Source organism: Buteo buteo, chromosome 2 (genome assembly GCF_964188355.1).
Source record: "Buteo buteo chromosome 2, bButBut1.hap1.1, whole genome shotgun sequence".
In the NCBI taxonomy this organism is placed as follows: Eukaryota; Metazoa; Chordata; class Aves; order Accipitriformes; family Accipitridae; genus Buteo; species Buteo buteo.
Window position 1 is genome coordinate 68,023,216 of NC_134172.1, and position 281,418 is coordinate 68,304,633.

Below are 281,418 nucleotides of genomic sequence, written 5' to 3' on the forward strand. Positions count from 1 at the left end.
AGCTGCAGCTGCAGCATGGTGGGGGTTGCAGCAGGTCCCTCTCTTGTGGTAGCACGCAGCTACCTGAGCAAGGCTTCTTGGGGAGTCAGAGATATGCAAGATTTAAAGTGAAATTGCTGCTTCAAAGAAAGGCCTTTTAGGAATTTCTAATGCTGAAAGATGGAGGTGCCAGACCACTCCCAGGCTGTCCTGCATCGGCGGACACAGGCTCCGCAGCCCCGAATGGCAGCAAGGAGGGGCTCAAACCCAGAGCAAAGCCCCCTTTCATCTCATTCTTGTGAGCTAGGGGCAAACACCTCTTCCAACAGGAGAGGTGTCTGAAACAGCCTTTTCATTATGTTTATATTTAAAAATCTAACAGTGACTAAAGCAGTTTGCATAATAAACAGCTCTAGAGCCAGAAATATTTGCCTGCTCTCAGTAAAAAAAGGAAGTCCTCAGATCCTCTTCTGAAGACTGTAAGAAAGTGACAGAGTTTTCCCTTTACAGGATATAAATATGCAGTGCAAATAGGTGGCTGCTGTCACTGCTTACATTTTGATGTCTCTCTTCAGATAGCCTGGCAGCGCCAGATTATTTTAGTGTCAAATCAAAGCTCTGGTTGTGTAAAGAAGCCGAGGAAAGGTACAGTCTGTGTTGCAGCACAGGATGGAAGCTCCAAGAAGACTGAAGGCAGTCCTGTGAGACATGTACCAGCCATGCATACTAAACCTGCCGTTTAGTACACCAAAAAGAAAACCCCTTTAGTAAAGCTGCTGCAGAACAGAAATAAATGTCTTCAGATTTGGGTTGGAGCAGGGGGGGTGTTTTTCTAGGGAGGTACGTGATTCATTCTCACATTAGCTAAAAGAAAATAAAGCTTTTGTTTCCTTTTTACCCTCCGTTTCCTCATGAGAGAAAAAAATTAAAGGGCCTGTTTACGCTGGAAGAAAAATCTTGCTGGCTGATCCCTTTTTAAAGCAGAAAGCTCTTATTTGCAGTGCACCATTGCTGTCCTTGACTTTAACAAGTCAAGTCAGCCCAAACCCACCTGATCTGCATCCCTCCTTAGCATCACACTCATCTGGATGTAGGGCAGTTGTACAACACCTAACACAATGTAATCTCTGCGTGGTTACTGCAGCCTCTGCATTTCAGCCCGATACAGTTGCGTACACAGACTAATAACGAGAGGTCATTCACACGCTCGGGCTCTCCGCAGGACAGATGAGCACGCCACGCTCGGCTCCTTTCCTGCCAAAGGGAACTGACAGCTGCATCATTTTGAAATGCTCGAAACCAAACTGCACATCAGGCCATTTGTGCTTATACAGGTTCTGTAGGAGCGCGACTCAGCCGAGCTCACAGAATTCCTCCTGCGGAGAGCCAGCGTGAGAGAATGGCCCACCAGGCCCCAAGCCCACCAGCAGCCCCTCTGTGACCCAGGTGGAATCGCCCAGCCCACACAACACCGCCCGTTTCCTCACACCGCAGCCCTGCCTGGCATTGACCAGGACGCCATAAGCGCGGCCATAAAGAGTTCCCGGCTGCCGGAGCAGCACAGCTGCCGTGAGGAGACGTCCTGCCCCGGTTCACGGTTAAATCCTGCCCGGGGGTGGGAGGCAGGCCTGCCAGGCCCCGGCCAGGCCCGGGGCATGCCCCGAGGGCTCCCAAGGAAACCCAGCAGCCCGCTCCTTTAGCAGGGGCTGAGGGGTCTCGCAGGGGGCTCACAATGTAACCGTGCCGGTTATCACGGGGATCCGGCAGGACACGCACCCCCCCACGGCTGCCCGCCCCGCCACCCCCTCCCGCCGTCAGGGCGCCGCCATGCTCCCCTGACACGGCGGGGGTGGGGCCTGCGGGACGAGAGGCGGGGCTTGGTATGCAAATACAGCCGGCGGCCTGCGGGGGTGGGATGAGGCGCATGCGCACTGCGCGCACAGCGGGGCACGGGTTCTTGCACAATGCGCCGGGCTCCTTCAGCGGTGGGGAGGGGAGCGGTGGGGCGGGGTCGAGCATGTAAATGAGGGCCGGCTTTTGCTGTGCGATTGGAGCAGAGAGAGGAAGAGGCGGGACCGGATATGTAAAAAGCGAGCCGGCGCAGGGCGTACGGGAGGGCTCGGAGAGCGGCTCGGTTGCGATCGGAGGGAGCGCACGGGTTGAGCGTGGTTCGTATGCAAATCCCGCCGGCTCTCGGGCGGGGGGGCGTGGCTCGGATGCAAATCTACCAACTGCCGTGTCCCAGCTCCCGCCCCGACGTTCTGCCTACCATCGCCTTGGCCCCGCCCCGCCAGTAAAAGGCGTCGCGCCTGCGCAGTGCGCCGAAATGAGGACTTAGTCTGTTACACAACGCTGTGGAGCCAGGGGCTGCGCTCACCGTCGCGTCCAGGCTCCGCGCGTCCCCGGCGGCGCGGCCCGGCTCGGCTCTCCTCAGCTCTCCTCTCCTCCCGCTCCGCTCCGTTAGGCTTCCCGCACCCTCCGGCATGAGCGGGGACCAGCTGCACAACGATTCCCAGGTGAGCGCTTCTCCACCGCCGGCGGGGGCCCGCTCCCGGGGGACCCCGGTCCCTCGCCGCCGAGGCCGCGGGGTCCTTACTTCCCCTCAGGATCGGCCCCGGGGGCTCGGCTGACACCCCCCCCCCCCCCCCCTTTAACCTCAGTGAGGGGAGACGTGCCCTGCTGCTGCCCCCTGCCTGGCCCCGCTCGGGGTAGCCCACGCGTCTGGGGAGAGCTCTGTCAACCCGGCCTGTCCCTGTCCCCCCCGCGTCGTGCTGGGGTGCCCCCATCCACCGATCCCCTCCTCCCCCGCCACGGGACCCGTTTCTGCCCAGATGGGGGGTGGTGGGGGAGAGGGGACTCGTGCGTGAGTCCCTGCCCGGGAGAAGGGGAGGGGGGCGGCTGGCCACCTTCCCCTGGCTCGCTCCCCTCTGGGGGGTCACCCCAGGAGCTGTGGGGGTGCCGGGAGACGGTTCACCCTTCCCCACCGCCACGGAGGGCACCTTCTGCATCGCGCTGGTCATTTCTCATTTGATATTTAATTTCCCTAAAAATGAGAATGAAGGGGGGGGGGGAATCCAGCGCGGGCCCCCCCCCCCAAAAAAAAAAAAAAATAAAATCCCCTGCCGGGACGGCGTTTTTCACGGTCTCTCCCTGTCTCCTCTCCCCGCAGATCGAGGCGGATTTCCGAGCGAACGGTGAGTGTGGCCCCGGCGCGCCCCTCGCCTCGCCGCGCCGGCCGCGCACAGACATGGCGTCCCAGAGACTAAGTCCCGGCTCCTCGCTCACCGGCCCCATTGTTCCCATCGAGCTGCCAAAAGCGCCCCTTTCCCGGCGGCCTCGCCGCCCCCCGACCCCCGCTTCCCCTAGTGGGGGCACCGGAGGCCCCCGATCCGAGCCCAGCGGCTCTCCCGGGGTCCCCTTTGGGCCCCGATTCCTCCCTGGAAAGTCGCCTTGTCGACGGTCGGGACTTAGTCTCTGCGCCATTTTCTTTTTCTCCTCTCTTCTGTGTGGCTTTCTCTCCTTCTCCTCCTCCCCGTGCTGCCGGAGAGGAGCCTTCTACAGAGGCACCGAGCGGCGATCCCCGGCCCCCAGCCCCTTCTTAATGGAGGGGAAAGCAAAGTTTTTAACTAAAAAAAAAATCCCCAAGCCGTTTTTCTATCGCAGCCTCCCTCCCCCCACTGCTCCCCGTCTCTGTTCCTTTCAGGGAATCCCTCCCTTCCCCTAAAATGAAAGGTGATTGCAACATGTTGCTCTTTTAAAGAATCTGCTGCATCCATTTTAAGATCAGTCTTATTTCTTTCCTTGATATTTAATTGATGTAACTTTACCTTGTTGGGTGGGGTTTTTAATTGAAATAAAAGCCCACGTTAAAAAAAAAACAACCAAAAAAACCCTCCGAAAACCCAACAGTGTAGACAATTCCAGAAAGGTAGGCAGCATCACTTCAGAAAGTTTGCAAGCTATCTGTTCATCTTGTTCAGAAACATTGTAGTAGTTCTGTAATTTTTTTATATATGTATATATTTATATATGAATATATGCACTTATATGTCTCTCTATATTTATATTCATATATATATACACACATATATAATATCTTTTCTAATCAGCCTGATGGCTGCTAATTTTTTCTGATTGTTTATTCATTTTTCTAGGAAGCAAAGCTAATTGCAATCCCCCCCAGGTTGGTAGGTGTCAAATTGAAGGGCTTACGCAGGGTGGAGGGGAGTTGAGGACATATAATCTACCTTTGTCTGTATGTGTTATTGTCGCTGTTCGGGATGTGTAAGGAACTCTGAGCTGTTGTCTGACTGATGAGGTGGTAGAGGACAAAAAAATGGTTGAAGATACCTGCTTAACTTGTACTGATTTTTAGCATGCTTTTCTGGATGATGTTCATGTGCCTCTTTGGGTTGTAGGCTACTGCATGTAAATATTTACAAATCTATGTTTGTGTGCACCTTTCTGTCAGTTCATTGGAATGTGATTGTGTGTGTGCAATAGGAGCAGGCAGTAGTGAATATGCAGGTTTTGAACTTTTATTTCCATTCTGAATCTATAGTAGGGCTCTATGAATAATTCTTAACAGAAAAAAGGGTGCAGTGGATTTCCCAAGAAGTGCAGGAGTAACTCTTGAAGCAACTTAAATATAAGCACTTATTTGAATACTTGTAGACTTCTTATGCTGGGAAATACTTGCTTAAGGATCATCTTTATTTAGGGAAAAGTACTCCCTGGTAAGCTTTAGTTATGTACTGATTTACATAGGGGAAATGATGCATATTTGACCTTTCCACTCAGCTTCCAGTGAACCTCTTAGAAGGATTTCTCTCCTCTATTGTGACCATGTGCTGCTTTATTCTTTTAAGAATTTTAGGCATATAACACTTACAACTCCTCTAGTTTTTATTTCTACCATGTGTTGGAGGAATTCAGTACAGAAATTCAAAGTAAGACACCTTCATGGAAAAACTGAATTCCTGGTAAATCAAGCGTACCCAACAAATTCATACCAGTGCAGGTAGCGGCACCCTTTTCCTCCTATTGTAATTATTTTTATGGCAGTCATGTAACATCATCGTGACTGATCAGAGGCCCCAAAAATCCAAAATCCCTTTCAGCTCTGAAAGGTGCATGTAACCCTGTTAGTCTTGTTAAGGGAATAATGCTGAATAGACACTGTCCTCTCTGACCTTGTGATCACGACTGATCTTCCTGAAAACCTGTCACCTCTGCTTGCTCTGAGTCTTGTTTCCTCTACATAGGAGTTCTTTGCACTTCTGTGTTGGGAATTGTCACGCGCGGATCTGAGAACAGCGGTTTTCATTTAGGCATAGCAGTGAGGCTCTAGCTCTTATATTCTTGTTTTGATCCTATTTAGTGGCAAAGATTAGGAGTGGGTGGTAGGAATCTCAAGTACTTTTTCCCCCCCCCCAGATGTTTAGAATTGGTTTGTACTTTGATTATTGTTAGGCAGCACTTAACAGTAGTGCCAACGTCTCCTTTTAGGCTGCCTTTCTTCTTTACATTTGGGGAAAGGGAAGTTTTTCTGGGGGCTGGTACTGACTCATTCTAAATGTTGAAGGTACCAGCAGTAAACATTTTTGTTAATGAAGAATGTTTTGGGTGACTTCTGGATAGTGTATCAGTAATAGAGCAGCTTAAGCACTTTGAAGCTTCCTGTTGTTACTGATGTTCATATCTGGGTCAATGGACATACTACCTCAGGTGGTGATCACACAAGTTGTTGCAGCTGAAGTAAGGTGGGTGGGGGTGGATCTGCCAGCCCATTGCAGGTCACCAAGGAGCACCCTGGTTGTAGCTGAGAACTTGGATCTGATTACACCCATTTCATTGATAGCAGGGTAGTGTTAGGTATGAGAGAGGATGCCAGCAGTAAATATGTGTTCCTGGCTATTTCTTGTCATTAAATAGCCAGATCATTCTAAGCAACAGTGTCCTGGGCAAATTCCAACTTGGGTAATTGCATTCCGTCTCAATATCCAGATTCCCTCTCCTGTTTAATTTGGCCATAGTGGGTATTTTTTTCACCTTAATTGTATTTTTAGTATCAGTACGCACTGCAAAGAATTTTCCATGTTCAGTCCTAGCAGTGCCTAGTTTGCACAGTTTGCAAACCATCCTGAGAACAATATTGTGCTGAAACAGCGAGCCTTTTTTGCAAGTAATGTCCTCACAGTCTTCAGCATTGTAGAAGGGAAATGGTAGTCTAAAATTGTCATTTCCAAGTACAGCTTGGTCATGGAAAGTGACCCCTTCTTCACAAATGTGAATGTTGAGTCACAATTATATACTCAGGGAGGGAATCATTCTGATTTTGTTTTTTCTTACTTGGTAAAATAGCAGGTCACTTCAGATGCAAAATCTGTTTAGGTTCTATTGAGTTTTGCCTTTAATAGGTTTATTATTAAGGCTGAACATAACAACCTCTTACTACTGAGGACAATGTTGAGATTAAAAGCAATTTATCTTGACTTTCAGTTCTCCTATTGCGTTTGCAGAGTGCAGTAGATAAAAAATACTTTTGTTTGCAAAATAATCAAATTGTTTTCCAAAGCTGCTAAATTCCACTAACTGCTGTTAGTGTCTTGGCTGTTCGTCAGCCTGTGATCAGAACTTGTGTAAAATCCAGAACCATTCAGTGTAAAAAGTGAAGACATCAGCCTAAGCAGTGGTTTTTTCCTCTGGTTGATTTGACCAATAATGTCAAGATGCAATTTGAGGCCAGTATCACTGTAGTAATTATTACAGTATACTAACAGGAGTCAGGTGTGAATTTGATTGTCCAGCGTTGTAGAGATGGCTTCTGGAAGTCAAACATGCTTGAAGGAGGGGGCTTGCTTTAACAGTGAATTTTTTTTTGGGGGGGGGGGAAGAAGCCCTTGCTGCTGCAGCATCTTATCAGAAACTGGCAGGTTTTTTATGTTGGCCTGAGCACTCATATGGCATCTCTGTATATATGAGGGTGAAGATATGAAGGGGAATGAGCAAGAGGGAAATTTAAATTAAATAGCAAGAGTGCTGAACAAATGCCTTACAAGTTAATGAATTTCAGCATGTTTTGTTTCGCATTAAATTCATGTTTCATGTGTGATAGAGCGGAGCACGTAAAGGGTGGTGGTGATTTAAATGCTAACAAACTGAAAAGCAACATAATGGAGATCCTTAAGATTTTTCAGTGGTTGTGAAATATAGTCTGTTGGAGGCCAGATTTGTTCTTGCTGCTGCTTTGTTGGTGCCTTCTGGATGGGTGAGAGTTTTTTGAAGGAGAGCAGGGCCGCTTCTGATATAGGGTTCTGTGTACCTTAGTGCTGCTGTTAGAGCCACTGTACTAAACAAAAATTCATGAAGTTAGGAAGCTTGAAGGTAAACTCTTGTGCTTTATCTGTTTTGTGCACATCAGGGCGAAACTGTCTTTTAGGTTCCCTGGGAGCATGTCACCAGTGCATTTAAATGTCAAATGTTTGGCAAGGGATCCAAAATACAAAAGGTAGTTAATGGTATTTAGATGCAGATTGATATCTCCACTGAAAATTTCCTTTCCCTTTTTTATGATACATGGAGATGTGAATCCTGAAGAATGTAATTTGTTCCTTCCAACACAAGCCTCGAGTCACTCCCTGCCTTTGCTTCTAGACTGCAGTGCTGGGTGGTGAGCCTGCATTGTAAGAAGTGCTGCCCACAGCCTCAGAACAATACTCGGGGTAGCTTTAAGTCTGAAACCACTTAGCTTTTTTATTTTAGAAGTATTTAACTTCAGACGCCAATCTCTGCAAAATTTCTTAATTTTATTTTCACATTGATTTTCAATATGTTCACAGCAATCTATTGCAGGGCTTGTAGAAGAGTAACAGTGTAGCTTTACTATAGGAATCTTCAGATTGTTACAAGTGAGGGTACTTTGAAGTAAGTTGATCATTTATGACACTTCTCAGAAATGCAGACTCAGAAATGTAAATAAATGTATTGTTGGTAAGCTGCTCTTAAATATCATGTGCTACATAAGTTGTTTGCATCTGTCTTTCCAGCAGTAGCCTCAAAAGGGCTTTTACTGAAGACCTTGAGGTCTGTTGTGTTAATTGTTCTGACACATTCAGCATTCAGGTTAAAACTTAATGGGTGTCTTGTGGGAGTGGGGAGTTGAATGCATTTCTGTTAGCTGTGGCCAACTTTTGTTTTTGTTAAAACTCAGCAGAATTACCTAAATGTGCTGGAAGATGTGTTTCGGGGGTTAATGGCCTGTGTGCTTCCTACTTCTAGCAGATTTTCTTAAGATGTTTTTCCTTTTACTACAGTGTTAAGCGATACCTGTTATTAACATGCTATCAGGACTACTTTGTTTACTTTGTAAAACATGAAAAATTTTTAACCAGGGGGCCAATCTAAAAGTGTGGGGTTTTACATGGCTTCGCATGAATTAGGCACACAGCTCATAAACATGATTGAACACAAATTCAGATTTAATTTCATTTACAACTGTGACTTCAGATATTTGTTGGATAGTTCATTGAATTCCAACCTCCTGAGTTGCGCTGTCAGCAGAAACTGCAATAATATGTAATTATAGCAAGTACTTAACATCTCATTGACTCAAATTCCTCTGTTAATGATTTCACTGGATTCCTGTTAAAGTAATACCTGCTGAAATAGCACAAGCCACTGCCCTATTAGAGAGAGGCTTCAGGTCAGATTCTTACTAGTGTTGTAAATTGCTGTAGTTTTGCTAAAATCAGTGGAGCTCTGTCAGTTTATCTGCTTTTTTGTTATTGGACTGCAAGGATGGGCTTTAATGATACAGTGACTATTTAAGAAAAGGACAATTTGACATAAGAAATCAGCGCAGATTTGTTTTTTGGCTTTTTGAGATGGGATAGGTTCAAGTCTGCTTGAGCTCATTGTGCTAATATAATTTCTCATATACTTGTAAGACATGCAGTCGTTCAGAAATATTTATTGGCTTATTAAGTTGAATTGCCTTTGCGGCTGCTAGTTTTATAGAAACTGCTTCAAGTTTTATAGAAAACCTCACACTTAGAAACATGGGAGCAAAATGCTATTTAGCATTATGTATTCTGCTTCTGCCTGGAGTTTTGAAGGACTGTGTCTTAGGTTTCCAAATCTGAGAGAGGATATTTGTTGTAGAAATCAGTGTTTATCACCTTGCTTTTCTGGGGCTGTTTCGTTTGACTGAGACAGCAGCATACGACAAATATACCCAGCCGTACCTTCTCCCTGTATGACTGTCCGTTCTGAGCTGTTTAGCACTGTCAGCATTTAAATATGTATCATCATTAGATTTCAAAATGCTTCCTCCCGTTAAGAGAACAGGAGAAGGGTATGGACTTGCTGTTGTTTCAGCAGTGAGGTTGCTGCTGACCTGCTCTTCTGAAAGAACAGCTAGAAAATCAGTTTAAAACCCAGTTCTCAGCTACAGTAGGATTATTCCTTTTAAACAGTATTTCCAGTTACTGCTGTCCTTACTCTGCTATTAACTGTCTGCTCTAGGGAGCTCCCACTGCGTGTGCCTCTGGTGACTTCCACTGTCTGTCCCTGGTTGAACATTGGAATTAATACAGTGTTGAAGTGCTGTTCTGGGCAGAGCAGAGAGAGCCTTTTCTACAGCAGGCTCCTGTTATTTAGTAGTTCAGCTGAACAAGTTGTAGTAGTGGTTTCCTGGTGTGTATGAGGCTACAGTATTTTTAGCACAGCATTTGTTCAAAATGTCCTGGCTGACATAATTACTAAATAGTTCCAGTGGATTTAATCAGATTTATAGTTAGAAATATTTTCATCTTGAATGCTTGCTTTTTAAACTAATGATCATAAAGAATGAACTGCAGTAATGTCTTCTGGTGTGACAGCAAGAGTTAGGACATTTGGAAGGTGACATTAATACTCAGCTGATGAACAAGTGAGAGCTCCAGACTTGAGAATGAAAGTGGAGAGTATGGAGCTGCAGTCAGTCTTCCTGAAACTTGTTCTTTTGTAACACCTACTTAACATCAATGATTCTTGGACTTCTTTGAGACAGAAGTAGGATCTTGTTAAACCTCAGTCTGTGTTGCAGTGTCAGCAGGAGGGGTGATGTGAAATAAAATTTTGTGCCAGTCCTTGCAACAAACAATATTCTTGGAGATCCTCCAGCACAACTGGTGGAGATCAGACTTGATGGGGAAGTGGGAGATTTTGGCAATTAGTTCCCTATTAATAGCTAATGATAGAGATAGAGTCCTGTAATGAGGAAAGGTGAGTAAAGGACAGTGGTTCAAATCAGAATTGTCTCATGAATTTGCTACTGTCATCTCAAAGTTCTAGTGATGTTTTCCATCATCTCAAGGCCTGTTTGTCTGCTAGAATAACATACTCTGTGCGAAAAAGAAGACATGGCCAGACAGCTCTCGTCAATACTACTTTTGATACTGTTACTTCACCCTGGGGAAGTTTCCTTTGTTCATAGCTGTTACTTAAATCTCAGTAGTTTTGCTTGAAGGTGGTCACACTAGTAGTTCAGTTTAGCCAGCTAACTTGTACTGACAGCTGCTGTGTGTTTTGAAACTGCCAGTTCCTAAAGTGAAGGAGTCACAAGGACAGAGACAGCATTGAGCATGCTTTACTCCTGTCTTGGAAAGCTTTGGAGGCGGGGGCTTGAAAATGTCTGAAATGCATATCTTGATGGGATGGGGGCAGTGCAGGCTCAAATATGGGAGGTATAGCAGGAAAGTTAGTGTAGGTGTTTGTCATTCAGCTTCAGCAGACAATACCTCATCAAGAAAAACAACCTGTGTCTGCAGCTAAAGTACTTAAATCCATTTTTAAGTTTGAAGACTGTAACTTCTGAAATTGGGGTGATGGCAGGGTAAAGAGGGACAACATCAGGCCATTGGGAAATTGTTTTATTAGTCAGTCTTGGAGCCAAAAGTTGCTTCCCACAAAGCTTCCGATGGGTAGATCTTTTTGGATTCCTTATCGATATTTTTGACATGAATGTATTTGTTCATGTTCACAAGCTTACCATATGCTTTGTGCAGTTGTGAGCTGTGTGGGTGTGCATGTATGTATTTTTATCTTATACCATCGTCAGAGAAGGGGTTTTTTAGGGAGTGCTATAAAGACAATGGCTTCCTTCTCTAGCAGTATTGCAGAGTGCTGAGCTTCATGGTGCCCATGAGAAGATGAAGATTCACTCCTTCATAATTCTGCCCAACATAAATGGTTGCGTGTTAAAGACAGATGGACATTCATGGAATTCAGTGCTGCAGCAGAGTGGTTCTGCAGCTGGCTGTATCTTTCCATGACTGAAGAGAGATTGATTTCTGCCTCAGGAAAGCTTGGAGTGTACTTGTAGCTTCACTAAAATATTTTGATCGGTCTATGTAATGCATTTTTGGCTAGGTCATGTCTGTGTCCATTAAAGACATGCTCCATGGTGAGGATGTAGTAGCTAAGTGCCTGTTAAGTCTCATCAGCCACAGTATACAGCTGACAGTCTCTTACAGGCACACAGTATTTAGCAGATAGTACAACTTTATTTGGGGGAGAAACACCCTAACATTCTCAATGAAGGCATAGTTCTGATTCTTCAAAATGTCCTTTTTTCTCCCATAATGCTATTTTTCAATGATTTTCTAAAAATAACACCCTGGTGACTTTTAGTACTTACTGCTCATTTTGAAATCCCAATCATTGATTTGCGCAGTCTTACTAATTTTTGCAGCAAGCATCTGGGACCTCAGTAGTAGAGCATTTTGCTGTGTTAGGGAATAAATGATAGGAACAAATGAAATACAAGGTCTTGTGTTCAGCGCGGGTAAGACTGCACACAGCTTGTCCTGTCTAAAACCCACTGGGCTAATGCATGTGCGCTGTGTGTCTGGCTGCTCTGGAGTGAGTTTTCTCACATGCTTTGTAATTTCTGAAGTGTGGGGGTCCCTCCACTATTCAGTGTATACTGCATGGGATTGGAAGTTCACTTGTTTCCATCCAAATGTCTTGTGAGTTTAGTGCAGCTAGATGATGTGTGGCAGTGTCTAAATGAAATAATTTCAAGAAGTTTTAAGAAGAACTTTTTTTAGACGTTGACCAGAGATGTGGCTTCATGGTAAAAAGTCAAGAAAATAATTAATAGGAATGGAACAATACCCAAGTACAGATAGCTTTTTAATTTTTCCTGGCATTTGTCACTGATCTATTGCCTAACACTGCTTTGGACACATGAGAATGTGAACTTGTAGAGTGTTACCCAGAGCCTTTTTTCTTCTTTTATTTGTCACTTTTCTTTGATACACCTTTTCAATTTGAATGACAATATGGTAGTTTTTCCTTTGTATCTAACATGGAGTAGATTACCTGTGTTTTAGGGCCAGGGCAATGTACTTTAGTTGAACTTTTTATTGATGGCAATGTATTACTGCTCAAGGCTTATATTCCAGTATTTGAACAAGGGCCAGACTTGTCAAAAAAGCTGCTCATCTTCCTCTGAGGTTGCAGTTTCTTATTTTGGAGAGGTGGCCTCAAATGATGTTTTAGGGGAGAGGGCGAGGGAAAAGTGGGCTCTCGCCTTCTGTGTTTTTTTCCCTTTGAAAAATGTTAAGTGTCTGTCGCAGATTTTTAGGTATCTGGAGTTAGAGTTAAGAAACATGTAGTGGTCTTCTGACTGAAATGCAGAGATCCTGGAGTTACAGTAGCACAACCAAGAGGCTTCTATTTTTTGTGATCTGTAAGCAGAGTTTTAGGAGGAGAAAAGTACAGGTGGTGGCAGGGGACATCCTGTTGCATAGCTTGTGACATGAGATAGTTTGCAGACCTGCTAACCAGGTAGGAGGGCTGTCTTCCTTCGTCCGCTCTGCAGTGGATGCAAGCGGGTGGAGTTCTTTGTGTCCTTAGGGAGATTCGTAGCTAAATTGGCAGGTTTTATTCCAGCTTCTGAGTTTGTGTGATGCTGTCTTGGCAGCTCTCGGCACAGTCTGTATTGCTTGGTGCTCTGGTCAGGCTATGTGAAGATGAAGGGTTGAATATGAAGAGAGGCTCTTCTGAAGCTGAAGGCAGGAACCACTGGGGAGGTACATTCTGTTACACATGGACACTATGCCTGGGATTAAGGTCCTTTGTGCTATACATTGTTATCCCGTCCTAAGGCCGTATTGTTTAAATAGGCAACACAGTGGGAGAAGAGGGAGTAGTATGCTCTTCTCAGAGGTGGAGAAACAAGAACAAAGTGGGAGTGATTTCTTCCAGCACAGGAATAGATATAAAGCTGTCTGGCTAGGACTAAGATTCAATTCCAACTTGGACATTTGTTTTCGATTTTTAATTCTCTCTCCAGCTGAAGACTGAGGTGGTTAGCAAAGGGCAGTACAAAAAGAAAAAGGAGCTTCTGCAGTTTTAGCATATGTTGTAATTTTTTCTTAAATGCAGAACTCGTCTCAGGAGCTAAAGTGTGCATTTTTTTTCTGTGGTACTAAATTCACAAATACTAAAATGTTGTGTGCTGGGTTTTGCAATTAGTGAAATCACTGGATTTACTGTAGGGAGATCAGAGGTTTTCTGGTCTGTGTGGGGGGTTCCAGTATCAAGTGCTTTACAGGTTAGTCTTTTGCACTATACATGCCATCTTGGTATGAGTGTCTCCTAACTGTGCCTTGAGCAATAGGAAGAGCATATTATGTCTTCTGCCAGTTTGTGAATGCTAGCAAGTGTGTGAGTAAGATCACTTATTGGAGAGATAAAACAGCTGGGATGGGCAGGTACAAGTTTTAACTTGCCTAACAAGGTACACTTACAAGTTAGACGAGCGCTCTCCATTTTAATCTAGCCTTTTGGGAAACTGGGAGCAGGAGCTCTTTGGAGATCCATGTGAGGGTATGATTCATTGCAACACAAGCAGCATGTACAAAATGGAGGGATGGAGTAGTACTAGTGACGTACTCTGAGGTTTGTACTCTAGAGTTAATGACCACCAGATGGGGAATAAAAGGCTGCCTGCTTTTCTTTTGAGGACTGAGAACGTCATTGAGGCTGTTAAAATGTGCTGTATCTGTTGTAATGCCTCTTGTGCACAGAAAACCCCTTTATGCGTGGATCAGAGTAAGCTTACCTTACTGGTGTTTCCCCCCAATGCTTAGTTTTTAGCATTGGTTTTGGCTGAACATTAAGTTCTTTCAGTTTGGTAATAGTGCACCTCAGGGATAAAGAGCAAAAAGTCTCAAGTGCTTTCTGTCAGTAGAAAAAGTAAGGTGCAAGTTGTGTTCCAGTACACAAGTGTAAATTGTGAGATGCAGAGGCAGTAGGTTCATATGAACACAAATACAATGCAAGAGATGAACTCTTAACAACAGTGACCCTGATTAACTTCTGCAGTATTGCCCAATCGTGTTGTACGTGTCATCTTGATCCATCTTTTTAGTAAACAAACACTGGCACAAATCAGAGTCAGGATATCAGTGCTGTTAACGCTGATATTTGCAAGTTGTCATACTGGAGATGAGTAGGTGTTTGGGTTACTTGGTCTTGCTCCAGTAGATTGGAACATTTCTCCAGCTGTCCAGGATACCTTTGGACGTGAATGTGGATAACATGCATTTTTCAAGAGCCTTTTTCACTTTTGCGTTCTTACCTCCTCCTGTGTTCTTCCTACTCCAAAACCAGGAAGCCTCTCAGAGGAGTTAGCATCTTGTCTGAGTCATAGTATCATAGCTGTGTATGTCACCTGCACTTCATTAGGGAAGCATAAGCAAGCTGTCCTTGAAATACCTGTTTTTATGAGTAGATACAGTCTTCTAATTTAAAATATGCTGCTCTCTGGAGTTTGGTAGCTGTCATAAACAATGTTTCTCTTTTATCATCAAGTAGGCTTATTCAGCATCACTTCTATCTAAAGGAAGCTTCTTTCTAGGTTTTAGACTGTTCTCATAGTATAGATGCAAAGAAGAAAGTACAGCTTGGCACTTGATGCTCTATGCTTGGCTGCTTCAGTTGTCAGCATGTGGTCTTGGGAGAGCCCAGCACAGCGTAGTTTTGTTGGCCCCAGTCCGTAGCTTGTCTTGCACTGGATGGAGACTGTAGCTAGCAATAAGCTGGCTATCCCAGTAATTTAATTCTTAGATTGAATCTTAGGCAAAAGGCAGAAGCACTTGAATTGATGAGTCCATCAGTTTTGTGTTTCATACATGAAGGTATAAAGCTGTCATTCTTCAGGCATTGCCTTCTGATTCTAACAGGTTTGCCCCTTCCCCTCCTGCGCAGCCCTGTTGTTGAGACTTTTGTCTAGTGATGCATAATCTTCAGTTTATGATTTCGCTATCCATCACTGTCAAAGTGTGAGCTCATCTGTGTAGAGGAAAAAGTGAATTTATTGTTGAACCATAGCCTGAGTTAAAATATTCTGTCTTTCTCTGTGTTTGTGAGTAGGCCTCTCTTACAGCACTCATGCAGTGCAGTATTTGCCACTTTCAGGAATCTGATAGATTTTTTTTTTTTTTCAAAGCTGCTGGTGCGGTCTTTGCATACCAACTGACTCTGGTCTGCGTGCAGTTTAGGAAACAGGTTACATTTGGTGTTGACAGCAGGGGTAGCTAGTTCAGAAGGTGGGCTGGATCTCCTGGGAACTGATCTGTGCTTGGGCTTTGCCCATAGCTCATCAGTGTATTTGGTTAGAATGAGAAACAATACTAATGCCCTGGCCACATTTCTGAAGGACTGGAAGGCTTACTAAGTCTTTGTGTACTGAAGTTAAAGTGTGTATTTTTAAACAGATTCCTTTACAGAGAATGAAGCTGCGGAGCATTGTTTTGTGAAATAAGTCCCCTGTAGCTGTATTTCACAAGTACATGAAACAGCGTTCAAAACAGATGTGAGCTTCATTTATTAATGGCAGAATTAGTTTGTTTTTAATTTAAGTTCTTGTGTTTTTTCTCCCTTTTTGTAAATACCCCACCCAGGCACAGGAGCCTCGTGCTCAGACTCTAATCCAGACTAAGAAACCTTAAATCCCAAAGGGAACTCATTAGTGTGTAGTTCGAGTCCTCTTTTGCATAACATCAGTGTGTTTGTGTTTTGGGAGGGCCATTGAGCTGGGGAAAGGAACACTTCTCAGTTTCATTTTTATAGAGAAGTCCTAGGGAAGAAGTCTACTGACTTGCACATGGCAAATATTTACTTTTTGAATAGAGCTGAAATAAATATATTTGGTGTTTTTTCTAAGCTGAGTTTTTATAGTGTCTTTTTGTGTGTATTAACAGTTTAATCTCAGTAGAGCTCTGGAATTAGTCTTTGCCAATTAACTCTACAGAAGAACAGAGTCAAAGAAGCCCTTCCTTTAGTTGTTTTTCCCCACTACTGCAAAAAAGTATTTTAAAAAAATTGTAGTACATGGCCTACAAACAAGTATAATGGTGATTTTTATCATAGTTGCTTCAGAGACTGGAAAGGTAAGTTTTCCACTAGTTTTCATTTCAGGCAAGATCTGGTATTCAGAAGGGCTTTCTTCTAAGCATCCAGGAGGTGTTTGAAGGCTTAAAAATTAGTGCAAATTTGTGTCATTCCTAGGTTTCTCATAGGTCTCTTATTTCCATGTTCTGAAGTAGGTGTCATTTGGTCAGCATATGTCAGTGACACTTGCTGAGTTCTTCACCCCATAAGCTGTTTCTTACATCTTTACTGCCTCCTCCCCATCACAGGTATCCGAATAGTATACTGTTAGGCAATGTGCTTAGCACTTTGCTAATGACAGGTACGTGATTTCCCAAATCCTGTGATCCAAATGGGTTTATTTACATACAAAACTAAATTTAGATCAAATTACTTGTGAAGGTGGGTACTCCAAAAAGACATCAGTACAGAGATAGGTTATGAAGTGTCTGTGTACACCAAGAGTCAAATTGTTTCCTCCCTGTTAGTCACTACAGTTTTCCCTTGCATTTAGTCAAACCAGAATTACTGTTGTATGTCAGATGTGTATGTAGTTCATAAAACAACTTCTAGTGCGCTCCTGGATGGAACAAATGTTGGACTTGATATTAACTGCACACTTTTCACTGGAGCGAAATTAGATTTTTCTGAGAATGTGATGCTTGGTATTAGCAAATTGTCTCCTTGTTTTACTTGTCTGTGTTTATTGCCTCCACTTAAAAAAAAATAAAAAATTGCAGTTTCTGTACTGGGGTAGCTGTCTTACTGTGAAGTGCTAGCAGACAAGATTCCAGTACCTGTCACAGAGACTGTAGTGGCAGAAAGTATCTTGTTTTATGTTTTAATATCAAGGTAACTGGTACTTTCTTTAAAGTCTGTTGTTGTGAAAACCTATGTTGAGCTGTTTCTCTGGTTGTAGATCCTCTCTTGAGCAGACACTATTGAACTGTATCACCTTTTAGAGGTTCAAACAAATGTCCTTAGGAAACCAGGTGGAACATAATGTTGTCCCCAACAAACTTGGGGTATTTAGTACAGCATCACTAGAAGAGAAATGTTACTGTTATAAGCTGTTACTTAACTTTCAATTTTATGATAACCTCTTTCTTGAGGAGTATCTTGATCTGTCCATGGGGCTACTTAGTTTTGGGAATGGTGAAGTTAAGTATCTTGTGTCATCATTTGCTGATTTTCAGAATAGGTTATTCATACTAGTTCTTTCTTATGGTATTAGTGCTACTTATCATGTAGTCTTCCCATTTACAGGCTTTACTTAGTACTACTGCTATGCATTAGTGAAAGCTTTTTAGGCTCTGGTGTTTCAGTAGTGGTGCCTTTTTACATCTGATAGTATCAGGTAAAGCTGATAACAGGTTGCAGTCGTGATCACAGGAAAAAGGGATTTTTTTTCTGTTCTGCTAGGGACCAGAGTACAGGAAGTATGATAATTGCTAATTGTAAAACAGATCCAAGTTGAAAAGTAAATTTGTACACCTTAAAACTTGCAAAATAGTGTTGCTGAAATGCATGCAAACTCAAACAGGTTAAATGTATTCAGGGATTGCAGTTTCAGAAAATGATGGGGCTGCTGTGCTCTTTTGGGTAAAGCAGACCTTACTGAAGAGTGTAAGCATTGCTTTCTGCTGCTGGGTACCTGGATGGCACTTTCACTCCCAGAAGTGGTTTTGTCTAGCACAGGCTTGAAATACTTGGAAGAGGAGGGTAGGAGGGAACAGTACAGCTGCTGCTCTGGGCTGTTTGTGTAGGAGCAAACTACTATATTATCTGGAATGGCTACAGCTTTCAGGGTGGTATTAGTCCTTCATGTCAAATTCATAATAAATTTTAACAGATGTATTGATTTAATTTTGACTCTAGTAAGAATCATAATAACTTTTTAAAGAATTGTCTCAACATATATAAAACTGGCAGCCAAGAAACTTTTAAAAATAATTTTTCCTAGCCTTACAGTTGAATCATTCAGGAATAAATTACGAGATTGTAAGTAGTCTTAGATGTTCCTCTTGTTTCCTTTGCTTATTTCTCCTGTCAAATAATCAAGTGGAAAGAAATATTTCTTAATTTTTTCCTTTGGAATACTCCTGAAAATAAGCTATATAACTTGTTTTTCTTATTTTGGGTTATATTAAAGAGGAATAACAAAGTTTTGAATCCCTGTCATTGCTTCTGTAGTCCTCATAGGGTTTTTTGAGCATGTTTCTAACCCTCTCACAAACCAACCTCTTAAAATATTTAAATAATGTTTGGTTTCATGTTCAAAAAACTTAGAGAGTGTGATCGTGTTGCAGTAGTAAAGCAGAACATCTGATATGATGGAAGTCATTAGCTAAGCACTTGGAGTTTGAAGTGCAGTGATAAACTAACTTTTGATGACTCTGCACCTGCAGCATATTTCCTTCAGTTTAAACAGCTCATTAGTGACTGTGATGGTAGAAACCATTTGACAGCTGAAAAAAGCAAACTGACTTTTCACACCTAGTTATTTCTGCATAGGTAAAGAAAGCACTACTCTTAAAGTTGAGGAACAAGGTAACCAGAAGCAATTGCTTCAGTTCATTTTCCAAGGATTATGCTTGCTTTCTTTTGGTAGACTTTAGATGTGAAACAAGTTAAGTAAATGTTTTTCTCTACTTCCTAAGTCTCATTCAAGGCAGATCTGAGTTTTGTGTAAGGTGGAATCTGAAAATGTTGGCTGTGCATTTAATAAAATTCTGATTTCCATCCAAAGATGCAAGCCATTAGTTTAAAAAACAAAACTACAAAACAAAAACCCAGGGAGAAAACTCACCAAACTGTTAATATATTGTGTGGAGCTTTTTTTTGATTGACAAGTTAGGAGTTTGTTATGCATAATAAGGTAACCACTGCATGTTATCCTGCATTAACAGGTTACATTTTATATTCAGGTATCTGTATCAGTGTGATTTAACAGTTGCCAGCTAGTGACACTTGACCTGGACTTAACAAAATAAACAGATTACAGGTGCATAATGAGATTAAAATCAGAGATTTAAGTAACATTTCGTGCCTACTGATGTAAATTGAAGACTTCCAGTGGAAGTTGGTGCACCATATCTAGGAGCTGTACTTACAAGTCATGTAAGTGTTGCAATCATAACCTTATTTTAAAACTCACTTTTAAAGCTACTGTGACCTACACTGTTGTGGTGATGCTTCTTTCTATGTCCTCTATCCTTTCTTTTCAGAATACTCAGGAGTACAGTTGGAAGTGCAGAAATCTCAACTGTTATTAAACATTTACTTTTTGTTTACTTGTGTGTTTTAGCTGGAATCGGGTGGTTTCCTGTATGCTAATTGCAGTAATGTCCCCTTAAGAAAGGGGAATTGCATTTTCTCCCTTGTCTTGAGAGTGGGACTTGTGGCAAAGCAGACTCTGGTGATAAGATGCTTGCAGACAACGGTTGGAATTAGCCTGGCGTAGGTGAGTGATCACTTAACCACAATGGGACCAGAGGTGAAATTGGGCTGTATCTATCCAGTGCAGCCCAATACTTGAAAGAAATGATTGCAGATAGAAAAAAAACCAAAACACAAAACAAAACAAAAAAACCAAACCAACCACCAGCACCAGCTGGAATCAGTGTGGGAGTTGCTCCTACAGTGAGGAACCAGCTTAAGTGTGATAAAAATAAGTGCCTGGTCTTCTGAAACAAACCTTTTATAAGACTTAGGCCATGCTTCCCCCATCAGTTCAGCTTAGTAGGCATGATACTAAACAAGTAGTAAGAGAATTGTCTGACTCCGGCACGTAAAACAGTGGTACTGCTTAGCAGAGGTGATTTAAAGCTTGTACCAACCAGTTCTCTGTCTTGCAGACTAAATTTATGCTCTAATACTGAGAGTTGCGGAGGCCTTATGTTGTTCCCAAGGGTGCTGCCTCTTCAAGTCTTTCCTCCCTACAGCAAGCAGGAGACCAGCACTGGCCAAAGCCACATCGTGTTGTCAAGGGATGGTTAATAAAAGGCTTTGAACAAATGCCATTAGAGCCTCTTCTCCAAGGACTCTGAGCACAGCTTGTACCACTCCCATGTGTATAAACTGTGTGTGATCCTGACTGCTGACAGGAGGCTAGCCATTGACTGCTGCAAGACAAGCATTTCAATGCAACTGCTTTTTTTCTGATCTTCTGTAAAGTGTTTGCTTGGGAGGGAGTCCTTGTTCAGGGTCAAACTCAGGATAGTCAAACATGCCAGCCCTGTCCTCGTGTGTTGGTGTGAATACAGGCTCCGTGTGAGCTACTGTTGAGACATCACTCTTGCACTGAGGAAGTGTCAGGATTTCAGGGAGTCTTTACAAACTACTTCTTTTTAGTGAATCCAAAAATGCTAGTGATTTACACAGCCAGCAAGTGAAAATATTTTTCTAGTTGACATCATTGCAGTGTAATTATTCCTGACAACACAGCAGTTTTCCTGTTGGCTAGTGCAGTTTTTAGAACTGAAGCTTTTCTTCTTATGCCCCAAAATAATACCAGTCTCTTTTTATTTTTTAATCTAGCCGAAGTTTCTATTATCCCCTCTAAGGGCTAGGAGTTATAGCTGTTTGCCCCTGTTTTCTCCCGATTCACCTGAGTTTTCAAGAATCTCCTGATTCTTGAAAGTTTGCATGCAATAAGCAGCTGTTGACTTTGCATCACAAATTGTGTTGTTTGCACCTTTCTAATGATGGTATAAAGAGCAGTTGGAGGCGTAAAAACCTTCTGCTGGGGGCACTGACTCAGTCTACGGATGGAGTACAGTACATGACGTTCTCTGTCTGCAGTGTGAATTTGTCACAGATTGCACTGAAAGATTTTCTTTGCTCTTGACCCAGTCTACTGAAGTAACTCTCAAAGCTGTTCCTGGGCAATCTTTTGTCAAGAATCTCCAGAAGATGATTCAGCCCACCTACCTGTGATGATGGTGCAGGCAGGAGCACAGTCAGTGTACTCCTTGCTTAAAGTCTAGGCTTGATTCTTGTGTTACAGTTGAGCATAAGCTGGGGTTCTCTGAGCTATGAAACAATCAAAGAGCAAAAGTCTCTCTGGTATAAGTGTGCATAGTGGTTGAGCAAAAGTGAGTGTTTCAATCCACCCTGGCTTGCACACCCTTCATGAGAGGGGATCGATGAAGAGCAGTGTGTTGTCCCAAAAATTGTGCAGCCCAAATTGCTAGCCAAGAACTACTTCAGGAGGAGGATTCCTGCAAACCACAAAAATAAGGGTTAAGTGAACAATTTTGCTTTAGATTGTGTTGAAGTAAGGGATAGGTTATCTTCAGCAGTTCCTGGTAACTCCGAAGTCTAAACATGCCTGTAAATGTTGCAGTTGTCCTTCTTTGGAGAACCAGGGCAGAAGGCAAGCAGAGGCACGGGTGCCTCTGGTCCTTGCTCCTGAGTGACTTGTGAGTGACCCTGGGCAGTTCTTTTTGTCTTTGTCTCCGGTGTGGCGCCTACGTCCCTCTCTTTGTCTCTTCCCGAGAGAAGATTGTGTGTGACAGCACTGCATGATGGTGTCTGTGCTAAAGGTTGGTTGCTTTCTAAGTCTGAAAATAGGATTAGTCCCCTTGCATTCTATTTGAATGTCCTTAAATTTTACCTTCTTTCATAATTTTAAACTAATTTTACACTCCTGGATGCTAGACTGGTTTGTGAACAATTGTCCAGGCTTTCTCAGCAAGTCTGTCCTTCCTGCTGTGCTGGTTATGTTAACTGAATTTTGCACAATGGAGTGCGAAATGGGTGCGAATTTGGAAAAGCCTGAGATTAGATGCTCTAATAAAAATTGTTTGGTATTGTTGGATCTAAAAGAAATCCACAGGGGAACCTACCTGTAACTACTTTTTTATGCCAGATTTGTTCCCTGAGCTGATTGGTAACAGCTGTTTCCCCTCAGCCACATTTACTTTATATACCCTGAAGTCCCGCAGGGTCTCAGTCCTGTATATATGTGTATTAGCAAATCAGAATACAGATTTAGTTGCAGTGAGTGTAAGGCTTTTGAAACCTGAGAGGTGATGAAGCTCAAGCTTGTTGTGGCTGTCCATTGTTTGCATTTTGGATCTGGTTATGATACTCAGATGCAGGTGGAGTTGGCTTTGGAAAGGGTCATTGGCTGTTGAAATTGCCTAGCTTTCCATTTTTCTATCTGTTTGGACCCCTTCACTGGCTGTTGAAAGTAATTCTGGGCTAGTTTGTGGTGGGAGGAGCAGGAATAAGTGCTTACTGAAAGCAAGGCAGTTGTTGGACATGACAACAGCTAGGACTGAAGTGGGCATATATCATATAAACTTGCACGTGCTTCCAACATGGCTTTATATTTCTAGAGTGTTCTGGAGCTTTCCTGAGTCCCACAGTGATCACTGCATGGATTTTTCCCTAGATCTTGCGCTTGGCCTCATCCTCACCTCCTGATGTGCAGAGTTATGATGGGCCATGGCTTTTGAAACTTGAGGCAAAAGTGTGTCTTCAGTTTTGCTGCTTCTTTAAAGATGTACATGCAGTACCTAACTTTGTTTATTCATGTGGGTGTAGACTTATAAAGCAATAGGAGAAAAAATCGCTGAAACTATTTCTACCCCAGTAAGGGAAGAGTGTTAGTATGCAAGCTACTCAAATTCTGAATGGAGGAGGCTGTGGAAGGTAAGTACTTCTACTTATAAAAGAGTGTAGCCTTATAAGAATAAATATCACTAGGGACAATAACGGGGTTGCTCTTATCTTGTTTCCTTAAGAGACTACTCTGGACTTTCCTCTCTTCCATGCCAGCACAGCAGCATTTTAAGCTGTATGCTGGCTCTGGTCATTTCCCTGAAGTTTTAACTTGCTGTTCTGTTTTATTCTGCTTTGTTAGTGGAAACATACTAATGGGTTTCAGTCTCTGACTCTTATTTATACAATTACAGGAGAATGTTTTACATCTTGGGAATCCCTGAAAACACATGTTTCTGTTCACATTGAACTTTTTTTGGTTTTGAATGCAAATAATGGATTGAAACTTCATTGTTGCCTCTCGGTTGGGAGCCCTTTGGCATGTGTAAGAAGCAGCTATTAATTTAGCCTTTCTGTACTGATCAAACATGTATTTTCATGCTTTATAAGGCTTCCTCAGTCTTGTCCTTTGTGTAATATTGTCTACTGCAGTTCTGCTTGCAGTGATTTTATGCGTTTGTTACACAGCAACTAAGATCTGCTGCAGAATAGGCGTATGTGAATGTGCCACCTCTTTCAGAAGAGACCATATAAAAAAAGGCACTGACAAGTCATTGCTGCTGCTGTCTACACAGGTAGTTGTTTTGCTGCAAAATGCTTGCAGTGTAGCAGTTTAAGGTCAGCATCCTTTTACCACATAGCTATCTCAATTACTTAAGCATTAATTACCTGCAGAGTGTTAGGTACTTCCCCAGCAGGTGAAAAAATGAGGTGCACAGAAAATAAGTGATTAATCCAGTGTGGCTGAAAAAAAAATTTGAAGGGCTCAAAATGTGCACTAAAGAGTATCTGTCCTTCTCTTGCAGGATGTCTTGCTTACCTACCCAGCTTCCCTGCGGGTTGGTTTAGATTGATTGAAATGCCAGCAGTGACATTTCCTTCAGGTTAACTTCATGTCCCAGAGGCTTCAGTCATACAAGATAGGAGTGATCAGTCTATTGGGGTTTTTTTTTGTTTGTTTTTTTCGTGGCCTTGTTAACCTATCCATGATAAGCTTTTAAAGTTTGGGATGGATAAATGAGTGTAGAGCTTAGCTTGCAGACTTGGTGCTGTGCCTGCCATGCTCTCTCGCTTTTAGCAGTTCTGTCACATTGTTTACCTCTCTTCCGTAGATTGAAGTTGCCCTGGGGTTTCAGTGGAGCAGAAGGTGTGTTGATCTTGTTTTGCAAACTTTTGTGTTTTTAGAAAGCTGTGTAAGATCCTTGCTTGCATAATAAAATTTCCCCCCTTGCCCTCGTCAAGATTCATCACCAAGTCATTCCACGGGTAACTTCCTTTCCCTCTGTTCAACAGCGAGAAATACAGGGCCTTCAAATTACAAGATTAATGAAGAATGCAGTAACTAAGGGGTCTGTCTTGTTCTGAAGCCAGGTTTCCCAGCACAGTCCTTTTAAGGAAAAAGACATAATATCTGTCTGTCCCTGTAGTATCTTTTGCCTCAAGTAACTACTGAAGTGTGGAGAGGGGTTGTAAGATTGTTGGTTTTACTCTGTTTCTATCAAAAGGACTAAGTTTTCAAGCTTTGGCAGAATTGGATACCATGTGGTGTGGTCAGTTCTGGCTCAGCCTGGAAGGAATTTTGTCTCAGAGTAACTATAGCCTGGAAAATAGGTTGACTCAAATCTATTGAGTGATGATATATTTCTCCATCTGAACCCTTAGAAAAAGGAAGAATGCACTCTGGTGGAGTCTTTTTAGTAATTACTTTTAGTAATTTAGCATTACTTTTAGTAATAAAGTTCCTGCCTTAGAAAGGATAAACTGTTTGGTTATTCTGCTGTACTTTTCCAGGCTCTCTTTTGATGAAGCTTTTATGCTTTTTTTTTTCCCTACTCTTATATGATTGGAAAATGAATGACTGAAGATCTAAGCTTTGCAGCCAAGACCTGCTTTGTGTGTTCTCCTTGTGGTTAGTCAAAATTAATTCAGTTGTTTTACAGTAAACTATAAAACTCAGATTTTATTCTGGTCTATGGAGTGAAACAGTGAGCACTGTTGAAGTGTCAGCCTCCCTGAACTGGTGTACCTGACCCAGCGATGCACCTGAAGTGAAAAATGTTAGTGATAGCACAGTAATTGTACTTCATTTGAATAAAGAGGGATTTTAAGGATTTAGAAATAGCTTTCTGCAGCAGTGTTAATTGTGGAGATGTCTTTCAACACTGGTGAAGGGTTGCGTGTCAAGTTGCTTTTGAAAGGTATATCTGTGCTATTAAGTATGGCACTCTGAGGAAGCAGAAACCTGGCTGTCTTGTTTCGGTATCACTGTAGTTTCTTTCCTCTCTTGACACCTACTGAAAACCCAGGTCCTGCTTCTTTTATTGAATTTCATGCTTAGGTTGTGTGGGGTTCAAGTCATGGTCTTGGTGTTTCAGTCAGTCTCATTTCAGGATTCCGAATATTTTGCTGTCAGCTACTGGAGAAATAAAACAGCACAGCAAACAGACCTGCAATACCTTTCCAGGTTAAATGTTTCATGTGTATTCTGTAGTTGTGTAAATAGGGCCATTAGGCCAGTAAGTGACATATCCAGTTTCACATTGAAAGTTTATTTTGGATTATGATTTTCTGCTCCAGTGTATCATCCACAATACCATCGTCTCTCTCTGAACAGTGCCTTCTGGGTATGTTTTTCTGCTTTTGACACTTTTGGCTGTATATAGATGTTTTCCAGTTTTTGTATCTTTCATACCTACAGTTCTGTTTTCTTTCAGTCTGCCCTACTTTATTGGGAAAGGTGTTGTCTCTGATACCTGGATGCAGTTCTGTTTTCTGTCCTCCTTTTTTCGGCTACAGCAATGGCAATACATTTAAACTCTAGAAACACTGTGTAATGAATTAGTGGAACACCATGATCATACTGTGACTTCCTCCAACTGCAATACAAATATTTTAGAAAAGTTTAAACCTCTTCCAGACTGGCTAGGTGGGATTGTTGCACATGCCTTTAAAACTGTTAAATCAAAACATGTAAAGTCAGATGACTAGTCCACAGTCATAACCTAACAGTGAGGATCCTGATCCCCTATGTGTCAGATCATGCCACTTTCTCCATATGGTTGCTCTTCTGAGCCATATGGGGGTCTGCAAATGGGCTTTTTCATCTCTGCACAGTGGTTGCTTTAAGTGAACAGTTTATAAATTGACTAGAACCTCACAGAGCAATGTTTACATGTCAGATTACTGTGCCTACTTAGGTAATCTACCAACCCCATCACCATTCATGTTAAAGATCTTGGATAATGACTAAATGTTACAGTCTTTCTACTTGCTGATATAATGCATATATTGTAAAAGTTAGTGCAACACTAAACCATTTTGATCAGATGCCTAAGGCAAAAGTACATGTTCTTTACCAGGAATATGAAGAGTATTTTAGATGCTTCAAACTATATTCACATGTTTGAACATTCATAGTCCTTATTGGCATCATTTCAGCAACTGAACCTTGATAATTTTATTATTTGTCTTTTAATACCCAACATACAAGAAATTAAAACTCTAAAAGTATATAATTTGGCAAAATAAATGGTAACAAATGGTAAAACCTGAGTAACTTGAAAGTAAGAGGTCTTTTTCTGATAATCTGCAGTTTTAAGATGACTACTTTTGAGGAGAGCCTGTGGGGGAGGAGAAGAATCAGTAAGAATCAGTAAAATTGTTTCATTTAGGTCATACAGAGTCTTTTTGCTTTGCTTACTTTTGCATCACAACAGGTGAGAAGGAAATAAGCCTAAATAGTAAAAAGGCTGCAGTTGTGGAGTAAATTGGTCTAACATGGAGGTGGTGTTTCAGCTGAGAAGGGACTAACGATTTCTCAAGTGATAGGAAGGCTCATGAGAAGTTTTTGAACTTGACCAGCTTTTGAACCTAATCCAGTGTTAATGAATTACCTCCCTTCCAGCTGCATAATTTAGCAGTGGAACTGGAGAAGTCTTTTTTTTAAGACTTTCTTCTCCTTTCCAGAGGAAATGCTGAAAAGACTTTGCTACTTTCGTCATACATGTCCTCTGTGCTGATAGTAAAGGGCTTCTTGCTCATGCTTCAGGTTTGGGATGGCTGAATATACCGGTAATAGAGAGAGCACAGTACTCGTACAGACCAATGATCCTGAAAAAGTCTTGAGAGCTTGTATGTGTCTCTTGTAACAAATAACTAATATCAAGGCATTGGACTGAAATTGGGGCAGAAATTTCAGCCACTCATCTGAAGCAGAAGTGCTATTGGAGTAACAAGTTAAACATGTTTTTCTTAGTTGGTAACATGATTAATTTTTCATGCTGTGTCTTCAGATTTGGGCACAGATTTCAGTCCTAAGAATCAAGTAAGCTTAAATCATATTTCTGGACATCAGTATAGAGAAGCATTGAGATGAGGCTTTGTACGGATAAAATACCAGCGTACATACCAGTTGAGGTATGTTTGAGGCTGTCTAACAAGAGGAAAGGCAATTGGGGTGTTGCTGAAACCAGAAGAAAAATACAAAAAGTCCTTATCCCCCAGAACCTAGTAAAACATTTCAAAAGAACAAAGACTGCTGGCAGAAACTTTTCTGTAAGCAGGTTAATGAGGGATTCAAATTGTGCCCACAAAAACTTACAAGAAGATGAACTGAAAGACAGCAGATATGGATGGTTAATAGATTTATCCGGAAAAGGTACTGTTGACCAGAAATTTGGGTTACCAGGTGTTAATTTGCCAGCTAGCTCACTTAATTTAGGAGAAATGAGAAGGGTCAGATTGTTGCTCATATCTTTTTTTCAGTTTGTTTAAAAAAAAAAAAATTCTAGTGCAAAATTATGACAGTGGCATAAAACGCAAGTGGGATAAAATGACATCTTTAGCACCCTGTATCACATGCCAGTAATACTTTCCCAAATAATACCAATAGCTGTACACCGATTGGGCGTACAAGAACTTATGCCCCTCTCTGGGATTTCAGTATTTTATTAGAAAAGTTGCTGTCAAAACTGACATATTAATGTAGGAAGTAGGCCTACTTCCGTTGATTGTGATATGTAACTAATCTTTTGGGGGTGGGGTGCAGAGAGTGGTGTTCAAAAGTGTTTTAAAAGCAAATGAATTTGTCTCATGAATTAAAACAGTAGAGTTCCACGTAATTGTTTTGTCACCAGACTGATCTATAAAGCCAGGGGCTTCTCATTATGAAAGGAGACTTGCCTTTGGTGTCTGTTGGTACTCTTCCTCTCCAGGTGGCAACTGCCTGCTGGAGGGTGACTTTCTTTTACTTTGTCTCTGTTCTTGTCATGCTGTACTTAGAGATGCCTAACCTTTTACAGCTCTGTTCCTGGATAAAGAGTAAAACTGCACTGTTCCAGTAATACGTATATACAAGTATTGCAAATAGGGTTATGACTCAGCCTTTCCCCAGAGACTTAGCGGTGAAGCGAAGGCAGGGGGTGGGGGGGGTGGGGGACGACAGGGAGAAAACAGAGCCACAGACCAAAAGTGCTTAGAATTTCCCATCCTTAAATCAGGCGTCCTTATAATTAAACAGAGTTGAAAGATGAATCGATGTACAAAAATGCAGAGCTGCTTGTGATTGCTGGGGGTACAGGGGGATAGCAGGAATAGTACCGGGACTGCGGTAATCTTTTGGAGACATACCAGGCTCAGCATTAACAGACAGAGATCCAGGCCAGAGACATCAAGCTTTCTAGAACAGAAGAGATGCCTAAAGCTCTGGGTTAGAGGATACTGAAGGGAGAGCCTTAGGGGTAATGGATCCTTACCCAGTGAGCATAACCCCTGTCCCCACTGTAGCCTTGATGCTGGAAAGAGACTTTTCAATTTCTGAAATCCTTAAATATCACAGGAGCTTTTGGGGGTTTGAACTTTGCTCACAGTAGACAATGGATTTTGCTAATGCTCTTGGAGAAGGAATAGTATTTATCTCCTTGTTCAGTGTTAGAGGGAGCAGACATGCTTAATGGAAGACATAAAAGGCAGGAAACGAATTTGAAAGCGTGATAATGTCTGACCTCATTCTGTAGCTCATGTGAGACTGGACCTAGTCAACTGCTAACCAGCTGCAAGCTGGGAGAGAGTTACTGGAGGCTGGAAGATTCTTCTAGGAATCAATATGCTAAATATATCAAAGAAGATATATTATAGACAGGAACATTTCCATTGATTGCTTCTGGGTTGATGAGGTTTGGTGTGAGGTGGCCCACTGTGTCTTAAAGTTTTGTTCCCCATTTGGTCATCTGTTGCCTGTGTAATTCAGTTGGACGTGATGCTGTTTTGCTTTCTGTGAAGCGGGTACACAAACTGAAGTGAAATGGCTAAACTTGTTTCGTGTCAGCCACCAAATAACCATTAACTTAGACTCCTAGATGAAACCAGTCTGGAACAAAGCACTTTTGTGTGATATGCCAAAAAAAGAATTCTGTCCTTTTTAATGACCCGGTCTCCTGAACTTCATCCAGCTCCACCCTCAAAAAAAAAAAAAAAAAAGAGACCAAGAGCTTTAATGCCTTCTGAAGACATACATATGTCAGCTCAACTGAAGCAACTTCAACTCTTTTGAAGTCTTCGTTCTTAACCTACCTCATGGCATTGTGTCAGAAAGCAACACCATTGAGTCTGAATACTAGGCAAATATTCCAGAACAATTTAATTCTTAGGAGACATGTCTGGGAGGTAATACACTTACCTCCATGGAAGTACTGAATTCAAAGTCTTGTCCAGTGTCAGAGGCCAAGTACCTCTCCAGCCTTGGCTGCACTTGGGTGAAAGCTCTCCTGCTAGTTTTCCCCTTCTGCATTCAAGACCATAGGCAGAACCTCCTGTTCCCCAGCCACTTTGGCCTGCCTTTTAGCCAGAATACCTCTATGAAAGACCTTCCTACTAGAAATCCTTTGGTAGGCGGCAAAGGAGAGCCGAGTGGTGACAAATACTAGCAAACAGAGCTAGTCTAACTGGTCAGGCACTTTTTTTGCTGCTGTACCAGGCTTTAATTGTCTGAAAATACCAGATCATTGTAAGCACTGCAGAGGAACTACTTTTCAAGAGCAAATATTAGTTTCAGCTGGAAAGCACGAGTCAGCTGGAAGGGAATCTAGTGATGAAGGTGAAAGACTGTTCTCTTTTCTGCTTTTTTTTGTGAAAAATAATCTTGTGGTTCTAAGCAATAAAGAGAATAGTATTGAGTTCAGTTGCACACATTTTCCATCGATTGGTTGGTAGAAAAAATTGACTCTATGTTGGTCTGTGCCTCCTTAAAAAGCAAGTATGTTATAAAATGAGTGTACGTAGTTCTATGTATAGCATCATGATGGTTTTTCTAGCAATTTACCTATTCATCAAGTGTAAATAGATGGCTGTTCACTTCAGCTGGTGCTTTAGGAATCAATGAGTAAACTCTCTGTGGAATAAAACCCAGGCAGTTTGCAAACAGCCTGAGCTTCCAGCTACTGGCTGAACTGAAGAATCTTAAGTGTGAAATGCACTGCAAAAACATTTTTGCCAGTGAAATGTGTGTTGTCCTGGTGGGAAGAAGGGTACTGAGAAATTGCTTCTTGGCAGTTCAGAGAGTGTAGGTGTCCGGTCCCCCCACAGTTTGCCAGAGATGCCTGCAAAGCTCTGCCTGCTGTGAAATAGATTTTGCTGTTTAGGTACTTGAAAACTTTTAGGTGTTTTAAGCTGTAACACCAAATGTTCCATATAACCTGCCACGTGCCTGTATATCAAAATATAGAAAACTAAATCTTGTGCTTTAAATGTATCTGCTGTATACACCAAAGCACTAGGAAGTGTCACCAAGTTCAGGAGGATTGAGGAAAGATGCAGAAGGCAAGTTGGAGGCTTGAATGTCAGCATTCATATGTTCTATGTTGTCTTACTGCAGGTGTCTGAAAACAGTACCTGAAGTTATAGAAAGCAATAGATTAAAATCATATTCTGTGGAAATGTGACTGTGGGTATGTTTCCACTAAAACCAGTTGAATGTTTTGAGGCTATAAGAGCTGGTGTCAGTTAAGGAGAAAAATGAATTTGTGGCTAAAGACTTGGAGTTGGGAGGATAAGGGTTGTTCCTGGCTCTGCAATGCATTTCCCATGTGACTCAAAGTCACAAAATCCTTGTGTTGCAGTTTCCTATTCTTAGTGCAGGGATAGTAGCCTTTTTAGAGGCACAGTAACATCTTTACAATTAATTAAGCATTAATACCTTACATCCAAGATCTCTGGTGGAAATTCTCGCCCTATGAGCTGAAAACAGTTGCCAAAGTCAGCACAGTCTTTTAGGTATCCCAAGGAGCTTACTTAACATGCTTCTCAAAGTAACTAAAATTAAAAAAAGAGAAAACAAAACAAACAAACAAAAAAACCCACCCCAAAACTACCAAACAAAAAAAAGCCAAAAGAACCCCAAACAAAACAAAAAACAACAACAACAAAACCAGAAAAAAATCCCACAGCCACCAAAACCTGTGGGGGAATCTTTGGGCATGCACACATTCTTCCCAACATTAGTGACTTTCACTGTAAATGATAGTGTCTTTTGAGGTGGGTTTGAGGTGCTAGTTCAGCCTCAGCTCCTTTTTGATCTACTTATAAAGAATGACTTGTAAATTAATTTATTTACAAATAACTATGTTGCTCTTTTTCTGTGCTGGATCTATTTCCTTGGTGCTTTAAAGGACTTTATTGTACACTACAGTTGTCGCTGAGGATGGGAAATGTCACTTGCAGTAGAAATTGATACCAATAAAGTTACTGTGTTCATGTAGATTTACTTGAGTGCCATCTCCCATTTCTGACCTGTCACTTAATTTGGACCAGTCCTAACCTGTAGAGGTGGGTTATGACCAGCACATACTCATTACAGCTGTCGTGCTGGATTTTCTTGGTGGGGCTGTTGTCAGAGGGAGGTAAGTGTCTCCTGCAGAAGAGAAGCATGAGGAGAGAATTCCTAATCCTCTTTTGTTTTCACCCTTTCTTTTCTTCTTCCCTCATTACTCCCCCTTTCCCTTGCTGTGTGCCTGTCATGTCATGCATTGTTGGGGATAAGAATAAGATGCTTTTAATTTTGGGGGGGGGGTGGGGGGGTGCTGGTTTGTCTAGACTACATACTTGTGGAAGTAGCAGTCTAAATTCTATGATCCAGCAGGCCTAACATTTCAGCTTTGTGATCTGTTCTTGTATCCTTATAATCTATTTGACATTAAATACTTATAGGCATAGGAAGCTAGGTTTCCCATCTGCCAAATAAGATTGAACTTGCTGTAACCATACTTACCTATTTAATAAGAAGGGTTGCATTTCTTCAGGGTTTGGAAAGCATTTAAAGGTCATTGAACTAAAGACCATATTAACGTAGCTGTTGCCAAGATGAATTAACTTGTGCTGCAGGAACAATGAATCTATTTAGGACCTCTGAAACGAAGATTTTTGTTACAAATTTTGAATGACAGAAGATACTGGTATGGGGTGGGGAAAAATGCAGAGGTTCATGAGGGAGGCGTGGAGTTTTCTCCGAGCTTCATGTCTTAATTTTTTTTTTGCCTCTCTGCTTGCAGATTCTCACAAACACAAAGATAAACACAAAGACCGAGAACACCGGCACAAAGAGCACAAGAAGGACAAGGAAAAAGACCGTGAAAAGTCCAAGCACAGTAATAGGTGAGGAAAATGTCAATGAAGTCCTCATAGGTTAAAACACTGTTGCACATGCAGTCTTAAAAGAATCACTCTGATAATAAATGAGGATGGAATTGCTACCTTTTGAATGTGGTTTATATGAGTGTAGGTGCTTTAAGCCTAACTTCTGTCATTGCATGCATTTCCATATGGGTAGCTGAAGTAGTGTATCTTGCAAATGTGAGCCAATACTAATGTCCAAAAGATTATTGTAGCTTAGTGTTAAGGGCATTGAAAACTAGTTTAACCCCATTTTCATGAAGATTGATCAATTTTATTCATAATCTTTTGTGTGTGTGGTTCCAATTGTTTGTCAGAAAAGCGGAGCTCTCTTGAGTGTTGGTATAAACCTCACTGTTTCAGCATAAATGAACCTGATGTGACTACTCGGCCTCCTAATAATTAGAAGTGTCTAGAAAGATGGTCCCCCAGAATGACGGTGATGTCTTTGGCCTGCTACCACAATGGTTGAATATCTCACTGTGAGGCAGTGTTATGAACTTCTGCAGGGTTAGATGATGAATTTGAAAGGATTGCATGCTGTTTTGTCTGATCTGATCGATATGCTACACTGCTGCTGTATGGGGAAGGTGTTTCATGCCAGTCACCTACCTTATCCTCCACACTGAATGTGAACACTTTCTTACTTGCGATGACCTGTAGCTCTTGAGGTGGTGGTGAGTTGTGAAATTGTCCAGTTAATACCCAAGCCTAGGCTGTGAACTGCAAGAACTAGGATGTGCAGGTGCAGGTCTGTCTGTGGTGATTTGGTGTGATGGAGCACAGGGCGAGTACATCATACACAGGATGTTACTCAGAAAATCTTTTGTAGTTGTAACTCCTGACATGCAAGTGCCATGGAGCTTACATTGACAATGAAACTTGAAAAAAACCCCAGTCCCTGCAGGGTAAGTTTCTGTTGTGAAACTTGGTGAATGGCAGATAGTGTTTATGTTATGGCCAAGCAAGTGTTACTAACTAATTGCTATGCAACTGTGATAACACAACCTAAAAATGAATAAAAAAGCTTATGTTAACAATGATTTCTATTAAAAGGAAGTGTGGAAAGGAGGAGAGAGAGTATCTGCTGAGCAGTGGGTTTGTTTTATTGAGGTCGCACTTTATCTGAGTTTTCTGTGACCTTTTGAGAAGTTGCACAACCTTACTGTTCCATAATATGTTTTTTCTTTGGTTTTTTTTGAAAGTAAATGGTTGACAGGGTGGGGGGCGGGGAGGTGTAAATCTAGGCCAAATAACTTGCAGCATTTACTGGCTTCCACAGCAAAGATGAAATTCTATGGACACATTGTTTACACTTTTCTTTGCTCACATATCTATATTGCCTTGACTTCTGATTTTCATTCTTCTGATCTTCAAGCATACACCCCAAAATTGACCATCTCGCATTTCCAAATGTTCATTGCTTCATTTGAAAAACCATTCTCCAGCAATTTTAGCGAAGTACATCCTTTTGTAAGGAGTAATTTAAGCATTATCTTTAAATTTCCAGAATTCATTAATGATTTGACCTTATTTGTGTAGGAATGGTCAGTGTATTTTTAACTGGAAGAACTAATTATGGCTTATATCTTGACTCTGCGTGCCACTGATTGCGTAAACAGTAAATACCAAACCGTGGAAAGGAGATAAAAATGGCTAATATGTTTTGTGAGGTGTAGCTCATGAGATGATGTGTAATCATGCTTTATCTTGAAGTAATTCCTTCCTCCCTACAGTGTTGCCTTGAAATCCCTGTGAGAAAGGCAGCGTGTTTTCTAGGCACTGTGACTAAAGCTTCCAGTCACTTTTCATTTATCTATTAAGTGTTAGTTTTTCCTGTGAGCACAATATACTGCATCTTTGAGTCCCATAATAGGGTACACCTATGTGGATGGCATGACTGATTGCATGCATGTGCAGGGGGTTTGTTCAAGGCATGCTTTGGGGAGAGATTACATAATACTGCTTTGCCCCTCAGGCCCCTACAAAAGGTGGGACTTCACTTCCCCAGGCTGAGTACACAGCTTGCAGAAGTTTTCTAAAGTTATGTTTTCTCCCTTTCAAAACTGCCACCTTAAAAATGAATGTACTATAGTGCTGAATCAAGAGATCCAGTCTTGAATGTGGTACTCAGGGAAGATAACATATGTGGACACGTGTGTGGTGCTCTAGTTCAATCACTCCTTCAGGAGTCCTCTAAAATCTTCACTGCCCCGTTGATGCTCAGTCACGCACAGGGTACATGGCTGCTTGCTGTGTGAAGCCAGCTGACTTCTGAGACAAACTTTCTAGAAATAACTATGTCATAATTGAAATTCAAGCATTTCTTCCTGTCCTGGGTTCAGCTGGGATAGAGTTAATTTTTACAGGAACCTGGGAGGTGGGGGCCACAGCCGGGGCAACTGACCTGAACTAGCCAAGGAGCTATTCCATACCATGTGCCATCATGCTCAGTATATAAATGGGGAGCGGGCCGGGGGGAGCTCTCTCGACTTTCGGTGGGGGAAGTGGCGGAGCGTTGGGTTCTGGGTGGTGAGCAGTTGCACTGTGCATCACTCGTTTTGTATATTCTTTCATTAGTATCATTGTTGTTGTAACTTCTCTTTTTTTTTGTGTTGTCCCAGTAAATTGTCCTTATCTCAACCCTCGATGTTCCAGGTTTTTTTTTATTTTCTCTCCTCTGTCTCCTCCCTATCCCACTGGAGGGGGGTGGGAGGAGTGAGCGAGCCGCTGCGTGGTCCTTTGTTACCCGCTGGGCTGAAACCATGATGGTCTTTTTTGGCGCCCAACGTGGGGCCCGAAGGGTTGAGATAACAACAGATCTGGCCAGAGCGTGTTGAAACAAATTTGTCGTACGCAATTGTTATATTAGATAAATAGATGCTAGTCACAATGTTCATTCATTTGTTTACATGGTGGTGTTTTGTAAGTTGTTATATGCTCTATGTATTGCCTGTAGTTGTGTTTCTCACCTCTGGGAGAGTGATTGGGATTATCATTTTGCTGTACTGGGCAATGTCGACTTCTGAAATGATTACATCACTAGTCATGAGGTTAAGCTGGTATCTGTAAGCAGCAGTGATAACATTTCCATACTTCGGGTGCCTTCTATCAGAATTTATTGGTAATCGCACCCAATCCATGGGGAAGTTGGGGGGGATACTTCCCCTGTCCGTTCGCCTCCCTTTTCTCCTTCCGACTAATTACAACAGCTTTTGAGAATTTTGAATGTCCTTGGGATGAGCAAGCCAGTGTGCTGTTAGTGCTGTGTCTCCTGAATATGTTTCAGGTCTTTAGGGTTACAAAAAGGCTCTTTAAGAGTACTACCCAGAGATCTGCCCCAAAGCTGGATATTCATGGGTGGCATGGCATGTGGGAGGATATGGGCAGGTATCTAGAGAACTCACCTCCAGTGGCTTGGAACTTCACTCCCAAACAACTACAGAACCCTCACGAAGTGGTAGAATACTTGAAAGGAAAATGCTGTGGCTATTTGAGAGACACACAACTTACTGCACTGTGCTGGGCCCTGGCCAGTATCTACCAAATGGTGCTTGATATTAGGCAGCACCCTCGGGAAGAGAAGGAAAACAGAGTGACGGGCACTGTGGCTACCCCAACCCCGGTGACAGATACTGCAGCTAAACCAGAGAACCAACCTGTGGCAGTATCAGTTGCCCCTGTACAGAAAAAGAAACACACAAAGAAATCAGTTTGCTTAGTGAGAGATGAAGATGAGCCAGGGTCATCGCGAGAACAGGAGGAAGAGGCAGAACCTGAAATAATCACCTGATCTCTATCCCTGAGTGAGTTGCGTGATATGCAAAAAGATTTTAGCCACCACCCAGGTGAGCACATTGTTACCTGGCTGCTCCAATGCTGGGATAATGGGGCCAGTAGTGTGGAATTAGTGGGTAGGGAAGCCAAGAAGCTGGGTTCCTTGTCTAGGGAAGGGGACATTGACAAGGCGATTGAGAGAAAAACACAAGTCCTCAGCCTCTGGAGGCGACTTCTGTCAGGTGTGAAGGAAAGATAGCCCTTCAAGGATGAAGTTACATGTCACCAAGGCAAGTAGACCACCATGGAGAGAGGTATCCAGTACGTGATGGAATTAGCCATGGTGGAGGTGATCTATAATGATCCAGAAAATGGGCAGTCACCCACAGATCCAGATGAAGTCCAATGCACACAACCACAAACTTCTGCCATGTGGAAGTGCACCACCAACCTATGCCAACTCATTGGCAGTAATGTCCCGGAAAGAAGGCTACGGACAAGCGGTGGACGAACTGGCTGTCCAACTGTGGCAATACGAAGGAAGTCTCTCTTTCTCCCTGCAGGCCTGTGTCTTGGCTGTAGAGGAATTGTCCCAGGAGTTCCAGCAATTCAAAGTGGATATGTCCTTCTCCCCACCTGTACAGGCCTGCATTGCAGCTATTGGGAGTAAACATTCCTCTGCCCAAGAGAGAGGAGAGAAAAAGTACACACGACGGGCTAACCTGTGGTTTTACCTGCGTGACCATGGAGAGGACATGAGGAAGTGGGATGGAGAACCTACCTCAGTCCTAGATGCATGGGTACATGAGTTGTGAGAAAAAGCAATCAGAAAAGAGGAGTCGTCTTGGAAAAATGCTGCTCTAGTTTCCCGTGAGCAGTTCCCCAGGCAGAGTAGAAGTGCTGATCTCATTTCCGATCCTCTTGAAAGGACTTCTGATTCACATTTGTGAAAAGTGAGTAACGGATACTCTAACCAGGATTAGAGGGGCCCTGCCTCCAGCCAGGTGGGGGAAAGGGACAACCGAGTCTAGTGGACGGTGTGGATTCGATGGCCTGGCACATCAGAGCCACAGGAATATAAGGCTCTAGTAGACACTAGTGCACAATGTACCCTAATGCCATCAAGTTATAAAGGGGCAGAACCCAGCTGTATCTCTGGTGTGACAGGGGGATCCCAAGAGCTAACCGTATTGGAAGCTGAAATGAGTCTAACCGGGAATGAGTGGCAGAAACACCCCATTGTGACTGGCCCAGAGGCCCCGTGCATCCGTGGTATAGACTATCTCAGGAGGGGGTATTTCAAGGACCCAAAAGGGTACCGTTGGGCCTTTGGTATAGCTGCACTGGAGACGGAGGAGATTGAGCAGCTGTCTACCCTGCCTGGTCTCTCCCAAGACCCTTCGGTTGTGGGGTTGCTGAAGGTTGAAGAACAACAGGTGCCAGTTGCCACCACGACGGTGCACCGGCGGCAATATCGCACCAACCGAGACTCCCCGATCCCCATCCATAAGCTGATTTGCCAATTGGAGAGCCAAGGAGTGATCAGCAAGACTCACTCACCCTTTAATAATCCCATATGGCCCGTGCGGAAATCTAATGGGGAGTGGAGACTAAGAGTAGACTATCGTGGGCTGAATGAAGTCACGCCACCGCTGAGTGCTGCTGTGCCAGATATGTTAGAACTTCAGTACAAACTGGAATCAAAGGCAGCCACATGGCATGCCACAATTGACACTGCTAATGCATTTTTCTCCATTCCTTTGGCAGCAGAGTGCAGGCCACAGTTTGCTTTCACTTGGAGGGGTGTCCAGTACACCTGGAAGTGACTGCCCCAGGGGTGGAAACACAGCCCCACCATTTGCCATGGTCTGATCCAGGCTGCACTGGAAAAAGGTGAAGCTCCAGAGCACCTGCAGTACATTGATGACATCATCGTGTGGGGCAACACGGCAGAAGAAGTCTTTTGAGAAAGGGAAGAAAATAATCCAAATCCTTTTGAAGGCTGGTTTTGCCATAAAACAAAGTAAGGTCAAGGGACCTGCACAGGAGATCCAGTTTTTAGGAATAAAATGGCAAGACGGGCGTTGCCAGATCCCTATGGATGTGATCATCAAAATAGCAGCTATGTCCCCACCGACTAATAAAAAGGAAACACAGGCTTTCTTAGGTGTTGTGGGCTTTTGGAGAATGCATATTCCAAACTACAATCTGATTGTAAGCCCTCTCTAGCGAGTTACCCGGAAGAAGAACAATTTTAAATGGGGCCCTGAACAACGACAAGCCTTTGAACAAAGTAAGCGGGAGATTTGGTTTTGGGAGAGAATAGCCAGTGAATTAGGCTGTATGATATTTAACTGCTAAATAACCTGCCAATGTATGTCATTGTATCTATAGTGTCTATATGCCATATCAAGGGTATTACTGTAAGAGTTACCCAAATGACTGAAGGATGGACTTTGAAACTGAGCCAAGTACAACAGTGACAGAACTTGAACTGGCGCCCAGCAATTTCCTCAAGATCAACATCTTCGACCTGCAGACCAAGGGTGTGGGTTGCACCAAATGTACTAGCCACAAGTTCCAGAGGCAGCATACAACAACCCAACACCTCACACCATCTCTCTTATCCTGAAGAACTGTTACAACAGATGGAGCCCCAAAGTCATGTACTAAATAAAATTGATGAACATATTAGAGGGATAGCCTATTGACTAAGGGAATGGTATTTGGGTGGGGGTGTGTGGGGGTGTGTGTCCATATACTTATATATAAGACAAGGAAAGTGGTAGTGGTTGATTGGAAAATGTAAGATCTGGGCATGATGTAGATGGTACAGAATAAGGGGTGGATAATATCCTGGGTTCAGCTGGGATAGAGTTAATTTTTACAGGAACCTGGGAGGTGGGGGCCACAGCCGGGGCAACTGACCTGAACTAGCCAAGGAGCTATTCCATACCATGTGCCATCATGCTCAGTATATAAATGGGGAGCGGGCCGGGGGGAGCTCTCTCGACTTTCGGTGGGGGAAGTGGCGGAGCGTTGGGTTCCGGGTGGTGAGCAGTTCCACTGTGCATCACTCGTTTTGTATATTCTTTTATTAGTAGTGTTGTTGTTGTTGTAGCTTCTCTTTTTGTGTTGTCCCAGTAAATTGTCTGTATCTCAACCCTCGATGTTCCAGGTTTGTGTTTTTGTTTTTTTCTTTTCTCTCCTCTGTCTCCTCCTTATCCCACTGGAGGGGGGTGGGAGGAGTGAGTGAGCCGCTGCGTGGTCCTTTGTTACCGGCTAGGCTGAAACCTTGACACTTCCCCAAATCCTTTGAGTCAGCTGTCATCCATGTAATTCAATAAATGTAAGTTGTGTCTGTGAGGATTAGGTTTAGGTAATTATTGTCTTGTGAAGGATATAGCCCAGCAGCTCACAACCTGGGGGTGGAGGTGGAGGAAGATCTGTGGTGAGCAGGGAGTTGCTTAGAGGGGAGCTGCTGGAAGGACCTGAATGGAGGACATGCTTGTGGCCAGGTGACCGTCCAATGTTCACATGGAAGGTGTGAATCCAGGGATGGTGGAGACCGGACTGGTGAGTTATGGGATAGGATGGGGAAGGGCTGAAGCAAGCCAAGTTTCAGTTTGGGCTCTGTTACTACAGTCACTGTACTAAAATACTTTCCTGGACAGAGCCAGGAATTCAGACAGAAAAGTCTGAATTTTAGGATAGCCTAATGACTGTCCAGTGTCCCTCACTATCATGCTGCTAAGCAGATGGATTGCACTGGAGAGGGGGCATTTGATCACTTTGCCATTTTTAATAGCTTTTAATTTTGCCAACAGTGGGAAGGGAGGAAATTGCTTTGTGGGGAAATACTGGAGAATTGTCCTCTTTAAGAAGGGCTCTTAGCTGCGATATAACAAGACCAAAAGCAAAATTGTTCTTGGGAGAAGAAGAGTGAGGGCTCTGTGATTGCCTACGCTTCATTAGTTTTTAAAATCTTGGCTTAGCCCTTTAGCCCTTTGAATGGCTCTATTATAGTTGTAGGTCCAGTTTATTTTGATACTTGGTTGTCATGGCTATCACTGCTGAAAAAGATTCCTCATGTGGAAGTGTAGAAGGAAATGGAAGAAGTGCATCGTCGGCCGTCCTGACTAAACAGGGATACTAATTTTTCAACCCGTCCATTGCTTAGGCGAAGGTTTTTCGTTACACTGAGCTGGTAAATGTCTGTCTTCCCTGGTGTCAGCCAGTTATGTGTGCAAGCTAACTGAAAGGTGTTGCATTTTTAAATTTTTAGCAAATGGGTTCAAAACCCATGGAAACTCTTCGCTTGGAAGATTTTCAGACAGGTTAGAAAAATCTGTTTCCAAGTTTTTCAACTGTGCAGCTAGGAGGGGTTTTCTTGGTGACACACTTGTATCAATTTTGGCAACAAGTCACATACTGATGGATCTATTTTCATGATGCTCTCTCCACAGCATGAGTTTCAGTTGAAAAGCAGTTACTTTATCACCCATTGTTCAAATGGCACCTTCACTTTGAAGGGGCACCTTAAGTATTTATGTTTTGGATAATATCTGCTAGGTAGCATACTACTGACAGCAACTGGTCATCAGCAAGTTTGTAATGCTTGTCTTTTTGTAAAAGAAAACTCCTCTAAGTTTGACAGCTCTTTTAAACCCTTTGCGGTCAGATAAGTGGTGAACCCCTATGTGGTACAAGAGATTTTCGTGGTTGCTTCCTGTCTCATTACAACTTGTTGTAAAGACTCTACTGGGTCAAAGGTCTTGTTTTTATAAACAAAGGTGACAAAGTGCCCCTTCCAAAACCCAGCCCTGCAGCAGTGCCACCGTGTTACTGTCCCTCCACTGTGACCATCCAGTACCTCCTGTCTGCAGCAAAAACATCAGCAGAACCTGACTGCAGCAGACCTCTGAGAGCCTCTCCCCTGCTGAGGATTGTGACAGCCATTTTGGTAGGGGGTATTTCTTCACAGAAGAATTTTGAAGGAAAAAACCCAGCCTGTTTGTACTGAAGTTTCTCCTTTGAGAATGAAAAACAAATGAAAAATAGCCATTATTCCATTAGAAATTAAACAAAAAACTTCCAAGGTAACAAGAATTTGGGGTTTTCCAATGGTTTTTTTACCTGTATGGGGGATTTTTAAAGCACCTGATGAAAGCCGGACACCTGTTGCTAAAATTGAAAATTAATCCTTTAGAAAAGTTTATCTTAGATTAATAGAATTGCATGTAAATTAATAGACTTGCATGTAAATCTTCAGAAAATCCATTCTGTATTTCAGAAAAGCTGCTGTGTTCTTGCAAAAGATGTGCTGTATCTTTGATAATTCTCAAAGAGGTTGAACAGTGCTTTAGCAGAAATCCAAGCCATTGTTGTTGGTGAAACTTGGGTTTGTACCTCTATGGCATTTTATACAGAGTGTGTGAAGAGTCCCCTAATTGCATTCTGAGAAGTACAGTATTACATTGGACATTGCACGCAGTTAAGAGCATTGTCTGGTGGTGTTTGAAGCAGATCATTCTTATGTCTGTCTGTAATAGTTAGACAATTTCATTTCCTGCCCTGTACTTAAAAAAGGCTTTTAAAATAAAACCTTCATCAAGAAGGCAGAACTCCTCAAATGCAGGAGAATAAATGTTTCCTGTATCCAGACTTTGAAGGATCTAAACTGCCAAGATAAGTCTCAGAAATACCTAAAATAGATAAATTTGATTTCATATGGCAGAAGTGTGTGGAGTGGTATGTAGAACTTCTTAATTTTGCTTCTTGCTTTCTTCCTCTCCCACTCACAAGATGACACTTCTGTATCTTAACCACTCATTTACAGCTGTAGTAAACTGGGAGAGAACATTTGTATGCCTCAGATCTTCTCCATCACCCCTCAAGGAAAGCAAATGCAAAGCCCTCTTAAGAAAAATTCATATCAAAGAATAAATCCACATTGCTATCAAGCAATTGCTATCAAGCGAAGTGTTTTCTTTTGCTCCTTTTCTCAGCCCTGTACTTACTGATCCCCAAAAGAAAATCTAATACACACCCATTAAATATAAACGTCAGTGGTTAAAAAAATAAAATGAAACAAATCTGATGTGGTAATAGGTTTCTGATCTGTGGGAGACGAGCATTTCAAACAAGTAGACCATGTAAAATAATGAAATAATGGGTCTTTGAAGCCAAGACTTGTTAGAGATTGGTTTAGAAGTGTTCGCAGTAACAAGTGTCTTTCTGCCAGGTGTCTTGGGCTTTGTGCATGGAGTGTGGGCTGCCAGTAGACTGAAGAGTGCAGAGATGGCTGTGACAAGGAATGGGAGTAAAGAGGCTGCTCTTGCAGCGCTGATCCATGTTGTCAATGTGACAAGCATCTGAGCTGCAGGAAGAAAAATCTTTTGTCAGATTGCATATTTCCTCCGTTTACTAAATCTCTTGTGATCACAGCTTGACATGAACTGAAGCGTGGAACATATAAGGGATTTATAGACCTGATCTTCACTGGCATCTTTAAAGTTTTATGGTTTTGCTAGGAAAAACACAGATTCCAGGCATTTGCTAGTCGTGAATGAAGATAAATTTCAGTTTAGACTTCTTGCACACATCCTCTGATTTATTATGTGATCCAGAACTGGTAAGAATTGTGTGCATTGGGGGCAGGAAGAGGCAGAGATATCTGCCACAGGGGAAAAAACAATTTTAAAAAAAGATTTCAGCACCCCCTGTTCCCTAGCATGGGTGGTTTTGGTTTTATTCCCTATTTGAGTGCACAGTTCACCTTGATCAGCTTTCTGATGTGATACTGCTTTCCAGTAGTAAAATTTTTTGCTTTTCATTTAGTAGTATGCCTGATTCTCGCACATCCATAGAAGGTGCATGCTAAGCCTCAGCTTCATCTCAATGTGCTAATATTGTTCTAATTTATAATATTTTTATCAGCTGTTGATTAGTCCAGCTTTTTATCTTGTTTCTTTTGCTGAAGGCTTGATCTATTATCTGTGAAACCTGGTGAAAAGACTCCTTTCAACTCTGGGAAAAGTGGTTTCAGGTGTTTTTTTTAATTGTATTGCTGAAATCCCAGCGGAAACATTTGGGCTCACGTGTTCATTCCTTGTAATACCATATGATAACCCGCTAACAGTGAGCATAAAATACTGCAAGCCAGCTGAAAACTTGTCCTTCACTGGTGTGCCTTCTGTTTCTGAAATGCTCCCTGCACAGTCAGCCAGCCGTTCCTTGGTATGCGTTAGTCTGAATACGATCACAGTTTTCCATTAATATTGTATTACGTCAGATGAGATGTGGGCTACGTAACCTATGCTCTGTCCCTGTTGTGTTTTTAGATTTCACTAAAATCACAGCTCCCTGTTATTTCACGCTTCAATTGCATTGTAGCAGCTCCTGAGTAGGCAAGAAAAGCTCTGCTTGCAGCAGGCTCTGGTGCTTGCTAGTAGCAGATTCCCAGTCATGAGCTAATTACAGCTGAGAATATGAGACAGAGGAAATAAGAGACACTTTAGATAAAGCATCCTTCCCAGCTTGTGATTTTGAAGCTGGAATGGAAAGGGCCTGGGAAGGGATTATTAATGTACATAAATGGCACCTGAAGAATGCAGTGTTAAATTACTGCAAAGCTGTTGTAGTTTGAAGAAGGAAGCTGTGATCTGCACATCTGCCATTCTTTGGAAACACTTTCCACTTGTGACTTTCCCATGTGATCGTAGCCTGAGCAGCTGCTGCCAGGTGCCTGTTCTCCCTTCCTCTCCCTCTCCTCCCTCCTGTCCTCCTGCAGGCATCCTCACTGGGAAATACAGCCATGCTTTCAAGGGAAACGGCTGCTTCTGTTGCATTTACTGCTTCATGCGCTTCAGCCTGAACTCTCCAAGGCCTTCAGATGTCCTTGTTCACACTAAACCTCTAAATGAAGGGCAGTAAGCTAGCTAACAAAAAGGTTGTAGTGCTTTACAAGATGCATTTCTACTCATCTTGCCTTTGTCTGAACTAAGCCAGTACCATGATATGTGTCTAGATGATGTAATCACTGGTTCTGCCTGTATTAATATGGTGTCCTATTGTACTTCGGTACCTTTAAACTAGAAGAACAGTGCAGGTTGTCAGCATTAAGCACTTTCAGAGGTGTGAAACTCCAAGTGCTGTTGCAGCAGTTCAACTGTGATGGTCTGGGTGAAAAGGAAGATCTTTTGTCAGCAAGGCTGGGTATTTCTAAAATGGAATGTGAGCAACGGTTTTATGACCCAATTATTCTCTTTTCAGGCTAACTTGCACTGAAGTTTCCCTCTATCTTACAGGGGTTTTGTTGTTCTACTTTGGTGACTTAAAGCTGGCTTGTTGGCAGAGGGCTATGTGCAAGAAAGGTAATGAAGGATCTGCAGTGCTCCAACAAATGAATTCAGGATAAAATTATTTTTGGTGCATGTGGTCTTCAGACCTTTTTGTTTGGGTGTGTTTGGTTTCTTTAAAGAAAAGTGATTTTTTTTTTCCCGTTTTCAATCAGCCAGGAAGACAAGACTACTGATCTTTAAATTGTTCCTAGTCCCTCCTAATAATACCTTTGGGGTTGTCTGGAAATAGCTTTCTGATAGAAGGCTGAAATTCCTTCTGCAGGGTAAGGATGGCATCCTGTTGCCTTCTCTTTTCTTTTGAGATTAATGTGGTGGTAAATTGTGTTCCCCTGGAGGCTTGCATAACTATCTTAGCCAAATGAAAGACCAAAGCAGCTCAGCTTGCTGACTGAAGTTAATATCTGAGCAACTTGCTTTGCTTTTGGAGGAAAAGAAAGTTACTCTTGTCAGGGTTGTGGCTTGAGGCCTTTGTTATCAGCACATTTCCAAATCAGCTTTTCTGGGAGATGCAGATTTCAGGCCCTCTTAGGGAAGAGGGGCACATGCCTTCATCATTGCCCATGTGAGAAAATTTTGGACTGAGTTGTTGAAATCAGAGCTGTGGTCCAGTGTCTAGAAACACGTAGGGCTGACAAGCAGTCTACTTGCAAACGAGGGAAAGAAATTTATGCTCTAGTAGCATATTAAATCAGATTTTTATCTGGGGTATTTCTTCCAGTCACATACCAGGAGCAGCAGCAAGCAGGACCTCAGGGGCTCGCCACCAATACTGCTGTTTTGAAAATGAAGCTGCAGAGTGAAACTGGAGACAGAGTTCCCTTGGGTTATCTGAGCCCACATTGCTTTGGTGAGAAGCTTACTGCTTGCTGCAGAGCAAAGGGAAGGATAGTCTTGTGATTAAAAAATAAAAACAAAAAAAAAACCCCAACACCGAAGGCTGAGTCAGGAATCCAGACTTCTTGATTTTGACTCCGGTGCTAAAAAATCTTAGCTTTAGATTAGATTGCATAACATAAAAAGGACCTTTTCAGTGGTGTCCACTTACTCTCTTTTGAGAGGGATGTTATTTGAGCTTCTACTTAAGCAAGCTTAAGTTCTTAGCACGTTTTTTATTCCAGCCATAGTCCGTAAGCATTCAACACGTAAAAATTGTCACTGCTTCTCTAGGGCAATGGGATTTTCTGCCTTTTTCAGTATTAGCTTTGCAGATGTAGACTGTCATCTATTAATTTGCTTTTAGTGATGTTTTATGTCCATCAGAGCTCTACCAGTCACATACTGAAAGCTAGTGCTTTTGGCTGCTAGCAAAAATGAGTATGATGCTTTTGAAAACTTAAAGGTTTTTTTTCCTTTTTTTTTTGCTATTCCAAAATCCCAAGCAACAGACACTGCCATGAACTTTACCTTAGAGAACTAACTCCATCAATTGCAGTGTGTACTATGCTTTGAAGATGCAAATTGTTGTCTGAGTAAAGCATGTTGCTTCAGGTAGGATTAAAATACCAAATAAGAATAAGAAAAAAGTCAGAAAATAGAAACAAGTAGACTTGTAGAGAACAAAATGGGTCTAAGCCTTGCATGTTTGTTCGTTACAGCTTTTCTGATATGGTGATACACCTTTGTAATTGTAACAATTTTTTGGCAAATGAGGTACCTAATATACAGATAACAGTATAAGATACCAAGTCAGAATTTCCAGATCTTTCCGAATTCAGAAATGAGTAGTAATATGTGTGGGGTTTGTGCTTTCAGACAGTCAATGAATCTAGTTGGAGCAAAGGAAAAGGAAATACGTGTCTTGAGTCTGAGATACTGATGAATAAACAGGGTACAGAAACTGGGATGTCAAATCTGAGCAAGAGTAGCAGGCATCTCATGGATTTCCAAGATCTAGTGTCAGGATGTTCTGTGTACGTACTTGCATGTCCTGATCACACAGTGTACATAACACGATCTGCTGGGTAAGAATAGTTTGCAGTTGTTGAAGCTTCACTCACAGGCAACATGTGGTGCTGTGTGTCTGTCTACAAGAATTTCTGGAGTGCTGGTTGCCTTCTAGTGTTTAGATACTGCTTTACAGTTTTATATGTAGTATAAAGAGGTTACTAGAGAGTTAAAATGAAACTGGTTTCTCTTCCTACTTATCCCTTTTAATGTGACATAGTACATGAATGTACTGATTTCCTTCAGATATGGATTTTCATGGTTTAGCTGCTCGGGCTTGAAAGGCTGGTGTGTATTTATTGGAGTGTGTGCAACTCTGAGCTTGAATAATTTAGACCTTTTTCAGGTTTGGGTCCATTCATGCTAGTGTTACAGGAGGCTCTGAAACTCTCCATGTTGGACTTTACTCTGCAGTGCTACAGCTGGGTGTGGGTTGGCATGTTTGTGACTGTGGCTGCCTTCCTCTTAATCACACACAAGCTTTATGGGAGCTGATTAATGTGCTGCTTGCTTTCTGTAGCCATCAAACATCCAACCCTTTTGGAGTCTGCTTTTTATGACAGAAAGAAGACTTGAAGCGTACATCTTTTTTAAAAATTGTGCTCTTACCTGGCATTCCAAGCTTGCTGTTTTTCCACGGCTGTGTTCCCTCAAATTGGTTTGGGCCCGCGCTTAACTGTTGAAGTAACTGAAATAAGGAAGCTGCTTATTTCTAGTAAAGCTTTGCATTGCATTGTGTAGTCTCCTAAGGAGAACCAGAGTGCATCCCAGAGAGAGGAGTAGTGATGGGAGTAGAGCACTGGGGAAGGAGGAGTGTGAACTGCCAGTGTGAGGAAGGCAGCTTGCTTGGTGCCTAACCATGCCCAGTAGAAGAGAGCCTGATTTCCATCATGTCTTTGGCTTGCTTAGGCCCAGGGTGACCTCAGGGAGTCCACACAACCTTACAAATGTGTATTGAAAGCCTGTTGAATTGACAGACTTGCTGCTCGGCTTCCAGAATAGTGGTGCTAGTCCTTATGGCCAGTTCTTGCCATTTCTGTCGTGAGTCCCCTGAGAGCGTTTCCTCACTTTCTGGCTCCAAGGGTCAAGTTATTCTGTGAGAAAACGCATTTTCATTTGAAAACAGCCATGTGTCTTTCTCATTGATAAGAAAAATTTGAAAATGTGATCCAAATTTACCCAAATGTCTCAGAAATCAGAAGGGGGTAGAAATGGAATAAAGAAGGTTGATTTTCTTCTCCTTGGGGACATTTTTTCTGCTGTTCTGACTAAAGGATTTTGGGTGTATAAACTCTCAATACTGTTATCTGTAGCTCCAGATTCTGAGTACTAGCAGACCAGATTCTTGCTTGGAAACACCTTTGAGTTCCCATTCTGTGTGGTGGGGTCATCTCAGCCGAGCAGAGCTGGGCTGACTGACCATGGTGGTGAGGTACAGTTGATGAAACAGCTCCAACTGAGGACTGCAGCATTATTCCTGCCTTTTCTGTTTGACTTTGCATAAACACAAGGACATCACATATCCTGTTTGCTGTGGTTTTCCCATCTGTTTGGGAATAATAGAGATCAGCGGTTTTCTCTTTAAGTTCCAGAGATGAGAGCTGCTACAATGACAAACTGTTGTCTGAGCAAAAGCTGACATGGGCATTGACGGGACTGGCAGCTCTCTCTATTCCAGTGACCTTTTATGTGGACTAGGAAAAAGAGGAAAAGCAGACACAGTGGGAATTCAACCTAAAGTATTGAGCTTTAAGTGTAGCAGCTGTGGATTTCCTCAGCAATCCAGGCTGATGGGGGTTCTCCTGAAGTGGAGTACTTGGTGGCTGTGATTTTGTGGTATGTTCCCCTCCTGTTCCTCTTCCTTCTGAGATGAATGGATGACATATGACAGGAGACTGTAGTGGATCTTCCTGTTAAGGTGATCCTGTATTTTGTAGGATTTGTAATCATCGAAACCTGTGACTCTACCGCTGGAAGTTGTATTAGTCAAATCTCCTTGTGTTCCCCTCTGCAAACATACTCTTTTGTCTTGCAGTGAGCACAAAGATTCCTCGGAAAAGAAACACAAAGACAAGGAGAAAACCAAACACAAAGATGGCAGCTCAGAGAAACACAAAGACAAACACAAAGATAAAGACAAGGAGAAGAGAAAGGAAGAGAAGGTAGGCATCTCCTGCGGGAGAAACAAGCATGGTTCTGGTTTATACTACTGAATGGTACAAACTTAGTGGCTTAGATGTAGCTTGTACTTCCAAGTTTTTATCACCCTGGAGAGAATTGTCCCAATGCTAACCCAGAGACCTGGTTTGTGGAGTGCTGGATATGAACTTGGTAGGGGTTTCATCTGCAGGTATTGTGAATGGAAACATTTCCATAATGGAGGTGTGTCCACTGGCTCCACATTTTTTCCCCTGTTACTTTTCACTTTGCCAAGCTTAGATTCAGAGACAAGGGAGAAAAATCTGTTAGTTTACATTGGTTCCATGCAAGGATATACACTTAACTCCAATCTGTTGAAGAAATTGGAGGGCCAGAAACTACTGAATTGACCAAGACTTACAGAAAATGTTGCCTTTTTGGTGTGTCATGTAGGTCGCTAAGGGAATGAAGAGATAGTCACAGTGCCCTTTGGTTCCTTGTGGAAGTTAAATATCCTGCCTGTGTTGCATGTTGGAAAAACATACGTAAGGTGCTCTGGGCAGTGCTAATCAGCTCCTACTTTTTATGTTTTTCAGATGAAATCATCTTCGGGTGATATAAAAATAAAGAAGGAAAAGGAAAATGGCTTCTCCAGGTAAGAAATCAGGTCTATGATCTCAAAAAAAGTAGCAGTTTGACTTTTCTTAGGTTTGACTCCTCTCACTTAGTCTTGGGGAAAAAACTGGAATGCTTTTGACCCCTTCAGACAAGATAAATTCTTCTCAATTACAGGAATTGGTAATTGATCTACTTACCTAGTAACTGGAGATGGGAGCTGTTGAATACCTGGTATCTGCCTGCACATGATGGGTTTGTCCAAGTATTAAATAGTTGAATTCTGTCAAGGACAGATGGAACTATGGAAACATTGGTAGCTGGAGTTGAAAGAACCTCTGTTGTAAAATTGGTACTTGAATGCTGCAGGCAGTCTTCTGGAGACAGAGCCTTGTAAGGCCAGTCCAGATTGCCTCCGAGTGTCTCTTCTTTAAGTGACTACAGTCTAAAGCCTTTGCAGAGGAGTGATGAGTAAGGAGGGTGCTTGTATAAAGTCTGAAGTACCTTCAGAAAATGCCTAGATGTCCTACTCTACTAAATTCCTGCTAATAATAGAGCCTTCTGGACTAGGGCATTGTATCAGTCATCACTAAGTAGTCTTATTAAAAACCTGAAGTGAGCAACTGACAGAAGAGTACTTTTTCTTAATAGTTGACTAAGATGTCTTGTGACTTGGTTAAGTTCAGCCCCTGGTTATTTTTAAGGTGGTAAATCTGGTCCACTGACTTATTGGAGGTCTGTGGTGCGGTGGATGCATGTGTTCATACCTGTTAGTCAAGAAAAGCTTTCAATCATGTGTCCAGTTTTATGAATCCACTTAAAAAAAACCAAAACAGAACAATACAAAAAACCCCAAAAAAACGAAACCCACAAAATCCTTGTGTCCACAGAACATGGAGAGACTGCAGAGAGGTTGGGAGAAGACACCTGTCTAGTCCATGCCTGTTAGTTATTCTTTGTGTATTTTGCATGTGCCCTCTTGACACGAGTTCCTCCATCTGTTTCATTTTCTTACTCCTATTTAAAATGCAAACTAAGTAGTTATGCTTGGCACAGGGAAGAGGCGCCCTCTCCAGGCTCTTTTGGGGATACTCTAGAAATAGAAAGCAATGACATTCAGGTGTTTCATGGTGTAGGAGAAGGTTAATAATAACTCTTTCTAGTCTTTACTATTCAGTAGAATTGCAAGCATGTGCTAATCTCACCGGGGATGTTGGGTATTCTCATATCAAGGTAACTGGGTCCTCTTTAGGTCCAAGAGCATTTTTGTGTGTGTTTGAGGAAAGCCTGGAGGAGCCATCATAATTGTGCCTTTTTCAGGGCCAAAAGCTAGCTAAGAGGAAAGTAATTATTTTCTTTTTTCCCGCTGAAATGTTTTTACAAGTTCACCACAGAAAAATGTCCTCACTCAGATGGTTTTGATTTTCTTCCTTAAGACTTGGTATGATGAGCAATGTTACAGTCTTGGAAACAATGCAAGTCAAGGTTCAGCTTGGTCATACAGCTCCTTTCTTTTAATATAATCACACTTTATTTCCCACTATTACAAAACATTGCGAAATATTTCAGTGTTAAAATAGACTAGATAAAATTCCTAGCAACTTAATAAACAGTAGTTCTAGATTTCTGCCTGGAAGGGAGAATAAATTAAATGGGACAAATATCTCTTTTTCCATAAACGTTTTGTAACTGTCTATGTGCTGCAGACTTGTGTCTTGGTTAATTGCAGGCAATGCCTCAGAAATGACTTCTTATAGCAGCACATATCTGTTTCCCCTGAGTTGCATCTGCCAGCGCTGCAGTGGCTTTACAGCTGTGAAAGTGAACTGCCTTGTTCAGCTTCATGGACACATTACCAGCTAAAATAAGACTCCAGAATGTTTCTTGCTGACTGTGATCTACAAAGTAGAATGCTGCTTTTTTTTCCCCACTCCATCCAATTGCAAAATCTGCATGTTGACTTGGAAACTGAGTCAATTTGATATAGAAATTGCTGATTGAATATGAATAGGAGAGCCCAATGTGGCACTGTTACTTTCTCTACCTGAGTGGAGGACTGCTAAGTGCTTCAAAATGTAATTTTGGACTCAGACATCTTTTTCTTTATGAAGATAAGTGAAATGCTTCTGTGAAATCTAGAAATAATGAGTTTGTTTAAAGGGATAGTCTCTCTTGCACTCATACTCTATTTTTTTTTTCTTATAACTGATGTCTTGGGACATTATGGCTGAAAATGTTGAGCCTAACTTAATATTTGCAGTCTGTTAAAAGGGACAAGATTGTTTGCTTCCTGCAGTTTGGACAGTGAAAAAAGACTGATGAGTCTAACTTTGCCAAATCTTTGTTTCCTTTTCTGGTTTTCACATGCCTCTACTTAGTTGGCAAAAGATTCAGGGGAATAGCTTTCAAATCTTTGTTTAGTTGATAATCTTTTTCTCTCTTATCAGGTTCAATAAGGCTATTGAGTTGAAACTAAGTAACGTCCTCTATTTGACTGCACACATGCATGCATTTCAGTTTTGTTTTAAGTATGTTTGAAAGTGCCGGAAGCTGCAGTTGGTTTTACTCAAAACCTCAAAGAAACACATTGAAATCTAAGCAGTTGAAATTAATCTTGATGTTGCTTGAGAAATGACAAATACGTAGACAGTGAATAACTCTCTCCTTATGCTGTCTGTGGATATTCAGAGAATATATGTTTATATTCACACACCTCAGGTCTTTGGGGTCTTGAGATAACAACACATTCCAGGACTGGAAGACATGTCCATTTTGCAGATGATACTTTCTTAAAACTGAGTTGTTGCTGGTGTCCAAGAAACTTTCTCTTTGAAGTTAGAACCATCTTTCTTTGCTTCTTTTTTTAGTCCACCGCGTATTAAAGATGAACCAGATGATGATGGGTTTTATGCATCTCCTAAAGAGGACTCCAAACCCCTGAAGAGACCTCGAGAAGATGATGAGTAAGTGGCGTGGGTGCTGCTGACTTGGGTGTTTGCCTTCAGTTTTAAAAAGATAACATTGAGGGAGCAGGTGGGATTTCAGGTCATCAGCGCAAACTTGTTAAGGTGGGTGACTGGAGGTCTGAGACCACGCTCCTTATGCTGTTAAAAGTTCTCTGAGCAAGGCAAGGATAGTATTTGTGGTGTCCAAGGCAAAGTACCATTACCTGCTTCTGCAAATGGTGCTGTGAAATGTTGCAGAGCTAGTAAATAAAGAAAAAACCTAGAAGGTAGGTAGAGAAAAGACACCAAATGAAGACTGTAAAACATAAATCTGAGTAAGTGAGGTATTAATGCTAGCTAAGTGACTGCAGTGGTTTCTGTTGGGTGAGGAAATGACTGCACAAGAGGAAGAAAATGCATTGTCAGCCTGTTTGGGGGTGAGGAGGAGGTTTGCCTGCACTGCTTGGCATGATTCACCTAGAGTCTAAATATGTTGTGGGTTATGCTGAGGATTTTTGTCTCAATCAAAAGAAAAATACACGTAATGTTTGCCCGATATAGTAGCCTACCCAGTAAAATAAAAGGCCACTTATATCATGCTGTGATCTGTCACCATCTATGTTCATCCATCTATGTGCTAACATGTGACCTTGTTAGCAGCCTGGAGTTAAAGGGTTGGAAGGGTTTAACCATAGTGGCATTCTGGTTTTATGTGGTATTTCTCAGTTTCCAAGAGAGATGGGCGTGACATCTTTTTTTGTGCGTAATCATTTGCTGCCTCCTGTTAAGTTTTTGTGACCTCCCATGTCATGTCTGCAATGGCAAGATTAAGAATTTGCCAGTAGTCAATTTTGCTGTTGTTTGAACTAGCAGGGGATGCAAAAAGTGAGCCTTGTGGGCAGATCCCAGACTGATGACTGGAAAAGGAGCTGAGTGTAGAACGTGCCACTAAGCTTTCACCCATTGTCAAGGTTTCAGCCCAGCCGGTAACAAAGGACCACACAGCCGCTCGCTCACTCCTCCCGCCCCCCTCCGGTGGGATAGGGAGGAGAATCAGAAAGGAGAAAAAAACCCCAACAAAAAAACAAAAAAAAAACCCAAACGGGAACCTCGAGGGTTGAGATAAGGACAATTTACTGGGACAACACAAAAAGAGAAGCTACAACAACAGTACTAATAAAAGAATATACAAAAAGTGATGCACAGTGCAACTGCTCACCACCCGGAACCTCATGCTCTACCACTTACCCCACTGAAAGCTGAGAAGCCCCCCCCAGCCTGCTCCCCATTTATATACTGAGCATGATGTCACATGGTATGGAATAGCTCCTTGGCTAGTTCAGGTCAGCTGTCCTAGCTGTGCCCCCTCCGAGGTTCCTGTGAAAATTAGCTCTATCCCAGCTGAACCCAGGACATTATCCACCCCTTATTCTATACCATCTACATCATGCCCAGATCCTATATTTTCCAACTAATCACCACCACTTTCCTTGTCTTTTATATACATATGTATATGGACACCCACCCACACAAATAGCATTCCCTTAGTCTATGGGCAGTCCCTCTAATGTGTCCATCAATTTTTAGTCCATGACTTTGGGGCTCCATCTGTTTTAACAGTCCTTCAGGATAGGAGACATGGTGTGAGGTATTGGATTGTTGCATGCTGCCTCTGGAGCTTGCGGCTGGTACATTTGGTGCAACCCACGCTCTTGGTCTGCAGGTTGAAGGTGTTGATCTTGAGGAAATCGCTGGGTGCCAGTTCAAGTTCTATCACTGTTGCACTTGGCTCAGTTTCAAAGTCCATCCTTCAGTCATTTGGGTAATTCTTACTGTGATACCCTTGATATGGCATATAGCCATTATAGATAATTTAGCAGTTAATATCATACAGCCTAATTCACTGGCTATTCTCTCCCAAAATCAAATCTCCTTGAGGTACACATCAAACTTCCCCATCCTTCTGCATCACCCACCAAGTGTACCCAGGTCCTTGAGCAAAAGCAATCCCTTGGATGGGTTTGTCTCTGCTTGAGGCAGGACTAACCCAGACTGTCTTCCCTAACGTACTCTTCATGTGCACTACAGGGACTTTTCCACATACTGTAGAAGGAGATAGTCTTGGTTGGCCAGGGCCAGCCCGATTGGCAGATCCTCTGGTATTAAGCAACCACGTGGCTTTTGCTAAATGTGTATCTCAGTGTTTGAAAGTCCCACCCCCCATAGCTCTCAATGTAGTTTTCAGCAGTCCATTGTATTATTTGATTTTTCCAGAGGCCGGTGCGTGACAAGGGATGTGATATACCCACTCAATGCCATGCTCTTTGGCCCTGGTGTCTATGAGGTTGTTTCAGAAGTGAATCCCGTTGTCCAACTCAATTCTTTCTGGGGTGCTGTGTCACCATAAAACTTGTTCTTAAAGGCCCAAGATAGTGTTCCGGTCAGTGGCATGGGGTACAGAATATGTTTCCAGCCATCCTGTGGTTGCTCCCACCATTGTAATCACATAGCACTTGCCTTGGCAAGTTTGTGGGAGTGTGATATAGTTAATCTGCTAGGCTACCCCATATTTATATTTCAGCCATCACCCTCCCTACCACAGGGGCTTTAACCGCTTGGCTTGCTTAATTGCAGCACATGTTTCACATTCATGGATAACCTGTGCCATAGTGTCCATGGTCAAGTCCACCCCTCGACCACGAGCCCATCTATATGTTACATGTCTTCCCTGATGGCCTGAAGTATCATGGGCCCACTGAGCCATAAATAGCTCACCGTTATGTTGCCAGTCCAGGTCCACCTGAGCCACTTCAATCTTGGCAGCCTGATCCACCTGTTGGTTATTTTGATGTTCTTCAGTGGCCCGACTCTTGGGTACATGAGCATCTACATGACGTACTTTTACAACCAGATTCTCTAGCCAGGACACAATATCTTGCCACAGTGCGGCAGCCCAAAAGGGTTTACCTCTGCGCTGCCAGTTGCTCTGCTTCCATTGCTGTAACCACCCCCACAGGACATTTGCGACCATCCATGAGTCAGTATAGAGGTAGAACACTGGCCACTTTTCTCTTTCAGCAATGTCTAACGCTAACTGGATGGCTTTCACCTCTGCAAACTGACTCGATTCACCACCTTCTTCAGCAGTTTCTGCGACTTGTTGTGTAGGACTCCATACAGCAGTCTTCCACCTCTGATGCTTTCCCACAATGCGACAGGATCCGTCAGTGAACAGGGCATATTGTCTCTCATTCTCTGACAGTTTATTATACAGCGGGGCTTCTTCAGCACGTGTCACCTCCTCCTCTGGCGACATTCCAAAATCTTTGCCTTCTGGCCAGTCCATGATCACTTCTAAAATTCCTGGGCGATAGGGGGTTCCTATGTGAGCCCATTGTGTGATCAGTGCAATCCACTTACTCCACGTGGTGTCAGTCGCGTGATGTGTAGAGGAGACCCTCCCTTTGAACATCCAGCCCAGCACTGGAAGTCGGGGTGCTAAAAGGAGCTGTGTCTCAGTACCAACCACTTCTGAGGCAGCTTGAACTCCTTCATATGCTGCCAATATCTCTTTTTCAGTTAGAGTATAGCGGGCCTCGGATCCTCGATATCCTCGACTCCAGAACCCCAGGGGTCAGCCTTGGGTCTCCCCAGGTGCTTTCTGCCAGAGGCTCCAGGTAGGGCCATTCTCCCCAGCTGCAGTATAGAGCACGTTTTTAACATCTTGTCCTGTCCGGACTGGTCCAAGGGCTACTGCGTGAACAATCTCCCGCTTACTTTGTTCAAAGGCTTGTCGTTGTTCAGGGCCCCATTTAAAATTGTTCTTCTTCCGGGTAACTTGATAGAGAGGGCTTACAATCAGATTGTAGTTTGGAATATGCATTCTCCAAAAGCCCACAACACCTAAGAAAGCCTGTGTTTCCTTTTTATTAGTCGGTGGGGACATAGCTGCTATTTTGATGATCACATCCATAGGGATCTGGCAACGCCCGTCTTGCCATTTTATTCCTAAAAACTGGATCTCCTGTGCAGGTCCCTTGACCTTACTTTGTTTTATGGCAAAACCAGCCTTCAAAAGGATTTGGATTATTTTCTTCCCTTTCTCAAAGACTTCTTCTGCCGTGTTGCCCCACACGATGATGTCATCAATGTACTGCAGGTGCTCTGGAGCTTCACCTTTTTCCAGTGCAGCCTGGATCAGACCATGGCAAATGGTGGGGCTGTGTTTCCACCCCTGGGGCAGTCACTTCCAGGTGTACTGGACACCCCTCCAAGTGAAAGCAAACTGTGGCCTGCACTCTGCTGCCAAAGGAATGGAGAAAAATGCATTAGCAATGTCAATTGTGGCATGCCATGTGGCTGCCTTTGATTCCAGTTTGTACTGAAGTTCTAACATATCTGGCACAGCAGCACTCAGCGGTGGCGTGACTTCATTCAGCCCACGATAGTCTACTCTTAGTCTCCACTCCCCATTAGATTTCCGCACGGGCCATATGGGATTATTAAAGGGTGAGTGAGTCTTGCTGATCACTCCTTGGCTCTCCAACTGGCAAATCAGCTTATGGATGGGGATCGGGGAGTCTCGGTTGGTGCGATATTGCCGCCGGTGCACCGTCGTGGTGGCAACTGGCACCTGTTGTTCTTCAACCTTCAGCAACCCCACAACCGAAGGGTCTTGGGAGAGACCAGGCAGGGTAGACAGCTGCTCAATCTCCTCCGTCTCCAGTGCAGCTATACCAAAGGCCCAACGGTACCCTTTTGGGACCTTGAAATACCCCCTCCTGAGATAGTCTATACCACGGATGCACGGGGCCTCTGGGCCAGTCACAATGGGGTGTTTCTGCCACTCATTCCCGGTTAGACTCATTTCAGCTTCCAATACGGTTAGCTCTTGGGATCCCCCTGTCACACCAGAGATACAGCTGGGTTCTGCCCCTTTATAACTTGATGGCATTAGGGTACATTGTGCACTAGTGTCTACTAGAGCCTTATATTCCTGTGGCTCTGATGTGCCAGGCCATCGAATCCACACCGTCCACTAGACTCGGTTGTCCCTTTCCCCCACCTGGCTGGAGGCAGGGCCCCTCTAATCCTGGTTAGAGTATCCGTTACTCACTTTTCACAAATGTGAATCAGAAGTCCTTTCAAGAGGATCGGAAATGAGATCAGCACTTCTACTCTGCCTGGGGAACTGCTCACGGGAAACTAGAGCAGCATTTTTCCAAGACGACTCCTCTTTTCTGATTGCTTTTTCTCACAACTCATGTACCCATGCATCTAGGACTGAGGTAGGTTCTCCATCCCACTTCCTCATGTCCTCTCCATGGTCACGCAGGTAAAACCACAGGTTAGCCCGTCGTGTGTACTTTTTCTCTCCTCTCTCTTGGGCAGAGGAATGTTTACTCCCAATAGCTGCAATGCAGGCCTGTACAGGTGGGGAGAAGGACATATCCACTTTGAATTGCTGGAACTCCTGGGACAATTCCTCTACAGCCAAGACACAGGCCTGCAGGGAGAAAGAGAGACTTCCTTCGTATTGCCACAGTTGGACAGCCAGTTTGTCCACCGCTTGTCCGTAGCCTTCTTTCCGGGACATTACTGCCAATGAGTTGGCATAGGTTGGTGGTGCACTTCACAGAAACTATGCCCCCTCCCAGGTTCCTGTAAAAATTAACTCTATTCCAGCTGAACCCAGGACACCCATTTATCTCATCCCATGTAATCACTAGGTGGTTACTAATGCTTTTGAATCGATTCTTCATCAAAGAAGATTTTTGCTTCAGCAGTCTGAAACTTGTAGGGGCTGTTTTGCTGGATGTGAATTATTCAGTCTTCAGACATTGGGGCATAAAATTATATTCTTTAGAAATTAAACATGCCAGAAATATTGTGAACTTCTGCACACAAGCTTTGTGTGTTTGTGACTTCTAGAAGCTTTGTATGCATATGACTTCTGGTTTTTGTACTGGAAAATGGATTATGTTCATCAGCTAGTCTTTTTCTTCTTACAGTGCTGAGTACAAGCCCAAGAAAATCAAAACAGAAGACATCAAGAAAGCAAAGAAAAGGAAACAAGAGGAAGAAGAGGTAACGTGAAAGACAAGTTTATTTCTATGATCAAGAAAAGCAAAGCTGACAATTTGGTGTTGAATTATGTAGAGCAGGGGGAATCTGATTCAAGGGTAAGAAGGCAGGTGCCAGTCTGGGAGAAAGCTGCATATGGTAGATCTCCACCTATGTTGCAGGTTAACTTATCTGAGCCATAATGTATAAAAAGTCAGGAAAACTTTGTCTCCTACCCTTAAAACAATGGATGGAGAAGATGCCTCTGGATGCGAACTTCCAGCCTGTTCTAGGCAATTCACAGTCCTTCTGTTAAGTAGCTCACAGAGGGTAGAGGAGCCTTACTAACAACATCTGGTAATTGCACAGATGATGTGGCACAGTTCAGAAGCGGAGGAGATGAATCTGAGATCAGCTGCTAGAAAGGCGCTTAAAGCTTATAGATGGAGCCTAGGATGGAAATTTCTTTGGAGAGGGACTTGGCGAAGAGAGGTTAGACATAATTTGAGACTAATGAACTACACTTCAGATCTAGCAAAAATACCCTTGTGAGGCACATGTTGCAAGAACATCCTGGCAACACGGTTAATTCTTTAATTCATGTCTTTATAGTGAGCATATACCAGTACATTCCCAGAAGCCACCTCACAGCAGTGTAAGTGTGCTCTGTAGCATTTGCCAAATTAGATACACTAGTGCAGGCCAAGGAGGGTGTTTCTATAACTAAGCAACCATGTTACTATGGCCCAAACTTGCCACTTATCAGGTGAGGCAGAATAACTGGCTGTGTGCATTTTGCATGTCCCAAGTGTAAAGTAGAGGAATTTGGCTTAAAACCTGAGTGGCACCATTGGCAGACTTTGACTTAATAGGATGATCTAAGAGCGCATTTATGTAGTGAAGCCACAGTAATTCAGTTGTTTGTGGTCAAACTTATATACCCCAAGAGACAGTCTTTTAGTTTTAAAACATCTTTTCAGTGAGAGGGGAAATATAGTAGCTTGTTCTAACAGTTTCTTTCTTATTTTGCAGGACAGCAAAGCAAAGAAAGCAAAAAACAAAGATAAGAAAGTCCCTGAAGCGGACAAGAGAAAGAAGCCGAAAAAAGAAGAGGAGCAAAAATGGAAATGGTAACTATATATCAATGAATTAGGCTATGCTCTGCACCTGGACTTTCCCTATTACCTCCCATGCTGACTGAATAAGCACATCTGGCTTTCTCTTTCATTGATTCATGAGGATTTGTTCTGAATAATTGGCTTATGTTCTGGTAAGCTCTAAATAAATATCTCATTCACTGTGTTTATCCTCTGAAGTAGAAGCGAAATACCATTTTGGTATATATAAAACAAGAAATAAGTTTTTTGTGGGATTTTTGTTTTCTTTTGTTGGTTTTTTTCTCTTATCTGTAGAATGTAGAGACTACTCACAGTGATCAGATACCAGTGTTCTTGTACCCAGAACCTGCTCCTTGCTGACACTCTTCAGAGCAATATGAAAACTTGTGGGCTTGGAGTATCAGCTGGAATATATAAATATGTGCAGATACATTAACACAGATAAGATCTACTGGAATACTAGTTATGTAGAGGGTACAACATGAGAGGGTGTCTACCTTTTTCTTCTAGCTGGATGTCAGCTGTAAGCCTCTCAAAACTGTTCCTGCCTCTGGCACAAAAATGAAAATTGGTCAAGTGACCAGTTAAGCTTGGGCTGTTTGGAAAATGTATTTCGAAAATAAGTTTTGAATGGAAAGCACTTTCTGTCTTGCCCAGGATCCTAAAGTAACATCGCCGAGTAGCTGAAGTTGTGCTTTCACTCACTCTTCAATTTTTTTAGAACCTTTTTAAAATAAATCTGAACTTTGTGGTTCATTTGGAAGACAGGCCTGTGCTGCATCAGTAGTGCTCTGTAAGAAACCTGCTGTTGTTTTTTTTTTAACTACTCACAGTAATTTAAGCTATTGTTTTGCTGGATTTGAGGAGCAATTACTTGTGTGTTTTGAAGTTTGGGCCTTGTGTTTTCTGCACTCCTGTAATCTCCTGTGATGCATTTTTATGACCTTTTGGGGATGGTGTTACCATGAGTGTTTTCTTTTCTCAGATCATTTGGCTATTTTTAATAGATCTGTAGGGTTGGGGAATGCCTTTGCAATCTTCTTCAATCCTTTCAGGTTCAGTCTTTTACCCTTTATTGTCACTCTTACTGATTCACCTTTAAAAAGAAAAATTATTCTGTAGTGTTTATAGTCTTTGCATATTTCTTTTGGATTGTCATAGCTTCCTCAGAACATGAGCACTTGCATATTTTTTTCATACTTGTATACTCTTAGAAATTTGGTTTTCAGGACCCTCCCCAAAACTATCCTGATTTTTTTTTGAGCAATCCACTTTTTTCTTGATCCCTTTGATAGCATATTTTTAATGTGCTTTGACATTAACAAACTACAGGGACATGAAGCAATAGGAAGCTACGAAATGTCTCTTTAAGCCTTAACGATCTGTTGTCTTTTTGGCTTTGTCTCAGCTGCCCTTGCTGGTTCTAACTTAATATTCTGTTATCACAGCTCCCTTTTATTGTAGTCTGTATCCTTCAACAGCAAACCTTTACTGGAAAGCCATACTGTCCTCCCCTCACCTGCCTTGGCAGCACAGTCCCAGGTAGCTGTGTTAAGCTCTGCAATTTGTGCTTACTGCTGAGGAAAACTGCCTTTGAAAGCATGTTTTGCAAAATTTGGCAGTAGGTAACTGCATCCTTCTGCTGGTGTTCCTGTTGTCCATCTGCAGCTTTGTATAGCGTGTCTTTGCTGGACAGGGTTTAATCTGCACTTCAATTGTATCTCTTAAGGGCATTTTATGTTCCATCTGAGTCAATTTTCTGAATGTCTGATATCTTTTTTTGGCTGCTTCCTCAAGTGCTTGCTGCCTTGAGCATTTTCATCCTCACTTATGTGAATACTCGATGCTAGACATTCCCAAGGCATTGGCCTCGTTCATCACCATGTGGAGCTCTTTTAGAGGTCATTTTCACACCCTGTCAGCATGTGAAGAATATGTGATCCAGAAGTATACCTTATGAGCACTTCTCCCACCTTGTGTTACAGCAAGTTCATTTCCTTGAAATAATGTATCGCTGAGGTGTATTCTGTTTTCTTCCTAAGAATCTCCTCTATTTTCATTCCACTTGAAAAACCATCCCCAACTCTACCTTCCTGAGCCACCCTTATACAGGTTTGATACAGGATTTGATTGAGGAACATGTATGACTGATTAGCGCAGTTTCTGCTGAAATCAGTAAGGCAGCTTTCCTAATAGGCAGCATTCTTCTTGCTCCCACAAAATGATTTGTAGAACGTTGCTTTAGGACCAGGGGCTACCTTGGGCGGTGTTGCTGTAGTGCTTTTTTTGTTTAAAACCAAAGGAGGATGAAAGATTGGCTAACCTTAGGAGGGTAGCTTTTACCTTTTGTCTTAGCACTTATGTGCAAGGTTTAGGAAGGTGAAGGTGGGACTGGGAATGGTTTGTGATCTTTTTGTGGCAAACTTTCTGGTAGCTTTGGGCTTAGAAACTACCCTGTGGATCCCATGCTTCCTTGTAGCTGTCCCAAAAGGCACAATGTGTTTCAGCTATTTAAACTATGACCTTTCTAGTACTCGTTTTGCATGCATCCTTTGTAAAAGAACACAAATGGGTAGAGGAACAGAATTTCTCATCAAGTAAATACCAGAGTGATAAGTCTTAAAAAGCCACAGCTGAAAAGCAAGAATGACAAACCTGTTGTCTGAAGTAGTAGCTACTGTGAATGATTACCTCATTTTTTTTTCTTAGTGGGATAAAAATACTCATTGTCAGAGAGGATAACCTTTTTCTGGCTGGGAGGAGAGGCAAATGGTTTAGATTTATTTTGTTGGAAGCAGCTTCTGGGTGGAAGAACCTAGGCCTATGTTTGACAAAATATTTAGATTTCTAGCTTCTAATTAATTTTAAAAACAATCATTAGGAATGTAAATATTTGTGATCTAGACTTCAAATGTAAATATTAGTTTCTTATATCAACATAGTTTACTCAAGCCTTCTTCCCAGCCAGGGACTGAAATCTGACATGCAGGTTTTGTACTGATAGCTGGGATTGTGCGCTTTGCTGTTAAAGATGTTACTGTGCTTCTCATAAGAAAAAGTCAGGTCTAGTGCTGTGGTCAAAGATGGTGCCTTTCTAACTATAGCAAAGCACTGTGTCGCATACAGTTGTTGTTGTTTCAAATTACTGATGTACAGGCACCATTGAAGCATTTTGAGTGTCTTCTAGCAGAAGCTCTTTTTTTCTCTATACAGTGCTCATCTTCTGTACAGTGACTCTGTTGTGTCATTAGGGATGAAGTGATCTGTATTTGTGCATCAGAATTCCTGACACGCGTGCAGTACATGCACACCTTTTCTCAGCTGCTGTTGCACCCAGAATGGGACTGCTCCATAGGGCTGACACTAGAGGGAAACTTAAACTTTTTTTTTATTGTCATGACTGCTCGACAAAGTTGTCTGGGCAGTTCAAAGACTGAGTGCTGTGACAGGTTAATGGTCTTCCAGTTGGTTAATCACTAAGGTAAAATAGCATTTCTCAGCAGGGACTCCTGTGCCAGCAGCATGTAGCAGTAATGTTCTGGTAATCATGAAAGAAGTGTAGAGGGGAGGAGAGGAGTGTGGAATCAGTGTCTTGGGCACAGGGTACTGGGAACTGGGGGGAGGATACTGGCCTGGTGGGACACCTTTTCTCTGTAGATGAATTGCTGACCCTGTGAGTTTGTTCAGCTGGAATGTGGGATTGGTGGCGCCTACCTTGCTGTGTTGTGATACCTAATGCATCATTTGCAAAACATTTTTATGGAGGTGCTTTAAGGCAAGTTTGCAGTTTTCCAGTGCTACTCTGTTTTTCTTCAAGTATCCTTTTCTTACCCAAAGAATTGGAATGAATTTAAAATGACAGAGCAGGTTTCAGTCTTTCTTGTCTGAGCAGGTTTGTTCTCATTTAGGTCATAAATGAACATCTGTTTCTTTATCTCTGCCCTTAATGGCATACTTGTCCACATCTGAAAGCAGCTGCATAATATACTACAATTGTTTGGCTTTGCTGAGCAGGCATCCTGGACCTGATGTTAGATCACAGCTGACTCTAATTTGGCATGATCCTAGCTGCTTTACAAGACTGAATTCTTCATTTTCTTAAGTTCTAAGCTTTTTCAGCTGTGTGATTTTGTGAAAAGAATAGCAAGTGGGAGGTGAGGGCTATGGTGTCATCAGATAATCTGTGACCCACGGTGTTCTGTTCATGGACATGGCTGTGCTTTTCTAAAAAAAATAAAAAGAAATGGTGATAGTGCATTGAATATTTGTACTTGGTCTGTGCCTGGCAAAGCAATGATTGCTTGCTGATTTTCTTTAGCATACTCTTATACCCACATAGTAATAAAATGAAGATTAGGAGCTTAAATTGTATTGGTTCATATTTCTCTCTTGAAGGTGGGAAGAAGAACGCTACCCTGAAGGCATTAAATGGAAGTTCCTAGAGCACAAAGGTCCTGTATTTGCTCCACCATATGAACCTCTGCCTGAAAATGTCAAGTTTTATTATGATGGTGAGTTAATCTGTGTTTCCACTTGCTGGGAAGAGAAATAAACATTCTCAGGGTATTGTGGCGTTCTTCCGGGGACTGAAGAGATGAGGAGGTGGTTTTGTTTTAGTGGTTAGCTTAAAAGAAGTTCCTCAACAGCTCAGTGAAGGAAGGATCTGTGGAAGTAAAGGAACAGCCTGCTGAATTCTGCTGAGTTGACATGGAGATGAGCTTGTTCTCACTCTGTTGTGGTGGTAAATCTCTCAGGTTACTTGACAGTATGAATGTCTTACACCTGACAGTAGCAGTGTATAGCTGGTAGAGTACATAACTGTAGCTACTTCATCACTGGTCACCTTTAGGCTTGCTTTCTTTTCTTTGACCTTATAAATTGCATCTTCCATCATCTGTGATGAAATTCATGATCATTTGGTGGCATGAGCGGAATAAAAGACAATTGAATTTTGATACAGATGATTAGGATCTTGTAGGAATGCATGGGATGACCCTGGCCTCAAGGACACAGCCCACTGGTGTAAGTCATGGTCCCACTCACTAACCATTGTGTGTGGTAGAACTAATTGGTGTGGGATTGTAATATGCTGGGCTGACTGGTTGTTAGAGGCTCGTGTGGAAGGGATTATATGATGTGATGCCTGCTGGAGACTGGACTTGATGACCCATGTGTTTCCTTTTAGTCCTGTGATCATGTTAAATGAAGGATCAAATTAACCCAGGATTGAATTAAGTGGGAGGTATTTGAATGGATGAAAACATAATTTTTGGTGAAGGGGACATCTGCACATGGAACTCTTCCAGGAGCAATGTGCTATTTTCATGTGACACAACACTGGTTTTAAGTACTGAGAAATAGGTGGCATTCATTTTCAGCAACAATGTAGTGAAATAAACACACTGCATCCTATTAATGGCTATCTTCAAGCAAGTAGCATAGTGATCAGGGATGTCTACAGACTTCTTTCTTAGGGTTTGAGAAGAACTGGGTATGAAGTTGGAAATTTTTTTCCTCTAATGAAGAGTATATGGTATCTCCTGCTGTCTAGAGAAGAGGAGGGGCAAATGGCACTGCAGCTATCCCTTTAGGGCAGGCAGCAATAAGCTTCTATCTAACCATCTATTTCACAAAAAGCCTCTAGGAAATGCAGGGATTTTTGCAGCCTCTTTCTCTGTCATGACAGACATTCATCAATAGGCTCAACAATTATGGGGTGGGCAGGGGGGTCTGGCAAATAAGGCAGTCATGTAAGTCTTCCTTGAGAAACTAGGCAAAAAAAATCAGATGTCTGATTTACACAGCAGCTGCTGAGAGCTGCTGTCTGTGCTCACAAGGCATTGTCTAATTTCAAGATTATCCTAGGATGATTTGTAGAGTCCAACAATCATGCTATGACTGGCCAGCCAGCCGCCAGGCTACAGGCTGTCACTGGAGGAATCTGTCCCTTGCCTAGTGATTGTGTTGCAGTGAGACTGCCTGTTTTCATCTAACATAATGACTGCTGGAGCTATTGTTAGTGCCTACAATACCAGACTCAGTGAAGGAGCTTGAAATGCCAAAGATATCTTTTAGGGCTTGACTATATGTTTGGGTGACTGTGGGTTAACAAGCTACTGCTCATACCCCAGAGGTGGCATGAACTTGCAAGTGTTTCTGTAGATGGGGCAAGGTAAGAGTGTATATGGTGGCAGTTGCATTTCAGTCATGGCCGCGTGGTCTCTTCTGCTCGTTATTCCCCTGGTTGCTCTCTGGTTTTCAGTTTTTATGTCAGGTAACTAATAGTCATGCCTCTGGAATAAATCTCTTTTTTCTTTAAATGTCCAGCCCTGTCACTGAGAGCCTTTTCAAACCTTTGTTAAAAGGAGGAAGTTGAGTCCAATGAATTATATTCTAAAATGATTAGATAAAGGTGACCAAGCCTTCAGCTATTTGGGAAGAATATCAGTCATTTTAGCCCCATAACATGTTACTAACTCGATAGCTTCTTTCAAGCTAGACTTGTAGCCTGGAAAAACAGTTTCCCTTGCTGTCTCTCCCTTCCCCCATTTCCTGTAATAAGCAAACAAATGCTGTATTTTAGGTTGCAGCTTAAAAATTGGCAGAGTTACTGTTGTTTTAATTTAATTGTGGAATATTCTCAGATCATTGGGAGGACCTTTTGCTAAGTCCTGTTTTACAAGGGTTTATAGATCTTAAGGCTTTATAGCTGAGTCCCATGCTTTAATTTTGGAGATGATGCAACTTTTTAAAACATGTAGTAAATCAAAAGTGTGGGATTTTTTTCCAAGAGCATAGAATCAACAGTAGTGTTTCTTGTATTCACTTTTGTGCAGTAAAATGGTTGTTAAAAAATCCACAGGTGTTGACTGTATGCCAGCCCATTGGGACTTTAAATATTTCTTGCAACTAGCTGGAGATGTGAGCTGCATGCAAAATTCTTCACAGGGATCACTGGCACCTCACGTGTCATCAGGAATGCAATCTGGACCAAAAAGACGCTCGATAGGAATGTTAGATGTCAAATCCACAGCTTCGATGTTGCAGCAGCCTCTTTTCCCTTGTGTTTTAAAGTCTTCCCTTGCAGCAATTTCACTTTGTACTGCAGTCTTGCAGATAAGCTGAAATGTGGCCTCTCCATTCACTGAAAGCTCAGTCTTTCTTAAAAATTACTAGCTTTTGAGCCTGATTTGGAGACACAGGAGTGCATTCCCACAGCAAAGGGGATGATTAGCAGAATCCTGACATGTTTCTCTGCAATGAAGGGGAGTTAAATATTTGGCATCGCTTTCCAGCCTATTTGTGGTGTATCCATAGGAAGGGCTCTTCCTGGCTAGAAATAGCTAAATGCTAGAAGGGGTGTTCCAAAGCAGAGTCCCTCTTTGGGTAGAAGTGGAATACAGAGACTGTATTTTCCATACATCTGAGTGCCGGAATATGAAGTTTAATAAAAACCCTTCCATCTTTCACTTCAAACAGCAGTATCTCCCCAGGAATGTACACACCACTGGGGTGTCTCAGCATAGGGTTTCCTGCAGGAGGCCTTTTCCTCTTCCTGCCCTTCGTCTCTCAGACCTGTCTTACATCAGATGGCTAGTGCTTTTTTTTTATGTTTAGATTCCAGAGGAAACTTTTTTCAAAATGTTTATGATGAAAGTCAAGCAATTGTGCTCCTCTGTTTCCTTTGTCCATCCAATTTGCTGTACTATGTAATATTTTTAAGAAAAACTTCCCTGTGGTAAAAAATATAGTGTCCTTTAAGGTAGTTACTATGGCCTCTTTCTGGCTTCAATTCCTGTTTACCATTTTTTTTATAAAGAAAACCTTTCTTTGTAGGTAAAGTCATGAAGCTGAGTACCAAAGCAGAAGAAGTTGCCACATTCTTTGCAAAAATGCTTGATCATGAGTACACTACAAAGGAGATCTTCAGGAAAAACTTTTTCAAAGATTGGAGAAAGGTATGCATGTAGTCCTGGGCTGCAACGACTGCAGGCATGGCCAGTGTCTCCTCATCACTTGGCAGTGAAAAGAGGCTACTGTTCCATGCACAGGGAAGTCAGCTTGAGGCAACTAAAAGCTGTCTCAGATCGTAGCTGTGAAGTTTCCAGTTTATCCTGTAGTTTCACCAGGAAAGACCCTATCATAAATACCTTTCTAAACCAACAAAGTCAGATTTCTCCCAACCAAATCTGCCTGTTACAGTGTGATGGGGTATAGCTGATCTGTTACATGCCTTGTTGAAGCGCCAGCTTTATATTAGAAGGAAACCCCTTCCAAAGACCTAAAACTCAAACTTCACCTCAGTCATCAGCCATAAGATCAAACCTTTACATCAGCTGATGCAGTTTTTCTAGAGGGGTTACTGGATTTTTCTCCCTATCCCTCAACAGTCCCAGCCACTCTTCAGTGTGGGAGGTGGTACAGCATTGCCCAGTGCTTGCAGAGATCAGACTGCTGGAAGGCCAGCACTCCATACACTCTGCTTCTTGTTCTTTTCTCTTTGACCTTAGCTGGAGTGAGCATGTGCAAGAATTTGGGGATTCTTGGGGGTTTATTGTGAGAACCTGTCTGTTGTTCTTGTTTAAACTGCCTGGGGTAAGGTAAGTTCTACTATGCATGAAAACTTACTATGTATGAAAACTTGAAGCGCTACTTTCTTTCTGCAAGGAAATGACCTCTGAGGAGAAGAGCACTATCACCAACCTCAGCAAGTGTGACTTCACCCACATGAGCCAGTATTTCAAAGCTCAGACGGAAGCTAGGAAACAGATGTCCAAGGAGGAGAAACAGGTACCAGAGGGAATTCTAGACTTCTTGATTCTTAGCTGGCTATAAACATCTTTGTGTAATCGTTCCTCTGCCTGCCTTGCTGTTTACAAGCCAGTGTTTACTAGCTTTCAGATTACTACTTTCATGTTAACTGTAGGAATCTTTACTGTGCAGCCCAGGTAGGACAAAGCACTGTGTTTACAGCTGAATCTTCATCCTGACTTAAAATGATTTTGATAGGGCTAAGGCTCCTGATCCTGCCTAAGTAAATAAAGAGAATCAGAGGTGCTACCTCCATGGGAGCCTTGGTCCCTGGCCAATAATGAGTAGTGGATACTCAGTTAAGGGTAGATTTTAATTGTAGAAGCTCCGTGGTTTGGAGGGTAAAAATGGTAGAAGGGTTGCAGCAATGACATTAGTGAATAAAATGAGAACATATCATAAATATCAGGTCATGCAGTTTTCTGAATAAAAAATGAACTTTATTTTCCAGTAGCATGGCTATAGTGGCTTGTGGGGAAAGAATTAAATAGTTTTTAGATGACTGAGACTTACTGCAATGGAAGTTGGAAACCTGCCCCAAGTTCTCGGTTGATCTTTTGCAATGCTACACTAATTGTCCTTTGAGTGAGGGGCCTGGTAACTTGGAAGTATGGCCTTTGGGGTCAGAGGGGTCCCACCAAAATAGAGGGCCCATGTCTTACTGCTGTTCCCATGTGATAAACGTGTGGGTGAGCCCTTGTCAGTTCCCATCCATGGTAGCAACTACAATGGAGCAGAAGTGGCTTTTTCTGTTAGTTTCTTAGCTGGTGCACTAGTGCTGTCTATGGGTCAGATGTTTTATTTTGAGCTGCAATGTTTTTATTTTTCCTTCTATATAATTAGTGTTCAAGCACAGAAGTATGCAGTGAAATCTCAGCACATTTTTACTTAGGAGACTGTGTTCTGCTTATGAGACCATTTGCTGACTGTCGTGGTTTAACCCCATCTGGCAGCTAAGCACTACACAGCTGCTCGCTCACTCCCCCCTGGTGGGATGGGGGAGAGAATCAGAAGGGTAAAAGTGAGAAAACTTGTGGGTTGAGATAAAGACAGTTTAATAGGTAAAGCAAAAGCTGCACGCACAAGCAAATCAAGACAAGGAATTCATTCAGTACTTCCCATGGGCAGGCAGGTGTTCAGCCATCTCCAGGAAAACAGGGCTCCATCAAGCCTAATGGTTACTTGGGAAGACAAACCACCATCACTCCGAATGTCCTCCCTTCCTCCTTCCCCCAGATTTATATGCTGAGCATGACATCATATGGTCTGGAATATCCCTTGGGTCAGTTGGGGTCAGCTGTCCCAGCTGTGTCCCCTCCCAACTTCTTGTGTACCCCCAGCCTACTCACTGGTGGGGTGGGGTGAGAAACAGAGGAAGCCTTGACTGTCTAAGCACTGCTCAGCAGTAATGAAAACATCCCTGGATTATCAACACTGTTTTCAGCACAAACGCAAAACATAGTCCCATACATGAAGAAAATTAACTCTATCCCAGCCACTATCCCAGCGAAAACCAGCACACTGACACAGGCTTGACATGCAGCAGACTGGAGATGTTCCTTTGCCTGCTTTCCGATGCTGAGTTCAAACACAAGTCTGAGGTTTTACGCATAAACAACAGGATGTAAAGTCTGGTGGATATAAATGCTGAATATAGACTATAAAGCAGCAGTACTGTGCTGGGGCTACCCTTGTAGCTGTGATATGTGGATAGAGGTAAATCCTCTATTGTGACAAAATTGTAGCTGTCTTCACCAGCCCTAATCTGTTTCCCTCAAATACAAGTTTTAAGAGAGTTTTCACACATTCTTTCCCTTTTTCCTGTTTGTGCTGCTTGTATTTTATGAATGCTTTTCTGGACAGTTTGCTGCTCTGTGTGTTGATACAGCACTTGGCATGATGGAGATCTGGTTTTTGAGTTCTCAGCATTGTCATGGTGCAAATAGAAAAAATTTTTAAGTCTTGGCATTAGAGATATGTGTGGTGCTGGGTATACCATATCATCTTCCCTTTTGGCTTTTTCCAGAAAATCAAAGAGGAGAATGAGCGGCTATTGAAGGAGTATGGTTACTGCGTGATGGACAACCACAAGGAAAGGATTGCCAACTTTAAGATTGAACCCCCAGGTCTCTTCCGAGGTCGTGGGAACCATCCCAAAATGGGCATGTTGAAGAGACGCATCATGCCAGAAGACATCATCATTAACTGCAGCAAGTGAGCACTGGATGCTTCACACCTTGGCTTTGCTTTCTAGTTAGGATAGCTTCTTTTTTAAAATCCTATATAGGTTGATAGTCAAGCATGTAGAAATATGCATGCTGCTTATCTTACTCTTATATGGATAAGAAACTGGGTCATACAGGCAAAGGCTGAACAAGGCTATCATGGGTTTCATGTAGAACTTTGTCGACATATTTTCTTCCTCATGCCTATGGTCTATATCTGCTTACACAGTCTTTCCTGCTAGCATTTCCAGAAATTAATTTTCTTCTAGGTAGCTTGCCCTACTTTGTCTTCCTTGATGTCGAAGGCTAAGGTTTAGTGGGCTTCTCTTCAATCTTGTCCTGATAAGTGTCCACACTACTGCAGTGTCCACAGATCGAAGCTGGTCCTAGCAGGTGTGTTTCCACCTATAGTATAGTTCTTCAGCAGATACGTATGGGTAGTAGTTACATTTCTGATCGTTGTTCACTTTAATTCACTTGATTTCCTGCTTATGGAAATATGTAGTTATGTTGCCTCAGTTTCTTTTCCTGTGCTTTCTTCGTGGGATGGTATTCATTACTTTCTCATTTTGATGCTGTGTAAGTCTCTTGAAATAGTTTTTATTTGCTGTTTTGTAATTCTCTGCAGGGATTCCAAGATCCCTCCCCCTCCACCAGGACACAAATGGAAGGAGGTCCGGCATGATAATAAGGTTACCTGGCTGGTGTCATGGACTGAGAACATCCAAGGCTCTATCAAATACATCATGTTGAACCCTAGCTCAAGAATTAAGGTAAAGGTCTAGTTTTAAAAAAAAATAAAAATCTTAATGGTCGTGTCTCCAAGAAGCAAATGTAGCTGTTTGCTGGGAGAGAGATAGGAAGTAAAGCTGTCTTGCTATTTCATCCTACACTGATTGAAAGTCTGTGCTTCTGTTGCCCCTTGGAAAGAAAGAATACAATTACTGCATAGCAGCAGATGAAATCTGGAAAATGTCTGTTGGAAAGAATCATTGTGTTATTCCTAGTAGAAATCCTTTACCTTGTGGAAACCTAAAAGGAAGCAATTTATCCAAGAATAGACTTGCTCTGGTGGATATTTCACCTGCTTTTGGCCCTAACTTCCCCTGCCTGATCATGTAGTGAAGTTCTAACCATGGGTTGGTAATTAGTCCATTGTAAAATTTAAAATGTGGCCAGGCTACTGGCTGAGAAGGCTGATAAAGAGCTCATGACTGAAGGAAAACAAACCCTTCTGTGGGCACAAATAACCTGTCAACAGATCAGTTCCATAAAAGCAGTGACAAACCTGTTGAAAGATAAGTAGCCTTCGGTTTCGGGAGTAGGATTTAAGTTCTTCTCATGAAGTCTTTTTTAAGAGATTTTTTCCTGTATTGGAAACAAGGAGTTTGTCTTTGTCTTACAAGTACAGGGAAAAATCTCTGTTCCTTGTGAATTCATGACCTCCTTTTGCCATGGCTTGAATATATAATAATGATGAACTGTTTATGTTGCTTTTACGTTTTATGGGTGTTTAATTACACAGCTGAAAGAACATAAGTGTCATCTGAATAAAGCAGAGGAAACCATTTATATGTTGAGAAGCATGGAAGACATAATATCTTTTGTGTCTTTATAGTTGCTTCCATGGAAGCATTTAATATCATGGAAATCTGAATTACCTACAGCTGCGTGGCAGCATAGTTTGAAGCTGAGCTGTTCAGCAGCAAAGTCTCAGTGCTTTTGTACAGTGAGACCATTTGCCACACACAGGCTTGTAAAGCCTTGAGATGCAGATTGGAACTGGTCTTTTGCCTGCTTTCTAATGCTGACTCTATTCCAACTTTGTCTGCAGGGTGAGAAGGACTGGCAGAAGTATGAGACAGCTCGGAGGTTGAAGAAGTGTGTAGATAAAATCCGAAATCAATATCGAGAAGACTGGAAATCCAAAGAGATGAAAGTACGGCAGAGAGCTGTGGCACTGTACTTCATTGATAAGGTAAGGCTCATTCCCCAGCATGCTCCTCTTACCATTCCTGTCCTGCTGGGAATGCTTGGGAATGCTGTTCCTAAGGCAGAATTCAGCCCATTTACTAAGGTGTCCTGAGACTTCCTGGTGGGCAGGCTACCGTCTCCTTTTCCTTCCCATTACCTGGAATTCAGAGCAATAAACCATTGTACTGAACATGGCTATTTCGGGCAGCATTGTTTTAGTTCAGGCAAAACTCACAGCCTGGTTCCAGAATCACCCAATTGGATTACTGGGAAGTTTGTGTGGTCCTTCTGTCTCCAGCTGTTCCAGTTTTCCTGTTGGGAATTTCTGCTGGTTTGTCACCTCTTTAGTTTGAGGTCACAGTTGTGAGGTTTCATAATTATGCTAATTTTTTCACCACAGTGTAAAGAAAACTGCAGTTGCATTGAGGCATTTAAAGCTACTTAAAACCAGTTCCTAGAGAGCTGTTGCCCTGCTAGCGTATGGTGTCTTCACCAACTAAATTAACAGGGTTTGTTCAAAATGGTTTGGTGTAAACCAGGAGCTTTGATTTGAATAATTGTGGTTTCATATGAACACTGAAGGTTTTTCTTCAAAAATTAGAAAATTGTTTAACCAGTACTATTAAAACACATTCCTTATGCAGCCAAATGTAGCCTTTTGATAATTTATATAACCCAAAGTGTCCTATATGCTGTTTAAACTGTATTTATTTAGCATTCAGTGAAGAGGTGGGATCATAGAAGATGAACAACTGAACTTAATGATTTTGTATTGGGTTGAGTTCACATGGAAGTCAGTTTGATTTTTAAAAAATATCAAACATTTTGAAATGGATTTCCATTAGTCAGAACTGTCTTACAGTTTGAGTTACTTAATGAGCAAAAGTTGGTAAAACATCTTGCTTTAAACTTCTCTTAAAGAAAAAACACCAAGGTATTCTGGTAGATTAGTAGATTTGTGGCTTTGATGTAGGGTTATTTAAAACAGATTTAAAGAGAACTTAAGGTTGTTTATATTAGAATTTTATAAGTATCAATTTTATTCATTCAAATGCATTTTCTCCCTTTCTCTTCTTCTATGGACACTGCTGATTCTAGGCCAGTGTCTGAAAGTTTCAAGCATCTGTACGTTACTGGGATGGTTTGAAATGCATACCTTTCTTGTCTTGATATAAATGTAGCTTGCCCTGAGAGCTGGTAATGAAAAAGAAGAAGGAGAGACAGCTGACACCGTGGGCTGCTGCTCTCTGAGAGTAGAACATATCAAGCTGCATCCTGAACTGGATGGCCAGGAATACGTGGTTGAGTTTGACTTCCTAGGAAAAGACTCCATCCGATACTACAACAAGGTCCCTGTTGAGAAGAGGGTAAGGCATCTCCATGAACACATACACAGACTGAATTGCAGAAAAATGTAGTCAACACAGTTTTTTGATGGCAATAACAGGATGCTTTGTCACAGGTCAGATACCTAGCCAGAAAATAAGTCAGTTAATGTTATTCCCTTTTTATTGGCAGTGCCATGGAAGATAAGCCTGCTGGTGGTGTGACATAACCCAGCAGATGAGATACTTAAACATCTTGCAGCTCTTCCCTGTGGTCTCAGTGTCAAGAGCTGGCATAACATAGCTGTAACAGCTATGTTAGCTGGGTTTCTTTGACTTTGTTCTGGTCAGCAGAGTTGGTTTTGTCACCTCTAGATGGTAGAGTTCTAGGCCCATATGACAAGTAATAGCATAAAAGGTTCTGAAATACAGTGCTGGACAGTGCTGTTAGAGTAGCAGTTTGACTTGGGCTGACATGATACTAGCTTCTCTGTCACAGTGGTTTTGTTCATGTTGGAGCTGAGCCCTCACTGAGGTAGGTCTTGATCTTGGGTGCTCCAGAGCATACAGAGTAGGTGCACTGATACTTCTGGCCTATGAACCTGGGTATCTACAAACCAAGACTTCTTTCTTAGGCAATGTTAATTGCTTTATTTCTTTGTCATCCACCAGTTTCAAATCTGCTGTGATCTTGACCTCATTGCAGCATAAGTCCCCACCCAGCAGTGTGAACCTGGAGGGCACTATCCAAAAACACTTCTGTTTTTGTGGATTTAACAGCTTTGCATCTGGGCCACACAGCTCTGCAGTCAGCATAGTATGTTAGATACTGGATGTATAAAACTGTGGTAATTGTAACATCAGCAGTCAATGTTGGCCTCCTGGGGAGCAAAGCAACTGAAAAAAACCCAAACTGTGGCTGCTATAGAAATGAGCATGTGCTGGAATTCTTACTTCCTTGTTTAAAGGAGAAAACATTTTTCCTGTTTAAATTTATTGGTGTTGGTATCTCTTGATGTCTCTTCTTCAGTGCTTACAATGGGGTATTGATTATTGTGGATTTAGAAATCTTTGTATATTAGGTGTCTATAGAAGAAGAATGTATGTTGTTGAGAAGCTGGGAACTGGGTATTAGGAGCATGCAGAGCTGGGATTTGTGGTCTCTGTATAATCAAAGATACTTTGTTTACTCTCTCTACCCCAGTGAGACTTGTTTGGGATGGAGCTGTATGAAACGTTTAATGCAGCAATGAGAAGGGTTGGGTTTTGGTAGCTTCACTCCATGGGAAATGGCTCAGGGGTTTCTTTGGCTGGAGTAATGATGGAGAGTAAGGGAAAAGTAGTAGTTTTGGGGTCTCTTTCTCTGTTAGGCAGCTAAGCCAGAGCAGAATTGGGTCTCCTGCAATTTTGATCTAAAGGATGAGGATAAAGGGCATTGAATGCTCAGGACTCTCATTGCTGGGGATGAACCTTCAACACAAGCTTTGTATTGAGAGATAAGGGTCTTTGCCTGCTGAGAAGTAACATCCAGCATCATCACTGTTGCCTGAAAAGAGTTTAAGTGGCTCCCTGGCAGTGTTGCTTCCTTATGTATTACTGCTACCTGGTGCTGTCTGGTCTGTGTGCCTGAAGTTACTGGTTTTCTTTTCCTGCAGGTGTTTAAGAATCTTCAGCTCTTCATGGAGAACAAGCAGCCTGAGGATGACCTCTTTGACCGCCTCAATGTAAGTATGTAGTTAATGGTGAGGGGTGGTGGTAGAGCACCATGAACAGGCTCACTCTGCAGCAGGCAGTCACAGCTGCTCTGTTCCAGAAATGGTTTCGGTGGCAATTTTCTTCCAGTGCTGGCCTGAGCGGCCTAAAAGCAGTGAGAGTCTCTCTCAATCTGGTGTCTGTATTGTCCACTGTGCCCACAGGTTCCTGAAACCAATGGGCTTTGGTCCTGGTAAGCCTGGCTGGCTCTGACTTGGGGAGGTTTTTTCAGAGTTTGGAGATGACGATTGTGTGAGGTGACAGATTTTCACATGCCATCCTCAACTGCACATTTGGCTCTGTGGGAGCACTGTGGTGGTTCAGGTACCTTCCCTGGGATGGGACAGGCACATTTCTACCTGTTGGGAATCAAAACCTCCACACTGAAGAAAACTTTTTTGGCCACTTGTGGTACTTGATACCAATCTGATACTTGTTGGTTCTTTGTTTACTTTTCTGTGGTTTCAGTAATGTTGTGGCCATTCTGTTGTGGTCAGGTCTGAGTACACTAGGCTTCAGCTGTGAGCTGCATGTCTTCGTCAGCTGTGTGTCCAGAGATTTCACAAATGCTGTGGTCAATTCTAGTGCTGTCATCTCCTTTCTGCTTCCTTAGACCAGTATCTTAAATAAACACCTTCAAGACCTTATGGAGGGACTGACAGCCAAGGTATTCCGTACTTACAATGCCTCCATCACGCTACAGCAGCAGCTCAAGGAGCTCACTAATCGTAAGTCTTGTCCTTGAAACTGTGAGGGGGACGGATCTTATCCTGCAATACAGAACTGGCTTCTTTGGCTTAGCCACAAGTCTTATATCTGTACACCACTTCATTGTTGCAGTTCTCCCAGTGCAAATGTCGGACAGCTGAGGTCTGACCAAAAATCTGCTGCCAGATAATCTTTTGGGGTAGTTGAGCAGCCCAACACTGGGACAGGGCAGAACTGACTTGCAAGCACACCAATGTGTGCCTGCTAGTTTATGCCTGTCCTTTACCAAGTCTCTTTACTTGCTTTCTGTTAATTGTAAAGTGTTACAGGTGGCAGGCAAGGCAGATGCATCTGTAACAGCCCCACGTTTCTTGGCTGCTCATTCACAACCTCTCTGTCAAGCACTGCTAGCTTGTACTTTAACAACTTTACAAAGTGGGCATGTTGGATATGTGAAGCCTAACAGTGTCTTGAGAAGTATGATCCTGCTGTCCTCTGCTCTGAGTACGGATGTGCTTCCCCTTTCTTGAGTGGCAAATGGTGTCTTTGTTGCTATCAAAGAAACTGTCCCAGAAAGAGTTAGGGCCCAGGATGGAAGTGGTCAGGCTCTTTGGAGCGTAATTAGAGTGCAGCGTTGAGACTAGCCCGTCAGAGGGGAGGGTCAGTTCTGCAGTGACTGTGAGCTTGCAGAGTCGGTGGGACGCTGGCTGGGGCTGCACAGCCCTGGAGAACCCACTTGTTCACCACTTTCTTGTACTTTGCAGCGGATGACAACATCCCAGCGAAGATCCTTTCCTATAACCGTGCCAACAGAGCGGTTGCCATTTTGTGTAACCACCAGAGGGCTCCGCCGAAGACCTTCGAGAAGTCCATGATGAACCTGCAGAGCAAGGTACCCCCACCCTTGCCCAGCTCTTGGGTTGGGGCAGGGCTCCAAGCGCAGCATCTTGGGAGTCACGATTCCTTTCACTTGGAGTGAAACAGAAGCAGAGTCTGTTTTTCCCTGTGAGGAGCTGGTTATTCCTGCATCAGAGATGGGCCTGCTTGGAGAGGAGTAGTGAGCTCAAAGGGACACCTTTCAGTCTGAGTCATCTTATACTTGTAAAGACCAAGACCAGACCCTTTTTGTCTGCCCTTCATCCCATAGCTATATTTTCTGCTGCCATTGAAACTTCAGAGCAGCAGTCTCTAGCTACGGTTTGTGTCCCCTAAAGAACCCGGAGTGGGCATCCACTCATGTTGTGTGAATCCCAGGCCACTGTCAGTGCAGGCTGTGTACATGGTACATTAGGCCCCTCTGACTTGACCTCTTCCTTTGCAGATTGTTTCTGGTGAAGGCCATGAGGTCCAAAGGGGTTAGGTCTGTTCCTGGTCTGGCTTTAGAATAACCTTCAAAATAAGGACTTCTGGTTTGGCACTGCAGTGTCCCCTGCTTCTGTAACACCTAACATGGCTGCCTTCACCCTAGATCTTAGAGCTTGGGGGATGTTTAAGGGGAATGGTTGAACAGGGGCTGCAAAATGCTAAAACTCCCTGAATCCTAAACTTACTGGAGAGGAACTGCCTGAAGCCTTAACAGCTTTCAGCCTGTGGGATTTGGGGCAAGAACTGATTCCTGCTGAGGGAACAGGGTTCATCCTATTGTGTTACCATTAGATAGTAGTACTGACAGGATACAGTGGAGGCAGACAAGCTGCCTGGAGGGGCTGTTGGCCAGTACCAGGCCAAACCAATTCCTTTGCCTGCTTGGTAGTAGGTGTATGAGAAAGCTCCCAGCACCACCTTGTCTAGGGAAGTGAGTGGGGCCCTGTTTTCTGGGGTGAATATTTGACCGCAGTAGGCTTTGCAGCAAACTGAAAGGCAAATGGCCTAATTGTTCTGCAGAAGTGGGTCTGACCGCTAGTAGATTCTGAATGTGGTCACAAACTCACTCCCTGGGTCATGCTGCCCAGGGGTGACTGCCACAGTTGTCAGCAGCTTGTTCACAGTGCTGCCATCTGGTTTTGCCTCTCCTAGATCGATGCCAAGAAGGAGCAGTTAGCTGATGCCAGGAGAGAACTGAAAAGCGCCAAAGCTGATGCCAAGGTCCGGAGAGATGAGAAGTCTAAAAAGTAAGGCTGATGTTACTAGGCTATGCAATGCTCCCAGTACTCTCGGCTCCAAATGGGCCCTTCACCCTGTATTCTGTTTCCCCAGCCTGTGATCTGGGAAAACTTCCTTAGGCTTTCTTGTCCCCTTTTATTCTATGCATGAAGAAATAGCCTTCAAGTTGAGGACCATAGGGTGGTCTGACATTGCAGTTCCTGATGTGGTCACTAGTATTAGTCTCCACTGTGTCTCTTAGCCCTCTGAGCTGAGCACCACCCAGTGCTCAACCATGCTGCTGCCCAGCACCAAGCACAGTAATGGATCCAGTGTGCGACATTGCCATCTGAATGAGGAGCCAGGAGTTACACAATTGCACATGCACTTTTCTGGGTTCTGCTATGCTCCATTGGAAGCCCACGGTGCAGACAATGTACTCAGACTCTCTGTGGGTTCTGCAGAATAGCCACAGGGGTGCTGAGTTAAGGGAGCTCTGAAAGCACAATCACAGCATGACTATTACAGAGGGCTAGATGGGCTGGTTTTAAAGTGGGTGTAGCATCAGTACAGTTCAGGCTGTCGCTTCCAACCCTTTAAAACAAAACTGCTGCTTAAGATTTCTGCTGTGCCTCTTGGAAAATGTCAGTTCTTAATTGCATGTGCTGAGTGTTTTGTGTCACCATCTGTGGTGACACAGCTGCCCTTTGTGGCTGGTGGCATTGCTTACCTTGAGCAGAGTCCCTTTGGGTTCCCACAGTGCTGCCATCTCAAGCCGAGCAGGGCATTAGGAATTAAATGCTTTGATTCTTTCCCACCCCAGGACGGTGGAGAGCAAGAAGAAAGCAGTGCAGAGGATTGAGGAGCAACTGATGAAGCTGGAGGTTCAGGCTACAGATAGGGAGGAGAACAAGCAGATCGCTTTGGGCACCTCCAAACTCAACTATCTGGATCCCAGGATCTCTGTTGCTTGGTAAGCATCTGCCTGGGGTGTGCTGGAAGGAACCACCCCTTTGCTTCTGTCTCGTCCCCCCAGTTAGCAGACAAGGGATGCCAGAGAAGTCTGTCTGTGGCCTTCCCTTGTGTCTTCAAATGGTGTCAGGAAGTTATAAAAGAGTCCCTTGAGGCAAGTGCAACATGCCAGCCAAAGTGAGCACTGTGCTGGGAGGTGATGGGTCAGAGAACCGGCAGGGTCTAACACCAGGAGGCTGGTTGTGCTCAGCTGGGTGGTGTGTCTTGGAATGGGGCAGAGCTTAGGAAGGTGCTGGGGGGGAGAGCAGGGCAGTTCTGCTGCACAGTGAGGGGTTGTTGAGTGCCTGTGCTGTGTTGACTCTAACAGCGTCTCCTCTTCTGCAGGTGTAAGAAGTGGGGAATTCCTATAGAGAAGATTTATAACAAAACCCAGCGAGAGAAATTTGCCTGGGCTATCGACATGGCAGAGGAAGACTATGAGTTTTAACTTGTTTTTAATGAGCTGAATTTTATGGGAAAAAAAAGGGGGAGTAGCCTGGTTTTTAGGGAGATTGATAAACTGTGAGCCTTACTTGTCCTTGGATGCTGGGGAAGGAGGAGGAAAGGGGCAAGTGAGCATCAGATAAAACAGCCAACATCTTGCAGAAAGCATAACCTGGAAATATCCTAAAGGAGCTGAGCCAGTTGTCCTATGGACAACTTATTTAAAAATGTTTCAGAGATCCAAATTCTAGCTGTCTGGTTTGTGTGGGTTTTTTTTCTTGAGGCAGGGCAAGTGGATGGGGGATTTGTCAACCTTCCGCCAGGCAAATTCACCATCACACTGAGAGCGTGGGAATCTTTAGCTACTGTATACAAAATCCAATTATATTGGTGCGTTTTTACAGTTAGGGTTTTGCAATAACTTCTATATTTTAATAGAAAATGGACTCCTTAATCCCTGCCCTTCCCCTCCCCCTCCTGCCCCATTTCAGAATTTAACAAATAAACAAAATTTAAGAAACCCAACGCACCTGTTACAGCTGTCACTATAGTCATGGAAATACCCAATCTTTTTCAATTTGTCACTTGAAACAGTCATGGCATTGGAACATGAATTACAAATATCCACCACACTTGTTCAGAGCAAAGCGTGATGGGAAATCAGCCTCCTGACTTGAGTGTTCCTTTTTTAAATGTGAATTTTTATTTCTTTTAATTATTTTAAAATATTTAAACAGTTTTTTTTTCTTCTTGATCTTAAAGATCGCGTAGATTTGGGGAGCGGGGGGGGAAGGGGGCCGTGTGATGGGGAGATGCGTGTGGAATTTGAGGACAAGTGAAATTGGCAACAAATGACATTCCCATCACCCTTTGTTCTGAACATGCTCTGTACACTTCAAGAATATCTACTTTTTAGGTTTGTCAGACTGTTTTACCTTTTCCCCCCTTTTTTTCTAAGCCCCACTCCCCCTCTTTTACTTGAAAGATTTTATTGTGTAAAAAGAAGTTTCACAGGTCAATAAATTTCGAGGGAAATGAGCATTGGTCCAAAAAGGAAAATAATCAAGATTTTAGGGCTTTTATTTTTTCTTTTGTAATTGTGTAAAAAAATTTTAAAAAATTAAAAAGCAGAATTTTAATGTGAAACCTTTTTTTGCTATAATCATTAGTCTTAGAGGCATTGTTAGCGTAGTGTGTGTGCGAAGACCATTTCCTGCAGCCTTTCCTCAACAAGTATCTTCTATTTTTATCATGAATTCCCTTTTAATCCAACTGTAGGTTATTTAAAATAAATTCCTACAACTTAACTGAGTGTTGGTGTCTCTGTGTTCTTTAACCTCTGGCCCTGTGCCATGAGGTCTCCTAGATCCCTCGTTTGGGGGGGAGATGGTAGGCCTGGCACCACATTGTTTCTGCAGCCCCCGTACAGCGGGTACTGCCTCCATAGCAAGATGCTTGAGCCTTTCTCATTTGAACAGGGCTGCAAAGAGGATGTTGAAGCCACGGCAAGGTCTAGGTGGGTTGAGATTGACCCAGCAGTTGTGTCTTCATCAGGGGTGAGTTGAGAGCATGTGCCGGGTTCATCGTGATGCCAGTGATCTGAAATGAAGCACCTGGCCATGGCTGGCTTTTGGAAGGGATAAGGCTTTCCACAGCTGCCCTAATGTTTTGAGTAACTCACTGCTGCTTGATTGCGTTGAGTCATGGTGGCTCTTTGGTCTGTGGTAGGTCTGTATGGTCCTGTAGCCAGACCCTCAATGGGTGGAGAAGTTGGTCATACAGCAACACAGCGTGGAGTGTTTTGGAGCCCTGGTAGGGGCACAGAGGGCTGACCAGGCTGTCCCACCAGCCTGCGACCCTGCTGCTTGCTCATGAGCTCATGTTAATGCTGGGGCTTGAGGTGGTCCATTGGCTCACCTGGTTCCTAGATCCCTCATCTGTGGTCCCCCAGTGGCAGTGTGCTTGTCTGGGTTGGTTTGTGCACCTGCAGGGGAAACTGCCTTGAATAATGCACTTAAATAGCAGCAGCCTGACCCTCCAAGCTCTTTGGAGCTGCACAGTTCCTGTTCCCAACCCCAGCATGAATTGTCTGGAGGCTTTTCCCCTTTAATAAGCTGCTTGGTCCCTGCTGAAGCCCTGTCCATGTGCAGCCTGCACAGCAAGCCTAGGAGCCTGCCCTCACTCTGAGGAGTGGCTGCAGATAGTGGGTAAAGATCCTTTCTGGGATTCCTTGGCTGCCTTGTGAGTTAGTGGGAACAACAGGAATGTGGCTTAGTGTCTGTATTTGGGGTCCCTTCAAGCGTTCTTGGAAGTGGAGGCCGTTGCTTTAGTGCAATGGGAAGTGACCTGAGGCAGCAGGAGCCAGGGGCACAGCCAGGCTGACCTCTGGCAGGGAGAGGGAGTGGGATGGTGCTTGTTCAGGGTAAGGTGATTTTCAGCTCATGTTCCTTCAAAGAGGCTGCTTTCGCGGAGAGCCAGGACATGCTGCAGCCAGGTGCACCAGAAAGCATGAAGAAGACCATTGTGAGTGTTTGGGTTTTCCTTTACTCCGTGTTGCTGATGGAAACGTTCTCTGCATCGTTCTTCAGTGCCCAGGCTGCAGTGTGCGCTCAGGAGACAGGAAGCCTTTTCCCATGTCCCCACTCCAGCGGAAAGCAGGTTAATCGCAGCCCAGTGCTCGAGCTAGCGCAGCAGGGGTGGCTGTGGAGAAGAGAGGAGCTGAGGCCGGGACAGGGTTGCTGGAGCTGTGTGCAGAGGGTGCTGCGGGGAAGCGGGGCTGCTCTTGGGTGCCCAAGCGCTGCTCGGCACAAGGAGCTTAGAGGGTGGGGGGGTTGAGGGCAGGGGCTGGTCTCCCCTGTGCTGTACAAAGCTTAGGATCCTTGGCTCCTGCTGGAGAGATGATGGAGCTGGCAGTGCTCGCTGCTGGCAGGGGACAGGGGTTCTGTGTTCCTCCCAGCTGGGAAGGATGTGGCGGGTCACTGCCTTGCTCTGATCCTTCCTGCTTCACCCTTACCTGACCAGCGGTCACTGGGTTTCCATGCAAGCGCACCTCAGCACTGGTTTGCTTTGCCTCCCATGGGCTGTCTGCTCACCTGATCCCAGGAAAACCCTTGTCTGGTGCAGTGGGAAGCAAGAGCAGCGGGATGTGGTGAGACCCAAGCCGCTCTTCCTGGTGTGGTTTCTCCGCTGCCTTTTATTAGCCCACAGCCCTCCGCAGGGGCGAGGGTGGAGTGAAAGCAGCACCCTCTCCTTGCCCTGGTGGCTGGGAAGGGCAGGAGGCTGGGCCAGGGACATGGATGATGAGGCTGATGGATGTATCCATCTCCCTGGCACTGGAGAGCAGCCCAGGGCCCAGTGTCCATGGGGAGCCTGGAGTAGACACGGGCCCTGGCTCCTCTGCAAGTGCCTCCCAGTCACCCCGATGCTGGGGCAGCGCTTGGCTGGCTCCCAAACTCCACGAGGGTGGCTGCGGGGTCGGGCTCAGCCAGCCACAGGAGCCTCTCAGCAGCCAGCCCTGAGCAGGGCTTCCTGCTGCCTGCTGCGATATTTTCAGGCGCTTTGTTGTGGCTGCAAAAACTCGCAATTTGGCAGGAGTTACCGTTTACTCTCTGGGGCCTTTCCAAGGTGCAGCGGAGAAAATGCCAGCGGAGAGGGAAAGGGGCTCATTGTGCTCCTGACCTGCCCGTGCCTGGAACAATGCAGCCTGTAAAAATATGCTTTCTATTTATACAGCCCTCCCTCCCTGCGTTCAGACCTGGCCGAATTAAATTCCCATACCCTACGCTGCGGAGCAGGGAAATGTGCTTCTCCCCCTGCCCTGTTCAACGCAGCGGGGAGGGACATGCTCCCGCAGAGGGGAATCCCCCACCCCGGCATCGCTGCCAGCAGATTCGCCTTCTCCCTGGGCATGATGGGGTGCCCAGGGCCAGGCTGGGGGTCGTGGCTCTCGGGCCATGCTCTGCTTGGAGGTGCGAGGCCAGCCTGATGTCCTAGGCTGGACCATGCTGTGCCTCTCCCTGTCAGTGGAAGGGAGGAGTATTCTGGTGCAAAACCAGCCCTTGAAAAGGCGCTTGGCTCCCTCTGAACACCGGGGAGCACGGGCGCTCCCTCTCCAGCTCTGTCCCAGGCAGGGAGCTGAGGAGGATTTAATCTGTGTTTTTGCCTGTGGCACAGCAGGGTCAGGACCGCACATCCCGCGCTTCAAATGGAGAATTCCCAGATCCTGTTGACTCACTGTGCGAACAGAGAGATGGCCGCGAAACGTGCCGTATCCCGTTTTGCATCCCACCACCGCAGCGCCTGGTCCTCGCCGGCCCCAGTGTCACCACCCTGGTGTGGATTGCCTGCCCTGCAGTAAGGCTTGTGTTTGGCAGCGAGGGAAACTGAGGCAGCGGTGACGTGACCAGTGGAGCGGGCAAAATTTAGGTTGAAACTCGACCATGTGTGTTGCAAGCCGTGGACAGGGCCTGTTGGCCAAGAAGAGGCTGCATACCCGGCTGGATGCAGCCCCATCCCCCTTGAAGTCTTAGAGGATTCAGGGGTTGGAAATTGAAACCAGGTGAATTCAGGATATTCAAAAAGCATGTGCTCCCCTAGGAACACCAGGGAGTGGGGACAGGGAACCTGGAGCTGCAGCGAGTTTCCCATCAGGTACTGGTTTATAATCCAGAGGGATCTTGCAATGCCTGGAAGGGGCAGGAGGATGCCAGGGGGATGCAGCCCTGCCTGCGGGCACGGCTTCGTCTCAGCCCCTCGCTGAGCACACGCAGCAGGCACCACGCCAGCATCCGCAGCAGCTCTGCGGCCCCAGGCGGGTCTGCTTTCCATTGCTGGCAAAAAAACGCCTTGCACTGTTCTGTGTCTGCTAACACCACCCCGGGGCGGGAGGTAGCTCGGCACTGTGTTCCCTGCGGGTTTTCCAGATCCTGCTCGCTGCAGGGGTGGGTGAAGCTCTTCCCCCAATGGTGATTTTCTCAGCCCACGGGCTGGATTCTCATTTACCCACCCAGGCAGTGCAGAACAGACAGCAACAAATAAATAACCCCAGGAACGAATAAATAACCCTGAGTAGTGCATCTCTCCTGGGGATTGCAAGATGCCAAGTACCGCTTGCTTGGATAAGGATCGGGCACCTCCTCTCAATGCGCAGTCCCCAGGGTGGGAGAGGGACCCCTCCATTCCCAGACACTGGCATCAGAGGGATGCTGGGCTGCAGGGACCCCCCGCACTCACCTGTGGGGTGGCCTGAGGGTTTTGTTTCCCTGGATTTTGCTCCCCAGCCCTTGAGCAAGGCCAGGGGCTGTCCTTAAGCCGGAGGTCACCTGGCCATTAGCCTGCTGTCTGTTCCTGGGCAGAGGATGTAGCTGCTCCATGAATCCTGCAGGATACTGGGGGGGTCGGCACCCCACGCTTCAGGACTGCAAAGGGGGAAGGTGCTGGGACCACTCAGAGGGGAAAAACCCCTTTTCCCAGAGGTGTTTGCAAGGGGAGACTTGCAGATCCCCCCGCCCTCCATAGTCATATGATGAACACGATCCAGGGAATTACTTCAAAGGCAAAATGAGTCTGACCCACTGCGGACCAAAGCCCAGGCAGGGTAGAGCAGGACAGGATAGCAGGAATACGATGGAAGTTTCTGCTGCCCTGAGGGGCCAGGAGTGATTGCCCACAGCCTGGCCGGTGCAGGAGCCGGGACCACCGAACGAGGCTGGTCAGCAACAGACAGACAAAAGCGGCTTCACATGCTGTCAAATGAAACTCTCAAATTCCTCGGCATGTGGCACTGTGGACATGGAGAACTTAATGCAAGGCTAAAAAGTGATTAGTCAAACTCAGAGAAGAAAAATTATCCATCGCAGACACCTGATTGCAAACCACCGCCACCACGTGCCAGCCCCAGCCACCCAGGGCTCCGGGGCTGGAGAGACGCAGTGACGGGTGCTCTCCATCAGCGTGAACAGGCAGCGTTTGGGAGCGAGGGAGTTACCTGTTTGGCTTCTTCGATGGCCACTCTCCCTTCTCAGGTTTTGCCCTCAAAAACAAGGGTGTGCCCATAATGCTCAGCTATTTTAAGACCACTGGGAGCCGGCTGCTTCCTGCCGGTCCCGAGCGAGGCCGTTACACAAGCAAGGAGTGACTTCCCCAGCGGCGGTGGCTCACCCGGGAGGAGCGGGGCAGAGGGTCCTGTGCGGCCGGCACCCCGGGGCTCCCACCGGCAGGCTCCCAGCAGCTCTGCCTTAGCTGAGCCCATCCCCAGCGTCCTGTCAGCCCTTAGGGTGCTGTCGTACGCCGGGTGTTTTTATAAAGGCAGGTTTATGTTCTTAGCCCAGTGCGTTCGCCCTTGCCTTTTTGATGCCCAGACGTTGGGTGGGATCCTAAATGACCACGAACCTCGTAGGGCTGCTTGTGTGTTTGCACCTGTGCGTGCGTGTCCCTTTGAAGGCGGGTGAAGCAGTAGGACAGAGGGAGCTGCTCGCATTTGTGGTGCGCTTGGTGATGGGCACCTTGCTTAGCAAACGATGCCCCTTCCAGACCCACCCCGGAGCTGGAGGGTGAAATAAGGGCTGCTCGGCTGCATGCTGCCTTGCCATGGGCCTGCAAACAGACGTGTGTATGTATGTGTGTGTACATATTGTATGTATGTGTGTGTATATGTTGTATAGGTATGCGTATATACATATATCTATGCATTTATAAATTGGGGAACATGCCCTCCAACCTCTCCTTTTCACTGCTCTCCTGCAGCGGGGCCGTGCTGACCCTTGGGCAGCCCAGCCCCTGGCCAGCATCGCCTGCCGGTGTGGGTGACGCACCCACCACCGCACCCCGGTGTTTGCACTGGACCCCGGACGCTGTCCCCAGCGCAGGGCAGCCTGAGCGCCCAGCCCGCCCCGGGGGTGCCCCGGTGGGGAGGAGGGCACGGGGAGGAAAGGCAGCAGCGCAGAAAGGGAAATCGCAGGCTTTAACCTCATGAATGGAGCAAACCGCCCTGAAACACTTCCTAATTCCCTGGCTTATCCCCTGGCTAACCCTGCTTTTGTGTGGTCTCCCGCCAGGGCCGGAGCGGGGCTGGAAAGCCTCCTGGGACCCCCGGCTCCCTACAACCCCCTTCCCCGGGGACAGGATGCTGCCGGCCGCCCTGCAAACCCCGTCCGGCGTGGAGGGGACCGTCCCCAGGAAAAGCCACCCCGCTTGGCCCGTCCCAGGGCGGCGGGGCTGGGGATCTCCCCGGGAGAAGAGCGGCTCCCGGGGACAGCCGCCAGCCCGGCCCGTGTCCCTGCGTGTGCCCGCTCGCCCCGCACAGCCCCCACGGCGGACACGAGGCGGGGGGCAGTGGCGGGAGGCTTCGGGGGGGGGGGGCCTGTGCGCCGGGGTGACGGCCCACGGGTTGCACGCAGCACCCCCGGGACCCCCCACCCGTGCCACGCCGCGGGATGCGTCGCGCACCCAGGACCCCCCGCAAACTCTGCTGCGGGGTCTGCCGGGGCCCCGTGCCGTCCTGTGCTGCGGGGTGCGTGGCACGCCGGACACCTTTGCGTGCCGTGCCCGTGGGGTGCGGGGCACCCCCGGTACCCCAGGCCTAGCTGCGGGGTGTGCAGCACGGAGACCCCCCCAGGCGCTGCGGGCTGCCCGCCGCCGCACCCCCCCCCCCACAGCGCTGCACCGCGCCAGGGGTCCACCCCTCACGCGTGTCACGCCGCGGGGGTGCCGCAGCCGGCAGAGCGCCAGCTGCGCGCCCCTCTCCATCACCCAGGCCGGGGGGTACCGGGGGGTGCCGGGGGGGGGGGGGTTCAGTGCGCACCCCCCAGGCGGGCCCCAGCGTCTCCCCCGCCCGTCCCACCGCGAGGGGCCGCGCTCCGCCCCGCGCCGCCGCCCCCTCCCTTCCCTCCTCCTCCTCGTCCTCCTCCTCCTCCTTCCTCGCTCCTCCTCCTCCTCCTCCTTCCCCCCTCCCCGCAGCCGGCGGCGGGCGGGCGGGCATGGGGCGCGGCGGGCGGCGCTGAGCGCGGCGGCGGCGGCGCTCCGGGCGCTCCCGCTCCCCTTTGTTCGCGGCGCTGATGGCGGCCGGGCCGGGCAGCGGCCCCGGGGCGCCCAGCGAGGCGGAGGCAGCGCACCTCTGCCGCAGCCTGGAGGTGGGCACCGTCATGACCCTCTTCTACTCTAAAAAGTCGCAGCGACCCGAACGGAAAACTTTCCAGGTGAAGCTGGAGACGCGGCAGGTCACCTGGAGCCGCGGCTCCGAGAAGATCGAGGGAGCCGGTGAGTGCCGGGGAGGGGGCGGGGGGGGTACGGGGACGGCCGGGAAACCCGGGCAGGAAGGGGAGGAAAAGGGCTCCGGATCCCTCGGGGCGATGGGTGCGGGGCGGCCCCGGCCGGAGCCGTCCCGGGGAGCCGCCGTTCGCCGGCTCGGAAAGCGGCGTGAGCCTCGCTGGGTTTTAAAAAATAAATAAAAAAATAATAATAATAAATAAATAAACCCCAGCCTCTCCGGGCCCGGCGTCAGCTCGGGGTGGCGGAGAAGGGGTCAGGTTTCCCTGGCCGGGGCCGCCTCCGGCCGCACGGTAACCGGCTGCGGCGGGGGATGCGCGGGCCGGGTACCGCCATGGCCGCCCCCACCCCCAGCGCCGCCTCCCAACTTTCGGCATCCCTCTTCGGCATCAAACTTCCCCTGGGATAAACTAGGTGCCTTTTCCCGGGCGGTACCTTGGCTAACAGCACCTAAAAGCCGTAGGGAGCCTCAAAAGGAGGCAGCATTAGTCTGAGCCCTTTGGGGGTCGCGTCTCGGAGCAACAGATGAGAAGAAAGGGCAAAAAGCAGAAAAAGCAACCCAGAATATTGCGGTGTAAGTCCCCGCTCTTCCCTTGTCCCCTTTGCGCATCTGCCCAAGGACGATGGCACAGGCTCAGGTGGAGCACGGTCAGCGTAGGGCCGGGTCCCGCGCACCCTCTTTGCAGCGGTGGGTGCAGTTACGGGCAGAGCAGCCCGCTGGCTTCGGTTTCCCGCGCGTGATGTGGACTTCTAGCACGAGGAGGGCAGGGGAAAAGATGCGTAAGAAATGTGAGTGGAAAACCACAAAGATGGGTGGGAAGGGGGAGAGGGTAGGGAGGCCCCGCACTGGGAAACTTTTAACCTCGGCGTTGGTTTCCTAGGTTACTGCTGTTTCTCTTAAATTACCTTTCCCGCCCCCACGCGCACCAGCACGAGGACAGTGTCTCTGCTCGATGCTGGAGGCGAGGAAGAGGGGACGAGCACGAAGGCCGATGTGACGTAAGTCCTGGCGCTGGCCTTGGTGCGGCGGCACGTTAGGACCGGCCTTCCCCGCGTTGAGGGGTGCGAGTGGGGCGCAGCGAGGCCGTGGAGGGGTTGTCGTCTCTCCTGGCAAGTGCTGCTGGCCCAGGGTGGAAAGGTTGGATGCTTTCAGTATCGCGAAAGGGCTCCGATCAAGAAAGGAGGTGGTGGTGGTCGTCGTCGTGTCTCTGCGGCACGATCGCAGAATGCTGGTGCTTCCAGTTTGGGGCTTTGGTTTGCCTTAAGGCCCTTGGAGTCCTCTAGATTCTGCCCAGCGGTGTCTCTAGGCAGATCTGGAAGGACCCCTGGGCTCCGTTAGCATCACCAAGACGTGAAGCTCCCCTTTACCTTTCCCAGGGTAGTTTCTAGGAGCTTTGAGGTGGTGGGAAAGGGAGGAGAGGCAGCCCTGGGTTTAAGTTTTTCTTAAACTAAGGCAAAGCACCTATCTGTTTCGCTGGTGGGGTGCTGGCTTCTGGCAGTGTCTACAGACCATGTGGGTCCATGGCCCATGGTGGGACGGAGGTCCCCACCGATGTCTATGCGGGCGATTGTTCCTGTGGGCAGACCTAAGCATGTGCTGCAGTTCTTGTAAGGCTGGGACCTTAACTTCAGGGAAATTTAGAGAACTTTAACTTCTGTACCAGAATTGTGGTATTAATGATGATGATAATGTCGTGGCTGCAAGGACTTCTTGTGCTGTGCGGACAGCCAAGAGCAGATCAGTAAAAGCAGAGAACGTGTCCCAGGGACTGAGATGATCAAATTATAAAAATAAGAAAATCTATAGGTTTCTAGCAAAAGAAAAGCAAGAGTTGGGGAACACGGGACAGCCAGCTCCCTCATGTTCCTTTAAATGTCACAGTGGAAAGTTATTTGGGGCTCTTCTGCTGCGCCGCAGGTGAGTTGGCTGGCTGGTGGCCATGGGCTCTGGGTTCCCCAGCATGTGCCTCCCAACACGTGTGATGTTCCCGCAGTGTGTGCAACCCTCCCGAGAGGCAAGATGTCCTCTCTCTCCAGCATGGCCCATGAGCCTGATGAGCTTCCATATCTTTAGCCCCATCTCTCTGGTGCTGGATGCTTTCCCCATGGTCTCCTCTCTGCACCCGAGCATCTCACCCTGTCCTCAGTCCCCTCTTCTGGTGTCACCCGTCACCCTGAGCAGCACCCATTCTCTTGCCCTTCTCCCTTCTCAGGGCTGCAAAGTAGAGCTTTGCTTTAACACTTCCTGGACAGAAGCGTGGGAGCTCCAGGTGGAAATATCTGCTTGTGTACACAAATAATGACGGCATATCTAGGCAGGTGAGGCAAAGCCATGCGATCAATGGCCAGCAATACTAGATTGTTGGCCAACTTCCCTATTTTTATCTGGATGTGCTTTCTAGGTGGAAATAGGATGCCTGGGAAAACCCAGGTGTGTGACAGCTCCGCTTCATGTGGCAAATACACTGATGTATTCCTCTTCTGGCTCATCCCCTTCTTGAAGGCCAGCCTTTACTTGCACAGAGTTCACATGGCTGTGGTAGGAACCAGAGGGGGAAGCGATCTGGAGTCAAGCTAATCACTTTCAGTGCAGGGTAATTTTAACCATGAGCAATGGCTGACCCAGTTCTCCCCATGAAGACAAGCCATGCTGGTGTGGGGAGTAGGAGGTTGGGGCTGGCAGGAAGACTGGGGTTTGCTTTTTGTGGTGGTACTGGTTTGGCCCTAACTTGCAATATGAGTGAGGCCATAAGCAGAGGAGAGCAGCCAGCTGTCAGGAGGCGAGATGTTCCGTCACGTGGAACGGCATCTCTACCGGACAACATCTGGGGGTCTACAGGTCAAAGACTGCTCTGTTCATGAGTTGGTAATGAATGTTCTTGTATTTCTTGAGATATGGAGACCAGCAAGGAGCTTCAGAATCCCCTGGACAGAAGTTAGTTGCCTAAGTAGGAGTGATCCTGGGTTTTTATCCATTTTGGAACAGGTGGGTATCCGTGGTATATTACATATGGAGGTCTCGGACTCATGGCACATTTGTGTAGATGGCCATGTCTTGGAGAGATATCTGTCTCCATGAACACCACCCTAGCATGGAGGATCTGTGCTTCTTTCTCTGTACCTGGAGGATTTTGCAGAAACGAGACGTGTATTTGTCCCAAGGAGGGGTGGGCAGCGCTGGATGACCTGACCCTGTTGGGTAGAGCGCAGCCCCTGTGGCTGCAGCTCGGGAAGCCTCCTGCTGTGTGGTAGGCAGTGCACGAGGGGACAGAGGGTCAGCTGGCTCTTCTCCAGGTCACCTCAGGCACGTGGGCTAAAGCTGCGGTGTGCTGGGAGGAGAGGGCTTCTGGGCACAGTCACAGTCATCGTTCCTTGGCATGGTGCCGCTCGTTTCAGAGCTTCGACATCACTGTGGGTGGTGTCATGGAGCTGCTGCCTCCCCAGGATCTGTGGGTGCTTGTCAGTACTTCAGATCTTCTCTGAACTCTGGGTGGCTGCAATAGTCAACCAGTTGTTTGCCTTCACCTTCATGAAAAGCTGCATTTTGGTGGTGCTTGGCTTTCTGGTGCATGCTGACCTGGAACTTACCGGGGAGCAGAACGTGAGCAGGCTTCAGGTCACCCCACCGCTGGAGAGGAGGACGCCTGGAGGAAAGTCCAGGGATATCCCCATCCTCCATGCCTTTGATGCCTCAGCAGCGGTGTGCCGTCAGTCTGGCAGCTTGTCCCCGACCGAACGGGTGCGTGGCTGCCAGCTCCAGTGGCCACGCTGCTTGTGCTCAGAGGTGATGGGACATCTTTTATTTCAAGTTACTTACTGAAGCGAGCGGGATCTGAGCTAGGCTCTGGAAGGAGCTTTTGGCACGTAAGGACAAAGCCCTTAGTGTTGAACAGCGCTTTTAACAATGGTGAGATTGGACCGGAGGGATGCTGACTGGGGAGTAGCTTGTGTTTGATGGGTTGGGTGGCATCGCCACACGTGCTATAGATGTAGAGGCAACCAGCCAGCCTTGCTGGCTACTGTCAAACTGCCTAGCCTTGCCTTCCCTTGTTGGCCACTGTCAAACTGCCTAGCCTTGCCTTCGTGCTGCCCGTGAGCCGGGAGGTGTTGGGATCGTGGTACGTTGGTGCTGAAAGGAGGGGGGAGCCCTTGCCGGTGTGACAGCCCTCTTCTTCGTCCCCTTGCTTTGTGACCCTTGTGTAGCTCTTTGTGAGCGTTGCATAAAGAGTGACCTTGTGTGTTAATTGTCAGCGTGTGTGTCCCCCACTCCTCCCCTCCGTGAGCAGCTCTGACTCAGCAGCGGGCAGAGCAGGGGCTCCAGCCAGCTGGGCTCCCAGATGAAGAACCTCTTCTGTTGGAAGGGACCCATCTTCCGCTCTTTGTTAAGCTCTTCAGCTCGCTCCAAAGCGCCGTGGCTCTCGATGAGCAGAATCAGCTGAGGAACAGGGAAGAGAGGGCAAACGTGTCTGTGCGGGAAGCCTTTTGCTTTGAAAAGCGGTCACCTCTTTCTCCTGTACTTTTTCAAAACTGAAACTGTGCAAAGTGCAAGCCTGGTTTGTGCAAAAAAAGGTCTTTTTTTTTTTTTTTTTTTTTTTCAATTAATAGTTTTTATCCAAAAGGGTTTCAGCCAGCTCTAATTACCAATGCCTTGCTTTCTTGCTAATCAACTCTGCAGAGGGCCTGGCTGTTACGATGGGAAGAGCTCTAATAATTTTCTATTCTTTTTGTTAATCACCCAAAGCAAAGTAGAGCTAATCCCTCGAGTCAGTTGTCTTTTATGCATTTTTTTTATTTTTTTAAACTTCCTGTGTTACGTAATTCTTTTTTTAATATAAAAGGGTCTTGCATTCAAAACTTCACATGCTGGGGGGTTATAGGCCAGCTTCTAATTGATCTGTTTGCCTTGAAACACGTCAGAAAATTCAGAGAGTTTGTTCAGAGAGCGAGCTGAAAATTTGGAGCAGATGTTTGTTTTATAGGGGAGAGGGAGGGGGGGGAACACCTCGAAAAAAACCTCGTTGCATTCTTGCTTTCAGTGAAATGAGCTCAGTCCCGTGGAGGTGGAGAAAAGCCATCGCCTATGTAAAAGAAAAGGCAGGAACTGTAAAATATCAATACAAAGTGACTCTGAAGGGTGGCTTGTACTCGCCTCATCCTTTCCAACTACCTGCCTCTTTTGTTAGTCCACTGAGGCATGGCTTTTTTCTTTTTTTTTTTTTTTTTGAGGCCATCTGAATAAGCTGAGGGGCTTGGAGCTCTTGAGAAGTGAGCAAGCCAGAAATAGATTTCAAAGATAAACAAACTTCAGAGTTGGATCCTCTGGGGGTGCAGGGTGGCTCCTGCACCGGCGGGTCCCCCTCCTGCTCCACCACCCCATAGGGGCAGGATGCGGTCCCTCGCAGCGGGTGAGGGCCTTGGAAGGTGAGAGCATGGCTTGTGACACTCGTAATGGTTAAAACTTCCCCTGCTGAAGCTCTGCTGTGGGAGTTTCCTTGAGTGAAGGGTTTTTTGTGTCATTACCAGTCCCCTTCCTGCTTGCTAGGATATTTGTGTTAAACTGGGGAAAGCAAACAAGCTCTATTCTGCCTTCACCTCCAAACTGAAACAGCTTCTTTCCCTCGCTTTACATCCCTTTGTCATCTCCGTTCTCTTCTCAGCAGCGCCTTCCAGGAGGAGCGGGTTGGAAGACCTCTATGTCTTCTAAGACACGTCATAAATTACCTCCTCCCTCGGCATCTCAAAAGCTTCTCTGCAACCACGAGAGCAGCTAGAGGTTAGCTAGCTGGGAGACCTGTGCTCCACTGTGGTACCTGCACCCACATTGTCCATCCATCTGGTTCCTTTGTTTGCCACGTAGAAGGTATCGGCTTACGAGTTTTAAGCCCACTAATTTAAACGTACTGGAGAGGTTTTGTGTAGTGTCAGACTGATTACTTCTCACCTACACCGAGGGCCTGAGCACTCCAGGTTTTTCAGGGCAGAAGCGATGCGGCTTGGCTTTCTCCCTGCCTGCAGGCAGCCGCGTTGGCTGGACACCATGTGTGGTGAGAGGAACATCTGAGTAAGCTGGATCTGAACATCTGGCTTTGCAAAGGAGCACCTCACATGCTCGCTGCCGTCACCTCCCATCTCCGGGGGCAGCTTTTTCATGGGATTTCGTACAGGACTTTTAACGTGCCCCATCTCCGAGCTGAGCCAGCAGTCACCCAACCCAATCTGTGATCTTTTTACTGCTCTTTGTTTTAGCTCCCTTGCCTGCACAGCGGGGGTAGTCATTCTTATCAGTGAAGCGTTTGCTTAGCTCCGTTATCTAATCACAGTGGCGTGCACTGCGAACATCCCGAAGATGTGCCGGCTGTTAGCGATGCCCATCGCCTGGCCCTGCGCGAGCGGGCGTGTGACCTTCTGCATATCTTGCAGATTGCAGATGGAGGCTTGCCTGCAGTCTCAGCAGGAGTCTGGGGGGGAGTCGATGCTAAAGTCCCCATCCCTGAGCAGTGCTAAGGTCCCCATCCCCACGTGTTGTGTGCGGTAGAGCAGGCTTGACCATCAAGTTGCCCCAGGGGCGCAGGCTTCGTTTAGTTTTTGTGATCCTGGGAACTCAGGCACTGCTCTTTGGCTGGGGCCTTCCCCTCCAGAGAGTGCGGGGACTGTTGTGTCCCTTGGGAAGTGACCCAAGTGACACCACTGCACCGTGATGGGCAGTCTGGCCAGGATGTAAAATTTGCCAACGATTGGGATGGAGCAGGAGCTCTGTGAGTGCAAGTGCTCGGTTGAGAATGCCTTTCAGTTTTGGCTACATCACACAAGCTTCTGCTTGTTTCCTGCCCTGACCAGCTGCAGCAGCTCAGCCCATGGATAGTAACTTCTGAAGCTGCTGGAAGTGGAGCACATTTGATTGTGTGTCCATCTCCTCTGTCTCTGCCAAAGTGGGATCCTGCTGGGGTCAGCGTTGCAAACAGTTTGCACTGAGCATCTCATCCAGGCCATGAAACCGGCTGGCAGGAGCTATGAGATTTCTTCCAGATCAGCCTGCTGTCGAGCATGGTGATTGCCAGTCCTGCATGGCTGTAGAAATGCAGCAGGACCACACCGTTGGTGGGCCGTAGTTACTTAGATGAAGGGGTCAACGGTGATAGTCTCTGCTTAATGGCAGGTCAACCAAAAGCTGGGCTGGTGGTTTGGGTTTGGAGGTGTGTGACAGTGCTTCTCAGAGCCAGGTGGCCTGGCTGGGGCTGCAGCGAGCCCCTTGTGCTGTGACCCCATTCCCAAACTGTTGCAGGTTCGGTAGGACCTGGTGTAAAGCACAGGATGAAGGAAGGGTGCAGGGAGTCCAGGAAGAGCTCACAGCATGTGGTGAGGAGGTGTGGGGCTTCGATCGCAAAACCCCTCTGCAGCTCTGAGTTTAAACTGTCGGCTGAATGTTGTTATGCAATAAAAGGAAATGTCTGAAGTCAGTGGAGAAGACTTTTTCTTTTCTAGTGTGCTCTGAGGTTTAAGGGCAGTAGAAGTCAGAAATCAGTGAGGCTTTAAATTCTGAAGTCGTTACGATGCTTTTGAAAAGTTACTCCCCACATCCTCCCTTCTTCCCCTTGGCCAAACAAGCTTGGAGAGCAGATGGTGGACGATGACGCTGAAATAGAGCGACTGGAAGCGTGCCTATCTAGGGAAGGGTAAAAGAAGCAATGTTAGTGTGTTCAACAGATACCTGCAGCTGTATGGGAAAAATAGTTTGGTATCTGACAGCCAGGGATGCTCACAGAAAGCTGTGACCGTCCCAGCAAACACGTACCTGCGAGGCTTGTCGGCTCACTTGGTCGTGGTGTTTGCTGCTGCTGGAGCTCTCCTGCCAGTATCGCGTATGGGATCAGTTTAATATCTAGCACATCCTCTGTGCAGTGACTGTATCCTGCCGTGCACGGGGGTGGGTGATCTCATGGCTTTTCCTCCACTCCGACGTCCCTGCTCATCTGTTCCACCGAGCACGGTTTCTCTGCCGGAGGTGTTGCATCAGGCAGCAGCGGGAGGGTGTCTCCCAGACCTGGGAGAGCCCTCAGGAGGGGGACACGGTGACAACGGCCATTTCTGAAGGGATGCTGCAGTGCTGGGGAAAGCTTTCCTTCGAAACCGTTTTAATCTTTAAGTTTTGAGGATTTTTGTTGCACAAAGAGCTGTTTTACATGGGAGAAGCTTTTTGACATTGATTCAAATGAGAAACTTCCTCATTTCTGAGAATATTCTGCCTTTCTGAAGGTCCCCCAGTACTTGTTGCTGCTGGCAGGGCTGTCTGCTTCTGCCCAAAGGCTGTGCTGGGCTCGTCCCTCCTGTCTCAGCTCTCCTTATCTCTGGGCACCTTGCTGCCTCTTGATATATCCCCGTCACATATCAAACACCTTGATATATCAGATGGCAGGAAGACATATGATTGTGGAGCACTGTGAGCACCCAAAAGGCCAAGGGCTGTCGTCTCTAGCAGAAGCTGGCAACTCTAAATCTGTAGAAGTCAGCAGAGCTTTACGATGCTGACAGCCCACACTCTGAAAGTCTCTGTGATTTTCAAACCGCTTTTCAGCTTCATCTCTGCTGCCTGTGTGGTCTGGTGGCTCTTCAGTTCGATTTGGAGCTGGGGGTGTAGAATTGGGCTGGCTGGAGAGCTGTGGAAAGCCTTCCAGAATCTGGAACAGACCTCTCCCTTGCTTTCCTCTGCAGCTCCTACCTTCTGTTTGCAAACACTTGTGGTTCTGAGGTTTTGGTCAATCGTGTCTTCTTGTGCTGTTAATACGGTGCCCCAAGGCACGCCTGGCCACCCGCCGGCAGCAAACCCACATTGTTGTTTTAAAATTGGCCCTGCAAAGGTCGTGGTCCAGCACGTGAGCTTCCGTGAATGGGATGCTTTGCTGAGCTGACTTTGTCCGCTGGCCTTGAGGATGAAAAGGCTAACAGCCACAGCAGAAGGGGCAGGACTGTGCCTTATGGGTTGTTTTTATTCCCCAACCCATTACAAATGCATTTATTTTCTTTTTCTTTTTTTTTTTTTTTCCCCCTGCCTTGACACACGAAATCATCATGCCCAGAGCTCTGCTGCCTCGTGTTTGCAGCTCAGCCTCTCTGCTCACCCCCGTACGAGGGTGCGTGCAGGACTGCTGCCTTCCCGCAGATGTGGTCACTGCTGCCTTCCCACCCGTGGCCCTTGGGGGAGCAACCCACAGGGTGAAATGTCCTCAGGGACAGAGGCTGCCTCGGATTGCCTTTTCCCTCTAACTTCAAAACCCATCACTGAGGAGCTGGATGCACGGTCACCATGCTGTGGTCCATCCCACTGCGCTGCTGGGATCACGGCATCTGGAGGGATGGGTGCAGGAGGGTCACTGCGCTCTCGGCGGCATGCAGCGATGCTGTGGCTGCTCTGCTGCCTCCTCACACTGTGAGCTGCTCTGTCTCTGCTGGGGCTTCCCCGACTTGCACCTTGCTCCTCTCCTAGCAGGCTTGTGCTGTGCGGGGCCGCATCCTGCTCCATTTGAGCATCTATCCATACTAGGGCTGGACAGGCCGGCATTGGAAATCATCACTGAGAGGGAACGTCAAGGAAGGCTGTCCCGGCAGGCTGTGTGCCCCGTGGGGACGCTGAGTAGAGCAGCTGCTTGAGAGTCTTTTTCCTGTTTACTTGCTCCCAGAAGTGCCGGGTGATGTTGTGATTAAAGGACAACCCTCCTGCGTGTACCGGTGCATCTTTCATCCCTCCTTCTCACCCTCTCCCGCGGGTGTCTCCACACATGCGGTCCCCAGCCTGTAAGCCAGGTCAGATAACTGGGGTGGCTGTGGGCAGGGGCTCAGCAGTGTCAGGAGCACAGGATGTCCCAGAGGACTTTAACCCCCTTGGCATCCTGCCCTGTAAATCTGCACCCCATAAATCTGCTTTCCAGCTGGTGGAGAGGTGGGGTAGGGGTTGGCTCGGTTTGTTTGCCAAGCGTTCAGGCACTGCCTGACGTGGTCCTGCTCGGCGCGAGTGAAGGGCAAGGCTCTTGTGCTTCTGGGCTGCACCAGAGCAGAAGCAGAGAGCCTGCTGCCTCGTCTCTCCAAGCTGCCATGCTTTGGTACCCCTGCTCACACGTTATGGTACCTCTGCCAGCGCCTGTCCTGCAGGCGTCACTCATCCACCTCTGGTTCCTCTGGCCAAGATCCTGGGATAATTTGGATACCACCCCCTCCTTCGAGCCTGCAGTCCTTGTCCTGTTAATCCTTGCCAGCTTGCAGCCCTCTTCAACTTCAGAGGACCAAAAAGCTGCCCCAGGTCCCAGAGCAGACCCTGAGTGGTGCTGGGCTCCCCAGGCTTGCTGGGCAGCAGGGAGTTGGCTCTGCTGGGACACAACTTGGCTCCAAGTCTCAGCAAAGCAGCAGAAATGGTTTTATCTTTTGGGTTTTTTTCCTCTAGTATGTCATTTAATGCCTTGTGTCAGCCTGGTCTTGCTGCTGGTTGGAGTATGGTCCTTGTAATCCCCAACAGCTCAGACTCTGGGCCTGTTATGAAAAGGCCTAGAGATGAGGGCATGAAATTTTGGAGCATTGGCACATCAGGTTTTGTACGAACCATGGAGCAGGTCGGTGTGCAAGCAGGAGGAGGTCTCAAGTTCTGAGGACCAAACAAATCCTGGGTGAGGTCATTAAGGAAAAAACAAACCCAAGTGGTAGAGGAGCCTGGTGTGAAGACCATCACCAAGAGCTACTGCTTCTCCCACGTAAACTGAAGATAATGTCTCCTGCTGGGGCGGTGCGTGGCTTAAGTAGTATCTGCTCAGTGCCTGGGGAACTTCAGTTGGATGGTGCTGTAAGAAGATGCCATTGACTGGTTATCAACCATACACTTGCCTTGGTGATGGAAGGTGAAGCCAGCACCATCAGTGGTCCTATCGTGGTTAGTGCAGATAGAGCAAAACTGGTGAAAAGGGAAGAGGAGATTCATTGTTGCCATTTTTAACCACTTTGGGACAGAGCAGGTTTGATTTTTCCAGCCGCTGCTCTGGTAACTCCGTCTGCCTCTTTCTCTGGTTCATGGCACGGTGGGTGGAAGGGACTCACGTGGAGAATCTGAGGAGGAGGAGGTGACACGAGAAAGTGCCTCAGCTACTCCCTGCGCTATCGGTGGAGACGGTACAGCCCTCTGGGGCCCCTCCCACAGATAATGGCACACAGGGAGATCTAAGGGAGGGCACACATCTGGAAATCACATCTGTGCTTTAGTGAATACTCAGTCCTTGCTGTCTCAAAAGAGCTTTCGAGTTGAGCATGGCAGGGGAAGAGGTCAGGCTGTTGTGGTGACCTCAAATGGCTCAGCAGCAGATGGGATCTTTATCCTGTTCTTCTCTTCCCAGCTTTACCCTGACACTGAAGAGCTCAAGCCCTGGTAGGGACAGGAACAAGCCACCTCCCTGCTGCCCACTGAATGGCCTGGCCAGCAGTCATCTTTGCTGCTAAATTGCTGTCACGGAAACTTGATTGCATCGGCTGGTGGGATGGGTGAAAACTGAGTCATGGCATCTGAATGTCACCGGCACTTGCTGCCAGTGTGACAAATCTTTTCTGTCCTTCAGTTTTCACTCCTGTACTGTCCTGGGGACAGTGTGTGGTCACTCTTGTCTCCATTTGCTTTGTGGTGGGGCATGACTCTCCGGGCATGAAAGAATCAAGAAAGCACCTATGTTGGGTGCAAAAATCCCCAAAGACCTCCAAGGAGAGCTTACTGCTGTTGGACACCCAGGTCCCCAGATCCACCTCTGCCAGGGCTTCCTCATTGGCCCTGCCAAGCTCCCGGCTGTCAGGCTGTAAGCTGGTGAGCTGTACCTTCGACTGCCTTGTGCACTCAGGAACCTCTGGATTGCCATGTCTGCCCTTCTTTCTTGCTTGTTTTTTGCCAATCTGCTTGGTCCCATCCGCTTCCCCGCTCGGGCAGTGCTGGCAGTGAGTAGGTGTCCTCCAGCTGGCTGAGAGTCCGGGGACTTCAGCGACCCTGTAAGCTGAAGGAGAGGGATGTGGGGATGTTGCACAGAAGGGCTCCCTGTTGGGCCCTTTGACGGGAGACACCTGCCCAGGGAGCAGCTTCCTTGAGCGTCTCACCCCCTTCCATGCCGAGACACAGGGCTGTGTCGGGTGCCCCCATCGATCCATCCCTGCCCTCTGCAGCACCTCTCAGATCTCCTTACTGCCGCGCATCTGCCTGGGAGGGAGGCAGAGCGGGAGAGGCAGGCTGGAGGAGCTGTGCTTGCAGACCTTCAGCTTCCCCCATCCTCCCACCGCTTTATTATGCTTCTGTAAGGTCATTACATTTCTCGCTCAGGCAGGGCTGAGGGGGATGGAGCCCTTGAAGCCATGCTGCAAAAAGGTCACCTTGGGGGTGGCTTACAGAGCCATCCCTAGGCAGACTGTCTGTCCAGAAGGACTGGTGCTGAGCTTCCCCTTTCCATTTGAGTCAGTGGAAGCTTGAGCCTCTCAAACAGACCAGGCTGATGACTTAAGGGTAGCTCCGTTGGCTGCCGCCAGCCTTAATTCATCTGGGGAAGGGACACCGACTTCTTCAGGGCAGCATCTGTGCAAGCAGAAACCGGGGCTTTACCCTAGCGGGAGTAGCTCTGCTTGTATTTGGGGTGGAAATGTGTTCCCATGTCCTGTGTGGTGAAGGTGCAATAAGTCCAGGGCTCTCATGGGTGCCAGCCTTGCAGATTAGAGTAGATATGACCAGCAGCCCTGGGTGTCCAGCCTGGGGTTTGGTAGAATCCAGAAATCCTGGTACAAAACCCTACAACTTCACACAGACAAAATTTCCGTGGAGGACAAGAGGGAGCACCGAAGCCTCCTGGGAGAGGGATCGCTGGGGCTCTCGCCTGGTGTTTGCCATCAAGTTGCCTGTCTCTGTAAGCTCCCCACCGCTACCCTCACAGGTAGCTGTAGGGACAGGGTGAGGTGTCATTCCCTCCCTCGGGATTGCTGGTGTCCAGCAAGGGGAATGTTTGTGCTTCCCAGACCCAGTGCTGTGCTGGGTGAATTCTGCATCGTGAACTGTGACTCTGCTTTCATACTTTGCAGACTATTCATGCTGCTTGGGGTTCACCCCTCCTCATAGCAGCTGTCCTAAAGTTGGGTGCCCGTGCCCTACTGTAGACAGATAAGATAACCTCTAAGAGAGACCCCAAACTGCAAAGTGTTGGATGGTGGGAGGGTATCTGGGGGGAGATATCAAATGGGCTCGCTCTGTTCTTCACTATTCCCGCAGTGTTTCCTGCTGGCCACCCCAGAGAAGAGGCATGGGCCAGATGTGTTCTCTCCAGTTGTCGTGGAAGAGATGTGTCTCCTAAGAAGTTTCTTCCCACCTACCTTGTATGCTTGTGTAGGGTTGGACTGAAATGCCCATCCCTCCTTGGGCTGTGAAGGGAGCCCCAGTGACCAGCTTGCATGGGATGCTCCATTTCCACTGATTTGGGAGAAAGCTTGGTGGGGACTGGGAGAGTCAGCGGGACTGTAGCATCCCATATGAGAAGTTCATCTGCTCAGGGAGGAGAGCCTGGGCCAACACTTCCTTTTGCATCCAGCAAGCCCCCCGTGTGCCCTGCAAACACCCCTGCCAAAGGCCCTGCTGGCAGCAAAACAGCCTGAGGGGAGACAGCAGCCGGGAGAGTGGAGAGCTGGTCCCTCTAGGGGGGTGGAGATGTTCCCTGTAATAACCGTGCTAATTAACTGCTGGCCATTAGCTGATATTGGGTAGGAGACTTCCCCCAATGCATCCTGCCCCATTTCTCCCAAGCGTCTCTTCCTCCCTCTCCCTGTTGGAGAGGTGTTAGCTGTAGGTGCCCAGAGGCAGGGCTGCTCGTGGGATGTAGAAGGATTTTGGGGCTGGGGGACTCCTGGCGCTTCTTCAGGGGCTTGGGCGGTGACTGCAACAAGTGACCGTGTCTCTGCATCAGCGTCCCACCCCTGCTCTTTTGCTTTACCTGCTGTTGTGGTTTCTTGTCTGGCTCTGGGATGGACATACCGGTGTGGCATTTGTAGCAGATGCTCTGGGCTGACGCGCTCCCCTGGTGACACGCTCTCTCCGTCCCCACAGCTCCAGGGGTATGACCGAGGGGGCTGCGCAGTGGAGGCTGGGGAAGGAGCTGGAGTGCTTTGCCCAAAGTCATGCAGCCCACCCGGGGTAGAGGTGGGTCCAGTGCCACCTCCTCAGCTGCGCTGAGGCAGCGCGGTGGTGACAGACGCGGTGGCAGTGCTGGCAGGGAGGTGGCTCAGGCTGGCTGGGTCTGAGTGTGAAGTTGTCCCTGGGAGGCTGAGACCAGCAGGGTGGAAACTGCCAGCCTTTACATCCCCCGGCTGGGCTGGGCTGTGGGCAGAGGCTGTGAGATAACAGCATCCTGCTTCACTCACTTGGGGGATCAGCTTTGGTTTTTTTAACTTACGTTTTCTTGCAGCCGAGAGTGAGCGGGAGAGATGTGCTGACGATACAGGACAGGCAGCTGCCAGCCTACGGCCATCTCTGCTTCTAGCACTGGGAGGGTGTTCGTGAGCTCTCGAAGGCCACCTGCGCGAGGCTAAAGCTGGTGGAGCAGCAAGGTCTGGGTCAGCCTGGGGAGAAGTCCACAGTGCCCTGTAGGAGCAGGGCAGAACCTTTGCCTCTCTGCTCCAGCCCGTAGCGTGGGTGGGTGGGATGGAGGGAAGGGCGGTTCCTCGCATCCTCTCCTCTGACCCGCAGAGTGATGCAGCTGCGTAGCATCTCCTAATCTCCCTGCGCATCTCCTCTAGTTTCCTCTGCAGTTGATAAGGATTTGGGGGGGGACAGGGGAGGGAGGAACTGGAGCTCAGAAGCCGCAGGACACGTGGCCCAGGGGTGCAGCGGAGGCAGCGGCAGCCGGAGGTGCGGGCAGGAAACACCGGTGCCCACACAGCAGCTGCGCAAAGCAGCCGGCGCGTCCCTGCGTGCCCTGCGTGGGCTGCCCGGTGCGCGCTGCCTGGGCAGAGGTGTTGGCTCCCAGGGCAGCATTTAAGCTCTCTGCCAAACCCTCCTGCTCGACGCTGATTGACGGAGATCGCTGAGAGGTGAGCCAGGATCTGAGCTGGGATCCAGGCTAGTCCCAGTCATCCTGGCTAAGGGGAGCTCCCTGTTGTCCCATCTCCAGCCCACTGAGCTATTTTTTTTCCCAGCATCTTCCCTCCCAAGGTGCTTTCTGGCGCAGTTGTTGCTGCTTCTGGGGTAGAGCTAATGCAACAGTTGCTTCATAGCAAAATGCGGTGGCTCAGAGCAAAAATTGCTGTTTGCTGATGCAGGTAGCAGTTGAGATGAAGCAATTTGCTGGAGCAACCAGAGACACAACTGAGTTGAGTCTGGAGGGGAAAATAGCTTTACCGGCGTCTTTTCCTGAGGTAGGAGAGGTACCTGCATGTTGCAGCAACAAGAGCAGTAGGACCCGATGGTCCCCTGAGCGCTAGGGTGGCTGTGTCCCTCCCTGGGACAGTAGTTAAAAGGGCAGCATGGCCAATTTTAGTTCACAGAGGATGAGGGATTCACTGGGACACAGGGCACTGCTGGTTTGGTGTTTATGTTGGCCTCTACGGATGCCTCAGCCTCCTGCCCTCCAAAAAATCAGTAAGGTCAAATTAGAGGCCTCAGCTGGTTTCTTGTTGTCCTGTCTGGATGGATAAGCCATCTGTTAATGGCATGGGATTGTCCTTCGGAAACCTGATAGCTGATGCACAGCAATGCTGATGGCAGGCGCAGCAGTGAGCATGGCTGGGAGGAGGATGCAGTAACCTCATCGCTGCGTCTCTGTGCAGAGATATTTAATTCACCATTACACTGTCTGCCTTAGTCTCCTCTATTAAGGGAAGCTTGTGCGGTTGAGAGGTCGAGCTATCATCACTGTAAAACCTATACTAATGAGAGACGCACAGCTTTTCCCTCTGAAATATGTTTTTAATAGGTTGGGGTTACTACTTTGCTTCTTGCAGAGGGGATATAAAGTGGAGGACCCCACTTTTTTGCATCATTACGAATGCAATGTGCCTTTTGTAAGAGCCGCCTTAATTTTTGCAGTCCAGCCAAATTCAAGCTCAGATAGTTACTGTCTGTCCGATTCCTCCAGCACCCCCGATGGACGCAGGGATGGATCCATGCATGGACGAAAGCCGGGCTCGCCCGGAGCTTTGCAGGCAGAAGGGGCTTGATAAACAGTGAAGGGCAGGCAACGGGGCTCCAGACTGCGAGGTGCTGAAGGCTCTGGCCCCTGTCCAGCAAAGCACTTAGCACACGCTTGACTGTTCCCCTGAAATCATTGGGGATTTTTGGTTGGATTTTTTTTTTTTTTTTTTCCTGAGCGGTGTTGGGTTGCAGTCAGCAAATCCGAAGCATTGAGTGGGTGCGGAGCAGCCCCGGGCTGGGCAGGATTGCTCGTGGAGTGATAAACCAGCTGGTGATCACCGGCACGAGAAGGTTGGCTGCGGTCCTCCTCCAGACTCCTGCAGCTCCTGATATCTAGTGCTGGCCTGAATGTCCATTTCAGGGGGCTTCCACTGAATTGTTAAGAGGGAGATGGCGCTACTTTATTCTCCGTGCTGTTGCATAATAGATTTCTCTTATTTTTACCCACATGCGCATATAAGTCGTGTCTTTTTTTTCCTCTTTCTGCCTCGGTAGCTTTTCCCTGGGGGCCTGACTGGCCAGCACCTCTTGCAGTGATGGGAAAGCTGGGGATGACCACAGGATTGTGCTCAGTGGGATCCACAACGTTAAATAGCCGGAAGGCTTTTTTTTTTTAAACTCTTTTCCTTTGCCAGAGTGAGTAGCCTGGAGGCTTTGCTGCTGCTCCGGGGCAGGATCAATCTGTGTCAAACAGCTAAGGTCGAGCTGGGCTGGGAGTGACCATGTGGCTGTCACTGCACCGTTTGTCCCCAAGGAGACACGCTGCACCGAGTGATGCTTGTTGAGGCGGTTTTATTAGAGGCTGTCCCTGATAAATCCATCCTGGAAGGTAATCTGGGCTAAACACTCTTTTTTTCAGCTTTTTTTTTGTTTGTTTAATTTAATCAGTTTTACATCTTTCCAAAAATCCTGTGGAGGTGGAGATTTTGCAATCCTCGGAGCCCGTTCCAGGGTGTCTTTATCCTTACACATTACAACACCCTATCCATCAGCGATTAAACGAGGCTTGGACGAAGTTTCGGTTTTAAATGACTTTAAGGGTGGATCTGGTTTTCATGTAACCAGAGGGTAATTTGGGGTTTTGTTTTGTTTTGTTTTTTTTCTTAAATGGTGCGGGGGGTGGATCTGGGGTCAGCTTTTTCTTTCTGATGCAACCCACTCCTGCTGAAGGGAAGGCTCTTTGCCCAGAAATGTGACCGTGTCTTTTTTTTTTTTTTTTTTTAAAGTGCTGGGAAAGTGGAGGGCCAGACCTTTCTGCTGGTGGTAGGCTGGGGGCAAGTTTGGGAGGTGTGAAGGGCACAACCTGTTTGCACGGCCACGGCACGGCTCAGCTTGCAACGTGGAACCATGTGAGGAGATTAGAGCATCTCCAGGCTGGATGGGCTTTGCTGCCTCCTTCCCAGAGCCTCTCCTGGCTGCTGCCTGCACGCCCGCCCGGGAGGGCTGGAGGATGGCCAGCGTGCTCCAGGCCTCCCGTCTCATCCGCTGCTCATCTCTCCCCGCTTGCTGCTGGTCCCTGCTCTGAGACATCTCAGCCCTGCCAGACTGCAGAGAGCTTCCCTCCACCTCCACCATCTCTGTGGCACCAAGTTCTTCCTCCTCTTGCCGCTGGCTGCATGGGATGAAGACCGGTTTCTACCTTCTGCAGCGACTGCTCCTTTCCACAGCATGCTCTGGGAGAGGGTAGCTTGGGGAGGAGGAGATGTGGCCCCACCAGACGCTCATCCCCTAGTCTTTGGCCGCATCCCTGGTAGGTCTTTCCCAGCAAGGACCCAAGGTGCAGACCCATGGTGGGACGCGTGGGCTGCTGTCGTGGAGCCCACGCCACCTCTCCCCTGGGGAGCTTGCTGGTGCTGGGGGTGGTAGAGCGGTGGTTAGACGTCATCTCCAGCGTGCGCTCTGCAGTTCTCCATTCATTGCACTCATAGGGAACCTCTGCTGTGCTTCCAGCTCACCTCCACTCGTCTGCCCTCGCCTTTTTAATTTCCACTCCCTGCTCGAGGCTGGCTGCCAGGTTCCCCTGCCTGCCCGCCTGCCTGCCTGCCCTGGGGGGTCCGGGCTCCCCCCGCGACCCTCCCTGCAGGTTCGCACAGCCGCAGGGCTCTGCCCGAGTAAACGCAGGCCCTGGCGAGCAGATCCAAGTCTATGGGATCAGCAGCCAACGGCACTTGCTGCAGCAGCGGCAGTGGGAGCGTGCTGCGGGGGGGGATTAAAAGACAAAGGTGGCCCAAGCCTGGGAAGGCAGGGAGGCTGTCGTGGGCGCTGGGTTTCCTGTTTACCCGCAGGAAGGTGGCTGGGGTGTGTGGAGATGGCTGCGTTTGACTTGGGGCTCTTGCACGCTGCAGTGGAAAGAGTTACGGGTTGGAGTTGGGTTTATTGTCTGGAATAACGTGGCCGGCCGTGGCGGTGGTGGGGACAGGCGGGAGGATGGGGAGGGGGACAGGCGGGAGGATGGGGAGAGTGGCACCCGGGTGTGGGAGAGAGGAGTTAGTGCGAGCCGCGGGAGGGCAAGGGGAGATGGGGTTCGTAGGCTCTGCCGCCGTTGCCTGCGGGCCCGCGAGCTGGTCACAAGGTTGCCTGCAGGCTTTCTGCTGGTAGCAAGGCTGAGGTTGAGCAGTGCTCAGCCCAGGCTGCAAAACCCACCCGGAGCAGGTTGTGCACCGCTCAGCTGCGCGCTCCTGCGGCAGCGGGCCCCGGCTGGTGCTGTGCAAAGCTGGGGTTACCCCCAGGAGCTGCAGCAACTGGCGGAGCTGACACAAGCAAAATCGGCGAGAGGGAACCCTAGCAAGACCTGAGGTGTAGCAAGACGTCTTCATCTCCTCTTCCCCCGTGCACGGTGGCTCCTGGTCCTGTGCTGGCAGAGGGGTGCTGGAGGGGGGACCTGTGGTGGGAGGGAGGCAGGGGTCGGTGCAGGGAAGCAGCGTTTCAGCACTTGCTTGGTCAGGATGGTGGCATTTGCGCTCGCCGCTCTTCCTGCTAAGAGTCATTTCCTTTCATGCTGCAAGGGGGCCGGGAAGGTATTTGAGTCAGTAGAGACAGCGGGGTTCGAGAGGCTGATCTGCTGCTCTGCGGCAAGAAGAGAGCTGCACAAACCAAATCCTAAACTGCCTTCTCCCCGGCACATGCGGGCATGTTTGGGAGGATGAGAGAGATGAGCAAGCAGCTGCAAGCATGCGTGGGCTGGAGGTTTTTGCCCTGCTGCCTCCAGGTGCATGGTCCTCACTGAGGCTGCCCTTCGCCCTAGGAATTCCCTGCGTGCTTCTGTCTTTGATAAGCACCTCACTTGCTCCAGGGCTCTCCCCATTGCGTGGTGGATTTTAGGTATGCAGTTTGTAACAATAGCTCTGTCTTACTACTTACTTACTAACCCACCGGTGCTCCATGCAGCGAGAGGTGAGTGCAGGGCATAGTTAGCATGCTGCGGCATCCCAAAGGAGAGATGGGACGCTTGCAGCGTGATGCAAAGGAAGGCCATTAATATTTTGTCACCTTCCTTCAGTAGTTACTGCCTGGTAAACTACTCTGAAAACCCAACTGCCAGTTCTTTCCCCACTGTGTTGGTCAAGCCCTGCATCCTTCAAAGACAGGATTAGTCTTCAGCCCTGCTGTGCATGTCCTGGATGCAAAGACCTTAACTGTGATACAGGTTTTTAAGGGCTAAAATAACATGCTGTGTCACTAAGGATGTGAGCACATGGGCAGGTTACGGCAGGGCGTGCTAATGTTTGAACTTCTAGCCAGCTTATTTCCAAAGGGTAGGTGATGCCTTTGAAAGTCACACCCTTGCTTATTTTAGGGAGCTTGTCTGTCCTCCCTTTGCAGCCCCAGGGAACTGGGTCTGTCTGTGCTCTTGTCCCAAGTTGATGAGCTTTGTAGGGTTATTGCAGTGGTCAGTCTGGATATGTCCTGTGTCAGGCAATGAGCAGGCTGCCATCGTCTCCAGATGCGCCCCCATGGTGCTGCACGGTGCATCCTGCCGAGAGAGGATCCCACATTCCTCGTGTCAGGTGTACGAGTCCCCCCAAAGTCAGGCCCTACGTCTGGCTTGCCATGGTGTTCATTTCAAGTGAGCATCATCTCGCAATGCAGTTCAGTGCTTGCTGTCAGCTGCTGCTGTGGGTGAGGAGCAGGTCGCATTTCTGTCTAGTTTTAAACTGCAGTAAATTTGAAATGAAAGGTGAGTCGATCCACAGTGAGTGCCGTAAGTAGAGTTTAATTGGGAAGAATTACACGCCAGGTTTGCAGTAATCTCCGTCCCGCATTGCTCAGAAGCATCATCTGCTTTGGAAACGTGACTCAGAAATGTTGTTATTTGATTCCCCTGAGCATTTAAGAAACTATTTTTCCAGGAACCAAAGATTCTTGCGTTTGGTGTTTTTTGTTGTGTTTGGGGTTTTTTTTCTTGTTGCTGTTGTTATTTTCTCTTTGGTTTATGGCAATGAGAGTCTTTTCCCAGAATTTCCTCTGGGGAGGGAGGCTGCAAGATGCTCCCTTACCAGCATCTCTTCAGGTCCTTCTCCTGGCTTGGCATTTAATGCTCTGGCATGCTCACAGCTGCCGTTTGCAGAGAAGCACAGCTCCGAGGTAGCTGGTTGGAGTTAGCTGCTCCTCTTCTCCACGAGCCACAGCTGAAGCTGCCAGGTTGATGTTGCAGCTGCACCATCAGATTCACCACCCGCATGTGTAGCCAGTCAGGTCTGCCCCCTCGCCAGCCCCAGGTCTGGATTTGTCCTGCCGTCCGCTGCCAAGACCTGCCTGGGTCGGCTCTCACCACCCCGGGCTGTCCCTTGTGGTCACACCGCTGCCTTACGCTTGGTCACCTTTGGGTTGGCCTACCAGGGACAGCTGCTGAGGTGTGACACCAGCCCTATAACCTAAGGAATATCCTCAGAACGATGCTGTCCCCGTGCCCCAGAAGCCTGATGTGATGGTGGTGCTGCCTGCCCTGCCAGAGCCATCATCTGGTGGGCACCATCTGGGGGTTTCATTTGACCACGGCTTGGTTGCTTGCCGTTCATCTTGCCCTCTTCAGCCATTCCCTGGAGGAAGCATGTTGACATTATGGATGTGCACGAGGATAATAAACATAAGCACAGCTCTCTGGAGTCACCGGCCCCAGCCCTGGCCAGGGTAACATGCTGTCCAACTGAATTACCAGCTTCAAGCCCCGGGACCCTGCTGTCTCCCATCTGGTGAGAGATGCAACTTTCTGAGCTTTCCTCTGCAATCTGGGCTTGCCCCCTGACAATAACCCCCTCTGCCACTGCCACAGGTTCAAAAAGAAGCCATTTTTTAAAAAATGAAGTCCATGGGACTCATTTGATGTGTACGGTACAAAACTGTGAGAGGTGGGAGGCCTGAGCTGTTATCCCACCTCCCTCAGCTCTAGTTCTGACCAGCAGCTTGTGTATATTTAAGTTGTTGATACCAGACCTCCCTGGTGGTGTCTCCAATTCAAATGATCTCCAGAGATTTGGCTGTTTTCATGCTTTTTCTAATGTTTTCTCTCTGGAAGGTCTTTGGCAGTAAGGTGGGGAGGCGGATTCTGCCTGGAAGCATGGTGGGGGTTGCTGCAGTCAAATCTGCTCCAGAGCTGTGGCAGATTCACCACAACTGGATCTCCAGAGTTTGGGCTTGGTTGATCCTTGCACTGTGCTTTCTTCTGTGGCCTTCTGAACACCACCCAGAGGTGATAAACGTTTCAACCCTCTTTGGCTAGGGAAGGACAGAGTTTTCTTGGTGAAGATGGCACGTGTGTGAAGGCAGGGACTGCCCTGGGCATCCTGGTGCTGCTCAGAGGAGCTGGGAGGATCCTAACGGGGCAGGGGGGAGATGCTAGAAAATGCAGACATAATTTAGGGTGAAAGTGAGGAGGGGGGAGGCAGGGGCACCATCAAGTTGTTTAAACAAAGAATCAACTCAAGTTTCAGTATCTAACTTGAATTTGGAGAGGAGTGGATCTTAAATCTATGGTTTTAGTAAGTTGTGGTAGCTGCAAACAGGATTTCATCCAGCTGGGCAGGAGGCTGTGCCCTCAGAGGGTTAACTACTGTAGAAAAACTTTCTTTAAAAAAAAAAAAAAAAGTTGCTGTCCTGAAAGACGAAAGCAAAAAAGTGCAGTTTGCAGGTGTGTGTTGGGTGGAGGAAGAGGAAAGTGTGAGGTGTGAAGCTAAAGGGCAAAGGAGGTTGCAGTAGCGGTAGCACTGCCCTCTGCTCATCGTGCCTGGGGATTGCCGTGGGTGAGACACCCAACTGTTCTTGGGGGACACAGAGGTGAAAGGGGCAGTGGGGGTGGCTGGGGAGGCTTCCTAGGGAACCGGTAAGAAGGGGCTGTGCTTACAGGCTTGTGTGCATGCACAACCACATGCGTGCCGCAAGAGAGATGTGCAAGATAAGCGGCAAGATCTCCGTCCTGCTTTGAAAGGTTGAGGAGCAAGCTGGGGCTCTTGAAGGGCTTGTCAGAGGTGAGAAGTGTGGGCAGCTTCTCAGGGAGGACCTGGGCACCCGTGGCTGCGCTGAGGACCAGACTGGCGATGCTGTGCTAGAACTCTGGGTGCCTCTTCAGCCTGTGCCATCAGCAGTGGCAGGAGAGGACTGGGAGGCTGCTGTGATGGTCACTTGTTGCCTGAATGCAGTGAGTCCTTCTACAAGACACCATCCCTAGCACCTCCCCACTGTCCTTGGATGTCTGGCAGCTCTCTGCCTGGGCCGGGGCAGCCGTCACATCCTTGCTTTCCAGCATAGCCAGGGAAACACAGTTTGCTGTTCAGAGCCTGGTACCCCAGTGCCGTAGGCATGCCTGGATCTGCCACCATGTAATGGGTGGTGATCCAGCTCTTCAGATGACTGAAACCACTTTATCCATGCCCTTCCTCCTCTTCCATCTTCATGGGAATTTCAAGCTATTAGCTGAACTCCCCTTTTGTTTTCCCTTTCTCTTAGTGGATATTCGTGAAATCAAAGAGATTCGTCCAGGAAAAAACTCACGTGACTTTGACCGGTACCAGGAGGATCCATGTTTCCGACCGGACCAGTCCCACTGCTTTGTTGTCCTCTATGGCACAGAATTCCGGCTGAAGACCCTCAGCTTGCAAGGTAAAGCACTTGTGGCCCCAGGGCTGTGCCAGGGCAGGGTTGGGCAAGCACTACATCACCACAGGACCCAAACTTCCGATGCATCCTTCCATGAGTGAGCTGGAACATATCTCTGGGCAGACGTTCTTTTCACCACACCGAGGAGGTATCTTTGGAAGAAGGTGATGCCGGTTCCCTGAAGGGTACACATTGAACTGCTAGTTAAGTCAGTTAATTTGCCTGGTACACCCAAAAGTTGGGTGAACTGAAGCCCCTAGTTCAAATGTGTGCTTGATTTCAAGTGTTTTATCTCAGCTTGGCATGTTGGTGTTCATCAGCTGCATTGTGGTAACCGGCCCCATGCATGAAGTGGTAAAATCTCACTCGCTTCTGCTTAGCAATTCTGAGTGAGAAAATACTGCCAGTGGCAAACAGAAACTCATGAAGCCTCGGTACCTCTGAGGTCTCAGCTTTCCTCAACCCCTTGTCTGTTGAGTTAAGCTGGACTTGGAGCACCCAGCCTTATGTTTTGCTATTGAAAGAGGGGAGGTTTATGCTGTTGAGTCTCCTCCTGTTCAGATGGTGGACAGGCTCGTAATTACTGGCTGCTGTTCAGCTGATGGACAATATCTTTTTCTGCTAACAGTCTTGTGTCTTATTTAAAACCCATGTAGATGAGTGCTGATGGAGGCAGTCATGCTGCCTCCTTAACATCCATGGTAAATCTGCCTTTTGGCTAATGCTGCGGGACACAGGGACAGAACTGTCACCCAGGCCAGCCAGAGCATTACTGCTTGGGGACAAAGATAACCCCCCAGCTCTTACAAACTGAAGGGAGGAGAGAGTGTAACAAGCAGGGGCAAGGATCCAGGCAGCCACAGACATCCCACAGGAGGGGAGCAGGAGCTCGGCAGGGAGAGGAGCCGGCCAGAGCATCTGCATGGGAGGGACCTGTTATCAGAAGGGGGATGAAGGAAGGAATAGGGGATATAAGATGCTGGGGATAGTCCCAAGAGGTTTGGGTTGGTGATCAGCTTCTATGTCCCTTCCTCCTAATTCTTCTGTGCACTTTTCACAGCCACTTCAGAAGATGAGGTCAATATGTGGATCAAGGGGTTGAACTGGCTGGTGGCAGACACTCTAAGGGCTGCCACCCCCCTGCAGATTGAAAGGTGAGGAACTTGTCCTTGTCCTGCACTTGTTTTCTTTTTTTTCCCTTTTCCGTCCTTTTTTGACAGGAAAAGGTGAGCACAGTGACAACATCTCATTCCCTCTCTGCGCCACACTGACCTGGCACTCCTGCCTCTGCAGTCGAGAGGCTTCATCCTGTTGACCTGCTGTGCTACATCGTCTAGGGCCAGAGTTTGATCTCACATGCATGCAGGGAAAAGGAGCTTTACCACGAAACAGATGTTTTTATGTGTGCCTGGCCTGTATTATCTGTAGCAATTCAGCGTAGAGGCATGTAGAAGAGAATACCTTTGGGTTTTTCTTATCTGTGGACTCGCTTTTAGGCAGAGACAGTTTTAAAGGGAGGCAGGTTGCCTGCATGAAAATAGGGTAGGCTGCCTCTGGAAGGGGAGCAGAGCCAAGTTCTCTGGTGGGAAGGAGGGCTGTGAGAGTGGGCAGCATGGCATTGAGCATCTTCCAGAGACAGGAGCAAACCAAACGGGCTTGTTGTTGAGGAGCTGGGGCTAAGCGTGTGCGTGTTTGTGCCTTTCCATTTAGGTGGCTCCGGAAGCAGTTCTACTCACTGGATCGTAACCGGGAAGACAGGTAAGAAGAGAGAAAACCCTTGCTTGCACAGATGTGCACGTTCACAGAAGGGTTTGAGCTGGAAGGGTTTGAGCTGGAAGGGTTTGAGCTGGAAGGGTTTACCTTTGACTTGAAACCATAGCCTTTGCTTTGGATTTTTTGTTGGGTTCTTTAGGTTTTTAATTTTCATTTCCAAGGAACCTTAATCCAAGTTGCAGTACTTCCTTGGCTGATTTTCACTGAATTAAAAAAGCATTTAAAAAAAATTGTCTTGTTTCCATGACCTATTTCCCAGCTGTTTAGACCCAGTAACACCTTGAGAGCCCATAGCCGTGAAACACCTTTACCCCCAGCTGTTATCATCCAAGGAAGCAGACACCAAAGAGCCAACAAGTGGCTGTGGCCACCCCGTCAGGGCTGAAGTGGGTTGTGTTTGTTACTCTCCACCCTGTTTGGTGGTCCTCAGGAAGTCCATGAGGCCGTGGATCATCCCACTGCTTGGCTTCTAGGCTAGGGCCACTACTTGTGGGATTCTTGATTGAATGCTTAGTGATGTCCTAGCATGTGAGATGTCACGCTTGAACCCATCATGAGAAGATAAGGGAAGGGAATTGGGTCATGACCTGTCATGAGGAGATAAGGGAAGGAACGTTTCTCTGTTGAGGAGGCGAGTTCCACCGCACTCTGCTTTCTGCTGCCACTGCTGTTGCCTGCTTTCCCCAGCCCCACGCCAGCTGCCAGTCTCCTCTTCCTGAGGTGCTGTTATTTGCCTCTTTTCATCCCTGGGACATGCTTTTCCCCCATGATGTTAACTGAGCCCATTAACCTTTCAGCATTAATTTCCATGTTACTGTGCTCCCCTGGGGTAAGGGGATTCCTCCAGTCCTGCTCTGGAGACAGTGCTGGAGACACCGCTAGCACATCAGCTCATGTTCCCCAGCTGTGGTGGAGCACCCGGGCCACATCTGCCCCCTTTATGTGCCCAGGTGCCCAGGCAGGGCTCCCTGCAGTGCACTGGCAGATCTCTGGGCTCCAGAGCATCCTTTGCTTGATCCCTGTCAACGCCATTGATCTCACACTGCTACTGATTTCCATGCTTCACCCTGAGCTCTGGAGTCCTTCTCATCCTTGCAGCAAGCTCCTGCCAAGAAACTCACCCCACAAACCTGGCAGTCAGTGCCAGGGGCATGCCGCTGGGGACCCGTGGGTGACTGCGGTCAGACAGGTTGGTCCTGTGGATCGGCAGGCAGACATCACTGCTCTGTACTCGTTAGGAGAAGCGAACAGGTCCTCTCATGCCGCTTTGGTCCCCACCGCTGTGTCCCTCCCTCCCAGCTGCAGCGTGCTGCCCTGTGACAGCCAGGACAGGCAGATGGCCCTGCTGTCGGGCAGCCGGGGGTTAAATTCAACCTGTCCACATCTCGGAGCAGAGTGGGAGTGTGTTGAGTGGGGGAAATCCCGCTGCATTGGACGTTTTTGCCTTTGCAATGATTTATATCGTGGCCTGGCAAGAGCACTGTTGGGTGCACGGGGATTTTGTGGAGGAGGGATAAATCCTCACAGAGGCAGAAAGGGAAGGAGAGGCACCTTTAATCTGTTGCAGCTGTTCTGCATATGCCACACACCTTTCAAACCCAGGCTTGGCTTTTATACGCAGTGTACTGGTTTTCAGTGGTGACCGGGTGTAATATTTCTGAATTCAGCAATGGAGAGCACTGAGGCAGGTGCAGGGTTGCCCATGTCAGGGTTTTGGAGGATGAATGCAGGAGAAATGGAAAAAATTGGTCCTTTTTCTCAGCTGGTTATATAGTAAAACTCATGAAATGGCATCCCGACAGAACAAAAGAGATTGCATGTATAGATTCATCTGCCCGAGGCACGGTCAGCAGAGCTGAAAGACAGCCTGTTGCATCTCTCTTGTTGTTTTTCTCAGTATCACCTTTCTATTAGCATTTAGAATTAAGGTAGCAAAATAGAATATATTCCTTACCTGTCAACCAAGCAGAGAGGTTTCAATGCAAACTGCTTAATTAGAAGAGCTGCTGCTCCAGCCCAGGCAGCAAAAGGAGCAAAATAGCAATAGAGGGGGAATGTGGAAAGATTTGGGGTCTCCCCATTTTATAAGCATCTGTGTGTTTTCTGCAAAGTAGAGGCAGCAGTTATGGGGCATATACATCTCTTGGATGAAATCTTTGCCGATATGAGGCGTTTCAGCATTAACTTTGGTGTCGCTGGGCTCTTTGCTTTTGCTTCTCAGCCTGGAAATGGCTTTGAAAAGGAAACAGTGAGTTGTGGTTTTTTTAAAAAACACTTCTTTTGCAAACTGTCCTTGGTCCTTTCCAGAACGGGCAGGTTTTTGGCAGCTGAAGAAATCATTCCTGGCATTCATGTACCCCACTCTCGCCCTGCACCCCAGCCTCCTGCGCTGGAGCCCTTTCTTTTCCGCCTTCTCCCGGCTGGGTGCCTGTGCATACCTTCCAGCATGCCGGCAGATGTTGGCTGTTTTCACTGGCTGCTGGGCCTTTGGGTATTTGTTTTTCCAAGGGAGGTTAGGTGGAAAGAGGAGGATAACAGGATGCTGGGGTTTTTTTCCTAACTGCTGCAGAGGAGACTGTTTCACCTCTGGCTAGGAGAGCTCCCCATGGCTGGGAGCAGAGTTACAGCGCTGGAGGCTGGGGTGGGGAACATTTTCATCCCCTGTGAGAAGGCTGGATCTGTCCTCTGGCCTGTTTGTCATGACACCTTAAAAAACTTCCATAGAAGAAATTAGTTTGTTTATTTGGCTATTACTTTCTAGTCTCAAAATACTACCAAGCTGTTTATCCAAGGTCTCCAACACTTTAACATTATTAATAACACACAGTAAACAAAATCCTTCCATACCCCATCCTCCTACTGAAGCAGAGGGGGAAATGCTGGTCACAGCTTTTACAGGCTTTGCTCTCACCTCCCCTGGTGCCGTCGCATCGATGAGCACTGCTGTGGTCCAACACTTCCCTGTGAAACAGCCCAGCGTCACCGGAGCCGGGCACTGGCTCCAGCGAGTCTCGAGCCTGATGCCTACTGCCGGTCCTGCTGCTGCAGACCCCCTTCTGCTCTTTTTCCAAGAGATTTTTTTGCAGTCTCAGCCTCTCGCCAAGGAGGCAGGGGGATTGCTTCTGGGTGGCCCTGGGGACTGTGGGTGTCCCATTGGGGGTCCTACGAGAGCTGCTGCATGCTGTGGTCCTTGACACGTGAGGGCATCTCTCGCGTGCCACCGTTGTGCTCCTGGCTCGCTCCCCCTACGTTGTCCCATTTTCTTGTCACCCAGCACCCCGTAGCTGGGACCCCCTGCCCTGGGGGTTGCAGAGCACCCTGCATGTGGCCATGGACACTGGGTGCATTGGAGAAGGGAAAGGGCAGGCTCCCCCCGACAAAACACTCACACTGAGCCCCTGGGGTAACTTCTGCTGCTGGGGGAGGTGGCGGTGCAGGGGGGAGATACCAAAGCTGCTGCTCGTGCTGAGAGCGTGTCTCTGGCTCTGTAGCTCATACAGCCAGGAGGGAAGGGGAGGCTGGTGCTATTTGCCAGCTTTTTTTTTTTTTTTTTTTCCCCCTGTCTTGCCAGCCAGTGGCAGGACGCTGCCTGCACGGACCTCGGCCGGCCGGGTGCTGGCCTTGGGCACGGCACGGGAGCCGGGCCAGGTCCTGCTCTGGCTGTGCGTGCGTCCCGGTCCCCCATGGCGCTGAGCCCAGAAACAAGGGCTCTCTGTGTCCCACTGGCTGCAGTGGCCCTTGTCTCTGCAGCGCCTGACACCAGCCGGTTTCTCCCTCTCCTTGGGGCTCCCTTCATCCCTCCTCCTTTCTGTGTCGTCTGAGATCACCCCATTTCCAGGGGAGAGCGTAGAAGAGATGTGGTTCACGCTGCCCCTCCGCATCGCTGCGGATGACAGCGTGACCCCTGCGGAGGACTTCTTCCCCGGCGTATTTATGTTTGCACCCCAAAGCCATAAGTGTTTCCAGGGTTAGACCCACCCTATGCTTCGTGGGATGGGGGAGCATCCTGTAGGGTCCTGGGCTCCCACTTGCTCAGTGGGGGGCAAAAGCAGCATCTGTGATTGCTGGGGTGGACTCAGAGAACTTGTTTTTAAGGCAGGAGCTGCCAGAAAATGATTGCACGCAGACCTCTCGGCTTCTTAAATCCTGCAGATGGGAGACAGCCCCGTTTTTCCTTGCTGCAGGGCTGTTGCCCCATGGGCGAGCAACGCTGGAGCAGGCAGGGGCAGCCCAGGGCTCCTTGCTGCCTGCCTCTGCCCGCCTGGGTGTGGGATCCTGCTCAGGGTTGGCACCGGAGCCCTCCCTGGTCCGGGAACTGGCACGTTTGGTGCAAAGGGCCTCGGGAAGGAGGACAGGGACGCTGGCTGCCCCGTGCCAGCGGTGTGTGTGGCAATGGCTGGGGGAGCGCATCTGGGCACGACGTGGCAGTGCTGTGCCTGTGGCTAGACACTGAAAATGGCTTTTTTCCTCTTTTTAGGATAAAATTAGCTGGGTCCAAACCACTTGCAAAGTCTGCCCTCCTCCAGCTCCTTCTGTAGGCCAAGGAGTGGGTTTTGGGAGGGATTTAGTCACCCAGCATCCATGTTGGGGCACAGAAACTTGAAAAATGCTTCTCCCTGGTCGTTCCAGTAAAGCAGCAGGCACTGTGTGCCCATTGCGGCATCGGCTCGAGTGGGCTGAGGGTGCTGGGACTCTCCCTGCAGTGTTGGGAGCTTGCAGGAGCAGTGTTTACAGTTCCCACTGGGATGTAAGCACCTCTCTCTGCTGCCCACGTGCAGCGTAGGTGCAGGGTTCACCGGGGTGGAAAACGTTCTTCTGTTCTGCCTTTGGTCCCAACCCCGGTGTCCTTCTGGGGATGTGCATCCATCCTTGCGTGTCACAGCTGATGCCCCTTTGGGCACGGCTGCTCTGTGCATGTGGTGTCCCGGTCCCAGGGTGAGACCCCTCCATCGCAGACCTTCTGAACGTGTTTTCCCTCTTTCCCTTGCCGAGCCAGGATCTCTGCCAAGGATCTGAAGAACATGCTGTCTCAGGTCAACTACCGGGTCCCCAACATGAGGTTCCTGCGGGAGAGACTCACGGTGAGCGTGTGACCCCTCTGCTCTCCTCGTTCGCGCTGGGGACCCTCAGCAGCCTGTTGCCTACCTTTGAGAAAGACCTGGTGGTGGTTAATCTCCCACGGTGCGTTTGCATATTGCAGAGGCTCCCAGCCTTTCCCGGGAGGGCCCCCACCCACGGTGGCGACTGAAGAGGTGCCAGCTCCCACTGGGTGCCGCACCTTGGCCCGTTTGTGGCCAGCACCCTCTCTTCGCCCCACCCTGCCTCCCCCGCTCCCCACATTGCTCCTGGCTCTGGTCGTGGGCTTTGCCCCAGTGGGGTAGAGTGCAGAAAGACAGGCAGCGAAGCCTGCTGGTCCTGCATCCCAGGTCCTGCATCCCACTGCCACCGGGTGCCAGACAGCCAGCTCTGCCAGCATCACTGCAGACCCAGGAACAAAGGGTCATCTCGTGGTGACCAGCCATTTCCACCAGCACTGAACTCGGACGCTAAAGAGCATCCAAAGGAGAGCACATGCTTTGGGTCTTGCAGTTTCCAGACACTTCAGATGCTCTCTGCAAACAAAAATTAAAATGATCGTTTTGTAACTATTCAAGTAAATGATAACGCTTTTTAATCAGCTATGTGATGCCTTTATGTGGGTGAGCTTGGGGAATCGCATAACTCGGTTTAGGGTGTGCCTGTGTCCTGGGCACTATGGGGTCCCACTGACCCCAGCAGAGATAGGCAAAGGTAGGGGGCAAAGTCTGGCCAGGCTTTGGCCTTTTCCTCTTCCTTTTCCCCTGGGAATCCTGGTGGGAGGAGACACTCCTCAGGCTGTGCAGAGTTGCCTGTGGCCCCTGTAAAACCTCTGGGGGGGGTTTTGCCACAGGATGTGGAGCAGAGGAACGGGGATATCACGTACGGGCAGTTTGCACAGCTCTACCGCAGCCTGATGTTCAGCGCACAGAAAATGGTAAGAGCTGAATTCTCCAGCACGGTAAGGGGAGGGAGAGACCATATTTGTTACTGGGCATTCTCTCTTAATTGTCTTTTTAACCCTGCTGCCCTCAGCTAATAGCTCTTGTCTCCTGCTTGTGGGCCAGGCATGACAGGGAGTAAAGAAGTTATTGCTTTAGGCTGGTTAGCATGGGGCTGCTTGGGCTGCTGGGGACGGGGGAGGCGGTGGATGAGCAATGGCTGTAGGAAAGCTGAGCTGCTGGTTTGCTGTCCCCATTACCTTCTCGATCAATTTGTGCTTTCACATACGTTGCTGAGATTGAGTGCAAACCTAATGCTTATGCTTCTTCTTTTGCAGATGGATGTCCCGTTCCTAGAAAGGTGGATAATTCTCTGTATTTGCTGGGGAAAGGGCTGTTTTCTTTTGCTCCGTAATGTGCTTTGGTGCTTGCAGCAGAGTGTCAGGAAGGAGGAATGCTGCATACCTCTTGCATGCCACCGTGCTGCTTGCATTTTTGTACTCTGAATAAGCATCTTTGCTGTAGACACTTCAGCTCCGGTCAGTAAGGGCTCTCTTCCTCCCAGACATCCCACTGAGATCCAACTCAGGTCAGCCACCTCAAACCAACTGCCCGGTTTTGATGTGAAATAATCAGACCTTGAGCCATCTCCCAAAGGTCATCCTCGTGGCTGGTGCTGGTTGGCCACAGTGCCAGGGACTGTGCAGGCTGTGCGCACTGCGCTCCCCTCTGACTCCTCTCCTGGCAGTGCCTGTGGTGCCATTGCCAGCTGTGCCCTTCCCTGCCCTGTGCACATCTCGGCCACAGTAAAAATAGCTTGAATTTAGACACAAAAGCTAAGAAGTCAAAGACTTACTAACTTTTCCAGGTAATTCCCCATGGTTTCCTCTCTGGTTTTTCCTATAACCATAGAAAAGAGAGTTGGGAGGGACCTCAGCAGACCATCTGGTTCATCCCTCTGCCCAGGGCAGCCAGCACTGCCCAGTCTGTTTCTGGGTTTTTTTGCTGTCAGTCCCCAGCATGGTCCCTGGCTGCCCATTGTGGCTTGCTACCTCCATGGACAGTCTTTTGAGTTAACCGGCTACAAACAGTTCTTTCCTTCCTTCCCTGCCCTGCTCTCTTGAGTCCATGTCCTCTGGATGCCTGTAGCTCTGTCCCATCTACAATCACCACTTGACTGCCCCATGCCCATTTAGTTCCTTTCACTCTTGTACAAGCCAGCCCCTCTATTTTTTTGTACAAATCAGTCCCTCGTGATTTTTGCTGCCCTTCACTGAAGTTTCATGTTGTTGTACCCTTGGCAGCGTGACTCCTGGACTGTTCCTGGAGCGGTCCCTGGCTCTGAGATGTGGACATATAATTTCAGCTGCTGTGTGTTTGCCATCGTGCCCTCCTCGTCTCTCTCTGCACATCCCGTTCTGCCCTTGCAGCGCTGCTTGCTCGGGGCACGTGTTGCTTGCATGCACCCTCATGGTTGTGGATGGAGTCTGACATCATGGCAGCAGCAGCTGGTCGTGCTGTGCTCCATGAGTGACTGAAGCTTCTCTTTCTCTGCTCTCAGGGGTGGAGAAAGGTCCGAGCACTTCAGGGTGTCACTGCTGGAGTTGCAGAAGTTCTTGCTGGAATACCAGAGGGTGAGCTCAACACAGGCTCAGGGGAGGGACAAGAGGGCAGGCACCAGTATTGGCAGGGGTCCGATACTCCAAGGGTAGCCTTGCCGTTGAGCTGGGATGATTTGGTCATGGGGTGTTCTGCCTGGCACAGCCACAACCTGAGCACGCCCTTCCTGGAGCAGGAGGTGATGCAGGGGGAGCACTGGTGAGGGTAAACCTGGCCGGAGGTCCCAGGAGGGAGGCACTGGTCAGTGGAGATTTACCTGGTCCCTGTGACCTCAGCTGGTTAGTGAAGGTTTGCAGCAGCTGAAGCACCCCGGTCCGTCCTTGTCTGCTCAGGAAGTCTCAGCAGCTCCCGAGGAGCAGCCGATCGATTTGATTGCTGACCTTTCCATTTAAAAGCGATCTTAGGTCATTCAGCAAGCACAGCATGCGCGCTCAGACGCACGCCAGCACAAGCAGCGCATTTGTGTGCTGTGCAGACCCTTTATTTCGACTCTTGCTGGGCTCCCACCTCATTGCCGGTCTCCTTCCCCAAGAGGACAGGGGTGGCTCGCAAAAGCACTGCCATGCCTCCTCGCACAAGAGCGTGGGGGCTCCTGCTTTGCACCGTCCTCCCCGTCTCCCACCGCCACCTCCCTGCCCGTGGTCTGCAGCAAGCGGAGAGTTAACCAGCAAAGAGACGCAGCTGTTTTGATGGCCTAATGAAAGACACCCAGGGAGAGAGAGAAGCAAAAGGAAGCTGAGTTGGCTTCTGCTGCCGAAGGAGGAGGGATGGCAGATGTGTGCAAAGGAGCTATCGGAGAGAAAAATGCATGGCATTGAGAAAATGAAGACCACTTAGAAACAGGGCAGATTTCCGCAGTTGCGTGCTATCTGGCATTTGTGCTGACAGTTGAATTCCTGGCAGAGATGGTCTTGCATTGAAAACTGCCTCCTTAATGGTTAAAGCTTCTAGTTGGATGAGCTGCATGTGGTTTCGAATAATACTTTCTGAAATGGTTTCTTTTTTATGTCTCTCTTGGGGTTTGCAGGAGCTCTGGGCTGCAGATACCCTTCAGGTACAGGAATTCATGTTCAACTTTCTGAGAGACCCTTTGAGGGAGATCGACGAGCCTTATTTCTCCCTGGATGAAGTAAGACACCTCGAAGAGTAGCGTGTGTGGAGTGGGGTGGAGTAGGGTGCGACATCCCCAGCGCAATGTGTGGTGCGGTGTGACAGCTCTGCGGTCTGTGTCTTCACTGCGGGGTGGCGGTGCTTAAAGGATCACAGCTCCTGTAAGCTGCACTGCTGTATCAGATGAACGTGGTGGGTCACCATGTTGCACAAGAGCTGGTTGGCGAAGGGAGTGACTTGTGGGCTCTCTTCTTGTGCTGAATGCGTGCAGCTGGGAGTGCTCATCAGGCAGTTCATTTAGAGGAGGAAAGGGGCTACATTTGGCTTAATGCCCCTCTGGGGCATGTAAGGATCTTTTCAAAACAAGAAGAGCTGAAAACAAAAGAATAAAAACAACTGGAGATGACCATGTCACTGGCACTCTGGACCAACTCCCACACAAGGTCCCTTGACTCACATGGCTTTAGTGAGCTATTGCCTGCCATGTGAGCTGCAAAATAAAATGCAGAGCAATTCATTTGACTCCAGCTAGGTCAAAGGATTTGTACACAGATATCTGGCACAGCTCAGAGGATAGGTGGCAATACCTAAGCTGTGGTTACTCAAACACGCTGGGTCAGGTAGCTGTGTGCTGTCTTCGTTGCCACTGGTCAGTCTGTGCTGAGCTTAGAAAATAGTTACCTGCTTGGTAGCTGCTGACACGGAGGGTGAGATGTGTGTGAAGCTAAACCGCAGCACCCGGCTCCTCCGCATCATTAACACGCTTCTGTTTCTTCCTGAGCAGTTTCTCACCTTCCTGTTTTCCAAAGAGAACAGCATCTGGAACTCGCAACTGGACATGGTGTGTCTGGAGAATATGAACAACCCCCTCTCCCATTACTGGATCTCCTCCTCACACAACACGTAAGGACTAGGGGATGGCTCTCTCCACGCGTCCACTGCCAGCATCCTCTTCCCCTGTGCCAGGCTGGGATTCTCCTTATTTTGCCTGATCCTAGTGATGGGTCAAGTAGACTTTTCCAAACAGGGGTCAGTACATTACAGACCTTCCTCTTGGTGCCCCAATCCTCCCTCCATCATTTAACCATCAATGTTTTGCTCAGACATCAGCAACACACATCTGCACAGACTATGCTTTCAGGTCCTGGGCTGTCACTCTGGCGATTTCTTACCATTAGCAATGTCATCTTCCACAGTCTCTAAGGACAGATGTGATAAAAACCTGGCAGGCTGAAATTGGCTGTTTTCCTTCTCTGCTGCTGGAAGAATCTTGCAGGAACTGCTTTCTTTGCAGACAGACTCTGTCTGTGCTCCCCGTTCATGGGATGCAGTGGCAGCACTTTAGCCCAATTTTAAAGGACCGAGAGCGTAAGCCAGCTGAGCAGCCTGGAGGGCAAGCAGCGAGCTCCTGACTGCCTGCAAGAGCTGGTCTAACTCTGCTCTTGGGCTGCTTCTGGCAGGTGCAGGGGGCTCTTTGTGGCACCAATGCTGATACCGCTCTTTGAGGCTTATCTCAAGAACCAGCAGCAAGGCTGGACCTCAGAGTAGCAGAGGTTGCAGCCCCTTGCAGTAGGGGCAGAGCTGAATCCCTCACCTGGGGAAGATGGCAGGTCTGGAGGAATGTCGCTTTCGCCGTTCCTTACATCACAGGGGCAGGTCTGCGATGTTCCAGCAGACGTCCCTGCCCGCGGTGAGTGTGTTGCTTTGCTGATGTCTTCTCTCACTGAAAGGTACCTGACAGGGGATCAGTTCTCGAGCGAGTCCTCGCTGGAGGCATATGCCCGCTGCTTGCGCATGGGATGCCGCTGTATCGAATGTGAGTACCCAGAGCTGGCATGTCTGTCTTTGTCGTCGCAATAGCTTGCGGTGGTCGGGGAAGGCTTTGCGTGGAAAGCAGGGCTGAAGGTTGACATGCTAGTGGCAGCATTGTCACCGTGATGTGCTGAAAGGGCTTGAGGTCATTTGCTCTGCGGGACTGGGTGGTATGTGCCCAAGCTTTTGGTCTCCCAGAAAGATCTGGACTTGCACCTTGCTCCTTTATTAGCATCCAACGTGGTTCTTAGCAACACTTAGTTCAGTCCATCTCATGTCTGTGTCCTGCCTGTATTCCAGCCTTTGAGCTAAGTTTACCCTGTGGGTCTCTTTCAGTGGATTGCTGGGACGGTCCTGATGGCATGCCGGTCATCTACCATGGACACACCTTAACCACCAAGATCAAGTTCTCTGATGTCTTGGTCACTATCAAGGAGCATGCCTTTGTCACCTCCGAGTGAGTACAGCAGGGACCTGGACTGCAGCTAGCAGAGCTGCCAGGAAGGCAAAAAGAGGGTAGAGCCAAGCTTGTAGCAAAGTGAAGCCCACCTTTATCCAGAGATCTGGCAAAAGACCATGTGCCTGGGATTCGGTGGGAAGAAATCATGTCGTTGTGTCTCCCAGCCAAAGGGCGATTTGTCCCAGAAAGAAGTTGCGGGAGGGAAGGCTTTGGGTGAATGCCAATAGTTTGCCAGTCCTTCTCCACTCTATGCATTGCCAGCAGCGGTGGGGACACGTTGCTGTAGGGTGGTTACATTGAATGCTCAAGACAGCACAGATCGCTGTTGATGCAAACTGCTCTTTGAGGGCACAGAGGCCAGGTCTTGAAGTGAAGCTCAGAAGGCCTTGGTTCCATCCAGACACCGCGCTGGTACTGGTACTGACGGCTCTTTTCCTGCTCCCAGTTTCCCCGTCATTCTGTCCATTGAGGACCACTGCAGCATTGCTCAACAGAGGAACATGGCTCAGAATTTCAAGAAAGTCTTTGGGGACATGCTGTTGACCAAACCAGTAGATATTTCTGCTGACGGCCTTCCCTCTCCGAACCAGCTCAAGAGGAAGATTCTCATCAAGGTGAACTAAGTGGAGAGAATGGGGGCACATGGGGTGAGGGTGTGGGACCAAGGGTTGCTGCTTGCCTCTGCAAGGGCTTGACAGTGCCTGGGGTGGAAGTGGAGACATGATGCTAAAACCAGCTGGAGACAAAGAGCTCTCTTGCTTCAGAGGAGCTGCTGGGAAATGAGCTCAGCAGCTGGGTGCTGCCTTTCCTGGGAGCTTGGGGGATGTTGGTATTTCTGCTGCAGAAATCACCTCTGAGAAGAAAGGGTGGGACTGTAGTGCCATTTGATAATCTCTGTGGCGTGGGTCTTACCTTGGTCCTTTTAGTCCTGAGGAACCCACTGCAGCAGACCTAAAGTTTTAGGGTTGTTCACCAGGAAATCCATGCTGCTTTTTGGGTGCCTGCTCCCCTCAAGGTGCCTGACCTACTCTCTCATCCCACAGCACAAGAAGCTGGCAGAGGGCAGTGCTTATGAGGAGTTACCCACGTCCGTAATGTATTCAGAGAATGACATCAGCAACTCCATCAAGAACGGGATCCTCTACCTGGAAGACCCCATCAACCACGTACGTCTCTCTCTGCCACTGTCACCCTGGCCCCACTTTGTGGGCTCCATAAATGACATGGTAACTCCATAAGGCCCTGTGTGGTGCTGGAAGGAAGGGCTGTGGTGCAAACGATCTAAGAGGCCGTTGGCCTATTCTGTTTCTCAGGAGTCTCTGAAGGCTGGGGGAGTTTTTATGCTGGCTCTCTCCTGTGCTTTTCCCTAGGCATCTCCTGTTGGCCCTTGTTAGAGGCAGAAGGCTGAGCTAGAGGGAGCTCTGGGCTGATGCACTGCAGCTGCTCTTGTGTAATCCGTATAGCCTGTTATCTGTTGCTGCAGTAAGTTCTAGTGATGGCCTGCATTTCTAGACCCGCCTGCCTCCTACCAAGTGCCTACACACTTAACACACCTAAACGAGCATTCTGCTTTGTAAAGCTCTGAGCGTTCATTTTACTGTGCGCATTTACTTATACACAGTCCACTTCTTCAGCTGCTTTGCTTTGCTGAGGATCTGTCAGGCAGTCACACGCGAACAAAGCAGGTTTTTGGAAGATAGGAAAGTGCAATGGTAAAGTTGCATAACCATCTCTGATAGCCCCTGTGCTGAATCCATGCAGAGTGTTTTCTTTTTGCATTGATTTGCTCTTCATTCGGTCATCTCCTTTTAATACGTGCTGGGGTGTTTGCAGTGTGATCTGAAGTCACTTTGTATATAAGACCTATCACATGCTGGTTTTTTGCTATAAATCCATGCTTCAGATCTGGGGGATGTCTTGGGAGCTTCAGCGACTCCACTGAAATCAGTGTTGCTGGTGACTGTCCTTCACAAACCTGATCACCCCTCACTGCTTGTGCTGATCAGGAAGAGATGATCCCAGGGACGGGTGGTGGGCCAGCTTGGTGCTTCCTCAGGGGTCTCTTTGCCCAGAATTTGTTTCCTTGCAGGAGTGGAACCCCCATTACTTTGTCCTGACCAGCAGCAAGATCTATTACTCTGGGGAGACAACCAGTGATCAAGGAAACGAGGATGAGGAAGAGCAAAAGGAGGTGAGGGCTGCCTTGTGTGACGGTGAGTTGTTCCCCTAGAGAAAGGACTTGACTGCCCAAGGAGCTGAGCATCTCCACTGCCAGCTGACTTCAGGGGGAGATCCTGTGGTGGGAAGGGTGGGAGCTGCTTTAGAAGCTCCCTCGTCCTGGTTGGAAGACCCCTGGGCAGAGCAGACTCCGGCACCATGAGCTGCCCTCAGTAACGCAAGACGGTGGCTTTTCCCCCTGCCAGGTGAGCAACAGCACCGAGCTCCACTCCACGGAGAAGTGGTTTCACGGCAAACTGGGAGCGGGACGTGACGGGCGGCACATCGCAGAGCGGCTTCTGACAGAGTACTGCATCGAGACGGGAGCTCCTGACGGCTCTTTCCTCGTCAGAGAGAGCGAGACCTTTGTTGGAGACTACACCCTCTCCTTCTGGTGAGGGCCACAGGCGCCAGCCCGCTGCTTGGGGTTGCTCCTGGGGTAGTCTTCATCCTGACACCTTCTTCAGTGGTGGGGTCTCATTCCCCAGTGGTCTGCGAGCGGGTTTCTCCCCTTTTTCTGTGCCCCAGCATCACATCAGCTCACTGTGCCAGTGCAGAAGGGTCAGGTCCCTAGGGACCCTTGCATGATGGGTCTCCTGCGGGGCAGGAATGCCATGTCCAGGCTGGAGCTGTGCCTGAGGCAGGTGCAGAATCTCCACAGATGACCCTGGTTTACCACCTCCCTCTTCTGCAGGCGCAACGGGAAGGTGCAGCACTGCCGGATCCACTCGCGGCAGGACGCCGGCAGCCCCAAGTTCTTCCTGACGGACAACCTGGTGTTCGACAGCCTCTACGACCTCATCACCCACTACCAGGAGGTGCCGCTGAGGTGCAACGAATTTGAGATGAGGCTGACGGAGCCAGTGCCGCAGACCAACGCCCATGAGAGCAAAGAGTGAGTGTGTGTTTGGGGAGGGTGGGCTGTGTCCGCTGGGCAGCTGGGACCCCATGGGAAACCCTCCCAGATCTCTCCGCAGTCATTCCTTCCCTGCTGGAGCTCTCTGGTCCCCACTTGCTCCCCGTGGGGCTATCTGTGTCACAGCAGCCATGCTGGCCAGCTTCGTTGTTGATGGAGCTGGTTGTCGTGGAAGCTCAGTGCAAAGAAAGGAGGTACTGGGCTTGGCTGGGGTGCCCTCGCCTATGCCGCATGTCACCAAATGGCTGTGTTCCTGCCTGTCCCATAGAAAGAAGACAGCCCTGTTGCAGTGTTACATATATGATGATCTCTGTTCCCTGTCCTCCTTGTGAGGATTCAGGCAGCCTTTTGTGGGCTGGAGGGGAAACCGTGTGGTATGGCAGAAGCGTGGGATGAGCTGGATGCAGAGAGACCCGTGCACAGTGACGTGTCTTTCCTGAAAGGTGGTACCACGCCAACCTCACCCGGGCCCAAGCTGAGCACATGCTGATGAGGGTGCCACGCGATGGAGCCTTCCTGGTGCGCAAGAGGAGTGAGCCCAGCTCCTACGCCATCTCCTTCAGGTGCGTCCCTGGGAGAAGGGTGGTGGGCGCGGGAGGTGGAGCTGGGATGCTGCAGTGTGTGAAAGAGCAGGAGAGGGGACCTGAGCCCTGCCGTGAGCCCTCCCAGAGCTCTTCTCACTCCTGGATGGCCCTGGATAAACCTTACAGCCCCTTGAGAGCCTTTAGGACCCCGCTCCTCCTCCCATCTCATGATGGGAGATGGCTGTGCTTGGCAGCTAGCCCAGGAGCACCTTTTGCTTGGGTCTCTTTATTTTGGCAGAGACCCTCTCTTGCCAGGTGCCAAGCAGCTTCTCTCTGTCTTTCCACCTGCCAGGGCGGAAGGGAAGATCAAACACTGCCGAGTGCAGCAGGAGGGCCAGACCGTGCTGCTCGGCAACTCCGAGTTCGAGAGCCTGGTGGATTTGATCAGCTACTATGAAAAGCACCCGCTGTACCGCAAGATGAAGCTGAGGTACCCCATCAACGAGGAGACGCTGGAGAAGATAGGGACAGCGGTGAGTGTGGGTGGCCGTTGGAAGGGCTAAGCCAAAGGATGATGGATAGGTCCGTTTTGAGCTCGTGCCTTGAAGTCGTGTTGTGTGAGCCATCTCTGTGTTTCGCAGTCCACACCTCTTGGGGCTTCATGTCCTGTTGGAAATGCTTATTGGCTTGAGTAAGATTTATTGCTGCCCCTCTGACCCAGGTCAGTAGGGAGTGTGGGCTTGGGCATCTGTTTGCTGCCTGCAGCATCATCTTTGGTCTTGTGCCTTCCCTGGGGTGTTCTCCCTACCCCCCCAAGGTAGGGGACCTGTTGCCTGCAAAACCACAGTTGTCACCACTGGCCCTTTGCTTCGACAGGAGCCGGACTACGGAGCCCTTTATGAGGGACGCCACCCTGGGTTCTACGTGGAAGCCAACCCCATGCCCACCTTCAAGGTATGCTCTCACTGCTTGGCTTGAAACAACCTGCAGGGCCTGACGGTTTAGCAAGTGTCTTTATTTTCCAAGAGCTGTATTAGTTTGCACACTCATTTCTAGACCATGCAGGGAGACACACTCCAGGCTGAGCCTGCAGGTTCCAAGGCTGGGCTGCATCTTGTTCTGAACTCTCCAAACTAAACCCATCAGTGGCTCTGGCCCAAAGGAAAGTGCCTGTGCAGGGCCATACCAGCCTTGTGACCTCTGGTTTGGCATAAATGGGGCCTTGATTTGTTCTGCAAGGGTCACCAGGGTCTGGCAGCCTCTTTAGCAGGGTTGGATGCTGTCTGCACACGACGTGCCTCGCAGCCCCCCAACAAACGTGTTTGCAGTGGGAGGTGACCTCTCATCCCATGGGCTTGTTGTCTGTGTGACCATCTGCTGCCCGGCCTCATGGGACCCCTCCTCATTGCAGTGCGCAGTCAAAGCCCTGTTCGACTACAAGGCGCAGCGGGAGGACGAGCTCACCTTCACCAAAAATGCCATCATCCAGAATGTGGAGAAACAGGAAGGAGGCTGGTGAGTTGGTCCTGAGCCTTCTTTTTCCCTTGGGAACACAGTCAAACCTTGGTGTCACCATTCATACAAAGGTGTGTCCCCTCTAGGGTTCGGTCCGTTTGGGGATTGCCCACAAGTTGCATAGCCCCAAAGCCTCGCGAGCCCTAAAATCAGATGATGGAGGAGCTGCCTGTCCCCTGTGATGCCCTGTCAGGCTGCTCTGGGATCCTGTGGTGGGTCCTGACGCTGTCCCTTCCCTCTCTTCCAGGTGGAGAGGAGATTATGGTGGCAAGAAGCAGCTGTGGTTCCCTTCCAACTACGTAGAGGAAATTACTGGTCCCAGCAGCCTGGAGCCGGAGCGGGAGGTGAGCTTGTGCCTGAGCAGATCAAGCAGGGCTGGTGGGGAGGAGCACATGTGCGCAGCCCCCTGTGCTTGGCCACACTGCCCAGCGCCGTGCCCAACGCCGTCCTGCCTGTGCTTCATTCCCAGCAGCAGCTGGATGAGAACAGCCCCCTGGGAGACCTGCTCGGAGGTGTCCTGGATGTGCCCTCCTGCCAGATCGGTGAGTGCCAGGGAGGGAGGGAGGACTGGGGGGTATTTCAGCCCTGTCGTGTGAGGTTTGCAGGTCTTTTGGGCCAAAGGGCTTCAGCCTCTGTCTGTCTCGAGGCACCCCTGTGCCTGCTGCAAGTGAACACCAGTCTATGGTGTGTGCTTGCCATGTGGTGACGTGCTCCGCTGCCGCTCCTGGCACAGGGGATGCCTCAGGTTTGGGGCTCAGGCTCAGCCTAAGTACAGCTGAGGAGTACCCGGGGTCATGCCAGGGAGCCGCTCCATCGTGCCTTGAACCTGCTCTCAGAGGGCAGCCCCCCCACGGGCAAGGGAGCTCAGACCGATTTTGTAGGCTCCTTCTTTTCTGTAAGGATTTGTCCTCATGGCTGAGCCGGGTCCGGTCTGCAGCTCTCTGCCATCCCTGTGCTCCCCAGAGGACACTGTGCTCCTGGTGGCTGTTCCCCCCTGGGCACTTCAGGGCACAGAGGGAAGAAGATGCAGGAGTGGGAGGAAGAGGGCATTACAAAGGCCCCGTGAGGCTTCTCAGGCCTCGCAGGATACACTCTGCATCCTCACCTGTCGCCTCATGGGCTCCTGCTGCTGCCTGCAATGGCCAGAAGTGGGAGCATCTCCTCTTAGCTGAAGAGTCCCGGGGCAGCCATGAGACTCCCTCAGTATCTGTCCTCTCCTTTCCTCCCTCTGTGGTGTGAAGGACTTGGCTCAGCGTCTGCTTGTGACCTTGCCCTCTGCTCCCTCTCCCCACACAGCCATCCGCCCCGAGGGGAAGAACAACCGCCTCTTCGTCTTCTCCATTAGCATGGCCTCAGTGTCGCGCTTGTCCCTTGATGTGGCAGCCGATACGCATGAGGACTTGCTGGACTGGGTGAAGAAGATCCGGGAGGCAGCCCAGACGGCTGATGCACGGGTGAGTCTGGAGAGCCCTTGGCAGGGGAGACACCTCCTTGCCAAGTCCTGGATTTTCCAGGAGCTGAGGAGCAGGTGGAGGTTGGTGGGGGGGTGGTGAGATGGCAGCCTGCGACAGCTGGCAGAGCAGTCACAAAGATGATAAAACCAGAGTAATCTTTGACAATTAGGACGAGAGGAAATGGCCTCAAGTTGTGGCAAGGGAGATTTAGATTGGATATTAGGAAAAATTTCTTTACTGAGAGGGTTGTTAGACATTGGAATAGGCTGCCCAGGGAAGTGGTTGAGTCACCATCCCTGGAGGTATTCAAAAAGCACGTGGACGGGGTACTCCAGAACATGGTTTAGTGGGCATAGATGATGGTTGGACTCAATGATCTTGAAGGTCTTTTCCAACCTAAATGATTCTATGATTCTATGATATAGCAAGGGGTGGTGGCCACACATTGTGGCTTAAGAGGTTCAGGCTGGACATCTGGGAAGATTGGTCCATCGGGAGGGTGTCGCAGCCTCAAGAGGTGGGGGATCTCCATCCGTGGAGGGTGGCAAAGCTCAGGTACAAGGCCACAGCTGCCCTGCACTGGTACCGGTGCCAGTACTGCTTCAGGCAGGAGGTAGGACCCGCCAAGGGCCCTTCCCATGGGCACTTTTGTGGTGTCCCCCCATGCAGACCCAACAGACCTGCTAGTGGTTCCCACAGCATGAGCAGGAGCGCCCACACCAGGCCAGCGCTGCTGTTGACCACAGTTGGTGAGCTGGGTTATCCAACGCTGCTGCTCCCACCTGGCCCTGACACCTCTCTCTCCCTCTCTCGGCAGCTCTCCGAAGGGAAGATGATGGAGAGGAGGAAGAAGATTGCCTTGGAGCTTTCGGAGCTGGTGGTCTATTGCCGACCTGTGCCCTTTGATGAAGAGAGTGAGCATCTGCCTGTCTGGTGGCCGCCACAGGCGGTCATCGTGGTGTCAGAGGACCCACGGTGTGCCCCGAGGTGCTGCTTTGGCTAGATCTCAGCAGAGGGCAGATGTCCAAAGCAAGCTGGAACCAGTTTACATTAGAGCTCTGGAAATGCCTTTCTCCAAAGGGTGGAAGTTTGCTTCCCCATCCCTCTCTTGCTGGGATCTGTCACCATCCAGAGCAGCTGCTGAGGGAGTGGGGCTGGGGAGCATCATGCCCGACCACCGAGAGTGGTTTCAACGCTTTCAACCATCGGTGTTGGGCACCTGGCAAATGCCTGCAGGGGCAGAGCAGGGCTGCACAACCTGATGGTGACTGAGCCAAGGGAGGAGAGGATGATGTTAGGAAGGGGCCTGGGGTGGTTGAAGCATCTAGAAAAGGAACGTGCTCCTGGCTTACACTGTGCTGTCTCCTCCCAGAGATCGGCACAGAGAGGGCCTGTTACCGAGATATGTCCTCCTTCCCCGAGACCAAAGCGGAAAAGTACGTCAACAAGATCAAAGGCAAGAAGTTCCTGCAGTACAACCGCCTGCAGCTCTCCCGCATCTACCCCAAGGGCCAGCGTCTCGACTCCTCCAACTACGACCCCCTGCCCATGTGGATCTGCGGCAGCCAGCTGGTAGCACTCAACTTCCAGACCCCAGGTGAGGGCAGCAGGCAGGGAAGGTGGGCAGGCTCCTGGGTACCCTGTGCCTCCTCCCAGCCACCTGCCTGCAGCCCTGCTAACCGGATCCTGGCAAACAGGGGGTCTAGGAGGGGGTCCGCAGTCTCCATGCCAGATGCAGGGAGCAGGACCCCACGTTCATGTCCAGGCACGTGGTTGCCACAGGGGGGATGTGCTAGATTGACCCCGGCTGAGCCAGGAGGTTGTGAACGGAGAGGAAGCAGGGAGTTCCTCCAAGGTACCTGGCAGTGGGCAAAATGGGCAGGGGACGTACCAAAGGGGACAGTGCAGCCCCAGCCCTGGGACACCGGCTGGTTGCAGGGTCTGAGTCAAGCTCGCTGCTCTGTTCACCTTCCCCCAGCTTCCACTACTGCTCCTGCTGTGCAGTCCAGCCTTCCCCTTCTCCTGGCCCTTGCCAAACCCTGCTGTGAGCCTGTTCAGCTCACCAACCCACCAGAAAACTACCTGCCTCTTTTTTCCTGCTGGCTTTTTCATTCCTTTCGTGAATTCAAGCATCTCACAGGGCAGTTTGGCAAATGCTAGAGCCAGCACAAGGAAAGCTGAAAGGAGAGGGAGGAAAAGAAGGGGGTGACCCGTGGAGCACTGGGTAGTTGGGCAGATCGTGCATGAGAAAGTCACCCCATGGCCCCAGCACGTGCACAGGCTGCAGTGAGGCCATGGCGCACGAGGCATTGCCAAGGGATGGGCCAGGTCCCCTTGCAAAGGGTTTCACACGAGGCACCGATAACCCAGGTGATGTGGCTTGTGGAAGGGGCACAGGCTGTCCTCCCTCCAGCTCCTGCCTGTGCTCTCCAGATAAGCCCATGCAGATGAACCAGGCCTTGTTCATGTCCAGCGGCCAGTGTGGGTACGTCTTGCAGCCCGCCAACATGCGAGACGACATCTTCGACCCCTTCGACAAGAGCACGCTGCGGGGGGTTGAGCCGCTCTCCATCTCCATTGAGGTCAGTACCTCAGCCCAGTGTGGGGGCAGATCCACACGGTTATACCGAGCTTGGGGCGATATAATGGTTTTCCCGGGTTCCTGGCCTCTGTCTGCAGCTGCTCCTCACCAAACCCCTCAGCCCCTGCCTCAGAGCTGTCCCGCAGCGCAGGCTTGGCGAGCGCCCGCGGAAGGGGGAGACCCACGGGTGCTGCTGAGGGAAGTGCCACCGACCAAACTGGGCGCCTGGAGAGGAGTCGCAGGAGCATCCGTGGATGCTCCCCCCGGGACCCCTCCCGCCCGGGGCCCAGGGCCGGCAGGTGGCATCCACGAGCCGCAGAGGTGGCATCCCTGTCCCCGGAGCTGGGCTGGGGCTGCGCGGGCGCAGGATGGCTCCCAACGGGGTAACACAAGACCCACGCCTCGTCCCTTCCTCGTCACTGGGTTGCTCCAGGCTCAACATTACTGACCTCGCTGTGTCCCCTTCCTTCGAGGTCCCAGCGGACTGTTCAGCCCATTTCTGGGTTGCGCTGCTGGTGATGATAAGAGGATGGGGGGCTGCTGGTGGGGGGTACCGGAGGAGGGACTGTGGACACCCTTTGAATCTTTTTCTTCCCGTGTGGCGGGACCGAGGCTGGACCGTTCCTGTGTCAGCTCACGGAGCTGCACAGCAGGGGCTCTGCAGGGGTATGGGACAGCTCGCCAAAGCTCCTGGAGGGATGGGAAGGCTGTGGCTGTGCCAGACCAGATGGCTCTTATGTTTGGACCAGTGGCTGTCCCACCAGCCTGTACAGGCATCCGTAGTGGTCTCGCAGCTGAGCAGTCGGCAGTTTCCTTTGCAAGTCCCTTCAGCTCAAGCAGACCTTGGGGAGGAGGCAGCGGGAATCCTGCCTTTAGGTGCTCGCAGGTTTCTGACAACATGCACAAACTGCAGCTCCTCTGAGGCCCCTTCTGTTTTGGAGTGATCCCACCTCAGAGAGCCACTGCCCTGCTCAGGGAGGACACCCCATCGTGTCCCATCTGCACCATCAACCGCATATCCACTGTCTCCCTAAAAATCCCTGTCTCTTTTCCAAACTCTTCCTGTATCTTGGGATGCAGCTGCAACCAGCAGGTGTCAAGAGTCACTGTGCTGTAGCCTGTCACCGTCTCCTTTAAGAGATGGGCTCAGCCTTTTGTCCTCTGGCAAAACTGCCCGATGTCCCCACCAAAGCCAGCTTTCACGGATGGAGAAGCCGTCTCAAGCCCAGCATGACTCAAAGCACATGATCCAGCGTTGGCAGCGCGTCCTTCCCCTGCAACAGCAGCGTGCCGACAGCACGCTGGAGTGACATATGGCCACTGGCAAGAGGGAGCTGAGATTTCTTTCTCCTGCAAGGAAGCAGGTTGTCATCTGAGTTGAGCACAGACTGTGCTTTGAAAAGGAGGCAGAGCAGCAGCAGAGAGCAGCTCCTTTTCATCCTCAAGCCCAAAGCAGGAGGCCCGAGAAGTTTTGGCAAAGAAGGGGGTGCCCAGCGTAGCTCTCCAGGCGGGGGAAGGCGACTCGGCTTGGCAGCCCAGCTCTAGCTTGGCAGACTGGAGGAGGGATGCTGTGGTCCCAGCCCTGGCTGTGCAGGCGGCAGACAGGAACCTGGGGCAGTTCAGCTGCCTTTTTTTATGGCTTACAAGTCAAATTGGTGATCGGTAACACCATAGCAGCTTCCAGGGGTGGGAACTGTTTTTCTCCACAAGGCAGGCAGGGTTGGGCTGGCTGTCAGTGTTTCTTCTCTCTCCAATTAGCAGAGCCAGGGTGATTTATTTGGAAAGAAAATGTCATAGTATGCAAACAAGGTTTTTCCTTTGCTCCTGTCTCTTACCAAGTCTCTCCTGCTTCTGCCCAGGTCCTGGGGGCCCGGCACCTTCCCAAAAACGGAAGAGGAATCGTTTGTCCTTTCGTGGAGGTGGAGGTGTCCGGGGCTGAGTATGACAACGCCAAGCAGAAAACCGAGATTGTGGGTGAGTGGGTTAGTGAAGGGAAGGGAGAAGGATGCACCACCACTCCTGACCATGGCGTGAGCAGTGGCCACTGCAGCAAAGCCTGGCCCTGGAGTGGGGGCTGCCCCCACGCTGCCCCTGAGCTCAGCATCAGCCCTGGTGGGCAGCAGGGGGGCACGGGGCTTGGCGGGGGGCTGCCCATTGACAGTGGTGTTTTGTGACTAGCGGACAATGGCCTGAACCCTCTCTGGACCCCGAAGCAGTTCCACTTTCAGGTCAGCAACCCTGACTTTGCCTTCCTCCGCTTCGTGGTGTACGAGGAGGACATGTTCAGCGATGAGAACTTCCTGGCTCAGGCCACCTTCCTGGTGAAAGGCTTGAAGACGGGTAAAGCGCTCAGGGAAGCGGGGAGGGGGTGTGTGTGTGTGTCATGGTGGTCTTCACCAGTTTGCTAATTGTATCCTTAAGCCAGGGAGACGCTGAGTTTCATGGGAGGACACTGTCAGTCCTCAGGCTGGCTCAGTCCCTCCTGTACCCGTGCCAGGTCACATCCCCAACCAGGCAAAGGAAGCAAGCAGCAGTTTACTGACATCCCTCAGGGCCAACTGCTGCTCGGGGGGACCCTGGGGGTTGGAGAAGACCTCCTTGAGTTCTGTACCAGGAGACTGACACGTCACTGGCTATGCTGCAAGTGACACCAGGGCTGTTTCTGCCATAGGTTTCCGAGCTGTACCCCTGAAGAACAACTACAGCGAGAACCTGGAGCTGGCTTCCCTGCTCGTCAAGATAGACATTTTCCCGAGCAAGGTAAGGCTGGGTCACGCACAAGAAGGTGACCGTGCTGCAGGGCTGAGGAGCACAGGCAGCGAACCCTGCCTGGTGCTGCCCGCTGTCCTGCTCTGCTCGCCTCCGCAGCGGCATGGCTCTGCACTGCTAGCAGGTCAGTGCAGCGAAGCTCAGCATTTGTGGCCTGGCCTGAGCGTGTGCAGGATGCTCAAGTTTTCAGCATTGCACTGGTGTGATGCATGGAGGGCTGGCAGGATGGGAGGCACCAGGCTCGCCTCCTGCAGCGAGCCGAGGCCTTTCAGGCAGGGTCCTGCCTGGACTGCAGTTGACTTGCCTGGATATCCCTTCGGCAAAAGCTGAAGGAGGCAGATTTGCTCCATCCCAGTTCCCATATGCGCTCCGGGGAAGTTATAGCTCAGTATCACAGAGCCCGGCTCATCCATGTTGGCATAAGCAGAAGGCAAGGCTCCTTCAGAGACAAATGTTTCTTTTATTTCTTCATTTAAAATGATGCTGGTGGGAGCCAGCGATGGTTGTTAAAGACAGAGCAGCTGCGTGTTGCAAATGCTGAGACCCCATGAGCCCTGGACACCCTGCGTGGCAGCTCACAGGGCAGCCAGGGCCCTGCATCGGGACTGCCTTTACTACAAGGCATACACTTTAAAATCCTAAGCTGTTTACTACTGTATTTTTTTTTTTCTGATCCAAGCAGGAGAATGGCGAAATAAACCTCTTCAGTGCTTCAGCCCTACGGGAACGAGCAGGGGATGCTTCCAATCAGCTGCTGGCAAGCAGAGGCAGAGAGGGGTCCTTCGAGTCGCGGTACCAGCAGCCGTTCGAGGACTTTCGTGTGTCGCAGGAGCAGCTGGCTGACCACTTTGAGAGCCGGGAGCGAAGGTATGCCAGTACTCTTTGAGCTCTTCCCAGCATGACACACACCCCCCCTCAGCATTTAGTCTCCTTGGTGGAGGCAGATAAATGCAGCCTCCCACTAACCCAGAGCAGATCTGCAGCCTTGGTCGCTGCATGGAAGCCCTAAATTTCAGTATGAAAGTTGTGCCAGTTCTTGGGGGAGTCGCTGCTTTGGGGTCTATGGGAGTTGGGTGGGACAAGGAGCTGCCACCCTGCAGCCGGTGGCACTTTTCCCTGGCACGGAAGATGTGCTGAGCCCCGGCTTTCCTCCCGTGGGGCAGCTTTTGATACGGGTGCATTGCCCTTGACCATCCCTTGGTCAGCCTGAGCTGTGTCCCCTCTCTCTGTGCCCCCCTGCAGGGTACTGCGGAGGACCCGGGTCAACGGGGACAACCGGCTGTAGCCCATTCGGCGGGCGAAAGCACCTCCAGTGCTTGTGAATCTCACGGCACGCTGTGAACTGGTTTCTATGGAAACGGCACTGCTATGGCCTACTTTCAGGCAGCTTTTCCAGTTTCTCTGCTGAAGTGTGTTCCAGTGGAGAAATAAAAAAAAAAAAAAAAAAAAAAAATTTGGAAAAAAAACCCAAACCCTAACCAACCCCAAACACCCACCAACCTTCACCACCAAGCCCTTAACGAAGCACATCGGTGCGTACAGCCTGCCAGCCGCCGAGGTGAGAGACGAAACTGTCTATAATCGCAAGGAAAGAGACCTTAAAAAACAAAACAAAACAGAACACCAAACCCCAACCAGCCCTCTGCCGCTGCTGCTCTGCCCGTATTCCCAGAGATCCCGCTCCTGCATAGCTGCCGGAGGCCCTCTGCAGCCATCCCGTGCTGTACCTGTTCCCAGCGCACCGGGCAAGGGGGGACTTAAGCGACCAAGGCAGCGCGTATCTCTGTCCTGGCGGCATCGCATCTACCTACCTGTATAGCCACTGCCTATGGGTCCAGTAGTGAAACTCTACATTTACAAGGCCGCTCTAGCTTTAAATGACAATAAAAGTGTCAGTATTACATGCGTGGTGGCTCAGGTGTCTGGCGGTTTGCCCTCCTCCAGCGGTGTCTGGCTGGTGCTGGGTGGAGGAAACTGGTCTGCAGCCCTGCCTGGGGTGGGGGGACTGCACTGCTCCCTCCTTCCTCCTGGCTTTAGGGAGTTTGCAGCTACTGGGGGGAAAAAAAAAAACTAAGCAGGAGCAGCTGCAGGTTTAATGTTGTTCACTCAAAAGGATAAAACAATGCTGACCATGATTTTCTGAACTGGGCTGGGGACAAGCAGTTACTCGGGGCTGCAGAAGGGCTCTTAGGATGGAGCTATCTGGGGTCCAGCACACTGCTGGGACATTCACACATGGCTTTACCCCACGGGTAAGTTGTTGTGCTTTTAAAACAAACGGAAGGGCTGTGACTGAGCATTCCTCGCTCCCAGCCGAGCAGCTGGGTGCAGGCCACAGCCATCCCCATGCATAGGGCAGCTCTTGGTAGGACCAGGCGTAAGGGCATCACCACGGGCTTCCCCTAACCCCAGTGCAATCACCAGTCGACTCACATTCGTCTTTTACGCTCTTTATTTAGGAACAACCAAAAATGTCTGGTTTCATTTCAACAAACTGTACAAGCAAGCTCTTCCCCTCGCCCACCCTCACATCCACATATACAAAAGGAAGGGAAACTTGCCGTTCACTTCTCAGAAGTGGCATTGTTGCTACAGGGAGTTCTTGCCCTCAGAATAAGAGCAGGTAAAGTCCATAGCAGGTACAAGCTACCCTAGCCCTAGTAATAGCCACAGCCCACAACCACAGGCAGCTTCACTTTTTTTCTCTTTAAAACCTTTACCAAAAGTAAAAACTATTTCCTGTCTCACACGATTGCCAAGGTGACCATCTAAAATTGTGGTCTTAAAAAAAACACAATAATAACCCCACTGGAACCCCCCACACCTCCCCGGTACAAAGACGGTTTACACAGCAGAGCCCTTGCTCTGCTCCCTAGCTGCAAGGCCACCCTTATGAAAGGTCCCGTTGCAGCTACAATTACATTTTCCTTTGGATAAATCCAAGCAAAAATTCCAGGTCATTCAGCACCAGCATGATTTCTAAATAACAATAATTAAAAAAAAAAAAAAAAAAAAAAAAAGAGACCCCCATTAGGCTGACTTTGTGGTCTGCTGAGAAACAAAGTGATCAACACGCTGTTCCCAAAGTCTCTCTTTTAGTGCAATGTTAGTATGTGCAAGGGGAATCACAGCCACGTACCCATAACACCACCAGGAGCCAGATGGGGCAGAGAGAAAGTGCAATTTTAGCAAGAAGTTTTCTATGCCATGGATTCCTAGCCCAACCTTCACTAGCACCAGTAAGAAAGAGTCCTCCTAATACCACCCTCCATCAGCACAGGAAAAAAGTGGCTTTAACTGTGCCATCAAAATACGGCCAGCATCAGCCAACAGAGCACTCTTTACTGGAACAGGCAATAACAAGAAAACAAAACAAAAAAAATAACATAAATCACTGCTTAGGTAACAGAGCTCCTTTGCTCTGCTTTAAAGTTTTGTAATGCCAATCCAGCATTCCTGGCAGGGACCACTGCCAGTAAAATATACAGCAGAAACTAAACTTGAAAGAAAGGAAAAAAAAAAAAAAAAAAAAAAGTATAGCTTGCAAGTTTCTCATCCCCCCCTCCGTTTGTAGTGTTGCCTCATCTTACCCTGCTGCTTTTGTGATCAACTGAGAAACTACAACAGAGGTTACTGCAGTGAGCCGAATCACATCAGGCCACTGGTTGATTTGAAAAGAGCGAAGCCAAAATTATCCGGACAACAGGAGAGAGAAGTTTATAAGCATTTTAAATACTATCATCAACTTGACAGGAAGGTGCAGTATCATGTTAACTTTCTAATTTGTGCCTAAGTGCTGAAAATCATTTTTCTCTTCTGATTCCCAGCGGCCCAGCTTCCAAACATCACCTTCTGATCAGGTTGCCTCTATAATGTCTTTAAGAGAGGGGCTGCAGGGAAAGCAGAATACAATAGATCTACCCGTGACCAAAAATTGTTGCTTTTCATTTAAAACAACAACAAAACAAAACCCCAAATGGAAAAACAGCCTTCTGCATCCTCTTTTTCCTCCTGAACAGACAGGGGACACCTAGCAAAAATTAACCAAGCAGGTATCTTGCAGCTCCAGCTTCTGTGCAAGTGTCACCCGGGCAGCTTAAGGTTCTGCGTTCAGCTGTGGGTTGACTACGGGATTTCTCATCACAACTACCAGCAAGCTACTGCTTTTGCTGGTGGCTTCTGGTGGTGATCATGCAAACCCCTGGCAGGGAGGGGACATGCAGCTGCACTAATACCTGCAGCTGGAGCCCTGTGGGCATACGCTGACCCCTGCATGCCATGCATCAAAGCAAGCACCTGTGCCCATTCCTCTCGCCGTGGCTGTGGGCCTGATGTGCAGCAGTGCTCAGCTCTCAGGCAAGTCGAAATAGGAGCCTGCAAATCGTGGTTTGTTTAGTGTTCTGCCAAAAAAATATGAAAAAATATGAAAAAAGAATGATTTCCAGGATGCTAATTAAGGGGCTGAAAAAAAAGCTACCCAAATGAAACACAGAGCCACGTCTAGAAATCTCACAGCAGGGCCTGCTGATAATGAATAAAGTAACTCTCTTCCTTGCATGAGGAGGACCAGCAGCCCTTTACATGAGCGAGCCAGGTATGGCACAAATCAGGGTTTCGGGTTATTAAGCAACTGGATTGTGCCCTTAATCTAAGCAGCCTCAGAGACATAAGTAACAAGATTCACATGGATTAAAAATGATGGTTACTACTGTGCCTGTCAAGCCCAAGCTCATACACAGCGGATGGAGGTGAAGAATTTAATTCCCCTTCCTTACTGATGCTGGCTACACAACCTCTATCTTACAGCCCTCCTTTCAAGTCAAGATAAGTCATCTTTTGATTAAATGATGATAAATATTCACACACTGTAGAATTGTGGTGACACTTCCTCTTAACACCAGAAGAGCTGCTGCTGGGACTGTCAAGCCACCTCTCAGTTTTTCCTTTCAGTTTCAGATGCAAACACATTTCTAATGTCCTGCACCAAAACCTGAGTCTATTTGGAGATGACACCTGCCTCTCCTCAGCTTCGAAAACGATACAATAGGGAAACAGAGGACCACAGAGCTAAACCCTCAAAAATCTTCAGCTTATATTTTCATGGAGATTTCAAGTCAACTAAAAAATGCAGATAACAAGGAATGTAAGAGTTAGAAAGGGAACTTGATTACTTTTTGATTTTTTTTTTTGTCTCTAAATCTTACCCTCCCCAAGCAATGGAGCTTGCCAGCCCCATTGCCGCATCTGAGGGGAGTCTGCATGGAACCACTTTTTAAAATTCCTCCGACCCAAAAGAAAGAAAACTCCTGCTGTGCTTGTATGAATGCACGGAGACAAAGCTCAAAAACCTCAGCAGCTTCCAACCCTCAAGGCTGTTTTTTCTGTGTACACCGGGAAATTCTCCCTCCAGCTCACAAGACTTCTCTTTTCAATTTTTCTGGAAAACTGGCCGAATACAATCCAAGTGCAAAAAATTTCAGCTAGTGCATGGAAAAATGGTTCGAAGGGACCAGTTCACACCATAGTCCTTAAGCATTTCTGTAGATGGAGCGGGGATCACTCTTCCAATTAGCCATAGGCCTTTAAGTGTACACCAAAAATCCCACAGAAAATCACCTTGAATGGGCAAACTATACTTCCAACATATTTATATAGCAAGTAGTTAGTAAAAGTGTACATTTTTAATGTACATCTTAATGAAATAAAGAATCAATGGCATATCTGAACTGTATATATGTGTACTTAAATAAACCTGCATGTACATAGACACTAGAGAGTAAATTGACCTACCTGTATTTGTTCTCTGAAGGTAACACCGTACATACACTCATACTCTCGGGCCGCACGACTCCCAGATCTGTTACCTCCAGCTCTAGGACCACCCAGATTCTCCCGTCACCTGTGACATTTTGGGGTGTGCAGGACTGCACCCGTGAGGGTGAACCACCGGGACTCCGGCTGTCTTCGCAGTGCAGCCGCCCCTGCTCTCCCAGAGGAGAGCCACAGGGATGCTGCCCGGCTGAGCCGACACAAGCCCAAGGTGGGACGGCTGAAAGTTATGCCTCCAACCACGGCATGACCAGCAATAGTGCTTCTAAAGAGAAAGACATTTAGGGAGCCTGGTGTCACAGCAGGGTGCTTGGGGTCGACTCCACCCCTGCTCGCAGCGTTTTGGGGAGGGTTCCTCTGACTGCTAAGAGATGGTTGCAGTGAGGGTGTCTGCATCTGAGCGCGTTGCCCCGGCTCTCTTTAAGGCGCAGGTCATCTCCTTCTGAAGCAGATGCTCAGGCTTGGCCGCAGGGGTTACACCATGGGCCAGGGGAGCTACGTGAGCTCAGGCGCAGGCACCCACCACGTAGGCACATACCGCCAGGCGAGAGGAAGCCCTCTCTCTTGCAAAGCACTGAGCAGACAAAATCCCTCCTAGTAGTTGAGCAAGGCAGCCTCTTAAAGAAGAGACAAAGAAAGAACTGGAAAAGCAAGGGCAATTAAAGGTAGAAATCAGACACCATCTTTGGAAGAGGTTCTGAAAGAGCTTTTTCGTTTTTAAACCAGATTTTTTTGTAAATCTCTGGATCTGATCCTTTGGGGCTTGCTACCCACCCTTCTAATAAATATCATTTACCACCAACAATAAAGTCTCCCACATTAAAAAGCTCTCACTAAATAAAAACCTTCTACTGAAAAAGCTTGGCTGAGTTAGCTTGGCAAAAATAAGGAGCTATGACTACTCTCCATAAATACATCAGCGGATAAACACCAAAAACTATTTAAGTTAAAGGACAATGTTGGCTCCAAAACAAACCAGGAATGAACCGGCCACGAATTAATTCAAACTAGAAATTTAAATAAAGTTTCTAACCATTCAAAGGCAGTGAAGTTCTGGAATAGCCTTCCAAGAGCAAAAGTGAAGGCAAGACATGGAACCAATTTTGAACTGGGATTTGATTAGTTTGTGACAGAATGGTCTGACACAGCATTTGGCTGGACTATTCAGCTCAAGAGTTTCCCTTCTAGACCTTGTTTTCTATTAGAAGAGAATATTAAAAAAAATCTTTAAGTAGTTGCATCACACAGCAACCACCCAAGACAACATGGGCACATTAAAAATGTACAGGTACCGGGAAGCGGGAAGGTTAACTGCAAAATTTATTTTACTGTTTCTCCAGAACTATTGCAGATGGACTGGAAAGGAAAAAAAAAAGTGGGGGGGGGGGACAAAAAAAAAACACGACTGGAGCAAACACTTTAAGTTACCAGCACTGCTGCAGGAGGATCTGTCATGTAGGGCTGCAAGAGGGAAACTTCCTGATTGCAGAAGAGCTGCTGCCTCGCTGATCCCTTGGAGACAACAATGACTTGAACCACTCACAGCAATGCTGCGTATTCTCTGCGTTTGTTCTCTGAAGAACAGCTTGTTCTCTCTGAACAATGAAAAGGATTCCAGGTCAGTATGGAAAAATTATTATGTGCTAGTTCTCAGTGATTAAAGGGAGACTTGGAGATTTAATAGCCTGCTACAGTCAGTCTCCAGGAGCGCAGGGCAAAATATTCTAGCCAGCAAGGGACAAATGACACCAAACTCCATCTCCTGGGTTGTCCATGTCTGGGAACCTGTTACTTACTGGAGAGTATGCAATGCTAAATCTAACCTCATCTGTAGGGATGAAAATCTCACTCAGCTCCCACCGGACTTTAATGCAAGACTGGCAGTTTTCTTCTCAAATACCTTTCCTTTCCTAACACACACATACACGCTTGCGTGCCCGCAAAGCCCTTCATTGCCAGGGCTTAAGGATCAGAAAGAGCGGAGAGGATATATGCAGCCATGCCAACCTTTAGAGAACAAACACCTTAATGGACAGATGAAAAAAAAAAAAAAAGAAAAAAGTACTGTGCCATGATAGTCCATATCTAAGCAATGACCTTGTTTACACAATGTCTGAGATTCGTTATGCTTGTATAGGCAGCTGTAGGCATCGGTATATGAATATGAAATCTGAAAGTCTGTCCACTGGAAAGCAAACAAGAGCATCCTATTTCCTGGGTGCGAGCTGAGCCTCCGCCTCCGCCAGCTCTCAGCCATCTCCTCGGCTGGGCCACTGAGAGCTCTGCACTAAGTGCCCAGTTTTTGCACGCGCGCTCTCTCGTGTGCTGTGCTCAAAGGTCTCATTTATGGCAGTGCTTTATCACCATGTGCTGCTCCTGAGGTTTGCATCAGGCCGGCCCATGGGTTTTTAAAGACCAAAAATTTCTTCTCAAGGATAAGAGCAGATCCTCCAAAGCTGGTGGTTTGAGTTCAGTCTGTTTCTGAAAAAGAACACAGGCATCAGAGATGCTCTGGCTTGCTGCAGGGGCCCGTAACCCAGGTGGGGTGCTGGGTGGGGAGGAAGGGGTGCGGGAGTGCCTCGGGATGGGCAAAATTGGGAGCCTTGGAGTCAGCTGTGGAGAAAGGCCAGCCTCATTCAGAGGGGCCAGGAAATCTAAAAGTCCTCACAGGAGTGGAGCTGGACTTTGGCCAGCAGCAGGGCTAAGGCGGGACGCAGCCCATGGCAGTCTGAAGCTGTGCACCCTCACTGGGCACATCCTGCCTCTGTGCCATGGGGAGTGATGGGACCACCTCGCTCTGGGTGGCATAAAGCCCCGCTCAGAGGGTGCTAGCAGGGGCACGGCCATTGCCCTGGCACAGGCACAAAAGCTGGCCCACCACCCTGCCCCAAACTATTCCCGCTGCAATGCCTCCCCAGCCCACTCCTGCGACCGCAGCCGCTCCCCAACAAGGTGCACAGGGCAGCACACATCCAGACCTCTCAGCTGCAAGAAGGGCAAGGCCCCATTTAAACCCACGCTCCATCTCCTCTGCATTAGACAGGGCAGGGAAGCAATGAATTTTAGTGGATTTTTTAAAATTTTTTTTTGGTTTTGTTTTTTAAGGCCTGCAGCCATGGCAGAAGTGTGTGGGAGGCTCCAAAGGAAGGCAGCGGGGCTGGAGAAGATCCCAGCTGCCCAGCACGCCAGCAAGGGACTGCGTGCATGGAGCAGGCGAGGGGCTGCGCAGCCCGCGACGGGACAGGGCAAGCGCTCGGCCATCCCCATCTGGTGGGAACCCAGCCAGGGAGGAAACGGCCCCCAGCTGCACTTCTGAAGAGCCCACAGAGGGCTTGGAAACCACCTCTCCTCTCCTCCACACACACGTGCACACACACGCACATGCCTTTTCGGAAGTGAGTCCTGAAGGAGGGGTAGGGCCAGCAGCTGTAAACAACCCTCCATGTCCTCTCCCTCTTTGCAGCCTCCATCTTAAACACCGAAGCCTTGCCCCACACCAAAGACGGGTGCTCACATCTGGAGAGCTGGCAGTGGGAGAGGGAAGGGAGGAAGCTCTTGCCTGCGCAGGCAGGCACGGGTTACATCTGCTGCTTGAGGCCAGGGGGAGGCATGGAAGGAGCCTGTGGCATGGGGGACAGCGGCCAGGCCCCCTCCTTCCCAAATACCCGTCCCCTTCATAAATAAACCCAAGGGCCACCTTCCCCTGGGGCAGGTAAAGGGACCGGACACTCCTGCTGGTTTTACTTAGGCTTAAAGTAAAGCCAGGATTCGGCTTCAGAGCGGAGCCAGCATCCAGTGACCAAGGCAGGCAGGGGTGGGCAGGCAGCAGCACTCACGGCATCTCACCGGACCCTCCTCATCCTCCTTCCCTGGGCTTTCCTCACCGCTTCCTCAGTTAATCCCAATCAGCAGGAGCGGACACTAAACCCTTCCCTAAAGCCTCAGTTTCCCAAATGGGAAACGCTCCGTGCCCCACGCTCGCCCAAACCCTCCCGGGGAGCCAGCCCTGCCCGAGGCGGGGGTCTTACCGAGCCGCGCGGCGGGTGGCGGGCCGGGGGCATCGGGGGTCCCGGCACCTCCTTCCTGTCCACCCGGCTCCCACGACTCGCTGCTCTCCGACACCTCCGAGCCGGCTTCGCACGGCCCTTTCCGGCTTCCCGCCGTCTCGCCGGCGCAGGCCTCCTCGGGGACGGTGCCCCTGCTCTCCTCCTCCGCCTTCACCGCAAACCACACCTTGAGCTGCTGGGCGCTGAGGTGGGAGCGCTCGCAGAGGCCGGGCAGGTCCTCCTCCCGCAGCCCCTTGTGCTTCTCGTAGTAGTCCTCCAGCACCTCCCGACCGGTGGGGCTGACCTCCACCAGCCCCGGGGGGAAAACCCCCCGCCTGTAGTTCTCATACCACTTCAGCTGCCCGTTCTTGTAGCCGTACCGGCTGTCCCCGAACCAGCGAATGACCTCGGCCCGCGGCAGACCCGTCTGGGAAACGATGGCGTCGTACTCCTGGTTCGTGGGCCGCTGCGTCTGCACAAACATTTGCTTCAGCAGATGCCGCTGCTGGGCCGTTTTTTTAAAGTTCAGTTTGGTTTTCGGAGGGGTGGGCGGCCGGCTGGAGCTGCCGTCCCCTTTCTCGTTTGTGCCGGCCCCCGGTAACTCGCTTTTGCCGTTGGACTCGGTCACTCGCAGGTTCTTCAGGTTGATTTTGATGGGACTCACTTTCCGCTCCATCGAGTTGGGGTTGTTGCCGGAGGCGTCGACCGAGCCGTTTTCGCTTGTGGCCCTCAGCTCATCCGAGGAGTCTTCCCCTTCCCCACCACCATTTTCCGCCTCCTCCTCCTCCTGCCGAGCTGCCTCCTCCACTTTCCTATTTTCCTCTGCCACCTTCTTCTTCCTCCTCTCCGAGAACCAGCTGTCAATCTCCCTCCGCGTCATCTTCGTTTCCCCCCTCAGGCGGTTCACCTCTTCCTCCGCAGGAAGGGGATTTTGGGCAAAACTGCTCTCCAGGGCTTTCAGCTGCTCCGGTGCCCGCTCTTTGTACTTGGTCGGCGTGAAGTCGGGCGCCTGGTGCCACGACTGCCGCCGTGGCGGGTGGTGAGGGGCCGGCGTGGCCGCCGCCGCCGCGGGGCTCAGCTCGGCTCCTCTGGGCGAGACGTCGAGGGTTATTTCGGGCAGGGAATCGAGAGCGCTGTCTCCAGGGAAGACGGCCCGGCCGCCTCTCACGTTCCTGTAGTGGTACCTCCTATCGCTGAACCATTTTCGAATCTCCTTGGTGGAAAGGCCCGTGATTTTTGTCAGCCGCTCGACTTCGGCCTGGCCAGGGAACTGATTTCTGCAGAAACTGCCTTTCAAGGCCGAGAGCTGCTCGTGGGACTTCTTGTTTTTGTAGACGTTGGGATCCAGGAAGGTCTGCGAGGAGATCGCCGGGCAGGCGGTGAGCAGCGACTGGCCGCTGTTGACCACCTTCACCCCCGATGCGTTGCTGGAGCTCACCGTGCTGTGCTGTGCTGCCGGCTGCGGCTTGGGGACAGAAGTCACCGCCAAGGTGAAGGAGGAGCTGGTGCCCTTCAACCCGTTTGCCATGATGGGCTGCGTGACCAGCAGCCCCCCCGTCCCCTCCGGCTGCCCCACCACGTGGCCCGGTAAAGTCGCCTGAATAAGATGGGGGACGCTCCCAGGATTCGCAACCAGAGGCGTGTTCAAAACTGTAATGGTGGGTTGGGGCACAGACTGAATAACGGTGTTGAACATCTTCTTCCTGGCGTCTTCGATCTCCTCTGGTGACCAGCTGATGCCTTGCTTCAACCTCTGGGCAGTGAACCAGATCTTCAGCTGCTCTTCTGGGTACTTCGTCACCACAGTCAAGTAGCACAGCTCAGCTTTGGTGGGGTAGGGGAACTTGTGGAAAGAGTTTTTCAGGAAGCTGTTGGAGTCCATGGCGGCGTTGTACGTTGGAATGCTGCTCAGAGGAATCATCACCTTGGGAAGAGACTTGGACGTAGGTAGCTGCTGATGCAACGGGGGTTGCTGCTGCAGTGACACGAGTTGTGCAACACCTGCCTGCAGAACAGGCATGTTTCCTATGATGGAGCCATTCACTATATGAGATGATTTTGTCGAACTTGCAGTGGGCTGACTGACTGGCACGGACCCGTTTGGGAATGAATGCTCTCCATCTTTCACCTCCGACTCACCGCCCAGCTGACTGGACACATTCTCCTTCAGTGTGTGGATTTTTTTGGCCTCTGGTTTGCCTTTCATTATCTTCATGATGGGGGTTTTAGTAATGATAATTTCAGACTGGCCATCCACCCCTTCTTCAGGGACCTCTCCCGGAAGGTCATGGCTGCTGGCGGCCTCACAGAGACTTTGCTCCACAGTTGTACGATTGTCCTGCTTAGCCACCCTCCAGATGAAGCTCGTTTCACCAGCGTGCGACTCTGCATTGTGGTGCGAGAGCCCTTCATGGCTATTTGCCAGAAAGTTGCACGCAACACATGCAAAGGCAGGGTCTTTGCTAAAGTCTAAGTGCTCAGAGTCCAAGTGCCCAAAGAAGTGATGAACATCTTGAGATCCAAAGTCACAAGACTTGCAGATATAAGTGTCACTATCAGCAATACCACGGTGCCCATTAGACAAAGCTCCATTATTACTGTTACTGGCACCAGCATCGCTAGCTGCTGGCCCTTCCGCAGGAGCATCTTGTTGCGTTCCTTCACGATCATCTTCTACAGCGTCCAGTTCAGTCTCCTGAAGCACCAGTGTTTTTACTGGTATCATGCAGGGAGTTGTGGATTTTCTTTTGCTAGCCATCACTACAGTTGATCCAGATGATTATTTTTCTTTCATTTACATTAAATTCAAATTTAAAAAGCGCTATTGCAAGTGCTCTGTGGTCTAGATTCCAGCATATTCATGATGTCCAAAAGAGTTGTCAAATATTGACAAATGTTCATATTTGCCACTGAACCTGAGGACAAGGGAGAGGGAGGAGGGGTTAGTTCTCTTGGCATTAGACAAAGCACAACTGTCCTGGTATTTAGCTGTTTCACTCGATAAATCATTTTCAGCCTCTTTTGCTGGAAAAATTTAACCTGACCTTGGATTTACTGTATTTTCATACATACAACCTGCGAATTACTTGTTCAAAAACAAACACACAAACATGCCTCTTTTACAGCCCACATCAAATTCTCATTTGAGGAGGAAAACCACCGAAATTTCCCCTCACCCTGCCCTGCCAAGACCCGTCACCGGTGTTTCAGCAGGGAGAGCAGTGCCTGGGCTCCCTGCGCACCCAAGCTCCCAGCTCAGCAGCATCCAGGAGGCAATATCAAGCACAGCCACCCTGGGAAAACCACCTGCTTTCCATCAGAAAAACCTGATGAAAAACCAACGCGTTCCCCACAGAATGTTTCGATTTCTTCAAAATTGGCATTTTCCAACCATCCTGTCGGGAAGCTTCTCACCAGCTCAAAGCACCGTGTCTGTGCCAAGGGCCTCTGCCTGCAGAGACACCTGGAGCTCTGCTGCAGGGAGCAAGGAGGCTGCAGCCAGGTCTATATATTTTAGCCCTCCTTGCAGAGCAAGCCTGCAAAGCATTTGTGAGATTGCCTCCCCACCCCATGCACACTTTGATGCTGTTTTAACAGCATCTGTTGAGTCTTCAGCTGGAGCTGCAAGAGAAGGTAAGGCCCCAAAACTCAAGGGCAGCATCACACACATGTTCCTGGCTCCCAGCCTTACCCTCCCACCACCTTTGAAGCTTTTGGCATTCACACAACTCAGTGTACTGGGCATACTTCCTAAGAAAGTGCAATTTCTCTGCAACACAAGCCCATTTTTCTGGGCTTGGGGTGACCAGAGATCTATCACATGAAAAAAATTCCTTTTTTTTTTTTTTGCCCCCCCCCCTTTTCTTTCTTTTTCTTTTTTTTTTTTTTTTTCCTTTTTCTGAAGCTAAAGCAGTTCCTGATCTACTCCAGCCTGTTGAAGGCCACGGCATTAGCCACAACCTTATTCCTGGCCTGATGTAGTTTTGCCATCTGCACGGCGGATGCTCCTTGCCTGAGATCACAACCGGAGTGCAGTAAAGCTGTCTGCTATAGCTGGCACCAGGAGTCACTTGCCTTGTGACGGTCCCGATGACAGGGAAGGCAGCACATCTGAGGGAGCAACATCTCTGCCTTCACCCCTCTGTCAACCTTTTATACAGAAACTCTGCTTTTTTTCTTTTAAACACAGGGGTAAAACAGTATTTTTCCAGATTGCAAGGTCACTTGGAAGCATATGGATGCACTGATTCATATTACAAAGACTCTGTGCCAGATCTTCCTCGGATTTACAGTAACAGCAACGGAGCTTTATAAAAACACTCATAAAAACTTGAACTAAAAAAAAAAAAAAAAAAAAAAGACCAACTTACCATCCTACCAGATGACTCACAGAGGTAACTCCTATCAGCTACAGCAGTTGTGCACCAGTAGCTTTCTCATATCAGATATTCTGAGCTGATCTCATGCACCGAGAAATGCAGATCGGGCAAATGACTTTGTGGTGCTTATGCAATACCTCCTCTGCTTATTTTTGTCAGTAGCTTTTAGAACAGAGGAGTGAAAGGTCCTAATGCAAAAAATCAAATGGAGGAAGTACAATTTGACTTCCCTAACTTCATTAGAAAATTTAAAAAAAATTGTTCTGAAAGCTGACATAATTTTTTCCAAACAGGAGAGCCCGGATAGCCAACTCTGGCCTCAGCAACTCTCAGGCACCGTTTAAAAGACTGACGGGAAAACGTAACTTCCCGTTAATGTGGGCTGATCTGAGATTACAAAACAGTCCTGTAAATAGTGTTAGTCATCACTGAACTTGGCATCAGAAAAGACTGTTTGCTATGCTAAAGCTTCATGAAAAGCTAGAAATTATAACTAAAAAAAAAAATCTATAAATAAAAAAGGTATTAAAGCTGTGATCTGGATTTAGACAGTGTGAGTTGCATGCTCTCAATACCTGCTTTATGCCACTCTCATCCCACCTTTTCGTGGTTAGTCTTTCCTTCTGCAGAGGGCCAGAAAGTTATTCATTAGCATTAGCAACTCGAATACTTGGATGACTATGAATGGGCTTTGCTATTCACAGGGGAACAGCATCCATTTGACACCAATCCTAAGATCCTCATTTTTGATGCTAAGTTAAATATTACACAATCTAGCAGGGTACGATGACCTTTCCAAGTCCAGTCAATTAGGAAAAAAACAATAAGACCAGCCTGAAGGCTACAAAATATAGCTTTAAAGGCTGAAGGGAGTTTCGTGTCAGGGAAGCAACAGTAAAAGGGAATTCTTATTTAATTTTATTCTGCAGCTCTAACACAGGCCAGGGAGAAACTGCTGGGCCCTCTGCAAACTTTTTCATTTCCACCAAACTCCTGATAGAGATCCAGTTCCAGAGTCTCCATTACCGAGACAGCTCTAGTCCCAGACAGACCTTACCTAGTGTTTATGGAGTTGCCAGATATCAAAAAGATGATTTTTATCTGTCAACAGAGTAAATTTGATACAGAGCAACGGAGACACACAAAGACCCCCATTGTGCCACGTTAGTGGAGTGCCTCTCCCAAGCACGCCATCACTGTTATTTTGGGTAAATGTGAATGGCCTGACCCACCTATGGAGAACCTAAAAGCTCTGTATTTCATTTACCAGCACATTTGCATCAAGCTCCGTGCTCTCTCCAACAACTTTCGTTAAAAATGCAATCAGAGCGGCCCCAGCCGCCAAAGCTCTCCTGCTGGGGCTCCAATATTAATGCCACCTGAGAACACAGATTGCAAATTTAGCTGGAAGTGAATCACAGTGCCAATTTAGTGGGGGAAAAAAAATTAATCAAGTGTACTGTTCGTCCATTTCATTTCCATGGTACAGTTGCATAACAGCATGTTTGGAGCATGTTTTATTCACTGCTCACCTTCTGGAATGCACTAATACTTTAATACACCACTAATATATAACAGAATGGATAATTCACCGATTTCTCCGTCATTAAAGTAAGTGAGGCTGTTTTAATGGATAGGGTAAATTAATGGCAGAAAAATTAATCAATTAAAAACCAGCCTTACAGCAGAGCTCAGTATACCACCACTGCGAATGTCTCAGACTAATTTGTACAGCCATGTGTGAAGAACTTGATTTCCTGTGTGTTATTTTATGATGAACTGGAGCAAAGAGACATTAGCTGAATGGAATAGCTACCTGGCAGCCAGGAAGACAAAGGGATTGTACTTAAATTGATGGTTCCTATTTAATTTATACCTGCTAATTTAATAGTGAGGTAGCAGAGTAAGCAGGTCAAATGACCTGTCCACCTAAATCTGCCACTGCTGTTGGAAATTCGAGGGAAAACTGACTTAAAGCAGAGTCAAACCAGTTTGGTCTCAGTGATGCTCCCAGAGAAACTAACGCTGGAAGGAAAGGCAGCCCAAGGACTCCTTTGGCCAGGTCAGATCCCAGCCCAATACGTGGCTGGGGGTACGTTTCTCTCATATCTAAAGCACCAGGAACTGACCCTGGGGCTGATGTGTGTTCACCCACACAGACAGCGAGACAACTATACACCCCCGGCTCCTGTGACAGGGACGAGCAGCCTGGCCATTGCACAAGACAGGCATGAAACCAGGTGAACAGCTTGGGTTGGGTTGGGGCTCCCCATCCTTGACGTACGGCCGTGATTGCTCATCTGCACAGCACCCAACTTAACACAGTTAAAAAAAAGTCACCAAGGGAAGGCTCTGCTCCACTGGTAGATGCAATTTTACGCTGTTATCACCACATCATGGCTACAGGGACAGCCAGGTTGGTGGCCATCCATCAGTTTCTCAAGGGTTGCGGCTCAGAAGTGACAAGCCCCGTACACGGAGCCAGCGGCAAGGGCAGCGGAACTGCAGGCTACCGCCCTGCCCGCATCTGCCCGTCTCTCCTCCGTGCAGGAGGCAAACAAAGGCCACAGGCTGGCGACCTACCTCCAGCTTACAAACAAGCAGAACAAGTAGAAGGAGCACCACAAGATGTGCTAGGCTGTGATTTCAACTACCCCAGCCATTCAGAACATAATAATAGAGGAGGAAGATGGAAACTGTTAAATCTGGGGTCCCAATCTATGAGAACAGTGCAGCATTTCTGCTAGAGACAGCCCAAAACCTGCAGTGCTGCTATGAGCATTCCCCTCCTGCAGTGTTCCCTCTACCAACCCTCCTTCCTCCCCAGCACAGGAACCTTCCTATCCCCATCGGCAGGTCCAGGTACACACCACTAACCCTCTGTGGAGCAGCTTTGCCTCCGCTGAGGAAAACAATGCTGAGACCGGTCAAAGTGAGCCTAGCAATTTCAGAAAATTTACTTCTGCAGAGATTAACAAAAGGAGGTTTCGAAATTTGCACTGCTGAGTATGAACTTTCAGCTTTTTCCAGCTTGGCTGGATATAACTGGTTTGGTTTTAAATGTTTCAGTGAATTAATGAGTTAGGTTGTTAATGCAAAACATTCATTCCGCATAGTGCCAAGGTCCCCAGTTAGAAGATTAATTTTTGTGACCTTTTGCAAACCTCGCCTAGAAACAACAACCAGAAAAACCCACCAGGCAGCATCACCGGCCAGCCAGCGCACAGCCGGGCACAGCAGCTCCAGTCCCACCGCCCGGGCATGGGGACAACAGGACAGTTGCCCTTCTCTGCCCCCAGCCCAGCCAACCCTGGGTGCCCAATGCTCACAGCAGGGACAAGGCTCCACGTGGACACGTAGGATGGCTACGTGCTCTATTGTGGGCTCCGGTGTTTGATGCAGCTCTGCTGAAGAGTGAATGCTCACATAAAAAAAAAAAAATAAAAAAAATCAACAGCAAAATAGAAGTAAAATAACAGTTTTCTCAACACTTTTGGTGCCTGCTAGGCAGGCAGACACACTCCCCAGGTCAGAGACAAAGTTGATGTTTCTGTCTCATACTAAGCCAAGCACAATATTGGCACTTTAAATAATAGCGGTTTGTTTTCAAGCTGAAACTCTGCAGGCCCCAGCTGATAGCATAATGGGGGGGGGGGGCGGGGATCAAAAGAGGAAAAAAAAAAGTTGACGTTTGAGATTTTTTGTGTCTCCCCTTTGGGATCTACCTCCAGCCAGGCCCAGAAGATGCACGTCTGTCTTTGGGAAGTCCACAGATGACTTCCCATCTCCCCACCGGTAATTAGCAAGTAAAGGCCAGTAAACAAAAGATCCCTGTGGCCAGCACCAATGAGTGGGTGCTCTCTGCAGCACCCAGACCCGAGCCGCCTTCCCCTTCCCAACGTCAAGCACCCCAGAGGGAAATCCCACCGTGTTTCACAGCAGGTTCCCCCCACCACAGCAGACACCCCGTTTGCTCCAGGCAGTGCTGGGTGCCAGCTCAGTAGCCTGGGAGTGGGTGCATTTACCTGGGTGCTGGGGAGGGGAGGAAAAACAGGTCCACGCAGCAGCAAGTGCAGGTGTACGCGAGGCACAGCCCCACGGCCACCTCTGTTGCCAGCCACGGCAGTCCTGGGATTCTATTTCTCTTCAGTTGGGCATTAATATTTGTTCTGCATTTGGAGTCTCTTCATGAGAAGTCATGTAGGAGTTTCACCAGTTTTATTAATTTATTGTCAAAACGCGCCCAGTATGGACTGGCAGAAGAGAGGACGGCTGGAGGCTCCTGCACCCTCCAGATCCAGGCGAGAAGGGGCAAAGGCTTGTTCCCTGGCCAGAGGCTGCCCCACACCAGTTCTAACCTGGGTTTCATCACCATGGACTTGGAGTCACAGGCTTTGGTTACAACAAAAACGTAACAAAGTGTGGGGAAAGGGCATACAGCAGCATCACCAACAGCTTCGAGGACACAGTCCCCTGCCAGGAACAGGGCAGCTATTGCTAATCCATCCCAGGGACACACTACATGGATGGACATGCTCTGGCAACTCAGCAAAGACCTCTCCAGGCTACATCCCTGTGATTCAATAGGGACAGACACAGTTACAAGGAACAGCCCACCTCTCCAGAGCAAATCCCAACTTCCAGGTGCAGATGGGACCTCTCTTTTAGCTGCGGCAGCATAGCTCTTTAACAGAGAAGAAAAGGCAAGATTTGGCAGGACTGACCTCCTATCTTCCCAGTCTGTGGCTGTGCGTGCTGGCTAGCTGGGGTCCAGCATCCTCCCGGAGTAACTTTGCAAAGCCTGCAGCTGGAAGGGAAGTCACGGGGTGGGATCATCTCCAGCAGCCTAAAAATGCCAGCAGCAGAGCATCATGCTGGCTCCCAGTAATTGGTGCACATCTCCATGCCATGCCCTTGCCTAGGGCTTGCACCTGTAGGTAGCATCTGCCACTCAGAGCTTGGTCCATAATGCAGACCAAGGTCGTGACACACTTGATTTTTCGGGGGTTTAACCCTGGACTGGACTGCAAGTTCCCATGAATGAACAGTTAATGAGATTTTCCCCTTCGGAGCAGATCGCTACTGCACTAACACTGCAGGCACTCAAAATTCAGGTGCTCTCAACAAGAACAGGGAAAGCAACCAGCAATAAAATAACCGCAGCCCGAGAGAAGCCACGCAGGCAAGAAAAGTCACTTCACATCTTATTATTTTGCACTGCACAAATGTACAAACACATGTACAAATTTCAGCAGTTTTGAGCTTCAAGCAGCATCGCATAGTCAACATTTGTACTACGGAACAATTTCTCTTTATGTCGACTGGTCAGGGTGCTTTGTAGCTTAAGCCCGGCTTTGAAAATGTGGGTACAGTCTAAAGGCAGTGGAAGCCGGTTGACCAAACAATCGTATTCATTCTCCATTACTTGGCAGGCCTAGAGTAGAAAAGCGTCTTTTCCATTTAGGCTAGTTAAACAGAGCTATTCATTAAAATTTCGCCTTTCTACAAACTGCTGTACTTCTTTTAAAATTTGCCTTTAAGATCTCTCTCCTCTGCCCCACAACACTCCTCCTCGCCCTGTTTCAAGTCGTCACCCATTTACGAGCTGGGTTTTCGTATTGCTCTCATGCTTCCATAACAGCAGTAACTTGCCTTTGCCGTGGTTACCTGGGTAGAGGCTGGCTTGCTGCCTTCGCACTCAGGGACTAATCGTAATTATCTCCACTTTTTTTTCAGAGGAGCACAAAACTGAGCGAGATGGAAGGCTAGAAAGGGGTGGCTGAAACAGAACGCGATTAGAGTATAAAAATAGGTCACTAGGATAATATAACCTTTAGACTATTGGCAATGTGCCCCCCTTAGAGACAAGCCTGCGTGCTATATTTCAGGAGGATGTCAGGAATAAAAAAAAAAAACAAAAAACCAAAAACCAACACACATCAAAACAAAACCACTGATCATCCCTCGGAGCTTTGCATGCTTCTGTTTGAACATCACTAACATTAATTCACTCACTCCTTTTCCTCTGCCCTCATCCATTTGATCAAGCACAAAATAAATGTTACGCAATCATACCATTAACATCTTCCAAAAAAATAATAATCGCTTTTGGCACAGAGGCTTCATTACAGATTTGCTCCGAGTTACGCTACCTTAGCAGGGTTCACAGTCCCAGCATCCCAGGGACCCACCTCCATAGATTCAATCCTCACATTTTGTCCATGCTGCAAAACATTCCTGGCGTTCCCCCAAAGGAAAAGGTCCAGCAGACAGATAATCATCTCTCAACAGAGCCAGCTCCGAGGTTAATGCTACCAGCAGAGGACACCAGATAGCATTAATGGAGCTTCAAGAAGTCCCTCAGCTCATCCGTATCTGGGTCTCCCATCACCTCACACTCAGCTGGTGAATACCAGCGGGTTGGTTTGTGCCTGAACAGGACAGTATGAGAACATCGGTCATGTTTATAAATGCACAGGAGCTCCGATTTCAGTCCCTTGTGCTTTCTCTAGGAGGTTTTCTTTTTGCTTGCATTGTCAGGGATCTGTTTGTGATTGCAGCTTGATCACAGGCACCTCAAACAGCCCCATGCAGGTCAGTAATATTCTGCCACATCACGCTGGGACTTGCTACATGCCTTGCGATCCCACACTTAGAGCTTATTATCAAGCATGACCATTTAGGTAGGGCAAGACCAGCTTTGGCAGATGCAGCCTTTTGGAATGCGTGTGAAAAGGGGTAGGTTACACCTAAAATATAGTTCTTTTTATTATCTGAAATTGCTGCGCTGGCTCTAAGCCAAAAAACTATCAGGGAGCTCAGAGTAAAGACTCCCGGTTCCTAAATCAAAATGACAACCAGAGGTAGATCTTGGTCCCTGTTAAATTTCTGACGAGGGTACTCGAATCTTTTAAATCAGCAGGAAATGCTCAGCCCAGCTGGCGAGAAGTCCACAGGTAGGAGCACCTGGATGGCAACAGAGCACACAAAGCATAGAAGCCCACCGTGTTCTCAATGCTGCTGCAGCCTGCCCAGTCCCACAGAGTCATTTCGGGAGAAGCCTCTGAGCCTGTGTTTCTGAAGCACTTTTGCTCACAACCCCACTTCCAGGTTGGCACATCCACCTCCATATAGGTGACCCTATTTGGAGGCCACCACCCCCAAATTCGGGAACCACAGCTCTAGATGCTAGCACAACTTTTATTGTTAAAAGAAAAACAGTGCCAGCTTTTATACCAGCACCAAAATGATCCCACTGCAGAACCAAACACCCAACAGCCTGCTAGGGGATCACACAGTTTTCTCACCAAGCGTCCAAGTCCCTTGTGCAACGAAGAAACGCTTGCTGAAGACAGACTGATCACCAGTTACCGAGCGGCCACGTAAGGGACAGACCCGCAGCAATTCCAGGAAAATAAAGAGTGTCCAGAGCTTTAAAACAAGATGTGGGTGGGAAGGACTAAACCGAGCTACTAAATAGTACCAGACAGCAAGCGTAGGGCGCTGGAGCTGATCATCTGCAGCACAGACTGAAGACTATTAGAGTGCTGCAGCCCCTTCCCAGCTGAGCATTTTTGGATTACTTCATCCACCGTGCCCTTTTGCAATATGCTAGCTTCAAATGCTGTGTTACATTCTGGCTCAGCATCAGTTCCCATTCCCCCACTTACAGTTGCTATAACCAAAAAGACAACTGCAAAATACTTCGGCTGAAAGCAAGGAAACAGGGTCTGGCAGGTTGGGATCGTGGATTTTTTTATCGCATCCCCCCCCCCCCCCATGAATCCTGCTTCAGAGTCGTCCTTTCAGACCTTGAGCACAGCCGATGGCTTTTGCAGCTTATTGAGTCCGCTGGTTTATGGCAATGTTTTTCTGCTCACTGAACTGGCTCATTCTTTTAGCAGAACAAACTGTTCCACGTTGAGGCAGGAGTTGGCTGTGTTTTAACAAAGGATTTTTCCCTTCTGACAGTGTTTTGCAAAAGACCCAAAAAAAGGAGTTTGGAGCCAAGTTACAAAAGGTCAGGAGAGGCGAGTCAAGCACTGGGTGTAGTTCCTGTATGTCACAGCCAGTCAAGGAAATGGGTGGGGAGAAGAGGAATGGCATTGCGAGCTGCAATAATATGTAAAAAGTGATATTAATGAGGAATGGGCTTTTGAATGAGGATGGCAAGTATGCAGGCACTATAATTTTTGCTACAAAAGAGCAGGCTTGTTAGGTAGGCTGAGGTCTCCACAATCATTTATCCATTTGAAGTAGGCATTTGAGAGAGTTCAAGTAGCACTAGAAGCAAGAAAAAGGCAGTTTTATTTGCTTCCCCTCCCCAAGCTGATTTCAAGGAGCTACCATACTCTCATCTCCCATCAGCCAAATGAATATTCAAAAGGCTTTTGCCAAGCAAACGCCAGTCAATCACCAGCACAATGCTGGGGGAAAGAAATACTGGGCTGAGACCTCTGCGTGGGACTGGCGCCTTGTCCCCCCAGGCTCTGCTCTAGCATCCCAACCATTTTTAATGTGGGGCAAGGTACTCCTGCAGAAGTTTGCTGGGTGCCACGGCTGCTCTGTCTGCTGTTTTGCCTGCTCCTTTCCGGGCCACGCAGCACGACGACACCGCTAGAGCAGAGCTGCTGTGTGGAGGCTGAGCATCCACTAGTGAGGGTGCTATGGGTGGGGAAGGTCCCTGGCACTGTGGTCCCAGCAACACAGCCCTCCCTAGGGAGCTGATGGCAGACCTTCCCTCTCCTCTTCTAGAAGCTGGGACCACAAACTTTTTTGGCATCGGATGGACAGGTTCCTGCTGAGGCCCCACTCCCTGTTCAGCAGCAGCAGCTGGTAGGGTCAGGGTCTTTCTGTGCTATGCATTGGGCATGGACAAACCAAGATGGCCAACTCTGGCCTTGCAGATGTTGGAAGGAGGGGAGCCAAGGGGATCTGCAGCAATTGACAGTATGTCATGCCTAATACTCAAGCTTTTCCAGGCCTCAGAGGATCCCTGAATAGAAAGAAACCACCCACCACTGGAACACAGCCACTTTTGTGGCTGGAAGGGGCAGATGTTCAACACCATACAACAATGCAACACAACAGTTGAGACTGTAAGTGAAGAATGCTGCATCCACTTAAAACTGAAGAGGGAAATTAGGGACACCATCTAATTCTGAAACTACCATTTGGTCCCTATGCTTACAGTTCACATACCTACTCTGCAAGAGTGGCACAGGGTTTTCTTCCATTGCCTTAAATAGACAATACCGTGGCCTAAAGCATTGAAGCACAAGAACTTTAGAAGCATATGGTCAGTCTAGCAAGTGTTCAGCTCCTTCAGCTGGAACACCATTTTCCAAAAAAGTCCAGCTCCTTTTTAGTACCTACATAAGTGACAGACTTCCAGAAGTCCCCACTTCCCAAGAGGTCCTGCTGACATAGAGCAGGGCAGACCATTAAGAGCGCTCAGCATCCTAATGCCCAAACCTTTGGCTGAAATATGCCTGATGAGAAGCCGAGCTTCTGAAGTCCTCCTCGCTGCAGCCAACATTAGGTGCTCCACCACTCAGCTGCCAAGAAGAGCAGGCACGGAGAACTACATCATCCCTACCACCAAACCCTCATCCACTGAGCCCCAAGAGCTCATAGGGGACAACCTTTTCCCTTTCTCTGAAACACTCACCATTTCTTTTAGGATTTCTAGTAAGAGAAAAATGGATTTGGGATTTCATTTGAGATCTCTGTGGGCAAGATCCAGGTGTCTGAATTGTGCACCTGCCAGCCAAATGCAATCCTTGTCATCAGCTTTCTGCTTTGAAAACTGTATTTGTTCAAAACCATTTGTCAAGCCACCCTGGACAGTACACAGAGATACAGAACAAAGTTCAAGGGTTATTTGTGATATGAACCGTGCTTGTCAGGACTCTTCTCTTCCTCCAGCTGTTTAGTTGCATTACTTGGAATGGATTGTCCTTACTGGAGAGTCAATTATTTTTTTAGTTGAAAACTCACCATCCTCTGCAGGTCAGCTGTAAGCTGAAAGCATCCCAGTTATTTACTGCTGGAAGCTAAAGGAATTTCCTTACTCTCAGAAGACAGACATTTAAAATTAGTTTCAAGTACAGTTGTGATAAACAAATAATGTTCTCCTCCTCTCCTTCTCCTGTTTTTTTGTTTATTTGTTTTTAAAATCACGCCTGCTGGTCTAACCAACCTTTTCCTTAGCTGCCCTCTGCAACTCCTCATTTAAAAATTCATTCTCAAGGATGCAGGGGAACTATAGACATCTTCTGAGAAAAATCAGCAAAGCCAGATCCCTGCTTTCAGAGCTCTCCCTTTGAAACTTGAATCCCCAGGAACCTCATTTTTTGAACACCATTTAAAAAACCCAAACCACTAAGTATTTGGGTTATTTTCCCCTTCCTCTGAAGGGCGGAAGGTTGGGAGTTGGGTTGTTGCTTTCCTACAGGGGACAGGGACTCGGGACTTCAGGTCTCTGCCGACAGCCAGCTGGGGGAGTCTCTTGCTGGCTGGAAGACGAGCTCACCACCCCACTCCACCTACCCGGCTCAATAGCTGGGGGATGGAAAGAGCTTTTGGCAGACTGATGAGGTAGACAAGAGGTGTTTTAAAACAGTATGATGGCCCAAATAAAGGGTTTGAGGGTTTGGACTGAGGTCTCCTGCAAGCCTTTATTCAAAATATTGATGTACTCATTAATTTGTGGATCACAAGGCCTTGATACAAGGAGATTCATTTAAAAAATTCAGGCATGCTGGGAGAATTGCTTCCTCGCCATGTGTTAGCGAGTCTGCCCATGAACTGCCAGCAATTACTAAGCCTCCACTCTGTATTCAAAGCTTTATACAATGGAGTTTATTATTTTTAAGCCTTTCAGACATCAATGTAGTGAACTTAAGAGAGCTATTTGGAAGATTAAGATACAAACACCATCATATTATTCAATTAGCTCCAACACTGAACACTTATTTCCGTAAAGAGTCACAGCTAATACTACATTTTGAACTGCCAACAGAGACAAATACTTACAGCTTTAAGTCACATTGCAGTATGGTCTTGTAAACCAAATTTAGGAAATAAGAACAAGGAAATTACTATCATTATGCAAATACTGCCCAATTACCGCCAAGCCATACCAAACCTGTCTTCAGGTCTCGGCCGTAAGCTTCAAAAATACACCTGTAGAAATTACAACCCAAGGAAATCCCTGCTTTCTGTGCATACAGCCAGGTGTGAAGTTACTAGTACATCTCCAACAGCTGTATTAGATGAGTTTTCTAGATATTTTATAGGTTCACAGAAGTGCAAAGAGGCTTGCTACCACCTCAGCGCCCCAGCTCATTGCCTGCTTAGGACAGATTCGCAGAGGAGAGCAGCAGCTCTGGGTTTTGACAGCAATGTGCCAACCCCAAGGGCTCCTGCCACGCGTGTTCGGGTCTTGCTCCCACGTTCTCAGCACACGCGGTAGAAACCCCTGTCCTGTCCACGCAAGTGGGTGCTGGCTCACCTTGAAAGAATGACACCACTTGCTTTTCCAAAGAGCTCTCCGCAGCCCCCTTTGCAGAATTAAGGCCTTTGCTGAGCCGTATTGCTGGCTCATCTCCCCAGTGTCCTATTTTGGGGCCTTTGTGGGTGCCATAGAAACATATAACAACTCAAGCTGGGAGGGACCACTGGAGGACATCTGGGCCAACCCCCCTACTCCCAGCAAAGAGTTTCCATCAGTTCTTCACCAGACAGTCAAAGCTGCCTGTCAGTACCAAGCTCCTGCTTCCTATAACCTTCTGCTGCATGGGTACAGAACAGCTTTCTGGCCACTTGCATGATCTATAAAGACCGTTGAGCTCAAAAAAGAGAAAGAAGAAAAAAAACCAAACCATAAATGTAGACAGGTCCCAGGACTTTTTGGTCCTTCCTGTGACAACAGCAAATAGAGTTTACTAATAGCTGCTTTATTTGCCCAAATCAGACATGCAGACAGGTGACATAAAGGGTAGTGATGGGAGAAAACAGGGTAAGGATTTGTGCCTGCTTTCTATCATTACGCTCCTTAAAGGAGAGCTGACTGTTGCATTTTGCCCTCTTGAAATCATTCCACCCTTTGCAAACAATTGTGTGAGTTGGATGAGACTGGGTGGAAGACTAGCAGGATAGGAACAAGATCCTTCCATAGGAATAAGGGAATAACCAAGGAATGAAATGAAATAAGAGTCAATTTAAAAAAAAATAATTTTGCCTATTTGAAGGCTCTCATTTCATTTAAATTGAAGCCTTTGGAGAAAAGCTGTCTTTCAGGAATGTGTAATTTGCCAGGCCTTCAACTGAACATGGAAAAGTTCTCCTTGCGAAGTATACCATGGATAACAGAAATAGTCCTCATTTACACCACCAAAAGCATCACGGCCTTTGTTATAACCTCAGAGAAACAGAAATCAAGACTTCCTCCTCCTTTTTCTGAAAGGAATGAAGGGTGGTCTCATTACACCAGTCTAAAACATTCATCATCATCATTAGGGTGAATGGCACAGTATACATTATTAACCCTGTTTAACATAACTAAGAAAACAGCAGGATAAACTAAACTGCAGGAGGAGTCAGTACAGGGGATGATAATGTAAAAATAACGTTTTATGCTCTGTCAGCAGGCAGTCTGCAAATACAGGAATGGGGATGACCGGCTGGCTCAGGGGCTTGGTGATGGCATGATGGAGCCTTTCATTTCTAGGGCAGCAGTCCAGATCATAGTCATGTTAGCAGAACATGGTCCTCCAGGCACCTGCTTTCTTCCTTGGGCTGGGAGAGAGCAGGCTTGGAAGCATCTTAATGATAATGCACCAAAATGACAGCATGTCACGCTGGATAAAGCTCAGGACAGCAGGAACTCCTGCCGTACACAAGTCCATAATCACCTGCCTGCAAAGGGTGAAGCAAATAGAGGTCTACAGTGTCAGGGGAGCAAGGGGAAGACGTGTTCACGGTCTGCAGGACTTGTTCCCAGTCAAGTCGGAAGCAGACAAGGTAGCTTCGCAGTGAAACCCCACAAGAGTAATGCTCTTAAGATCAATCACACAAATCCTTGCGTCAAGCTGCTTACCCAAGCGGACAGGATCAGGCAGAGCAGCCCAACGACAGGGTTTGTTAAGTGAACCCTCCCTGGATTAACGCTGTAAAACTGTACATACCTTCCAGCGACAGCTGTGAAAGTGTTTTGCGGCACTGTCTAAAACACTGAAGAGCTATACTGCCACTTTTTTTGAGGTTCTTCTAGACCATCTGCTTTCATATCAAAAGGACTCAGCAATCGCTAGGGGCAGCACCCAAAATTCAGGGCCAGCTGCTCCTATCCATACCCTTCATCCTCTCTCCCCTTCTAAAATCAGGCACAAGTCTCATCACCACCTGGCAAGTGCTGGTGAGTGGTGAAAAGCCGCTAGCGAAGAAGATACCATCACCTTTTATGTTACACAAGTTGCCATCTTGGGCAAGGTCCCAGGGGACTGCAGCTCCCTGCCAGCCAAGCCTTGCTCATAGGAGGCTATTCAGGTTACAGTGAGCAACACACCACTTACTGTCCCCCAGAGCATACAGATGTTCTGAAACCATTCACGGGATCATCTATGTTATGAAATTGCTGCTAGCCTCTTCATTGCCTGGCATCTTCTCCTCATCCTTCCCTTCCTCTGCCAGCAGTTAGTTCTATGGCATTTTAGCTTCTCCCCAAGGGATGCTTGCTGAGCCTCTCCCCAGAGCATCTCTTTTTAGGATCCTCCATAAGACAACTCCGAAGACTCTCACAAGTCACACATCCATGTGAACTTCCATACACACACACGCCAGTACGGAGCTCACCCTCCCCAATGCACAAAGCGGCTTGAATGATTACAAGACCCACAACTTGGGGAAAAGTCTACAGCCTTAAACGTGTGTTGTCCCAGCACGAGGATCACACAAACCACACAAGGGTAAAAGAAGGTGGTTAGACAGGATAAGTGCCTGAAGATACCACATCCCCTATGTTGACAATTTGATTTCTTCCCTTTTACCAGTGTCAGGCTTGCTGTTCCAAGACACAGTTTTACTGCAGGAGGGTTCCCAGCTACAGGCAGAGTCTGAGGGAAGAGCTGGCAGATCTACCTGTAGTCTGAGATTTACAACCCCCTAGTCTCGAAGCAGGCCCAACCTGTTATCCTGCCCTGGAGAGCACACACTGCCAGCTGCCCAGCCTTGCAGCATCCCACCCGGGCACATCATTAAGTAACTCAAGATATCTTGAAGAGGAAAGGGCTTGGGATTTTGGGTTTTGGGAAGGGCAGAACAGAGATGAAAGCAAAGCTTCTGTCCAAAAGAGATGGATTTTCCCAAATGCTGGGCCACGCCTCTTGCACATGTGATAAAAATTTCATATGACAGATATTCACACCAAAGATGAAAGAGCTGGCCCCAAGTTACACTCTGCTGCGAAGTTGCTTTCGTGTGCTTCTCAACAGCCTGCGGAAGCCATTGAACCCAACTATATGACCAGACGGAAATATAGATATCTGTCTTTTCATTATTTCTGGAGAGTTAGATATTCCCCAGAAGCATTTTTACCCACCCCCAAACACCACAAGGCTTGATTTTCCTGCCACGTCTCAAAGATGCTCGTTTCCATCTACTCAACCACTGCCTCCCACACCGGCTGGAGTTCGGTTGCTGACACGAGGCAGGGGTCTCAGGCCAGCAGCTCTCCTGGATCCGCCACTGGACCCTCCGGCTCTTGCAGAGGGAAGAGAGGCTGCATGCCATCAGGACAAAGGAGGTTCAGCATCGCTCCTTCTGCAGCTCTGCTGCACCTGAAACGCAGGCAGCTGGAGGCAGCTCCTGCCAGCGCCCGGATGCGGCTGTCGCACAGAGGCTTCCCCTGGGCTTATCCCATGGGAATGGCAAGGGGTGCTCCTGGCACAACACAGGAGCAGGCGGTTTTAGCCCATTTCAGGGATGCTGGAAAGCCTTTCTTGACGTTTAGGAAGTGGTAAAAGGGGTGGCCAGCACTGTTACCCCCCCGCTGGAAAGGAGGAAAGCGAAGCGGGGAGAGATGAAACAATCTGCCCAAGGTACGATACATCCACACACTGCAGTGGGGAGCAGCGCCATGCGCCAGCATCTTTATTCACAAAGCAATTACCTCTCCCTAGCATCCACCTGGGTTTAAAGCAGAAAGGCAGCACAGGAGCAAATGCAGAATACATTAAAGGAAAACTTCATGCCGAGGCCAAAGGAGCACCAGAAACCTGCTCTACCCAAACCGGCCATCGATTTAAAACTAAAGGAAGAACTGAAAGCAATGCTAAAGAAGACTTCTCAGCTCAAGGAGCAACCACCTTGCTAGTGCACGTCTGCAGTTATGCAGGGAGCCCCAGGATCTCACAGAGCACACTCTCTAGGCACCTATAAAACCATTTAAATGGATCATCCTGTTCTGTTTTCTCCAGGAAAACAGAAGAAAGGCCCATGAGATGGTTATGCTTTCCACTCCATCCAGGTTCTTCACACACTGGCTATGGAAAAGGGTACAGACCGCCTTCCCACTGCCACAGCTCCTGGCTGGAAGGGAAATGCTGTCACCGGCATGTTACAGAAAGGGAAATGAGGCACAAAGCAATTTTAAATAACTCGCCCAAGGTCACAGGAAGCTTATAGCAAAGCAAGTAATTGAACCCTGGACTTGTGAGTCCCCAGTCTAGTTATTTATCAGAGATCATCCTTTTAATGGGTCACCTATAGTCAGAAACCCTCCCAGTTTGCATACAAAAGCACTGCCAAGAGGTTATGCTGAATTATATTGGCACAGAGATTTATTACCAGTTTCCCTTCCAGCCCGACATGCTCAAAGGGTTGTTCTGGAAATAAAATAAAATAAAACCTGCACCATGTTTGGTGTGCTGGAACAGACAACTCCCCTGCAGACAGCTGAACCACCAAAGTGCTTGTAAGGCTCCAGATCAACCTGGGAGATAAGGAGGCATTTTTCCTCTGCAGTTAATCGCGTTGTTTTGAAGGGTGGCCTCCTGTGAGTAAGTGCTTACCAGTTCCTGAGTTTCACCTTGGATTTGCATCTTCATTCACAAACATCTCTAGATGAAACAATATACTGCAGCCTTAGCACTGAGCCAAACGTGAAAAAGCCTTTCCCTTCGCACAACACCTCTCCTTGAACCTGGCGTGCCATCAGTTTGTGTTGCTACAAAAACAACCGAATGCACTTCTCCCATGCTTTCATGGGCCACGGGCACAGTTCTTTGCCTTCCTAGAGAAAATTGGCCTACAGCATCTCTCAGCATACCCCAGTCCATTCACAGAAACTAGAAACGGCCTTTGCTGGAGCCTTCCCTACTCTCAGGGTACCCTCACCAGGCACGGCCAGTTGAAGGCATCTCGGTGGCACCCAGGCTGGCTGCTCCTGTGAGTCTCCAGCGTGGGGAGAGCTGCTGTTGGAGCCCCAGCAGTACCACCTCCCCACGTACCCCAGTGCCGCCTTGGGGGGCAGCTTGCCTCGCTCCCAGAGCCCAGAGGAACAGCAGAGCCCGGGCTGCAGCTCTGCTCCGTGCCCCAAACCCCTCTGACCTCCAGCACGGGGAGAAGCCCACGCACATGCAAACGGGAACAGGCATCCCCAAATCATTCTGATAAACAGATGCAATTTTTAATACAACAGACAATTAAACCACGTCCGTAGATATCTACAGCGCTCAGATAATTCTCAGTTGATGACAAACAGTGAAAGTGTTGGGCAATAGGTTTGGAAAGGGCCATGCAGGATGGAATTTGCCTTTCACGCAATACAATGCAGGCTGCACAGAGGGGCAGTCAAACAGTTAGTCCGGGTTTAGCCAAGACGTTTATGCAGCGTTTAAGCATCCAGGGGCCTCATCTTTCTGTGTACAAGCAATTTAATTTGTCAAACTGGTATTGTATACATGACCTGAGCAGATAGGTCAATAAGAAATAAGAGTAGGAAGGGAGGGATGAGGGATGGGCATGCAAGGGCATCAGAAAAACAGCATCTGAGCTGCAAGTTGGGAAAACTTTACAGTTACACGTACTGACTGGGGAGGATACAAAAATGAAAACAGAGGTAGACCGCTGCGGTCAGATCCCAGAACAGCTTCACAGCTCCACGCTCAGGGCTACAGCCACCTGCTTGGGGAACAATGAGCATTATTCGGTGCTAACCCCCAACCACCACCTTCATAGGGAGCACCAAACTCCATTGGCTCAACAGGAAGAGAGAAGAAAAAGAAAAAAAGAGAGAACTTTGCCTCCACTAAGACTGTGTTACAGAAAAAAAAATGCCAAGCACTACCAAATTAAAGGGATAGAGGTCAATTCTGCTTTGCAAAGCATCTGAGTGGGGAATTCTTTACTTTGCATTCCGCTGCAGATCTGCAGGTGAACGTTTGCTCGCAAGAAAAATTTCTCTCTCAGGGTGGGGAAATTAAATATATCTTTTCTCCATCTCTTCTTTACTGGCAGAGCAGAGGCAGCTGTTCGGTAGAAGAGCTGATCACAGTCATATAAGCATGATAACCCTGCCCCTTTTTTGCTTTAAGGCTACTCACCAGAAGACCTTGCTGTCACTCCACAACACCTGACCATAAACCCTAGTGAGGAGCATGTTCAATGCTGTAGCTGGGACCAGAGATTTCATGCAAAGCACCCAGTTTTGTGAAAGCACCACATGCTTTGCACGCCATGGGTCCTGTCATCAGTACAACCACACTGTCTGACTGCCACGAACCCCTCAGCCCTCTGCAAGAACCAGTTCAGCAGAAGCACCTCCAGTAGGTTATTAGCAACAAGAACCAACTAGCAGCCGTGGGCCTCCAGATCCATCTGCCCTAAACACAGGGCTGAAGAGACACGACATCAACTATGTCAAAAATTTGCTTGCTTTGAAATCCTACTGCTGCTTATTTGTGTTATAGGAGTACCCAGAGGCCTCAGCCAAGCCAACATCTGCCCTACAAAGCTCGGGCTGGAGAAGTGCATTTGCACATGTAATGGCCACCTCCATGTAGAGGACCCACCCCGTGGCCAGTCACAAGCAGCTCATAGTGTCAGAGTAGAAATAAATAACAGCCAGGTTTTGAGGAGACGAGGTGCAGCAGCAGGGCAGGCAGGCTATAGGAGAGCTCCCACAGAAGTGCTGGGAGCCAAGCCACCGGCTGGACATCGCGGACAGTGCTGTCCCTGGGGCTTTTCTAGTGCTCCCATAGCAGAGCTATAAGCTCTGCCTCCCAGCAGCCAAAACACCCTGGTGAAAATGCTGTGCACGCAGCCGGACCGCACTTGACAAACCCCCACAAGGATATAGAAGAGGTTGTTAACCTAAACAGACAGGTCTGAGATTGATTCGTAGGAAGGATGAAATCAGGAGGTAAAAATAACACTTCCAACACACCACTGACACACCGAGCCCTTAATCCAACGGACTATTTACACGCCAAGAGCATTCCTCGCTGCTCTTACCTTCATCTGTAAGGTCTGAGACAACGACTGCTTTGGAGGAGCCTGTTTGAAGGCAACTGGCAGCCCAGGGAACAGCTGAGCATGAGAACTGGGTTTTGCAGGAGGAAGAGTTAAATAATTGAAGGGACAACTAAGCACAGCTCACTAGATTTTGCTCCACAATCCAAGAGCTGAAAGTTGAAAACTCAAATAATTTCCTCCTTGAATGCATTAAATTCCAGTTTTCCTATTTCAAAGTCTTCTACTTGCTTCAGCATCCAGATATGCACTTCCCAAATGCACTGCTAGGAATAGGGTGTTGTAAACAAAGTTTTACAAAAAAGGAAGGTTAACACACAACATATTTTTCCCATTACTTCAATACATCCTGCAAGCTCTGCAAGCTTGGTAAAGAAAGAGTCTATTTAAAAATCTAGGGTGGGGAAGAATTAGCTCACCAAAACCATAAACAGATTTGCTTTGCACTTTCAGTCCAAGAGAAAAACAAGACAGGCTATGTGCATATTGATGCACACAATAGCACAATCATTTAAAAAAAAAAAAAAAAAGAATTGGGAGGGAGAGGACACCAGAAGAGGGTGGGGGCAAGGAGTGGACAGAAAGGGGCCAAGTCCTAGAGCAGAAATCCTGAGTTTGGTTCCTAAAGCTCCCTAAGAAGGTATTGGAAAGCCTCCATGCACCAGCACAGGACTGCGAGCATGCAGGGAGGATGACACATGTTGCTACAGTGCCGTGATCCGTCTCTGGGTGCAAGCCCTTGGGTAATAAATGACATTGTTTTCTGCAGACGTAACACAAAGGAATCTTTCCCACTTACCCAGTGACCTTCCACACCAAGCATCCAAATACATTATTACTATCTTTCAGTGGCAAATACCAAGGGATATAACATTTAATTCCCTTCTCCCTACTCTCCCTCCAAAGAAGCCCCAACTCTGTTTACCAAGTCAGAGTGAAGCTACAAAAGCTTTACCCGCTTCCTCCTGCCAAATTCTCCATTTATAATGGTAAGACAACCCAGAGAGCAACAACGTTCGCTGTGTTTGCAAGATTACTGCCATAAGGTATCTGAGGACCCACCTAGTGTGTAATGAATGGAGGCAGCTTCAAGGAGGACAGCTCTCAGAAGGCTGAGGGTCAACGTGGATCCCAGCATAACACATGCTACAGCAGGGTTCGTCAGTTTATTCCTACCAGTTTAACAGACTAGATTTAGCCTGCAAAACTGGAATTGTGTCAGGAAAACTACAGCAAACGGCATCAGTCCAGGTGTCGTACTCCCAATGCTGATTATTTAATAAAGTCTAGAAACAAGCAGTCTCCAGCCATGGCACAAACTGGGTAGAAATCACTCTAGGGTTTCAAAATTCCCATTTCCATCAGGACACTGTCATTTATCACACACAGCCATGAGTTGGGTGAATGAATTCCCTGCTAGTCTGCTCACTAAGGCTTAACCATAGAGCTTCATTTCTTACAAATAAAATGGTTTTGCTCTGGTATGAGCCCAATTTCTTCTTCAAAAATCTGGAATGGCGTAATGGAAAACTAGAGTGTTATTTACAAGCACACTTCTTCCATCCATAGAAGCCAAGGGGAAAACACATCGCTCTCCTGACCCCTCGTCCACAAGACGGGACAGATGAACATTTATTAAGTTATATGGATTCTTAGGGGTGGGGGAAAAAAAAAAAAAATAATCAGTAGTCTAGCATAAAGACAGAGGAGCACCAGCCAGGAGAAGAGTACAAAAAGCACAGGACATCTGACTCTGTCCTGTCCAAGGCATGATGTTCAGGAGCAAAAAAAATTGCCCCCTTCCCAGAGAGTCCTGGGAGCATAACCCAAGACCTGTACCGACCATGGAGCAGAGCAGGGCTCAAAGGTTAACGGAGCAAACCATTGTATGATCACTTATTTCAGCTCTCAGGCTAGAAAAGCCCTCATAGGAGAATCCTGTAATACACTGAAATACGCCAAATTTCTCTGCCCAAGCTACACAAGACAGAAATGTGCATGGTGCGCATTGTACATGGAGCCCGAGGTAGCAGCCACGACCTACCTGTGCGAGGGACCACGTCCTCAGCCTGTCATTCTCCAGTTCCTCCTCTGCGCTCGTGCGCATCTTTAAAGTGCCTGCAGTCGCTTCAGCTGCGCTGGGATTCGGGGCTGGAACAGAAGATGTTACACCAAAAATTACTCCTGCACCTCCAAAGGAGAAGGCGACCCTTAGTTAGTAAAGGCTAAAAGTAAAACTAAAACACTGATCAGTTTAGGGTGTTTTCCAGCTCATGCTATCTGCCCCGCCATGCTTCCACAGTACAGCCTCACTGAAGCATCCCAAAACACCCATCTTTGATTTTTTTTTTTTTTTTTCCCCACTCAATTAGCAAAGACATCATTTATCAGAAGTTAACCAAGTTCACTGAATTAATCACCAAGCGCTCAGCTGTGCTGCTCTCAACCCAGTAAAAGTAAAAACCTCCCAGCTGCGGCATGCTGGAAACCAGGGATGCTGCTTCCCAGCTGTCAGCCACTACTCATGGGCTCAGTTCATTAACAGGACTGGAAATGGCGATGGCCGAGAACATATTTAAAGAAGCAATCACAGCACCCTGACCGACACCGCTGCAGCCTGCAGCTATATATAACCTCCAGCTTTGCTTGTAGCTGTGGGCTTCCTCTCTCCCCTCCATTTTCCTCTGCTGCCATCCAGTCCCCATTCCCTCATCCCCGGAGAAGCAGCAGTGCCAGCCCGATATATTTCATAATTTCTAAACTTAACTGTCTAAAGGGATAACCAGCCAAGTGGATTTCTGGAATTAAGTTCAGACCAGGGCAGAAAACAGCATACTGAAAAACAAAGAGTCACCCTGGAAAAAGGTGAGCCAGAGCTCATAATAAGGATGAAAAATAAGAAAATTATGTTGTGATTCCAGAGTAAAGGAAAATTCGTGCTTGTGTGCTGCTCCTGCCCGAGCACAGCCAGCGACAGGTTCTCCTCCCCCAGCAACACGTCCCGAGTGTCTGTGCTTCAGCCAGCGCGTGTGCTCAGGCTAACGTCCCCTGCCAAAGCCCTGCTGATCTGCTTCTCAGTTTGGATCCTGCTGACCATACACTTTGCACACGACCGGTGAGTTTCTTTGATTAAAATAAGTAAGTAAATAAGTGGCATGGAGAGATTTCACCAAATAACTAGCATAGATGCATTACAACTTGGGAAGGTGCTCCCCAACCCCACCCAAAATCCTGCAGACAAGAAGCTTCCACTCTGGCTGTAACCACACAGACCGAACCCCAGCAGGAGTTAAAAAAGAAAAGAAAATTTAAATTAAAAAAAAAAAAAAAGGTAAAGCAATTGGACAAGTGTTGAAGGACATATAAAGGTTTTTCCTCGCTAAGCACTCGGGTGTCCCGACGCTCCCTGCTACAGAGCCATGCTTGGACAAAGCTTCCCCCAGACCCGTGGTGCTGGTTGCTGTATGTTATTTGCTGTATGTTATTTTCCTGACTTAATTCACAGGAAACGCAAAGTGAGCACAAAACGGGGAAAATTCAGCCCCAAGTCTAGCAAATCACAGGAGTTCAGAGAACAAGAAAAAAATGCTTTAAATGCCTGCTAGATGCCACAGCTTTTTCTTTTTTCCTTTCTTTTCTTTTTTTTCTCCCCTGAAATGAAGGGAAGGCTTATTCTGAACCAATTAGGTTTCAACACACTTGGAAAGATCCCAGTGTTGAATGCCGGGACCTTGACATAACAGGTGACAACCTTTTCTATGCCAGAAAAAGTTTAACATATAATAAGAAACAAATATCAGACTGCTGATGGAGTGGGTTTTTAGTCCAGTAATTTGTGTAAATGTCCTGTAACAACTTGCACAACACTACAGTCTCCCAAATGAAGTGATAACAGCACAGCCCGGGCTGCTTATCTGCCACTCGTCCTTCAATAACACTACCGCTCCTCTCCCTTTATTACACGAGCTCTCTCCTCTACAGCAGGTTTAATATCATTCACACACTCCTTTAGGGATTCAACATATGCCTAAGACTTTAACAAACAAGATTTTGTGATCCTTGGAGCACCTCAGTTAAGAAGAGTGACCTTGATCACAGCACTCTGAGCAGCTTGGCGCTTCCTGAAATTAAACATGGTTTAAATAGAAACTTAAGCTGGAGGCAGAGAAAAATCTGAGTTTCCCAAAACCTTGTTCTGAAATATGGAGCAAAAACCCTGCAAATTTGGCACCATGAGCCACTATTACCCTGGCAGCTCCTCCTTGAATTGCCTGAAGTTGCTGCTTCAAGTAAAATAATATAGGAGAGAGCTGGGACAAGGGAGCAGGGGTTGGGCTTTCCTCCAAGCAGCACATGCAAACAGTTCAGCTGCTTATCCCTGAAACTGGAACAGCAAGAAGGACGACCAAGGCATGCTTTTTTTCCTAACTTCTTTCAGATATTAAAATCCCAGCATCTGATAGCCATGATACACTCAGGTCTCTGTCTCGGGGACTGTGCCGGAGCCACTGATGATCATTACCATCCCACTGACATCCTTTCCAAGTCTTAAGGTTTCCTCAGGCTTGACTGAGCAGCTCAAAACCTGCAAACAGTTCAAGAACGGAGAGTATGTTCCCCAAATATCAAACTCGACACAGAGAATACATCATCCTCATATACCTGGGGGTTTAAAACCATAATGCCTGAACCAGCTGGGACAGCAGGCTCATGAAAAGGGAGGGAGAAACAACAGTCTCCCAGCAGCATCCCTGTGCAGGGATCCACTGAGGGTCTGTACATTTAAAAGTCAAAACCCTTACAAAGCCTCAAGAATAGAGATTGTTCTGTTTTCCTTTCACCTGGCAACCCCATCTCAGATTTATTTATTTTTTTTAACAGCTGTTAGCTCTCTTCTTGCTCTCTTTTGGGTTTTTTTTTTGATGCAGCTGGAAAGGGAACAAGGCTGCCCCAGAACAAAGCCTCCTTGCAGAGCAAAGCCTGGTTCAACCTGATACTCGCACAAGCAGACAAGGCAGCCCCAAGCCCGGCTCTCGGCACACTGCCCTGCCGGAGGTCGGGCTGAGGAAGAGCAAAATGATACAGAAAAAGATGAAAACAATTCCATGCCCGCCAGTCCCCAAAGGGGAATCTTTGGGGTATGTTTCTTCACGTTTTCTTGCTGTTCCCAGGACTGGGAAACAGGCACTTTGCAAGACCCCAGCTTTGGCAGAGATGGGCACCTGCCTGTGGTGCCCACATGGACCTTCCTGTGGTCCATGGGGCCTTCTGCCCCAAAAGCCAAGAACATGGCAAGGTTTTCTTACCACGCTGCTCCACGTCCTAACATCCGTAACAAAACAAGTCTTTTGGTTCCCTTCAATGAGCGTTGCAGTCCCGTTTACAACAGTTATGATTTAGCAGCTCTCACAGATTATCTTGAAGTTGATTAAAGATGGTTGTTAGATCTAGCAAGGAGCAAAAAGCTCATTTATAACTTGAGACCCGAGTTGGTTTGTGAGGATCTAACAAAAAAAAGGTGATGTGCAGTAATGCACAGTTGCAGCCAAGGAAGAACTAACTCTCTTACCCAGCCTGAGATTTTGCACCCTGTTTGCAAATCAATAGCACAGATCTGCTCCCTGCTCTTGACTGTAAAATGGTTGCTCCCTACAGAAAAAAAGGGAAAGTGGCATCAGATTGGCATCTTTGATAAGACCGTTGGAGGAAAGAGTGTGCAGGGGATGCTGCAGAACACTGTCCTGACCTGCAAAGGATGCGCATGGAGGAAACACTTCTCAGCCACGTGGGACCTGAGACAGCCCAGCGGAGACTGTCTGGTCCTGCGGGCTCCACTGTGTGAGGGACGCTGTTTCAAAAAGGTTCCCATTCCCAAAGTACAATTAAAGGACTCACAAGTTACCATTTAGGATCTCCAAAGTGGCTGTTTCTATTTCTCCAGTATTTACACAGTGCTGGTAACTTGCCTTTACTGATACTTCTTTAAAGAGAAATAGCTGTACTAAAGGCAACATCACTCACACCCCCTCTGTCTCTTCCAACTCAAGTGAACCAGAAAGGCTGTATCATCGAGAGAGGCAAGTCATACAATTTAATGTCCATAACATTCAATTTTAGAATCAAAGAGCATAAAATATTTCTAGCCAACATCTGCTTTTGTAGAGAGGCATGCAACTTATGTTATCTTTAGTTGCCTCAATCTTTTTAAGTGCCTGAAAATTTAAGCCCCAGAACATCATTTGTCATCTCTTGCTTATTTTAGACTGAAAACAGCCCTTTCTAGCCTCACCACTCCAAGCCAGCACTGTAGGAAGGGAGCACAGGAAAGCATCAAGACAACTCCCACTTGTAGGAGAATAAACTGCACCTTTCATTGTGCAAGAATGACCATCAAGAAGTATCAGAAAGATATTTCCAAGCCATTTTCATCTTCCAACAACTGATGCTCCACAAGCTCTTCAGACCATTGAATTCAGTTGTTACTTTTAGGGAAAGTATTGCCCAATATTTAATCTGAATTTTTTTCTCTACCATTTTAGGACCCTGATCTCTTGTCCTATCCACTGTGAATTCAGAAAGCAAACACCACCTTCCCTTTTAGGCACCTGAAGATATATTTCCTCTCTCCCTCTTCTTTTCTCTAGAGCCAAACAACTCAGGTTTGTTCAGACCAGTGGTTTCTAGACATTCAGTCCATCTCGTTACAACTCCCTGGACCTCCTCCAGCTGACCTCTTCTCTCTTGCCAGAACCAGAAGAGGACACCTTCCCCCAGCCTTCTGCACTACACACCTATCTATTCAGGGATGTTTATTTTTAGCTAAGGAGAGATGAGTTTTATGCCCAATCTTCAAGAATTTACAAGCAGATAGAGACATAGTCCAATTCATGTCTTAGTCATTTTTTCCATCGCAGAGAGAAGGAATTATGGAATATTCTTGTTAAGCTAAAAATTCCTATTGCAGAGTTTTAAAAATTTTAAATCCTATTCAGGTTCGATTTTTTAAAAAGAGATATACACAGCATTGAGCATTAAAGCTCAGCAAACAACAGTCAGCTTCTCGCTCCAAGAAAAGGAAACAACAGAGCAGACTCCCACTCCTCTCCTTTTCATTTCACTGCCCACAAGGATGCTCTGAGGACCACAGCAGACACAAATACCTAAATTTTGCTATCTTTTATTTGAGAGCAGAAATCACCACTTTGTTACATGTTTTATACAAGGCCTAATGGGGCCCTGATCATCTGTGTGATTATCCAGTTCGGCTGAAACAGAAGAGCTCTGGTTTCCCTTTCGTCCAAAAATCTCAAGCCTACAGCATCCCGCAGGACGTGGGAAGCTGCGGTTCCGTTCCTGCACTGCCTGGAGGGTTTTGCATCGTTAGCTCCAGCTCCTGCTGTGAGCTGGGATATTCTGGGATGGGGAACTCTGCCAGCCCCCTGGGATCTGCTTTCCATGCTGAATAACATAACTAAACAGTCAATACGTTCAATAACTTATCTGAACAGTTCCTCTGCCCTTATCTCCAGCCTCTTCCAGCTGCAACTACTGGTCCCATTCACAAATGGTTTGTGGGAGCAAGGGGACAACAAAAGCAAAAGTAAGTTTTGTCCAAAAAAAATTCCCTTTGAACAAGAAGTCCTCCTAAGTATGCTGGGACAGGCAGCACTGCTGTTAACTCAGGATAAAAAAGCCTGGGAGCCAGCAGTGATGATTAATATGATGGACCTCATCGCTTTCAGCTTCTGCACGCAGCTTGGCTAAAGCCAAAGGATCCTATTTTTTTCTGGTGTGCAGACCTTGCAAACTCCACAGTTAGCAAAGAAAAACCACACTGACAGTTTTTACACTGTCCACAATATCTTTTTAAGGTGATTTGTCATTTAAACTGTCAGTTTGAAATCTAATCATTTTAAAAAATGAATAAAATATTATGTATTACATTCATAGGCTGCAACCACTGCCAAATTCCTCTGACAATTTTTACAGGATTATAATCACATTCCTCTTTTAATGTTTTATTCTCTTGCTTCTGTGCCAAAGAGATGGGAAAGAGAGTAAATGGCTACTTAAGAACAGTGTATGACAATCCAAACCAAAACTGAAAATGGAGCAAAGCGCCACGCTCCCCCTCCTCGGGGGGGGGACGGACACGACACTCAGCAAGAGCATCCTTAGGTGTTGGCTGTAAAGCAACAGCCAAAACACTTTCAGACACCAGTGTAATTTTAAAGCAGGTTTTCCCATGAAAAATCCTTTTTTTTAAAGGAAAAGCATTTTTAATTGATGCAAATGCATGGGAGGACAACCTTTATGTTTCTGCCTTTGAGAAATACCCTGCTCTTGCAGAGACCAGAAACAGCTCAACTCAACACTGGACACAAAGGGAAAGTCAGTGGGACCCAGAGCAGATACAGGAGCTGAGCACCCCACAGCCCCCTCCCAGAGGCTATACATCCTCCCTTACTACTATCTTTGCTGCTCAGAAACCCTACTGCCTTGTCTTCTCCCTAAACTTTCCTTCTATTTGAGGTGGAACAGATGAACGGACCCATCTTTGGTCTTCCCGGTTTGCTCTTCCCACTACGAACGAGCTCTGTCTGAGCAAACGGCTAGTTGGGTCCCAATCCCAGCTCCTGCAGAGACCTGGCTGGTGCTCAGCCGGGGAAGAATTACACAAAACAAGGATTTCAGCAGTTCTTAGTCAGAACCTAAATGTCTTCTTTTCCCCAAAAAAATGCCTGGAGCACAACAGTGCTCGTTTGTACAAAGAGGACAAACAAAATTGTCTAGAAATGGAAGAAAACCTTATTTGCCCAAATTAATGGGCAAATTTTACAACGTGAACAGAATAAAAGTGTTGGGCTTGTTGGTTCTCCCCCCACCCCCCTGCAAGGCACTTTTTTTTTTTTTTTGCAGGACAGTGTTCCTTTATAGAAGCATTCTTCTGAAAGCACTTCTCCCGTGAAGCTCCCCCTCCAACAGCTACCGTTACAAATCTGTGATAAAAGACGTATTCAGCAGGGTTTGGCACATAAATAACACCCAAACTGGCATTGCCAAAGCCTCGCAATTTTATCACAAGCTTCAAAATATTTGGCGAAAGAAAAGATGCTTTTGCAGGGAGCATCAGCTAGGAAAAGCTTCAGCTCCTGGGGTCATGAGAACCTCAGATTTCATCTGGAAGAAAAAGAAGAAAGCAAGCTAAGCGTCTAGATGTGATTCTGGAGGAAAATTCTCAAGCAGGAGTGCAAATGTGATGCAGATTTTCAAGGATTGATGGCCAAGCAGAAGGAACCTTCGATGGATTATCAGTTGGTTTGATACAGCTTCAGGATTCTGCAGAATCTCACTGGTGACTTTGGAATATTTGGGCAGGGGGAACCATGCTGTGAACTTCAGCCCTGGAAGCACCATCAGAACAAATGCTTTGCAAACGGAGGGGAGAGCAGCTGTCCCCAGTGCCATTGTGCTCTTCGGCCAGTGCTCAACTACACGCACGGGAACAGAGCCACAGAGATCCCGCACGGCTGGAAGCACGGACTTTGGAGCTCAGCTGAACAGGGACGCTTTGCTCACCTAGATAGGGTATGTGTCCATGATCTAGCCATTTAACCCTGCCAAAAAAAAGCAGGAGGTCTTGCTCTGCTCTTCCTCACCCCCCACATCTCCCTATCTTTGCCCCTGCAATCTCTCCCTATCCCTTACCACATGCCAGACTTCTCCAAGTGCTTCTGCACCAGCAGAAAGCCATTCGCTGTTATCCTTAACCTTCAGATCAGATCAGCTCTCACACAAACCTCTAATTCAAGTCTGCAAGGGAAATATAATGGAAGTAAGACCCCATGCTGGCTCAGTAGCACGGCAAGGCAGGTCCATCAAAGCCCGGGGGGATGCGCAGGTCCTAATGGAGGAGGACAAGCCCCAGTTGCATGGACAGAGAGCTTTGCTGTTTCTGTAGAAGAGAGGCTGAGTCCACAACACAACAAGTATGTAACACCTATAGGGTATCTTTGCAGGGACATATGCACGCATACCCAACAGCAAACACAGCTCTTCTGTCCTGCTGCTCTTCCCATCCGTGCCAGACACAAACCACAGTAAAACCAGACCCAGCATCCACAGCGCAAGGGAAAAGAAACATCTCAGCAATGAATAGATTTCAGCTGGAATCTCCCAGGAGATGGCATTAAAATGAAGGGGGGAAGAAATAAATAAACGTAGAAGAAAAGAATCAACTTGCCAGTATCAGCCATGCCAACTTCTAAAATCGTGAGTCAAGCCCTGAACACTACAGCACCAGCTCCTGGTCTGGGGTACTGGGAAATAACCAGGCTAATGTGGGGTGGTGAAAGGAGGGCATCTCCTTACCCCTCTCCACCCAAGAATTCCTGTTTTCCAGCTTTTCTCCATAACAGTGAAGCTCTAGAGGTCTTTGTTCTTTAAAAAGCTGCGATTTTCACTGAAGTCCCTGGTTCTGAGTGCTAGGCTTTAATCCAAGTGTCAGACATCAGGAGATAGTGATGGGCTGCAGGAGCTGGCCACCAGCCGAACCCTTTTCCAGCCAGCTCAGCTGGGGTCTGGATTTAGGAATTCACACTGATGCATTCAGGAAGTACTTCCCAAAATGCAGAGTTTAACCCCAAAATTGTATCATGCAGCAGCAAGCACAACGTTATGATACTCTATAAATACATCACTACATACCACACTCACCAGGTCCAGCTCTAAATCTGGTTCACCCATCAGTCGCAGAAAATATAAATATTCTCCCTGGTTTTCGGTGCTATATTCCCAAGCTGCTCCAGAGAACCTATGGAGTCACTAAGCTATAATTAGAGGTTTATTATAAAAGGTGTTTGGGATGCCTGTCAGCACTGAAGGACACTCTGTATTTAAGATACCCTTAACACACGTAGCGGCAGTGGGCCAGTTTTTGGGCTTTCATTTAAAAAAAAAAAAGCCAACTTGTTTACTCACCTCAAGTGACTTTTCTTGGTGTCTGCTTTGCGAGAGTATTTTCAGCCTCTAACTTGATTAATGGTATTTTAAAAAGGCAAAATGAAAAAGCCATCAGTGAGGTGGTTTAAAAGATACATTTTTATCCGTAGCTCATAATGTGATTACCAGCTAAATCTTGCTTTTCACCAAAAAAAAAAAAAAAAAAAAAAATTAATCGGGGGCAGGACGTGCACATTCACTCATTCGTTATTGTAGGATTGTTGACACTAGCTTTTATTTTTAGAAAAACATGAAGTGTGGAGGGGAAATGAAACAATGCGATACTTCTTTGAGACCGTCTCTAACATTAGGAAAACATGCAAAGAAAATACCGTAGTGATCCGCTTGCATACCTTCCCACAGAGCGCCGGGCTTGAATTTATAAAATAATAAATACTGTTTCAAAGCACTTGGACTGGGCTGACTTTTTTTAATTTTTTTTAAACAACATCTGACAACATCACCGTATCCTGAGCCTTTGGGAGGGAGAGGACCCAAAAGCCACACACCAGGGATGCTATGCTCACTGGGACCTGGTCTCCCTCCTGGCTCCTGGCTGTCACACCATGGGGTGACCCTGGGCAGCTCCCATTCCCCACACCAAAAATAGGGGGGCACACTGGATCACCAGCTTGACGCCAGAGTGAGCATTTCACATCGCAGGCACCTCCAATTGCCCTAATCCTGCAAACACCTTAATAAAAACATTGGTCCGTTAAACACACTGGGATTTCTCGCCTTTGCGGCATAGTGTGGTACGCTCGTATGCAACGCTTGTAGGGCCAGGGTTTCAGCAGATGATCCCCTGCATTTCTAAATAAAATATTTTTAAGCCTACAAGCACCGAGCTATACCACAACTTAGCAAATGTTGCTAAAATTAAGTTTAAGCTGGAATGAAGTAGCATCTCTGAAGTGATGCTCTGGTTCAACACCTGGTAGCAGTGTCACCTGTACTTTGCTGATGGAAAGTAAGTCCTGAGGGAGAGGTAGCCACAGGCGGGAGATGACTGGGGCTGCTCTAGGAGGGGAAAAACATCATTAGGAGATAAAATCATCTCTGCTAATACTGAATGTGAATCCAGGTGTGTAATTACAGCAGCTGCCAGGTACACCTCTGCAGAGGTGACTTTTTCTGGTGCTGTCTGGACACGACACCATGGAGGTATCAAGGCAGACGGAGGATTTCTCCAACCACCCACCTCTGGGGCTGGGGCAGAACTGGCAAAAAAAAGTAGCAGAGGAAGACAGTGCAGAAAACAGCCGCAGATCTGTGGTAAGAGGGTGCCCAGCTCCTGGACGCTCTGCAATCGCCCCTTCCCAAATGCTGATTTCCATCCATCCCTTCAAAGCACAACAAAATATCTGGCAGCTGCATGGATGCACGGTAATCACGGAAACAAATTTCACTACTAATGGCCTCCAGTGGACTTATTTTTGCATCCTGCAGCAAAGCACCACTGCAAGGGAATGTTTTCTTCTTCCAGTAGACTATTTACTGTCACACACCTACATAAAATTATGGATCTTTGACTTACAATTTCTCTTTCCCTCCCCAAAAAGGCAACTGACATTGAGCTTCTCAGTTGCAAAATTAGCAGTACTTTGTATCCGCAATTCAGCTTCAAGAACCTCCCTCAACTCTTTTTTATAATCACATGGAGAATAGCTACAGCGCACATACCATTTTTCACTACATTGAGCTTGAGGAAAATTTAAGACTTCCTCCCCGCCCTGTCTTCTTTTTAATGGGAGATGTGATTATTGAAATTAATTCGGAAAATAGTCAGCATTCACCAATCAGCTCAGCAGTTTGGGTTTTCTTCATCTGCTGGTTACATGCTAATTATTGTACTGGTGGGATTATTTCCCATTCACATTTGGAATTTACAGCACAGTAGGGAATTGATTAAATTAGAAGAAAAATACCAAAAAATAAAGAAAGAAATCTAAGACATTTTAAATTCAACATCTTTTTTTTTAATTTTCTTCCAAGTCTCATGCCCACAAGGACCTGACAAACTCAACCCCAGCAGAACAGATGCACAAGGCAGCGTTTCTGAGCATTAAAAAGCAGAGCAGCAAATGACATCCCCAGAGCAGACACTCTGGGAAGGCAAAGCAAGCTTTCCGTGTTCATCACTATCTCTGTTGCTCACAACATCCTCCGCTGCCTCACACCGACCGTACCCTTTTCCACGCGGCCGACATTTGTCACTAAGGAGGAAAACCTCCCCACGTGTGGGAAATAAGCCCCCATGTCCAAGCCCAGGACTCCAGCAATGCTGAAACGCCCATGCTGAGGTAGGAACTGGGGTTTGCCTGAGCGGGGAGCAGAGGTGGTGATGGCAGACACGTCCTATGATGGCCCCTGCCCCATCAGCAGATCCGATGGACTTGGGTGGCTTCGTCCTCCCCCCCAGAAGAGTAAGAGGGACAGAGCAACACCAGTCCACAACCCACCAGCAAGGGCGGCTTTCTCCAGCTATCAGGTCTACCAGCTAAGCGTAGGTCCCTGACAGAGACCCTCTTTTGAAGCTACCTTGCTGAGAGACCCCTAATTTTGCTACGTGAATCTCAAATAATATTTACCACCTCATTTCACCTAGGCAAGCATGTATGCCAGTATTGTCAACAGCAGGGCTTTGAGCACACAAGGGACTTTGTGTTGGCCTTACAGCACTGTTTATTTGGTGGTTACCCCTGCAAGCAAGGGCTCCTTCTCGTCCCCTCCCCTAGCTCCAACTGTTCTGTTGAAAACTACAAAAAAACCCACCCCCAACCAACAAAAACAACCCCAAAACCTACCCTCAGTGCCAAAGAAGATCAAAGTAGGAGTATGAAAGCCTTAAAGTTCCTTTAAACAACCCAGTCTCCTGCTCCCCACCCACTGCTGGGCACCCACAAGCTGCCCTGAGGCCTCCCCAGAAGGTGACAAGAAAAACAAATGTCCTGCAGCCCACAGACCTGCAATGCCGAAGGGAATCAACACCACCCAGAAAACACACAGGTGTCCCCCCGAGCAGAAAATAAGGTTGAAAAATCACACCTAAAGAACAGGCCTGACGAAGCAGCGGCACGGACCAGCTGCCAGCCCAGGCAGGCTACCAGGGTCGCTCACGGTGTGGTTTATTTGGCCGCCATCAGAGGCACCCCCAGAGCCCCCAGCTCAGCCCAAGTGACCCCCCCCAGAGTGGGCAGGATGGCCGGCTGCCTTCAGCTTCCCCTGGCACAGGCAGGAGTTTCAGCGGAGGCAGGCACAGCGGGGTCGCAGGCAGCCCTGGCTCCGGGGGGACATGGCTGCCGCTCCGGCTGGTGCCCAGGCCCCCCCAGGCAGGGAGGCTGGAGAAGCCCAGCTCCAAGCTGGATGCTGGGGAGAGCATCAGCCGAGAGCAGGGTCCCCATGGGTGGCATGCAGAGATGTGGGCATCTGCCTGTGGAAACGGCTGACCTCCTAAGGGCTGGGGGGGGTGGCGGAGCCAGCACTCCTAAATTAAGGCAGAGGGGGATCGGGTGCTTGCTGTGATCCAGACCGGCAAGAAAAGGATGCTAGCAAAATTAGGATAGCACGGAGTAGCGAATGGAGCTGGGGAAAAGGTCAGGTCCAGGTGGACACGGCAGCAAGAGGGGTTTTGCACAATTAACCCCCAGTACGCTGGCTCCAGAGGTGCCTCCTCCAAAGCATCTTAATTTCTAGCGCTTTTATAAGTGCTACCATGATTGCCAGGGCCAAATCTCCAACCTCCAGAAACAGTGCCGGCGCACAGCAGAGCAAACATGGCTCAGCACCACCAACCCAGGCTGGGTGAGCAGGGCAACACCACGCCACTGCGACAGACATCAGCTGTGGAGGGAAAAAAGCTAAACGCAAAGGACCTGCAAACCTCCAGTGGTTGCTACATCACCCTCGGTCTCTGTCTTTCCTGCCTGTAAAGCAACGTGAAAATGCCAGACACTGGACCAGGGCATGCAGGCTGCTATTTAAAACATCCACTGCACATTATGGTACACACACAACCAGAGGAGTGGAGCCCAACAGGTGGATTATGGTCTTAATGAAATATTCACATTCATCTGCTTGCTCCGAGTCCAGACCACAAATCTGCTTCCCCTCTGTTAGCACGGCCGAGGGAGTTTTTGCCTGGACTTTTGTTTTTAAATTAGTTCTGCCTCTGTAAAACAGAGACACTCCCCTTGTCTTAAATATTTTCCAACATGGAAATGATTCCTAGCAAAGAAAGAAAGAGCAGGATACATTTCAGAAGAGGAGTCTGCATTTACATGCCTCTTAAACCAAAGCACAACACAATAGGCTCACATAACCTCCTGCACACATTTCAGGATGACTTGTCTCTAATGACCACCCTCCAACTAGGAACACAAGTAAGAGCCAATTAACCGTAATGCAAAGAGTAAACACACCCACCTTGCCAGAGCTGCAAAAAAACCCACACGTCAAGAAGCCCTGTTGATGCCACATCCAGCCTGTCAAAGTCTCCAAAGCCACTGAGTACCATGCTTGAAGTGCTGGTTTAGAGGTGACCACCTCTACAATGTTGACCAGAGCCAAAAGGCACGATGCAGGCTGCAAAAGAAAGCCTGGCACATCAGCTACCATCGAAGGATGAAACGGTCCTTGTGCTACCAGTGCCCCAAGGCAGGACCTGGAGCCACCAGGAAGGTCTCCAGCTATTGAAGCCTGCCCTGAGCACAAGCACAAGAAGCCAGCGATATGGTTGGATCCTTAACGCAGAGACCTAAGACCTTAGTTCATTAAACATGCTACACATCAAAAAGCATCCAAGACAACCTCATCTCAAACGTTCTCTTACACAAAGTATACTCAAGTACTCTGGCGTGCTACAGCAAAGACCCTTGCTACACCAAGAAGATCTGGAGATGAAGAGCTACAGGATCAAGTATCCAAGACCTCAAGCTTAATTTTTGTCCTCTTAAATTAAACTCTTTATTCTTACTATTTTGAGAGCGATCCCTCTTTGAAGAGACACAGACATCAACTGATTCCTGATTATTTGGGGAAGACAGAAGAACGAGCTCCACCAGACAGCAGGGCACAGCTTTCGGAAGTAACCGCACTCTCCATCTGTGGGACAACCCAAATATTGGACTTACTTTCCAGAGAGACACCAGCAACACCACGACTGGGGCTGCAGGACAGGAAAGTGAACCACCAGTATGACCATTTTGTTAAGATTTGCTGTATTCTAGGAGGTTTGGTTTTAAATTGATTTAGGCAGTTGACCCCACCACTGACCTGAACTCCTCTGGAGAAGAAAAAATACCCCCCCAGCTTTCTGATAAGCACCTGGATATAAAGAAAAAAGTGTCACAGCTTCTGATTTACAGCACTGCAATTGTAGAGCATGAGTCCATAGGAAATGCACAGACTTCCAGATGGAGAGATGGACAGGACTGATTACATACAATTATTAATGTGTGTCTCTACACCACTGGAAAAAGCACCGAATATGCTTAAAAAGAAACAAAGCAGGGAAAAATAAAATTACTACCTATTCAAGTATTTGTCCAATACTGGCACGACACCTTAGGGAAATAAATATTAGCTTGACCTATTTCTAAAAGAGAAGTTTTTATAAGTTTAATGAAAACCTCTTTATTTATCAAAGCATGAGAGCAGAGCAGGCGTGAGCATCCTGCACACCAAGCCGGGCTCCAGGAGCAACTAACTCCCTTCTTGTCTTCACGGAAGCAAACTGATCCCCTTTGTACCTGTAGGACAAAAAAGTCAGCCTGAAAACAACCTCAAGATACTTACTCAGGAGAAAAAGAGTTAAAAGATGCAGAGAGCTGGCTCACTGGAAGCCCCTTTCAACTGATTCATCTGCCTCTTGCCTCAGTGAACTTTCAAGTGCTCGCTCTTTCAACCTGTCCCACCCAGGCTCTTTATTAAGGACACTGCCGGCCAAATTACAGGGCTCATTCCCTACCCTATTCCTGACATGGCCCTCTCAAGCATCTCTGCATTAAAAGAAAAAACCCCAAAAGCTCTTCCCCTTGAGCAGCCCAACAGCACAGCAGGCTGGGAAGCCCCAACACCCAGACTGAATTTTCTGAGCATTACTGGGCAGGAGTGTTTGGGTGGAGCTATAATGGAAACTTTTGCAACCTTAACACCATGCTATTTTATTTCATTTTTTTCCCCAAGCAAGTGCTAAAACACATGGGGGGGCCTGGCTGGAGTGGCGAGGGCAGCACTCACCTTCAGTAGGAGGAACATTACAAAAGCCATCACTGCAATTGAACGCACAGTTTAGAAGGCTCATTCTCCAATATTTCTAAAAATAAAAATAAAGTAGGAATAAGGAGGGAAGTGCACACAGATTAAAAGGGAGTTCAGTTAAACATCACCCTATCATGCATGTAGAAAAAGGAGAAGGTACCCTCACACAGCGTCCCTCCTGAAAGGGGAGAAGAAAGAGAAACCACAAAGTCTTTGAAACACATGAGAACATCCTCCACGCAGAGATGAGCCATAGCTGCAATGGCTGTGACTGCATCTGGTGACAACCCAACTGCTTCAGCTCTGCTCTTGTGCCATGTGTCATCACCGGCTTCTCTAACTCCACCGCAGTCCTCATCCGACCAGGGCTTCTCGAGTGACTTCACTTCACGCAAACTCACTCTATTTGCATTTTAAGCATTGTTATTCAGAACATTTGTCCAGAAAAAAAAAAAAAGAAAAAACAAACAAACAAACAAGGGGAAAAGCACAAGACTTCTCTTCTTTCTTCCTTTTTAATTAGAAACATCACCCCTCTTCTACTCAACGAAGCAGAAAAGCCATCACAGCTGCAAGAGGGAGAGATGCTGCAGACCTTCACCACAAAGACCACCAAGCACCAGCAACAGGATCTTCTCCAAATTAGCCTCTGTAGCAGGATTAGACTCATTCCACCTGGAACAGGTGCCTAAGCTACAAAACATAATCATCCTGGGCTCCTATTTAGTTAATACAAAGAGACAGACATCTCAGTGATTCAGAGTCTGCACGGTGCGAATCATCCTTAGGACCAGCAAGGTGGGAGGAACCTGGACCTGGCTCTGGGCTCCTGCTCTCCCAAGCAAATCCCTCTATTTCAGGGCCATGCCAGCTCCCTGCAAGGACAAGGGTGACAATAACTTACACTAACTGTGAGCAAACCAAGGACCTCTCCATGGGATGAATCTCCCTCATGCTTTTTTACATACAAACCAGGTGGAAAAGACAGAAAGGGAAAAAAACCCAAAAACATCAGGAGATGGGAAGCAAGGGACCCACTGCAGCAAAGCAAGCAGCAGCAAGCCAGCCCACGCAGGTTTGCTTGCACAAGCCGGGAGGGCTGAGCAGGACAGTGGTGTGAGGGGGAGATGTCTGCTCCCATCTTCTGCCTTTTGTTTGCACAGATTTCCACAGACCCTCAATTATTTGTTTCCACTCCCAACAGTTTTCTGGGGGAGCTAACGCCCTCCCTGCGCTCAGCAGGCAGCAGACAGCCCAGTCCCTGGAGGGGATGAACACGAGCGGGTCTTCCAGGGCTCATCACTGCCCAGAATACAGCCCCACGTTCGGAAATAGCAAGCGACGCACCTACGCAACAGCCTCGCACGCAGCAGCGGGCTCCTCGTGCCCACTAACCCAGAGAAGGCTCCTGGGGGACCGAGCCACAGCCGTGCCCTGCAAAGGATGCTGCCGCCTCTGGACCCATCCCAGCATACAAACAGGGAAAGGCTTGACAAGGGACAAATGCAGACCCCCATCCCCGGGTTGGACTGTAAACCCAAGTTGTAGATAATTCCAGGAGCTACGAGACAAGCTGCTTTTACGTAGTAACACCATAGTAACCGAGGTGGATGATAAAGCTTGCATACACAAGGGCACCACGTTTTTGGAGGGGAGGAAGAGGAGGTCAAAATAGAAGGAAAGAAAACCTTCCTGCGGAGCGAGGGGACACATTTGTATAAAGGAGAACCGAAGCCACACTGCTGTTTAAAATCTCCTCCCACTGACAACCCAGACGGCTCTTCCTACCAGCCCAGCTCACCTGCTCCAGGCTTCCCCGCTCCCGGCTGTCAGCACTGCCTGCATCGGTCCTTGCACTTCCCCAACGAAAGCCAGCAGCCCCCACAGGGCTGGTTTTGCTTGGCTTTGCAACAAGGGTTTTATTGATAGAGATGTGCTCCTGCGAGTGACTTTGGGGCTTCAAGTTACTACAGCTTTCTTACGGTAGCAAGAATTGCGGAGGCTGAGCCCTGTCAGAAAAACCTATGCTAAACCCCAACCCATCTATAATATAATTAACAGAAGCTACAGATTAGGTTGTCTCTGAAGCAAAACACAGTCCAACAGCCTCCTCTCTCCCACCCCCAAAGGTGGGTCAGGACTCCAAAACTGTGTGGGCATCCGTGTGCTGTGAGTTACTGGGATGAAACTAAGAGGAAACAATGAACAGACTGGAACAGTCCGCTCCCTCTTCTCAGCTACACATCCCAAGTTGTAAAATACATCAAGGTCACGGACCCAACCTAGTTAATAGAATTTATCGTTAAATTGCTGTTTTCTTCTGTGGTAAATAAAATGCTTCTGATCATCTGGGGTTTTTTTCCTCCTCCTCATCTCTTAAAGAGAAATTAGTCTAGAATAAGCTGTTCCAGATAATGAAGTAAACTTCTGGCTTCCTATCCGTGGAGAATGGTTCCTCAGGACACCGCAATCCTCAGTTGGGGACTGCAGCCAGAGGAGGTGGTCAGGGAGACCAGCAGCAAAACCCTCCCTGCCCAGCTGGAGCCACCCTCCCACGCTGGGCAGAGGGGAAAGCCCACAGCCGGGCAGAGCCCACTCCCTTCGGGGAGCAGAAATGGGAAAACGCAGCTCAAGATGGGCTTGTATGTGGCTTTTTTCCAGATATATCAGTCGGCCTAACGAGACGCATCACCCACATCACCCACCTCTCCCCCAAAAGTTTCCCATCTCGTAACCAGAACAGAAGAGGACCCCTTGGAAAAACCTTATTGCTCGAGTCTTGAGGGCACAGACTAAGCATGCCCTGAACCAGGGGATAGAGTTTAAAGCCCCGAGCACAAACTGCGTAGTCACTTCTCAGACACGCCAGCCATCCAAGCAAACATGATGCCCAAGGGGCGCGTGCCCACCCTCTGCCTTGGACCTGCATCCCCCTGACCGAAACGTCGCCGCTCCCCAAACCCGCCGCTCGGAGCGGAGAGGCCTCAGCCCGCTGGCACCTGGCCACACGTCCGGCTGCCACCGCAGGAGCCCTGATCGGGAGCTGCCATAGCCCCAGCAGGACTTTACCCTGGCAGCACGGGGGTGCGAGGTTAAACCACCGTCCCCAGCCAGGCAACGAAAGCACCGAACGGGAAATCAGGACGGAGGAATCTGGGGGTTTAGTCCCAACTTCGCCACAGATTTCCTACACGGCCCCGGGCACCTCACTTAGCAGGGGCTCGGTTTTCCTACCTGCGTGAAGAGGGAGATGCCATCTACTCACATCCCCGGTTTGTCCCAAGACCAGGCACGTTAAACCTGGCACCGTTGCAACACCAGGAGCCACAAAAAAACCCCCACTCGTGACCAACCCTCCTAACCTCCAACTGCGACACGAGTGGGGTCTGCCGCCCCGCAGTCCCCGGAGCAAGCAGCCAGCAAGGGCTGGAAAAAAGGACTTTTTTTTCCCCTCTAAAGACCCAGACTAAAGAAAACAACAACAAAAAAAAACCCCAACCCAGACTGCCCCAAGGGAGAGGCAGCCGGGTCCCGGGCAGCCCCACGCAGCCGGGCGCTCACGCAGAGCTCCCTCAGCGGCCGGGCCGGCCGCCGGCAGATTTTTAATTTAATTTATTTTAATTTAAATTTTAATTGCTGGCGAGCCGGTCGCAGCAAAGGGCAGCGCAGCTCGCCGGCTCCCCGGCCCGCGGCAGGGCTGGGCGCACCGGGGCGGCGGCGGAGGTGGGGGGGGGGGGGCGGACAGACGGACGACGGGGACGACACGCGTGTCCCGACCCCCGGGTGGGCGCCCGGCAAGGGGAGGGGGCCGTGGCAGCGCCTCGCCCCCGGCCCCCCGCACCTGCCCGGGGTCCGCGGTCCCCGGGGGCAGCTCCCGCGGAACGGGGCGGGGGGGACACCGCGGCGGCGAGGCGAGGCGAGGGGCGCAGGACCCTCCCCGCCGCGCCGGGCGCTCGGCACTCACCCGCGGCAGGTCCCCGGGCCGCCGTGGCGGTTCGGCTCGGCGCGGTCCGGCGGAGGCCCCGGCCCCGGCGGCGAGCGCGGGGCGGGCGGGGCGGGCAGCGCAGCGGGGCGGCCGGGCGGGCGCCGCCGAGCCCAGGCATCGGCGGGGGGCGGGGGGAGCGCGGGGCGGGCGGGCGCGACACACACCGGCATTAGCCAGGCTCCATCGCCCGGCTGGGGAGGGGAGGGGAGGGGAGGGGAGGGGTGGGGGGGAGCGGGGGTGACGTCACCGGAGCCGGGCCGGGGCGGGGCGGCGCGCGCGCTTGCGCGCGGCTCAGCTGGCGGCGGGGCGGCGCGCGCGGGGTACCGGGCACCGGGCGGCTGCACCGGCCGCCTGCACCGGGGAGGGCGGTGCAGCCTTGGCACCGGCTGTGCGCGCGCGCGCTGTGGGGGGCAGGGAGGCGGCGGTGTAGCGCCTAGCACCGGGGACCGTGCGGCGGGGAGGGCGGTGAGCGTTCGCACCGGGTCCGTGCACCGGCAGGGGCGGCGAGCGCTGGGCACGTGCGCTGCGGGGGGCGGCGGCGGCGGCGGGCGCGCGCGTGCGCCGGGGTCGCGCCGCGGGTGCGCGCAGCGGGGCTGGGCGGCGGGGGTGTGCACCGGGGGCGCGGCCCCGGGGAGGTCAGCAGGTGCGTGCCCGGGAGCGCGTACCAGGCACCCGGGGGTTCGTGGGGCGCGGGTACCGGGGGCCTGAGCGGGGCGTTACGCACCGAACACCGGGAGGATGACGACGAGCGTGCAGCCAGCCGTGGGGGAGGATGGCGTGCGGCGGGCGCCGAGGGCAGCGGGTGCCCTGGGCGGACCGGGGCCCTGCCTCCCCCCGCCCCGCTCAGCGCTTTGCCCCATCCGAAGCGGAGCGGGTGGCTCGGGCCGGTTTAGGGAGCTGAACCGGCTGTGCGGAGCCTGGCCGGGGGGGGGGGGACACGCGGCGGGGCCGCGTGCCCTGCTGTTGGCACGCTGGGCTCGCGCGTGGGGCGGCGAGGAGGGCGATGGGCCACGCGTGTGCCACGCGGTCGGTTCGCGAGCACGGTCGGTGCTACCAAAAAAAAAAAAACCCGCCCGGCCGTGAGCAGCTCTCGGGTGGGCAGCTCCGCGCCTTGGAGCCTGGATGGACCTCCAGGAATTGCCCCCGTCCCTGAGGGAGCAGGACACCTGAGCTTTACTCCCGTGGCTTTCACGGGATGGGAATTCCACGCCATCCAGCTGTGCACGGGTGGTTGGGTGGCTGGAAGTGCCCTGTTCGTTCCTGCTCCCGGCCTTCCCCGCCCCCGGGGGAGAAAGTTTGCTCCAGGGGCTCTGTGGGTCCAGCTGCAGGGTGAGCGGCTCTGGGCACTGCTGTGCTCCCCGGGGCTGGAGAGGCGCTCCTGGGGGGGCCAAACCGCTGCACCCCAAGGGCCTTGGCAGCATTTAATAATAGCGTGCCATGAGCAGGTCGGGGATCGAACAGAGCACCAACTATTTTTTAAAAAAAGTGTGGCTTGGAAACATCATCTGTCTTGAAATAAGACACCAGCTTTGGACGAAAGATAAAAGATTTTCCAGCTGCCTAAATGTGGACGTCATTCCGCTTTTCCTGGATTTGGAGCTAGTGGTCAGACTCTGCTCACAGTTACGTTGATGTAAATATGATGTTGCTTATCTAAAGCTGTTGGCTTTAGAGCGCAGGTCTGGATTATCAGCAGCTGGGACAAAAAAGCTAAGGGCTCTCAGTGCACCGCAAGTTCAGAGACTTCATTTTTCAGGACCCTTTAGTGCTCAGGGCTATCAGCTCTCCTGGTTCTAGAGCATGGCCAAATTTCTCTGTGAGCCCTGGCTCCTGGAGCCACGTGACTGTGTGGGAATTGCAGCTTTCTGGTTTTTCTTTTTAAGTAAGCTTGAACCCTTTGTGTTTACGGAAGAAATGTGAACTTTTAACAGGTCAGAAGCTAGGGGCCAAATCAGCAGAGCATGTTTATAAACCAGAACAGATGGTTTTCAACCAGTCCTGTGGCCGTAGTTCAGCTTTTTCAATGCTTGTGATTGGCGAACAGGATGGCATTTCCTCCTCTTCAGGCAAAATGGCTTTCCCACCCACTCCATCACATGCCAGGCCAGTCTGACCTGATCTTTCTGGGAATGGAAAAAAAAATAACACCCAACAACACTGTCTTCCTGTTGTATTCCTGTCTCCGGGACCGGGACTCAGAGCTGCTGGACCTCCAGGAATTGCCCCCATCCCCGAGGGAGCAGGACACCTGAGCCTTGCTCCCCGTGGCTTTCACAGGATGGGAATTTCACCCCATCCAGCTGTGCTGACTTGGTGTTTCTGCCTCTCCTCTCGTCCTCTTTTGCTGAATCACCCCTTTCACAAGCCTCTGGAGCTCTTTGTTGATCTGGGGAAGGAAATGGGAGCCCCTGCCCGGCCAGCTGAGAGGGGCAGGAAGCTCTGCCAGCCTTCCCCACGCTCCCCCTGCTCTTAAAAGGCTGCTTCTGTCTGCTGGGAGAAGGGGCCGTGAAAACGGGAAAGCCCTTTCACGTCCCAGCCTCTGGCAGGAATTCCCTGGAGGCTCACAGTGTGGGGATGTCAGTTAGGGGTGACAGCCCTGCCAGCAGCAGGGAACTGCTCCAGGAAGCTGCCTGGCACAGGGACCTTGGACCTGCTGGGCTGATTGACAGCTGTCAGCCCCACATCTAGGTCACCCAGCCCAATAAACTCAATGGCTCTGGCCATCTCTCACCTGACGTTTGGTGCTTGCAGTGTCCTGCTCTGTGCACAGCATTCGGGAAAAGGCATCTTTGCAGCCGTGCCTCAGCCTGACTGGCGGCTGCCTGGATTTCGCCGGCATCTCAGGAAACCCCAGTGTAAGGGGGACACTGGTGAAGTGAAAGGACAGAGCAGACCCAGGGAGAAACGAGCCAGGCTAGCGACCATCAGAACGTCGTGCCCCAGAGCAGCGATGTCCCAGAGCATCCTTCCAGTGTGGGAAAGGGGGCAGGAGAGCACTGCTCCCTGGCTCAGGGGTGGGAAGAGGATTTGGGTGCTGCAGTAAGTGGCTTGGCAAGGCGGGCTTCCAGCCATCAAACAGTACCGGTGTCCCCAGCTACTAGCTGAGCCCCGTGGCTGGAAGAATTGCTTCTGTCCCAGCCCCAGTTTCGCTTGTCAGCAAAGAGACCTTTTCTGTCTACTCAGTTCCCCTCCCGTCCGGGAGAACTTCTAGCTCCTCTGCAGTGTCTCTGATGAGCTGAGCTGTGTTAGGTCTCAGCCAGCATGGAGGATGGCTTCCCAGCTCGCTCTTGCAGCCAGATCATCCACCCTTTCTCCAGACATTTCACCCCAGGCCCATGAAAAAGCAGGCAGCAAGGGGGGGATCCAAGGAGAAGTGTCCCGAGGGACTGCTGGGCTGCTCAAAGACGAGCTTAAGCAGCTGGGAAAATTCTGGAGAAATAATGTGATGACTGAAGGAGAAGGCAAAACCCCCAGCAACCCCCACCTTGGAGGCAGCCGAAGAATTGGCTGTGGCCTGGCTCATCTGCAGCAGCTGTCGAAATACAAAGAAGGGGAAAAACAAGCCTGTCTTTGACAGGACTTGTCCCCTCTCCCGCCCTGTGACTGAAGACATGACTTGTTTTTCTGGGACAGAGGAAAATTTAGGAGTCTCCCGGGCAGCAAGTGCCTGGGGTGCTCCCAACTGCCAACTGGATGGATGGAGTTTTTCTGGAGAGGCGCTGGAAATGCTGGGATCATGATTTTCAGCACTGCCAGCCGGTAAGGCACAGCATGGCCTGCAAGGCAGTACCGAGGGGCCAGAGTGCAGCCGGCTGTGCCGCTACACCATGTGGGGTGAAGGCTGCGATCCAAGACGGGTGGGGAGCACCAGGGATGAAGGGCGAAGGCCGCCAAGATGGACACGGGTGTGAGCTTTTTGGAATGCAAGGAGCTGAAAATATTGCATCTGGGTTGACTAATAAAAAAAAGCCGTCTTGTTTTGCAAAGGCTCATTGCAAACATCTGCGGGTTGTGGAGTTCCCAAATGGGGGAAGAAACGTCTCCCTGTCGGAGCAGCTCCTGGGGGGAGAATGCAGAGGATGCACAGAGAAACTGGGGTGCTCAGGTTTACAAGGCCAGGAAGTAATGGATCTGCAGGGCTCACCTTCCAAAAAAAGGAAGGGGGAGCAAGAGTAGATGTGAAAAGCAGCTGCAGGAACCGAGAATAATTGTATGGCTTTGCAAAAAATTACCGTGGCAATTAAAAGTCCATTAAGCTTTTTGGAGGAGAAAGAAGGGAAGAAGAGGTAAGTAAAATGCCCTGGGGCTGGATTGCAGGGTAGCACAGAGGGAGGTATGGACATCACCAAGTGTGGCCATGGCACAGCTGGGGATCTGCTGCAGGGGCACTGGGGGACGAGCATAAGGGCCAGTGGGGAAAACCAGCTGAGCAAGGAGCCTTGGAGGTAAGTGATGGGGGAAGCTATTTCTGCAGGGTGCCTGAGTGCCAAGTGCTCACCCCTGTGTCCAGAGGGTGGGGCCTTGGAGCCACAGCAAGGCTGAACTTGTGCTGGCTTTGCCTTCCTTCTCTGTGCTCACCTGAGGATGCATTCAGCTGGCTAAGGAATAAATGGTGTCCTGTGCTGAAATGTCCTCTGCGGCATTTTTGACCAGGTACCAGGCATCTGCAGCCCAGATTTGTCCTTGCTTTTGTGTTCCAGCCCTGGGGTTTGGTTACAGCCCCAGGGTCTGCAGGGTGTAAACCACTGCCCTGGGTGAGACCCGCTCTGGTGGCATCACCGAGGTCTAGTCTAAGACAAAGGACAAAGCACCTGAGATGTCACATCCCCAGGTATCTAGACTGAGGTTACAGCAGGTTCCTTCCCCGCTGGCTGTGAGTGCCTGGGGACCTGGCCATGGGCTGTGGGGTTTGGTGGCAGCTGCCCACCCCGGGCTCCCCACGAGCCCCACTGGGGTCAGGAGCTGGTGCTGCCCGGTGCCAGCCCGCCCTCCTCGGGGAGCGCAGCCGTGCCTGGCCACCCACAATAGCTGCTTTCTGTCCAATTTCACCGAGGGGTAGAGCTCTCAGAAATATTAAGCTGCTGGAAAACAGGCTTCCTTCCTTAGCTGGTTTGTCACAGCCTTTAGGAAAGTTCCCATATTGGGTCCGGGACCTCATGTCCAGGCTGTGCTTGGCACTGTATGGGCACAGGGGCGGGATCTCTGTGCCTCCCACTGCCACCAACCTTACCAGTAAGGCACAGCTGAGGAAGGTGGGACGCAGGGAGGGAACGGGACTTGCCTGGGAGTGATCTGTGGCATTTCTGCAGATCAGCCCATCAGCTGTGACCAGCTCAGGTGGATTGGACCCTTCTCCTCACAGACTAAAGAGGTCCTAAGCAGCCTCCCTCCAGCTTTGGCGCTTCCTTGCTCTCACAGAGCAATGTCAGCTCCACGAGTGATGGGTGGGAGAGTCCTGTGCACACACCAGCAGAAGAGCCTTCGTTCCCCGAAGTGCCACCATCTCTTGTGCAGACAAGGAGCTGCATCCACTCAATCCATGTCACTCCAAAACTCGGCGCAGAGGGTGCTGGGGAATCACTTGCACAGCAGGTCGGGCAGTTGTGGGGCACAGCCCGTACTGGCCACATCTCTGCCCTTGGGGAGTCATAGTCTGGTGGGAGCCAATGCACTTTTTTGGGAGCACAAAAAAACTCCACTGCCTCAGTTTTTCACCTGAGTCTACCTGGCTATTCCTGCATCGCTTCCCCACTGCTGCCAAGCCCATTGAGATCAGGAGAGGCTCAGTTTTCACAAAGCCTCTGTTTTTTTGTGCTATTATTTCAACTCATGCTCTCTTTTCTCATCCCACTGGAGATAATGCAGGGCAGAGGAACCCCTGGGGCTTGGCCACCCACTCCCTCCCTTTATGTCTTGTTAGGACTTCACTGTGAGCTTTGGTGGTGCCTCTGTAAAATGATGCTCAGTGCTTCTTTGTGTCCCAAAGCTTTCCTAAGGCCATGGCAGAAAAAAAAAAAAAAACAGGGAGGAAAAAAAAAAAAAGGGCAGAAAGCCACAATGATGGAGGTGGAGAGGTGATATTGGGCCACAGGCAGGGGCTGCTGGGGTGCAGGGTACCCACACCCTGGGAAGTTGTGGTGCAGGGGAAGGGTGGGGAGGGCTAGAGGCTGGGAGAAATGGAGGGAAAGCCACCACCCTCTGGTGACAGGTCTTCAGAGCCCCTGGGGCTGCACCCAGGAGTGCCAAGGGTGGGTGCAGTAGGCAAGTTAGGCACCCTGAGGTGTATGGCATGGCACCGCAGCAGCCTTGGAGGATTTTGCAGGAAGGTGGGTGACATTAGCTGTGTCCCAGCCGGTGCTGCCCTGGTAGGAAACACTGCCTTCCCCTGCTTGCCCAGGGGCACAGGCTGGCTTGTGCAAAAAGTCCCGGTGTCCCAGTTTGGTCCCAGTCCCAGGCTGCACAATGAAATAAACTCACCCAAATTCACTCTTCCAAAGTTTGCAGTTACTGAGGGGCAGCTAAAATTATCCCTCAAAATACCCTAAACCCTTGGGTTCTGGTGAAGCCTCGTTCCTCCCTACAACAAGCACGACACACCAGCGCCTTCCACATTCCTCCCAGTCGAAACGTGGCCAAGGTGCACCCAATCTTACATCCAGGAGCAATTAAGCAAGCAACACAGCAATTATCACCCTACCCACTCTTCGTGGTCCTAGTCCATATGACCCTATAGCAATCCCTATGACCCTATGGAGGAGGGAGAAATTAGCATCTGGCATAGGGTCCTTACCAATACGCTTCCCACTCTGGACTGTTCTCAGCCCAGCCACGGCTGCGTGAGGATGCTCTCCAGCCATCGCGAGGCAGCTTTTAAAGGGCAGATCTTTCCCAGAACTGTGCGCTCAGCCTCTGCGAGCGCCTTTTCCAGAGGGCTCGGTCTCCCCGCCGGGTCCTGAGAGCTGGGGTTTGGTATAGTTTGCGCCCTGAGGGGTCAAACGCTGAGAGATCTGGCCTGGAGAATGAAAGGACTGTCTCTGGAAATTCCAGCTCGGTGGGTTGGGCGGCAGCGGCCTGGTGGGTTGGAGAAGAAGGGAGGAAGGGTGTCCGTCAGCGCAAGGCAGCTGGCATCTCTGCCAGGAGCGGCTGGGGCCGAGGCGGCGGTTGCAACGAGGCACCGGTTGCAACGAGGCACCGGTTGCAACGAGGCACCGGCGGGAGAGCCGGGAGGTGGTTGGGAGCCGGGAGGTGGTTGGGAGCCGGGGCCCTCCCCTCGCTCAGGTGAGAGGAAGGAAGCGGTAGGGAGAGGAGGAGCTTTCTTGCCGGCAGACAGCAGCTCCTGGGATTTCTGGGCCGGTTGCCCCAAAGTTGAGGCGGTGCTGAGGTTCAGCAGCTGCCCAGGTAACGGGGAAGGTGCCGGCAGCGTGTGGTGGTGGATGGGGAGCGTGGCCGTGCGGGGTGGGCAAGGGGGGGGGGGCTGCTTGTGGGGTGGCCCGGCTGGCTGCCGCCTGGGAGCAGAGCAGGATGGTGTTAGCGAAATAGCTGGCTTGTTTGGGGAGGCTTTTTAGGCGGAGGGGGGGATGTGAGCTGTGTTGCCCCCGTGGCGGAGGGTTGCCCCCTTTGCTAGAGCCGTGCGGTGAAGGGTGTGATCCTGCCGTTTCTGGGGTTGAGGGCTGGGGACGCCCCGTTCCTCTGTAGGGCTTATTTGTTGAATGTGGCTTGGTGCCCTTGAAAACCCGTCTCCTGCCCTGTCCGCCTATGAATATCTCTTCAGAGTGTAACTTACTCTTCATCTCCTGAATGGACCCGCTCCATCCATGGTGGGGCTGAGAGCTGTGAGAAGGCTGAGCCTCTTCTCTCTGCTCTCTGCCTGTCTGCAGTTGCCCTGGGTGAAACCCACAGGGAGTTAAACTCACCGAGCCGAAAACTATCAGAACCATCCTCTTCCCGCTGCCCCGAGCTCTGGGGCCGAGCACATCCCCGGCAATGCGCAGGCAGATGCTGGGGGAGCGGGCAGCTGCCCATTTAGGCAATGAGGCGTGAAGTCCTGGGGGGGACACGCTGGCTTTGCAGCGGGGATGCGGCCCTGGCACGAGGCGCTCGGCAGCAGGTTTTGCTGGCTGGCTGCAGCGCTGTGTTAAGCCCTTGCACTCTGTTCACTGTGAAGGCGCTGCTCGGCGTGGGGCTGTTCCTGGGGACTCTTTCCAAGCCCCCACCCCAAACCCTATGGGCTGTGCAGGCTTATCTGCCTGGGATTTTCCCCTATGCACTTTTCGGGTCTGTCTCGATGTAGACCCCAGCCAGGAGCCCGTCAGCACTGCCCTGGGAGCATCGGGGTCAGCCCAATTGTTCCTCCTCTCTGAAAATCCCCTCCTCTGCAGCGAGGAGCTCTCTCCTGTTTGCTGCCAGGCCCCGCAGCGCAGCGGGGAAGGCAGCTGGAGGGCTGCCCATCCCGGCAGCGATGCTGGGGAAAGCTGGGCTCAGCAGGTTGGTGGGTGGCCCCGTGACCCTGGCCCCGCTCACAGCAGAGCTGATGGAGGCACCGAAGCTTCGGGAACAGGCTAGCGCTTCCCTGCCGTCTCCCCCAGGGAGGATCTGGGCTTTGGGCTTATTCCTGGCAGGGGGGACAGGACATGGAGCAGGGACCAGGTCTCCCCACACAGACCGCCTTCCAGGAGGGATGTCTGGGAACGGGACGGGGCTGAGCTTGTGCAAAACGGATCGGAGAGGCTGGGTGCCTGCTGGGGCAGAGGGCTCATCCAGTGGCACCTGCTTGTCCTCGTCCCTTTGGGTAAGGAACCAACTCTCACCAGCCACCCCATGGGTTGGGTGTGCACTGGGGGCTGTGCTGAGAGCCCCTGGGGACACCATGCCATCGGCTGATCGTGCTGCTGGCTCAAGAGGCTTCCTTTAGTTCATCCACGGTCCTTCTGAAGTGGTTATGCTGTGTCCTCATCCTCTCCTTGGGGCAAGGTTGGGTGCAGAGCTGGCAGCTTGGGAAGCTGCGCTCAGCTTCTGTGGTTCCCAGTCTCTGGTGTGATGTGCTGACACCAAGACCGTCGTCCTGCTGATGCTGCTGTCCTGCTGATGCCGAGTGCTGAGCAAACGGAGCAAGGGGCTCCTCTGTCCCAGAGGCTGGGACCAACACCCAGCACCCCAACACAGATCTGCAAGAAAATACTCTGCGGATTTCAATGTGTTGACCAGGAGGCAGCTGCCAGCGGTGGGCTGCAGGAAGGGGGGCTGCACATAAGCCATTTGGAGCCTGCGTGCCACCTCACATGCTGGAGGCCTGGCTGTGCTGCAAGCCCCAGCACAGACCACACGCATCTCTGCCTTTGCAGCCATGCCTTTTCTCCAGCGCAGTGGAGAAGAGTTGTCTCCGCTTGGGGAGTGAGAAGCTGGAGGACGTGAGCAGGCAAAAGGATGAGCGGGAAGCAGGCAAGGCTTTCCCTCCATGTGTTCTTGCTGATGAAAACCAGGAGCCACGCAACCTTGGAGTGCAGCAGTGCCTTGTGAAAACAGCGTTGCAGAGCTGTCCGGGTACCCTCCAGGCAGCAAAGCCCCTTTGCTGGGATTCCCTGGGGAGATCAATAATGGCGGCAGGGGCCAAGACATGTGGACCAGGGAGTTCTGGCTTTAACAAGGGCCATGTCTGGCTGATTCAGCAATGCCTAGGTGGGATGCCTTCGCCTCTGAGTGGGAAACATTAGATTTGGATTCTGTTCAATGTGAGCATGTGGTGTATGCAGCAGCTCCTTGGACTTCCCACCTCTCTGCCCTGAGGGTTTTTTTTAAGGACAGTGCAGAGCAGGAGGTCTCCTGCCAACCAAATTCTTGTTTGAATGGGATGTTGACAGCTCGATTGCAAAGTGTTGCTGTGAGCTAGTATTTGCCTTCCCAAGGGGCAAATGTGATGGTGCATCCCAATAGCAAAGGTCTCTCTCCTCCAAGCTGAATGTGATAACTAGTGCTCTGGCTCCTGTCCTGTTTTCTGGTGCTCACAGAGGCCCTGGATGATCTTCATCAAGGCCCTTCATGTGTTTGCCTCAGTTTCCCTAGAGGCTTACCTGTCCCCATGATGGGGCTGCATTTGCAGCTGTGAAATGACTCTCCTAGAGTAAACTCGCATTGCATTTAGTTGCTGGAGCCCTTTTTCACCACCTGAGTCTATTCCTGTCTCTCACTTGCAGTCTCAAACAATGAACTACGTGGGGCAGCTTGCTGAGACCGTCTTTGTCACAGTGAAGGAGCTGTACCGGGGTCTGAATCCCGCCACCCTGACGGGCTGCATCGATGTGGTCGTGGTGAGGCAGCCTGATAACTCCTTCCAGTGCTCCCCTTTTCACGTGCGTTTTGGGAAGCTGGGTGTGCTGCGCTCCAAGGAGAAGGTGGTAAGTGGTGCCTGCCCTGGGATTATGCTTCCTCTCTGGTGTCTCCAGACCTAGGATATTCCATAACCTAGAGGCTATGGAAGAACTTTGTTTGGGGAGAATGGGAACCCTGCTGAAAGGGGCGCTTGCTAATTTTTGGGGGGATGCCCCTGAATGAAACCCGTACTCTTCAAAAGAGGACTGTGCTTTCCAGGAAAGTTGGGAGAGGTCCCTTGCCTCAAAGGCTGGATGGCTGTCAGCCCTCTGAGCAATCTCAACTCATCCCCTCCCTGGGGAAGTGCCTTCCTCTACACTGATGGGTGAGTGGGTTCAGATGGACAGGCTTCTTCTGCCCCTCCCCAGGTTGACATTGAAATCAATGGCGAGCCTGTGGACCTGCATATGAAGCTGGGCGACAATGGAGAGGCCTTCTTTGTCCAGGAGTCAGAGGAGAATGAGGTTGGTGATAAAGAGGTGCTGCTGGTCTGTGTCCTCCTATGACCACCTGGAAGTGCAGGCTTGAGGTGGAAGGAGCAGGTTTGGACTGCTCTTCTTCCCCACGGTGACTCCATTATCGCTTCTGATGTTTCGTGTGTCCAGAAAGGTTCCTGCTTGAAGGACCTTGCAACCAGTGTAGAGGATCTGAGCATTGGAGCACCCTCAGGGAGCATTAGACCAAATATCTCGTCTCAGACTGGCCTCCATCAATGGGCATGGCTGCTGGCCAGCCAGGCAGATATCTTGGAGCTTGGCCTCTCGGGGGATCTTGTGACAGGGATGAGAGTGAGCCAGATGCTGTGGCAGGCTGCCCGCTCCACTGGGAAGTGGCGGGATGAGACTAGTTGTGGCTTCCAGAAACCTTGGCAGCTCTCTCCCAGGCTGACTTGTGGTCACTGCTAGCTTGGGCTGGGTTTGAGAGCAGGGAGAGGGCTCTAAAGCAGAATCCCATCTGCAGCTTTTGTAATTCTGGTCTTGTGGTGCCATCTCCTGCCTGCCTCTCCTTGCCCATGTTAAAGATGTCTTTAGCTTATGGCTGCATAGCCTTACTTTTTTTATATATTCACGTGTTGTACGTACAAAACCTTTCCTTATCATCCTAGCCACAAAACCACCCCCAAATTGAGGGCTCGGTGGCGTTGGTTGTGCTGGTGGTGTCTGTTGCATAGACGAGAGCCATGAGCTGCCAGGCTGGAAAGGAGGGTGCTGGAGCTGATGGGCTCTTCCCATCCCTGTTGCAGGGCAGCATCCCCTCCCGCCTCTGCACATCCCCCATCCCCACGGACCAGAGCCCGGAGGATGCCGCTCAGCCCTCTCATGGGCAGGAGGCCTCCAGTGCTGAAGCGACCCTGCGCAAGAGGAGGCGACGCAGGAGAAAGCCCAAGCGGAAGGAGGTGGTGGACTCTGAGTTAGAAGGCTGCGAGGAGACCAAAAGTGAGATGTCCGGGGAGGAGCCGTGCAAACTGCCAGCCCCAAGGTGAGCTGCTTGGTCTGGGCAGGGTGATGTGGGGGGTCAAGCCTGTAGGTTCACTCGGTGGTGCCCGGCAGTGCTGAAACATGGAGAAAGTGTTTCCAAATTGGACCCTAGCCTCTTGTGGAGTAGAAAGCCAGTGGAAATGGTGAAGTTGGGTATTGCCAGCTTTCCAGGAGAGGAGGCTGGTGCCTGAAAGTAGCATAACTGACCTCTTTCCTCCTTTGCAGTGATTCAGTGTATTTCTCCTTTGCTGATCTCCCTGAAGAAGAAACCAGGTCATTGCAGTCCCCAGAGATGCACCCTTACTCTGATGGGGAGCTGGCCTCTGTGGACAGGTAACGGGCAGAGCCAAGGCGACCTGCTCAGCTTTGGTGAGAGCTGGGAATGTGCCTTGTGGCTGGGAAGGTGGTAAGGAAAATGGACTTGGGAGTATCAGGAGAGGAGGGTTTTCCTGGCCTGATACAGTGTGGCTGGAGGAACGCTCGGAGCCCATGAGGGATACTTCTGGCCATGGTTACAGACAGAATCAGCCTGCGTGCACAGGGTCTTCCTGCCTCTGCTGCTGAGCTGCTTCTAGACAACCGGTGGTATAGCACTTTGCTTCCTTGGGCCTCAGATTCCTATAGGTCTTGCTCATTTGTGATAGTCATATGGGGCAGAACTGACTCTATGGGAAACCAACCTTACAGGGTTCCTGCTGTAATAGGAAAGCATGGGGCTGTAGGGTAGATGAGGTCCACATTCCCTTCTCTTTTTGTAGCCCTACTCTGAGCCATCCATCTTCTCCCAAAAGTGACTCTGAGCTGGAGATCAGGCCGCAGGAGAGTTTTGCTCTAGGGGCTGAATCCCACATGCAGTGGACCTGGGGAAGGCTCCCTCAGGTGAGTCCCTGCTCTTGCTCTCCTCTAGCAGCTGTTTGGAGGGGGATGTCTGAAAGGCCTGCAGAAAGTAGAGGACCCTGTGGCCAGGCAGACTTACGAGGCGTTGTCCTCTTCTGCCTGATGCTTTGGGCAACTTCCCGTCCTCAAACCTGTTCTTCTGCTTTCCTTGAGGTGAATAAATCTGAACGAGTTGAACCAGCCAAGTCCACAAAGACGATTGCTACAGCAGCAACCACTGTCTCTGCGACACCGGTCCCAGTGGATGAGGCAACCCATCTTGTTGCCAGCTCTGAAGGTTTGGGAGGAGGTTCGAGCTTAGCAGGACCTCAGGGCACACCTTGTTCCTCTGCTATGTCTGTTGTTGAGCCACCACCCGCACCCCGGGATGGGAATGGCCACCCCAGACTGAAGGACATCCCCAGTGCTGTGGGGGAAGAGAGCTTGTTGGAGGCCTCCTCAGCCCAACAAGAGAAACAGGAGGGAGGCAGGAGTGTTGTGCCAGACGTTCAGCCAGATGTGGAGCCCTTTGAGGGAGCTGCAGGGGGCTTGGAGGCCCCTGAGCCCCAGCTGGAAAGTCAGAGGAGACAAGGTGAGTGGGTGGCTAGTGCTGCTGGAAGCAGTGTTTGAGCCCAGAGATGTATCTGACTTGGGTGGAGGGCTGGGTTGTTCATTCGGTGTAACTCCTTCATGACTGCCCTGGGTATTCAAGGTGTGACAGGTTTGCTTTACCTTCTCCGTGTGCTACCAGCTCCTTTGCTTTGAAGAGACATTGCTCAGGTTTCCTCCTTTCAGTGTCCACCCAGCTTCCAAGGAAGGCTTTCTTGCCTTATGTTCCCTGAAGTCCACCCTTGAATGTCTCTGCTTTTGCATACTTAGAAGATTTCTCAGCAGTGTAGACTTTACCTTAGCTTGAAGCATCTGGCAGCACCTGATCTAATGTGTGTTTCATCCCAAGCACACCAAGTCAGGTGGAAAATCACAGCGAAGCATGCATATGTCTCCCCTGATGGTGTATTTAAGGACTTTTATGTTGTTACTTGTCCTAACCAACCTTAGTCTTCCAGCCAGCATAAATTCAGAACAAAATTGTCTCCCTGAAGAAGAGATGCTTGGGATTCCTCATTGTACAAAGAGGGAGATCACAAAGTGTTATCTTGCATGGTACTAACTTCAAGCAGCACCTTCAGATTGGCATAGCAGAACATAGGCAAGACTTTGGCCTGTCCTTTGCGTCCTCTTGGCAAGTGGTCTTATGCCTGTGCAGGTGTCTTGAGGTACTTTTGTCGCTGTTGATTTAAGGCAGCTTTTCAAGTAGGAAAACAGATGCTTTCTTTATATGATATACAAATATAATAGAGGAAAATGCTGTTAGCTTTCTTGAGAGATGCTGAGGTGGTTGGAAATGTGATTCAGTTAAGCTCTCTTCCCTTCTGTCTGTGCATTGAGGATCCATCAAAAGAAGTCCTCACTTGGGTCCCAGTGACGTTTACCTGGAAGACCTCTCCCAGCTGGATGAGGAGCAGGTGGCTCTCTATTTCCCCAGGAGGTATGGGTTGCCCCAGCTGGCCAAGCTCAGACCTTCTTGAGCAATTCCCTTAGAGCAAAGGATAGAGGTATGTCTAAAGCTATTGCCTGATGTTGCCACTGTTTCTTTTCTTGCTGGTAGTGATGCAGAGCAGAGTTCAAGGCCTGTGGCAGACCCCAGCAACCCCCTGTGTGTCCAGCTGCCATCTGACTTGCCTGCCAACAGCCCCACGGACTCTGACTCTGATTTGATGCCTGCGATTGCCCTGTCGCTGTGCGGAGGCCTGGGGGGCAGCAGGCAGATCTCCCACGGTAGGTGGGAGGGGAGGGGGAATCTGCTGTCCTGAAATCCATTATGTACACCACTGGCATGACACAGCCGCTCTCCCACCAGAGAAGTTCATGAAGCACATGGTCTCCTACCAGCAGTTTGCTGAGAATCCAGGACTCATCGATGACCCAAACCTGGTGATACTGATCAACAAGAAGTGAGTGGCCTGCTCTTCCTGTCGCTTCCTCCTGAGATGAGCAGTGTGGCCCCTTTGTCCCTACAGAAAAGCTCCTGTAGGAGTGTGACTCCATCCCAGACAGTGATTATACCGCAGTAGTTGTGGGAGGGGACCTTCTGGCCATGCTGCAGGATGGCGATCTGAAAATAGCCCTTGCTCCAGGAGTGCTGGTGATCTCATCTTTCTTGCTTCTTCCAGGTATTACAACTGGGCAGTGGCTGCTCCCATGGTCCTGTCCCTGCAGGCTTTCCAGAGAAACATTCCTGAGGTCAGTGGCACAACACATTTACTGGCCATGCTTCTCAGCAGGGCTTGAAGAGTGCGGTGGGGCTGCAAGAGGCCAAGCTACCCATCTGGGGCTTTGTGGGCAGTCTCGGGCAGAGCTGAACATCACTCCAGCCCACAAACCCTGGGGTCTGTCCTTTCCCCCAGAGGGACCTCAAGGTGGCTTTTGGGTACCTGGGTACCACTGATACCTGGAGAGCAGAGATTTCCTTGTCAAAAATCTCCTATTCTGATGGTTGTATCTGTGCAAGGCTGGCCAGAGCCAGGGGCCCTGGCAGTTTGGAGGATCTGGGACTGCATGAGCCCGCTCCAGGGCTCTGTAGACCTGGCTGGAGTTGTATGGAATAAGGCATCCAGATTTTTTTTTCAAGCTGCATGAAGGGAACTGGTCATTGTACCCTTCACCCCAAAACCACCTCAGCTCACAGTGTGGCAGGAGTCGCACATCTTACCCTGTGAATAATCTGGCAAAGGAAACCCTGCCTGGACAAGGGTCTCCTTAGCCTATTGGCAGCTGAGCCTCCCTGGGCTGAGGGCTGACTTCATCTTGTATTCTGCCACATTCACAGAGCACCATTGACCAACTGGTGAAGGAGAAGATGCCCAAGAAAGGCAGCAGGTGGTGGTTCTCCTGGAGGAGGAGAGAATTCCCAGCAGAGGAGGTGTGTTTGCAGCAGTGGTTGTGACAACTGTGTCCCCAGGGGACAGGTGTCATTCTGATGGCTGGCAGGGGTGGGTGTAGGAGAGCAGCAGGGTCCTGGGAATGGTCTGAGGCTGAGTATGAGGGCAGCCACAGGGACCTGTTGGCAAGGTGACTTCTGAAGTTTGCTGCTCTCCCCTTGAGTCTGTTAAAGCCTGAGTAGCAGAACAACACCTGGTAAAGTGGTAACGTGGACCTTGTAATGGTGACACCTCGTGTCACATGCCCCTCGTGCCACAGCCCAGGCACCACGTGTGTTAGCTGGTCTCCCTGCCCCACTACAGTACCAGGTTGTGGTTCCTCTTCCCTGGGGCAGTGTCCTTATGATGGCAGGGGGATGCATTGCCACCTCTTTTCTGGTATCGCTGCTCCAAATGGCAGCAAAGCAGCTTCTGCTCCTGCCCTTGGCACTGACGTGCTAATGATACTACTCTCTGCCTGCAGCAGCAGTCGAGGCCAGGGAAAGCCAACATGGGGACGCTGCAGCCTGACTCTGCTCAGCAGAGGTGAGTGCCTCCCTCCTAGGTTACCTTTAGGAGTCTGTGCATGCTCCTGATCTCTTCTCCTCCTAAATGACCTGTTATTCCCAATCTACCTAATGTGTGAGGGCAGAAAGCTCTGTTCAGGCTCTGGCTGACCCGGTCCAGCCAAGTTCCTCCATGGCTGCTTCCTGGTGGGTGGGTTGTCCTGGGTCGCCTCCAGATCTCCCCTGGTACTCATGGGGAAAGCCATGATCTGGAGAGTAAAGCCAACATGCTCTTCCATTCTTTGTATAGGCAGGAGGAAGAGGGGTCATCCAGTGACGATGAGCCCCTGCACTCCAAGGACGTGTTAGCAATGGATGCCCCTACACAGAAATCTCTGCCAACCTACAAGAAATCCCTACGGCTCTCCTCTGAACAAATTGTATGTACTTTACTCCTCCTTCACTGCCTGTTTGTGTGTGTAGGGGTGAGACAAGCCTTAAACAGGGATTTCTCTACTCCTGACCTCATGTTTTTATAGGGCATCCAAGTATTTCACCCTGGGTGGCCACCCTGTAGAGGCTTGGGGTCTCTGGTCTGGCCAGCTGGCAAGCCTTGGACTGGTGTAAATCAGTGCTGGTACACCACGCTTGTTCCCACTTTGCCACAGGGGAGGCTGAAACTGCAGGATGGCCCCAACGAGGTGGCGTTCAGTGTGACGACTCAGTACCAGGGCACGTGCCGCTGTGAGGCCACCATCTACCTGTGGAACTGGGATGACAAGGTGGTGATCTCGGACATCGATGGCACCATCACCAAGTAAAGGGCCCTGCTCCCACCTGTTAGGGGAAAGTATCCTTTCAAGGCTTGCATAAACAGCCAGGAGGGATCACAAACCCCATCGCCTTCCACGTACCCACCAGGTTGGATCATCCTAACCTGCTCTCCTTTCCTTATAGGTCGGATGCTCTTGGGCACATCTTGCCGCATCTGGGAAAAGACTGGACTCATCATGGGATTGCTAAGCTCTTCCACAAAATCCACCTGTAGGTATCGCATCAACTGAGGCCAAGGGGAAGCAGGAGGATGATGGAGGAGAGGCTGAGTGGGAGACAGATTCAGGGCTCCTTACTGATGCTGGCCAAAATAGCCTAATTTTCTGCCGCCGGTGATGGTTGATGCTTGCTGTGCTGTCTGGATGATGCTGGGGGGTGAAAGCAGGGGCCGTCCCCTGGGTGCTGGGAGCAGATGCTTGCGTTGCCTTCCCTGGGAGGAGCGTGTGTCAGCGGAGGCTTTGCTGGGGCCATGTACCTGAGCGCTGAAGGAGGTGAAATCTCACAGGATTACACCTGGGAGGCCACAGGCATAGCCGCATACCTTTGGGTCGCTGTGCAGCAGCGGCACGGGGGTCCGCCCAGCACCGCCAGCCCCGCGGACCGGTGCCGGTTGCCTCTCTGGGTGCCCACCTACCGCTTCCCACACCCCCGGGGACCGACCCGCACCCGGCGGAGCCCGGCCTTCGGCTCCGTCCCTGGCACCTGTGGCCACTAAGAGGCACTGTGGGCCCGCGGATGGCTCGTCCCGGCCCCGGGGGGGGGACGACACGGGGCTCCCGCCCCCCGGAGGGCTGCGGGTGGGCTGCTGCGGGGCTGGGGCTGCCCTCGCTGCCACCTCGGCTGTGTCCTGCGACCTCCGAGCCCGCAAAAGCGCCGTACCCCCTCTGCCCCAGCTGCCCACCCAGCCGTGCTGGCAGCTTGGGGGTCTGCAGGGGCTGTGTCCAGCCCCCCACAAGCTGCAGGCAGCCCGGTGTGATAAAGGTGCTGGCCCGGGGGGTCCCATCCGGTTGCACGGGTACCAAGCAGCAAAGGGTGCTTCGCAGCCGGGATGGGCGTGCGGCTGCTGGGAAGGGTCCGGAGGGTGATACGGGGTCCCCCTCCGGTGCGGCTTCCCAGCAGTGAGGCAGGCGGGGATCTGTCTTAGCCCGAGTCTCAGGGTGAGTGAGTCGCGCCGTTTGTGAAGCCACCTTGCTTGCTGAAGGGACAAACAGGGTTTGGGCTTAGGCCAGGTATTCAGCCTCATCCTCCCTCTTCCTCCTCCTCCACCTCAGAGCAGGAGAGGGAGGACACTTTGTCCAGGGCACAGCTCAGAGGGCTTCCCTGTGCTCTCTCTAGGAATGGCTACAAGTTCCTCTACTGCTCAGCCAGAGCGATCGGCATGGCACACATCACCAAAGGCTACCTCAAATGGGTCAACGAGCAAGGCTGTGCCCTCCCCAAGGGCCCCATCCTGCTCGCCCCCAGCAGCCTCTTCTCTGCCTTCCACAGGTACCGCATCCTCTCCTCCTCCCCAGCCCTGCACCTCCTGTGTCCCTGGGGACAGCACCCCCCTTCCCCAGCTCAACACTGAGGGATGTCACAGCCTTAAACTGCTTCTGGCCTCCTTGCTGCAGGATGCCTTTCGTAGGAGGCAGCAGGGGAACTGCTTGCCCTCCCTGGAGCTTCACAGCAGAACTCCCGATGCATAAAACCTCTCTTGCCATTCAAATCACTTCTCTGAGCCCCTGACAGCCTGGCTGCCCACAGTCCTGGCCAGCTGTTGCCACTCTGACCTCTGCTCTGTGCATGCTGCTTGTGCTGCAGGGAGGTGATTGAGAAGAAGCCAGAGGTGTTCAAGATCGCCTGCTTGATGGACATCCAAAACCTGTTTGCCACAAAGCTGCCCTTCTACGCCGCCTTTGGGAACAGAGCGAATGTGAGTGGGTCTCCTGGGGCAGAGGGAGGGCTCGGGCTGAAGTGGCGGTGGTGCCTTCCTGCAGCTTTCATGGCTCGCTGGCCTTCCTTGGGCAGGATGTCTACGCTTACAAGCAAGTGGGCCTGCCAGAGAGCCGCATATTCACAGTCAACCCCAAGGGAGAGCTGATCCAGGAGCTCACGAAGAACCACAAGTCAACGTAAGCGATGTGCTTGTTCCTCGGCACCTTTGGGTTAACCTGGCTTTGACCCAGAGAAGCATCTCATGGGGTAGAAAAGCAAACAAAGCCCCAACGACCCCAATGCAACTTGTTTCTTACCCCCATAGGTATGAGCGGCTGTCAGAGGTGGTGGAGCTGATCTTCCCTCCCCTGGGGCAGAGTGGGAGCATCGCTCTGGTGTGTCCAGAGTACAGCCACTTTGCCTACTGGAGACCTCCACTGCCTGCTGTTGACTTGGAGGACTTATCCTGACCCTGTTACCTGTGGAGACCTGACCCAGGGCTCTCCTGTGTGTCCTCTGCCAGGACTGGATGCTCCAGATGCATTTCCTCCTCCCTGTTTGCTGCTCAGGCATTTTGCACTTCTAATACGGGTCATGTTCTGCACTAGAAACACCCCTTCTCTGGGGGCCAAAGAGGGGTAAGAGGGAGCTCTGACTCTCCAAAAACTCCATTTACTAAATGGAAATTCCTATAAGCTCGGTCTTCTCTTAATGTTCTTAACACTTTTAAAGCCTGGCTCTTTCTTTAAAGGTGGTGATGGGTTACTGTCTAATTTATTGTTGAGCCTCTGGCATAGCTATTTCTATCTCCAGTATGACCACTGTTCCCAGACAGTCCAGCTACCTGCAGTTTGGTAGCTGATGGATTGGAGCTGTCCCATGTTTTAACAAATCGTTAAGGTGGATGCAAGCTGCTGGGGTTTTGAGTTTTCTTCACTAATAGTCACTAACAGCAACAATTAATAAATAGTGCCTTAATCCAGGCTGCCTCTTGTCCGCTGTAGCCCTGTGCATGGAAGTGGGAGCCAGGCTCCGTGTCATTTTTACAAATGTGGTTGAGTTTATCCTATCCTGCTGAAGTGCCCTGCCAAGGGGTCTGGTCTTGGTGGAGATGGGAGCAGGACCTACAGCTTCCTTGGACTGTGGAGCAGCTGCACTAGAAGAGGACTCTATTTTTTTTGCCTGCTACCTTCAGGTAATGTTGCAAAATTGATTTAACACAGGAAGCAAACCCTGGCTTTATGTGTGTGTGCATGGGGTGAATCTCTCCTGGGCCAGTAGGCTGCCACGATCTTGTGCTAGAGCAGGAGCTTATTCCTGTGCCCCTGTATTGGAGTGTTCGAGGAAAGCTCAGCTATCCTAAAGCAGGGTTGGCCTGGGACTCGACCAGCCTGTCTCCGTGCTGGGTGGGGGACTTCTCTGAAATCTGGTTGCCAGCCCTGCTGGGTGTTCAGCCAGCCTGCTGCCCCTGCTCTGGGAGCTCTCAGCTGTAACTACATAAAACAAAACAGGCAGGAGCACTGCTGGGCTCCTTCCTCCGATTTGGCATCCACCTTCTCCTTCCCTGACCCTGGGTGAGTGTGTAAATCAACTTCTAGTCTGCCTGCCTCTGTGCTTTAAGTCTAGCTCTGCTTTTCTGAAAGCCACACAAGTCATTTTGATCCTGGAAACCTCAGCAAGAAATACTTTATTTTTTTTCCTTTCCAGTACAAACACTTTTTCAGCTTTTAAAATCTGAACGAATGTACAAGGTTTTAAAAACAATAAAACATAGCCTTTTAACAGGATCAGTTATCAACTGCCTCAGAAAGCTGCCCATGCAAGGACAACTGCATAGGCACCATCTTCCTTCTCTGCAAGCAAAAAAAAAAAAAAAAAATTAAAAAAATGCCCTATTTTGTACAAAGTTCCTTTCACTTTTTAAAAATGAATAGCTGAGAACTGAAATACAAACTGTCCATAGCTTCAAGTGACTAGTCAGGAATAGTCCAAACATAGCACCATTTTCTGGAAGGTCAGACTTCTTCCTTGTCCTAGTTTTGTTATGGCCAGTCCCAGCTCCCTCTGTGCTGGAGGAAGCTGTTGCTGTTCAGCTGCTCTCTAACCCAGCTCTGCCTGGGAAGGGATGAGCCTGGCCCTTGGCTTAATTTTCTCTTTGGTTGCTGCAGCCTTTTTTCTCCCTGTTGTGAGAGGATGGGGAGGGGGCTTGGGCAGGATGCTCCTGTGGGGCAAGGGCTCCCTCGCCCATCGCAAAGTGCCAAGGGCTGGCTTGAGACCCCTTCTGTGGGCTGGGGGGGGGGGGGGGGGTAGATTTTGTTGTCTAAGAGCAGGTTTTGCAGGATGCCCAAAGGCAGCTGGAGGTTGCTCCTTAGCTGGAGAAGTGTCTCAGCAGCTGTAGCGTAGCTCCAAATCAGCAAAGCCCAGAGCAGCAAGAGTAGCTTCTGGTGCTGTGAGCATCCAGCAGCCTGTGAGCTGGCAGGGGTGAGTGAGTGGTGGGAGGCCAGGTCCCCTCTCCCTGCTCATACAGCTGATGGCCCATGCTCCTCTGGCAGGGGAAAGAGCTTTTACTGTATCAGGGTAACGTGACGCAGCCAACTGGACTCAGTGATCTCTGTGGTCCTCCTCAGCCTGGAAGCATCTGTTTCAGGGAGCTCATCCAGTTTTTATGGAGGAGAAATGGCGCCCAGATGCATCTCTGCTGGGAGTTGCTGCTGCTTTGTGCTGGTCAGAGCACAGAGCTGCTCCTTTGTGGGACCGGGGGGGAATCGTGGTGCAGAAGAGCAGGGACGGGCACAAGGTGGGAGCTGAAGGCAAGCTGGTCTGGAAGGGTCCGTGAGCTGCAACGCTGAGCTGATAGAAAAATATGTTCCTCTGCTATAAAGTGCCAGACCTGTTAAGATGGAGGCTCTTTAATTTCCTCTTCATCCTTTCTGGTAATGAAGTCCCTGTTGATTGAGCAGCAGAGGACACCCGTGCTGGGCTCCCCAGGAGAGGTGGGTTTAGTGTGCAACAGCCCACAGGGTCCAGGCGCCTGCTCTGTAGGGCAAGGCTGGAGTTGCTGAGGAACATGTACAACCTTCTCCAGCCTGTGTGTTTGTGGGAAACTAGAGTCAAGTTGGGTAAATAATTTTTTCGTTCCCAGGCTGAGCTGTGGAGAGGTCTCAAGAGGTCTTCTCAAAGGCACCCTGCCTCCCCCTTCCTGGTGCTCCATGTCAGTGTGGGTCCCCAGGGCTGCTGGCATCCCAGCGGGCTCAGAGGAATGTGAGGAGGATGCAGGCTCCTGCTCCCGCACGGCCGGACAGGGAGAGCCTCATGCTCCCATCTGGAGCAGCTGTAGCTTTCCTGCCCCAGGATGAGATGAGGGAAACCACGTTCACAGTTTAAGCAATAAAACAGGAGAAAAGTAGAGCTGGAGGACAGGACTGCTCCGTGCCCACCTGGGTCTCTGTAGGCACCTATGGACACACATCTCTTTGGGGAAGACACAAATAACCCTTCATGTCAGTCTCAGGTGTAACCAGAGAGCACAGCGAAGTGGGATTGCAAAGCACGGCAGCCCTGAGGGACTGCGGGGCCCTCCCCCAGATGCTGCTGCCGTGGTTTTTAGCTGCTCAGTGTGGTTCTTCGAAGTATGGCAACGGATACAGGAGCAGCAAGAGGAAACTTTGCAATCAGATGAGCACCATGACAGGGGATTGTTCAAAAATATACATATGCATACCATATATATATATGCATGTGTGTTTTCCTAATGCATATCCTCATATGCTCTGTAAGGCATGTGCGTTTGCATGAAGGAATGAGTAGTATAAATGGATTTACCGTACATGAGGAGAGCTGCCATCTCAGAGAGGGGAAGGCAGTTCCCAGGGGGACGTGTGAATACGTGTGTTCTTTGAAATCCGCAGTTCCTGGGGTGAGGTTTTTTTTCTCTGTAAGGAGCCCTGGCTCTGCTCAGTCCCTGGATTAAGATGCAGGTGGTCTTTAGGTCAGAGAAACTCTATTCCTCAACTGACAACTACAGGGTTTTATTCTTCAAGAAGCGATAAATCCACAAAAATAAAATTAAAAAAACATTCCCGCCTCCAGCTTCCTCCTGAATTGTCCTTCTGGGGTCATCAGCCCAGGAGCCAAAGCAACGCCCCCAGCCAGGAGGCAGTGACCCTGCTGCACCAGGGTCAGGACAGCTGCTGAGCATCAGGCGGTGAGTACCGTAACAGTACGGAAAAGTGGGGCTGACAAGATTTTATTTTTTTTTAAAAAGGGGTTGTAGCAGCTTTTAATTTATCTTTTCATTAAAAAAATTATCCCAAGAACTGTTGTCACATTGGAGCGAGTCTGTGTGATATAAGTTAATCCTATCCTTCACGGGGAGGAGAAGGAAGAAGCGTGTGGCAGGGTGGCTAATGCTGCTTCCCCTCCGCCTGTTCTTCCAAGTGGCTGACCTGCTCCGCCAGCTCGGAGACCTTGGCTTGGCAGTCAAGCAGGTTGTCCTTCAGTCCCGTTATTTCCTGAGAGTGGGCAGCCAGGGTGCCATTCATGTGGTCCATGTAGTCCCACAGACTGCCCGTGTGTTTCTCCAGTTCATCCCTGATGCCATCCAGGCTCCCCGTAACAGCACCCAGCCTGCTACAGACGCTCTCCACCCGGGCCACCCGGTCATCGAAGTGAGCAATCTCCTGCTGCAGGTCCTGGGCCACGCTCTTGCAGGAGCTCAGATCACTGACGATCCTGGCTTTGAGTCGCTCTAAGTCTCCCTTGAGATTCAGGACACGCCGGTTGCTGAAGAAGAGCTGGGAGCCTTGGTCATTGACTTTTTCCTGGATGGAGTGGACCTCATCCTCGATCTTCCGCTCATGCTCATCCAGCGAGGAGTTGATGTGTGTCATGGTGTCCGAGTACTGGGAGACAGAGTCCTTGAGCCCTGTCAGAGACTTGCTCACAGTGTTCAGGTTGATCTTTAGCAAGGTGATCTCCCCTTGCAAAGCCCCCGATGCTTCCTCCTCGATTCGCCGCTGGATCTCCAGGATGGTGGCGTTCAACTTGCGCAGGAGGTCGTAGTTGCTGTCCATCCGGAGGAGCAGGTCCTGGTTCTTGTTCTGGCAGTCTTCGATCTCTGTCCGGAAGGTCTCCACGTCTTTGGAGGCGGAGGTGCAGCCCAAGGAACAAGTGCTCTCCAGCGTGATGAGGCGATTCTGCAACACCTCGAGTGTCTCATCCGTCCGTTTCCTCATGTTGGCAAGCTCCCCCTCCAGCACGGGCACCGCTGCTCCATCCATGCCCATGGGAGAACTGATGTTGTTCAGCTCCCCCACAATGGTCATGAACCTGTCCTCCAGGGTCTGCATTTTATCTTCAAAGGCAGTCCTCATGCCATCCACCTCTGCCACCACTGTGCCTCTCATGCTGTCCTCTATACCGGAGCAGCAGCTCCCCGTTTCTCTCTCGGTAGCATTGAGTCTGGCTTCCAGGTCCTCAATGCGCCCTTCAAAAAGGTTTCCTAGGGTGACAGTGGAGATTTCTCCATCCAGCCGTGAGTGCAAGTTCTTCTGGGACTCAGAGATGCTGTGAAGGCCTTTCTCAAGGATGTTCATGCGATCAGTGAGGTAGTCCAGGTTGCTACAGCAGCTTTCCACCACCGTCAGCCCTTGGATCTGGGTCTCCAACTGGGAGATCTCTTTCTTGATCTCTAGCTCCTTCCCGTCCAGCGTCTGCTGCAGCCGCAGGTTGGCAGCTTTCTCCTCCTCGCACTGCTGCCGCACCTCCTGGATCCGGAAATCGCACGTGGTCTGGATCTTCCCCAACTTCTTCTCGAAGCCGTCGAGCAGCTCTCCACGGAGGTTGCTCAGCCGCGTGTCCACGTACTCCTCCAGCAGGTCAATGGACGTGAGGGGTGAGGGCCGGGCTGACTCCAGCAGATGCTTGATCTGCCCGTCGTGGTCCAGGACCATGCCGCGAACCTCATGCAGCAAATCTGCCTTGGTTTTCAGCACGTCGCTCACCTCCGTCACTTTGGTCAGGATCTCCCCCACAGGAGGGTACGTGGCGATGTCGGCTTTGTCCGCCACATCCACCAGGCCATCAGGAATGATGCCAAAGCCCACTGTCGAGTCAGGCGTGCCCGGGCTGTTCATCAGGGAGCCGATCATCTTGGTAGTGTCCTCCTGGATGGCCAGCCGCAGGCGGTCCCCCAGGCCGCTCACCATGTTGTGCAGGCTGTCATAGGACTGGGAAAGGCGCCTCACCTCCTCCTCCAGCCGATCCAGGCGGTCCCCGAAGAGGCCGGGCAGCTTCCTGCCTGCACAGGGAAAGAGATAGAGAGGGCACAGTCAGGGCTGGTGCTCCTTTAACTTCCCTCCTTGGCTATCTTCTAGGTTTGAGTCCTTTTCCACACTAACTAACGTTAGCTCCTGCCTCCCTCTTATTGCCATTTCAGCGAAGTATCAGTCCACCCTTCCTCCTTTCCTCTATATCTCTTAAGCTGGTCAGGAGACCCTCTTCTTGGGATCAAGCCCTATGCTCCCAAGTTCAACAGCAGGTGATAAGAACAGCCGGGGGGAACTTCGTCTTGAGCTGCACTCTATCAACCCCCAAATTAATGGGAAAATGCTTTGAAGCAATGAGGAAAGGCAATTTTGAAATGGCACGTTTTGAAAGAATCTAGATTAAAAAAGCAAGTGATCCTCAAAGCAATCAAAAGTCAGGTCTCCGATCAGAAAGCACGTCACCCACTGAAAGTTTGCCAAATTCACACCCTGTGCTGGAACAGAAAGAACCGGGAGGTTTGCAAGCGTGCCGGTGGTGTGGCAACCTGGGGATGTGAAGCAGGAGCAAGATCTCACCATACTGATTCTTCTTTGGTCCTGGAAACAGGTCAGGGTGGCTTTTTGGATAGGGAGGAAGTCTGGGGATTGGAAACATCTTTTGCCCGGGAGGCATTTTAGGGCTGGGATGTTGGGGCAGAAGGCCGGGTTGGTCGGTTGGGCTGTCGTGGCACCCTTCTCCCATGAAGCCTGGGCAGCACCTCCAGGCCAGCTCGGTCACTGTCTTGTATCCAATCTTGTATTTGGGTCTGAAGAAGGTGCGGTACCTTTCCGGGAGAGGGAAGGAAGAGAGAAGACAGTTTAGAGGAGCAACCTCAACGTCAAGCAATAGAGAAGAGCAGGATCATGGGTCCTGTTGGGTGTGGGAAATCCATGCACATGGGAAAGCCTGGCTGAGACCCATGTGCTGCACCTGCAGAGCATGACCCACCTCCTCCAAGAGCTCTTGCTGCACCGTAGCTCAGTGGAGCATTACAGTACCCGTCCAGGGACACAGCTCATTAAGCAGCACTCCAGAAACATGTGCCCACCCTCTCCAGGACTGGACCACAAGTTGCAGGTGTGACAGCACATGGTGAGAGAAGAGTTCTCCCCACCAAGTTGGTAACACAACTAGACAAGCCTGAGAAACAGCCGAGGCATGACAAGGGACTATCTGAGCAGAGCCGTTATTTATGTATCTGGTTTCTGGAGACGTGTCTTTTTTGGATTTTTTTTTTTTAACCTAGGACTCCTGTTGTTAGTTTAGAAGAGCAGCTATAAGTGTATTGCTTTGATCTCTGGCCTGATAGATGACCACTGTGACAGATGCCACACAGTTTGGCAACTTTTGGCCCAGAAGAGCACAAGATGAAATGATGGAAGTGATTGCAAAACCCCTGCAAGAACAGATCACTTCCAAGAGGGGTCTGGGCTGCTTGTCAGTGTGTTTTGCACTTTGAATTGACCTAGAGAATTTCCTAGTGGGGTAAAATAATCCTCTTCTCAACTGTAATCCTCTCCTGAAGCCTTCAGGAGGGTTGAAATACCTTTGGAAAGGTATTTTCTCTATGTGTGGAGGGCATCAGTTTGATCAGAAGCCTAAGTGGCTTGGGCTGGTGTTGCAAGATAGAGCTTTGGCAGTGGGGCATCAGAACCCCGGCGAGGTTTACTGGGGTGATGCTGTGTGGTGTGCACAGAGGGATGGCTCCTTACACCTCCTCCTGCCCCCAACCGGGATGCCCTGGGAGGTTTCTCCATCACCATTTCGGGCACTACAACATTGATCCCCCCCATACACAGCAAACAAGGGTGCAAGCCCACCTCCTTGCCCGGTGGGACACTAACACCCTCCCTCTCTACTCACACTCTACGTGGGGTCCCCACCAGCCCAGGGGGGAGGACTCAGCTGCTCCTTGCTCTTCCATGGCACTTTCCCATGAGGTGGCAGGGCTGAGACAGGACCCCGCCAGCACCCGTGCTCCCCCCACCAGCTGAGCTGAGCTGTGCAGGGCTGAAGACAGCGCATTTCTTACCACCTCTGAAATGCCAATGCTTTGAACCTGCCTTTTGGAAATTTCCAATCTGAATTTACCAGGGCCTGAAAATCCTGAAGTTTGCTGTTTTGCAAGAACATGCACAATCGGGCCCTTGTTCTTCTCCAGCACATTCAGCAGAAGGTCTCGGAGGAGGCAGCACAACCGTCCGTGCTGCAGAGAGGGGCTGCGTAAGGCACTCGCACTTATCCGGTCACTCAGGGCAGCACGTGGGGCCAAGCCCCTGCCACCCGTGTCCCCTCCCAGGTCCTCAGTATCTCCAGCCCAGGCTGCAGCCCCCGGGCAATACCACTTCCACACGACTCCCAGTGCGACACAGCCACCTCCGTACGTGGGCAGGAGGAGAAAACAAACGCAATTCCTCTGTTCTTTGAATCACTCCAAAATTTCTCAATATCAACAATTTCCCAAAGGCATGGGACAGTTTCAAAACAAGCTCTTCTTTTTGTTATTCCTCTTCACAGGCATCGCTGAGTTTCTATGGACTTTCCTTCTGTCTTAGTGTGTAGAAACCTGCCTGGACGTACCACAGCAGGAGACTGCTGCAGCCAGCCACTGTCATGGGGTGAAGCGAGGATGAGGATGGCATCCAGAAGGGCAGGGCACCTTCTCTGTGTAATGCCGGAGCCCTTTGGCACCTCCAAACCCTTCTCCCCCTGCTCCAAATGGCAGTAAGGGGAAGTAATTTTTGCAGCTGCACAAACGTTAGCTGATGGCCCTAGCGCGTGGAAAAACCATGTTTCCCTCTCATGCAGGGATGCAGCATCCAAGGCTGTGCAGAAAGTGCAGCTGTGGGTCCAGCTGCTTTCAGAAAACACCCTGGCTTCACCCTGGTTTTGTTTGAAGGGCTGAAGGGACTGAGCAGTGGACACTGCGGAGACGGGAGAGGCTTTGGGGATCTTGTCCATGGGTACCAGCGGCTGCAGGATGTCCTGAAGTCCCCAAATGCTGCTAAAGCACTTGTGATGGGAGGAAGGAAAGACCAAGTCAGCGAGTGGGTCCGACAGCCCATCTCTGCTGGGAGAGGCTGTGTGTGGAGCCCATGGCACCGCTGGCACATGGTGAGTCCCAGCCGGCTACAGCACTGTGTGCCGGTGCCGCAGGAGGGGTGCCAGGCTCCGACAAAAGCCCCTCTCAGCCCCATTTTCCCTGGTGCTCAGCTCTGCTGCTCTCAGCAGGCCCGGGAAGGATGCAGGAGAGCAGCATTTCTGTGCAGAGCAGCATCCCCAGCCAGGGGCTGTGGAGGGTGGCGAAGCACAAAGCCCCAGTGTCCGCTCCGTCCCGGCTCTGGCTCCGGCACGGCAGGGTGTTTCCCTCCAGCACTGACAAGGTGGCAGAGAGTTTTGCAAATATTTTCCTGGGGCAGGAAGCCCTGAGCCATCCCCAGCCACGAGCTCTGTTTCCTCCTCATCTCGGTCAGGCTCCCACCCAGCTGCCATCTTTCTGCTAAATTGCGGGTCTGTGACAAAATGCTTCCCTGCACACATGCACGTGCACCTCCCAGCTTCCCGTGATTTCCTGATTTATTTCTGATGAGGGATAGAGCTCCCTCTCCCTCCTGACTGATCCCGTCTTGCCTCCTCTCGGCACCGCTGCCCTTCCATAAGCCCTTCGGCCCCTTTCACTGCCCTCTGGAAAATGGAGATTCATGGTTAGAAGGGTGGCACGGGTGCTCGGGAGCCCAAGAAGAGCTGTGACCTGAAGCTGGCAGGGGAAGGGAGCCGTGCCCTGGCGTCCCCCATACTCACAGCACTTTCCCCGGGCACTTGGGTCCCCAGCTGCACTTGTGGTACTCAGCCTTCACGTAGCTCTCGGCCCCGTCCTGCAGCGTGCACGTCACATTGCGCTGCACCACGTAGGCACAGTAGCTCCTAGGGGGAAGCACAGCGAGACACCATCAGCCCCAGCAGACAGCAGTGCCCTGGCTATTCAACCAGCCCCCAGGCAGGCCTGCCTGCCCTTAACATTGCCGGTGAGGTCTCTGTGGGGGGCAGGAGCTGGAGAGACCCCCCCCCCAGCTTGTGCAGCTGCTGGGGAGGGTGGCATCACCCACCCCACCCACTGGAGACGGGGACAGCAGTGGGGGAAAGCAGGGAGTGGGGACAGAACAAAGTCCCCCAGTGTCCAGCCTGTTGCTGGGTGCACAGGCAAGGGGCAGGCAGGCGCTCCTGGTCTGGCCAGGCTGGGTGAGCTGGCTCCTGCTCCTGGTGTCCCCGCGCACCCTGGCTTTCCCCTGCCCTCACCCGACCGCCTCCAAGAGCCCCCATGGGAGCCAGCGCTGCCCAGTCCTGCTAGCTGCCCTCTGGGTGCCAGCCCCCAGCAATGAGGAGCCTTTTCCTTGCTCTGGGTGGGTCCAGGCATCTCCTCTGGGTTAAGGGGGTGCAGCTAAATCCCTGCACCCTCAACACAGCTCTGCTCGCTTCGGCTGTGCTGGGCTCTTTGCTCAGCCTCAGGCAGTGCCTGGCCCACAGCATCCCTCCAAGCCGGTGGCTGCCCCGTCCTCCCCCAGCTGTGGTCACCTGGCAGTTGAGCCCTGCCTGAGAAATCAGTCTTGGTGCTGGAAATAGGCTGAGCACCCTCGCTTTCTGATGTTTCACTGGCAATTTCACTGTCCGCAAGAAACCCAGAGCCCCCACCAGGTAGGTCTGCAGTGCTGCCGCGCTGCCGGAGGCCAGGTGCTGAGCACGGTTGCTGCTGTCATGGTCACGGTCATGTTGTCACCAGTGCTAGGGTCACCCAGAGCCTCAGCCCCAGAGCACAGCGTGGCCTAGGTGGTGAGATGAGCTGGGAGGACAAGCAGAATCCCCAGCAACAGCAGTTATGGGAAGAGTATCCCAGAAATAGCTCCAGCAGTGTGTGGCAGCGGTGGTCTGTCCTCCTGCAGCTCCTGGAGTGCTGCCAGTGCCAGGGCCAGCCCAGAAGCCTTTGGACTTTGCTGTGGGTACTGTCACACTCGGACCAAGTGTGATGCTACAGTCAGCAGAGGGAGGGGAGATGCAGGCTGGCAGCTCTGCAGGGCTGCAGCATCTCGGCTCCCTCCACTATGAAAGCAGGGACACGACCCAGGTCCCAAGCCGGATGGAGGCTGGAAACCTCTTCAGATCCCTTGGATGGGTGGTACAAGGAGCAAAGCCTCTTCCCTTCTGCCATCATGCCTGCAGCTGGGTGCCACAGGGTACCAGCCAGCTCCAGGTACAGGACCGCTCCTGAGCCAAGCAGCAAACCCAGATGCTGAGGGTGAGGTGGCCGGGAGGAAGGCTGCATGGGAAGGGTGTGGGAGTGCTGGTGGGACAGATGGAGGCCAAGGCTCTTCCAGCTGAAGGCAGGGCTGTCAGCAGGAGCAGATGGACTTGGTCCACAGGGGCAGAGACAGCAGGGATGTGCAGTGAGGCAGGGATTAAGGGCACTGGGACGTGGCAGACGGCAGAGCGGGAGGAGAGGACAGCACAGGCACACAGAACAGAGGTGAGGCGGAGAAGGAGGGTCAGCAGGATGGAGCAGATGGGCCGGCGTGAGCTGGAGGTGCAGGGAGGTGTTCAGTGAGGCGGGAGGACCAGCCTCTCCCCGTGTGAGTTGGGGTTGCTGCAGCTCGGCTGCCTGGCCACAGGCTGGGAAGCAGCCAGAGTCCCCTGGCATCACCATTGCATGGCCTGCGGAGAGCAGCCTTGGGGCTGACCAGAGAAATGAGCTGCAGAGCCTCAGCCCAGCAGTCAGGGGCTTGGCATGATGGGCTGGATGGTGCTGAGATACGTCTGGCAGGTGGAGACGAGGGAAGGGACTGGGGCAGTCACAGTGGAGCAGAAGGTTTGGGGAGGACTGCAATGTCTCCTGTTTGGGGGAGTGAGCGTGCACAAGCCTGGGGACAGAGCAGTGGGGCTCTGGCTCACCTGAATAGGGAAAGATAGGTGAAGGAGGGACAAGCACCAATGGCAAACACGTGAAGACAAAGTACATCCCCTACCTATGCCAAGGCCTGCCATAACCCCCCAAGTGCCCCTGTTCAGATGCCCTGAGCAGGCTCCTCCACCTCCAACAGCCCATATGGGGCAGGAGCTCCCTCCATGAAGCAGCAAGGTGCAAGCAGGTTCATCCTCCCTCCAACACCCCGGCTCTCTCTGCTCCCTCCCAGAGGGGACCCCCTGACCCCACAGCCCCAGTGCATCCCCCTTTGCTGCCCCCAGGAGCAGCACCAGCACCTCTACCCCAGCCCCTGGCCGAGGGCTCTCTTTGCTCTCCTGGGATGGGCACCACAACTCCCGGCAGCGACCGACATCTCCAGCCTGCCCAGACGCAAGGGGCTCTGCCCTGGCGAGAGGCTGCCAGGCTCAGAGCGTGTGCAGGGATCTGTGCTGCTCCCTGCTCCTCCAAAAGTGAGTCATTTATCCATGCACAGGGCCACAAGAGAGTGAAGGCCAGCCACTTTTCTTAGCTGGAGGGAAGGGAGATCATGCGTGCGTGTGCATGTGGAAATTTAGAATCACTGTCTATCCATAAATCCAGGATCTACTTACAAACACACTGCAAACCCCCTCTGCAAGTAAGCTAGTAGCCAACACAGGCAGATCTACTAGCCGCTACTAATAAACGCTGCCTACCTGTGACTACTTGGGCTAGGGTGGTTCTGACTCACTCTCCTTCTCAGAAACCCCTTTCCTTCTTACCCACCTGTGGCTAGCAGTTTTATAGCTCCAGCCTGATGTTTTAAGAGTGAGCAGCTGGAAAATGTTACAAGTTTTGGAAAGCTCTCACTGGCACTGCCAGTATTGTTCGTCTCGAATGTTACTTTATTCATTTCAGCTTGTTCATAACACCACATCCTCTTCTTTTCAAAGACTCCCGACAGAAACGGTTCTAGCAAACGAGCAGGGAGGGAAGCGAGCCCCCCAACAATGTTAACAGTCTTTTTGCAATTGAATGGAAAAAGTCTATAGTGTGTGTAAAGCCCACATTCCTCATCTGCCTGAGCTTTCCAGGTTACTTGAAAACATATTTAAACTCCAGCAAGTCTGTGCTTTACAAGCAAACTCCCTCCAAACCAATCTGCATTTTCATGCGTAGGTCTGTGCGCTGCCATCCTCCCCTCCCACACATCACAGCCCTGCACCAGTGTCATGCAGAACAGGTACATGCACCTACCCCATAACCACACACGGGCATCCTATCCCCACCACCCCCAGCCCTGTCCCACATGGGACTGCAGCACACACGTCTCCCGCCGCACACAGCCCCCCAAGCCTTGCTCTACACGGAGGGGGGGGCACCGAGACACAAGGGACACCCCTGCCCTGCACATGGCGCTCCAGCCCCGCACGCCAGCCCGTGGTCAGTGCCCAGCAGCTGGTGTGGGGCAAGGGATGCCCGTGGGCAGTACCGAGGGGACCGCTGCCCAGCAAGGGATGCCCGTGGGCAGTACCGAGGGGACCGCTGCCAGCAAGGGACGCCCGCGGCCGGTACCCACGGTCGGTACCGGGGGTTGGGTACCCACCAAGGGGTCCCCCGGGGATGCTGCCTGCTGAGCCCAGACGTGCGGCCGGTAGCCGGTGCCCGCGGTCTGTGCCCGGTAAGGGATGCTCGACGGGAGGCCGTGCCCGGAAAGCCCCGCCGCGCAGCCGGTGCCCGCCGGATCGGTTGCGCGACCGCGGCCGGGGACGCGCAAAGGGTCGCTTACTTGTGCTTGCCCACGGGCTTGCCGGGGCCGAGCTGCGGGCTGGAGCCGGCCGTGTAGAGGCTGTACCTGCCGCCGTAGGGCAGGGGGGCGGCGGGGGGGTAGAAGGCACCCTTGGCGTCGGCGAGGGCCAGCAGCGTCCCCAGCGAGAGGCAGGCGAGCAGAGCTCCGCGGCGGCGCAGCGCCCGCGCCCGCCGCATGGTCCCGGGCCCGGCGGTGGCGGAACGGGACGGGACGGGACGGGGCGGCCGCGGGCCCCGCCGGGACGGCGCTGCGGAGGGGACCGGAGCGCCGCCCGCTGCGCCCTGCCCTGCCCTGCCCTGCCCTGCCCTGCCCGGCCCTGCCCGGCCCTGCCCTGCCCGGCGGCACACGCTGCTCCGCCGCCCGCCCGACCCCTTTTGTACCGCGGCGGCGGGGGCGGGCCGCGCTCCTCCTCCCGCCCTCCCACAGCCGCCGACCCCCGGCCCCGCGGGCGGGGAGACAAAGCGGCCCCGACATCCCCCCCCCCCCCGACCCTCCCCGACACCCTCACCCCCCCGTCCCGACACTCTCTCCCCACCCGCGCAGCGCCCGCGGTGCTGAAGCTCGACCCGCGCAGCCTCTCAGCGCAGCCCGGGAGGAGAGCGCTGCCGGCCCCGGAGGGGGGCTGGAAGGGGCACGCACGCCCACACCCCCCCTCGCCCCGGCCTCGGCCCCAAAGCCGCCCCTTCTCCCGCTGCCCCCTTCCCCGGGCACCGGGCGGGGGGAGCAGGTGCAGCGGGGTCTGGAGCCGCGGGGGTACCCGCAGGGCTCCTGGGCCACCCCCCCCCGCCCCCAGCCCGCAGGACTGCTCTGCTTCACCCCGACGCCCAGGCTAAAAGAAAGGCTGGAGGGACCTTAACCCTGTCCCCTCGGGGCGCGTTCGGCTCGAGGTGAGCTGTGCTGCTGGAGATTGGCAGCTGTCAATCATTTGGCTGGCACCAGCCTGATGCATCCGGCACCAGCAAGGGCCCAGCGAACCCAGCACCTGGGTTTTGCAGGAAGGGCGATTTTGGAGCTGACCTCCGCCCTCTGTGGCAGATTTGGGCTTCCGTTCCAGGCTCCAGGAGGGAGACAGGGAATCCCTTGCCTTTCCCTGTAGACCCATGGATCTCCCACAGGCAAGGGCATTTCCTCCTAGGTGGCTTTGGAAGGCCGGTTCAGGTCTCCTACCCCTCCTGTGTGCTGCAGAGATCCCTGCTAACCTGCACCCCGATGCCCCCACGCACAGGTGACCCACAGCAGCGGGTGCTGGGCACTGAGCACCCTACCCTGTCCCAACAGCACTCCCCAGGCACCACATTAACCACAGCGGTGTAAGATGCTTTGTGTGAGGCAGGGAGAGGACCCCCACCCGGGACACTGGGCAATTTGGGAAGGGAGTAACATCCCCGGTGCTACCCAGTGGAGGTCAGCTTGCAGCCCTGCAGAGGTGAGACCGTGCCATGGAGCAGGAGATTTTGTCGTATCAGCAGAGCCTGGGCTGAGCATCCCACTGTCCCAGGGACACTTGCAACCTTGGGCATCCCACCGAGAACACGCCAGGGGTTTGATGAGGGTCCTGCCTCGGCTGGCAGAGGCCAGCCCCGAGTCAGCCTGGGCAGGGAAGCACCATGGCGAGGTGTGCAATGCTTCTCTGAAACTCTTGGAGGAAAACAGGAGACGGCTGAGAAAGGGTGGCTGGGTGGGATCCCAACCTGCTGCTGGGGGAAGGAGGCATCAAGGCTTGGGCTGACACTGAGACAGAGATGATAAGATACCGAGACAAACGGCCTTTTTAAGTTAAAAGGAGCCTTTGGCTCGGTCTGAGGTGAATACAGAAACATTAGCAGGAGAAGAAAAACCCTTAGGAGAGCCATGCTGGGGGAGGCAGGCTGGAAAGACCAGGCGGAAAACCAAGAGGAGGAAGTCTGTGTAATGAACCAGTGCATCCTCTCAAGCGGCTCCCTCCTCTCGGTTCAATCTGTTGCAGGGTGTTGCTGTGAGCCGCCGTGCGCTTGTCAGGCTGCACCCCAGAGGTGGCTGCATTATGGTTTTTACATGGTATATTTGGCAGCACATGAAGCACTTCTCATCCAGCTGGTGCATCGAATTGTTCCACGCTGCTGCGATGCTGCAGCAGGGACAGTCTATAAGCAACTCTATAAAAACAAACAAAAGTCGACCGAGCCTGCATGGTTTAATGCTGGATGCTGAAGTTGAGAACTAACCTTGTGCACAGCCTTTATTTTTTTTCCCTGTGTGCAGGGAGTATGAGCCAGTTTTAATAACAGCGTGCTGCACGTGTGTGTCTGAGGCCTCAGGAAAAAACATCTGGTGTTGCACGGTTTCAGAAAAAGCCCTTGGTCCTGGCCTTCAAGCCTGTGCTGTGATGAACGGGCATGACAGGGCAGAGTTAAGAGTGCTCGTTTGTCCTCGCTAGCCTGGCTGTGAAAGGGAAGGAGGTGGGAGCCATTGCCCTTGTGTGGGTGCGTGTGTGCGCGTCTGTCTGCCTGTCCCTGTCATCCAACCCCACTTTTGAAGCTCCAGGTCACTTTCTGCCAGATTTCATAGGGAGGCAGGATCCTCAGAGAGACTGAATTCCATTTTGTTGTTCTATTGTCTAATTGTTTTATGAAAAAAGGCATCTGGGTAGACAAGAGAGCGCCAAACTTGGGTCCCCACTGAGGAAATGGATTCATCATCAACTCTATTATAAGACATCAAAGAATCCACACGGGAGAGAGCCATTATGAGTGCCCCAAACCATGAGAAAAACTCTCATGTGCCTTATTAGCCATGAGCTAATCCAACCATGAGACACTGAGCAGCAGGAAACTGGGATTCGTTAAGTTGCACTTCTCAGGGAGCCGCTCGGGTTTGACTATTTGATGCTCAGCCGTGCTACTGCTGGTCCCCAGCGCACCGTGAGCTCTGTCCAGGCACAGGCAGGTGCCCGTGTGGAGCCTAGCATGGCACCCTTGCTCTGGAGGAGTGCTCACGTGGAGAAGAAACAGGAGACTCCTTCCTACCAGGGCATCCTCCTGACACGGGCATGTACCCGGGGTTAACAGAGAAGATGCCAAGCCCCATCTCCCAGAGCTGTGAAGCTGTGAGCACCAACCTCTCCAGCAGAATGGAAGGGCTTTGCCACCCTGAACTGCTGCCGAAAGGCTCCGTGGACGTGCTTGTTGGTAACTGTTGCGTCAGGGAGCACCAACCCTTGGTGCTTCCCAGAGGAAAGCTCTGCTTTCCCTCCTGGCCTTGGCTGGAGAGTAAAGGGGATCCGATCAGAGCTGCTGATGATGATCAAATCTGGATGCTGGGCAAACCTGAGGCCCTACCAAGGGACACCCACAGGGGTGCCTGGCCTGGGAGGCTGTGTCCATCAGTGTCCCCATGTGAGCACCTTCTGCAACAGCTCGGCGTGTGACTAGGGAGCTTGTTTCTCCACCTGGACTGCCAGGAGTTGATTATTTCGGTTACACCTCTCACCCCTGCACAACTATGCTTCAAGCCAGTCCAGGAGTGAACAGGTCGAAGTTTTTCCCTACTAAGCATCCAGCAGAGATTTGGCCAAAAAGCAGGGACATTGTGCAGGACCCAGGAGGTACCCAGAAATAGGAGCTCAGCTGAAGGAGAGGAGAGTAAGAGCAGAGAGGTACTACGGGCAGTTCTTCCCCTGCTCTGTCTCCTGGGGAGGGCTGAGCGAGCCACCGTGAGGCTAATTTCACGAGCGGATGACACCAAACAGTGGCCTGTTCTGCTTCGCATGCTTTTTAATTAACACCTGCATGGCCTCATCAGCCGAATAATTGCCTCCCTTCATGGGTCAACAAGCCAGCAGCCTCTGGCCTCCCATTCCCACCTGGGTACGATGTTTGGTGCCTGCACAGGGCGCAGCGGGTGTGCGCTTTTGCACCACCAAACCCTCCCGTGGGCCAGCGCAGCCATAGGAAAAGTGATAGGACAGTTCAGGGGCTCTTCAAGTCTGCTTGCTCTTAGCCAGGACCAGCCTCGTCTACCCTAATCCCGAGTTTTAAACAGGTACCGCTACTGGAAAGGCACCCGCCATGCTGGGGAGGGTGGGGAACACGGGACGCAGTGGTAAGGAGACAGTTGTCCTCTGTGTTGCCATGGGATGGGAGCACATTGCAGCAAAGGAAATTTAAGTTGGATATTAATAATAATAAAAAAAAAAATCTGGTAGTAAAATGAATATAGCCCTGGAGGAGACTGTATTGAGCCATCTGGAGATTTTAAAGGAAAGGTTAGATAAAAAAAAAATCTGTCAGGACCAAATTGGGGTAGGGAAATGGCTTGGATGTCTTCCCAAGATCGCTCCCAGCCTGAGTTTTTCCGAGTACAAATTCATTTCCCAAAGTGGCAAGGCAAGAGAGCAGCTCAATTTAGAGGCAGAGTTTCTCCCTAATGATTCCCATTGGATCAAAGGCATTCCTTGAGTTGGCACTTGCAGAGGCCTTTTCCCTTGGCAGTAGGTCTGTGTCTGTGCAAGAGAGGGAGCCTGTTGGAAAGCCCAGCTTTCCCAGGTGCATGTCCAACAGGATCCACCCAGGGCTCGCTCTGCCCTTTCGGAGTCCTGTGAAGACACCACAGCTATCCCATGGCTGCTTCCCCAGCCCCAGGGAGGAATGGGGACACTGCGTTGCCCAAACTGGCGGGCAAGATGCATGTCCCAAATGGCATAGCGGTGCAGCGGGATACCAGTCCAAGGACAGCAGTGACTCCAGTAGGGCCAGGAGTTCTCCAAGTGCTCCAGTTCCCAGCTAAAACTGAGCTCAAGGAAGCCCACCATGGTCATGGCTCAGCTGCAGGACTGGAAGGTCTTGCTGGCTCCCAGCACGTGCTTCTGCCACATCCCAGCTCCATGCTGGGCATGGACCACTTCTCCCATTGGCTTCAATGGGAAGGAGAAGCAGGCATGCAGGCGGGAGGCAGCCCTGGTCCAGCCGGTGGCATCAGAAACCCAGGCAATATCACATCATCTGCCTTGTCTGGAGGTTGCTGAGGTTTTGTTCTCAATCAGACCCTGGCCCCACTCCCAAGGGTTGTGATTGCAGTGTGTGTGTGTGTGTGTGTCCCAAAGCTGTGGGGTGGGGGGCACATGGGTTTGCCCAGGCTCCGGAGGAAGCTGCGGCTGGGGGCTGAGAACAAAATCCCTTTCTTCGTGGGAAAGTGTAGTGACTTGAAGTGGTCAGACAGCCTTATCTCTGGTTTCGAAAGCCACACGCTGATCATTTGTCAAGATTAGCGCGTGCGGTAGAAGGGATGGAGCTGTTCCAAATCCATGCTCACATCTCTTCCCTGGGCTCAAGGCCATTCATAAAAATGCCAGAGCAGCAGCGGCGGCGGCAGCAGCAGGCAGCACATACGGGGCTGTGGTTTGGGGAGGACCAGGAGGGGTCAACCGCAGGTTACACAAGCTCTGAGCAGGGAGAAGAATACACAGGTTGCTTTATTTATATATCTGTAGGCATCCTTCCTCCAGGAAAATGTGCAGGGAAGCTGGCAGGGGAGATTTAGCAAGGGCAAGGGGCAGGCAGGAGGTCCTTTGTGTGGGACAGGGGTAATATGCTTAAAAAAACCCTTTCCCAGCCATGCCAGGACCCTGGGGACAAGAGAGCATTAACAGGCAACAGCCATGGACATGGAGCAGAAGCAGTCTCCAGGGGCAGTCCCAGCTGGATTCAGCAGCGCACGGATGCAGGGTGAAGAGGATGAAGACCAAGCAATGGAGGAGGTGACGCCCTCCCTGTAAAGCCCAGCATGTTGATGATGGGGCGCTGGGGACCTGGCTGGACCCAGGCTTTGCGCTGGGGTGGGCTGGCCCTGTAAGCCCCAGCGAGGAGCAGCCCTGATCTCAGCTGGTCCCTGTCAGCTTGGGCTCAGCTGAGCAGGAGCCTGGGAATGTTATAAAAGGCCGGGTGCCTGTAGCTGGAGAGGTTGGGGGTGTGGAGTGGGTAGTGTGTTTCTGCAACTGTGACGCAAGAAAAGGCTGCTCTGCAGGCAGGTAAAGATCTAGGGTGAGCAGGGGGATCTTTACTGCAAGAAAAAAGTTTGTCGGCTCCTGCGTACCTGCCAGGATAAGGATATTGCTGAAGCTGAGGGAAGGTGGCAGGGGAAGAAAATACCTTCAGGGTGGGGGCTTGAGTCTGGGTCAGGCACAGACCTGTGCTGGCAGGAGCAGGGCTCAAGCCATGTGCTGTGAGGGAAGGTACTGCGGCAGCTGGGAAGGTTTTGCAGGAGGGGCCCTTCCAGCATGAACCCTTGCAAGGAGGTACGTGTCCCTTGAAGCAGGGGTCAGCCATGAGATCAGGTGTCTGAGCTGCTCATCCTATGGCTCCAGGAGAGGGGTTTGGTGCCAGCTCATCCCCCAGCACCAACATGTTATTCTACAAACCCTGTTGTCTGCAGTGCCTGAGCCCTGGCTTTGGGGGGACTGCATGGCTTCAGGGCTACCTGCAGGCAGGCATGCGTGGGGAAGGCTTTCCCAAAAGCAGCTCTGTGCTGCATCCCAGCTGGTGTGTGCCACAGGGCTGCGGAGAGGTTGTCTTCGGCAGGAGAAGATGACCTCATGTGCTACTGAAATAATTCAATCATTTCCACACTGTTGCAGTAGTTCAGCGCTTGCACTTCAGATGGCCCTTCCCATCTCTCCTGCGTGAATGCTTTTTCTCTAGGGGCTGTCCCTGGTGAGAAAATGGTTTCACTGGAAGTGGAAAGAACAGCAGCCAGGCATTTGGGTTTAAAGAAATGCCCCTAGAACTGGTATGTTTGATCGCTTCTCCAGGGCTCAGCCAGGTCCTTTGCAGAGCTGTGCCTCTGGTATTTGGGAAGACCCATGTTCTTCATTGGCTGCATGTCCAGCTGGGTCAACTTCTGCCTTTCCTGGGAACAGGATGATGGCAGCAACCCAGCGGTTTAGCCACAAAACCTCTGCTCGGTGACCTCATTGCTGCACACAGTGGAAGAAAAACACCACAAGAGCGGAAAGAAAATACTTTTCTTTTGGGACCTGGGGAATACTGAAGGACATTAGTACAAACTGACTTTTTTTTTTTTTTAAAGTTACCCAGCCCTATGGCACGGTTGAGCTAATGGTAACCTTTGTGCTCTCCTTTGTGCCCTGTCTTCAACACTCCTGTAAAGCAAAGACTTTGCCCGGCATTGAAGTGCTGGTGCTGGGATGCTTGGGAGGGCTGATTGCCCCTGGGCACCCGGTTTCTGCAGGCAAGGTGAAGGCAGGGAGTCAGGTCTGCTGGGGTGACTTCAGCAAGAGAGATGGACCTGAGAGGCAGCTGTGGATACCGGTTTCCCTGCATGCAGGAGGCCCGAGGTGGGGATGGCTGAGTGTGGAGCCTGCTGCAGGGCTCTGCGAAGAAGCAGCCTGAGGATTGTCCTCTGTCTCCCCCACCTCCTGCATTTTGGGGGCAGGAGCCACATGGAGCTTTCCTGGCTGCTCCAACAGCCTGCTTGGGTGAGCGTAGTCTCAGTGGAAAATGTGTGTTTCTGAGGTGGATGATGGAGAGCAACCCTACGAGCCCACTTGGGATAAGTTATCCTATCCTTTGTGCCTTTTTTTGCCTAGCTGTGGACATTTTCCCAGACATGGGGTCCTGGGGCAGCAAAGAAGGCTTCCCACAGCTCAGGGCTGCTTTTTCTTGGCTATGGACAAGAGCTGCTTGTTCCAAGCCATGGGCAGCATGGCTTCTATGTGTCCCCAAGCACCGGGTGACTTCTGGATATACCAAATGTGGGAACAGCTGGGCTGAAACCCTGCCATTATCCACGTTGCTTGAGGCAAGGGGATGAGGGGGGAGTTATTTTTGGGTCCTAAGAGGGGCCCTTCATGCCCTCCTGCTTCAGCCAGCTCTGCCCCATCCTCTGAGGTGACCCTGCAGGCATGCGTGTAGGGTGTGTGATGTGAACGGCCATAAATAACGGGCAGTTATTTATGCACAGGCAAAGGAGCAGGGGGGAAAGTGTAACTGATACCAGCTTGGGCTCCTTCCAGACCTGCTTGGAGCTGGGACCTCGTGGCTGATATTTGGCTTCGCCGGCTTCCCTTTGCAAGCAGCTGTTCCTGCGGGCCCTGCATCTGCGTTTGGCCTTCTGCAGTGTTTTGCTAATCCTCTTTCTCACTGTACAGCAATGTGTGCTTGCCAAGGTCCCACTGACCCATCACCAAAAAAAAAAAAAAAAAAAAAAAAAAAGAGGAGGAGGAGAACTTGATATCTTCTGCAAGTGAAATAACTTGGGTTCAGTCTTGGAGAATTTCCCGAACTCTCAAGGAATTTCCTGATCTTAGGAATCTGCCAAAATTTGGGATCTGCCTCAATTGGACTGTACATATTTTCAGAGCACACACTGTGGTGTTGTGTTTTGGGTTTCCACCCTGTCTTTGCGAGGGGACGCTCTATCTGAACAGGTCAACAAGACCAGAAAGGAAAGCCTCCCTCTGATCGGTGGCAGGAATACACAGGGATTTATTTAACAGCCTCCCCTCCCTTTATTTTGGGATCAATGAGATTTTTGACCCTAAACTCCTGTCTTGCTTCCCTGTGCCAAACCCCAGGCTGTTACGGCAGCCCTCGTGTGAACACGGAAACTTGGGGGCAGTTGTAATACTTTAGGTTAGTGGCTCACTGGCAGACCTGGAATTAAAGGCATAACCCCAGATTGACTAATGTCTCATATTTTTACAAAAAATAATGCCTTTGCAGCAGAAGGCAGCCTCTTTGCTTGTAGCCAGGGCTCAGCATTTGTGTTTATTGCATGTATTTCAAAAGCAAGCAAGCTTCTGGGTGGGAAAAGCGCAGCCCCTCCCCTCAGAATAAACTCGAATGAAATTCCTCAAGGTCTTTTTCCAAAAATTAATGCTGGCTGGATTTCGACCAGGTTGTTTTTGACCAGCTTTAATCTGTGAAATCAACACCGAGTCAGGAAATGCTTAGATTGACTCTGAATGAGGATTTGGCCAGAACTTTCCTCCTATTTATGAGCGATAGTTGGAAACAGCAAAACCTCCTGGAGAGGACCTGTCCTGACCTCCCCACTCATCCAGCCCAGTTCGGAGGGGCTTTATCGTCCCTTAATGCTTCATTGCGTGCCCAGGAGCTCAGCAGTCCCACTGGGTTGTGCATGATGCTGGAGTCTGGGACAGTTTTTCCACCGGCTTCGGTGGACTTTGGACCAGGCTGTGGGACCAGTTTCCCTGTGGGCGAGCAGTGCTATATGGGGGAAAACTCCAGTCCCCCCAGGCAATGGGTCAGGGCTAAACCCTTTGAAACTCTGTCCCCCTCCCAGTTCCAACACGGACCAGCCCAAAGGGTCGCTGTCTCTCCCTCCCTGTTTGTTCCTGATGCCTCTGCACCACCAGGTCTCCAGCCCTGAGCCAGGGCTGGGGCTGAGCAGAACCTGGTACAGGACAGCCCATGGCATCCCCTGCGTCCCCCCACGCTTTGCCATTCCCCCTTCCCCTTGCAATACTTTCCAAGGGCATTACAACTGTGTTGCCCTTGAGAGGGAGGAAAAGAAAAGCCAGCGTGAGCACATGTGTCGGGCAGGGGGAAATGGCTGCTGCAAAGTAAGCAGTGCCTTTAAAGAAGTGTTTGTCTGGAGTTTGTTTAGTTATCCTCTAGGTAATTTTACAGCTGAGGAGGCCGGACCATTCAGGCAACGGCCAAAACAATATCCCCACTGTCTGAACAGCTCTCGTGGCTCGGCACGGCTCGGCGGAGCTGGGGGGGCAGAGGGAGATGGGGAAGAGAAGTTTCTTTTACCGGCCGTAGCCAGCAAACACCATGGAGGACGTCCTGTAATTAAGACATCGCTTCGAATGATCAAGTCACTTGGCTGTCAGGTTGAATAAACCTCCAGGCTCAGGCCGGGTGTGAGAGGGGGAGGAAGGGACGTTGTTGGGAAAAGCACAGTCCCATCGTTTTGATCTGAATTGCAGCTCTGGGCTTGGCACGCCTTGGGATGCTCACTGTGGAGGAGGCTGATGGGGTGGGGGCTCAGGTCCCTCGTTCCCATGGGCAGCAATTTTTTGGTGCCCTCTGTGGAGTTGGAGGCAGGTCTGCCCTGCCTGCACCCCTCCCTGCCCCCAAGCCCTGGGAACCAGCAGCTTCAGCCTGTTGGACACGGGGAACCGGGGCTCCAAAATGCCACCTCGCCCTTCGTGGAAGTGTGTGTGCCGGGGAAGGTCCTGGCCCCCACCCCGCCAAAGCACGGTTTGTCCCATCACCCCAACAGATCCCAGGCTGAAATCCCCATTGCAATCCCCAGGAAAAGCTCCCTTGCCTCTTCCAAAGGCCTTGTGCAGCCCAAGCTGGAAACGTGGGGGCTTGAGTCTCTCAGCACTACGTGCAAATAGCTCACATCAGCTCATAGCGCTGTTCCCAAGAGCCGTAGCACTCGCTGCTGGCAGCCAGCTTGCAGGAGGATACCGATATTTCATGCAGACATGGCGAGAAACCAGCCCTGTTTCCCATTCACAAGGGGTGGCTCCAAAACAACATAGAGATCTGTCACAGCATATATGCGGCATCTGTGCAAATTGGCCTGACTGCCTAAATAATTCCGTATATATTTATAAACTGTGAGATGTAACGTTTTTTCCTGTTTACTTTTCGGTTGAATTCCTTGCTCATGGAAATGAGAGCTGCAGCACGGTGGCTAGACATAACCATTGTATAGGGAAGACACTGTACAAACTGTCCTAGAAAATTCTGCCAAAATGCCAGGCCATATCAGCCCTGATCTGCAGCCCCTCGCCCCTTCCCACACATGTTCCCCCCTTCTCCCCCTTGCTCCAGCCCTCTGCATTGAGCTGAACCCAGCTGGATGCTCTCATACCGAGGGGTGTTTGCCCAAATATTAATCGGGAGGGAGATCGTCGCAGGTAGATTGGGTTTGGACCCACGGTGAGGAAGGTGGAGAAGAGAGAGGAGAGAGTGGGGAAGTTTTCCACCCTGCCAGGATTGCTGTGAATCCAAGCTGGGCAAATCCTCCGTGGATAAAATCGGAAGAGGTCTCTGCCCCACCAGCCACGGGTGGGGTGTCCTCTCCCATGTGCTGCTGAGCATCATGTTGCCAGCAGCATCCTGCGCTGGCACCGAGGGCGGCCGGCGGAGTGAGCCCTGCTGTGGCACAGCTCAGGAAGCGGCACCAGTACCACCTCCATGGGGATCTCCCGTGGCTGATCTCAGTGTTCAACGTTTGCTGAGCATCTCTGGCGTGTTGCTGGATCGCTGCCCAGAATAGCAAAGTCGGCCAAGGTGATGCTGCAGCCTCAATTTGGGATGCCGGGAGGGGCAGGTTCCTGGGCTCTGCTCCTTGGTCTGTGTTTTGGGGCCAAGGACATGGGATGGTGTCCCAGTTACATGGGAGCCGCAGTGCTCGTACCAGATGCAGCTCTTTAATGCTTGTGTGGGTTCAGGATTGAGGTGTCTGGAGCATTTGGGTAGCTGCAGCGTGAGGGATAGGTGCGAAGTGACTGGCTTAAGGGGCTCACATGGCTTCTGCCTCAGCCAGCAAGGGAGTCAATGTGTGCCCAGCTCTTGCACATCCCACCCTGTTCGGCTTCTCCAAGTCCAGCAGGGACGAGGGGAGATGAGGATGGGAGCATGCTTAGGAGCTGGAAGGATGGAGGAGCCTCTCGGTCCCATGGGCTTTTCCCTGTCCTGTCGCATCCCAGCTCCCCTTTCATGGGCACTCTCACCCTTGGGAGGACTCACTCCCAAATACCAGCTGTAGCACATCTCCCCCTCCAAAGCAGGAACGGGTGAAATAACCACGTCCATGGCTGACAGACAGCAGGGATGGAGCAGGGCAATTAAAACATGCGTGGAGCCTCGCCGTGTTTGCACTTGCATCATGCTGGTGGCTCCCCACCTCAAATCCATATCACCTGCCGGTGACATCTTTGCTTTTGACTCTATTTATACCATCAATTCAATTTAAAACTTATTTAGCAGTCATCACAGTTCTTGTGTCATATTTATTTATAGTCTTTCACACTTGCTTCTGTTCACTCTGTCGGTTATTTCAGTCACATTTCTCGTCCCTTACATAAAGGTCTGGGAACAGCTGTGCTGGAGCAGATCAAAGGTCTGTGGAGCCCCACGTCCCCTCTCAGATATTAGCCAGTGATGGGGACTGGGGAAGGAGGAATGGAGCAAGCGTGCAGTGATCCTCCTGGCAGTGAAAGGGTGAGGCACACCTCCAGGTCAGCCTGCTGCGCAGCCCCTGGGACCTCCCTGAATGGCTCTAATCTCTTTTGCAATGCGGTTATACTTCTGACCTCCCCATCACCCTGACCAGCAAATGTCACATTTCAGGGTGCCCCAGGTGAAAGGGGACTGTGGCAATGGCATCCATTCCCCTGGGACTGCAGGGGGACTGACTGGTGGTAGCAGGGATCCTCTGTGAGCAAGGGGGGTTAAAAAGGTAGTAATTATAGAGAGTAACTGTTGAATCCCTAGAAGTGCCTTAGAATTGGGAATTTCTGTGCTTGCACGTAGCTTGGGGAGCAGGCAGGGGCATGGTAACCTCCCAGCCTCTGCCCTTCACTGGGGGATGCTGCGGGATGGCCATGGGTGTCGAAGGCAGCGGGAGGTCCCCTGCCCTGGGGATGTGGGCTGAGCTCCCGCACGAGCCATAGGACACAATGATGGTCCCCGGCCATACTGGGACCCCAGCTCCTGCCCGGTGGCTGGTGCTTTGCTCAGTGCCTGAAGGGAAACGAGCTGTGGGGTGGAGAGAGCAGCTGTGCTTGCAGGAGGGTAAATGGGGCTTGTGGGATGGAGCTGGGCAAGGGAAGAATCACCATTAAAGCAAGCGTCCATGGAAATCATGGCTTCTGGACACAGGTGTTCCATACAATGCCAAAAAGCATCAAAAGGAGGTGAGACAGGCAGAAGGGAAAGCGTAATTGGACATTTTGGTAATCCTTTTCTGAAGGAGACACAACGGCTCGTCCGACCGGAACGGGGTGAGGGCTCATCCGCTCCGGGCTGCTCTGCGGGAGCTGGGAAAGCCTCTGCCCCATCGAGCAGGGGGCAGGCAGCTGCCCTCCCCGCTGGCATGGCCACCAGTGCCAGTCCAGGGCATCCCACCTCCCGTCTTCTCCCTGAGCAAAGTGGAGCTGGTCCAGGGGTGGGCGAAGGACGGACACAGCAGCTCCTGAGCAGGAGAGGGGCCGGTGGGGCTGTCCCACAGCCGCTGCTGCTGCTGGCTCTACCAGCAGTGCCTGTGTTCATCACCGGGGTTGTCCCCTTTAGACAAATCTCAAGCCTTGTGCTTGACTTCTATCAGGTGATGGCCAGGCTGAGGTGTCCCTGCACCATCCCTTGGGTGTCACATGCCCCCGTCTCAACTCAAGATCTTGTCCCTGCTCGGGACGATGTGGCTGATGGGCTGTAAGCCCTTCACTGCAGGACTCAAACTCTGTTTTTCTTTGCTTTACCAGCCTGGCCATGCGTTATCCAGGAGCAGAAGGGCCTGGGGAGCGCAAGTGGGGACAGCATGGGGGGGCAAGGTGCTGCCTGGCTGGTGTCTGGGCCCGGGGGGAGGCAGGAAGGTGGTGGTGGGAGGTTCTGATGCTCTTCTGAGCTGCCCAGGATGCTCCCCCCACCTCTCCTTCAGGGTTTTAATCAATGTGGAGAAACCCGCGGCAAAGTCAGTCCTGCTCCCCCCGCTCTCCCATGAAACTGGATCTATTTCCTGGGATTACACACAGCACCTTAAAGAAAATATTTACAGAATTTATATTCACATCCCGTTCGCCCTCTTCTCAGGGGGCTCTCCTGTGCCCTTCCTCCCTCCCGCTCGCACTTCATCTCCCCCACGCCTCCTCCCGCTCGCCTTCACCCCCCCCATCCTTCTACAATACCCGCCTTTGTGAGAGGAACAATGTTTACTCTCCATTGAGGATGGGGGGATTGGAAATGAAAAGGGCTGCCTCCCCCTCGCCCCGGCCCCGGGCTGCACTCGGTGGCGGGAGAAGGAGGAATTCCTGCAGGAATGCCGATGGCGACGGCGTGAAGGCAGCCCAGGCAAGGGGATAAATATTCAGCCCAGGCAAGGGGATAAATATTCATGCTGGAGAAGAGAGGGAGGAAAGAAAGAGAAGGGCCTGGGGACCAGTATAGTCCAGGGTCCATCATTTTTCTCTCCAGCTTAAGGGTGTGTTGGAAATTCCCCGCCGGCCCCACTGGGTTTACAGGTCCGTGATGCGGAACGGGTGCAGCTCTCTCTTGGTTTAATGCAGGAGATGAAAGGCATGTCTGGGCTGGGGAGGGCTGTACAGCAGCCCCAGGAGTGGAGAAGGGGATTTGGGGCTCGAGCGAGGCGAAGGCTGTGAGAGCCAGCATGTGGCTGCAATTACGGGGATGCTTGCGAGGATGGTGTGCTCGAGCATTGGAAATGCATTGCTTTCCCTCCCCGCCCTTCCCCGGCGCTGGCTGCGTTTCCCCACCAGAAGCCAAGATTTCTCCTGCTGCTCCTTGCTGGGAAGCCATCCAGTTGGAAAAGGGGAGCACTGGAGGGAGGGCTGCCCCTCAGCCACGGGCGGGTGCAGGGACAGGGACCCCAACCTGGGCAATGCGAGGAGCAGTGGCAAGCCTTTAACAATAAATTAGTAAAAAAGGCAAACTTCTTCTTTTTCTTGTTGTCAAGGAAAAAACATCGGGAAAGGTGGAGAAGCTTTTATTATGGGATGGCTTCACCATCTTCAGTGCCCTCTGCCGTTCAGCACCAGCAGCCCTCGCTCCCAGGGCTCGGTGGCAGCCAGAGTCAGGCACCACTGCTCTTTCCCTTTGCAGCACTGGCCCTCCGCCAGCTTTTCTAAGCCTTTCCCCACATGAAAGGGGGGCTGCCCACAGAGCCTGCCATGGGTGAAGGGTGTCTCGGGGTCCCCTGATGCCCGTGGGAAGGGCTGGCAGGGCAGGGAGCACGCGTGGGCTTGGCACTGACGCAGCAATGGGCTTTGGGGCCAGCCGTGGTCAGGAGGCTAGGAGCCATCTCCGGAGGTGAACACAGTTTCGTACAAGCCTCTTTCTGTTTCCTAAAAAACCCCGGTGTCTAAATATAGCAAGTACTTGGGCATTTTACTCTGGGAAGGGAAAACAGCTCCCGTGCCAAGAGAGATCCTCTTCTGTTTGCACAGTGTGAGGGCTGTGTGTCCTCTGCCTGCTCCCATCAAGGGGGATCTGCGCTGACAGGGGCTGGCTCACCCTGAGCCCGGTCTGTCCCCCAGGACCCCGTCCAGCAGGCCTGGGCGATGTGAGAAACCCCACATGGCGCTTTGGGCATCAAGTCCAACTGATGCATGAGCATGCTGAATGGTGCTGCGCTCTCCTGGAAGCAGCACAACCTTCTTCCTACTTTGTTCCAAAAAAAAGGAGAAAATATTTGCTGGTTTAATTCAGGGCTGAAGCAGGAAATCATCGTTCCCAGGGCCCCCTCTCCTCGCTGATGTGGGACAGACTGGTTGGGTACCACATCCTCTTCCCCCAGCAAGAAAGGAGCCTTAGGAAGAGGCATTCATCAGGTTGTTAATTCAGTCAAATTCCCTCACTGGTCTCCAAAGAGGAGATCTGGTCACGGGGACCCGTATCATGGTCCATCTGTGTCACAGGCAGGAGCCCCAGCAGCTTTCTCGGCACCCTTCATTTTCTACCTGACAAGCGGGAGGATGCAGCTATCAACCTTCTCTCTGATTTCCCAACCAGATAGATGTGATGGGAACCCTCAGTCCACCTAAAAATGCTTTATTCACCTCATTTCCAGATGCTAGAGGAAAAACAGGCTGTGCAGTGTATTGTCACACAGCTGGATTTAGCCCTGCTGTCTGGGCAATCCTGGCCCTCGCCCATCCTCCGGCTGTTGGGACCAGCAGCCGAGCAGCCGGGCACTGCCGCGGGCATCCGCGCCGCAGCTTGTGCTCATCAGCTCTGCATCCCCCTGCCTGGCTGCGGCTCGGGTGTGAAGGGGATGGCGGGTCCCTCTTGGCCCTGTCACTCCCTGTCACCACCAAGGGCTGCGGGTGGTCTGGGCAACCCACCTTTGCCCCGGCCTTTGCTCCCCAAATCAAGGAAAACAAATGAGCGGCAGCCACGTTGCAAACCACACGGCTTTGTGCTCCCGGGGCTCTCTGCCTCGCTGGCCTCCTGGCTGCTTTTCTCCTGCACTCTCCTTCAAAGCGGGATGCTGGCCTGGGAGCTCAGAGCGTCTCCGTGCCATCGTGCCTGGTACCTGGGCTGCACCCCTCGGTCCAGCACCCCGAGTGCTCGCGGCGATGGGTGACTGCAGAGAGAGCAGGGCTCTGCTCTGACCTGGAAAGTGTCCTGAGCTCTGGAAGGGACTGTAATATTCACAGGCTGTGCAGGGCTCAGAGGAGAGCAGCTCCAGCACAGAGGCTGGGAGGCTTTGCCTCCCTCTATAAATTGTTTTTTCGGAATTCCCTGGTGATGTAGAGCTGCAGCTACTGTCGGAGCAACAGCAGACCGGGGCCGCGGTGATAACTGCTAGCGAGTCAGTCCTGGAGACACCCCGGGGAAATGCAGTGTCTGACTGGGAGCGAGCATCATTCTGGCGGGGTGGGAGGCCAAGATCGCCGTGTTGCTCCAGGAGCAGCCCTTGGCTCGCAGGGATCACCCGGCACCGGCTCCTGCTTTCCCTGGGCTGCCCGGCTGGAGGGGGTGTGATGCTCTGCAAATGGCACCTGACACAGAAGGGCCACCAAGGTCACCTCCAAAAGCTGCAGGGATGAGGTTTTCCATTCGATAGCTTTGCACAGGCAAAAGGTGGCCCAGACTGTTTGCAGAACGGTTGGGCTCCTCTCGCCAGGTCGGCTGGAGGAGGCTTTAACTGAGAGCAGGAGTGAGTTAAAGGGTGGAAAGAGGCCCTGGATTTCTCGGGGAACGCAGGGAGGATTAAAAACTCTGGTCCCTATATTGCTTTTTCTATTTCCTTTCTCGTTTTGTTTTTTTTTTCCTCGTGGTATTATTTTTGATGGTTAGAGAAAAAAAATCTGGAAACATAACTGCATAAATTGCTGTTATTTCCGGCTATCCCTGCAGAGCTCGGCTCTCTCCTCACCAGATGGACCGGCTTAGAGAGCCTCCAGCTCCAGCGAGGCTCCCAGGGGCCCAAGGCTGCCCTCTTTTCATTTGCCATCTTGAATTTTGCTCCCACCACCCGGGCTTGCAGTGGGAAGAAATCCCGCTCCCTGAGCCAGGTAACGGAGGCAGCTGGGCTCCACGGGCCCCTGCTAGGGGAGGCACCGAGCCCTTGTTTGCTTTGGGAAATTAAAACCGTGTACAGCCTGTGGCTGGAAGCGGTTGGGAAATGTTGCTGCAGGCAGTTGGGGGTGAGCGCTGGGGCTGCTGCGAGGCGATGGCTCGGGGGCACAGCGTGGCCGTGGCAGTGTTGTAGCAGGAGAGCAGTGTGTCCCTGCTCTCCTTTGCAAATAATAAACCTCCCCGAGGTCTTGATTTTTCCTCACCACAGGTGTGCAAAGGGGTTTGGGCCAATTTGTCCTTTGCCAGGGACAGTACTGCTCTAAGTGTCTCCATGATGCCTTGGGGACCAGGAGGGAGGGCAGGCACAAGGGCAAGGGGAGCAGGACCGGAGAGGATGGAACCTATGGCAGTGATCTGGTGATTGGTGTCCAGTGAGAAGGAGGAGGTGGACATCCTGACAGAGGCGTTGGACCTGGATGAGCCCCACAGGACTGGCAGCTCCTGCCAGCGTCGAGTTATTCCCCATAAGCACATGGCTCCTCGCTGTCCCTGCTGCTGAAGAGCAGCCCCAGCACCGAGGTGACCTGCCTCTCGCCACAGTTCCCCAGTCCTGCCCTGGGCTGCTGGCATTGCCGGCTCCTGTGCCACAGCCAGCAGAGCATGCAAAAATTCCTCACATGAAGGAGCAACGATGTGTCAGCCTCATATGCAAGGAAAAATGTGTATGTTCCATATGCACAAGAAAGAGGCCTTGAAAACCGGGAGGATGCAATGATCAATAAATTACAGCTTGGATAATATTTTTCACCATCACCAAATAAATCAGGTCTTATTTTTCCCCCATGTCCACAGATTTAATGGCAGCAACAGTGCCCTTGGTGGTCGTAAAACTCCATCCTCTTGCCGAAGGACCTCCCAAACAATTTGTCATTTGGCCTTTGCTTGTTTGCTTTAAAATTAGCTGGTCCAGACATTTAATAGCCCAGGAGCTAAGAAATCCATCAACCTATCACAGCTTCCAACTATCTCTGTGTGCACTCTGAGGCTGCATCGCAGCATGGTGGGTGGAAGGAGTGATGGGGAGGGAGCAATCTGTGGAGTCAAGGATCATGGGGGATATTTTTCATCTGAGCTTTAAGATCACCTTTCCGATTTCCATGTCTTTCTTTCTTCCCATCTTTTCTTTCCCCCCTATGGTCATGTAACCTCTCCAGCTGCCATGAGCAATACTCTCCTTCCAGCCGCAGTGAGCAAGTCAGGTGCTGACCCTTTCTCATAGGTGTAAACACTGCCTTGTTAAAAGGGGATAATTACCGGGGTCTAGTTAACCCTGGTGTAAAATCAAAGTGAATAGAGCCCCACTGAGACTTCCAGCCATGCGGACCATGACGCCTGGGCTCTGGGGTAAACAGCCAAGGCTTCACTGCTTGTCAGCTCAGTGCATTCAGTGGAAAGTTAACTTCTCCCTGAAACAGAAACGCTGTCTTTGGGGCTGATTTATACCCCCCAGACACAGGACCAGCTGGGGGGTGGGTCCTTTTCCCATCGGATAGCCTTGCCAGGATTTTTCTGGCTGCCCTGTTGGGAACGAGCAGGGGTTGAACCGCGGGGGGTAGGCAGTGTGTCACTGCACAGACAGTAGCCACTGCTTTGACTTGCTGAGCATTTTCAGCCCTGGAGCCCCTGCACCCTGCGATGGTCCCCAGGGTGCGAGGAGAGACAAACCCAGGGCTGTGCACAGGAGCTGGGAGGGTGCAGCTCGGCTGCCATCGTCCCTGTTTCTTGGGAGGACTTGTGTGTCACCACCAACAAAAGGCTTCTATGTGGTTGGAGGCCTCCCATTGATAGCCAAAGGGCTGCTGTTACGTTTCTAGCATCTGCTGTCTCAGTGCTGCCCTGACCCACATCCCCATAGTGCCCCACTTCCCTGGATCACGAGCAGGTTTCAGCAATAAGGATGCTCAGAAGGCTATTCTCAAGTGGCAGGAAGGTGTGCACAAGAGGTGGGAATGGAGGCCAGCCCTTTCCCCGTATCCTTTCCAGCAGCCTGCCACAGTCCGCTCTTTCACCCATAGCCAGAGGAGCTGCCGCCCAGGCATGCTCAGCAGGGTGGGGAATGTGGGGCAGCAGCACCCCAGGTGGGATGTCCTGAACAAACTGCAGAGCAGCCGGTCCTGCTGCTGCGAAACCAAAGCATCTGAAGGACGTTCCCAAGCCAGCACACAGGAGCAGACGCCCTTCAGGCTCCTCCAGCCATATTGAGAGCGAAGCCAGCTCCCTCATGTTATTTTTTCCTATTTGACCAGTGGGGCCGGTCATAGACAGCTCCAGTAATTCAACCTGAAATGCCAAGAATCCTATTTCTGCCTCTGCTCACTCACCGAGCTCTGCCCATGGCCTCAGAGCGAGATAAACTGTCTGTGTGTGAGTCTGGGCTGTGACTGAAGCCCGCGGGCTCAGGCTGACTGCAGACATCATGGGAGAGAGGGGCTCTGCAGGCACTGAGCTGAAGGCATTTTGATTGCTTCCAGGATTACTACCCAGCATGTTTATTCCTCCAGCAAGGAGGACTTCATAACTCAGGGACTCCTGACAATGTATATATATTGAAATCTTATAAGAGTAATGACCATATCCAATGATATTTTGTTCTCATCTTGCCAATATAAACAACTCGCTGGACTTACCGAATTGCATTGGGTCATCCTGAATAATTAGGCTCGCATGTTCCATTTATTACCTTGAAAATCCTTTCTCATTGTATTATATATATCTCTCTAAATGTAATATGTTTAAATGAAAACCAGATACAGCTCCGAAGGAATTTGAAATATGAGGCTGAGAGTACAAGAAGCGGCAAAAAGGTCCTCTGCTAATAGGAAAAGCCGAGCCATCCGGGGCTGAGGAAATCAGGGAAGGTCAGGTGTGAGCTGCTGCATGGGGCTGGGCTCAGGGTGCGTCTCTGCAGAGAGTCTCATGTTTAAGGATATCCAGTAACTAACTGGTGAGGCAGCTTATACTGGAAGGATGCGGGGAGGAGCGGGGTGGGATCCTGGCAGCTGGGTCCGCCTTTGATGTCCCCTTCAGCACCGAGGTCTCTCTTCAGATGGCTTCAGCCCATCGGTGGGGTCAGGCAGCATGAGTCCAGAGAGCATCTCCAGGCCTTTTCGAGAGCCTTTGTTCAGGGCCCAGAAAGTCTCCCACGGCATCAGCAGGCAAGGAGCTGCCAGCACCCTGAAAAAATGAAACCGCAGAGGGGTGAGGCAGGACTGCAGGCTGCCCCTTGTGTGGCGGTGAGGGGTGAGCCTGGTATGAACCCAGAAAGCATTGCCAGTAGAAAATAAAAATGCCTTCCTTGGAGCCATGCCTGAGAGGGAAATGCTAGACATGGACATATTCAAGAGCAGCTACCTGCAGTGGGTTGTGGTGGCTGAAAATCCCCACTGTGTCCTCCATGAAACAAGAGACCACATCATCAGCTACTCTTAACCAGGGCGCTGCCTGACATTGATGGATTCATGGCAGGGTTTTGGAGAATCTGACGCTGGCTCCAGCATTTGACTGATAATGTCCCTGCACAGCATGAACGAGGCAGAGCAGTAACCCTCAGGACCTGGAGCTGTACATAATCCTTGCCAAAACTTCCTCTCCCCCTCTCCTGAAATGCCATTCGTGCAAGCTGGGTGAGCATCTCCGCAGTGATTCCCTGCCCCAGCCTGCCACGGCTGCGCCACGGGATGCAGTGCATCGCGGCTTGTCTGCAAGTGCACTGAAGGACCATGTCATTTTGCTTTTCCTGTACAGACAAGCGGTGATGCACATTCCCCAGCAAAATTAAGAGGAATTGTAGTTAGCATGGATCTCAGAGACCCAGGTAAGCTGCATGCTTGGGGTGGTGCGTACCAAGACATAGCTGTGACTGAGAAACCCCCTCTGGACACTCTAAAGCTTGCCTTGGCCTACTGACACCTGCAGGGCTCATGGCTGTTGGCTTTTAATGGCAGGTCCATTGCCGTTTTGGTTTGTTCTCTCAGGAGGGACAAGGAGGAGAAGTCTGAAGGTGGAGCAGACAAATACATCTTATGTCAGCACTCATGCCTTTGCCATCTTCCTCCTCGAGGATTGCCCCCAAAAATGGGGACCAGACAGGAAAACCTGACCCATGCTCTGCTTGACTAAAACATTGCTTTCAGGTCACTAGGAAGAGTAAGGTGTGAGCCATGGTGTCCATGCCATGGAGCAGGTGTTCTCCAGCGAGACGTCACCCAAAGCCACCTGAAGCCAGCGCGAAACAGCACTTGGCCAGCCCTGAGGATCATGGTAGGACAGACCCGGTGGCAGGGCAGCAGGAGCACCCAGCGAGGATATTTCAGGTCAGCAGGGAGGTGCGTGGTGGATCGGTGTGTGGGAAGCTGGAGCAGCCCTGCTGGCTCTCCCCATGGTTCTGGCCAGCGCTGTTGAGTGCTTCACTTGCATGAGCACCGAGAGTAAAAACAAAATGACATTCATTAGATGTTTTAAGGAGTGTTCAGGCATGTAATCCTCCTGGAATGAGGCAGCCATAACAAGTTACTGTAGTTATTGATGGTCATGTCAGTTAGCCTTTTCCAAGGATTAATCACCATCCTGCTCATGCCCTACAGGATGTTTTTATCTCCGTTTTCTCCCAGTGTTGGGGCATGCAAAGCTGGCTGGCCTGACTGGTGTGGCTTCCGAATCTGGGGGGAAGGTAAGCGCCTCATACTTAGATCCTAAATATTTAACAGTTTGGAAGAGCACAGCATTTAGAGGAATTGCTGGGGCAGAACGGCAGCATTTCCAGGTTTTGCCATGGAAAGTCTGAATTCAAATGTCCCCATCACTGATGCCTGGTGTGTAGATCGATGGCAATTTCCCCAAGGCAGTTTGCAGCCTACAGGAAGGATACTGTCCCAGGAGAGGTCTTGATTTGGCTACCACTGCCATTATAGGTGCATCTAACGCATCATCCAGAGAGGACGGTGCAGAGCCAAGGCAGAGCTCCTCCATACCCAAGAGGACAGCAAACAAGGTTGTACCATTAACTAAAACACCTGAAGATGATAATTCTTTTGCTTTGTTCTGAGTAAAAGGGGGAGCTGGGGGGGTGACAGGACCATTGCTGAGCTCAGCACAGGAAGAACACAGCACAAGGGTGACACAAGTGGCAAGTGCCAGCATTTTCCCAAAACTGAGGCTGCCTTGAAGAATCATTGAGTTTGAGCAGTCTCAGAGGCTGAGACTACTGTGTGTGGGAGGGGATGTCCCAGCCACCAGCCCGGCAGCAGCGTACAACATCCGAGCATCCATCCCCATCCAAACTCCTCTGCTCTGCCCTACCCCTGAGGACAGACAGTGCCATCCCAAACCCCACCCAGGCCAGAGAATGAAAGCAAAACAGAGGGAAATGTCCATCTGCTCACTTGCAGGAGGGAGATCCTGGCGTGCTTGGCTTGGAGGGTGCACACAAGTCCAGGATCTTCAGCTGCTCTTCGGAGCATCCCCAGGGAGCCTGGCCGTGGCCCAGAAAGAGCTCCCTGGCTGCGGCCGGAGGCAAGGTCCTGCAGCGGAGGTGTGCAGTGCTTGCACAGCCAACCCGTGTGTGTCCCTGGCTGCTTTCTTGCAAAACCTGGCAGATCTTGGTGTGCAGCTGACTTGTTAATTGGGAACGAGTGACTCCAGGAGGTCCTGACCTCCAGCATTTGGTCAGACCCCATTGCCTGCAAATGCTGCAGAGCAGCAAGGGCTCAGGGAGGAGATGGTGCCTCTTTTTTACCTGCTGGCTAGTGCAGCCAGATGAGGGCCAGGATTTGTGCTCCTTGGCAGTGCCAGCATAACCAAACCTCCAGCTGGAGATGGATTTGGCCTCTTGCCCTGGACGTTTGCACTGGCACTTCTCAGCTTGCCCCTTCTGCTACATGGGTTGGCCTCGGGGCTCATTTTCACTGCAACCCTGATGCTGGCAGTGGTCTGGAGTCTGGAAAAGGCTCAAGAAGTCACACAGCTGGACGGGGCTAGGGAAGAACCCGACCCACTGCTGAGGGGTATTGCTGTCTCACTAATGCTGCTGTGCTCGAAGGGGAGGGAGAAATTCAAGCTCCCAGTGGGCACTGGCTAACTCCCCAGATCAGCACTTAGCAGCAGGGCTCTTCACGCTGGGGAACATCCCCCTGCGTTTGGGCAGCCCCATCCAGCAGCCTGTACTCAGGGTCAGGAGCAGCACAGGGTACAAGTCATCACGGGTGCCCTGTGGGGAGGCTCTCCCAGGCTTCTTGCCCTAACAAGACCTGGCGTTGCCTTCAGCAATTGTGCTTTCAGGAAAGCCAAAATCCATGAAATGTCTCAATCACCCAGCCTCCTCTTGGGAGCACAGATTTGCCCCTAACCTCTTTTGCATCCATGCACATCAATTTCTCGGTACCTGCAGGGACATGGGGGTGTTTCTTGCCCTCCTGGTGCTCAGATCCCTGCTTGCTCAGAGCAGCAGTAGATGGACAAAGGGCTCTCACTGTTCCTCTCCGGTCCCCACTCACGTTCCACCAGTGGCTGGGTGACTTTGAGACCCAAGCACTCCTTGAAGCCGCTGTCCTGATGGCAAGGGACAGTGGGGGACATTCATCAGCCCCACCAGGAAAACTGCCCACTCATTACAGCAGGGTCCCACGGTGTGTGTTAAAACCAAGCACACTGGCAAGGCTGGAAAAATGCCACAGAGCAGAGGAATTAGCATTAATCAAGCCTAATCCCCCGAGGGAATCGCCCCGATGTGTGGCACAGGGGTGTGCTGTATCCCAGACAGGCTGGCGGGTCCTGGGCAGCCCCTGGCCAAGGGACCCCGGTGACTTCCTGGTGTTGCCCCTGAGAGCGGTGACCTCCGACGTGAGCTCTTCGCTCCCAGCCAGCAGGGAGAGAAGGAAAAGAAAAAAAATAATGATGCTTTTTCCCTCTCCCTCAGTGCCTTTGACAGACCTGCCCCCTGCCTGCTTTTCCAGAGGTTTCCCAGGAGCTGATTAACCTCCCTGACGAACGCTGGGCCAAGTCAACCCGGGTTTGATCGGGCGTGCGTGGGGGCTGCTTTGTTAGCCAGCCCACTGCGAGCCCGCCGGGATGGAGGAGCCCTCACCTGCCCGCACCGGCTCTGTGGGCTGCAGTGCCCTGCATGGGCAACCCTTCCATGAGAACATCCCAGGAGGAGAAACCGGTGGGGGAGAGGTGACCTGAAGCCATGGGAGATACAACAGCTTCAGCATGCTCTGCTCAGCTCAAGGCATGCTCAGCTCAAACAGGGAAGGTCTTCTGCTCAGTGCCTGGAGACACGACGTGTTTCGCAGCCCTCTTGGCCCTGGGAGCTGCCAGAAGCAGAAGAGATGCAGGGACAGCTTTGCTCTGCGCCCCCGGATCTTCCCAGCTGTGTCTTGCATGCAGCTTAGGAAAGGGATGGGGGAGCCAAGCCCCTCTTCTCCCAAGCCAAGGTCCACCTCGTCCACTCCAGCTTTTCTGTCCGTCTCCAAAAACTGATGCCTGTTACTGCTGCAATGGGGTAAATTAAACTTTTTGTCAGCATCATTTCCTCTGGTTCAGCTAGGTGGGAAACTCTGCATTTTACAGCCCCTTGGCTTCTCATCCAAAGGGAAAAAAAAGAGAGGAAAAATGCCCTTTAAATAGAACTTTCCATGCTGGAAGTACCTCTGGAAACACAGCAGAGGGGTAGCCATCAGCATGAGCGATAGGTGCAGGCACAGCGGGGTGCAGGGCACAGGGAATGGGCCAGGACATGCCTCATGGATGGGCTCCTCCATTTGCCTCCCGGCATGGCCATAAGCTCTTTCTCCAGCTGTTGGCTTGACTCGCCCTGCTGATGCTCTGTCCTCACTGGGCAAGACTGAATCCCAAGCTATTTGCCCTGCTCAGAGCCATCCCAGGGAGCCTGGGATCCATGCTGATTCCTTGCCATGTCAAGGGCATGTGTCACCCTCATGCCCTCCAGACACAGGTTGCTCCATCATCACCCTCAAAGCGATGGGAAACACTTGTCATGCCCCAGCAGAGCCCCTTTCCAGGGGAGCTGCAGGTGCCTCCTCTCCTGCTTCTAATTTTGCCCAGCTTCTGGGTGTACCCCTCCCCACCCCAGGTAAACCTCTCCATCTACTTTGCTTTTTCCCCAGATTTGCTTAACAGGAGAACTCCCAGGCTTATTTTTGTGGCCAGAGCAGCTGGTGGGAATGGGGGCTGCCTACAGCAGGGAAAAAGAAACAAGATGCTTGGCTCTTTTTTCCAGCTCCCTGGCCCCTGATAAAAGCCACGCGCACCAGAGGAGACCGCTAACCAGGCCTTTAAAGTCCAGGCACAAGCGGGAATTCATGTTCAGCTAATGGTGCTATGGATGCAGAGCGCTCTTCACCTGCTGGAGCTGTGAGCCATGCAGAGCAAGAAGACCCATGTATGTCTGAGCACACCCTGGGCAAAGCAAGACCACATCGCCGTTGTCCCAGGAGATGGGCAGCTTTGCTCCGGTGTGCCCCCATCAGCAGCTTTTGGCTGTGTGGAGGAAAATCATGGTTAGCCATGGTGGGGGATTGGTTTTCAAAGCTTTTTACAGTGTAAAGCGGCAGGTGTGGGCATGCCCTCAACTAAAATGCAGCCATTTTAGGGGGAAGAATACAACCAGATCTCCTCTGATGGAGGACAGCACCCATCACAGGCGGGAATGAGGAAGGATCTCTCTTAAGATGGGAAGAATGCCTAAGGACATGGATGCATTGTGCACTGTGAAGCTCAGAGCTGGGTAGGTTTTGCTTTGCTCCAAATAGCAATACAGGCTGATTTGCAGCAAATACTGCTCCATAGACCTTACTGTTCCATTGTCCGAGTAATTTGCATTTATTTGATACTCTTTTTTGCCAATTTTTCCCCTTCTGTGTTATTGCCAGGGATCATTATTTCATACTGTAATGATTTATCTGTCTTGCTTAGCTGTGACTTGGCACACACCACCGATGCTGTTTCTCTGCTGCAATGGGATGAGCATGACCCAGGCTGGCAGGCAGGCTGGGATAAGCCATTGGGATGCCCCAGTGCCTTGGAAAGTGGGAGCAGACCTGAGGGGCTGGGAACCTAGAGAAAGAGTTACACCATTTCCCCTGTTTTATACCTAAAAGAGCTAAATGTGGTGGAGATGTGCTGGCTGGCGCCAGCACTGGGGCTGAACTTTCCCCCTTCCAGACCAAGAGATTAAATGTGTTATCATCAAGCACAAAGGTGGACAGTAGTCAGCCCTGCCTGTGCCAGGGGGTTTGGTGACCCCTGCTCTCCTCGACCCCCATGTGCAAAGCCTGAACATTTGGTTTGCATCATGCTCTGCACAGGTGAGGGTCAAAGGCTCGGACGTTGGCGGAGGACAAAAGCAACGGTGGTCCGAGCTCAGCTGCACAAAGCTCAAGTCCTCCATCTGAGCTCATCTCCACGGAAAACATTTGGGGAGGATGTGTCCAGTTCAGATTCGTCATGTGGAGCAGCTTGGCAGGTCCAAAAGCCCCTGGGGCCTTTTGCAAGCATTAACCAGCGGATTAAACCATCCCAGCCATCGCTCTCACTTCTGGGATATGGATTTCTCAGCCGAATGCCACTGAGATGAGTGGAAAAAGCACTGTCTGTCCCTTTAAGTCCAAAATGACGAGTGTATTTCTGGAGGCTCTGGAAAAGAAGTCAAGACTATTGGCTTCTGCGTCACCAGCACTGGCCATTGATTCCCTGGAAATGTTTCATATTTGGCCAAACTGGCTGTTGACGGAATAGTTTCTGATTTAACACTCTCGGCTGCAGTTGGGACCCAGCTGGGTCTCATTAGCTCCGGAGAGACCGTCCTTCCCATTGGCGGCTGCAGAAATGCTTCCAGCATAGCCCCCTCCTCCTTATTCCCAAATAGACATTTAAGCCCCTCTAACGAGATTTGCACAGGAATCCTGGTTGTTTCAGCCTTCAGCCGCTTGTCATTATTATTATTTATCTTTTACCATTATTATTATTTATCTTTTGCTTTAATGCAAAAAAACCCCATGCATAATGACCAGCCCCAAGCTGGTCTCTCCCCCGCCTCCAGCTCAGCCCTCTGCAGGGAGCAGATGTGGGTGTCCTCGGGAGCTCCCAGCCTTCCACCAACACCTTCTCCATGTGCTCCCGTCGGACCCCATGGTCTGGAGAGGGTCCTTCCCGCTCCTCCTTCCCTCTCATCCTCCCACCCCGTCTCTCCCAGCCTCTCATCCTCTCTGCCCTTCTCACTCCCTCTCTATTTAGTCTGTGTGTTCAAAACTCAGCACAAAAGCTCTTACAGCTCCCTGGGCTGTGACCCAAACGGTAAAGAATGTTTATATGCTGGTCGCCTTCCATTTCTGTGTATTAATATTGCACACACACAGGCTCACGCACTCACACACGGCGTTTCTGGTGCCTCTGCGGGCCGCTGGCCAAGGGACCCCAGCCAAAGTAAAGGCATCTGGGCCCTTCTGGAGAAAGCAGGAAAAGAAGAAGGAAAGACAAAATACAAAAGCAAAAAGGATTTGGAGAGAAGCAGCTCCTCCAGCCTGTGCCCCTGTGCCTGCTGTGGATGAGGCCAGGGAATCCTGCAGAAAGAGGGGTTTGCCAGGCTATGCCTGCTCCCAGAAAGTCCCCCCATGTCCCTTGTCACCCTCCTGGCTTTTCCCGTGAGGCTCGGGCAGGCAACGGGGGCTCAGTGTGAGCCACAGACTCACACAGAGTGAGGGTAGATATGCAGAAATTGGGGGTCTGGCTATGGACAGGACTGTCCGCTAGAAAGGTGCAGCAAGGTGCTGGAGCCCACCTCGCTGCATGACGCCGAGCCATGGGGACAGCAGCCAGCCCCAGCTGAGATGCTGGAGCCCCAAAACAGTGTTGGGATGTCGGGGCTGCTAGCCCACTTAAGAGTTCTGTAATTGGGGCTGGGGCATGGATGAGGTTCTGTCTTCTCATTGACTGATGTCACACGAGAGCCTGAACATCTTGTTAAACCACTGGCCCGTGGGATCTCTGACAGGGCTGGGTGAAGAGCTGTTGTGAGTGGGTGCGGGTGTGAATCCCACATGGTCTGTGCAAGCAGAGATGGCTGCCTGCAGTCAGAGGCAGGATGGTCCTTACTGCCTCTAAAATCACCTGGGGATCTGCTAAAAAGTGGTGAAACAAGAGAAAATGTGAGGGTGAAGAGGGCCAGGAATTTCTGCTCAGTGGCTGACTGGGAAGGGTCAGGTCTTTGGCTGAGGTCATCTTGCTCTTCTCCAGGGTCCCCAAAACAGGGCCACAGGCACACGGCATCACCAGCACCTGCAGGCTGTGATTTAGGGATGGGGCAAGAAAAGCCTTGTTCATCTGCACGGTGAAGATGCTGCCTTATCTGACACATGCTGCCTGGGCTGATCACTGCCGTGCTGGTCCAGGCTCGAAGGCTGCTGGGCTTCCCTGGGCTGGTCCCTCACCCCTCTGCAGGACACACAGCCTGTCCTCGACCCCTGTGAAGGGGAGAAGCTGCCTAGTGCCAGTGAAGCCACTGAGGCTGCTGCTGGATGCTGTGAAAGCATCGTGCATTGCACAGCTTTTAACACCAGCAATCTGATGGGCACTGAATTTCCTTCTCATCTTCCAGAAAAATGACCTGCTGGAGGTCTCGGCAGGGGTTAACTCTGTGCAAAGTAGTCACGCAATGGGGAGGGCTTGTTCCAAGCACCAAATAACTTGCAGAAGTAATGCATTTGTTCCTAATTAGGATAATTGCCCCATCACTTTTCTCTGTGGCATTGGCCAACCTAACTCACAAATGTCTGAAAACACCAGCTAAAGTATGACCAAATTTAGGAGCTGAGTCGAGTAATATATCGCCTTGATTTGTCCTAAAACATGAATTGGCTGGGAGTCCTCCCGCATATTGCATTTCCAGGGAACATAAGGAACCCATTGTGTAATTAGCAGTAGTATTTTCAACACACTGTGGTGCGCAGCCTTCGCGGTGCTCTGCCCTCCTTTCCCGCGCTACTGCACCTCCTGGGACCCCCAGTTCATGGGTATGACGGGTGGAGGGGTTATAAAATGTGTCTGTCACAGAAGTGCTGAGCACGGTTATGGCAAAGGAGGAGATAAGGGCTGGCCTGCTCCTTCATCCCTCTAGCCCCCAGTTTGGAGGCAGACAGAGTGGAGATGTTCCTAGCCGGGTAGCCAGGAGCAGACCTGGGGACAGGACAAGGTCCTGTGCTGGAGGATCCAGTTTGCAACCATTGCAGCCTGCCTGCAGTTGTCAGCAATCAGTATCTCCCCAGCCATGGGATACCCTTGCTGGGACCCTGGCACTGCAGCAAGAAATCCTGCCCCAAAGGTTGCAAGGCGGTTGTGAAGCTGAGCCATAGCAGGACTAGGGGTCCTACCCCGTGCCCTCCTGCCTGCCCATACCCTGCTCCCCAACCCTCGCTGGAAGGACTCCCCATGGTCCCTGGTGGGAAATCTGATGGATCCATTCAGATCTGGACAAGAGCTGGGCTCTCCCACCAGCCCTGCTCTGCCTGCAAGATGCAATGCTGAGACCTCGCTGGGGATTCTGCCTGCCTCAGCAGGGCACCGAGAGCCCCTTGTTTTGGCTCTCTGCTCTCCCATCATGCAGATGTTTCCTTCTCCGTTCCCAAGCTGCTTTGAGCAACTTGGGCCCTAAGTACTGGTGACCCCATATGAGTTAGCTCTAGGATGAGCTGGGTGCTTGGCGTGACCCAGGAGAACATCCTCCAGGACATCAGCTTTCCCCACCTTGGTCTAAGCCCATGTTTGATGGCCCTCCCTTCTCTTTCCCTTGTGCATCACCTTCTTGCCATGCAAGGGATCATGTGTGAAGGCCATACTTGGGGTTGGAGTCGCTCAAGGCAAAGCCTTGGAGGGTCGCATCCTTTCCCCGCCATGCACCAGTGTGCCCAGCACAGGTGGCTTGCAGAGGTGATCTCCTGTTTGCAAAGTGCCTGGATATCTCTTTCATGCTCATCTTTCTGCATTTACTCACTCCCTTTGAATGCCACATGAGGTTTCTTTCCCCCAAGGGTGTTGACATTTAAAGGTATTTGAAAAAATCCATTTGCACTGTAAAAATGACTAACGGTTAAGCCTAGAAGTTAATTCAGTCTCCTCCATGTCTCATCCCTGCCAGTCCAGGAGCTGGCCAGAAAACAAGCAAGAGCACTTTCCTCCTCCCCTTGGCTGTTTGTTGTCAGTCCCGTGTGTTTACCTCTCACATCTCATCTCGAAATGTTTTCCCCCCTTGCGACTTTCGGAAGCTTTTGGAGGGACCGGGCATTGCTGCCCTGGCTAAACAGGGTAGGAACAGTCCCCTCTCTCCCGCCCACTGTCCCCTCACGGAGGAAGGGTTAACAGCAGAAACACTGGCCAAAGCAGGAAAAGAACCTAAGAGAGGACTTTCTGTGTGCCAGGACATCCATTCAAAACAGCTAGCTGGCCTGTCTAGAGACCTGCTCTGCTAAAGGCATACATTTCCCCTCTATATGGATTTTCCACCTAATCTCCACATTTTACATTGATGTGCTGGGGGGAGGGCCCAGGCTGAAATGTTCATTCATTTTCCCAGTCCAGCTTCGTTTCCACACCTTCCACCAGCTGTCTCCTGGGCTGGGTACGCCTTTGCATCCGCTCTTCCCTTCCCTCCCCTCTCACCCCTCCACCGGGGCTCTGTCCCGTGGCAGTGTGGGGAATACACCTTTGATAAACACCACATTTCTGGCACTGTTGTCTGTGCGCACGTATGGCTTCATCATACGAAGAAAATAAAAAAAAGAAAAAAAAAGAGAAGAAGAGTCCCTTTCTCTCACAAAACCATGGAAACCTCCTCATTTGTGTGTGAGCAGATGGCTTTCCAATCGACTCCGTGGCTGAGGCAGCCTGCATGTGCACAGCAGAGCCCCGGAGCCCGCCTTGTGCTGCTCTGCAAAGAGGCGAGAGAAAATCAAAATGCTGAGACAAGCACGTGGCTGCAATGCAAAGCAAAACCAGCTCCACAAAAGTCTCATTGCAGATAAAATCAAGCACAAGATGGGATGTGAACCTGAGAACCCAGAGCAGCTCTTTTCCCCTTTGGACTTCCCAGGCTCCAGCTGAGCAGTGATTTTGTCCCACTAGTCTTTGTTTATTTTTTTACACTAGGGAGGTTCAAACTGAGACACAGCAAACCCAAAGGGAGCTTCTCTCACTGCACTTTTGCCCGAGCTGCTTCAGAAATCTCAGCCTGGGAGGTCAGTGATGTCAGTGCAGGAGCTGATCTTGCAGGGTCAGGTCCCCCTCTGCAGGGTGCAGATCTGGCACTGCCCCCCTAACCTTTTCTTCTCCCTGGAGCTGCTGCTCAGTTCATGTCCCATGGGGTGTTACAGGGTCGGTATTGCCTCTCCAGCTCTTTCCTTCTGTCATCAGGCAGTGGTTGCATTTTCTTCTCCGGAGAGTCAGGCCCTGGTCGCTCACATTTCTGTGCTCTCCGGAAAGCACCTAAGCTTCTTGCTTTCAGTCCAAGTGCATCCCCCTTAAATCTCCCTCCTGGATCTGCGCACTTAATAAGTCTTAGCATTTTATTAGCAGGTGCTAATAGCAATGGCACAGAGCCACATACTTTGAATTCAAATCCTCCTCGGCTTAGCATGCACCACTCATCCCTCTGTCCACCTAGCAGCTAGGATCCAGACATCTCCTGCATCCCTACTTGGAGCTCTTCCTACCAAAGGGCTGAGCAGTCAGTGTTTCCAGCTAGCTGCAGTGCTGGAGAAGGGGGACGTGGAACCTGTGGCACCCAGACATGCACTGAGGGAAGGAGAAACCATCATGCCCCAAAATGCCTTCAAAAACCTTCTCTCCAGCCTCCAGCAAGGAAGTGGACCTCTACCAGGCAAGATGAACCAAGGTAACAGCTCAGCTGGTAAACATTGATAGCAGCATAGAAACTGGTCCAGAAGGGCACATGGGCTGGACCTATCAGTGTTTACTGAGCTGTTTCCACAGGCTCAATGGGAAGGTGGCAGTCTCTTTCCTCAGATGCCCCCATTTTGCTTCTGCACTTCCAGGTCCAAAATGTTTCTGCCTGAGGAAACCCTTGTCTGGTTCCTTTCTCCTAGCAGCCATCCTGCCCGAGTTTTTCTCACAGCTGGGAAAGCACAAAATGGGCCCTAGCAGGTCAAGACACAGTCAGTCCCTTAATTCCCTTTATCTTCCAGTCTTCAATCCCTGGTTATTGTGAATGCCCAAACAAATAATACTTCTCATCTATGTGACGGTGATGAGATGCCTACACACAGTCCCAGTGAGTCCCATGGGAGACCGCGGTGCTGCCAGAAATTGTTCCTTACCCCAGCCTTGCCCGTGAGACCCCTTCTTTCTCAGGCAGAGCTGAGCAAACCAGTGCTCAGCAACCCTTCTTGCTGACCTCCTCCCAAAATGAGATGCGGGACCTGAGACAGCTGCCCAGGATGACTAACCCTGTACCGGAAAGAAGGACAAGGAAAAGCAATGCTCAGGAAACACACGCGAGCCAGGAAAGATCCCGTCCGCAATGGAGGCAGTTGCCCCCTCTTCCACGGCACGGAGAGCTGGCTGCTCCTCCTGCTCCACAGAGGACCAGGCAGACGCCTTGAGTCCAAGCTGCACATCTGGAAGTCGGATCCATTAAAACAAACCCTATTACATAACAACAGACATCTGGAGTCTGTTACCACTACATTTTTAGTAAAAATAGTTTTTTGATATGATCTCTCCTAAGAATGTGGCAGAGGGGCTCAGAGCCAAAGTCCTCCAAGAATGGCTGTAACTGCTTCTCATAAAACATCCCCCACCTCCTGCTCGGGGCACGGTTGTTTCCTCTCGGTGCACACACTGTCCCTCCATGCTGATGCTTGGACGCACAGAGGGGAAGGTTTCAGGCTGAAGGCAGGTGCAGTGCTAGGGGCAAAGCTGGATGATTCACTGGGTCCCAAGCTCTGCATAGGCTTCACACTGCCCCTGAGATCAAGAGAATTGGGCAGCCAGCACCCAAAATTTCATTTTGTTAGTGCTGGGGACTATTAGCTCATGGGATTGGAGAGCAGCATGTCTGTACAGTGTCTTTGCGCATGGGGAGGAGCCCACCAAAATCTGGAGACCACAGAGGGCTGGGGCTAGCTGAAACCTGGTTGCTTTTGTCATCAAGGTGTAGCATGATGAAGCAAGCTGTGGGTTTTGCTAACCTCTCCAAACTGGGGGCCAGGGGCTATGTGCCTCCATGCATTCCCCTTAGCCCCCTGGAGCTTGAAGGAGAGGTCTCCTTGATGAGTCTATAGAAAGTAAACATAATTTGCTTTGGAAGTGCTTAGGTACAACAGGGATGGGTGGGTGGATGGGTGGAGGGAAGGAAGGAAAGCCATGGTTTTCAAACAGTAGTGTCAGACCTGCTTTTCATGACAACTGGAATAAGCAGCCACTTACGGGAGTGAGAAGTTGGGGTGACCAGAAGTCAAAACAGCAATATCTAAAATGTGTGAAGGAGGGATAGCAGTGACTGTAACCTCTGTGAGCCTGGGAGCTTAGGCAGCTAGCAGCAAACGTTGGCTTGAGTTGGTGCTGGGCTCCCAAAGCCTCAAGTAAAAGCCCTCAGGTCCTTTACCCTGCCAGCCTTGGTGACCAGAATAAATGAACCCATGTTGCAATTTCCTCAAATTTTGGTTAACCCAAAACTTCTTGTCCAGGTAGTTTTGGAAACGCTTCAGCGAGATCCATCTCTGTGCCCTGAGCTTTGTTAATCTGCTCTGCAGTGGGCCCAGAGGGATGCTGGTGCTCTTGCTTTCACTGAACTGTATTTCACTCATCCACCAAAAAACCCCACCCTCTCTCAGCTAACTCCTTAGAATAGTATTTCATGGCCACACATTTCCCCAGCATATCACCTCGTCTCCTCTCTGCCTAGTCTTGACTGAGACCCCCAACTGGTTTTCATTGTCACTTGTAATCTTTGCATCAACCCTAGATGTCCCTAGAAGTCCCCTTCTTACACCACTCGCTCTACCTCTTAGCAGTCTAAGTGCTGAGCTCCTGCAGCCTCCACCCTTCTGTTTGCTGACTTTCTCTTGAGTCTCTGCTGCGCCAGCCCTTGCAAGCACAGGCGCTACTGCCCGTCATCCTGGCTGAGCAGTCGGTCTGAGCCGTGTCTTTCTCTCCCTCAGCTTCCATTAGCTCCTTATTGCAAATGAGACTCGCTGCCCTCATGGGCATGGCGCAGTCTGTCCACGGACCTTCCCCAGGTCTCATCTCTGCTCCTGGTGCTCATCAGCTACCAACTCCCCTGTCCTTCCCCAACTCATGACAATGATGGGATTGAGGTTTTCCTGCCAGCTGTTGATTTCCACCCCTTTGCAGATCGCATCTCCAAACACATCTCCTTCCTCTCCACCTGATGGCTACAACAGGATGGTCTCTATCCATAGACCCTCTGGACTTAGGCTTTCTCTCCCTGGTGGGCCATCTCGCCTTGTTTCTCCTGAAGACTCAACCCTGGCCATGAGCTCACCAGCGCCAAGCGGACCAGGTCATGGCAAGCCCAGTAAGTGCTCCTGTGGGAGAAGCAGAGGAAATCTTGAGCTGGTGGTGACTTGGTAGCTGCTGTGCTCCTGGAGCCGACTCAGCAGCAATGCTCTGGAAAGGACCTGGAAGGTCATTTGGGCACATGCATTTGGTGCTAAATATTGAAGTATGGTTGCTAAGGAGACCTCAGTGCTTCCAGCCAGGATGAGGGGCTAACTCGGGTGCCGCGGCCAAGATCCGGTCTGAGCATCTACCAGTTGTTCCTTCCATAGGTTTTTAACGGTGCAATTTTCTCTGGCGTCACGGCTGCGATCTTGGCTCCCCCGAAGCCCCTCAGCCGGTCCAGGCCATATGCCGACCGCCCACAGATCCCAGCCCAGAGCTGGCCCTGCAGCTGAGGAGGTTTTGCCTGATGCTAGCAGACCCCAGGCAGCAGCAGCAGCAGCAGCAAGGAGGGGTTTGGCTACCCAGACACAAATAATCAGTCTCCTCCGCAGGTCAGACTTGGACCGGCACACGAATATGGAAACTCCCTTCCTTGCTGTTGATCTATCTGCAAGAAAGCGAGCAAGTTTCTTAAAAGATGGGTGGAGCTGCATGGGGACGGATCCCAGCTGCTGGAGTCGGGACACCTACATAAGACAGGGTATTCCATTGCTGCCTCGAGAAGCCAGTCCTGAGGATCCCCAGCGAAGGTGCAGGGGGGTGCTATGTTCTCCTCTCTGAGAGCATGGCTGGCCAAGCCCTGGCACAAGGAGAAATGAGACATCTGACCCACCAGCTGAATGCTCCCCACCTTCCTGAGCCCCCTCCCTGGGGCCCAGTGAGGTTGCACTTCTTGCATATGCACCCTCTGCCTCATCCTCCTTGGAGGGCACCCACGGAGGGACGGGGTGCCTGGTGGGCGGCCACGCAGCACTGCCCATCCTCCTGCCCTGGGAACATGGGGGTGAACACCACTGCAGAGTCCATCAGCTGCTTTCCACAGTTCAAGACATCAGGAGAGGGCAGCGCTGTGGGAAAACCCCTGGGGTGAACCCGCTGCAGCCTGAGACCCCATCACAGCACGGCCCAGCTCCTCACAGCCAGCGAGGCCATGCCAATGGTCCCACCACCAGCTGTGCTGGGGCTTGCTGGGCAGGCAGGAGGCAGAGCCAAGCCAGCCCCAGCCCCAGCCGCTCTTGGCCAGTGGGTGATCCTTGGCCTTCATTCCCTGCTCAGCCACCCTCATCCCAAACTCCATGCCTCCTGCTGCCTTTTGATGCTGAGACAATCTCCATCTCCAGCGTGGCCACAGCTCCCAGGCTAGCATCTGCTGCCTGGCAGGTCCTCACCCGCTGGAAGAAAAGCTTTGGGGTTTCCATGGCAGCCCCAAGCACATGGAGAAAAACCTCCTCCTTCCCCCCAGCACAGAGAGCAGCCGAGCAGGGAGCCCTGGACTGAAGCCGGGTCCTTACATCTCCCCTGGCCCCGCACTGACGGCAAGGCAGCCAGGCACGGGAGCAGAGTCTTAAGTGATACCTGGACACGTCTGAAACACAAATCCATGTGAGGCCACGTGATAAAAGCTCTTCTGGCAAGTAATAAAAGAGCAGAGTGACTGATTCTTGCAAACACTTTCTTAAAAGCTTTTGGCAGGAGAGGACACTGCTGCCCTTGGGACAGCCCGGGTACGCGGCACTGGGTCTTGCCTGCTCCCCATGATGTCGGCTGGGCTCGTTCCTGGCATGTAATTCCCCAAAGGGGGAGAGCAAGGAGAAAGAAAGCAGATCCCGTCTTTGGTCTGGAAGGGTAAATTTCTGCATGGATTTTAGAGATTGTGTTGCCACATCATAGTGGAAGCTCTGCTTTCTGTACAGGGGCTGGGACTTCGTGTTAACACCTTCAGTGCCTCAGAGCAAGGCTGCACCATTTTCTTTCACATTAGGCTATAAAAGACATGAATTTAAACCCAGCCTCTCCTTTTTTCTGCCATATGTACCAGCCAGACTTCAGTTTTCCAGAGGTTATAACCTGGGTAGCTTTTCATCTCATCGCCAGTAGATGCATCTCTGGGTGAAGTGCATCTCCCTGCCAGAGCAGAAGGCTGCTAAAGCTTTCATGCAGAAAACACTTTTCTCTTTCCTTAACCCTGTCCTTGCAAATGGTGGTGCTATTTTGGCTAATGTGCAGCCAACCTGGAGAAGTTCAGGTCAAGTGGTTAGAGTCTGACAAAGTCAAAGGCAAATAAACTCAGAGCCTTGTAACTGGAAGTGGCAGGCTACTTTCATTACAGGTGGCTTTACTAGTTCCACCTACCATAAAAAATGCTGGAAATTTGTAAGAACACACTTTTTTTTTTTCTTCCTTTTCTCCCTTCTTTTGGAGACTCTCTCCCACTCTGCAGCCTCTAGCTAAAATCAACGCAGTCCTAATATCATCCTCATTTCCCACCTGTTATTAAGTCCCTTCTGTACCCTGTAAGCATCCCAAGTGTGCAATGCACAGCCAGCTTCTGACAAGTTGAGGGCACGAGGAAGAAGGGACACTAGGAGATGAGACAAGGACACCGGTTCCAGAACTGTGCTCCAGGCTGATGTGAAGCTGGTACCTGCTTTTTGTTTCATCTTTGCAGTCATCATCTTGGGAGATGTTGTCCAGCTGCTTCCAGCCTTGAAAACAAAAGGTTTTTATTTTCCATCTCTTTCTTTTTTTAATGTGCAGATTCAAACACTGGACATTAATGGGAAAGTCCTGCATGGAAGGAGCAGCAAATGGAGGCTGCTAAGAGGCAGGCTCTCAAACTGAGTGCAGTTACCCTGTTCATGCCTCTTAGATGGCCCCTCTGCATTGCACTCTTTGCTGGTGCTGCCTTTTCTCCCTGGCACTCTTTCTATCCCTCCCTTTGCATTTAGAAGGCAGTGTATGTTGCCTCTGATTTTCTACCAATTTTATCAAAGAAAGACTGTGAATAAATAGAGCAATCTGGAGAAAAAACAGAGGCTCAGATTAGCTTCAGTTTGTATTTGCCTTGCTGTTTCCCACCGGTGCTGTCCTCACCCACAGCCTGTGCATGTCATTTCTCTAGCTGGAGAAGTAGCGAAGTTGCTGGATCTGGTGCTTTCCTGTGCTTCTGGCAGACAGTTCCTCCTCGGTCACCCTTGTCTCTGGGGAGCAGCTCCTGGGACCGGGGCGAGGGAAAAACCTATTTCTGCAAGTGCCAGGCGCTCCCATGAGCAATGGGGTCAGGGGAAGAGGCTGATCCCCAGATGTGCTCCAAGGGGAATCAGGGCTTATTGATTGCTCATCACATCCAGGAGTGTCCCTGGCTCACCGGGGTACCTTCCACCCTCCTGTCTCAGGTCCATCCCCCAAGATGCACGGAGGCATGGGAGGGGGCAAGAGGAGCCCCCAGCCCCCCAGCCCCAGGGACGGCATTGTTCTCTCCGAAGGCGCAACCACTGGCTGCCACATTCCTCCTGCTCTGCTTGGCCCCCCCCAGGGAGATGCTCCTGGACCGATCGCAGTGGGGCCCTGTCACACCCAGCTCCCTCTTGGATGTTCCTGCATCCTCTGCTGCAACTCCCGGGCTGCAGATCAGCCTGGGCTTTCCATCTCGGAGAGCTGCAGGAGGTGCCTCGCACAGGGCTGCCTGACCCATGGTACATGGCCAGATGCCCCCCCACAGGAGGTCACACACCCCACACCTCTCCCGAAACTGCCCGGTGCCCCTCTGCCATGTCATGGGGACGTACCGCTTGGTCCCATTGCAAGAAAGGTGCTGGCAGGCTGCCACAGCCCTGTCCAGAAACACAGGCATTTGGCCTCAAAGCACCGGAGCATGAGGAACCTACCAAGAAGAGCAAAAAGTTAAGACACTGATTTGCAGATACTGTTATGAACCAAAGCCCAGAGCTCTGCTCATTGTAATATCTGACATAATTGAGGTCATTATTTATACATTATCTGCATGAACATTTGACACTGGGAAAATAGTTGCAGTTCCTGAAAGACTGGCAAATTCTAGCATGAGTGTGTATTCATGCCAGAGTCTAATCCAGAAACTCATTTTTCTTTCTCCTTGGATATTTTATCTGATGAGAGCACGGGCTGTGGTGAGCAGGCAGAGCCCTGTCTTCATTGGGCTGAGCCACTCTCGGACAGACTACCCTCAGACAGCTGGAGGAGCCTGCATGGGAGATGGAAATGGGCATACATTCAGAAACCGGTTTGGGAATGAATTTCTAACGAGCCCACAATCAGCTCCAGACCTACTCTCCAGACACCTCCTGGTCCCGTCCCTGCGTCTCCCAGCTGATGCTCATCAGCAGCAATGGGCCTCTTGGGAGATGCTCCCTGATGTGTCCTGGGCAACCTCACTGAGATGGAGGTCAAAATGCCTCTGGGGACTTCCACCAAGGTAATTTTCCTGAAGCCCACCCAGTTTTACTGAAGTGTGTTGGATGGTTTTGCACTCTGGGTCTGCACCACCTGGACCAGGCATCAGTCAGGGCTGGGCTCACCCCGTGTAAATCACAGCTGTGCTCTGGGAACCTGGAGACTCCGAAGAAATATGGGTTTCCCAGGGTCTTCTCTATGGGGTTTTGGCAAACTGCTCTTGCTGGGCAGATCTGAACTGAAACCCACCCTTTGAGAGCCATGTTGTAGGCACTGCGGGAGAGCCTGTTTGCAGAGAGCATCTTTGCCTCCTCTCGTCCCCCAGCCTGGTGGTGCGGGGAGTGTTCCCCTCTTGGGTTACGTCTGTCCCTGCACGCTCTGCTGCCTGTGCACCTCTGCCCAATGCCTTTGTGGGTGTGAAGAGAAGCATTCAAAGAGGAGGGAAGAAAAACCAGAGAAAACATGAAAACCAGAAGTGCCATTAAGCTGAGGCTGGAGTTGGGATGGGGTCTCCATCCACTGGCTCCTGCGTGGGGTGCGCACCCAGGGCATGGAGGGACATCTTGACAGAGGGTGATGGAGCCGAGGAGTCAAGATGGAGAGTGGGCTGGGATGGTGCTGGGGCTGCGGGGGGGTGTGAGAGGGCATGAACCCGCCTCTCCCCAAACACTCTCTCAAGTGAGGGACCAGGGATGCCATTTCCAGCTGCAGACCTGGCAGCCAGACCCTGGGTTACAAATTCATCCCTTGCTGAAGCTGTCAGGAAACAGCAGCTGCCACCAAGGAAGCAGTGATAGGAAAAGCCCTGTTTGTTTTGGTGCTGCAAAGGGCTGGAAATAATACTTTGCTGATTGGAAAGCAAGCCTTGGGTCGAAATGGCTTCCTCAGGAGCCAGGAAGCATGAAGGAGTGCCAAGACGATACTGGACAAGGAGGGACTGCCCCAACTGGTACGATCATACTTTCATGGAAGGTGGTGGATTAAATGCCCGGGCAGTGAGAGGGAGAGGAAAGAGGACAGCTTTCAAGGTCTTGTCCAAATTGCCTCAAAGCTCCCTGATCCAGGGACGTAGCCTCCGGAGATCCTGGTGCTTTTCCTCATTTTGAGGATTATCCAGCCCACATAAAGAGAAGGAGAGGTGCTCGTGCAGGTCACAGCCAAAATCCTAGCAGGCAGCTGAATTCTGTCACCCCCAGACCAACCTCGCTAGCAGTGATTTACTGCAGGGAAGATCCTCAAGGAAATAAATAAAGAGCAGGAGATGGCCTGAAGGTGAGGAGGCATGACGGAGCTGCAGACCCCAGCAAGGGCTGGGCGGGGGGGGGACCCAGCTGCCACGTGCCGACGTCCCTGCTGGAGCCCTGCGCTTTAGATAAATATTTGAAGTCCCTGTAAATAGAGATCTCGCTTGGGAATGGGGAGAATCACTTTCGCTTCTTCCCCAGCCGTCTGGAAAAGGCGAACAAGCTGGCCATCAGCCAGGCAGGGAAGTGCCCTGGGGGATATGCACAGGCAGGGCATGGAGGTGGCGGTGGGTGGGGGTCACCAGCAAAGCCAGCTCTGACCCTCCTGTGGGTCACCCGTGGGGCCTGGGGTGGCCTTGGGGTGATGGGACCCTCCAAGGTCTCCTCTTCCAGCATGGGAGATGGCACCAGCTCCAGATGCATCATCACCCTCAGCCTCAGACAGGATGGACTGAATGAAAAATGTGCCTGGTGCAGAGCAGAGTGCAGGGGTTTTAGTTCCTTGCCCCTATGAGCCTCCACACCCCAGTGAGAGCAGCCCCGTTTTCCTTCCCCTCCTGCACCCCTGTGCCTTTGGCCCCTTCCCACCGCAAGGGAGTTTCCATTGCTCCTCTCAAACCGCAGCCCCATGCTTGGGAACCTGAAACCTGTATTTGCCAGAGAGAAGAAAATCAGATTGTAGGAAATGCAGCACATGAAAAAAAAAGAGGGGGGAGTGGAGGGGGGGGGAGTGAAGCTATTTTTTATTGCTCCCAGAATCTCTCACCGCGGTTCGAAACATGCTCCTCGTGCCAGCACACAGAAGGACAGCACGCCTCCCAGAGCAGCCTCTTCCCTATGGCATCACAGGGGCTTTGGGGCAGTGGGGGGGGGCTACTGGGTCTGGAAGAGGGTGGCAGGGACATGGTGGGGGACTTGCTCTGGGATTTTCCCCCCAGCTTCACTCCCTCATTTATTTATTTATTTACATCCCGGCATATTACCTAATCCCTCCCATTTTCCATGGCTGTCACATCCCCACTTCCACAGCCAAGATACGTCGGAAAATATGTTTGATTTTTTTTTTTTTTCCTGGCAGGTACCCGATTTCTGGTTGTTTTTTTTTTTAAAAAAAAAAAAACTACCATCCCTTCCCCGCAGAAATGCAGCAGCGGTCCTGGTCCTCCCCATGTTCATCCTGGGATGCCTCCCTGCCCTGGCGGCATTGATGTTGGCACTGCACGGCTCCTCCGAGGAGCCAAAGGCTGGGTGAGAGCTGGGGTCTGTAGGAGGGAAGGTGAATGCTTCTTGTTTCTTGAGGGAGGCAGCAGGATCTGGTGAGTAGAGAGGGGGCTCCCAGCCAGAGCCGCTGCCTTTCTTTCCCCTACCCCCCACTCTTTAATTAGATCATTCCAGATAATTAATTTTATCTCATTCTGTCTATCCGATGGGAGCAGCCAAGGTGTCAGCATCACAACACCCAGTCCCAGCGCAACTTGGGAGCAGGACAGAGCTCCCAGGAGGACAAAACTCCTGCATGCCTTCAGCCAGGTAAAGAAAGAGAAGACAAAACATATGCTCCTACTGACAAGAAACCTCACAACCCTGTGGGGGGACACCAAGACCCCCAAAGGTGAGAGCCATGGGGAACCAGTCCTACGGCTCCCCCCACCCCTGGACCTACATGTCTACCTGCAGCACCAGCACCTCCTCTTCTGCTTTGTGTCCTCATTTTCCTGCTGCCAAATGATTTGATACCCTAATAACAACACCTCAGTGGGCTGTATAATTACGAGGCATCCCCACAGTGCTCAGTTGCAGAGGCTAGGGGGACAGGGGCCAGATCCTGTCCCTGCTGAGATGTCCTGCTCACAAGGGGAGCCAATGCTGGCTCACAAGGGATGGTCTTTGCTCAGCCCCGTGCCTCAGCTGCGAGGAGGGAAGGGTCTTCATGCCAAAAAGGCAGGTAGGCAACATGGACATCCTGACAGCCCTATGCATGCTGGAGCATGGGTCAAGGGGTCAGGGCATGGTGGGCGCACTAGGGGCTCCCTCTTTCCCCCAAGGACCCATGCTCCTGCTCAGACCCAGCCAAAGGGCACTGAATTGCTACCACTATGCTTGCCGCAGGGTTTAAAGCTCTCCCTGGGAAGGACCGAGAGCATCCCCAGCCGGGGCCGCTGCCAGGCAGCCCAGCCACATGCAGACGTGTCTAAGCCATGGCCACGAGCACGGGCTGGATCCGCATCCAGAGAGGAGACAGACTTGTCCCACCGAAGACCCAAATTAGAACAGACAAATGGCGGAAAACGGCCTTTGAGGAGCCTGGAGCGGAGACAGCAATATCGAACATCAGCCAAGCAGGAGGGGCCAGGAAGGGGGAGGCGGTGGGACCCCAGGTCTGAGGTCGGACCAGCTCCGTCAGCATCTGCCTTGTGGTGAGGAGCTTGAGAAAAGCACAGAGGACATGGGTGCATCCTGCAACGGGCGGGATCGACACCCAGGGAGGAGTAGGTCTGGGAAAGGGTAAAAAATGGGAATTGTTGAGTTGTATAGCATGAGGTTAGAGAGAGCTGAAGCCAGGAGCTGTGTCCTGGGCAGAGCAGTAAAGGCAAACAGCTCTGGCACTGTCCCTGCAGGGCTTTGCAGCATTCAGCTGCAGGTGTCACAGCTCCTCAATGACCCCAACGAGGCCACTTCTCTGGAGCCCCCCTTTCCAAGCGGCCCAAGAGGAAATGGCAGGGCAGGACTCATGCAACGAGACCTTCCCAGGGAGAGATGAGGGTGGCCTGGCCTGCAGAGCCACCAGGAGGGATTTCAGGATTGTCCCAAACTCAAAAGCTTCAGCTGCAATTTTTTAAGAAAAACTTAATATTCTTCATGGAAAGCAGCTGGATTTCTGTTGATTTAAGCCAAACCTCACATGTAGGATAGCTGGCATGGCCAGTCCTTCTACTGATGCTCAGAAACAAACATAAGGAGGAAGAAGATGGTAAAAGCAAAATAGCAGATTTTAAGTCGGGGTCATCTTCTTGTTTTGCTCTATGCCCTTTGATTTCCATTTCATAATCTTCTCCTGGGAGCTGGTGAAGCTGGGACCTGCCCCTATTCCTGGATAGAAGCATAGAGGTGTTGATGTTTCAGCCTCTGAGTTTAGTAAAGGGAAGGACAGAGGTGCTCGTTTCTTTTGCTGCTTGGTTGCATTTCAGAAGACCACGTGTAAATGGGGAGTGTCGGCCGGCAGAGCAAAGCATTGCCAGACAAGTGAGCAAACCGCTCATCTGCTGTGCAGCTGCAGGGAAGGGCTGTGTTTGCACACCTAATGCTTGGGAACACCAGGCCAGGAATCCTGGGGGGGACTGGGGGACGTTTGCACACCGGCTGTGTTCTGCAGCAGGGAACCCTACGCAGGCACAAGGACACTCATGTCTTCGCTGGTGCTCAAACTGTCTCCACCGAGTTCCATGTTGACAGTGCTTGTGTGCAAAACACGCTGGTCCTCGCTCTCAGCAGGATGAAAACCCCGCCGCGTGTGCAGCCCCTCGCTGTAGCTGCCGTTATCCCTCTTGCCCCTCCACACCAGCCCCTCTCCTTCCCGCCCCAGCCTTCAAAGCCGTGGGCTGCCTGTTATCCTTCCCATCCTCTTTGGAAATGACAGCAATGCTTATGCAAACTAGGAAGCAAAAGCTTTACTGTGCTTTTCCATCATGCACAAATGGCTGGGGGTTATGCAGAGCCGATGCGAGGCTTGCGCCAAGATCCAGCTTTGCAGCCCCGCTCCCCATCGGCCAGCCGGCCAGATGAGCCGGTTTAGAGTTTCAACCACAAGCCACGCAAAGGAAGAAACAAAACCAAGGGGCAGTGGGACTGCGACCTGAATTCAACTTTGGGGGGCTGGTGTGTCTCCAGTCCTGCATCCCCCCTTTGCTTTTAAGGGCTGATTCCTCTCCATCCCTGCTGAACAACCCACAGGGGGTGTTCAACCAAGCCCAAGGGGTAGGACAGGAGGGTTCGTGGACCTCCACGTTTTTGGTGTCTCTGTAAAACCCTCCCCATCCCGCTCCTGCAGGCACGCTGGGCGGATGGCCCAGGAAACACTTTCATTTTAAACACAGCTTGGCCCCCTCTGAGGCAGCTTCCTTCCCAGCTCCCACACTGCAGAAATGTTTCAATCAATCTAATCTTCAAATAAAACCCCTTGCAATTCTTGCAGGCTTTTTCTCCGTTTCCTTTCCCATTTGAGCTGACAGCATCAGATCTGTATCTCACTGGCAAGACACAGTCTCGCTTCCATCCCTGCAGCTTTGGTTGTGATTTGGAGGTTACCCCAGCGCTCCCCAGCAGCAAAGGGATGCAGGGAAGCAGCACTGGTCCCTTCCTCTGCCCTTGCAGGTTACCTGGGGCTGCTCTAGCACTGGGGAGCAGAAGGAAATACCTGACATTCCTGCTCCATGCTCTCATTTCTCAGGCAGGCTCCGCACAGCGAGCTCACCAGGCTCCTGTTCCATTATTCAGGGAGATTTTCTCTTTCCAGTAATGCCACTGTCTCTGCTGGTTCCCCTTGCTGAGCCAGGCAGGCAGCTCTGCTCAGGGTGACCTCGCAGGCACGGCCCAGCCTTGGGAGCTAGGAGGATGGACCCAAGAGGATGGAGGGGACATGGAAATGTCCTGCTGCTGTGCTGGGGTCAGGCAGCACCACTGCTGAACTGAGAGCTGGGAGAGAGGGATGGTGCCAGCAAGGGGAGCCTGGACTTGGGCGCTGCTTTTCCTTTCCGTCCTGGGTTGGAAAGGGGAAAGGGAAAGAAAAAGGGAAAGGAAAGGGCAGGAAGAGAAAGGGTGTCAATTCTTTATTTCTTTATTTCCCCCTCAGCCGCTGCTGGCCGGCAGCTGTGCACAGCTCCTCCAGCATCTGGAGTCTCTTGGCCACCGGCTGGGGCTCTTGGAGGACGTGTGCGCTCGTGCACACACTCGCTGAACTGCGGCACGCCGGGTTAAGGGAGGAATGTGACTCCGGCCAGAGGAGCGGGGAGGCTGTGCTGCCCGTGCACAGGCAGCCACCGGCTCAGCAGGAGCTCCAGCTCCGTCGCTCCCTCTCCTGCCTCTTCTACCCGCACCCAGCAGGGTGGCAGATCCTGCCCAGATATGGGAGGCCTGGGGTGCCTCCAACAAGGAGAAGGGTGCCAAGGTCTGCTGGGGGTTTTGTGCAGCCCCTGGGCTGGGTGCAGGGCTGAGACAGGTGAGCCAGCAGGGCCAAGCCCAAATTTCCATCCCCAGCCCCATTGCTCCACTCATGGTTCCCAAACGTGGGAGGCAGCAGCCAGTGTGAGAAGCGTTCCTGCAGCAAGGCTTCAAAGAAGCTCAAAGCCTGGGGAGATGCACAGCGGGGAGAGGGGCTGCTGCTAGCAGCACCCCACACTGCAGGCATGGCACAGTCCCTCTGCCATCCCCGGCCACCCCAGCACCCCCACACCTCCAGCAGCCGCCACTCTCAGGAGTGTCCGAAGACAGAAAGCATCCAATCGCATGTTCCCTGCGCAGCATGGAGATTCCTAGGAAAATGGGGAAAATCCTCTAGGTCTGTGTAACAGCCGATATGAGGGCTGGGAGGCAGCTGGGTGCTGAAATTTGGGGCGTGCATGCTCGTGGGACCCTTTTTGCCATCCTGGCTACAGCACCAACCATGCCCACCTTCAGGGTGGAGTGTTTTGTGGCCCATGGGTTGCTCAGCTGTAAGCAGCAAAGTAAAACTTCACCCTGAGTTTTTGGAGAGTTTTCACACCACCCGACCCACGCTGTCACTCACGGCACCACGCGGCTTTTCGCTGCTATGCCCGTGGGAGGGGGACATGGTCCATCCGTCCACGGGCACTGGAGCAGGGCAGGAGTGGCTGGGAAACCGCTGCTCCCCTCCGGTGCTGGCGCTGACCGAGCAAACCCTGGCTGCGCTCGCCTTGGCTGGGGCCACAGCCTATTTTTGGAAGCTCTCGAGACTTCCAGGGAGGGACCTGCTTTTTCTTTCCCTTCATTCACAGACGGGGTCATTTTGATTTGTTATGTGTTTGTGCAGGGATTTTTTTTATTATTATTATTTATTTATGTCCTGCCTTTTATTTATGGCATCAGAGAAGCACAGCCAAAACACAGCAGAGGCGGAGGAGAAGCTTCGGGCTCGCCTGTTTGGGGGAGCAAAAGCAGCCGGGCTGCAAACGCGGCGGGGACGTGAGTGTCTCTCTGCCACGAAATGTCTGTTCTTTGTATCTTGCTGGTGGCACTTGCCAGATTTGGGGATGCGGAGGGAAGGAGAGGAGCCGGCAGGCTTCCACCTGGGCCAAAGCCTGGTTCCCCACTGGCTGGCGGGGACGCTGCGAAAACTGCAGTTTTCCCAGAAACTGGGCTCCAGGGCTGAGCACCCAAAAAAGGACCAGCCTGCCTCTGACTGGGGACATTGGACTACTTATTCCTTTTGCCACCTGCTCCACAGTTTCCCAGCCCAGCCTTTTCCTTGCTGGGGGGCTGCCTTCTCCCTGCTCCAGGTGTCCTCTGTGACACCCAGGTCCTGTTTCTGGGGACCCCCTAATTCTGCAGCAATCCCCCCAAAACACAAGTGCAGCTGTTCTTCCTGGGATGCAGCAAAGGACCCAGAAAGAGCAAGGCCACAATAGACCCGACTTTCAGGAGAATTGGACCCTCTCTGCTATGGTGCAGGTTAGACCTTGACCCCTCTGGTAAGAAAAGCGGATGGCAGAGACGGCTGCCTGGTTTGTGACCCACTGCAGATGGTGACACTAATTTGGATGTCCCAGGAGAGCCAAACCCCTGCCCTGCCCCAGAGGATGGCTAATAGCATGGGAGATCAGTGGGATGCTCCCATGGGCACAGTGCCCTACGCAGCCTTGATCACAGCTCCCACATCTCTGCTGGGCTCTGCAGCCTTCCCCAGGGACCCCTGCCTCCCCCAAACACAAGTGGGGAGGGCAGGAAGGTCAGGACCTTCCCCACGGGGTCAAGGCTGGATCTGGGCTGTGCTGATGTAAATCGTTGTGGCAGAGGGGCTGGGGAGGCCGATGCAAGCCCCAGACCCCCCCGGGCTTTCCCTGTGGAAGGGGTTAATGCATCACCCTGGCTGGGGAGCATCTCCTGACCCACACCAGGAGAGGGGACACCATGAGAGCACCTCAGATTTTCCTCTTCCTGGGGCTGGCTTGCCCTTCCATCCGTGATGCTCAGAGGGGCTCGCAGTTCCCCGGGGGATCAGATCCCCCCCAGTGCGGCCAGCTCAGCGGGGGTCCCAGCCAACGCCATGCCTTGGTGCTGGGCTGTCCCAGAGCTGCCTGGGAGCGGAGGCAGGAAATATAAAAGCAGCCTGGGCTGTGCTTGCCAGTGCTGGAGCTGCAGCACGCACAGGGACTGCCACGTCTGTGAGCAGAAACAACGGGGCCTAAATACGCTCCCTCCCCCTTGCCCCCCTCTCCTCCTTCCCCACGCGGCCCCTGGGCTCACAGGAAAGGGGAGGGGGGTCTTGGGGAAAGGTCTGGATGAATCTCAAGGGCACAAAGCCTCGAGCTCGGCCAAGGAGCCGGGGTGGACGGTTGGGGTCCCACGGTGAGAGGAGCAGGGAGTCCCAGGGGTGTCTCTGCAAGGGCCCCCTCCTCCTGCTGCGCTCAGGCTCCTCGTCACCACTCCAGCCAGGCATCAGGCTCACCTCCGCTCCCAGCCACGCACAGCGGGGATGGTCCTGCACCATGTCCCACGGCCACCAGGTTTTGTCCCTCCGGGGTAATCAAGTCCTTGGGGGAAAAGTGCCACCAGAGTCCCCGGGGAGGAGAGCACCGAGGTCCCACTCAGCTAAAGGGGTTGGAGGTGGCACTGGAGCGAGTCAGGCTAGTGGGGAAGCCGGCGGGGGCAGGCCACTCCACAAGGACGTGCAAGCTCCATCCACGGGACTTCGAGACATGTGAAAGTGTTTATTTCATTGGATGGAGATGGAAAAACAAAGCCCCAGCAGAGGCGGTAGAACAAAATCCCCCGCAACAACCCCTGGCTGGGAGCTGCCAGCTCCCATTCCTGCAGCACTCTTCTGCTTGGGACCCGGCACGCAGGAGGTCCGCAGCTCCCAGCCCCTCCAAGGAAACAACAAAGACTGGGGAAGGGCAATAATGAGTCTGCGAACAATTAACGCACAAGGGCCGGGCTCTGCTCAGTTAACCTTGGTGTAAAGCTGGGACTGGCGGTGTTTCTCCAGCTCAATGCCAGGGAGGCTGTGCGCAGGCTTTGGTCTTGAGAAGCAAATGCAATAAAATAGTTGAAATCTCTCTGAAGTAGTGGGATGGAATGGACCACAGGGCAGAGAGGAGCAGCAGGTAAATCCCACAAAATGGCATTACATGAAAGTGCCTGTTGACATCTTGACAGCTGATGCAAGACTACACAGAGCATCTCTGCACCTTCCTCTTCTGGAAATGGGCTGGCAGAGGACCGTTGGTATAGCGCACCTACATTCCCATCATGGGACATCAGACCATGGGGCATTTGCAAGGCCCTTTCCATCGGAAGAGTTCAAGGCGCTTGGCATGTGCTCAGAGGTGAAGCCTTGGAGAAGGGCGGCCAACTGGGGCCCGCCAGGGTGGGACTCACACCACCCCAGCAGTCAGCTGCACTGGCTAGGAATAGTTACGTGACTTTCCCAAGCTCCCCAAGTGACTCATAGACAAGGCTGAACCAGATGTCAGAGTCCTGACTCTGGGACTGACTGGTCTTGGGACCTCCCAACTCTTTGAAAGAGCAGATGTTCTGAGAACCGGACTTGGCATAAGTGTCTAGGCTTTGGAGCAAAGAGAGGAAGGAGGTAAAACAGAGATAATGTCAACTGCTTTGAGGTGGTGAAAGGGCCCGTCCAAAGTTCAGAGGTCAGGTGTATTTCTGGTTTGCCTTTTGCACATGAAAGCAGTCAGACAGAGAGGCTCCGACACTGGGGGAGATGTGCAGCAATGCTCATTCCAGCCCTCCTCACACGATCCCACCACTCCAACCTAGCGCAAAACTTCTGGAGAGGCAAGGGAGCAGTTTGAGAAGACACCAAGCACCTTCACTGCCTATTGAATTCCTGGCTTCTCCTCTGATACATGCTAAGAATGGGTCCAGTGAATGCCAGCAAGGGGGAGTGTGGGTAATGGACAGAAAGGGAACAAGGCTGAGAACAGCCTTCATTTCCCACTGGCTGCAAAACAGCAGCTATATATATATATGTATATATATAACGTGTCTGGAAACTCACAGGGAGATCTGGCCAACATGGCTCTACATCACTCAACCAGGCACTTTACGGAGGGAGCTCTGCATTGTAATACCGTGTGGGATAGGATGATGGCTCCCAGGCTGAAAATCACCTTTCAGCCCTCGCTGGGCTCCCAGTCACTCCCACCAAAGACCTGCCTGTGCTAAAGCAGGCAGGTGATCTCCCATACCCAGCTCCTGCACAGGCAGGTGAAACTCAGACCTGCCCTCCCTGCCTGCTGTGCAGCAGGGACCCTGCACAGTGTCACCCCAATGATGTGCCCAGCAGAACTACAGCTGGGAGAGTCGAGCCTGGACTTGAGGGTGACTGGGCTGGCAGTCCCTTAGGTGGGGACACTAGGGAAACCGGGACAGAAACCCGGTGGGGAGAGGACAGGGGGTGATTTTCAAGGAAGAATTTTTTTATGATGAGAGTGGTGAAACACTGGCACAGGTTGCCCAGAGAGGTGGTAGATGCCCCATGCCTGAAAACATTCAAAGTCAGGTTGGATGGTGCTCTGAGCAACCTGTTGTAGTTGAAGATGTCCCTGATCACTGCAGGGGGGGTGGACTAGACGACCTTTAAAGGTGTCTTCCAACCCAAACTATTCTATGATTCTAATGGAGCTGGTAAAACAAATATACAGAACTGGTTTTGCTTTCCGATGTCTGTTTGGAGCAAATCCATCAAGATCACTAGATCTATCAGGGTGCAGCATCTCAGCTGCAGTCCACGAGGTCTGGCACGGGCACGAAAGAAGTCTGTTCTTCTCTGTATTGCACTCACAAGGCAGAACAGGCTCTTTATTTCATGAGTTGATGCAGACCCCGTCCTGTGCCTGGAGCACGTGCTTTGCTCAGCTTGAGACATTTCCGATAGATGAGAAAGATTGGTAGCTTGGTTTCCCTCTCGATGCTTTTGGCCATGAATCCTCTCAGCTCCCCTGTGGCCATGGGGCTGGACAGGGGAAGGTGGAGTCCTGGAAATGTCCTGGGGATGGGTAGAAAGCCAAGAAAGTTTCCAAGATGGAAGCCATCCAGCATAAATACAAGGGTTGGGCATGTGTGTGGTCTCCAAAAATTAAAGCTACTAATTGCCTTTTAAGTGCCATTAAAAAGAATATGGTAAGGCCTCATAACCGAAGTTAGCACACATTAGCTAGGTCCAAGGGATGCCAGTTCCTCGGTGCCCATCGCTCACTGTAGGGTGAGCAGCCAAGAAAAATCCTTCCTGACACATTCTCTGGAGATTTCCCTCCTGCTCCCTCCCCAACACTCTCCAGTGATATCTGCCCCTGTCAACACACACACGCTCGTTCGAAAGCTCGCTAGCAAAAGAGAAAAATCTCCGAAAGTAGCAGGTGTCCTTAAGTCCTGTCAAAATACATCAGCGCTGTCTTTGGAGTGCGTCTGGACCTTGGAGCCTGGCCTGACCCCGGGATCCAGCCGCGCCAGGCTGGTCCCTGCAGCACCGCCGTAATTAGAGCTTGGGAATGAGCGGCGCCGGCAGAGAGGAATTTGCAGCACTGCTTGGTTGTGTTGCCTGCCGGCTTGCTCCAACTCCTGCTCCTGGCAGTGCATCACCTGTGCAGGCAGGGGAGCACGGCAGCGGGGCACCCGCCTCCTAAAAGAGCATCCCAGGGATGCGCCGGCTGCCAGCACGGCTCATGGGGACCAGTGGGTATCTGAGCACCAGGTGTTCGGCAGACGGGCATCCCTGGCACCATGGCAGGGCCCCGAGGTGTCAGCAGGGCTGTGGAGGCGGTGGGGACTGACGGCGAGGAAGGGGCCACGTGTCCCACAGGGAGGGGAATGGGACGGTCAGACGGGTGTCTGCAGGGCGGCTGTTAGTTTTCTGACCCATAATTAAAGGAGCAGGACATGTCAGGGAAGATTCCTCATGCAGAGTCCGCTATAAATCTTCGAGGGCTGGACTGCCAGAGAGATTGAAAAGGGGTTAAGCACTCATTTCTCCGAGGCTGATGGAGTTCAGTGCATGTAGCCTGGAGGTTCTCCAAGGGGCCTGATGTTTTATGTCTTTGGGATGTTTTTGTCTTCCTTCGGTTGTATTCAGTGCTGGTATTGTGTTTATATCAGCAAAATTCTGGATTGTTGCCTCTTTTTTTTTTTTTTTTTAAACAAACATCTGCTGCTTCTGCTTGTAGATTGTCGTACCATTGCATCCTGCCAGCAGAGAGAAGCTCCAAGCAGGACGTGGGTGGCAAACATGATGCTACATGGTAGGCGGTGGAGCTCGGCAGAGAGCTCAGCCTGCCACTGTTCTGGGTGACACAGAGCAAAGCAGCTCTGTCCCAGCTACTCTGTAAGAAAAGGCACTGCTAGCTTCATTTAAGGAGTTAGGTGAAGCTCCCTGCTGTGACAGATAGCAAAGCTGCAAGTTAGAGAGCTTGAGCAGAAATAGGTCATGAAGCGTATACTGGCTGGGTCCAGAGCACCCCACGGCTGGAAATTTGGTGGGACCATAGCCTAGAGGAGAGGGGCTGGGCGCAGCTGAGCTGGCGGGCAGCCGTGTGCCATGTTGTCCTTCCTGGATGCTCATCTGCTTGGAACTGGGCATGCATGGGGTGGAGGACCCGTTGCATTAGCGTGCCCACAGAATTTCAGCGAGGGCACTGCCTCCTTGTGAACTGCGGAGACCTGGTGCCTTGCTGGAAGATGGCACAGCCTCATCTGCTGGGGATCCCATCCCTGCCTGGCTTCCAGTGCCAGCCCCAGTCCTCCCAGCTCACCCGCCTGGTCCTCTGCGCTGCAAAACCCTGCCCCTGTGCTCTATTCTCCATCACTAACGCTGCATTGCCTCCCCCTCCCGGACCAGCAACCTGGGCATGAAGCCACCAGAAGCCAAGGGAGCCTGTCACCCCTCCAGGCCACACACACTGCCCCGCCACAGCCTTCCCCTGCTTTGCACCAGCATCCCGAAACTGGCACACAAAGAGGAATGTGAGCAAACACAGACCCCACCTGGCCCCCTCCCACCCTAAATTCCACCAAGCGCCAAAGAGGGGCTCCTGGCGAGCAGGAGCAGTCTCAGTCAACTCCATATTTACTTATGAATTCCAGCCAAAGAGGCGACAAAGGTGCCGGAGACCTCCCACATCCCGAGCTTTTCACTTCATGCACCCCAGCATCTCCCCCACTGCCTGGGGGCAGCAGCTCCCCACATCCCAGGCACAGCTTCCCTCTGCTCAGTCATTTTTCCTTCCCTCTACTCGCCTGCCTGCCTATCTCTCTCTATTTCTTTCTCTCTGCATTTACTGGAAAAAAATGTTTCTACAGAAGAAAATGCAATCAAATCAAAAGAGAAATGGAAAGAAGCACCTCAAAACTTGCTATACAGGCGTTTTCTGTGCAAGATCAAGGGCCAAATTCTGCTTTCATCACACTGGAGAAAAATCTGGACTATCTCCCCTTGAATTAATGGCATTCCTTTGTAAGGGGAACAGAATTTCATTCATTCGCGCCTTGTACAGCAGCAGAGGGGCCATTAATCCTCACGGCTTCCAGTCACGTCTCCCCCGGTTCGCAGCTCCAGCAAGTCCTGCATGGGAAGTCCCAGATCATTTTCTCGCATCCTTCCTTGACTTGTCAGCTCATGATAAACAGCATCTCGTCCCAATCCCAAACGTACAAGCACACTGAGTGATTACATCACCTCCGAACCCACTCCAATAAGATAAAATGTAGCTCACATCCAATTTGAATAACTCTGTATTCCCCAATGGGGTCTCTCCCCTCATGCGTAGCGCTTGAGGCCAAATCCTGGTGTCTGCTGCAAGGCATTCAACCTGCAGTCCCTCCCTTGTATTTGGGGATCATTGGTCCAGGCTCCTGCCAGAATCACTGCTGGGGGAATCCTGGCCTACTGCAGTGGATTCTCGGCATTGCTGCCAGGGAGAGAGGCTGGCCTTGCTCCCTGCCGACAGCAGAGCCGTGAAACCACCTTCCCAACAGCAGTTCACAGCCCTGAGAAGAAGCTGCGTGAATGCTGGAAACTCTGATTTTCTTCTGTGCTATTGACAGGGAGAGGGACCTTCAAACACCTGACACCTCTAAGCATCTGGGCTAGCCTCCTCTTGGTACTGCAGTATTGCACCCACATCTGCCAGGTGCCCTGGAGCACCTTCAGGTGCACCTTAATGGACATCAATTGCCCTGACCAGCCTCAACTGGGACCTCACCCACACCCCTGCCCATGGACCCTGGGCTCTATTTAAGCTCAGCCCCAGGGCACTCCTCTCCCTGGGCTGGGCTGGATGGTATGCCTCTTGCTCTGGCTTCTGGATGGATGTTGGCTATGTGCTGAAAGTTATCTCCAGTCCTCTTTCTGGCTGCTTTTGCTCCTGACTGGATTCCCTGCGTGGACCCTGGACGCTGCTCATCACTCCCTGGGGCTCTCACTGTGCCCTCTTACCAGCCTTCAGTTCTACCTGCTGTGTTTGTTGCCTGCAGGGTTGCATCCCATCAATGTGGGTACCCCCTGTGCTGCCATTACCCTTGGCTCCTGGCTCGTCCTTCACCCCAATCCTGCTCTTGCTACTCCCTGGCAACAGTCTGGCTTCTTCCCCGATCACTCGTATTGCTCCTGGACTTCACTCCTCATAGGACAAGGGCTAATATTTTCTTTACTGTCGTGTTTTTTGCTGAAAACTATAATGTAAGTACAAATTAGTAGCAGTATTAATGATAAATAAGGTGGTACCCCTTAGCTTTAAGGTTTCTGTCTATTTAAAGATGGGTTCAGCTATAGAACTAAGCTCCTTTAAAGCTCAAGTGGGCATCCAAGGTTTGGAATCCTATCTTTGTTAGTGCAGCAGGCCTTCTCCTGCTTTCCAAAGAGAAGCTCCAAAATGGACAGTATACAGATAGCACCCTGGTTGGGATTGTATGTTGGAGTGATACCACTGACATGAGGAGTAAGCTAAGTCCATGCATTAAGGCATATGCTGGACTTGCTGGGCAGGTGCTGCAAGGCCACAGAAGACTGAGTCCTGTGCTCTCAGGAGGTGTCTGACTCCGTGTGGTGCTTCAGCACGTGGCTAAGATGGCTGGGAACACCAGACCCTCAGCAATGTCGGCCCCTTCACCCCAGCAGCATCCCCAGGAACATGAAGGCCATATCTTAGGAAAGATGGCCATAGGACAATCCAGTGTTTATGGGAATGAGCCCCACACCCAGCACAGAGGGTCACTGCAGGGAGCCCTTCCAAAACTCTGCTCCAAGCCTGCCCAGGGCATGTGGGAGGGAGCTAGCCTGGCACAACCAGCACCCAAAGTCCCACTGATCACACCTCAAAGCCCTCTGAGATGGGCACCATTACTTATTTAGATCAAGGGGCAGCAAATCAATGATGGATTTTCTTATGTGGACAAACACTTAAATCTCAGTGCATCTGCACTGAAGTGTCAGCAAGATGCTGCCAGGGAGCGAGGAGTTCCTCCTTAACACCTTTGAAGAGCCTAGCAGGGGAGGCAGAGGGCCAAGCCAGCTTCTCAGCAGTACTGGTAGAATGGTAATGACTGCCAAAGCAATGGCCCGGCTGCCTTATAGGACTGCCCTTCCAAAGGCGTGGAAGGGAGCATGCATCGAAGTACCTCAGCCCTTGGGAGCGGGTGTGGGATTAAAACAAGGGCAGGAGGACCTGGCAGGCTGAGATTAGTCTAGGAAGGCCACTGGCTTTCTGGGTACTAAAATGAGCTGTGAAAGGAGAGCTGCCTGCCAGCCTTTGGGGAGGGCTGGGGTGCAGGTGGGGAGCAGGCAAGTAAGAGTGCTTCCTTGCATTACATCTCTGGGGCTGCTGTGAGCCCCTGGGTAAATAAACAGCTCCCGCTTCCTGCCAGGTCTTAAACCTTTGCAATAAGAAACTTTTTAAAACAAGCAAACAGAGGGAATTCCTGCTGTTTGCTGTCTTACTGCGGGAAACGCTTGGCATAAGAAGGAGCAGTAACTGGTGCCAGGCCAAACGCTGCTGCAGCATACGTCCGCAGCGGCTCTGTTGAAAGGGCTGATATTACTGCAGGGCAATGGAGCTCACCACCTGCCTGCCATGCTCTGCTCTGCTTGTGCACAAGGTTTTAGACCCCAGGATTTCTCTGCTGTGCAAGCAGGAGGCCAGGTAGCAGCAGTACCTTACCCCAGCAGCCATCCAGCTGAACCTGCAGAGATGGGTTCCCATGCTGGGACAGAAAGGAGCTAAACGGGCTTTGGCCCAGCACCTCGCATCAATTGTCCCATTTGGAGCAATCTGATGTTGACCCACCACTGCAGATATGCTATAAAATAAGAACGAGGGTGGAGGACAGCATCCCCTGAGCCCCACAGCATTTTCCTTCCAGAGCACAAACTCAGTTTGCCTTATTAGAGCTGGGGCTCTGTGAAAAATCAGTGGCAATAAGCCTGACAGGCCTGCTGAGAGCCCAGCACCACACTGGGGGAGCAGGAGCCACCCCTCTTGGGGCTGTGGGAACCTCTGTCCTGAGGTCAGTCTGATGGGGTATGGTGATTTTTCTGCCCTTCAGAAGCAGTCACCACTTAGGGCAACAGACCACTAAATGTCTCTTCTCATAGAAGCCCCTCGGGGCACTAGCAGATTTGGATGGGGAGGGGGGTCCTTGGGTTCTTGTTGGTTTTCATTGAGCTTGATCAACTCACACATGGGACAAGCAGCCTAGCGCAGCTGGAGTAACCCTGTTGATTTACACAAATTCCTCCAGACACATGCTGGGGTTTATGCTCTACTGGCATTTGCATTTCTACAGTCTGGACTGAGGCTGGGAACTTTTATTGGGTGGATTCTAGCAAAACAGAAGGCAAGGAATAAAAATAACTCTTTTTCTGGGCTGGGTTGATTGCTCTTACACCAGCATAAATCCAGGCCAGCTCTATTGATTTTTAAGGAGTAACTAGGTTTATGCTGGTGTAACTATGTCCCCAGAGCTGCATGAAATGTTCACAACAAAACCTGAAATTACATAGAACTAGCAGAGCTACACTGTTTTGGGGTTTCATTACAAATTTGAATCTCAGACCGAGCTTGTCAAAAGATTCCTTAAGGTTCATGAACCTTTCAGTCAAGCCTTGGCCTAGAGTCAAGCCAAGCCTGAGCTGATTTATAGCTTTGCATGGAAATAATGTGAAATCAGTGGGTTTTGTTTGGTCTTGAAGCTGAAGCTCGACGCTTGCAGCCGAGCTTGGCTTTCGAGAGGTCAATTCTCTTTGAAAGTCGAGCTCAAACCTGAATCTGCAGTGGGAGCTGTAGGAGATGCTGTCTAGATTAAAAACACAGGCCAGATTTGCAAGTGTAATGAGGGTGGTGATTTTTTGCACAGCCCTCTGTATAAAAGCAGCAAGGTCTGAGCTGTGCTGCTGCTCCATGCTCGAGGAGCTGGGCAAAAAATCAGATGCGATTCATTAGGACATAAGGGCATGTAAGGATCATTTGATTCAGCTGGCTGCTGAAGTGAGCTAAGTACTATTAGTCCTAATCTCTGACAGTCCCTGTGACTGCCTCTCGGAGAGGCAGGATATAGCAGTGTTCCTCTGATATTCCACTTCGCACTTCAAAGATGGTGTAGTTCCTGCTGGTTATATATTGCCTGTGGGATTAAGATTCACAGGCAGCAGCGAAGCAGTTGACAATGTGGTTTGGCAGTGCTAAGCCGGCAGCACATGCCTCCTCCCCGGCCAGCACTGAATGCAAAGCACTCGCGGCAGCCCCGGGAGGGAAGGGATATAGAGCTCCCTTAGCTGTGTGGGGCCATGCTTGGAGCTGGTCCAGTCTGCCTGGCTCGTTTCTTTTCATGACCAACTTGGGGTGAAGGAGGCCAGGAATGGTACCTTCCACATCATCCATAGCATTGATGTAGAAATGGACATGGCTTGGTGGTATCTGGCTCCATGAAGTGCAGTGTGACCCATGGCATGGGCCAAATTGTGCTGTGGCATGGCTCCACAGGAGCAAGGGCTTTGCTTGGGCTTGTGTTTGACCATCTGCATGAGAAGACCTGTGGTCTTCTGGCAGCAAGTGAAAGAGCCTGGTGTGGGGCAGAGGAAGGAGGCATTTCTGCACCAGAAGGAGGACAACAGCAGCCCTGAACTCCATGCCACCATGCAGCCCTTTCTGCAAAGGTTTGTGGGATGGGGAACACATCATCTCCTCTGAGAAGCTCCCAGTCAGGTGGTTGGGTTTTTCATGTTTCTTTAATGCTCTGGTGATGCCTGGAGCATCCAGATGCAATCAGAGCCTTGCAAT

The 281,418-nt window shown here is 50.3% G+C and overlaps 5 protein-coding genes across 11 annotated transcripts; 3 read left to right on the forward strand and 2 right to left on the reverse strand.

Annotated features, from left to right (window-relative positions):
• Positions 1 to 2,109: 2,109 nt before the first annotated feature.
• On the forward strand, positions 2,110 to 81,403 carry TOP1 (DNA topoisomerase I). The gene is made up of 21 exons (XM_075059339.1): positions 2,110 to 2,495; positions 3,149 to 3,173; positions 32,676 to 32,778; positions 48,916 to 49,042; positions 49,616 to 49,674; positions 52,502 to 52,597; positions 58,591 to 58,666; positions 59,675 to 59,772; positions 64,156 to 64,271; positions 67,597 to 67,718; positions 68,428 to 68,550; positions 70,598 to 70,785; positions 71,425 to 71,569; positions 72,631 to 72,774; positions 73,952 to 74,137; positions 75,751 to 75,819; positions 76,461 to 76,575; positions 77,320 to 77,447; positions 78,572 to 78,666; positions 79,461 to 79,610; positions 79,994 to 81,403. The coding sequence occupies exons 1-21, from the start codon at positions 2,463 to 2,465 to the stop codon at positions 80,094 to 80,096; spliced, it is 2,301 nt and encodes a 766-aa protein (XP_074915440.1). The 5' UTR covers positions 2,110 to 2,462; the 3' UTR covers positions 80,097 to 81,403.
• A 6,651-nt stretch (positions 81,404 to 88,054) lies between these two features.
• On the forward strand, positions 88,055 to 138,292 carry PLCG1 (phospholipase C gamma 1). Of its 4 annotated transcripts, none has more exons than XM_075059352.1 (32): positions 88,055 to 88,348; positions 111,474 to 111,626; positions 112,684 to 112,777; positions 113,334 to 113,381; positions 118,393 to 118,477; positions 119,326 to 119,409; positions 119,752 to 119,774; positions 120,975 to 121,047; positions 122,061 to 122,162; positions 122,928 to 123,046; positions 123,874 to 123,959; positions 124,292 to 124,412; positions 124,861 to 125,029; positions 125,459 to 125,581; positions 126,505 to 126,606; positions 126,839 to 127,026; positions 127,327 to 127,527; positions 127,992 to 128,111; positions 128,425 to 128,605; positions 128,949 to 129,026; positions 129,484 to 129,587; positions 129,835 to 129,931; positions 130,057 to 130,129; positions 130,884 to 131,041; positions 131,859 to 131,955; positions 132,414 to 132,638; positions 133,475 to 133,623; positions 135,482 to 135,596; positions 135,801 to 135,962; positions 136,294 to 136,382; positions 137,071 to 137,258; positions 137,634 to 138,292. In XM_075059352.1, exons 1-32 carry the CDS (start codon positions 88,147 to 88,149, stop codon positions 137,674 to 137,676), a joined length of 3,852 nt encoding a protein of 1,283 aa, XP_074915453.1. In that variant the 5' UTR covers positions 88,055 to 88,146; the 3' UTR covers positions 137,677 to 138,292. The 4 variants fall into 4 exon arrangements, with proteins under 4 accessions (XP_074915453.1, XP_074915469.1, XP_074915461.1 ...); XM_075059368.1 differs by having other exon boundaries at positions 137,074 to 137,258; XM_075059360.1 differs by having other exon boundaries at positions 130,060 to 130,129.
• A 1,121-nt stretch (positions 138,293 to 139,413) lies between these two features.
• On the reverse strand, positions 139,414 to 190,536 carry ZHX3 (zinc fingers and homeoboxes 3). Of its 3 annotated transcripts, none has more exons than XM_075059391.1 (4): positions 190,406 to 190,536; positions 171,224 to 171,330; positions 146,249 to 149,181; positions 139,414 to 143,815 (listed from the first exon to the last, which is right to left on the reverse strand). In XM_075059391.1, the coding sequence occupies exons 3-4, from the start codon at positions 149,022 to 149,024 to the stop codon at positions 143,760 to 143,762; spliced, it is 2,832 nt and encodes a 943-aa protein (XP_074915492.1). In that variant the 5' UTR covers positions 149,025 to 149,181; positions 171,224 to 171,330; positions 190,406 to 190,536; the 3' UTR covers positions 139,414 to 143,759. The 3 variants fall into 3 exon arrangements, with proteins under 3 accessions (XP_074915492.1, XP_074915508.1, XP_074915500.1); XM_075059407.1 differs by having other exon boundaries at positions 139,414 to 144,701; XM_075059399.1 differs by lacking the exons at positions 171,224 to 171,330; positions 190,406 to 190,536 and adding an exon at positions 150,637 to 150,767.
• Positions 190,537 to 190,758: 222 nt separating this feature from the next.
• Positions 190,759 to 211,270, forward strand: LPIN3 (lipin 3). Of its 2 annotated transcripts, none has more exons than XM_075059422.1 (20): positions 190,759 to 194,712; positions 200,617 to 200,817; positions 201,160 to 201,255; positions 202,035 to 202,270; positions 202,495 to 202,602; positions 203,028 to 203,148; positions 203,320 to 203,737; positions 204,595 to 204,694; positions 204,815 to 204,984; positions 205,067 to 205,160; positions 205,380 to 205,449; positions 206,036 to 206,128; positions 206,611 to 206,672; positions 206,943 to 207,072; positions 207,301 to 207,449; positions 207,590 to 207,676; positions 208,802 to 208,954; positions 209,270 to 209,381; positions 209,477 to 209,580; positions 209,709 to 211,270. In XM_075059422.1, the coding sequence occupies exons 2-20, from the start codon at positions 200,626 to 200,628 to the stop codon at positions 209,851 to 209,853; spliced, it is 2,640 nt and encodes an 879-aa protein (XP_074915523.1). In that variant the 5' UTR covers positions 190,759 to 194,712; positions 200,617 to 200,625; the 3' UTR covers positions 209,854 to 211,270. The 2 variants fall into 2 exon arrangements, with proteins under 2 accessions (XP_074915523.1, XP_074915532.1); XM_075059431.1 differs by having other exon boundaries at positions 190,862 to 190,891.
• Positions 211,271 to 213,062: 1,792 nt separating this feature from the next.
• Positions 213,063 to 223,607, reverse strand: EMILIN3 (elastin microfibril interfacer 3). The gene is made up of 4 exons (XM_075059444.1): positions 223,411 to 223,607; positions 219,491 to 219,613; positions 216,226 to 216,473; positions 213,063 to 215,681 (listed from the first exon to the last, which is right to left on the reverse strand). The coding sequence occupies exons 1-4, from the start codon at positions 223,605 to 223,607 to the stop codon at positions 213,787 to 213,789; spliced, it is 2,463 nt and encodes an 820-aa protein (XP_074915545.1). The 3' UTR covers positions 213,063 to 213,786.
• Between the last annotated feature and the right edge of the window lie 57,811 nt (positions 223,608 to 281,418).

Bases quoted from the DNA above. Each gene is read 5' to 3' on its own strand.
- TOP1 (XM_075059339.1), top strand. From the start codon at position 2,463: ATGAGCGGGGACCAGCTGCACAACGATTCCCAG. The intron at 68,551-70,597 runs GTACCAGAGGGA...GGCTTTTTCCAG, and splicing joins TGTCCAAGGAGGAGAAACAG to AAAATCAAAGAGGAGAATGA. The intron at 70,786-71,424 runs GTGAGCACTGGA...AATTCTCTGCAG, and splicing joins ATCATCATTAACTGCAGCAA to GGATTCCAAGATCCCTCCCC.
- PLCG1 (XM_075059352.1), top strand. From the start codon at position 88,147: ATGGCGGCCGGGCCGGGCAGCGGCCCCGGGGCGCCCAGCGAGGCGGAG. The intron at 122,163-122,927 runs GTAAGACACCTC...CTTCCTGAGCAG, and splicing joins CTTATTTCTCCCTGGATGAA to TTTCTCACCTTCCTGTTTTC. The intron at 137,259-137,633 runs GTATGCCAGTAC...GCCCCCCTGCAG, and splicing joins TTTGAGAGCCGGGAGCGAAG to GGTACTGCGGAGGACCCGGG.
- ZHX3 (XM_075059391.1), bottom strand. From the start codon at position 149,024: ATGGCTAGCAAAAGAAAATCCACAACTCCCTGCATGATACCAGTAAAA. The intron at 143,816-146,248 runs GTAAGACCCCCG...TTCATTGTTCAG, and splicing joins GCCACCCGCCGCGCGGCTCG to AGAGAACAAGCTGTTCTTCA.
- LPIN3 (XM_075059422.1), top strand. From the start codon at position 200,626: ATGAACTACGTGGGGCAGCTTGCTGAGACCGTCTTTGTCACAGTGAAG. The intron at 206,673-206,942 runs GTGAGTGCCTCC...TTCTTTGTATAG, and splicing joins CCTGACTCTGCTCAGCAGAG to GCAGGAGGAAGAGGGGTCAT. The intron at 209,581-209,708 runs GTAAGCGATGTG...TTACCCCCATAG, and splicing joins ACGAAGAACCACAAGTCAAC to GTATGAGCGGCTGTCAGAGG.
- EMILIN3 (XM_075059444.1), bottom strand. From the start codon at position 223,607: ATGCGGCGGGCGCGGGCGCTGCGCCGCCGCGGAGCTCTGCTCGCCTGC. The intron at 216,474-219,490 runs GTGAGTATGGGG...TCTCCCGGAAAG, and splicing joins AAGTGCCCGGGGAAAGTGCT to GTACCGCACCTTCTTCAGAC. The intron at 215,682-216,225 runs GTGAGATCTTGC...TTCCCTGTGCAG, and splicing joins ACCAAAGAAGAATCAGTATG to GCAGGAAGCTGCCCGGCCTC.